Source organism: Dryobates pubescens, chromosome 15 (assembly GCF_014839835.1).
Source record: "Dryobates pubescens isolate bDryPub1 chromosome 15, bDryPub1.pri, whole genome shotgun sequence".
Lineage (NCBI taxonomy): Eukaryota > Metazoa > Chordata > Aves > Piciformes > Picidae > Dryobates > Dryobates pubescens.
The window spans coordinates 5557679-5818160 of record NC_071626.1 but is presented as its reverse complement, the minus strand read 5'-3'; the positions used below and the strand labels follow the sequence as shown (position 1 = coordinate 5818160).

The 260482-nt window shown below is 47.0% G+C and overlaps 4 protein-coding genes across 7 annotated transcripts; 2 read left to right on the top strand and 2 right to left on the bottom strand.

The window, feature by feature from the left end:
- The first annotated feature begins 88505 nt into the window (after window positions 1-88505).
- Window positions 88506-190025, top strand: GSG1 (germ cell associated 1). 4 transcript variants are annotated; one of them, XM_054167683.1, is made up of 6 exons: window positions 88506-88589; window positions 182786-183104; window positions 185523-185570; window positions 188109-188264; window positions 188384-188495; window positions 189171-190025. In XM_054167683.1, the coding sequence occupies exons 2-6, from the start codon at window positions 182786-182788 to the stop codon at window positions 189484-189486; spliced, it is 951 nt and encodes a 316-aa protein (XP_054023658.1). In that variant the 5' UTR covers window positions 88506-88589; the 3' UTR covers window positions 189487-190025. The 4 variants fall into 4 exon arrangements, with proteins under 4 accessions (XP_054023658.1, XP_054023657.1, XP_054023656.1 ...); XM_054167682.1 differs by lacking the exon at window positions 88506-88589 and adding an exon at window positions 180107-180234; XM_054167681.1 differs by lacking the exon at window positions 88506-88589 and adding an exon at window positions 182554-182661 and having other exon boundaries at window positions 188112-188264.
- EMP1 (epithelial membrane protein 1) lies at window positions 130087-133673 on the bottom strand. Its single transcript, XM_009902432.2, has 4 exons — window positions 133561-133673; window positions 132047-132149; window positions 131797-131937; window positions 130087-131166 (listed from the first exon to the last, which is right to left on the bottom strand). The coding sequence occupies exons 1-4, from the start codon at window positions 133636-133638 to the stop codon at window positions 131003-131005; spliced, it is 486 nt and encodes a 161-aa protein (XP_009900734.1). The 5' UTR covers window positions 133639-133673; the 3' UTR covers window positions 130087-131002.
- A 2674-nt stretch (window positions 190026-192699) lies between the features above and the next one.
- FAM234B (family with sequence similarity 234 member B) lies at window positions 192700-216151 on the bottom strand. Its single transcript, XM_009902539.2, has 12 exons — window positions 216093-216151; window positions 208779-209171; window positions 207750-207848; window positions 204808-204996; window positions 203099-203229; window positions 201894-202041; window positions 201429-201570; window positions 200286-200429; window positions 196808-196889; window positions 196428-196583; window positions 195345-195462; window positions 192700-192965 (listed from the first exon to the last, which is right to left on the bottom strand). The coding sequence occupies exons 1-12, from the start codon at window positions 216127-216129 to the stop codon at window positions 192715-192717; spliced, it is 1890 nt and encodes a 629-aa protein (XP_009900841.2). The 5' UTR covers window positions 216130-216151; the 3' UTR covers window positions 192700-192714.
- Window positions 216152-234620: 18469 nt separating this feature from the next.
- HEBP1 (heme binding protein 1) lies at window positions 234621-240459 on the top strand. Its single transcript, XM_009902430.2, has 4 exons — window positions 234621-234746; window positions 234893-235031; window positions 236485-236665; window positions 238415-240459. Exons 1-4 carry the CDS (start codon window positions 234669-234671, stop codon window positions 238584-238586), a joined length of 570 nt encoding a protein of 189 aa, XP_009900732.2. The 5' UTR covers window positions 234621-234668; the 3' UTR covers window positions 238587-240459.
- The last annotated feature ends 20023 nt before the right edge of the window (window positions 240460-260482 follow it).

Below are 260482 nucleotides of genomic sequence, written 5' to 3'. Positions count from 1 at the left end.
ACCATCTTTGCCTAAATTTTGCCTCCTCGTCATCCCCTTTACGCACGCACACGCGCCCCGCCTCCAGCCACTCCACTGGTGAAAATCAGAGCCACAGAGACATGAGTGCCAAATGACTTCTTATTGCTCAAGTCAATGATAAAAACAGTTTTGTTCTTGTTTTCTTTCTCTTTTTTTTTTCTCCTTCTTTTTTTTTTCCACCTCCCCTTCCCCCCCCCAACATATGCAAATGTAAAAGCGAACCGACAGCGAATTGGTGGTGGCGAGAGGAAATGGGATGTTTTGTAACCCTAGCTGCAGTAAAACAACAACAACAACAACAACAACAAAAAGAAATAAAAAAATAAGTTAAAAATATTAAATAATAAAAAAAAAACCTAAAAAGGAAAAAAAAAAAAAAACCAACCACTTGAACTATTTTGGAAATATTGTGAATAATTTTTTGATATAAAAACTAATTTTTATGTAGCATGACAACCACCAAAATAAAATGATCAAGAACAAAAGTTGTGCAGAGGGTGTTTTTGTTTAGTTGTTGAGGGGAAAGAAGGGAGACCTCATCGATGTTTGTAAATATGTAAAGGGTGAGCCCCGAGAGGCTGGAGCCAGGCTCTGCTCGGTGCTGCCCAGTGACAGGACAAGAGGCAATGGTGGAACAGTCTCAAGCTGCACCAGGGGAGGTTTAGGTTGGATGCTAGGAAGAAGTTCTTCACAGAAAGAGTGATTGGCCATTGGAATGGGCTGCCCATGGAGATGGTGGAGTCAGCATCACTGGAGGTGTTTAGGAAGAGACTGGATGGGGTGCTTGGTGCTATGGTTTAGTTGATTAGATGGTGTTGGATAATAGCTTGGACTCAATGATCTCAAAGGTCTTTTCCAACTTGGTCTATCCTATCCTATCCTATCCTATCCTATCCTATCCTATCCTATCCTATCCTATCCTATCCTCTCCTATCCTCTCCTCTCCTCTCCTCTCCTCTCCTCTCCTCTCCTCTCCTCTCCTCTCCTCTCCTCTCCTCTCCTCTCCTCTCCTCTCCTCTCCTCTCCTCTCCTCTCCTCTCCTCTCCTCTCCTCTCCTCTCCTCTCCTCTCCTCTCCTCTCCTCTCCTCTCCTATCCTCTCCTATCCTATCCCATCCTATCCCACTCTGCTGTGTCCTCTGCCTTTGAATTGTCAGGGGACAGAAGATGCTGGTTTCCAGACTGCCTCAGGGAAGAGGATCCTTGGAAACATTACATCTTGGTGGAGGAAAGAGAGGGAGAGTACTTTAAGCATAAGAGAAACCAAAACCTGAAGCAACTAGGTCTGAGCTATCCTGCCTCTGCCAGTCCCATGCACTGCCTGCTTTTGCTTTTTGACTCCTATATGGAAGATGAGAGGGACTTTCTTCTGCTTTGTGAAGCTTATGTCATTATTAATCATAAATCTAGACTGATTCTCCATGAATGTTTGGCAATTTATCCTTCTTCCAACTTGTTCTGTCTCCTGGTCTCATCTTTTTGCCATCAAATCTTGCCAGTGAGGAGCAGTATGCCTCCTCTCCTTGCAGCTTAAGAGAAGAGGTCCTTGCTTCTTATCTTTACCCTGGACAATCACTCTGTGACTGCTGCTCTACTAGCAGCCACCTCTTTATGTGTGTCCCCTTAGAGCAGAGTCAAGGATCAAGGCAGCACTAGCAGGGAAGGGAAGAAAAAGGAGAGTGTGTGTGACCATGCCATGTGTGTGGTGTGTGCTCACCAGCTAGAGAGTGTGGCATGGAGTGAGGGCAGTGCTGTGACTTTATGTCCCTCAGATCTTCCCATCTCTTCCATCTGAGAGGTGGTCTCTTTCTTTTTCCTGAATAGAGATGCCCCCATGGAGGGACATGGCACAAGGGACAGGTCAAGGGGCAGATCACATGCAGGGACCCCAGTGCTGGAAGTGCATGGTGCACATCAGATCCCAGGCTGCTGACCATGCTGGCCATGTGTTATGCTATTTGGGAGTTCAGCAAGAGGCCATCCTTCTACTCCAGCCTCTGCACTTATTCATTCACCTTCCCCTCCCAAGAGGCTCATCTCTTCCTTTAGACCCAAAAGGCTGAATGACAAAGTGGAACAACTTGCATTTTGCCTACCTCTTCTCTACACTTCACTTTTCAATTCCACATCCCTCAAGGTAGTTATTCAAGCAGACCAGACCAGAGGGAGGGTAGAAATCCTTCTAGCACACATGTACAGTCATGAGTCTGGGATTTTCAAGCACATAACCCCTAGAAGCTCTCCTTGAAAGTCTTCTGTCTCCTTTAACATGAGTGCTGCTGGGTTTGTTTGCCTTCACAGATGATTTGCATTGTCCATGAGGAAGCCAAGATACTGTCAGTGAAGAACTATTCAATGTGGCTTTCTGACATTTGAACAAAGGACTAAGACTGTAGTTACAGAAAAGGCATCTGCAAAGATGTATGTCTCATACCTGGGGGACATTAGCTGATGTTCTTCACTTCTAGCAACAAACAATTTCAGGGCTCCTCTTTCACCTTCTACACATAAGGACTTTTTTCAAGTGATAAATGCACTTCCACTGGCTCTGCTGGCCCTTTTTCTGCTCACAGATGCTCCTTTTCAGCTCTGCAAGGTGAACCTTGCTATGCTAAGATAAAGTTGAAAGCATCCCATTTGCAACCAAAAAGAGCTACCTGTAATGAACTGACACTTCTCCTAGCTCTGCAGATTCCTACTGCTTCGGAACTAACCCTTCATATGTTCTCCTTCCTCTGCAAGCCACTTCAAGGCACTCTTTGCTGCAGTGGTAGCCTGGTTTGCTGTCCCTTCTGACCTTCCCCTTCTTTATATGCAGAGAGTAAGGGCTTTATGGCCGCTTTCTTATCTGAAGCATTAGATTAAAATTGGAGAAGCATGACATTTTGGACCTGTCTCTGTGGCTCTTTGATTAGTTTATCCTCGCTGAGGAGGCAAGAGACCGAGGCCAGCCCAGCTCAAGGTTAAGCTCTGGGTAAGCGATCACCCTTGGGCTGCGGGTTGGTGCTGCACTGTTAGCGGAGGGGACACACACTGGAATGCTAAGTGGCTTACACCACAAGCTTGCCACCCTTTCAAGACTGGTGTGGAGGCTCACATTTAAGCACAAAAGAAGAGGCTGGGTTCCGTCTTTGTCTGTTTCCCCTCTTCACAAAGGAAAATATTCCTCAATAGTGGGAACCAGATGGTTCATCTCTCACTTGAAAATCAGACTATTGTCTCTCCATGTAGAGTATTGTTTTACAGTGCTGGAACAAGACACATCTCTGACTGGTGCCCACACACAAGCTCTGGATATGGTTCCATATCCTTTGTCTGAGGGAGTAGCACAGCTTCTGCTACAAAGGGCAGGGCCACCTTCTCTGTCGCCTCGGTCTCATGGGATGACCCGTGGGTCTGGAATCTCAGGCACTTGGTGCTTGCATGGCTCTGTTCAGGTCACCCTACTACACATCCTGGGTAGCTGGGGGTGCCTGGGGCCTACCACCACTGGGTGTTGGGAAGAAATAATTAGTTCATCTAGTAACATGTGTGCATCAAGCAGGGAAGGATTCTTAGAAGCACCTGAGAGGTTTACTAAAACAAACCCCATCTCATGGAGAGCCAACAGTGCTCAGCTGCTCAGGTGCTTGGAGGAATTCCCACTACAAAAGCCAAAAAATTTTATTCTTTAAAAAAAAAATCTCTTTATAAAGGCTCTGGACTGCTTACTAGTGAAGTAAACTAGCTTAGTTCTCCTGAGCCTAACGTGGTGTGATAGTAATCTGGGGTACATTACGAAGAGTGTGTCCAGCAGATCAGGGGAGGTTCTCCTCCCCCTCTATTCTGCCCTGGTGAGACCTCACCTGGAATATTGTGTCCAGTTTTGGGCTCTTCAGTTCAAGAGGGACAGGGATCTACTCAAGAGGGTCTAACAGAGGGCTGTAAGGATGATGAAGGGACTGGAGCCTGCTGTATGGGGAGAGGCTGAGAGACCTGGGGCTGTTTAGTCTGGAGAAGAGAAGACTGAGAGGGGATTTAATAACTGCTTATAAATATCTGAGGGCTGCGTGTCAAGAGGAAGAGGACAGGCTCTGCTCACTTGCACCCTGTGATAGGACAAGGGGCAATGGGGGGGGGCAATGGATATAAACTACAGCACAGGAGGTTCCACCTCAACATGAGGAGGAACTTCCTCACTGTGAGGGTGACAGAGCACTGGAACAGGCTCCCCAGACAGTTTGTGGACTCTCCTTCTCTGGAGACATTCAATACCCATCTGGATGCGTTCCTGTGCAACCTGTGCTAGATTCTGTGGTCCTGCTCTGGCAGGGGGGGTTGGACTCAGTGATCTCCAGAAGTCCCTTCCAAGCCCTAACATCCTGTAATCCTGTAAAATAGCTACTATTCCTGGAGGATGACCTGTGTTGGGTTGAAGAGATGAAGCTACCTTCAGAGCGTTCATGGCTCTCCGTCCTTGATAGCACCTGCCACAGAGGGGGAAATAGGTAGCACACTGGCCTGGATTTCTTCAGGCAGGTACACTTGGCACACTGAATGCAATCAGTGACTGATGGCTTCAGGGGGAGTTTTGTGCTGGTCAAAATTACTTCATCTCTCCCACCAACAGCACTATTGCTGTGGAGCTGGACACTGTCTGTATCAGTCTTTAATCTAGGAAGCAGCAAGAAAAGTGACATGCTTTGCCAGCAGGGTGAAACCCTGACAGGGAATGGATCAAACCCATTTAAGTCCTGTTTTCAAACAAGATTTGTCCATTCAGTGCTTTACACTGTCACAGCCCTTACTTCAAAGAGTTTGCAATTTTGATGCTAAACTGAAATACATTAATATTAGCATTTACATTAACAAGTAAATTGACAGATGCCATAGTTTACATATATTATGCAAATATCCTGAAATCTTGCATTCATCTGCATCTAATTTTCTGGAGAATAAATGAGATGCACACTTTTAGGGGAAATAATTGAGGCATCCAGGCATATGATAAGCTAGGTGACTTGATGTGGCTTGTTTATGAGCTGTGGTAAAGCCAAGGGGCAGAGGAAAAGGACATTTGGCATTTTCATGTGAAAAAAATACTGTGTTCTTAGTTGGTGTTTGGGGAAAGAAGTGCAGGCATCTTTCTAGGATGTGGTCAAAAGTAGTGCAAGAAGCTTGTGCTGGGTGGGAGGCATGATTTGGGATGGTGGCACCTCAACCTGAAGGTCCAGTCAGGGTCTCAGCCTTATATTTTTCTTTGAGGCTTGAGAAAGAAACACTCTTTTCTTTGCAGTGCTCTGCAAACTTCACTCACTTCAGCTCCTTCCACCCAGTAAGGGCACAAGGATTTCCTCCATAAGCAGGGAAACAGTGAGGAGGTAAGTCTGTGATCCATATCAGAGCAGGACACCAGACTTGCTTTGTCACCCCTTCAGTAGCTGGCAGGTATTCTTCTTCTTAACCCCTTGAAGGTCATGAAGGGATGAGACCTAGTTGCAAAGCTCTGCCCAGGGCAATCATCTGCTTCAGGTGAGTTTGTTGAGAAATCTTCATATTTTGACAGTGCTCTGGTTTTCTATCTTCATTTCACTTCTTCCATTGGGCAGAGCCTTGGGGATGCTGTACCTCATCCTAGCCTTGGATAAAGAGAATCCAAATCACAAATGGTGATAGTTTCATCTGTGCATATTGAATTAGCTCTGCTTTTACAGGTAGTGTGAAGAAGTGTTTGAATGGACCTGATCCAGAGAGGTGCTGATGCTGTACAGGCTCTCTCAAATGTGTGCAATGCATGGGGCTCAGCCTCTGCTGCCCCATTGACCTGGCTTCTCTGAACTGATCATGGAGGCTCTACTGGGATTCAAAATACAACTCATTTCCCTTCCTTGCAAGCTTGCACAAGGTAGTCTTTGAGCATCCCTCTGCTGCTTTTGTCAGGCTGCTACAAACCTCCAGCTTTTACAGAGAGGCTGTCAAAACATTGTATAGAAAATACTTTCCTTTTTGGGTTTCACCAGTGTGCAGTAACACCTCAGGCTGTCACATCGGAGAGGCTTCATCAAGAACCTCTCTGTACCATGCAAAGTGTTCATCCAACTTGGTGTCTCTTGAGGAAGCTTGTCCAAGACACCCTGGTCTGTTTGAATAGAGACTGAACACCCTGGCCAGATCCTTCTTGGGCTTTACTTCCAAACCTTGCAGGGTGCTTTGAAGTGCAAACAAGGATGCAACTGAACAGAGGCTGAACTAACTTCCTTATGTCTTCAGAAAGCTAGGATGATGAAGCCAGTTTTCCTAGGGTTGCAGTGCAGCTTAGTTCAAGTTCCAGCTTCATAATTGCTCCAAATTTTAGGTCTGTCTTGCCAGTACCCCTTTAAATTATGCATACTCCTGCTTACAGAGTCATTGCCACTCTTCAAATATTCAAGGGTTCCTTACATTTAATTTTGGATGGTTTACTCTCCCCAGGGAGGAGGCAGTGTTTTAAAAAGAAATTGCTGATGGAAGAAGTAGAGCTTACATGACTTGCTGCAAACTGCAAGTTGAGTTCTTGAGAACATGCATGACTTGGGCATGGGGCTTTTACTCATTTGCATTTGAAGGGCACATGTGACATACAGCGCTGTTCCTCATCCAGTAACATTGTCTAAACTTAATGCTTAATGTCACGCTTTTATTAACATTTAGAAGTGCATTGGAGATTAATTTGTTTACTTGCATTATGCAAAACTGATTTAAGATCATGGTTTGCATTTACACCCATTTACATAGTGTTTCCTGATTAATACATTAGAATAGACACAAATCATGTGTAAATTGCAGGCTCACCCCTGCAACGTAAACTTCATTTTGTGCAGTGTAATATTTGACTTGCCTGGCAGAACTTTTCCAGCAGGTTGCAATTGGTAAGGCAGGGAGAGAAGGAAGAATGGAGATCAGAGGTGGATTTTCTGTGGAGAAGTCTTTCCTTACTGCTGGCTGATTCCCCACAGTCGCGAAAGAGAAGAGGATGCCGAGGATAGATGGCAATAGGATGAGTTGCGTGTGATGCTGTGGCCCTGGGACAGGCTCCTGGGAACACACAGATTAGTTGTGTGCTCAGTGACTTCAGGATTGGAATGAAATGGGTGAGCAGCAAAAGGAGCCATTAGAGAAAGAAAGGGCCGGCAACCGCTGCTGCCAGTCATGGCTTGTTTACCTTGGCACCGATTGTTGTGAGGGGGCTGGTTGGATGGCATGTGGAGGATCGGTGGAAGGTGTGGGGAGAAGGTCAGCAATGACCACTGAGCACCTGGCACAGGGCTGTAAATGGGGACCCAGAAAGGCAGCAACCTTGCACTGACCATTGGGGCAAGGGGACACTGTGGTTACTCCCCCAGTGCAGCGTCTTCCTAAGGGAAAGCGCAGTCAAACTCAGGCTTGCCTCATCTCTCCGAGGCCCTAATCCCTACTATCTTTCCTCCAACAGTCACAGTCTCATCCTCCTCTTCCTTACACCCTCCCCTCCCTCCGGTTCTTCTTTCTGTAAATAACTCTTTCTGATTTTGGACAAGCAGGGATCAACAGATTCTGGAGGGGGTGGGGGGTGGGGGAGACACTTGGTTTGGTTTGGTTTTTTCTTTTCTCTCTTGAATTTTGGTGTTTGAACTTGATAACAAACAAACAAACAAATCATTTAAGAAGTATATAAATGCATATATTTAAGCAAATGGATTTCCTAGAGAACTGTGGAAAAACAAAAAAAACAAGTTGAATCTTTTTTCCCCCCTTTGATTTCTCCTGTTTCTCATTGGGGTTTGTGGGGTTTTTTTTTGGTGGGGGGGGGGGAAGAGAGTTTTTTGTGAACTGTGGAGATTTCCAGTTCAGCATTGTTTAAAGGATGTGGAGAAAAAAAACAAACACACAAAAAAAAAAAAAAAGCAAAAGAAACTAAAAAGAAGAAAAAGAAAATCAAAAGAAGAAAAATGAAATCAAAAGAAGAAAAAGAAAAAAAAAAGAAAGAAAGAAAAGGAAAAAAAAAGAAAGAAAATGAAAAAAAAAGAAGAAGGGAAAAAAACAAAGAAGAAAAATCAACAAAAACATGAAAACCTTTGTGATGTACAAAAGCTCTGTAAATAGTCAAATACTTTCTCTTTTCTAGCAACAAATTATTTCTGTCACTTTATATTCAAAAATAAAGAAATCTACCACAAAATATCAGGGTTAAAAAAAAAAAAGAAAAAGAGAAAAAAAAAAACAGAACCCATAATCATAACCTTCTCTTGATTGTCTTCCTTTGTTCTCTTCTTAACTTGCAGGATGCCCGAGAACTTTGCTGCTTGTGTGATGGTTTAAAAGCCTGGACTGGAGACAAATGGAAATGAGGCAGATAATATTGCTTGGGAGGGGCCCTTGCCCTGGTGTCCAAAATTAGCTGTAGGTTGAGGCTAACATCTTGGGGTTACATGGTGAGAGTGAATGAGCTTCCAGCACTTTTCACACTCAAGAAGCATAAACATCTACTGAGGCAGAGGCATGAATGCAAGATGGTGTCCATGGGTTGAATCTTCCCTTGTACCGCGTGGAGATTGGCTGGAGGCTATGTTGAAGGCCACATGAAGCTGGGAATAAGAATAGGAATAGGAATAGGAATAGGAATAAGAGTAGAGTAGAGTAGAGTAGAGTAGAATAGAATAGAATAGAATAGAATAGAATAGAATAGAATAGAATTAACCAGGTTGGAAAAGACCTCTGAGATAAACATTGAGTCCAACCTATCATCCAACACCATCTAATCAACTAAACCATGGCACCAAGCACCCCATCCAGTCTCCTCTTAAACACCTCCAGTGATGGTGACTCCACCACCTCCCTGGGCAGCCCATTCCAATGGCAAATCTCTCTGTGAAGAATTTCTTCCTAACATCCAGCCTAAACCTCCCCTGGTGCAGCTTGAGACTGTGTCCTCTTGTTCTGGTGCTGGTTGCCTGAGAGAAGAGATCAACTCCCATGTGGCCACAACCTCCCTTCAGGTAGTTGTAGAGAGCAATTAAGTCTCCTCTGAGCCTCCTATTCTCCCAACTCCAGCTCCCTCAGCCTCTCCTCATAGGGCTTGTGCTCCAAACCCCTCCCCAGCTTTGTTGCCCTTCTCTGGACACATTCCAGCAAGTCAACATCCTTCCTAAACTGAGGGGCCCAGAACTGGACACACTAATAATGCTGCTACACAATCTGTAGGATTTTGGACCTCCCTTGAACCTCTCCTGTTAGCTTAGCAAGTGACAAAGCATCAGCACACTGTCTTCATAAAAGCTATAGAGGAGGACAGGGTGTCAAAAATACTAGGGAAATCTCTGATGATGTCAGTTCATCTTGGCACCCAAGCATTAATGATGACCTGCAAGACTACAGGGGAGTTTGCAGAGGTTACCCTGGTCCAGCCAATGGAAAAGCCAAAGAGTTTATTTATAAAGAAATGCTAAGAAGTGGCAGGTTTTGGAAACACAGAGCAGCAGGTCACCTTTAATGGTGAGCTGGCAGTCAACTATTTTTAGGGGAGCTAAAAATAAAGCAAATGGACTAGCTGAACTAGTCAGAGGATGCTAGACTACCTATGGGATACAATTAAAAAGGTGGAACACCCACATGCAGCAAGCCAGATTCAGGACAGGAAAAGCAATGTTCAGCCAGGGAAACTCATAACAGCTGATTGAAATTGAACATTAGCAAATGCAGATAATTGCTAAGGGCAGCAAACTTACATGGCAGGGAAAGAAAATACCTTATTGGTGGATAAAAAAAGAGAATTATGTGTGCTTAAACATATATGAGCTTACTGAGAATCCTAAAAATAGATGTTAAGTACTAATTGTGAGAGGTAAGTCAACAATAGCCCAGGAGAGAATGAAAGGCTCACTACTCAGTTTTGATATGAAATGGGAGAGACAGTGGGTAATGTCTGCACTGCCACTCATCCATCACCCAAGACCCAACTGAGGACCATTCTGAGGGGTGCAGCAGTTGGGACCTCATTTCCAGGCCTCCACCATCACAGCTCTGTGCCCCTTCTAGTACTTGCACCATTCTCTTATCGCCTTGTGCTGGGTTAAGCCCAGTCCAGGAGGGGGTGGGCTGAAAAGAACCTAGCCCCAGGTGGACAAAAAACCCTGACCCAGGTGGGTAGAGAGATTTGATTTCCCCCTCCCAGGGGGAGGGGCCTCCAGGTCAAAGTTTTTTCCACTCCCACTCTCTGTCCACAACCCTATTTAAGAGGGGCAATTTACTGCCCCTTTCTCTTTCTCCTGCCCTTGCTCTGATAGTCTTCTGCTGTGGCTGTGAGCTGCTAACCACATGGTCCTGCCTACTCCACCTGGGCCCAGATGTCTATGGAGACTGCATCCAAGGAGAATCCATTTTCCATCCAGAGAATCCTTCACCAGCTCCACCTGGTTTTGTATATATATTTATTTATGTCTTTTCCTTATGCCTCTGTAACCTTCTTTTTACTTAAATGCCTTATATCTTGTGTTAAACTTTCCTTTTTCCTTTCAAATCGATGCAAGACTTTTCTTTAGTTGTTTTACTTCTCTCTTTTCCCCTGCCTAATGTTTTTCCTCTACCTAAATCTGTTCCACTGGGCTTTGGGGCTCTGGGAAAAGCTTAAATCACAACACACCTCTAAATTACTGGGCTTGCTGCAGTGAAATGTCTCAGTTGCTCCTGTGGGTGGTCTTGTGACAGTGGATCTCCACAACCTCAAAGTCCACCAGTGAAATAGTGACCTTAGTGATACCAGGAGGCAAAAAAACAGAGGTAAGTTTTTGGGGTTCGATTTTTGGTCTCAAGCCAGGTACTTTAGCTACTAAGACAGATCCCATGTGGAGCTACAGGCTGGGGTCAGAGTGGCTGGAGAGCTGCCAAACAGAAAGGGACCTGGGGGTGCTGATTGACAGCTGGCTGACCATGCGCCAGCAGTGTGCCCAGGTGGCTAAGAAGGCCAATGGCATCCTGGCATGCATCAAGAATAGTGTGGCCAGCAGGAGCAGGGAAGTCATTGTGCCCCTGTACTCTGCACTGGTTATGCCACACCTTGAGTCCTGTGTCCAGTTCTGGGCCCCTCAGTTTAAGAAGGACATCGAGACACTTGAACGTGTCCAGAGAAGGGCAACAAAGCTGGGGAGAGGCCAGCAAGAGTACAAGCCCTATGAGGAGAGGCTGAAAGAGTTGGGGTTGCTTAGCCTGGGGAAGAGGAGGCTCAGGGGAGACCTTATTGCTCTCTACAACTACCTGAAAGGAGGTTGTAGCCAGGAGGGGGTTGGTCTCTTCTCCCAGGCAAGCAGCACCAGAACAAGAGGACACAGTCTCAAGCTGCTCCAGGGGAGGTTTAGGCTGGAGGTGAGGAGAAAGTTCTTCACTGAGAGAGTTGTTAGCCATTGGAATGTGCTGCCCAGAGAGGTGGTGGAGTCACCATCCCTGGAGGTGTTCAAGAGGGGATTGGATGTGGCACTTGGTGCCATGGTTTAGTTATGAGGTCTGTGGTGACAGGTTGGACTTGATGATCTTTGAGATCTCTTCCAACCTTGGTGATTCTGTGATTCTTGTACTACTGCACTCAAAACAGGACCTTTGTGATGGATATTTTATCATTTTTGGTGTTTGTTTTTTTTCACATTGGCTTTGTGCAAAAATGGAATGTGATTGTTTTGGGCCCATTCCAACAGCACCTGATATTTTTTTGTTAAGAACACAAAAATCTGTTTTGCAAGCCTAGGACAGAGTTGCATTAATTCCTACTCAGATGCAGGACACTGTCCTCAAAACTGGCAAACTCCCAGCACCTAGCTGAAATATTGCATAGGTTATTCAAACTTCAGCTCTAGCCCCAGCTCTGTCTCACAAAGGAAATAGGGGATTTTACTTGCTAACCAGAACTAAGTCTTGGCTGGAGGTGCAGGGGAGACATGAACAGTTTAGAAGTTTCAGAGAGTCTTATTGTTTTAACCTCTTGAAAACAGAAGTATTTCTACCTGATCGACTCATAGAATTGTCAGAGTTGGAAGTGACCTCAAGGATCATCCAGTTCCAACCCCCGCTGCCATGGGCAGGGACACCTCACACTACAGCAGGTTGCTCATAGCCACATCCAGCCTGGCCTTAAAAACCTCCAGGGACGAGGCTTCTACCACCTCCCTGGCTAACCTGTTCCAGTGTTTCACCACCCTCATGGGGAAGAACTTCTTCCTGACATCTGATCTGGTTCTACCCACTTCTAGTTTTGCTCCATTTCCCCCGGTCCTACCACTACCTGACATCCTAACAAGTCCCAGCTTTCCTGTAGGCCCCCTTAAATACTGGAAGGACACAATAAGGTCTCCTTGGAGCTTTCTCTTCTCCAGACTGAACAGCCCCAACTCTCTCAGTCTATCTCCATAGCAGAGGTGCTCCAGACTCTGACCATCCTCATGGCCCTTCTTTGGACACATTCCAGCACGTCCATTATCTTTCTTGTACCAGAGGCTCCAGAACTGGCCACAGTACTCCAGGTGGAGTCTTACCAGAATGGAGTAGAGGGGAAGATACTTCAATACAGTTCACAGCATTTCCACCACTCCCCCCCCCCCCCCCCCCCCCCCCCCCGCCTTTTAAAACAATTTTAATCAACAAGTTCTAATTTGAAAAAAAAAAAAAAAGAAGAAATGTCTGCCAATGTATTTTGAGGTCTGAAAATATTCCCTTTTTGGCCAAGAAGCACACTTACAAAACTCCTCTGAGTGCTAAAAATACCCCCAACCAAATCCAAACAGGAAACTAAATGGAGTGTGTGAGTGAAAAACAAAGTTAATCATCTAAAGAGATTGAGGAAGCATTAAATAGTAGATATTTCTCAGAAGATTTATTTTTTTTGTTTCTGTAACTTTCACTGCAATAAAATCTAACTAGGGCATTTCAAGTGACTCAGCTGGCAGCATTTTACCTGAAGTGAATGATTTTAAGAAGTCTGAGGATGCTATCAGTGAATGAGAAAGCCACCAAAGAAAAAAAATCAAGTTCTCACTGCTCCTCCCAGATGCACAACAATGGGCTGGAACTGAGGAGAGATTGATCAGTTTCCCTCTGTATGTACAACAACTCTGTGAAGAACTTTCTCCTCACCTCCAGCCTAAACCTCCCCTGGAGCAGCTTGAGACTGTGTCCTCTTGTTCTGGTGCTGGTTGCCTGGGAGAAGAGACCAACCCCCTCCTGGCTACAACCTCCTTTCAGGTAGTTGTAGAGAGCAATAAGGGCAGCAAGAATCTGGTGGCTAAGGACCATCTAGGAAAATAAATGGATAAAAATGTGAGAGGAAATAATCACATTATCACTAGCCTTATGATCCTTAAGCCTGACAAATATAGGCTTATGCTGATGTTATCAGCACTCACTGACCCTTTTGCCTCTTTAAAGAGTCAGGGTTTATAGAACAGCTTTTAAACAAAGCCCAGGAAGGCAATGATGGAAAAGAACTATTGAATTCTCCCTGGAGAATTCCTTTGCCACATAGGTGGGAATGGAGAATTCCTTTGCCACATAAGTGGGAATGCACCTTCCTAACATTAGGTATCTAACGTGGAACATCTCCTGGTCTCTTTCTTTGGTCATGGCACAGAAGAAAGCATTCCTTATGCTTCCTTCAGCAGGATTAGTGAGGTGATTCCTGCCCTCTCCTCTGCTCTTGTGAGTACTCTACCTGGAGTACTGTGTGTAGTTCTGGGGTCCCCAGCACAAGAAGAACATCAAACTGTTGGAGTGGGTCCAGAGGATGGCCATGAAAATGATCAGAGGGCTGGAGCACCTTTCCTGTTGGGACAAGCTGGAAGAGTTAGGGCTGTTCAGCCTGGAGAAGAGTAGGCTCCGGGGAGATCTTACAGCAGCCTTGAGTACCTGAAAGGAAGCCCACAAGAAAGCTGGGGAGGGACTTTTCCAAGGGCTAGTAGTGATAGGATAAGAGGCAACGAATTTAAGCTGAAACAGGGGGGATTTAGACTGGATAGAATAGAATTAACCAGCTTGGAAAAGACCTTTGAGATCATAGAGTCCAACCTATCATCCAACATTATCTAATCAACTAAACCATGGCACCAAGTGCCCCATCTAGTCTCTTCTTAAACACCTCCAGTGATGGTGACTCCACCACCTCCCTGGGCAGCCCATTCCAATGGCCAATCACTCTTTCTATGAAGAACTTCTTCCTAACATCCATCCTAAACCTCCCCTGGCACAGCTTGAGATAATAGGAAGGATATTAGGAAGATAGATACTAGGAAGAAATTCTTTATAGTGACAGTGGTGAGACACTGGAACAGGTTGCCCAGAGATTGTGGATGCTTCCTCTCTGGAGATGTTCAAGGCCAGGTTGGATGAAGCCTTGAGCAATCTGGGCCAGCAGAAGGTGTCCCTGCCTGTGGTGGAGCGGTGGGGAACTCTTTAAGTTCCCTTCCAACCCAAACCATTCTATGATTCTGTGATAAACTACGTTGGCCCAAATCCAGAGCCTGAGGCACAGCTGTCCTTGGATGAACATTGGTTCTGATAATTTTCCAGACAATTGGCACTTGTGTGCATATGTGTGTGTGTATAGGGGCTCACCTAAGGTTTATTCAGGAGTTGAAATCTCAGCTGCATGCTTAAGTTTTCCCTGATACTTAAACTTAGTGCAGTCAATGGAGTCTAGAGAAGGAACCACTTTTAGTTCATACAAATCTCCCACCAGACTCCTTGCCTGGGAAGGTCTCTGCTGGGAGTTGGGACATGCAGATATCTTCACTAAAAGGTAGCGAAGGATAGGACAAGCCCACTGTTTGTGGTTAAGTTAGGATGGTAGAGGTGATTGAAGGATAAGTGCCTCCCTTACAGGTGAGCCACAGTGAGTGCCAGGCCCTGAAGGCAGAGGTGGGTGGGATTGCAGTTCCCCTCTGTGCCAAGTTCTTTGTTGCAGAGTAGCTGAAAATTTCAGGCATAGAGGAAGGGAGGTCTGGGTGATGGAGAATGAAGTGTAAGTAATGATCTCTACTGTCTGAGGAATCTCTTGGCAGCCTGTACTCAACTGAAGATCAATAAGCAACAAAAAGAGTCAGAAAGTAATGTGTATGTTTTGGGGGGGAAATGTAGCTGGAATCAGATGCAGTTCTGAGTGCAGCAGCTGATGGTGTCTTCAGCACAGCCAGCTGATCCCTGCATGCCTGTCCAAAACAAGACCACTCTACCATTCTTCAGCTCCTAATTCCTGACTCTTCCCACAGAACTATCACTGCAGTTGTAGCTGAGAAGGAGCTTTGTTCCTGCACCTGCCTTGGGGACCAGCTGTCCTCTGCTGGGTGCTCCACCACTTTGGGGCATCCCTCGGGAAATGCAGCAAACAGACTCAGTTCACCAGGAGTGGAGGTTTCCTAACTCCTTCCCTCAGTGTGATGCCCTGCCTGCCATCTCCAGAAGGGCTTTCTACTCAGATCTTTTCCACAGTAAACCCAAGGTATGCACAAATCCAGTTGCTCCAGTAAAGGACCAGTGCCAGATGCAACATTTTCCTGTGCAAGGTGTGGGGAATGAAATCAAACCATCAGCTACTGTCAGTGAAATTCAGGGAGCAAGAGGGTCACTTGCTGTCCCAGGAGGAGAAATGAAAATTTAGCAAACAGTTGAAACACATTAGTGTCCTCCCCAACCTCTACTATCCTGAGCTGCCCTCTTCCTTGACTGGCCTGTGGGATGGGAACCCTTCAGCCTTCATTATTCTCAAATTAGGAAGGCTTATTGAGGACCCTGAAGCAAAAGTCATCGCTGTGGTGCCCTGCACAGGATAAAGCCTTAATGGGAGAGGGAAGCTATGATTCTAGAGGAAGAGCAGTTGGTGTAAGCTGTACTTACTGCTTTTAGTTAGGACTGACAAAGCTGAACAAGGCTTGGCAGACAGCTTCAGTGTTGTTTCCCCTCCTTTTCCACCTTTTTTGATACATGAGAAGTAAATGAAGCACTGCCCAAGTGAGGGCTCACAGGTTGCTCAGCAGTGCTTTCTGTAGCTAAATCCTGGTGAGCCATCCTCTCAACCAGCGTAACATCAGCACCAATGTCTGCAGGAGCACGAGGGACAGTGGTGCCTTGTGCTTCAGTATGGCTGTGCTCAGTCAGAAACTGGATCTTAGGTGATTTAGTGATCAGCCCCTAGAAAAACTGTGTTCAAAAGCAGGATGCCCCATGACAATAGAACCAGAGTGACCCAGAGGGGGCCTGTGCTGGCTTGCTCCTGCTCTCAGAGGAAAGTTCTGGTTAGCACTGTGTCCTCTGACTCAATTAGCTACAAGCATGTTCAGACATGATAACGTGGTGTAGTATAGAAAAAGACAGTGTCCTGGCCCAGCTCCAGCTTGTATAATTAATTTCTCCTTATCTAAGGATTTTACCTGTAATTTTGAATGAGTAAGGCTGATTTCCTTTTTTTTTTCATCTTTTCTCTACTATGGCCTCAAAGTAAAGGCTTCCTTTATTATTTTTCTTTTTGTTGTTGTTCTCCTGTGACTTCTTAAATATCTTGCATGAATATTTATATATTCTTCTTTTTATCTTCTGGGTTGTTCCAGGAACAAAATCTCTAATTCACTTTGCCTAAATTATTCTGTGGTTGTGTGATGTGTGCTACACAGGGCTACAGCAATAATATCCTGCTAAGAAAATGTGATAGGAAGATTTTGCATCCAGGTACTGAAAACACCCTTGAACCTTGAGTCCTGTGTCCAGTTCTGGGCCCCTCAATTAAAGAAGGACATTGAGACTCTTGGACGTGTCCAGAGAAGGGCAATGAGGCTGGGGAGAGGCCTCAAGCACAAGCCCTACAAGGAGAGGCTGAGGGAGCTGGAGTTGCTTAGCCTGGAGAGGAGGAGGCTCAGGGGAGACCTTATTGCTCTCTACAACTACCTGAAGGGAGACTGTAGCCAGGAGGGGTTTGGTCTCTTCTCCCAGGCAACCAGCACCAGAACAAGAGGACACAGTCTCAAGCTGCACCAGGAGAATTTTAGGCTCGAGGTGAGGAGAAAGTTCTTCACTGAGAGAGTTGTTAGCCATTGGAATGTGCTGCCCAGGGAGGTGGTGGAGTCACCATCCCTGGAGGTGTTCAAGAGGGGAGTGGGCGTGGCGCTTGGTGCCATGGTTTAGCAGTCATGAGGTCTTGGACAGGTTGGACTTGATATTTGAGGTCTCTTCCAACCTTATTGATTCTATGATTCTATCCACATCTCCCCAAACCTGGGTGCTTCTTGCTGGTGCAAGGAGCACTTTGCAGCTATCTGAATGCTGCTCTTTATCCACTCATCAGCTATGGACTCAGTATTTGGGTATGTCTGAACTCAGGAGATGCAATCAGCAAAATGTGATTCTGTGAGCCAATACCTATCCTTTGCAGATATATTCCTTGAGTAACAATGTGGAGGGAGAAAGTCTGTCCCAAAATTCTCAAAGGTTACTGCAGAGTCTTTGGTTTAGTGCCTGACTGAAGGGCTGCTGGACAGATTTTCTTACTTCAAGCCTGCCCAAGGAAGCTGTCTGCTGTAGACCATTCACAAGGGTGAATGAACTCAGCGGCATGGACATGGCAAAGGTGCTCTGCCAAGCTCAGCACAGTGATGTGCTCTGGAGTCAATGTAGCCAAGGCTGGAACTGTTTGCATTAGCACATTTGCTCTGTGAGTGATAGTGCTCAACACTTTCTAGAGAAGGGAAGCTTTGTTTCACTGCAAGATGACACGTGCCCAGAAAGCAATGTTTGAGCTGTGAGGCTGCTCTCCCAGAGCAATTACACCTGGCCTTCTGTCCATCCTTTTCCCACCTCTGATACTAGGTTGTGATAACCTGAGTACCTGGGTACCACTGACTGTGAGAGGTTAGTGCATTCCAGTGGTGAGTAAAGTGGTCTCTGCATGTATGCCCTGTCACACAGGATTTGAGTTTGAGCTGGCAGAATTGCTGGTGACCCTTTTGCAAGCACAGTAGGTGCTGCTGACGGAAAGGATTTCCAATGGCACAGCAGCTCCTGCTGCCAGGCGGTTGCAGGTGGGAGGGTTGTTCTGTATGGCTGTGGAGAGCAGAAACAGCCTTCATGCCTGGCCTCTCTAGCATGTGGGCATTATTGAGCCTGTCATTGTGGAGACTTTCAAGACCCATCTGGATGCATTCCTGTGTGACCTGTGCTAGATTTTATGGTCCTGCTCTGGCAAGGGGTTTGGACTCAATGATATTCAGAGGTCCCTTCCAATCCCCGACATCCTGTGATTGAGACCACAGCCTCACGGTGATGTCGTTGCTGATGTTGGGAACAAACAGCTTTATGCATCTTTCAGGCCTTGCTTTCTCCATTGTCTCCATCCCTTCAGGAAGGAAGCTCTATCTTTTCTCTTCCCCCTCCCCAGTGTTTCTGTTGTTCTGCCCACACTGAGGAGAGGCAGTGATAGTCGTGGCCAGGCAGGTCTTCCTGCTCCTTCAGCTCAGTAGTATGGCAACCTGACTGTGTAGTGTTGTAGGTGACTGGATGTCTGAGGCAATTCCTCAGTCAGCAGCACCTGTGTAACTAACATGGCACTTTGACGGCTATCCAGCCCGCACCAGCTAAGCTGTTTCAACACCCTGTCATTGTGTGTTGCCAGGTGGTTGTAAAACAAGCAGAGGTGTGCCCATACAAACAGAAGGACAAACATGAGGAGGGGAAAACAAAATAGAATTTAAAGAAAGAAGAGAAAGGTTTAATTAATGAGGAGCACAGAAATCACAGAGGTCCAATGAAGGGCAATTCAAATCACAGAATTGTTAGGGCTGGAAGGGACCTCAAGGATCGTCTAGCTCCAACCCCCCCCTGCCATGGCCAGGGACACCTCACACTACAGCAGGTTGCTCAGAGCCACATCCAACCTGCCTTTAAAAACCTCCAGGGATGAGGCTTCTACCACCTCCTTGGGCAACCTGTGCCAGGCTCTCACCACCCTCATGGGGAAGAACTTCTTCCTTACATCCAATCTGAATCTACCCATTTCTAGTTTTGTTCCATTCCCCTCAGTCCTATCACTCCCTGACACCCTAAAAAGTCCCTCCCCAGCTTTCTTGTAGGCCCCCTTCAGATACTGGTATGACACAATTAGGTCTCCTCAGAGCCTTCTCTTCACACTGAGCAGCCCCAACTCTGTTTGTCCTCACAGGAGAGGAGCTCTGCTCATCCTTGTGGCCCTTCTCTGGACACCTTCCAGCACATCCAGATCCTTCCTGTAATAGGAAGGATCTGAAGTAAGAGGGACTGAGGAGCTGTCAGGGGGTGAGCAAGGACCTGATGCATGGAGGAATGAAGGGATGCTGGAGACTGAAGTGAAGGTAATAAACAGGTACATGATAAATGATCAAGGACAGACTAATGGATGCTCCAAGTCAGCCTAGTACAAGAAAGGGAGCCTTAAAGACTACATGCTTTTCCTTTTAATAGATTAAAGGTATTTACATGTCTCACCCTGCAATTAATCAGTCCCTGGGATTTGGTCTGGTGGCATACATCAAATGTAGAGAAAGCAACAGATTTGGTGGCAAGGCAGGTATTTATTCACAGCAAGGCTCCTGGGCAATCCCCTCAGAGAGACTTACAGCTCTGCTCCCCATCACTCCAGCTAGCTGGAGTTCTCACTGCTCAAAGCATCCCTCAGAGAGGAACACATTCATCAATTCCCACCTGTCCAGACCCAAAACCACTGTCACAGAGCAGCAACAAGGGCTAGTAAATTTATGGATTAGACATTTATACAGGAGTGCTGTGACCCAACAAGCAGTTGGAACTTGGTTGAAAATTACCAAGAGCATGATGAAAAGCATAAATAAATCTCTGGCAGGGATAGGATAGGACATTAAAGGATTATTCAATTATGGATAGCATAAGGCTCAGCTAGGGGAAAGAAACTATTACACTGCCTATTGGTGCATTTTAGGCCATAGCAAAGGCAAGTTGCAGGAGGAGGAGGATGTCTGCTCTGAGGGATCACTCAAGTGTGTTGAGATGAGCTGAACAAGCCTAAAGCAGCCACCTAAAGTAGGCTGTTAGTAGATGCATGCAACATGAACAACAGCATCTCTGTTATTGCTTTTTCAGCCCAAAGTCCCTGAGTGGAAACAGCCCATGTCTGATGAGATTTCCCCCTGGTTACATTAGCAAGAGGATGGTGTGGGTACCTTTGAATGCTGGACTGCCCAGTAAAAACTCTCCATGAAGAGGAAAGAAAGGTAGCTGGAGCAGCGTTTTCTTTCTCCCACCTCACTCAAAGTCTCTTTAGGTTCAGACTTCTCTTTACTGTGGTATCTAAGCAAGTCCTTGATAGTGGCTAGGCAGTGGGTATCCCATGACCACATTATCCTGCTGCTGAGTAGTTACAAAGGAAGAACAGCTGCCAGGGTGCAGATGCAAGCCTTGGGAAGGGGATCTCTAAGTTGGTTCTTCTGTCTCCATCTGATGGGTTGTGCCTTCTCTGGAAGTTTTGCTGTGCCTGCAACTTTTCACCTTGTCTGTTGTCTAGTATGCAGGCTTCATAGGGTAGGGACTAACTCTCATCTGGTTTTGTGCAGGATCTAGCAGGTGGGGACTTTGTTCCGTAATGAGGTTGGCTCCAAAGGTGGGCTGTAGCACAAACCCAGTGTGAGCCTCTCATAATCCTACCTACAAGACATTTGTAAGTACTTGAGGGGGGACTTAGTCCCTTAGAGAGGCTTCTGTCTTCCAGTGGAAGAAAAGCAGAACTCAGAAGGGTAAGCTAAATGCTTTTAGGAACAAAGAGCCATGCAAAAGCACATGGGTGCCCTGGGAAATTAATCCCAAATCAAAAGCAAGCTCACCAAGCGGGTTAGCAAGTAGAGGCAGCTCTGCATGGTACTTTCCTGCTCTTGGGTATAAGATGGGATCCACCCTGCTGGCAGGATATAAATGTGATCAGCTAATGAGTGCCACAGATGGATTTCCTCTTTGGATGGACTTAGATATTTTGCTGGGACTTCTGTACTGTTCTTCTATTGAGAGTTTAGCTGCCTTTGCTTTGTTAAATGCTGAGGTGTACTGAGTGGAAACACTTGAGAGTGAAGAATATTCCGCAGGGAGCTGTCACCTGGTGTCACATCCTGTGGCACTGCTTTGTTTGTGACAAGCACAGAGGGAAGAGGAGCCATTTCCTCAGTCTCTTATACACTTGTTGCTGCAAGGATGGGCAAGCAGGTTTGCATGTCTGCTCAAGGAGAGATGCAGCAGGCTCAGTGCAAACAGACTCAGCCTGACAACCACTTTTGTCTGCCATGTATGACAGTGATACAGATAGTGCATTGGTTATGAAAGTGTGGGGGGTGGTCTATGGATTTGCAGGAGGCAAAACTGATTTGGGGAGAAGGCTTAATCCTGTAGAAGGGCTGCAGGGGAGACATAAATGCCCTTTCACATCGCTGCACTCAGACAAAAAGAAGAGCCTGTGTGCCTGAAAAATCTCTGTTTTCACCAGAGAAGGTGGCTCTGTAATGTGGGAGTGCAAGTGACTCCTCAGTGACACATATTCTGGTCCCTCTGTGTTAATGTGCTATTCTGTTAATACATTAAAAGGAACATACTAACCCTGTCAATGAAAATATTGCTGAACTCAGGCCAGCAAACAGAAGTCATCCGGTGGGGAAAAGGAGGTGATTCTGATCACCAAACTATTCCTGGCTCACCCAACTCATCCTTTCTGGTCACTTTGACCACTGAGCTGTTCCCAGTGGGTGGAGAATCTTGTTTCATGCCATGAGGGACTGAGTTACTTCTGCAGGTACAGAGCAGGATCAGCAGCTTTATCTGTATCCCGGGAAAGAAGGTGCAACTTTGGTTTTCTTAGGAGGGTACCTCTGAGGGACACTGCAGACATGTAACCTGGACATGAGTGGCAGAGCTGTTTTAGCAGTCAACCCTTCTGGTTTCTTTCTGAATCTATTTGCACTGCCCTTGGACCTTTGATCATGCTGTGGTTTCACCACTGACAGGCTGTGTTTTAAGGCAGACTCATGCTCAAGCCCTTTATTTCGAGCTCTGTTGGTGCAATTTGTCTTTATACAAACATGTCATGGTCACTTTTGCCACATAGTCTCATTTAGTGGTTATGACACATCTAATTCTTCCTCATTTCTCTAGCAAGTAACAGTTTGACCTTCTTTTTAGAAAGGTCTGCTGTGTCTCCTGGCACCTAGGGGTTTTCTTTGTAGCAACTTCAGCATCAATTAACCTTGAGCCCAGAAACTTTTTAGATGATGGCAGAGTTCCTGATCGAGGATCTCTGAAGGAGTGACTGCCATGAAGTGCTGCCAGGTATTTTGGTCCATTCTAAGAGAGATCACTTGAATCAGGTTGGGTTTCACCTCTCTCTAGTAGGCTGTCATCTGTATGGATTTCTTGTTTACCCTGTTTGACTCTGCACCGATGGCTGTACTTGAAACAACACATCAAAGAGAAGCACACAGATGAATCACTTCTCACCAGGAATGCACCCAAAACCTTCCTGGTTCAGAAGCCTCTGAACTTTCATTACCTGCACACTTTGTTGTGCAACAGCTCACCTCATCAAAAGGAAAGTAAGTTTTTTCCTGCTTCTTTCCATCCAAGCAGTGCCTGGGCCGTGGGCAGCCTAGGAACTCCGTGGATCCTTTGGCAGTTTGTCTTGAGACTTTCTGTAAAGGCCATGGTTTGATAGCCTTTCCAACAGCCCCTTCTCTGTCATCTCACCTGAGATAACACTCTGAGCTGGTGTTCTTGAATGAGTGGTCTATTCCAACTTGGTTTACTTCCCTATGGCTTTTCCTCTTTCCAGTGAAGATCACAGAATGGTCGAGGTAAGGAAAAGACCTCCAGAGGTGGTCTTGTCCAGCCTCACTGCTCAAGCAGGGCCATCTAGAGCGCATTGCCCAGGATGATATCCAGATGGCTTTGGAGTATCTTCAAGGATGGAGACTCTGCAACACCTCTGTGTAAGCTGTGCCAGTGCTCAGTCACCTTCACAGTAAAAAAAGTTTTCTCCTGATGTTTAGAGGGAAACATCTGTGTTCTGGGTTGTGCCCATTTCCTCTGGTCCTGTCCCTGAGCATCACAAGAGCCTGGCTCTGTCTTCTTTGCATCCTTTCTTCAGGGATTTGTAGGCATTGGTAAGGTTTCCCTGAGCCTTCTCTTCTCCAGGCTGAGCAGCCCTAACACTCTCAGCCTTTCTTCATATGAGGAACTCAGCTGCAGCAACACAGCTGCAACAAAGCAGAAAGACTTTAAGTATTACTCTGTGCATCAAGTCCTGCATTTTTCAAGATTGGGTGTGGGTTTTTTTTTTTTCCCATTAGTTAAAAACTTTCCTGGAATTTTATCAGCTGCCTTTTTCACAGAGGTTCTGTTTAACCAGTCTCATTCAGTTGTTTGTTTATGCCCCATTAAATAATCTTTTCTTGGCATGCAGCAGAAGAAAATTCATGAAGTTGATTGGGGGGGAAAAAAACCCCCAAACCTCCAAAGAAAGAAAGAAATAAAACCAACCAACACACCACAAGAAAAGGGGAGGGTGGGGGGGAGGGGGTGGAAGGTGGAGTTTTGATAAATCAAAGCAATAATCATTTTAGTAGGTGCCAAAGGGAGCTTTGCTCCTCTGTGTATTATCCCAGGTCAAGCAGTAATGTCTTTGCTGGCATGTGAGGTGAGGTTTCCCACTACAAACTCTACTTCTGTACTTGGTCTTGGTAATCTAAAGGCATCAGGCTTGGTTTTGCCACCTGGATCCACTTCAAGGCTGTCTGGGTTTTGCTGGGACAGAATCATGGTCTGCAGGTTGTTTTCAGTTTCAAGCCAGCCAGGCTAGCTGACCTGAGCTGGTGCACAGTGACAGATATCCTGTACAATAAATGCCAGGCTCCTAACAAAGGAGGAAGCTTGCTGAGGAGAGGAGGCTTCCTGCTTGGGCTCCAGCTTCTCTTCAATCACCTGTTCCTTCTCCTGGAGGCTGCCTTTTCTTATTAGAATAGAATAGTATAAACCAGGTTGGAAGAGACCTTTGAGATCATGTCCAACCTATCATCCAACATTTTCTAATCAATTAAACCATGGCATCAAGTGCTTCATCCAGTCTCTTCCTAAACACCTCCCTGGGCAGCACATTCCAATGGGCAATCTCTCTGTGAAGAATTTCATCCTAACATCCAGCCTAAACCTCCCCTGGTGCAGCTTGAGACTCTGTCCTCTTGTTCTGGTGCTGGTTGCCTGGGAGAAGAGACCAACCCCCACCTGGCTACAACCTCCCTTCAGGTAGTTGTGGAGAACAATAAGGTCTCCCCTGAGTCTCCTCTTCTCCAGGCTAAACAGCCCCAGCTCCCTCAGCCTCTCCTCACAGGGCTATGCTCCAGACCTCTCCCCAGCCTTGTTGCCCTTCTCTGGACACGTTCAAGTGTCTCAATATCCTTCTTAAACTGAGGCATGGGGGATCCTAGGTGTGCTTCAGAAAGGAGGAGAAGGATCTCCTCATCCGACCCTCCAACTAACAGCAGCAGTGAGCAGGGCTTTTGAAAGAAACAGCAGTTCCTTCCCTGCACTGCATCTAGGTGTCTTCAGGAGCAGAGAGTCACAGTCCTTGCATGACACTGGCAACAGAACAAAGAGGTTGGCCATAGAGAAGCAGCCCAGATGCTGTTATGCCACCTCAGAGCTCCCTCTTCCCTCATTTATCTTCATGAGTTACAACTAGGCACTCTGAAAATGATAGCACACAGCTGTACCAGAAGACAGGAAACTTAATTCCTTATGGAGAAAGAGGAGGATCCAAGTCATGGCTTTAAACCCATGAGACAATTTGCATCCCTGACAACTTGCTTGTGTTTTGTAGGCTCTTGCAGGACCTTGGGGCTTGCTGGAGGTTGGGTTTTTTGACAGAGTGCTTCTGTTAGAAAACATCAATTCATGAGGCTCTTGTCCAGCAGCAGTGTACTCAACTGGATAAATGTTAGGAAGAAATTCTTCATAGAGACAGTGATTGTCCATTGGAATGGACTGCCTGGGGAGGTGGTGGAGTTGCCATCATTGGAGGTGGTTAGAAGGAGACTTGATGGGGTGCTTGGTTGCATGGTTTAGTTAATGAGATGATGTTGGATCATGGGTTGGATGCAATGATCTTGAAGGTCTCTTCTAACCTGGTTTATTCTATTCTATTCTAAAGATGGGACTTGGGCATATTAAATTTGTTTTTGGTAAGACAGGAAAACAGCAGTTGCTGCATTGCCCCTCACCTTGGCTCCAGCCTCCTGTTTTGGGCCCAGGAGCTATGCCCAGGCCAAGAAACTTCTGGGATTTTGTGGGTTGTTGGGTTTTTTTGTTATCCAGAGGGTAACTATCCCTTAGGCATTTTCAAAATGAAACATTTTTAATGCTTTATCTGGCGGAACCAGAGGGATTTCAGAGCCTCTGGTGGATGCTGGTGTCTCTTAGATGAAGACTTATTAACTAGCTCTGTGCTAGCTCCTCATCTGATGTGATGCAGGGTGGGAAGGGGTCACTCTTGGTTACACAAGGGAAGGTAGTTAACTCTGATAACATCTTGCAGGGGAGAGAAAGACCAAAGGAGAAAAGATTCCTTAGCCTGACTGAAAGCATGGAAATGATGATAATGAAAGAATACAGCAGCACCTGAGCTCTGACCTTGCTGAGCTGCCTCTGCTTGGGTGTGGAAACAAAGCACCTCTTGGCTTATCCAGCACTCCACACATGAGAGAGGTCCTGTGAAGTCATGGGAGATGTAGGAAACAAGCAGAAAGGCTGTAGCTGGAAACATTTGATCATTGTTTGGCTATGAAATCTGAGTCAGACCTGTGAGTCACACTGGCCACATCAGAGCCCAAGGGTTGACAGGTAAGAGGTGGGGAGGAAACCAGCATTGGACAGGATGCAGAATAGGTGCAAACAACTTCATCAAAAGCCTTTCTTCTCTGGAGTTCAGAGCCTTTAGATGGCTATAGGTGAATTTGCCTCTCTGGGTTATATAAAGGAAAGCTCACATCATGGCAGCTCTGACATGCCAGAGCAGCTCTATGGTGACTCTCAAAACATCTCAGCTGTTCACAACAGTTCTGGGGCAGTATCTATAATTGAAGAGCTCTGGGAGGTTTTTCAGGCTTGTGGTTCTCCACCAATTAGGACTAAAAGGCTCCATTTATTAACAACTGGCTTGTTTAAATAACAGCTCCCATCAAGAGCTTTGGCTGGGCACTTGCCTGAGCACTGGGAAAATTGAGTGCTGTCTGGGGTGTTGTGAGGTGCTTTGAGGGTGCCCCTTTCTGAAGCCCCTGTGCCAACCTCACTACCTCCTGCTTCCCTTTTGTCCTGCTGGGGATCATTGATCCCTTCCTGTTGCCTCCTGCCCCCATCCCTACAGGACCACCTTCTTGTCTGTACAGAGAGAGACCCACAGCCCTCCCCTCTCCTGGTAATGTGCTCATGCTTCTGTGCATCAATTAGGCTGCTTTTTTTTGAAGGAAGAGTGGCTTTTGTGTTCAGTCTAACACTGGAGGGATTGCACATTGGGTCTTTGTGGAAGAGCTGATGTGTGAGATTTTTGCTTTCTTCTCCCCTAGTGCTTCTGGGACATACTCATGTGGTGCTTGTACTGTTCCTGCTGAACACATTTTCCCACTCTTGGACTTTCTTCTTTCTTAGTGTTTTGCTATAACTTTCAGAATACAACTTTTACCAAAAGCTACTGTGGTCTGAGCAATATCCACACAGATGGAGTTCTCAGGCCAGAACGACAGCACATCACCACTGAGCTGGGTGTAGGGGAGACTCTGCCACCCCCTCCACCTTCCTTAGCCTGGGCTTTGTGGCACAATCATTGCCAAGGCTTTTGTCAAGCTTGTGCAGAGCACTTCAGCCAGCTGAGGGACATCATCTCTTCCAGCACCTGTAGTCACCATTGCATCTCAGATTTGTGAAGGCAATAGCTGGAACCTGAAAGAAGAGGCACAGAGTGAATGTAGATAGAATGCTGCACCAGGGCAGTGGTCCTTTTGACACAGCATAGTCTTGGAGCCTTGCTTCTGCTTTTGGCTCCCATGATAGGTCCCAGACCATGAAACCATGACAGTCCTCAATGCTGGAAGCCTTTGTGTGAGAGAAGCTGCTTGACTGTGAGGAGTTCTCACTCCCAGGCCCATTGTACAGCCATTTATCCAACCTTTCCATGCACACAGGCTCTTCAGTGAGCACAGCAGTCCTGTTGCTCTCTTCTGGGTATTCCACATCCTGTTCCAGCAAAATCCCTTTATTATTGTGAGCTCCAGTAACCTCAGCCTTCTACCAGCTCTGTTCTTCCACATAACCCTCTGCTGTATCCTGAGCCTCTCCTGTGTGCAAGGGGTATTTTCTTATGTCCTACACTCTCAGGCCCTGGGGAACAGAATGGTAACCAAATTTTATTGAAGGAACTAGTGAAGGGTTTCTTTTTCTCTCCTTGGGCTGCAGGAAGGGAGAGAGTGAGAGAGAGAGATGAACAGAAAAGTCAAATTATCCACTCTGGCTCTAGTGATAACATTTCATTCATCTATGGACAAGATGAATGAGCTTAACTTCCTTCAGGCTGTCTTGTGCTAAGTCTTCTTCCAATCTAAACTCCCTAATTCCTCTGCTCTGAATGCCAGTCCCTGAGTCCTTGTGAAGTCATGCACCTGGAGTTTAATGTCAATCATGACTTATGTCTCTGCTGCCATTTTCTCCAGTCCCTTTGGGGTTTGAGGTGGTTTCTGTGGCTAGTTTGAAGTGCTTGTGTTGTGTTTGTGCTTTTAATCGAGGTGCAGTAGGTGAGGTGCCTTCAAAGACAGCTTGTGCTTACAGAAGCCAAAAGCTGAAAGATGATAGGACAGAGAAAAGTGTGAGAAGCGTGGATGCTGAAGAGCCTCGTTTGGTCTGTGTTTGTTTTGCAGGACACTTGCTTTCTTAATTTATTTGTGGTGGAACTTAGAGACTGTAAGTAGGACCTTACAGCTAGTAGCAACCCCAGAGACTGAAGAAAGTCATTGAAGTAAGTTCCTCAGCTTTTGCATAGGATTTTAATGAAGTGCCAGGCTTGGACTCTGATGACCTCATGAACTGTCAGGATACTTTTAGAAAGTAATCATCTAGATCTGGTGGTTGCAAAACAAAAAGGGAAACTTCCATAAGCTTATCCTGAACGAACAGCCTCAACCTGCCTTGGCTCAGTGGATGGTTGTTGTGACTATGGCAGAGACAACACAGGACTACCACTTTTTTTCTGAATGCTCCAGGAGCAGAAACAGAGCACCTATAATCTATCCCTCTCACATGTATACCATTGCACTAGTGACAATCTATGAGGTGGAAGGAGAGCTGAGGTGCAATAAAACAGACTGCTATGGGACTAGGGTTTGGCCATGTGTGGAAACCCCCCTTGGGTGCTCTTGTGCAAAGAAACCTGGTTTATCTGATTCCTCCTGAAAGGCAGTGCCTCCCCCCTCACCTTTGCCTAGCAGCAAAATATCACTTCAACCCCCATGGACCTCTGGAAAAGGGAAGACTGGGATAAGATTTTATTCATGTTTATAAACAGCTGAAGGGTGGGTGTCAAGCAGGGGCCAGGCTCCTGTCACTGGTGTCCCTTGATGGCACAAGGGGCAATAGATACAAACTTGAACACAGAAAGTTCCACCTCAACACGAGGAGAAACTTTACTGCGAGGGTGTTGGAGCACTGGAACAGGCTGCCCAGAGAGGTGGTGGAATCATCTTCTCTGGACTCTGTCTGGCTGAGTTTGTGTGACCTGGGATCCTGCTTTGGCAGGGGAATTGGACTCTCTGATCTCCAGAGATCCCTTCCAGTCCCTACCGTTCTCTGATTCATTGGAGCTCTCCAGGTTCTGACTGGATTCCCTTGTTTCTGGCTGCTGCCCAGGCTACTATGGAGAAGATGTTTATGCAGAAGATGGAGACGTAGTTTATGCAAGAGGGAGATGATTGTTTTCCAGCTCTGCAAGTTCATTTTCACATGGTCAGCACACGTGCCCATGCACATGCAAAACTAACAGCCTTCTGCAAGTGGAACTAATTGTGTTCTTGCAGGTGATCTCTGAGGAGATAGCAGAGGTAGAGCAGGCCAGCTCCTTCCCTCAGACAGTCATGCTGAAGAACTGGGGAGGAGGGGGCGGGGGAGAAGCTTCTCTGCACCTCTCTGCAAAACAGAATGTCCTTCTCCACTCTCAAGACACATATTCTCCCCTGGAAACTAGCAGGAATTACTCATATGTAGAGGAGGAAAGGGGTTCCTGCCTTGTCACTGTTCACTTACATGTGGTACCTATTAAACAGACCTCTCTTTGCATCCCCCAAAATAGGAATTTCTCTTTTTTTTCAGAGCAATTTCTTAGTTTCTCCGTGAAATCCTTTGTGGGCACTGTTTGTGGTGCAGGCTCTCCCCCCCCAAACTTACCTGCCAATTAAACAGAGAAAAGGCAAATGATCACTCTAATTGCCCTTTCTCCAGGCTGTGCTGTTGGGCTATACTCCCCAGCAACAGAATCTGCCACAGCCTTCCTGGACCAAGGCTAGTAGACCCAAAGGAACAGAGAAATGAGAAAAGGGGGGTTGGGCAAAGTGGAGTGGTAGCTCCTGTTTGGTACTGAGGCTGTCTCAAGTGGTAGGATAGATGAGCTCATTTGTCTTGTGCATGAAATGACAACTGCTTCTTTCTTCCCTCTTCCACTAAAGGTGTTGGTGTCTGAGTCTCTGGTGCTCTGTTTGCAAGGATGAGCCTCTGCTTTTCACAGCTGCCCATTCACTGGGGCCATGCTGGTCTTGGAAGAATGATTAGGCTCTTGATAGCCAGGGTAGCTTCACAGGCTCCCTCTGGCATGAGAATTGTCCTGCACCTGCAGCAAGTACAGCATGCAGAGAGAATCATAAAGGTTGGAAAAAACCTTCAAGACCATCAAGTCCAACCATAACCCAACTAGTATGACCACTAAGCTCTGTCCTGAAGCACCACATTTACAGCTTCTGGAACACCTCCAGGGCTGAGGACTCCACCACCTCCCTGGGCAGCCTGCTCAAACCTCTCACCACTCTTGCAGAAAAAAATTGTTCCTAATCTCCAACTTAACACTGCCCTGGCACAGCTTCAGCACAATTCCTCTCATCCTATGTCTGGTTACTTGGGAGAAGAGACCAGCCCCACCCTCACTGCAACCTCCTTCCAGGTATCTGTGGAGCGCAATGAGGTCTCCACTCAGCCTTCTCTTCTCCACACTACACGAGCTCTCTCAGCTGCTCCTCATACAATGCCCTCTAAACCCCTCAGCAGCCTTGCTACTCTTCTATGGACACCCCTCAGCCCTTCAATATCTTTCTTATCCTGTGCCACCCAGACCTGACCCCAGGACTCAAGCTGTGGCCTGTGATGTAAGGGGACAAAAGGGTCACAGCATCTTCACAGATGGGGCCTGTGCCACTGGGGTCCTCTCTGGAGAAGGCTTTTTATTATGGCCAGGTTAGTTGTGCCTTGGCCTAAATAACTGGAGTCTTTCAAAGCTCTCTATATGCTGGTGGAAGGTGTCTCTCTCTAAAGATAGATGTCTACCACAGTGCCAGAGTCCTCTCATATCCATGGGATAGGAGGAGCATGTTTTATCTCATCCTTATCTCAAATAGATCAAAGAATCCCAATGTACCTGTCTCTCCTTTGCATGCAGCTCTAGCTCCATTTCCTACGTTGTGCTATGTTAATCTCTGCTTAGATACCAAAAATTACAGGGCATTAATCACACTTGGGTATCTAGCCCTTTCCTCACAGCAGGAGCACATCTCAGGCCACCTCTATTGCTCTTATCTCCAAACAGAAGCAAGATCTTTGCATCCTAAGGAAAGCTTTGTGGGCAAAATATCCCAGGCTGAGCTCTTCTGTATGCACCGTGAATAACTGGCCAGCTGCTGTGAGCAGTGCAGAGCATGGAGCTGCTGACAACACAGAGATGGCCTGGGGTGGGGGGGAGCAAAGTAAAAATCAACCTTCCCTGCTCCAGCTGGGAGCTTTTTCTGAAGACTGAGCCAGCCTAGGGGTTGTGGGTTGGAGGGGATTTTGTCTGTCTCTTCTGGGACCTCCTGACAGTCTGAGCTGTAATTACCTTCAGGGTTCCATTATAGCACCTGAGATCCTGTGTCTTAAGGTCTCTGTGGTGTGAGGTGTTACCTCTGCACACCTCAGTGGCTTTTTGTGTCAAATGCATCTTAACTGTGTCCTTGCTTGTGGGATTGACCTCTCTTGAGCTCCCCTTTTCTTTTGGCTTCCTGCAACCTTGTTTTGAGTATGAAACTAAAGGGCCTGAATTCATAGGGATATTCAGAACATCTTCTGTTGTTTCTTCCTTTGTCCATGGAGCTTTGTTTTTTTTTCCACTGTCTTGACCCTTTTACCTGCCTGGCAGTCACCATGAGCTGGATCAACCTACCTGATTCTTCCTTCTCTGAACAGCCTACCTTCCAAGTCTTCCTGTGTCTTTTCTACTCTTGCAGGCTTCTTTGTTCTTTGTCAAAATCAAACTGGATCCAAACTGGAAGGAGTAACCCAATATTCCCTGTCTTAGACCTGCAGTAAAGCTGCCTCTCATGAATTCTCTGGAAGTGTCCTGAACAGCTCTGCACCACTCTTCTGATGGACTTGGCAGGCAGTCACTTCCACTTCTTGAGAATACTGACTAAATCTCTCATATATTACATTATGCCTCCCAATAAACTGAGCATCAAAGGCTTTCTTCACCTTCTTGTAATATATCTTTTTTCCTCCCTTCCTGGGAATGTCAGCAGCATTTCAGTCACTGCCTTGGGCCAAGGGCTTACTTGAAGCCATGTGCCTCCCAGGTGAGACCTACTGTTTCCTGAAGTGCCCATGCCTTTCCAGATAGCTAACCCAGCTTCCTGGAACTCTGCCATTAAATGTCCTGAGGGCTGAATTCACAGAATCACAGAAACATTCAGGTTGGTAAAGACCCTCAGGATCACCATGTCCAACTGATTAACCCTGCTCAACAAGGTTCACCCCTAAACCATATCCCCAAGCACCACATCCAAAACACCTTTAAACACATCCAGGGTTGGTGACTCAACCACCTCCCTGGGCAGCACATTCCAATGCCTGACCACTCTTGATGGGAAAATGTTTTCTTAATGTCCACTCTAAACCTACCTTGTTCTATCACTAATTATTTGTGAGAAGAGGCCAGCACCAGCCTCTCTACAGTGTCCTTTCAGGTAGGTGTGGAGAGCAATGAGGTCTCCCCTCAGCCTCCTCTCTTCCAAACTAACCATCCCCAGCTCCTTCATTTGCTCCTCATAAGATTTATTCTCCAGGCCCTTCCCCAGCTTTGTTGCCCTCCTCTGCACTGGCTCCAGCATGAGTTTGCAACACAAATCACAGGTATTGTTCACAGGTGTTAAAAGAACAGGTTATTCTGCACAAACAGAAGCTTTTATAGGACTTATCTGGAGCTCTGTGCTCCTGTTATTGACAGCTGGCCAGTGGGCAGGGATGAGCAGAGGTGGCCAGTGTGCCTAACTTCATCTCATGTTAAAAAGTCTACTGCTGATAGATAAAGACAATGAGGCTGATGAGAGGTCTCGAGCACAGCCCTATGAGGAGAGGCTGAAGGAGCTGGGATTGTTTAGCCTGGAGAAGAGGAGGCTCAGGGGAGACCTTACTGCTCTCTACAACTACCTGAAGGGAGGTTGTAGCCAAGTGGGGGTTGGTCTCTTCTCCCAGGCAACCAACACCAGAACAAGAGGACACAGACTCAAGCTGCTCCAGGGGAGGTTTAGGCTGCATGTTAGGAAGAAATTCTTCATAGACAAAGTGATTTGCCATTGGAATGTGCTGCCTAGGGAGGAGCTGGAGTCACCATCACTGGAGGTGTTTAGGAAGAGGCACTTGATGCTATGGTTTAGTTGATTAGATGGTGTTGGGTGACAGGTTGGACTTGATGATCTTTGAGGTCTCTTCCAACCTTATTGATTCTATGATAGCCAAAAAGCCCACAGTACCTACTGGAGTGTCGTGATGGTGACAGGGCCACCCTGAGCAACACATACAGCTTTTCACTCTGGTCTTTGCCAGTGCTGCTAGCTGGGTTGATACATGAAACTCAGATGCAGGGGAATGGCTCACAGGTGGCTGCAAGATGGAACCAGAGGACTCTCCTCATTTGGGGTAAACACCTGTCCTTTAACTGGAGCTATGTGTGTCAATGTGGTGAAAGGGTGAGCACTCTCTTCCACAACAACTTATCTCGCTCCACACCAGAATCTGCTCCTGTTTTCCCTCTCTTCTCTTGTGCTGGAGCACCTCCCTTACAGGGACAGGGTACAAGAATTAGGTCTGCTCAGCCTGGGAAAAAAAAAGGCTCCAGGGAGACCTTATAGCAGCCTTCCAGTACGTGGAAGGGGCCTACAAGAAAGCTAGGGAGGGACTTTTACAAGAGCTTGTAGTGATAGGATGAGAGAGAATGGATTGAAGCTTGAGAAGGGCAGATTTAGACTGAATATTAGGAAGAAATTCTTTACAGTGAGGGTGGTGAAACACTGGAACAGGTTGCCCAGGGAGGCTGTGGATGCCTCCTCCCTGGGGGTGTTCAGGGTCAGGTTGGATGAGGGCTTGAGCATCGTGGTCTAGTGGAAGGTGTCCCTGCTGATGGTGGGGGGTTTGGAACTAGATGATCTTTAAAGTCCCTTACAACCCAAAACATTCTATGACTCTTTAGCCACAGTTAATTAATTGTGGTGGCAGATGCCTGGTACATCTTTTCTCAGCTCTTTTTCTCCTCACTGCTTTAATATAGTTTCTGGGCTAAGATCTACAGCAGGCTTCCATCTACCCCTTTGCTTCATGTGCTATGGCCTCTGTGTTTTCTTATCCTCATGGGGTATATTTTCTTTTTGTTTTTCACTCAACATATGAAGCAAAGTCACACTTTTTTCTCTATCCCTGCATGTTTCCTGCTCCCTTCACTGTCTCAGGCCTTTGTAGTCAGGTTGCTGCTGCCTGGTAGGCACAGAAGAGCACAGACTCCAAAGGCAAAACATCTGTTGCCAGAATGATCTGCCAGGAAGAGGCAGAGCTGTGTCCTACTGCCTCTCTTGGACCTGCCTTCCCACCAAGTGCAGGGTGCATCACAAACATCAGATCCTGTCCACATGCCCTCTGGGAAGGAGATGCACATGTTGAGGTTTAAGCTTTTCCAGAATCAAAAAGCTCAAATGGAACAGATTTAGATTGCCTTCCCCCCCTTCTCCCTCCCCCTTTTTTTTTTTTTCCTGGTAGGTAAAGGCAAATTAGGCAGGAGGAGAAAAGAGAGGTGAAATGACAAAAGAAAGTCTTGAATCAGTTTGGAAGGAAAAAGGTAAGCTTAACAAAATATAAGAGGCATTTGAGTAAAAGGAAGGTTACAAAGGAAAAAAGGTACATTAGGATAGGATAGGATAGGATAGGATAGACCAGGTTGGAAGAGACCTTCAAGATCATTGAGTCCAACTTGTCATCCAACAGCATCTAATCACTAAACCATGGCACCAAGCACCCCATCAAGTCTCTTCCTAAACACCTCCAGTGATGGTGACTCCACCAGCTCCCCAGGCAGCCCATTCCAATGGCCAATCACTCTCTCTATGAAGAATTTCTTCCTAACATTCAGCCTAAACCTCCCTTGTACTAAACCAGTTGCAGCTGGCAAAGGATTCTCTGGCTGCAAGATGGAGTCTCTTTAGGTGCAGTCCTTTGGTGTCTGGAGCAGCATGGAACACTCCTCATTAGAGGACACAGTCTCGAACTGTACCAGGGGAAGTTTAGGCTCAAAGTGAGAAGAAGGTTCTTCACAGAATTGCTAGCCATTGGGATGTGCTGCCCAGGGAGGTGGTGGAGTCGCCATCCCTGGAGGTGTTCAAGAGGGAATTGAACATGGCACTTGAAGCCATGGCTTAGTAGACATGAGGTCTTGGGTGGCAGGTTGGACTTGATGATCTTTGAGGTCATTTCCAACCTTATTGATTCTATGGTAACAGCAGGAGCAGCAAGAGACCTGTCAGGCAGGTGAGGGCAGGAGGAGAAAGAAAGACAGGCAAGGGCTCCCCTTAAAAAGGCTGTGGACAGGAAAGGGAAGGGGAATAGACTTTGACTTGGGGAGCCTTCCCTCTAGGAAGGGGGAATCAAATCTCTCTGTCCACTTGGGTCAGGTTTTTTGTCCAGCTGGGGCTAGGTTCTTCTCAGCCTATCCCCTCCTGGGCTGGGTGTAACCTAGCACAGCACATAAGGCAACTGAAGGTGGTTCTTTCTGATCAAGAGTAAGTGTGTTTTCTCTGGCCTTTATCCCTGCTGCTGCAGGAGCTACTCTTAGTAGCAGCTCTTCCTAAGCAAAAAAAGCCCTGTGAATAGAGAAGCTGTCTGTATCCTCCAAAGAGCCTCCCTGAGTGATGCTTGCTGGGTGGATGGTGCTGGATGTGGAGGGAGAGCATTAGTGTTTCTCTCCCATGTACAAACACTGCTCTCCCCACTGCCAGACAGAATGGGACAGGAACTCTGCCTAATTAATCTTCATTTGAAAACTTCTGTCTCCAGACACCATGTTCTCTATTTACCTGATGACAAAGTCCCCTGTACAGTTTCTTAATTACAGGCTTGTTCCAAGGGGATCAATTTGTTGGAAATGGGAAAGGGGTGAAATCCTTGAAGAGCAGGTAAGTTATTCAGGCCAAATCTTTTCATATTGGGGAAGTTTGAATTAGTGCAGATCTGGAAAGCTGGACAGAGTGCTTCTGCTTGCTCTCTTACATGAAACACTGGAGAAAACCAGGACTTGAGGTTTGTGGCAGTATCTATATGTTGTTATATATAAATCTTCCCCTACATCTATATACCTTCACAAAGACCTCAATGCTACATCTGCAACAACCCTGGCCTTTTTTGTGCCCTGAGTAAAGCATGCTCCCCTGCTTTTTGGGTGAGGCAGGGAGCCATGAAGTGTGGTGCTTGCCTGTGCTCCCCCTAAAGCCAGGAAGCAGATGGAGAGCAAGGAAAGATGAGGGCCACGCTGTTGCTCATGGTTGCCCCAGCAGCCTCTGCATCCACCATGCCAGCACGTTGTGGCTGCCTCCTGAAATGGCAGGAGAGGCCTAGCAGAGACTAAAGATGCTGGTTTCTTCCCCTTCATGATAGTGCTCCACCTGTGACTTTAAGCCAAGAGGCCTCATGAAGGCTAAAGCTCGTTCTGCACCCCACCTTCCTCCAGAGAGCCCAGATCAGCCATCTGTGTCTGTATCTTCTCAGTTTTTCCTGTCTGATGGCTTTATCCTTTAGAAAATCCCAGCTTTCCTGATGCACTTTAAAATTTTTCATCAAGTTTCAGAGAGGTTTTATCAAGGATTTGTGCTATCTTCAAACACACTTTTCATTTGCTCTTCAATTTTCAGCTTCTAGATGCAGTGGGCGAAAAGCCTCCTCTCTCTTTTCTGCCTTATCTCCTTATTGGCCAAAGAGCAGTAGGACAAGAGTTGGTTATTTCCTTCTGCTGATCTATTCTCTTCCTCCTACTTGTCTTATGGTGGGTTTAAACAACCAGCACATGGAGAGAAATCTGCACAGGCTTGGTCAAGCTGAGGGAAAGTTGCTGTGAGCACACTTAACCCTGTTGTTAGCTGTCCCAGGGACTTCAAGGATGTTGGATGGTGCTGCCACTGGGTCAGCCTCAGCAGCTCTGCAGTCTGTACAAGGTACAGTTCAGAGGTGAAGCAAGGAGAGAAGCTGCCTAAGGTAGTCCCAGAGCACTGCAGAAAAATGGGTTTGGATCTGGGGTTACCTCTTCTTCCTTGTAGTCCACATATTGACTCTGGTATTGGACTGATGGATGGAGATCCAAAGTTCCCTCTCCTCCATCGTGTGCATTCCTGGGAGCGGTCCTGCTAATCAAGCAAGGGGCCACTCTGGTCCCAATGGTTGGCTTTGCAATGGGTTGCTTTGTTCCCAAGGTCCTTATGTTGCTGTAACAGAAGGACATTTTTCATACCCAGTTGTTCAAACAGTGCCAAGGCTGGTAACTAGTTGGAGCAGCTAGGTGAAAGAATAAAGGCAGTGGAGAGAGAGAGAGATGGTACTGTGGCCTTATCTAATTAATCCCATTGCAATTAGATGAGAAAGCCAGATAGATGTTCCCTGTGATGTGCACTTCGCACCCTCCAGATCACAAAGGGCTCTTCTCCCTCAGATCATGAGGAAAAAAACACTGAAGAAGTCCAGGAAGGTTATGTGTTTGCTGTCCACACAGGATGAGGATCTCTGTCCCTTTTCCCTGCATCACCACAACACCATGCTTCACCCCAGGAGGTTTGCCTCCCCTTGCTGACCAGACCTGCTGCTACTGTGAGATCTGACAAGATCAGAGTCGAGGTGGTTTGGCTGCAGGCAGAATAATTCTTCCTTTTATGGAAATTCTTCTGCTTCTCCCCCGACAACGGCCTTCAGATCCCTGCTTAGTAACAGAGGAGTTTTTCTCCTTCTCTAGAGCCCTCACAACAATCTCACCCACGTAGAAACCATCTTCCCTTCTGCAAAGAGCCACTGTTCCCAGGTGACTTGCTGCAAGGAGATTCCAGCTGTTGCAGAGGTGAAAGGGAGGGAGATCTTTTTCCAGTCTCTTTCACCTGTGGCTGCTGAAGTCACTTGTGTGAGGATAGTGTGGATCTGGGATCTGTCAAGTGAGATAAGGAAAGGATTCTCCAAGCTCCCAGATCAGCTGGGTAGGATATTTCGGTGCTTCTTATAGACCAAGAGAAAAATGACAGAATTTGGTGGCAGCTACAGCTAAAATTAAAGTTTGTTTGCAGAATGTGCCTATGGTGTGTACACCACCAATGATATCTATGCTCATTGAGCCAGGGAGGATTCAGTTTCCCATCTGGCAGCATCTTCACCCTATTTGTTCTTTCACAACGTGGTGATGCTCTCCATCAATCTGCCTCCTTCTTCCTCTAGGCTGAGTGCAGTTTTCATGCTACAGATTCAGACTTTTGCATTTAAGCACCATCTCCTCCACCTCCACCTCAAAATAATACTCATTAAAAAAATAAATCTAACTGTGAAGGGATCTGCTCTGCCTACGTAGACTGGAAAAGCTGTCGTGATTTAGGTTGAATGAAATCATACAGGAGCTGGGGGAAATGAGGACAAAGAAGCAGATGTGATGCTGCAGAACTTCAGTCCTGATGGGTCTCCCTGTGAGGCATCTGCCCTTGGAGCAGCAGCTACAGCCGGGCTGTGTGGCACAGAGACAAGAGGGATTTCTGGCATGGGAAGGGCACGAGAGTGGAAACTACAGACAGTAGCTCTGGAGACTGCTGTGCCCTGCAAGGCTCAGATCAGGAGACTACTCAGTTCTGATTTACTGCACCAGTGAAAATACAGGTTGGCTGCAAGACCCTGCCAAGGGTACAGGATGCCAGTCTGCTTGCTAGGACCACTGGTCCAGGAGTCAATTCTGAGCTTCAGGGGATATGAATGAGGTGAGGTTGCAAGTGCCAGGGTTTGGGGAGGGAACAGAGCTCCTTAATTTGATGCAGACAGATTCAGCTTTAGCACTGACTCAGAAGGCAGCATGTACTAATTCATCAGCAACTGTGGATATTCTCTCATGTTGCTTGTATTCTGAGCTCTGGCAAGATCAGAGCTTGAAGGAGAAGGGTGCACTGTGCTTAGGTAGTGCTGTTCCCTGGGGCTCAGATGAGGAGTATCTAGTATGATCCATTCTGCTGGTTGACTTGTCCTCCAGGCCAAGCTCAAAACTCTGGAGAGCTGAGTTTCTGTTTATTTGGCAGCAATGTTTGCTTTGCAAGTTCCCAGCCCACACATTCCTGCCAGCATGGATGTCCTCTACTGGCTGTGGAAAGACCTACTTGCTGGGCAACATGGTATCTCTGCTGGATGCTCTGGATTAAATGATCCCTCCAGGGCAGAAATCAGTACCTCTGAACGCTCTTAGGGGACCCTGTGTGATGCAACATTTTACTAACAGTCTGCTCAGATATCTCTGTACACCACTGCCTGAGAATTACCCATGGGTTCATCTGGGGTGGTGTTTCTGTGCCCTTCTAAGTGGAATTAGAAAGCCCCTTTGCACACAGGTCACCAAAAAGGCATTCATCATGAACAGGGTTGCCATACAGAGGTATGGCAGCTGTCCTAGGCTAGTTTGCAACAGCAGCTGCTGAGGGTAGGCTCTCAATGCCAAACACTGCAATGCTGTTGCTCCCATTTGCTGGAGCTTTCATGGATCTCACAGATTTCATTGCATGGCATTGAACAGGGCACCATCTCACCTCTATATGCCCCCCCTCATAAACAGAGGTTTAGAGTTTGCCCTGCAAACACAGATCCAAATTCAGAAGGTGTCCCTGCCCATGGCAGGGGGGGTTTGAAACTAGAAGATCTTTTAGGTCCCTTCCACCCTAAACTACTCTGTGAATCTATGAAGCTTCCTTTTGCTCCAGCCTGAGGATGATTAGATTAAATTGCTCCTTCCTCTTGAGCAACAGGTGGCTTGAAACAATGCCAAGCAGTACCCCACCAGTTACTCAGCCACTCATTACTCAACTCTTCATGATTCAGTAGACTGTCAAACAAATCTCTCTCATCATTTTCCAGTTCTCCATATTTTCATCCCTTGTTGTCCTCACTGAAATGCAGGGAAGCCCTGCCTGCAGGATGTGGTTGACCCTGGGCACTCCAAATCTGTGTACCTGAAAAAAAATTGGGTCTGAATATTGTATGCCTACACACACACACTCATTGCATTCAAGGCTGCCTAGGGACTAACATCCAAAATGGGTCCATATCTGGATTGTGCCATCCCTCAGGGAATGTCACAGATGTTTTGCAGTAGGTTGCCACTCAAGGGTATGTTTTCAGCGCCAGCAGGGTGGCTAAATGGTGCTTTTCATGATGGGGCTGTAAAATGAATGGGTTTCACATGTCAGGTTTTCCATTTTGATCATACAGGGTTGATGGGGAAAACCTCAGAGATGACCAAGCCTTTTTAGTACCATAGACAAGCTTGGTCAAGCCCCCTTCTTATTCTTTTCCCAGTATATGAAAATAAAAGGAAGGGAATATTAAAAATATTATGAAATCTGGATGAGAAAAAGGGAAGTGCTCTGCTCTGGAAAGAAAGGAACAATGAGGTGACAAAGCCCAAAGATCCAAAGACAGAGGCCAGGAAGATTGAGACTCTTGAACGTGTCCAGAGCAGGGCAACGAGGCTGGGGAGAGGCCTTGAGCACAGCCCTGTGAGGAGAGGCTGAGGGAGCTGGGATTGTTTAGCCTGGAGAAGAGGAGGCTCAGAGGAGACCTTATTGTTGTGTCCACCTGAAGGGAGGCTGTAGCCAGGTAGGGGTTTGTCTCTTCTCCCAGGCAACCAGCACCAGAACAAGAGGACACAGTCTCAAGCTGCACCAGGGGAAGTTTAGGCTGGAGGTGAGGAGAAAGTTCTTCATAGAAAGAATAATTGGCCTTTGGAATGTGCTGCTCAGGGAGGTGATGGAGTCGCCATCCCTGGAGGTGTTGAAGAGGGGATTGAATGTGGCACTTGGTGCCTTGGTTTAGTAGTCATGAGGTGTTGGGTAACAGGTTGGACTTGATGATCTTTGAGGTCTCTTCCAACCTTATTGATTCTATGATTCTAAGATTCAGAAAAGGAGGAAGCCATTTGGTGTGATCCCTCCTGAAGCCCCAGGATTCATGGAAATGTTTATCAGTAGTTGCACTAGAAATAAGACTTGTTTTTATTCTGCCATGTCCCATGTTTACTCCTAAATGGTTTTATCCTGTACACAGCAAGCTTGATGGAAACAATTGGTGGGATTTCTCACAAAGCTTAGGACTATCTCATCTAATATTTGAGACTTCAATTTTATTAGACTCAATTAAACACTGCAGATTTTTCATATAATTAATGGGCAGGCCAAGTAGGTGAATTGTCTTCTCTCTCTTTTGTCTGCAAAGGGAGGCAGTGTGATTTGCTTTCTAACTCTGGGAGGTGAATTTGGGTTCCAATGCCCTTCCTGTGCATGGCAAAAGGAGGGAGAGATTTTCCTGGAGGGGGTGGAAACAAGAAAAGAGACTGAAAAGAGAGGGGGAGGATAGTAAGGTATTTTTCTGAAGCACTCAGAAGTTGCTTGCTGCAGGGCCAGGAAAGGTTGCCAGGTGGCCCCTGCACTTGTGTCTGCAGCAGACAGGAGAGTGCCAGATACCACAGGCCATCAGCTCCTGTGCAATATTTTTCACGGTGCTGTGCTCTGGCACTCGGAGGAGGCCCTAGAAAACGCTCTGATTCATTCAGAAATGCTCCAACACATTTCCTCCATGGCAGGAAGGAAGGAGGGGATCAGGCTTCTGGAGATGACCCCAAATACCTCTTCTCTTCAGTGTCATTCCTCTTGCACACCAAGTGCCCTTTGCTGTAAACACATGAGGTGCAGGGATAGGAAGGTGGTTCAGAAGCTCACAGCTTCCTCACTTCTCTATGTTTCTCTTCCTCTCTTTCCCCTTCTCTCTCTTTTTCTTTTTTTCCCTTTCTTTCTCTTCTGTTGGCAGCAAAATAATGTCTTGTCTCTGAGCAACGTTCACAGTGTATAATTTATAGCCTATAAATAGATCACTGTTATTAACACACAAAAAAATTTTTATATATATATATATATATGGCTTTCACACATTTTATTCCCTTTCTGAGCATTAACCAAAACACTGCAGAGAGAGCAGCCACTTGCAGTGTGAGATGTGTGGCACCCAGCTGAATGGCCAGGTCCATTCCTCTTGCAATTTCTCATTCAACTCATTCCACCCCAGCTCTTCATCCCCTGCTTCCCTCCAGCTTTTCCTTTTCCCTGCCTTTGCCTCCCACCATGAAGTACCCTCCCCTCCATCTGGAGCAACCACCTGTCTCCACCACTGTGCTCTCTGCTCCTTCCCCCTGCACTCCCAGCTGGTGCTCCAGCCCCATCCAACCCACAATGAAGCTCCTATTAGACCAGAAAAGCACAAAAGTGAGGAAGAGAGAAAGACTTGGACACAAAACTGAGCAGGCAGAAGGGCTTGCAGCCAGGAGCCATGCTGCAAAGTACCAAAGGCTGGAGGCTGAGCTCCAAATCCAGAGCTGCTGAAATCTCACACATCAGACACATACCTTACTTTCCCTACAGCAATGCTCCTACACATGACCTCTGTGCCATGGACCTGCCTTGGCTGTGTAAGGTGGTTGGGCTACCATAGCAGGGAATTACTTCAGCTTCAAGGCATCCTCTACCTTCTTGGCATCCCTGTCCTGTCCTGCCTTTTTTTCTTATTGCTCTTCCAGGAGCTTTTTTTCCTATGTGTCTCATTCTTTCATCCTGTGCATCCTGAAGTCACCAACCTCTGTGATTGCTTCAAAACTGTCCAGAGAAAGCCCTGCTGAGACTGGGCTATGGTACCAGGGATGAGCAGGCACAGGTAGGCATGCCAGGGAAGAGGAGAGTGGCTCAGTTTTGTGGCCAGCAGTAGCCTCTGGGGATGGTAGGGATGTGCTGGCATGAGGAGAGAGCAGCCAGCAGAGGAATGGGCAGCCTGGGTAAAGAGGGAGGGTGTGAAACCCATTTAAAGGTCAATGTCTGCATATCGGCTGCCAGTGTAGTGGGGTCAGCAGCAAACAAAGGGGAGGTGGATGGTCCCCTGTGCAGAACCTAAAGGAAGGGTGGAATGACCTGGGCATGGAGGAATAGAGCCAATGGTGCCTTGCACTTTCACAGTGCCTTGCATGCTCAGGGCTCCCATAAGATGTATGTATGCTGCACCCCACAACCCCCCTGTCCAGCGATAAGAGTGCATCGCTATCTTGAACCATGTGCAACGCTGGCCCCAGAGGCTTCAGCTTGCCCTCAGGTTGTGCATGACTAGCATGAGATTTGCACACTCTGCAGGGGCTGAGTGGCTCAGCTGGGAGATGTCTGAAACCCAAACCAAAACAAGCAAATAAAAGCAAAAATTGAAAGAGTTGTGTACCTTCTGCTGAGTAGCTCAGAGGTTCTTTTTGTCCTCAGCTCCTCTTTCTTCTCCTCTCTCAAAGGGTGCAGCCAAGACACTGTGGTGCGGCTTAGTGCCCAGAGGCAGGGATATGGGTGCCCATCCTTTCTGTGCCAGGACACCTACTCTGCAGCTGGCTGTACTAGGGTGGCACCATTGTGGGTGGTAGTTGCAGGGAGACAGCTTGAAATGCCGGTCCAAGGCAGGTGCACCAGCACAGCACAAGACTGCCCAGGCCATGGACATTTGGGTTACTGGATCTTTTCAAAGGAATTTCCTGGATGTCTGCAAGGTTTTCACAGTGAGAACACTGAGGAGGGGTGGTCTTTTATATATATTTGTGCAGTTTTATATTGCTCTGAGTTACAGAATTTAGCATCCTGGAGTCTAGCTCTGAGCTGTCTTCCTGGGCTCCTGAATTTTAATGTGGAGAGAGAGAAAAAAATATCTTGTGTAATAGCTGCCAGAAATAACACATTGAGTCACTGTTAGCGTAGATGGTGGAGCTCCCTCTCCTTTCCACCCCCAAACACATCAGCACATGTTCCAGAAGAAGGGAAGAAGCCCCAGCCCTGAGGCCAGGCTCTTCATCTTTGCAAGCGACCATGGAGGCTGAATGAACCTGCTGCTGGATACCAGCCGTGGCAGGAGACCTGGAGGAGAGCTCATACCTCCTCCTGAAGCCTGAGGTGCTGGAGTTCTGACATGTCTCTTTTTCACTCTGTGAGCCAAGACTGCACTTCAAAATGCATCAAGAGGTCTGGAGAGTTTCAATGGAACCTAGTCACTGTGGAAAAAAAAGGAGGACAAAAAAATAGACTGAAAGCAAATTCAAAAAATAAAACAAACGTTCTGAAGTGTCAAGCAGCTACAGCAGCAGTTCAGCAGTGGTTGGTCTGGCTTCCCATCTGGAGAGTGGCCTAGAGATACCCTTTTCCAGCTATCCTAAGATCGTTCTGACCTTTTGACTTGATATAGATTTATTGTCTTTTGCATTTAGAAAACTGCCTCAGCTCTCGAGTGTCAGCTCTGACTCCTATATTTTTCTCAGTGAGAAGGAGTTTCAGTAAATCCCCTGAGAGGGTAAGGTATTCAGAAAGCAATAATGCCCAGGTTCAGAGAAGTGCTCTGTTTGTGAGAAGTTAAGACATGTCTTTAACAATTTAGTGCTGTGTGTTCCTGCGCTGGGCTCTGTGTGTGTGCTCTGCTTGCGTTTCTGCCTGTCAGATGCCAGGGCAAACTCATCCATCAGTGTCATATATCATACATTGCTGTCACACAGAGAGGAGGCTTTGACTAAGGGCAGGGATGAATGTGTAACAGAGATACCACAGCATATTCCATAGATACCATGGCAGCCAGGAAGGGCGAGGCCAAGAGGCATTGCAGGCACAGGGTTCTGCCATAAGCAGCCAGAGGTTGAGCAGAGCATTTCATGGACACCAATAGACAGCTCTTGAGCAGATTTCCAGGTTCAGCTGCAGCTCTGGGGCAAAAATGGCTGTAAACACCATATTGAGATGGATGGATGGATGGATGGATGGATGGACGGGTGAATGGATGGAGGGAGGGACAGACAAAACGTTTGTATAGCTTCAGCTAGCCAATAGGACAGGAGGAAACAGCCTCTAGCTGTGCCAGAGAAGGTTTAGGTTGGATATGAGGAATGATTTCTTCACCAAAAGTGTTGCCAATCCCTGGATCAGTGGTGTACTCCCTATTCCTGGAGGGGTTTCAAATCCATGGAGATGTGGTACTGAGGGACATGGTTTACCGGTGACCTGGCAGTGATGGATTGGATTCAATGGTCTTAAAAGTCTGTTCTGATTGAAACCATTCTGTGATTCTGTTACTACTGATTGCTCCAGTTCCACCAGATGTAGCTGCATTTCTGCTAGGGTTCATAGTCCAGGTAGCTTGCAAAAGAGCTTTTGTTCAAACAAAAGCAAGGGACTGCAAGGGATCTCTCCTCTGCAGAGAGATCTGCTGCAGTCAGCTGAACCCATCACAGTGCATGCCTTAACTGGATTGAAAACTGTGTCATTTGTTGAGAACAAATGGCTCCCTCCACAGCCTGGCTAAAAGACTCCTAGATGCTATTTAGCAGTCCTCCAATCTTCACATCTGTGTGTGAGTCCACCCAGCTGCACCTTCACCACCCCACTGGCACCTAACAGAGAGGTAAATAAAATCCCTTTGGAAAATACAAACTGAGAGTACTCTATTGCCTGAAAGCACTAAAGTAAACCAATGGAAGTCCTAATGTTCCAGATGAGCTATTTTACCTCTGAAGGCTGTGGGGCATGCAGGGGGAACATTAACATCCCTGGGTAACAAATCAATAAATGAGGAATTAACAAATCCCAGCCTCAAGCCTTGATTTTGCATCCCAACAGGTAACATTCATGTGGGAGCAAGGAGCAGCTCTTTAACTTCTGGGATACAGCCCTCATGTAGAAAGTCAGGGCTTCCAGTTGCTCCCAGTTGGAGGGTGGATCAGTGTCTGAGCATCTGTATGCTGCACAGAGGTGATCCACATGGACTCAATTCTGCAGCTGGATGGAACCAAGGACCACTCAGTATCAGAGGCTGTGAATGAGAGCTCTTGGTGCTCCTGTCCAAAAAGCATCACCTCCCTGCTGTGATGGAACTCTGCAGTAAATACCAAACTGCCTCCCCTCTCTGCTCCAGGGCCAAGCATTCCTGCATGAATCAGGGTCAGGGGTGCTCCCAGGTCCTGTGGGCTGCTTGGAAGAGGTGATGTGACACAGAGCAGTCTGGTGGCAAAGCAGTGATGCCAAAGTCCACTTTGTGGAATTTGTTATGCTAAGTGGCCACTGAAACAGTGCTGCTGCTTGTTTAAAAGCAGAATTGAGGGGAGCTAGATGCTTTAGTGGGCCTGTGAACAGAGCAAAATCCTTGTGGGGATGCCTAAGAGAAAACATGGGGAAGAGGAAGGGGCATGGAGGAAATGTAAGAGGGACAGAAAAGAGACCATGACAGAGAAAGAGGGAAAGAGCAAGGAGAGGAACAGGGGTGAGAGAAGGAAACAACTGAGACAAGCTTGTTTGGGGCTTGGATTGCTTTTTTCTTTTCCTCTTTGCTGTTAAAATTTCCTGCTGATAAAATCTCTTTTTGAAGCTGCCTCTCTCCCAGCAGTGATGTCCCAGAGAGTTGAGATTTCAGGAAAGAGAGAAATGTCACTGTGGGATCTGGACACCCTCCACCGGTCCTCCTCTCTTTTTCCTCCTGTCCCAAGATAAATTCATGGCCAGAGCTGGGGTGGCTGTGTGCACCTCTTTAACCTCAGCATCACAGTTTGAGCAGTTGCCCCTTGTAAAAGCCACGAGTCCTGCAGTATTCTTCTCCCCATTGGCTTTATGATCACCCTTGTGGGGCATTTCTGAGAGCAGTGGGATCTGAAACACACAGCAGAGGGAGGCCAGTGCAGGCATCTTGTGAGAGATGCAGAGGCTCCTCTTCTCCCTGGACTGTGATGAGCTGGCATCCCATTTTGGTTTGTTTCATCAGCAGAAAATCTGGATGCCTCTCCAGTGCTCATCTGAACCCATTCAGTTCTCTTGCCTGAATTTTATTTTTCCCCCTGAAATTAGCCTGATGAAAGTGCTTGACTGACACCCTGGGAGACTTCCCTTTCATCACTCCTCCAGCTGAAGGCTCCGGCTGCAGCAGAGCAAACATAACATGTGCACCTCTCCTGCTGGCTGACCATTTCCAGAGCAGGAAGGAAGTTAATTTTCTATCCTAATGGCTCATTTGCCTTCTAGGTTGGGGAATGAGATCCAGTTTTCAGATGCCTACAGTAAGCCATAGGGGCCAACAGAAGACGAGAAGCGACCAGTCCATTTCTCACTGGGTGCTGCAGTATGCTAACAGTGTGAACTTCAGGTGAAAGGCTCCCAAACCCTGTCACCCAAGGCTGTTTAACACTTTGACCCAGGGAATAAATAGCTGAACTTCAGCTAAACAGCAATCCATCTCTAGGCTGTGCCCATTTCTTCCTGCAAACAGCCACGCTGGTAGGTTTCCAGCCAAGATACAGAGCTCATAAATTACCGAGACATCAATAAATGACTCAATGGTTTTAGAGTGACTAAAATGAAACATATCTTATTTGTGTTAATGAAAATGACTGACATCCCCACTGCCTGTCATCTTGAAGAATCACTAACTGCTTTGCAGGCTACGTACACAGCAATCATTCAGCCGCAGCTGAAATGCAGCTACCTCTGGGGTGGAGTGTGACAGATGCTTAATAATGTCTGGAAACCCAGCAAAGACATGCACAGAAGGAAGCCAAAAAACCCCCACTTTGCATGGAAATCAGTAGGGAGAATTTGAGGTAGCCAGGGTATAAGAAAAAAAATGGAATCTGAGGAGATATAAAGTTCCTTTTTTGAGAAGTGCCTGGCACTGAAATGTCAGGATTTTGCTGTGAGGAAGTTGGGGGAGTGAACTCCATCGCCACTGGGGTGGTATGTCTGCTTGTGAGGAGTTACACATTTCCAACCTTACTGATTCTATGATTCTGTGAGAGTTGTTAGCTGTTGGAATGGGCTGCCCAGGGAGGTGGTGGAGTCACCATCCCTGGAGGTGTTCAAGAGGGGATTGGATGTGGCACTTGGTGCCATGGTTTAGTAGTCATGAGGTCTTGGGTGACAGATTGGACTTGATGATCTTTGAGGTCTTTTCCAACCTTATTGATTCTATGATTTACCTTATGCATGAAATCATGGCAGCTTTGCATTCAAATGAAGCTGAATAACTTAGCGGTTTTCCCATGCAAGATGCTTGGTGCATACAGGCAGCTCTGCAGTTGTAAATGCTGGTGCAGAACTGGGCACAGAGAAGTGCATGAGACTCTGGGCTCTGTTTCTGCAAACTTGAATGAGCTGTCATGAGCAGGCACTTGGCTTTCCATGCCATTCAAAGCCACTATGTTGCGTATCTTCCCTGTCTGCTCTTACTCAAGAGCTGTGAAGTGATACAAAACTAAAAGCTTTGCCCAGTAATTTGAGACATGTTTGTCGGTTTGCTTTCAAGCCACCTCTGTGTAAAGCTGTAGATTATGGCAAGGTGAAACAGAGGATGATACTTAGTGCATGTGCATGAATCGCATCGTAAGCGCCGGGCTGGAAAGATGCCTCAGTTTTGTGGCCCTGCCATTTAAGGCCACGCAGAGCTCTTCATATGAGGTCAGTTACACCTCTAATTATGCAGGAGAGAGAGTTCCAGGAGGTGTAAATGACTGCAGCACTCTCCAAGTAAAAGCAGACTGGCCGTTTTACACCAGCAGTGTGACTGAGGGGTGAGGGGGTTGAAGGAAGAGAACCAGGACATAAACCCATGATCTTCAGAAATAAACAGGAGTCCATACAAGGAGGTAAAAGGATCTCCTCTGTCCCTGCTGCTGAGGACTCCTACACACAGGTCACTGTGGAACAGAGGCAGACCACTGGCAGCACTCATTCTCCCCTATCCAGACCGATCTTCTACATAGAATCACCTGGTTTAAGATCATCAGACTCAACCATAATCTAGCATCTTCCTGGATACAAGTGTTAGACCATGTCCCTAAGCACCTCATCCAAACATTTTTTAAAGACCTCCAGGGATGGTGATTCTATGCCTCACAGAGTCAGGATAAGGAAATACTCCCTCTAGAGCAAAACAAGAAAATAATCTATCCTGTCATCTAGGGAAATGGGTAAGGGAAATAGCTGTATGTGGTTTATGGTTTGGGGGTGGGGGTGGGGGTGGGTGTGTGTTTGGTTGGTTGGGTTTGGTGGGTTTTGGTTTTGTTTTTATTCTCTGAGCAGAAAAGATGTGGTTTGTAGTAGGGCTGTTCCCTTAGCACCACACCAAGTCAAGAGACAGCCTACCAGTTCTAATCTAGAGGCCTTTCCAAGGAGAGAGGTGCAACCATTTCTGCTGAAAGGACTCTGACTGCAGAAGGCTCTCTGGATGGGTGCATACAATTGCTTTAAAGCCAGCTCCCTCCTTCCTGTATGCTAATGCCTTTTGCTCAGCAGATGCTCTCTGAAGCATGCAGCACACTGAAGGGTGCAGATGACAATTGAAGTAATAGGGGTGTAAGTGTGTGTGTTAGATAGCTAGCATTTCCTAGCTCCACACCGCATACGTGGCCGGTCCCTGGCCCACCCCCCCTCCCTGACACACACCCGAGCGCTGTGCAGTGACAGCCTCCCAGGCACGGCTGCGCTCTGCTCACGCCCTGCCTGCAGAGCAAGTTCAGAGGGGTCTGTGATGCAGAACTGGCAGAGCTGCAAGTCAGGAGAGGGAAAAGGAGAGAAAGGAAGGGGAGGAGAGCTGCGGGAGGAGAGCTGCTGGAGAAGCTGCACCACGCCAACTGCAGCCCTCAGCTGCTTCTTGGGTTGCAGCCCAGGCAATGCACAGGCTTCACCTGCCACATTTTATCACCTTTATTTATTACTCCACCCAACATGATTGCAGGGAAGACAACTAGGGACTGTTAATAATTAAGACAGTCAAATGAAGATAGAGCCAAGAAAGAATAACAGGCAGGGGAGCAGTGGGAAAGAAAAGTCAATCCAAAGAGCAGGGTGCCAGGATCCCTTAGGCACACTGGCCCTGTCACCCCATCTCCCTGCAAACACCCATGAAGAGTCGAGATGCTGCTGGGTTTCTGTCTCATAGCTAAACAGCTTTAGCTCTGCAGGTATTGTGGTGGGCAAACGAGTGCTGGACAAAATTTTGGCTATGTAAGTGCTCTGAACCCCCTCCCTCCCCACCCTTTGTGAGGCTATTGTTATATTGACAGCTGGGGGCAGCATCCTGGCTTCATTGATTTGCCACAATTACAAGTTAGATAGCACTGAAATTTTCATGCACAGGAGCCTTAATGACTGAAAAGCACCCTGAAACTCAGGCTGCACTGAGTCAAACACAGCCACCTGGCACATCACCTCCCAGCTTAAAGAGAAATGCAGTAAGTGAGGTGGCCAAGCACTGCAGACTGTAAAGATTAAATTGCCTAATGAGGGGTGTGAATGAGAGATGAGGGAAGATGACAATTATGGGTCTATAAACTTCAATAAATAAGGGCTTAAATGGATCTACTGCCAACAGTTCAGGAATTAGATGCTTGTTTTGAGGGAACTGAGCTCAAGCTGGTGGGTGCCCTTCACCCCATGTCATTTTTGTAAGAGATGTCTTCCTTTGAAATCATATTGCAAAGGAAGGGAGTTAACCTGTTGCTGCAGGTCTTGGGCACAGAAAAAGCTTTGGGTGTGTAAAACCTTAGCAGCCTGATCTAGCTGGGGATGTCCCTGCTTACTGCAGAGTGGCTACAATTCTATGATCCCTTCTCAGATGCTCTCATTTCCCCCTACACAAAGTGGAAGGCTGTCCCACAAACTGTTGCCTGAGGGCTGTAGTTTCTAGACAAGGCCTGGCTTGGAGACACTCAATAAAGTACAGAAGAAAACCCTTCTCCTATTAGCCAAAGGAGCAAGGGTTGCTTTGAGTAATTGTACTTTCATGCTCATTTACTCTTGATTTGCACTACAGTTTGGAATGCAGAGCTGGGATGTGAGCACTTGTTTCCAGTGCTGCCCATGTTTGCAAGGGAGGGACCAAGCATGGTCTGCTTGTTCTGCCCTCAGAAACCCTCTTCTTTCCCCCAGGTCAGCAGGATGTTGTTGTCTGGGTTTCAAAGGGACCACAGGATCAATCCACCTCAGACTGAGTGTTTAGCTAATGCATTTAGCTGTAGTGCCTCCTTCAAATTAGAGCCAATGTTCCTATTGCAGGGTAACTGACAGGGTCCAAGGTTCCTATTGCAGGGTAGCTGACAGGGTCCAAGTGTGTATTGCTAGAGGCTCTCTCTTTGGTTGTGAGATCTGTGTTTTCTGCAACAGATGAAGGTGTCCAGCCAACAGGAGGCCTTTGCTTTGCATCTCTTGCTCACACTTGGGATTTAGGTCTGCAAGCTTTTCCTGCTGTTCACACATTAGCTCCCTGAAAAGCCTGGAGAAGGCAGCAAGGCAGGTGGTGAGGGGAAGGGATTTGTGCTGGAGTCAGAGGATAATATGTATTTTAAGACAGCAGGGAAGCTGTAGGGCGTATGACCTTTAGTAATCTCCCTGCTTTCAGGCTCCCTTCCTCCCCATTGAGAGCCTCTCTCAACAGTTCCCCAGGGGATTTCAAGCGTTGCTATTATATATAATTGCACACACAAAAAAGGAGAACACTGTGGCCCATGAAAGGAATAAGAGGGATAAACTAATTAATTCCAGGCCACAGAAGTGGAAAAGAAAGCAAATACTTGGCAATTAATCAGGGGCAACAGAGCCCTTCTCTCCTATCAGATATGGCGGGAAGTGCTAATTGCAGAAGATAAGCCACACAGTGGGATGCGTGAAGCTGCCTTCTGAACCGGGGAAAGAAAGCAAGCATCCAGCTGGCAGAACACAGGGCAAGGAGAAGCAATGGGTACCCTCCCTCACCGCCAGCAGGAAGTGCAGGAGCAGCACATCGGACAGGATCTGGGTTGCTCAAAGGGATTTGGGGAGGGCTGAGGAGCCAAGGCAGCATACATCTGGGTGGGCTGTGAAATTGTCCACCTCTCCATGCTTCCCTCCTCTCATCTGTGAAATGGGATTTACAGTTCTTTCCCTGGGCTGGCTGTGGCCAGGGAGTGTGTGATACTGAACAGTGCTCACGGGAACCTTCATAAATCCTGGCTGGCTGGCTCCAGGAAGTGGCCAGCAGAGATGCTGTGGCTTTTGGGACAGGTAGGTTTGGTAGGGTTGCTTGCGGCATACAGCTTCACCTAAGCAGTTAGGTTAGCCGCAGTTGCTCGCATTTGGCGTCCCTGGGTTTGGCTTCTGGCTGGGGGACTTGGAGGATGGGGGGAGGAGGGGTAGAGTGGCAGGGTCAGGGTTGGTCTTTACATGGTCCTTAATCACTTTAAAATGGAAACAGTGCAGAGGACAGTTAGGTTTTGAGGTGCCACTGCAGCACGTATTTCAAGAGGTTGCTAATGTTAGAGCTTCAGAAAATCTTGCTACGCTCCTCTCTGAATCTGGAGCAGACTTCATAGCTGGGCATGCTTTAGGGGCTTGGAAGACTGGGAAAAGCCTTTTAGCACCTGCACCCTTCTCATTTGTGACATTCCTCACTGTCATCTTGCCTCAGATGCAGAAGTTGAGGGAGCACATATAAAGGAGCCAGTGGCTCTTTTGGGCAAAGGCTGTGGTCTGGGACCTTTCTGTGTAGGGACTCTAGAGGCCTTCTAGCTCCATCTTTACCTACCTGAATGTCAAATGATCAGGAGCAGCCACAGCACTTCACTTAGAGGTCTGCACACAGTCCTCACCTCTTTGAAGTTCCTCACTGAGGGCTTGGAGCCCAGTTAGGTGCAGAGATGAATAGGCACCATCACTTTGCTCCTCAGAGACTGCAAAGAAAAGTGCAGCTCCCTAAATGTTGTAGGTTGTTGTCGGTTTTCTTCTTCCAGCTGCTCAGATCCCCTGGGTGCAAGTTTTCTACATTAGGCCCAGAGGGTGTTGATTACCAAATGGTTATGCATACTTCATTCCTGCCAGAGCCCAGGAAAGTTGGGCTTGTGCAGTGGTGCCTGAGATGGCAGAAGGCACTGTGGAAAACTACATGTGTAAACCCCCCTGATGGGAGTGTAAACCTGGAATAACGTCCTTTTGGCTTCAGCAGCCACAGGTTTACATCTGTGCAAAGAGTAGCTTGTCCTTCCCCTATAATTCAAGGCATATCTTCTGTGCAAATAAGCTTCCCACTCGTGCAGCATGTTTCCACCTCTTGTTTGGGGAACTGGGAGGGCTGGAGATGCTCAGGGCAGCTTTCCTGCCCTGCTACTGTCTGCGCCCGTGCGCAGAATCAAACGCGATCTGGCAGCTGCTGCAGCAGCCCTTGTATTTCACTGTCCCATCCCTCCCAGGATTTCAGCACATTTGCATTCCTCCTGCTCTAAAGATGAACTGCAGGCTTCTTCTCCGACAAACCTTCATTTAGGGGAGCAGAATTCATCAATATTTCATGCTGAAGGGGGATAGGAATATGTATATGTGCATACATACTCGGAGAAGCAAAAAGTTAGTGAGGTGAGCAGCAGCAGAGAAAGCTGAGGAAGGAAGGGGGGAGGGCTAGAGGATCTGTTCTTTCATTTATTTGACCTCTCCTTGGTTATGCATAATCCTAGGGAAGGAAAAATCCACGTGGCATTGAAGAATCCCTGTTTAATCATGCTTTTATTTGTAGACATCAGCACTGGCAGTAATTTCACGATAGCCGGGCAGAGACTGCAGATCGAGAAAGGGAGAAGGAGAGAGAGGAAAAAAAACGTCATGGAGAGAACAAGAGGCAGCAGGAGCAAGTAAAACGTGCACACATGAACTGGGAGGGTTTTTCAGCAGCAAGATTCCTTCTGCTAAACCCCCTGCAGCCCTTACTCAGCATAATGTGGCCAGTCGAGTGAATACGACGCTGTTAAAACTCTCTGGCAGCTCTTTCATTAAAAGCTTGACCGCAAGGCTGGGTTATAAATAATTTGATATTAAACTTACACGTCAAACAAGAGGGTGGGGAGGGAGGGAGATTGTTTTCAAGCCACAGAATAATTATTCAAGTGTGTAATTTTAGCTCCAAGCTTCTTGGGGATGAAGAAGCAGCACAGGGAGAGGGACTGGTGAAGAGTAATGGGTTTCAATATCAGGCAAGGCTGCGATGGTGCTGGCTGCGGCACGAGGTGGGGCTGCCAGCTGGCTGAGGTGCTCCTGTGTGCTTCATGGGCACAGGCTCTGCTGCCCACGTTTTACGGGGTGGGCTCAGAAATAAGTGTCCTGGCTTTCACTCACTGCCATGTAATGTCTGTGTGTGCTGTGTACCAGTACCTACCCTGAGTGCAAACACACACACAAGATTCACACCTAGGTCTAGCTTGTGCGCACACACACACACACCCTAAATGCTGCAGGTGCTGAAGGAGACTGGAGCAGGTTACAAAGCCCCTCCAGCTGGGAAGGTTGTGGTGTGACTGACCTCCCCTGCACATGTGGCGAAAGTGAGTCCACCTTGTTCTTGGTCATAGATGGGGATCAGTCTCCCTTTGGGCTGTTGGTGCTCCTGGCCTTGTCTGTAATGAACATAAATCATGGGCACAGAATGTGCTGCCCTCCAGTAGACTCAACACAAATCTGCACCTTGGTTCATGTCATGCACAAGCTGCAGCTAAGAGCAGTGGATCCCCATTTCTAGGTGCCTCAGCAATTTTCATTTCTACCCTGGAGGATTTGAAGCTCCTCCTGTGACTAATTCTCATTAGTTGTACAAGTGACTAGCCACATCACCCAGTAGGAGAGAAAAGTCCTTAGTCTGACCTGGAGATCTCTCAGCTATGTCACCATGAGGTTCTGTCACACTTCAGGCCTGGGATGGAACTTCCTTGTCTGTGCAGAATCCTCCTTGTCTTTTGCCACCATGGTAGACGAGCCCTGGAGAAAAATAGGTTGCAAGGGTTAAAAATACCTCTTGGGAGCCAGATCTGCAGTGCAGGACTGTGGGGAAGGAGACAGGTGGGGTGATGAGCTGCCTTTCCAGCCTGCAGGGAGGAGGGAGGAAACACTGTGGGATTATCAGTGAGATTTCTGTGCTGGTGTGCTCCACGAAGGTTTTGTGGCACCTGCGTGTGGGGAGCATATTGCCTGGCATCACCCCTGCAGGAGGTGTAGCCACCTCACTGCCCCACCCTCTGGTCCCTGCAGGATGGGGCTGCAGGAGCACAGCCCACACAGAGATTGTCCTTTAGCTGCCTTGGTGCACCCTCTTGCCTCTGTGGTGCTGCGTGGGGCTTCCTGCAGGGGACAATGCTCACTTGCATGCTGCTCCCAGCTGTTCCCAGCAGCTGGTTGCCTCCTGCACCCCCTGAAGCTCTGGTGCACGGTTACCTTAGAAACTGCTCTTTCTCTTCTTCCTACTGCTGTGCACAAGTTAAGCAATGGGTAGCAGGAGGCATGCAGGCTTCTACCTCTGACTGAAAAGGCCCAAGGCTCTGCAAAGTGGTCTTATCCCTCGCTGTGAAGGTGCTCCTGGCTCTGCTGGTGGGGTGAAAAGCCCTGGTTTTTGGCCAGAGTTTGCCTGAGGTAACAACGTGGAGAGGGAGGATGGGGTAATAGTCTTTGGAGTGGTGAATACCATTGTGGATGCTCCTGTTTCTAAAGCAAGTATTTCCAGCCTGGGGCAGTCATTTTTAACTACATTTCATGAGCTGAATAAAGCAACACATTGTGTTTATCATTAAATAAACCTGACTGTCATACTTTCTGCACCATGGAAACACCTTCAGCCCTTACCTGAAGGCTTCTGGGCTGGAGGAATGAGACTGGGAAGGACTCAGATTTGCTCTCTAGATGGCATTGGAAATCTAGGGGTGGGTAAAGTATTAAATCCTTATTACTTTGCACCAGGCAGTTTCTTAAACCCCAGGATAGTGACAGCAGTGGCAGCAGGTCTCTCCCTCTGAATTAGGCTAGTGGATATCAGGCTGGTTTCCAGGTGAGAAGAATGGGACCACATCAAACTACCACTTAATACCTAAATGCAGTTTCAGCAGGAGATCAAGGAATGAGAAGCAGTGAGCACCTGATCAATATTCCTCACTGGTTTTAAACAAAAGTCATCTCAGTCTCGGTAGAAAAATGGATGAATAAGCAAAAAGCTCTCAAGTCCTTCTTGTGCTGTACTGGTGTTGCTCTTCCTTAACCATTAAATGCAAGATTTAACTCCAATATTTAGTAATGATCAAATTTTCGACATTTTTTTTGTTTGTGTGTTTGGTTGGTTGTTGGTTTTTTTTTTGCATTGGTTCATTCATTTCTGAGCCTGGGAATAGGCGTCCGCGGAAGAATGGGGTAGTGGCATTTTGCAGAGCACCTCTTGATTGCACAAGGATAGCCTGTGGTAGGCAGACTGGAGGGAGGGGAGCCCGGTGTTGGGGAATGGCTTTTTCTCAGATGCTCTCTGGATACCGCAGAGCTGTTTGTTTGTTGCAGGTTGAGATTTTATGTTTGCTTTGTGGATGTTGTTCCTCCCAACCCCCTTGAGCAGATTTCAGCTTCTCCATCTTAGCTGTATGTGACTTCAATTACACTGAGCGTTTGTGTGGCTCAGTGTGCAGGGAAAGGCTCCGGATCATTACTGTGAAATGTGTTTGATCTCCTCTTGCCTTCTCATTTGAAATGGAAATAGCTGCTCTTGTCAGCTCCTCAGGTCCCCAAGTAATCGTCCCACCAGTTCCTCTGGCAGCCTCCCTCCCCCTCCACCACTCGGGAGAGCTAATGACCAGCCTACTCTACCTCAGCAAGAGGCTTTTTTTGCTCTCTCTCAGTGTAATTTTAATCAAATTTTGATAATTTATTGTTCTTCCCATTGCCAGCAAGTTCTTCTTTTCAATGATTCCCACTTTTGCCCTCCTTCTGCCTCTCAGGGCTTGCATAGGTTTGGCACCCCTCAGAGCAGAAGCACAATTTCTTTCCTTTAGATTGTGAGTCCTCCTCAGGGACGAGTGATGAAATAAAACATCACCTGGAAGTCCACCACTCCATCCTTTCACTCAGGTACTCCCTTTTCTGGCATGACTGGCTGAAGGTAGTTCCCTTTGGTGGTGGTTGGTTGGCCATCCTCTTCACTGCCCTTTTGTTTCTCAACCCAAAATTGGCACCCAGCAGTCCAATTACTGTATTCCTCTAGCTCAGGAGGATGGAGAAGATGTGTTTCTGTGTTAATCCCTTCCCCTCAGGCAACCTTTCAAAAGAGGCTGCCTGTCACAACTGCAAGCCAGGGAAAGAGCAGGGCACAGGTTTGGGGGGGTCAGGGAAGGAGAGCTCAATTTCTCCCATTAACATAGTAAAAAAAAAAAAGAAAAGTAATTGTCATAGCATTTCTAAATATCTAATGCAAAAAGGGCCATTAGTTTCTCAGTTTCTGTAGGGCTCCCCACTCCTTTATTCCTCCTAGTCTCATCATCTCCCCACTCCATGATCATGCTTTTTGTCTCTCACTAGTGACTACTTCCTTTCCTTTTTCCTTAGAGCCATCACCCATCAGACTGCTGGACCTGCTTTCTGCAGTAGCCATGGTTCCCAACCAACAGCTGGAGCATAGGTACCCTGCAGCCTATCCCCACTTCCACACCCTGTGCAGGGTTTTCTTGGGCTGCACATCGGCAGTGGTGAGCAGAAAAGGTATTGCCTCAAGCGCAGGAGCAGAGGGACCCTGGCTGCCGCAGCCCAGCAGCTCTGTACTCACCTCACAGAATGTAATTAATGCTGCTCATGAGCACTTTCTTATCTGAAACACGGGAGAAAAATGAGCACAGGGAAGGGAGATAGGTTGGGGGGGAGGAGGGGGAGGCGAAAGCAGCAAGGGGTGGGGGGAAAGCAGCAAGGAAAAAAATCCCTCTCTCTGTTTTTTTGTTTGTTTGTTTCTTTGGCAGTGTAGAGAGGTAGCAGATGGGCAGCCAGTATCCCATGGTCCTGGCAGGTGCAGCTTGGCCACCTTGCTCTGCATCCCCAGCGTTTGCTCACAGCCAAGCAGGGTCAAGCCCCTTGCTCCCCCTTAGAGGCTTGAAGAGCATGCTGCTGCTCAGCGAAGCAGGCTGTGGCTGATGCCTCCTTCCTGCTGGGAGGCCCTGGCTGCATACAGCATCCGTCTCCTTGTGTGGGAGACCATAGTTGTCTCCCCCTCCATTCAGGACAGACCCCTTTCTGCTAGGAGAGGAGCTCTCTCTTTCTTCAGAAATGGGTGTGTTCACCTGCTGGAGCACACGTGAGGCTCTGCACACTGGAGCCACTCTTCTTTCACATGCAAGATGCTTTCCTCTTCATGATGCACTCCAGCTTCCCTGGTTCTCTGGTGTTACTGGATTGTTGAACACAAGGCTCCAGCAGCCATTTTGAGCAAACAAGTAGTTCACCTATTTTTTTAAAGAACATGGTTGTTTTACTTCCTTTCCCATGGCTTTCCATACTTCTTCTTCTTGGTTTCCTCTAAAGCAGGCAATTCCTCCTCCAGTGACATGGGGAGTTGCTGGTCCTTTCCTCCCCAGCACAGTCACTGAAGGATGGTGATGAGCACCCAGATGACAGAGCCCCAGCATTTTGGTATGTCTGCCTACCACTGTATCTTAGAAATGTCTTTATGCTTTACTTCCTTGTGAACCTTTTCCACGAAGGACTACTTCCCAGCGGTGTGGAGGCAGATTGCACTCAACAGTGCAGCATCCAGAACAATTAGGGACTTCCCTTGCTTTGTGCATCAGCAATAGTGTGGCCAGCTGGGGCAGAGCAGTGATCATCCCCTTGTACTCAGCATTGGTGAGGCTGCACTTCAAGTACTGGGTTCAGTTTGGGGCCTCTCTCTCACTGCAAGAAGGACATTGAGGAGCTGGAGTGTGTATGAAGAAGGGCAACAAAGCTGGAGAAGGTTCTGGAGAACAGATCTTGTGAGGAGAGGCTGGGGGAACTTGGGTTGTTTCATCCAGAGAAAAGGAGGCTGAAGAGAGACCCTCCAACTACCTGAAAGGAGTTTGTAGTGAGGCGGGGGGTCGGTCTCTTCTCCCAGGGAACAAGCCAAAGGACAAGAGGAAATGGCCTCACGTTGCACCAGGGGACGTTTAGGTTGGACAGAAAGAAAAAAAATTCTTTCCACAAAGGGTCCTCAAGGGCTGGAACAGGCTGCCAAGAGGCCGCATGAGTCTCCTAAATGTTGTACACTGGGGAGTGCTCAGCTCCCTGCATGCTCATTGTGTCGCTTCTCAGCTGAATCCGCAGGAGTCTGCTGTGGGCTGCTCCTCCAGTCCAAACCAAACCTGATAATTGATGCAGTAATCCTCCGGATTCCCTCATTAACAACCACTAATGGCCGGCGTGTTAGCAGCCAGCCTGCGAGCAGGACCAATTCAATTAAGCCTCTAATAAGCCCATTGTAAACGGCATCAACGGCCCCGAGTTCAAAGGCAGGATTAGGGAAACTGGTCGCAATGGTTTGTGACAGGGAGGGGGTGTACGACTTGCTCTGATTAAGTGACTGCAATGGACTGAATGACTTTCTTGGAAATCCTTTGCACTGCCTGGCTGGTGGGAAGCCACAGAAGGCTGCTTGAGGAAGGAGGCTTTGGTTCCTGAACAAGCTCCTTGCACTCCCATCCTACCTCCAGGCAAGGCAGCACCACAGGCTTTAACGTACCCAGTGCCTCAGACTTTTAACCATAGAATCATAGAATTGTTAGGGTTGCAAGGGACCTCAAGGATCATCTAGTTCCAACTCCTCTGCCATGGGCAGGGACACCTCACACTAGATCAGGTTGCTCACAGCCACATCCAGCCTGGCCTTAAAAACCTCCAGAGATGAGGTTTCCACCACCTCCCTGGGCAACCTGTGCCAGTGTCTCACCACCCTCATGGTGAAGAACTTCTTCCTAACATCCAATCTGAATCTACCCATTTCTAGTTTTGTTCTATTCCCCTCAGTCCTATCACTCCCTGACACCCTAAAAAGTCCCTCTCCAGCTTTCTTGTAGACCCACTTAAGACACTGGAAGGCCACAAGAAGATCTCCTCAGAGCCTTCTCTTCTCCATTGAACAGCCCCAACTCCCTCAGTCTGTCCTCATAGGAGAGGTGCTCCAGCACTCTAATCATCCTTGTGGCAACCGTGGGCCCAAAGGCATTAGCCCATGCCCAGTACCTTAATCTTCCTACCTCAACATCTGCACAGAATGTCCGTGCTGACATCCCTCAGTCCCTTCTTCCCAAGGCTGCACCCCCTCAGCCAGCACAGCAAGGCTCAGCGCTGGCTGGCAGCTCCCTTGTTACAGCTGGGCAGTCACAGATAGCAGATAGCAGAGGTGACACTGTGAATTATTCAAGAGCACATCGTGGTTTCTTTGCACACTTAATTTGAAATGATTTGGCAGGTGATTTCTGCAGATAATTTGTGACCTGTCACTCATCCAGAAAGACTTTGTAGTGAGCAAGGCTAGGCAGAAGCCTTTCGCTGAAAAACTCTTATCTCAGTGGTTGTGAGGTTTGTTTCTTTGTTCTCTTGCTCTTCCTTCGATAAAAAAAGAAACAAACCTGAATGAATGCTGTGAAATTCCTTTTTGAGAGGATGTGAGAAAAGAAAACTTCCATATGAAAAAGATTCCATTTCAGGAAATGCTGGAACTGCATTTGAAAACATCAGGGTTTTTTTATTAGACAGTCTTCTCCATCTCTTTTTTTCCTCCCCCCCCTCCTCACAGTATATGACATCATCAGAGCATACTTGCAAGCTATAAAGGGTAACATAAACTGGGAAATTAGTTCAAAATGAAATATAAGACCTGAAAAACATAATTCTGGAATGTTTCAATCATGGACACGCTTACCAAGCTCTATTTCTTGAGAAACACTGGCAACTAATTGTTGCAATTAATTCCATTCAGTGTTTGATCTGATTAGACTGGGCAGGTAGGTCATATAATAGGTCTTTGTTCTCTTGTTGGATGAGTGTAATTCCTGGAATCAAGTTTCTTTTGCAAATCCTGACTGTAGAGAGCCTGAAATCTCTCTTTTCACATCTCCTGTAGGACTCATTTAAACCTTGCTGCTTCTGCTAACACACTCTCGAGTGAACTCATTTCCTAGAAACCTGGTGACAATGACCAGAGATGGGGTGCTAACATGCAAAATGATTTTATAATGGAAATGAATGTTTCCAGATGATTATTTTTTGCCCTTTTTCCCCCTTCTTCTTCTTTTTTTTTTTTTTCTTTCCATGTTTCCTTTTGTTCTACAACCTTCTGATTCTACAGCCTCCAGACTCTGAAGCGCCTTGCAGATACACCTTGCACGGACCAAGAGCCAGGGCTCAGCCAAACACAGAGGGAACCCAGGGCCACAGCTTGTGGTTGGACAATCCACTGGTCCATAGCTATGGTGGCTGAAGCAGAAGGTTAGATATGAAGATGTAAGGGTTTAACAATAGGGTTTGCCCAGCCATACTCGAGGGTGACTCAAGCAGGAGCTGTTTGCAATAAAGAAGAGCAGGTAGGCTTGATCTGCAGTCAGTCTCAAGTGCTTCTGAATCAGCTGGACATTCTCTGAGCAATCTGACCTAATGGAGATGTTTCTGCTCACTGCATAGTGGTTGGACTAGATGACCTTTGCAGGTCCCTTTCTGCCTAACCCATTCTATGATTCTATGATTCTGCTGTGCCAGCTCAGGGAGTGCAATACTTATGATGGGCATGGGATGGGAATGCATCATCACTCTTTCCAGACATGACTACAGAGCTGGCTTCTGCAATCAACTCCCAGTATACAGAGAGGTAGGAAGAGATATTAACTCCTGATGATCCTGCTCTGGGTGAGATTTGAAGATAGTTGCTCTCTGATGTCTCCTTTTTGTCCCCAGGAGAAGCAGCTGTCTACCACTCCCTATGACTCAGTTCACAACTAATGTCAGCCTTTTATTCTCTGCCATTGCTGCCCCCAGCCAGAGCTTTTAACCTTTTTGTTAATGCATATCAATCTGAAAAGTCTGCATAAGAAGTGATGTAAGTTTTCCACAGAAATACAGGGCATGCACATAATAAAAGAGAGGAGGAGACGAGAGGAAGACTGAAGAAAAGAAAGCAAGCAAGCTGGTCCAAATCCAAGCTACAGAAACCTTGTCTCCACTTGCCACAAAACTTAAAGACAGGTATAATCCTCCTCACTTCACTCAGGAGAAAGTGAAAATCTTTCTCTCTCACATGCTCTCATACTCCTTTCTCTTTTCCTAACGCTCCTATCTTTATTGAGTCATTCTGGATGCAAGTGTCTTTAAATTGCAGTTGGGTAGTCTTCCAGACTCTGGGGAACCTCTTTGTCAGAGGAGTTCCTGGGGATATAGCTTACTGTTTGATGAAATTGAGAGTTCAGCATTTTGCTGATACTGAGTAAATTAACAAAAGACTGACTAAAGATGATTCTCTTTTCGTAGCAGACATCTTGTTTTACTTGTAACCATATTTAAGGAGCACTGCAACCAAATAGGTACTCTTGCACATTCACATTCTTATATCTGCTGTCAAATAAGATCCTGGATTCGTGAATATTGTGAGCTGAGTGTCCCTCACTGGGAGTTTGGACCTCAGCTTCGATGCACGCTACCCTTGACCTTGGAGATTCCAGCTGTGTAAGAACTATTTGAACTAATTTCTGCAGATGCATTTCATTTTTTACCCTCTGAGTATACATGTCACTGTTCATCACATGCAAGGGAGGGCTGCAGCTCTAAGAGAAGTTCTTCTCAAGATGGATGCTGCACAAGTGTATCAGGAATCAGGGCAGAACAGATCAGGGGGCCAGGCTGGATGGGGACAAAGCATGGGGAGGCAACACTGTCTTAAATTATACCCTTGGAGTGCATATCAGCAAGGAGAACACTGAATAACTCTGAGTGGTAACCTTGCCTCTGGGTGCCTTTAACCACCTCCAGTTTCTGTCTTATCTTTTTTCCCCCCTTTCTCTTCCCCTCACTTCCTGCACACTTTTGTTCTCTTAATTCTTGCTTATGAAGAAAACTGCAGCATTCATATGTAAATGGCACCCAGAGCTGCAAGGGGGAGTGTGTCTGGAGAAGAAATACATGACATTCTCCTCCTGTTGCATTTTCCAGTCCTTGGGCTCCTTTCCCTGTCTGGGAAAGGAGGCAGGAAGAGCACGTGAGTGGGGTGGGGAGATCCCACGCATGGCCTCCTCCTGCAGTTCCTTTCCATCTGTGTCTCTGTGGTCCTCATTTCAGCAGTTAGCCATGGAGGCTTTCATCTGCCACAGTGCCCACAGCACCCTGGTTGGTCTGTACTGCAGGTACCACCCTGCACCACGGTCACTCCAGGTACTAATCTGTCACAGCCCTGAGCTGCAAAGCTGTCCCTTTCCATGACACTAATGTGATGACTGTCACAGTGCTGTTGTTTGTATAGGTCTAAGTCAAGTGGAGCAGTCACACACAGACATACACACATGGAGTGATTATTTCTTTTTTACAATTTATTCCCCCCCACCTTTCCCCCTAAGAAAGGGATTTTCAGGAGAAGTCTCCCCCAGAGGACTGGAAACAATTTCTTCGTGTGTAGGCAGTGTGCTGGCAGGTTTTTGTCACTTTCATTCACTCCCTGGATAGGTTACTGGGGGCTGAAAGCTACTGCTCCTCTCTTTTCTGTCATCTCTTAGCTGGATAATCACCTCCAAAAAAATCAAAGTTTTCTGTCCTGTAAGTCAATGGAGCAAAGCCATGTAGTCCAGCCTGAAAAAGGAGAACATATCACCCTGGACAGATTTCCTATTCCACTGGGTACTGATGCATTTATTCTCACCACATTCCACAGGCCAAATTTAGCTTATTCAGCCATGGTAACCCAGATGTCTGGAACCTGAGCTGTATTTTCTCCCAGGCTGTGTATGATGTCTCCCCTCTGCTCTGCCCCCATTGCCCCTTATTGAGCAGTAGACTAAATTCGGCACAGGTTCAGGAAGGTTTCATATCAGCTACTCACCCTTTCAGTCAGTGCTGCAAAGGTTTTTGGACTGAAATATCAGCACAGCTGGTTGGAAACATCTTGCTGAATGCGAGGTATGGCTGTGCAATATGAATGGACTATTGCTCTGTGAAGATGCCATGGCTCCCTCAGCAAGCATTAGTCCATGCTGGAGCACTGCAGGGGTGAGAGGTACAGCAGCACCTGAACAGACCCAGAGTGCCATGGTGGGAAATGCTGGATGCTCCCTGAGCTCACCTTTTGGCAGGGCCAGAGGAGGATGGTGAAGACACACAGGACTGGAGTGGAATGAGGATGTCCCTTGCCAGACTGCAGTTTGATGACAAACTTTTACATACTCTAATACTTATTCAAATCCCACATCCCCCAAAGGTCAGTGCTGTTTGTACCTGTGGCCTTGCTTGCTTTTCAAAACCGTGCTGTTCTGAGGCACCCCAGCAACAGGGGCTGTAACAGGAAAAGACCTGGAAATTTCATGCCAAGGATGTCTAACACACACATCCATCTATTTGCCTGCTGTTGTAACGTTGTCATTTTCATGTCAGTTCATCACACCATCCCATTTGATAGTACCCAGGGATGCTGGAGGAAATGCTTTGGGGGTGGAAAAAGGTTAAAGGGTGCTATCTTTTCTGTGCACCAGAAATGCTTTGGAAAGCACCTTGGGTTGGTGGCACAAACATGTTCCTTGGGAAGTGGAAAGATCATCAATAAAAGATTCCAGATGCTGCCTGTTGGAGAGTGTATCCTTCATCTGGGAGCAGAAGGGAGCTATTCATGTGAATAGATGGGCAGCAAAAAGCCCTATAGCTTTTCTTGTTACTGTCCTGGTTTCACTAGGACAGAATCACAGGCCAGCTGTGGTCTCCAGGCCACCAGCAGTTTTGAGTCAGCCAGGGCAACTGACCTGAACTGGCTCACCAGTGTACCCCAGACCACAAACATCACCCCGCAGGAGTGGATGGGTCGATGCAATGCAGAAAAGCCCTTTTGTCTGTGGCGTGTCTGAGCGGGGTGAACAGGAAGGAGCAGCTTTGGAAAGAACAGTTCTCTGCAGCAGGGCTAAGCACAGCCTGCATGGCTGGATGCAGGGATAGAGCAGCACTGCTGAGAGCAAGGGATGGGATCAGGTTTGCAGGGAGATGTGATTCTCAGCACTGTCAGATGTAGGAAATGCCCATCCATTAGGAAAGAAGTAGCAGCTCTATGCTTTTGATGTCAGCTACTGATTTACAGTGATTTTTATCAACAGCTACAACCTGTGTTTACATAATACTCTTCCCAGGACTGTCAGGGCTCTGTACAGGAGAGGCAAAAAAAATCATCTTAGGGTAAAACTGTAAGCCCTGAAATCTTGGAGAGCCAGGTTATTTCCATGGCTCTCCCAAAACCCTCCCAGTAGCCATTTAGAAAGGCTGCTTTAAGCTTAGCCCTTCATGCCTGAGTTTCCCAAGCTCTGAAATGGGGACAATGATGCTTTTCATCTTCACACAGAGGGGTGGGTGATGGAAACTTAATGAGATGTGCTCAAAATAAAAAGAAAGAAAAAAAAAGAGAAGTGCTTCAAGATCTTGCAACAGAAAATGAACAGCTCCTAGCACTAACATCCCTGGGGTGAAAGAGCACACTAAAATCTTTAGTAATCCTGGCTTGATCTGGGCCTGTCTCCAGTGAAGAGACATGCTGTCTCAGACCGGCTTAGATGGAAGTGCCCAGGCCAGGATGCACTCTTTCAGTCTCTGTTTTTAGCACATCTTGATATTTAAAGAAGTGAAAAAAAAAAGACATGATGGGGTCACAACCCCCACAACAAAGATAGGGCTGTCAGAGACCCTGTGTAGCTTCGATTTCTCCCCAGAAATTGATTTGCATCCCTAATAGCCTCCTTCCACCTGCAGAGTATCGATTCACCTATTTCTGTCAAGAGTCCAGCACCTAAGAGGCAACTGCTGCTCCATGCAGCACCCCTCACTTAGAAATCCAGAGCCTTTGCAAGGGGCCAGAAATGGGAAGGAAGAAATGAATGTTGCTGCTTCTTAGCCAAGTGATACGTGGGAGAGGAGGGCTCGGTCCATAGCTCATATGTGTGATTTCCTGCTGAGTTTGTTTTCCATCTAACAACAGATTTACAGAATCATAGATTTCATGGTGGGGGTTGAAGGTGAGCTCTGGCATCATCTAGTCCAACCCCCCTGCTAATGCTGATTTTTGATCAGAAACTTCTTCATTTTTTTTTTTTTATGTACTTGGACTTGCATTGCATTTTCTCTCTTGTTGCTTTGGAAGTCCTGGACCAGTCCAGGCTTTGTTTTACCTTTGATTCTTTTGGTTTGTTTGTTTGTTTGGGTTTCTTTAAGCTTCACTGAATAAACTAACCAGGTTGGAACTTTAAACATGATTTGTGATGCAGAACCAGGAGAAGATGTTATTTCTTGCTCAAGGTAGTCACAGCTGGACTTCCCCTGTGTGAGCATGGAAAATGAGTGATTCTCCTCTACTGGGCCAGGTCCAGAGAGGAATCTCTCTTCTAATTTCGGGATGACAGAGAAAACCATGGTCAATAAGAAGAGATTTGTCCAGCTCAGCATATCTCCCTTTTATCTTTATGTTCAGCTTCTGCCAGAAGAAATTACTTGTCTGATCCAGGCCTCTTAATTATTCCCTTTGTGCAATTCTGGGAGAAGCATCCCAACCTCGAGATACTTGATGGCACTCTAGCCTGCTCCAGCTCTTACACTGGGTGGATAGTTAGTGTCTCCAGCCAACAGAGGAGAGGCTGCTAGCTGCAGTGAGCAAGCAGATCCACGTGTTTTGGCCCACAATGGGCTGTGGTGAAAATACCAGAACATTATGTGAGGATGCATGGTATTCTGGATAGCAGTTCTCTCCCAGGCAGAAGGCTATGCAGCTCAGAGCACCATGCTGGCTCTGCATCACCAAAGGTGCTGAAAAGATAAAAGGCCTTTGGTCCATATGTCTTGAAGTTGGCCACAAGTAGGAAAGTATTGATTGGTGGTGACAAAGGTAATTTTTAAACTAATTGAAGAAAGATACTGTTCTGCCTCAAGCTGTTCCATTTGCATAAGAATGAGGAGATCACCTCAAACAAGGCCAGAGAACCCCTTATACATAGGGAACTGTGAAAAAAACCCACCCCAAACAAATTAGCTGGGGGTGGAAGAGCTGAACAGCCACTTACAAGATAAAATTAGCTAGTCTGGATCATAGCTGAGCAACTGAGAGAAATGAAAACAGAGCTTTAAGGAAAAGATGTATTTCTCAGGAAAATACTCTTATGAAGTACAGCTTGCTGCATTGCACTTGATTGATGAATGAATTGAATAGAATAAAACAGAATAGAATAGAATAGAATTAACCAGGTTCAAAAAGACCTCAGAGATCATTGAGTCCAACCTATCACCCAACACCATCTAATCAACTAAACCATGGCACCAAGTGCCTCATCCAGGGTCTCCTTAAAAACCTCCAGTGATGGTGACTCCACCACCTCCCTGGGCAGCACATTCCAATGGCCAATCTCTCTGCCTGTGAAGAATTTCTTCCTAACATCCAGCCTAAATCTTCCCTGGCACAGCTTGAAACTGTGTCCTCTTGTTCTGGTGCTGGTTGCCTGGGAGAAGAGACCAACCCCCTCCTGGCTACAACCTCCCTTCAGGTAGTTGTAGAGAGCAATAAGGTCTGCCCTGAGCCTCCTCTTCTCCAGGCTAAGCAACCCCAGCTCCCTCAGCCTCTCCTCACAGGGCTGTGCTCCAAATCCCTCCCCAGCTTTGTTGCCCTTCTCTGGACATGCTCCAGCAAGTCAACATCTTTCCTAAACTGAAGGGCCCAGAACTGGACACAGGACTCAAGGTATGGCCTAACCAGTGCTGAGTACAGGGCAGAATGACCTCCCTGCTCCTGCTGGTCACACTATTCCTGATGCAGGCCAGGATACCATTGGCCTTCTTGGTCACCTGGGCACCTCTTCAGCCTACTATTGACCAGTACCCCCAGGTCCCTCTCTGCATGGCCTAATAGCCCATGCAGCAGTGCCTGCTAACCCTGTCCAGACCCTTGGTGCAACCATAACATACACACAGAAATTTGCAGAACACCTTAACATCATCCCATCTCCAGTTTCTTCCATAGGTGTATTTATGCCCTTTGAAATACTTATGTCCATGAAAGATGCACATTTGAAGGTATCATTTACATTTAAGTACATTAAGATTTGGCAAATCTTACCATGGGGGTTCTACATGCACCCTTTTAGGCTACAGCGTTGCTTTAGACATTTTTACTGACAGCAGCAGACCAAGTAAATGAAGTTTGGACTTCCACAGACCACCAGCACCACCTGCAAACAACCCTGGGTACATTTGCCCAGCCTGCATCCAGGGCTGAGTGGGCAAATCTGCCCTGCCCTGTGGTAAATCCCCAGCTGATGGAATTCAGGAGCAAGCTTTTCTAACCGAGCCCATATGCTGCAGCCCCCCTCAGCAATGCTTCCTGTGGACAATCACTTGAACTCATGCTCAGCATGATTAGTGGATGCATTTGTCTCATGTACAGACTCACAGGAGGTCTGTGGCAGGCCAAGGAGTCAGACCCAAGTGTCTGTGCACAGATCTGAATTCAGGGCTCTAGCTGAGTGGTGCATTGTCTAAGCAGACCAAGGCAACAGCTAGTAGCAGAGTTTAGGAGCTGCTGCTTTCCAGCTCTGCAAGCAGCTCTTTCTCCAGCTTCCTTTCTCCATGCACACACACACAGAGCCTCTCACTTCATGTCTAAGCTCTGCTGAAGCTATTCCTGGCTGCCAAACAGGCAAATTTCATAGAGATGAGGGGAAGAAAAAGAAAAAACCAAACCACCACAAACCAACCTTTTATTTTTTATGGCAAATGTTTGCTCAGCTCTTCTTCTGTCTATGACTAAGAATATTTCCTACTCAAATAATCCATCACACCTAATGCTGTTAAGTTTTCAATGCCAACTGCACAGCCCACAGAGTGTACAAAAGCTCCTTCTGGGATTCTTTATCATCACAGCAACAACGGCAGAAGATATTTGTCCTCCTGGCAAAGCGCACTTAAACCATGTGATCATCTAAAGTCCTTCCAGCCCTTTTGGGGCCATGAAAGATAATACTGATTCACAAGTGAGAGGAAACCTTATTGTTTCTCCCTTGATGTGGTTCTTCTTGGGAGTTTCTTTGTAGAAATAGCATAGGTGGCATTCTTAACAACCTCAGAGAGGTGGCAGGTGTAAAAGCAATAGGCGACCCTTCAGCTAATGTCCTTCTGAAACCATCTTTCTCTGGAGTTTGTTGATTACTGCACTCTCCTTCAGCTCCATGCCCTGAGCTGGGGCTAACTGCTCCCTATGGAGCAGTGCCTGGTACCAGGAGGCTGCTCTGGGCGTTGGGCTGTGCTAACAGCTGCTCAGGGCTTGGGAAGTGGGGAAGAGAGGAAGACTGCCACAGGCATGCAGTGTCTGCAGAAACTGCTCCTGGGGGCTGCTGCTTGTTCTTTCCAAGCCCTCTGATCCGCTCCTGTAAGACTGTGTGTATGCTCACTGCCTAACCTGGTTCTGGGATGGGGAAACTAATCTTGGGTTACAGAAATTGTTAGCTATGTTGCTTTATTTTAGAGGATCTGTGCTAGGGAGTGCCAGTGATGCTGCTCTGTTGGTAGGCGTGGAGTGTGGTGGTTCCTTAGACTCCCTGAGCTGTACTCAGAGAGATGTATTCAAGTGCAGCCTTTGGATGCCTATATGGGTACTTGTGGTTTCACTCCACTCCTGGGCACACAGATTTGTCTAGATGAGGTTGGTAATGCTAGATGTGAGTGCTCAGGGCTTGTTGTGAGCGATAAAACCTGCACATAAGAAACCAGAGGAGTGCGTGGGTAGCTAGCAGGGAGACACAGCATGCCATGGCTGTGCTGGTAAAAAAACCCTGAGCTCACTCTGTTTAAAGAGGGAAAGTGTTAAGCTGAAAGGAGCTTCAGGATTTTCTTAACTGCAAGTACTCCTGGGATGTGCAGCTGATGTACAGCTCATCTCTGCCAACTGCAGCAATCCAGTATGCAGAAAATCCAGAGATTCCTTGAACACCAAAAGCTTGCTGTGCCTTTACTGCCAATCCGAGTGCAAATCCTGAAGCCGCAGCCTTGCCTCAAAAAAGGGCATTTTGCTAGCACAAGCCCTTCCACTTTCAGATCAGCCTTAAATAGATTTAAATAAATATTTGGGATTAAAACAGACCTGGGGAAAACTCACTGCTTGACAGTGCAAACAGGAGCCTAAATCTCATCTTGCCCAATCTCTACTGCCATGGGCCACCAGTCCCACTTCTAAATGAAGCCAGACAAAGCAGCACTGTTTCCCTCACAGCTGAGGCAGGAACAAGCTGATGAACAGGGGACCAAAATACTCAGGAAACCAGTTCCTCATCCAGGCACTGCCTTGCTGCAATATGGTCACTCTGAAATCTACAGGAAGTCCTCAGCTGCTTTAAACACATAGCAGAGAGGATTTTGATCAGACATGTAAGGCTGGCTCAGGGAGGAGTCTCACCAAATTTCCTCTTGTGTCCATTGAGAACATAATGCTCCCTGATTTAAGTGTGTTCTGCAGCTCTCTCTCATATATAAATCTGTCTGTGATGCCCATGGGTAAAATTTATCTATAGGCTCCAATCTGATTGCTCTGAGAAGTCTCTTTGGTAGAATAGAGTGGAGTAGAGTAGAGTAGAGTAGAGTAGAGTAGAGTAGAGTAGAGTAGAGTAGAGTAGAATAGAATAGAATAGAATAGAATAGAATAGAATAGAATAGAATAGAATTAACCAGGTTGGAAAAGACCTCAGAGATCACCGAGTCCAACCTATCAACCAACACCATCTAATCAACTAAACCATGGCACCAAGCACCCCACCCAGTCTCCTCTTAAACACCTCCAGTGATGGTGACTCCACCACCTCCCTGGGCAGCACATTCCAATAACCAATCTCTCTGCCTGTGAAGAATTTCTTCCTAACATCCAGCCTAAACCTCCCCTGGTGCAGCTTGAGACTGTGTCCTCTTGTTCTGGTGCTGGTTGCCTGGGAGAGGAGACCAACCCCCACCTGGCTACAACCTCCCTTCAGGTAGTTGTAGAGAGCAATAAGGTCTCCCCTGAGCCTCCTCTTCTCCAGGCTAAGCAACCCCAGCTCCCTCAGCCTCTCCTCACAGGGCTGTGCTCCAAACCCCTCCCCAGCTTTGTTGCCCTTCTCTGGACAAGTTCCAGCATCTGTGTCAGTGGATGCTCAGCTCAGGTGAGGTGGTCACTCTGGCCATTGAAACTTTGTGGGCTGCAGTCAGACTCGGAAAGGAAGGTACTTTTGGCTTGGTCCAGGGTGGAGATGAAGCACAAGGGAGGGGATGTAGGTAGCAGCTTCTTTAATCATGGTCTGAATATGTAGGTGCTCCTTTAATCTTCTGGAAATCATACCTGCTTGCCATAACCAAACCTGCAAGACTTTCCCCTTCAGGTGCCAAATGCCTAGAATTCACCTGGGCTTTCAAACTGCATGTTGTGTTTACTGAAAGAACTGGGAGCAGCAGGACTTAAACTAACCAAAGTATTAAGTGCAAACTATTAGGTAAAGGTCATGAAGAATGCTGTAGACCACCCAAGTGAGTATGGTTTTAGGACACTGACAATTAAACTCTTTCAAGTTTAAATGTTCTCTCAGCCTTCAAATAAAAAGAGAGATGTACTTCAGTAGCCCTTTCTGTAGAAGGTGTGTTAAGGTCTGGCTCTTTTACATCAGTAAAGGTAAAGGCCTAAGTGAAGACATTTTCAGAATCCTGTTGTGCTCAACATTTTTCTCATCCTGCATAAAAGATGACCCTTTTCACTCCCCTGTTTCCTCAGAGCAAGTATAAAAGCTGCCAGCTCAGGTGCCTGCTGCAGAGAAGGGGGAAAGAGTCACGGAACAGGAAGCAGAACAGCTGATACAAATTACCATTCAAATTGGAGCAAATGCTCCCAGAAATGTCACCTATTAAAAGATCAACTAATAAGTTCCTGATGCAGCCCAAATAGCTCAACTGGAGGCAGGGGGGGTGGAAATTGATAAATAAAGAATGCTGTTAGTCTTCAGGCCCAAGTTCTTGAGAGCTTTGCAACCTGATGTTTGTCAGTTTTGTATTTTGCCCAATGGATGAGACTTTGGGTAATATTTATTACAAAAACCCCTGCTGGATCCCTTTGAAGACCTGGATCTTTTAGAGCTCAGAATAGACATGTGACTCCTTGTCCTTGCCAAATCAAAGATGAGAACCACAGCAGATAGCCAGAGACCACTGGATGCCAGGGATGGGGAGGGAGCACTTTGCTGATTCCTCACCTGCTGATTCGGTATTGTCCCAGGTTGAGGCAGAGCCTTCCTTCCCTCCCACCGGGGCAGAAAAATGAGACTCAAACAAATGGATTGCAGAAGTGATGGAAAATTTAAATGGAAAAGCAGTGAGTGTTTTACAGAGAACTACAAGTGCAGTGACAAAGGAGATCCCAAAGCATACAGAGTCCCTTATAGCATACCTGGAAGCCTCCCTGCATTTCTCTTCTCCCTACCTGAGGGTATAGCCAGAACCCCCAGGGCTCTTCTTTCTTCCCCTTCCACTGTTAGGCTAATCTTAGCTGGCCAGATCTGAGATTGCCCTTCCCCCTTCTCCTCCTGGCACTAGGTCTAGCCAGGCCTCAGAGACCTTGAAATAACTCCGCTTCCATTACCAGATAGGGAGTATCTCCCACGGGAGTGGCAAGGGAAGAAAGAGGAAGTGTGTGACCTTGCCAATGGATTTATAGGGAGCAGGACATTATGGGTATGAAATAGGCTATTTCCTGTGTCCACCCACTGGGCTGGACACCCAGGGCACCAGAGGTGCACCCCATGTGGCAGCAGCAGGAGGCACCCAGCCCAAACTGCCACAGGTATACATTAAGTTGGAAAATGCAGTAAGGCTCCCAATGCACTGAAGCCTGAAAGAGCAGTACGGGTTTGATGAGGTCATGCTTGACACTGTATATGTTCCTCCTACAGCTTGCAGGAAGACAACCCTTTGGCTGCAAAAGCTCTAAAATAAATATGGTTTGACTGCATCCTTCATGGGTAGATTTCACTTTCTTTGAGTGACTCCTGATCACTTTTCAAAGTCGTGTGTGTAATCACTGTGAAACCTACAATTTTCATCATTATAAATATTGGCTATTTTAAGGTTTATGGAATCTTCCTGTCACACATTTCTCATTTTCCCAGTTGAGTCCTGATGGTACCAGCTGTGAACTTGAGAGGCCTGTACCTTCTGGCATGGGTAAGGATTCTATTGGTGAAAAGATGTTTTAGCTATGGAAAAAGGGTATCAATGAAGAACTGGTAAAGCAAACTCTGTAATTAGTAGGTTGTTAGAGATAATGATAATGAGGCATGAACATGAGCCAGCAGTGTGCCCAGGTGGCCAAGAAGGCCAGTGGCATCCTGGCATGCATCAGGAATAGTGTGGCCAGCAGGAGCAGGGAAGTCATTCTGCCCCTGTACTCAACACTGGTTAGGCCACACCTTGAGTCCTGTGTCCAGCTCTGGGCCCCTCAGTTTAAGAAGGACATTGAGACACTTGAACGTGTCCAGAGAAGGGCAACGAGGCTGGGGAGAGGCCTTGAGCACAAGCCCTACAAGGAGAGGCTGCTTGAGTCTGGCTGGTTGAAAGGACTGCATCAATTTGCACAACTCCTGATTGTACTTATAATTGAGTCTCTTAAACTTCTGGTCACAGAATCACAGGGGGACCTCCAAGATCATTGAGTCCTACCCCCCTGCAAAGCAGGGCCACTTGGGGCAGATCACACAGGAATGCATCCAGACAGATTTTGAAGATCTCTAGGGAAGGAGACTCCACAACCTCCCTGGACAGTCTGTTCCAGTGCTCCAGTACCCTCACAGTAAAGAAGATTTTTCTCATGTCAAGATGGAATTTCCTGTGATTGAGTTTATATCCATTGCTTCTCATCCTGTCACTGGGTATTAGTCAAAGGAGACTGGCTTCATCCTCCTGATCCAGCCACCCTTCAGGTATTTGCAGACATTGACAAGGTCCCCCCTTTGCCTTCTCTTCTCTGGACTAAATAGCCCCAGGTCTCTCAGACTTTCCTCCTAAGATTGATGCTCCAGTCCCTTAACCATCCTCTGTTGAAGTCTCTCCAGAAGTTCCCCATCCCTCTTGAATTGGGGAGCCCAGAACTGGACACAATAGTCCAGATGTGGTTTAACTATGGCTGAGTAGAGGGGGAGGAGAACCTCCCTTGAGCTGCCTGACACGCTCTCCTTGATGCACCCAAGTATGCTATTGGCTTTCTTTGTGACTCAGTGCAGCTGCTGCTGTGGCTAATACTGAAGCAGATATGGCTACACCAGATCTATCTACAATAGCCTGGCAAACCAGGTTTTCTGGGTCAAGCCCTCAAAGAGTCCTCAATTATTATAATTAGCAGTAGGGCCTACCAGCAAGATGCTAAACAAAGAGTGATGTGGTACTTGCAGTCACATCATAATGGAAAGCAGCAAGTCCAGGTAGGCATGCAAAGAAATGCAGCATCTCTGCACAGAGGGTTTGTAGCTTGGTTGGGGAGAGCATTCATCTGGCAAGTACAACCATTTTCTGTCTGCCTATATCGTATTGGCACAGATCCCAGCTGTGCTGGGCTAGTGCCCTTTGGCTACTGATGGAGCAGAGCTTGCTGTTGGGGTTAGACTGTCAGCCCCCATAGCCTAGTTTAAAATTAGTATGGATTTGTCTCTGTGGGTGGCAGCTGCATCTGTATGTTGCAATGCAGGTGTATCTGTAAGCAGGAAAGGGTTGGAGGGAGACCTGTTTTGTTCTCCTGTGGAGTAGGAGGGTAAGATGAATGGTCGTTTGAAACAGCTACAGCTTTCTGTGTGGGTGAGTTGCTGATAATGTTTATTGCAAGACATTCCACTTTGGGGGAGGAGTAGGACAGAAACCTCCAAGCACCATGCAAGGGGAACACTGCCAGCAGATGAATGTACCTCTGGCTTGCTACCCTCTCTGACATGTATTCTGCATAGGAGCAGCATTGATGCAGACTCATATAGAGCTATCCAGGAGGTCTTCTGCCACCCCACCCCATTTCCCATGTGAACTGAGACTGTATTTCAGGTGAACTACAAACAGGGTTAATAAAAGTTGTTCTGGTCTTGTCTGACACCGGACACACCTCAACAAGTTGAGTAATTACTAAATCTGCCCATGCAATGAGCACAGAACTTGCATCTTGATGCTCCTCTGTTTGTACTTCAATGGCTGGATAAAATTGTGCTTCCTTCACAGGATGGTGACCACTGGCACTCCATTATTTTCTAAAGCTTTTGTTCTAGCTTTTTGATAAGTCTGTTGCACAGCTAATTGACTTTGTTGTGAGGCTTCCTGGGGACATCACCAAATTACTTCATCTACAATGTTCAGTATGGGTTCTTTTCAAGCTGCCATTCAAGGAGGACTTGGTTGCTCAGTGTCTGATCTGTCAGTCCTGTAAAGGTGTCTTGGTACATCCTTCAGGGAAGCATTGCAGCAGCAAGAGGCATCCTGTGCCATCCTGAGGACAAGAGTAGGGTTTGTACTCCTGGATGGAGAAGAGAATTTTGATTTATAATTTGAGGAGGAGCAATTGTTTGCCACCATTTCCCCCTCCAGACCTCCAATACAGGAACAAATAGTTTGTTTTCCTTCTGTGTAGTGATGTTTCTGCCAAGGGCAGCATAAAAGGGAAATAACAGGGTATATGGAGCCAAGAGGCAACTGAGTGTCTGTGCTATGCCAGACAAACCAACCCAGTGCAATATACTAAGGGAGGGCTGGAGCCAAGAGCTCTAATTCACAGTGGCTGTGATGCACCATGTCTCCAAAGACTCGTACAAAGGCTCCCCTTCCATTCTGTGAACAAAGCAAAACTCATAAGGCTGTCAGTATTCCCTGTGCACATTTCTTGGGGGAGCAGGGTACTTGCTGTGAACATTAAGCCTCAGAGTTGGCTGAATGCAGGGTAGAGTACAAGGCCACGGTCGTTCTGCTCCCCCTCCTCTGACATTCTCGCCTGGCTGAAGCTGTGGAGCTAGATGCTAACAAATCAGCAATCAGCCATGCCCTTCTGAACAATCTTCTGTTCCCCTAAATTAGCTCTTCCATCTACCACTGGTGATTTCATATCATTAACACCAGACAAGGGAAGGCTTGGGACTCATGGCCTGTAGGAACAGAGGCTCTTCTTGTGCACGTTTCCCCTGAGCCTGAAAGAGCCCTGCCTTAAGTAATCGTTGTCCTGATTTTAGGATGACTGCTGGAATGAGTTAAAACAGACAAACCAAGCTGCCTGATGCGTGGCAGAGGGGGCTGGAGTCATGAGGTCTTTGCTTTCGCCTCGCTGCTCTGATGACATCTTATGCAGGCAAACTGTGCACTAATCCCAGAGTGGCTGGAAGCCTCTCTGGGAAGAACACTGCCTGCCACTCCTGTGCAGTGGAGATGGAGCGTTCAGACACATGCAGGCTTACATAATTTTCCTGACTAAGTGACTTCCCCTTTGATAATGTATAAATCAGATGTACCTAAACCTGCCATCCTGTTTTCCTGAGAGCCTGGGCAAAGCTGTGCAAGCTGAGAATAATGATCCCTTGATAAACGAGGGAACTCAAGTTCCCAGGCAGGGGGAAAATGGTGCAGGTGATGTTCTCATGAAAGGCACAGGGAAAGCTTTTGCAAAGGTTTAACTGATGTCATAGATTCAAGGAATGGTTTGGGTTGGAAGGGACCTTAAAATCATCAAGATTCACAGAATCACAGAATGTCAGGGGCTAGAAGGGAGCTTGAAAGATCATCCAGTCCACCCCGACTGCCAGAGCAGGATCACCTATACCAGATTACACAGGAATGCATCCAGGGGCGTTTTGAGTATCTCCAGAGAGGGAGACTCCACAACCTGTTGCAGTGCTCTGTCATCCTCACAGTGAAAAAAATTTCCCTCATATTTATGTGAAATTTCCTGTGCCTCAGCTTCCACCTATTGCCTCTTGTCCTGTCATTGGGTACACCAAGAGCCTGGCTCCATCCTCTTGGCACTCACCCTTTACATATTCAACCCCCCTGCCACAGGCAGAGACACTTTCCATTAGATCAGGTTGCTCAAGGCCTCGTCCTTGAACACCTCCAGGGAGGGGGCATCTGCAGCCTTCCTGGGCAGCCAGTGTCTCACCAGCATCATTGGAAAGAATTTCTTTCTAATATCCAGTCTCAATCTGCCTTCCTCAAGCTTCAATCCATTCCCTCTCATCCTATCACTACAAGTCCTTGTAAAAAGTCTCTTCCTGAATTTCTTGTAAGACCACTATAAGGTCTCTCTGAAGCCTCTTCTCCACGCTCAGCAGCCCCAACTCTCTCAGCCTGTCCCCACAGAGGAGGTGCTCCAGCCCTCTGATCATCTTTCTGGCCCTCCTCTGGACCCACTCCCTGACACAGCTTTTGTTTATGGTGTGGTGTTCAGGTGGAGAAGGAGGCTGTTTTGGTGGGGATGATTTATGCCCTGCTGACTTGCAAAGGAGGAGGGTATGTGTTTAGGTAGCGGAAAGCAGCCATACTTGCTGAGCCATAGTCTGGGGACAATCTCTCTGGCCCTTTCAGGGGGGTATCTGCTGGTTTCTGTCAAAATGCTCATTACTCTGAAAGGATGGATTGGAAACCTGTTGGTGTGTAGGTTTAAGGAAACATTAACTGGTGTGATGAACATCTGGCCAGATGACACGCAGGCAGAGATGCTACAGTTTCCTACACAGGATCTTTGCAGAAGTGGTCGGGCTTTGCCCGAAGGGAGTTGTGTTCAAGAGCCAGTAATGATTCCATGAGTTTCATTTGTAAGATGTGTTACCAGAGGTTACAAAAAGGCTGTAAATTGAAGTCATGCTGCTGCATTTGCTGAGCTCCTTTTGGAAAAGGGCAGCTCTCACCAGGTTCCAGAACTCATCTCCAGCACGGAAACAATGACAGCTGGCAGAGGTGGTGGCTTGTCTCTGTTCTGTCTCCCCTGTTTTGCCTCTGCCTATGGTGTCATCTCCCAGTGAGAAAGGTGAAGGGATGCTTCTGACCCGGGTTTTCTCTGCCTTGTTTTGGAAGGCTCATTGTATCTGTTGTAGATCTCATTCAGATGTAAACTGTTTGTTTATCTCTTTACAGATGTAAAACATGAGGCTTTATGGATAGACAATCAGTTCTTTACAGCTCCTTGGGTAGAAGGTTTAATCCTCTCATAAGGGTGAGGGAAGGCACTCAGATAGAGCTTCAATGACTGACTAGAGGCCTAATTATGGGTAGGGAATAAGCCTGAGATTAAAAATAAGGTTCGAATTCGGCCCCTTAATGAACACTCCTAGATCTCACTGCCTCATTTCATGCAGCTGTACAAGCAGCATATGTTTTACACAACAGACTCATCATGACTCATAGGAAGGAACAGAAAAGGGAGTGTTTCTGTATTACCCACTCTCTGCCTTTTGCGATGCACTTTCCCTGTCCCTGTCCCTTGAACACCCTCCTCACTGTGCTCTCAAAGTGTGCCTGCATTCCTGAAGCACAGGCCTCCTTGCCAGATGGAATTATATGCAATTACACTTCAAAGGAAGGGGCAAAGGTGGAGGGAGAAGGAGGGGATTTTGGCAGGATGGAGCTGGTTGTGGAATCTGCCCCTTTGCCCTAAGAATGGTGCAGATGGGAAGCACTGTCTGCCAGTGCCTGGACTGCATGTTCTGGGGGGAGAAAAAACCCTAGAAATTAGTCTCTCTTTTTCTTTTTCTTTCTAGATTAACATTTATTTGTTTGTTCTTTGCTTTTTTCTCTGTTAGCCTGGAGAAGAGGAGGCTCAGAGCAGACCTTACTGCTCTCTACAACTACCTGAACGGAGGTTGCAGCCAGGTGGGGGTTGGTCTCTTCTCCCAGGCAACCAGCACCAGAACAAGAGGACACAGTCCTAAGCTGCACCAGGGGAGGTTTAGGCTGGATGTTAGGAAGAAATTCTTCACAGACAGAGAGATTGGCCATTGGAATGTGCTGCCCAGGGAGGTAGTGGAGTCAGCATCACTGGAGGTGTTTAGGAAGAGACTGGATGGGGTGCTTGGTGCCATGGTTTAGTTGATTAGATAATGTTGGATGATAGGTTGGACTCGATGATCTCAAAGGTCTTTTCCAACCTGGCTAATTCTCTGATTCTCTGATTCTCTTCCCCCTCATCCTTCCCTGCCATCAGCTGCAAAACTAATGGCATCATGTCAAAATCTGTTAATGCAGCTGCTGTGCAGGTTTGGATTATCTAAAGTATTAGCTAAGTCAATCTGCAAACACCTGGGGAACATCTGTCTGCCATCACACAAAGACTCTGGGTGGCAGGGAAAGTTAATAAATCTAATTGGTTATGAAGCAGTAGTAGGTGTTGAATCATACCACCTTGGAACTCTTCCAGTGTCCCCAAAGCTGTTGCACAGACTCTCTCTGTGCATGGATGCTGATTGTAAGGGAGCCTAGGAAAGACTTGCTTTGGGTCTGTTAAGGCTCAGACTTGGTGGCATTAGCATGAAGTTCCTCAAAGCATGCTTTTTTTGCCTTTTTATTTTTCCTCCCAGTGAGACTATATATTGCCTTTAAGACTTTTGCTATCAATGGCAGAACCCTTGCTGTTTCTCTGGGTAGCAGTTGCTAACTGTGTCTCCAGTGGAAACCCTTTCCTTCCTCCTCCACTAAGAAATAAACTATAATTATCCAGGCTGAGGGCAGGAGAAGGATTCATGAGGTAGAAACCAAAGATGGAGGTGTCTGTAGCAAACTGGTAATTTTCTGAAGAGTTGAGCAGCACAGGGAGAGCTGTTGAAGGACTGGCAAAGAGAATCAACAGCGTGAATCCATCCAGCGTGAGACATAGGCAGTTGCATTGACTCAGCCTCCTGGCTGCTGCTAGAAACTGAGCAGGAGGACTTAAAAAGCTGTCCCAAAGCTGTCTTCCATGTAGAGAGTCAGATATAGTCACATGAAAATCTGCTCTCCACTAGACTGCACTGTAGACCAGGTTTTTGTTTTTCTGACCTCAGTGAGCCATGGTTGCCCCAGGGAAAAGGGGAATGTAGGCAGCATGAAGAGGAAGAACGCTCAGGGAGATTGTGAAACAGCAGTCAGAAAGAAGCAGCTGTCCTGTGCTGCTGAACAGGAGATCCTACTGCTGTAACTCATCTGCTGCTCTGGATCACCTAGATGAGCTCACTTTGCCAATCTGCAGCAAGATGGGACTTCCTTGCTAGGTCCTCCTACCTCTTCTGGGTGGTTGCATCACAGGTTAATGGCTGGTTCCTGTTTGTGATCCCAAGCATCTTGTCTCAGTCTAATGATCTAGGGGAGATACTGAAGAATCTTTGCTTTATCCATAGACTAGAGAGAGATGGCAACACTTCCATTCCCCAGCTTTGGCTCTCTACCAAGCTTGGTAGCAGAGAGGCTGACCCCAGGAGGTTCAGTCCCATACCTGGTTGGCCTGGCAATGATGAACAAGTAGGCAATGCTGGCTGGTGTCAAGTGTGGTGCTGCCAAGGAACCCCAGGAGTTACTGTGCATGGGTTACTGGATAAGGTGCCTGAGAATCTAGCTGACCTCAGTAGACATCCAGTTCCAGGAAAGATGTGAGTTTCTCTCCCCCTCTCATAGGATGTAAATCCTGCTGACAGAAGTTTCCACAGGCCTTCCCATGACCGTTTCAAAAGACCGAAATGGGGCAAGTGAGAAGGTCACAGGCTTTGGATCCAGGTAGGAAGAGGTGGAAGATCCTCAGCGTGCCTGTCAAGATGGCTACAGTGAGTAGGAAGCTGATCGTGGCTGGGAAGACTCCACTGAGGAGGTTCCTGCTATAACACTTCCAGCTTTTGTGGGTAAGCTATAAACACTCCTCCTGGATCCAGACTACTTTTGTGGCTTGCTGTAGCATCAACATCCCTGTGTGTTAGGCCATTCCTCACTGGAGGAGCATTTAGTCCTCAGGAAACCGCACTTCATGGTCTTCTTCACAGTCAGGTCTTAGAATCAACAAGGTTGGAAAAGACCTCAGAGATCATCAAGTCCGACCTATCACCCAGCACCTCATCACTGACTAAACCATGGCTTCAAGTGCCACATCCAATCCTCTTTTGAAGACTTCCAGGGACAGAGACTCCACCACCTCCCTGGGCAGCCCAATGGCCAAGAGCTCTTTCTGTGAAGAACTTTCTCCTCACCTCGAGCCTAAACTTCCCCTGGCACAGCTTGAGTCTTGCTTGCTTCTACTGCTGCTAGAGTTTATCAGTGCCCTGCAACCACAACTGCTCTTCCCCTCAGTGCTGGCTTACTCGCTGGGGACATCTCTGTGTCACCTGGCAGCCCTTCCTGTGGTCCCAGTGCTCCCAGTATTTTTGTCAGGCTGGGCACGTCAGGCTCTGCTCCCCCGGGTAGTTCTGTTCCTTGCCCACCTGAGTGCTGATGCTATGGTAAAAATAACTCTGCACGGAAATGAGAGCACTGATTGGGATTTAAATAAAATTTACATAAAACTCTGCCTTGAGTACTAATTAATTACATGTTAAAAGCCCCCAAAAAGCGGAAGGGGGGGTGGGGATGGGGAGGGTGAGGGCTCGTCTGCCTTGCCAAAGAGGGGGAAGCTATTAGGAATCATAGAATCACAGAATCATTTACATTGGAGAGGGCCTTGAAGATCAAGTCCAATCATTAACTAGCACAGCTGAGTCCACCACTAAACCATGTCCCTAAGCACAACATCTGCACATCTATTAAATACCTCCAGGGATGATGACTCAACCACTTTCCTGGTCAGCCCGTTCCAGTGCTTGACAACCTTTTTGGTGAGCTCCCCGATATTCAACCTAAACCTCCCCCAGTGCAACTTAAGGTCATTTCTTCTTGCCCTATTGCTTGTTGTATGGGAGAAGAGAGACTTCACTACACCCTCCTTTCAAGTAATTGTAGAGATAGATATGGTCTTCCCTGAATCTCTTTTTCTCCAGGCTAAACAGCCCCAGTTCCCTCAGCTGCTTCCCATAAGACTTCCTCTCTAGACCTATCATCAGCTTCACTCCTCTTCTCTGGTCATGCTCCAACAACAAAATATCTTTCCTGTAGTGAAGGGCCCATAACTAAACCCAGTATTTGAGATGCCAGCTCAGCAGTGCCAAGTACAGAAGCACAATCACTTCCCTAGTCCTGCTGGCCGCACTGTTTCTGATTCAAGGAGAGAGAATCCCTAGCCTGTCAGTGGCCTAACTGAAGTACCATGCTTCAGCCAACTGGAGTGATGGGATGCTTGCTGCTGGCAGGCAGAGAAAGGCTTTGTTTTGCTGCAAGAGGGTAGTGATTTCAACCTCACTTGGTGTTGTCTCTGGGCTTCCTTCTTGCCTGAGCAGTTTCCATCACTGTTTAGGACAGGATGTGTTTAGCTTTTCATCTTATCCACTACTCAGGGCAGTAGGAAGCAAGTGCAACATCAGAGGGGAAGGGGCTATGCTAGTATTTGTCTATGCTCCAAAGCAGCCTCTCAAGGCAACTTTTCCCCATCTATTACAAGCGTTACAAGGAACAGCTCTGCTGCTTATGGTGACTTACTGGTTAATTAAGCATTGAGATGTACAAGTCTGGTTGACACTACCACTTAACTTGTTCCCCATACTGTCTGTGCAATTTAATGTGTCTAGGATTTTACAGAGTGCTCATGACCATGGAGAGGCTCAGGGTAGGGAGGCCTTTACATTTTACTGCAGTTGATACTGCTAGCTGAATCCCTGGGCCACCTTTAGAAAATGGGTCATGCAAATGGGCAGCAGGGCTGTTCAGTTGCTTGAGACATTTGAAACAGGACTGAACCAGCTTGCTGTGTCAGAGAGAACATTTGGCTTTCCCTGGACAAGGACCGGACTCCTCACACCTCAGCAGGTCCTCAGTCAATTGCAATAGGCTGAGTTATGAGGCTTTTCCACTCAGTAGCTCCTTGCTGTACAACATAAAAAGTCCTGCTGTGTACTTAAAGATAGGGCCTGGCAGGATACTGATAACAGTTGGTGAGAGCTTCCCATTTGTGGATAACTAGAATTCAAGCAGAATGTTCTTTCTGCTTTAGGGATCTTCCAGGTTGGAGGATCATGGAAGCAGTTTTGATCTCAATGTGCATCCTGATGGAGGCTACCTGCCAGGTCAGGCTCACAGTCCGTCTGGTTCATGGCCACTCTGGGAAATATCCCTGTCTCCTCCTCAGCCCACTTGAGCAGCAAATCACCTTTCACTTGCACAGAGACAGGCTTCTTTAGTCTATTGGCAGTCCATCAGCTGGCCTGCTCCAAACTAGGAAGACATATCCTCCTGTGAAAAATGAGGATTTGCTCCAAATTGTGATGCACCTCACTCCAACATCACTACAAATGCTGAGATTCTCTCCAGAATGGAGTTTATTCTCCTTGCCCAGCCATACTCCCAAAGAATGCAACAGGCTACAGTGCAAATTTGAAGGTAATATTTCATGTGCCTCTCTCCCTGCTGTTTTTATGTCAAATTTCTTGTAGCCATTTTCCCCCCATTTATTCAGGGAGGTCTGCAGCTCACAAAATCCACAGACAGTGGAGAATCCTCTTGTTGTTCCACTGATTTTTTCCCCACAGCTGGTCATTAAGCACACAGGAGCTGCAATAAACCTTGATCTACCCCAGCCTTAGCATGGACTACACAAACCTTGAGATGACAACAAATGCCCCAAATGGGAATCCTTTTCTCATCCTTCCCACTCCACTCACCAAAAATAACCATGTAGACTCCACAAATATTGTCCTCAAACTCTCTTTCTCAGCACTTCTCCTCGTACACATCTATGTCCCCAAGTATTTTGAAACTTCCAGTGTCTCTGGCACTGAGCTGCACCTTTGTGACCTGTTTTTGTGTATGCAGCTAGGACAGATCTGCCCTGATTGATGCATGGTTATGAAGCTTTCAAGGCAAATAATGTGGGTAGCCACCCTATGGTGGGCATGTAGTGGATCACCTCTCCTTGAGCAAGTGTAGCTCTGGAAAAGATGCCAACAGAGACCCTTGTGCTTTTTCCAGTACCACAGAGGTTAATTCTAGTTCCTCTTCTGCCAAATTCCAGGTGAGGTTGGCATATGCTGCTTATCTAATCTTTTCTTTGCAATAGCATTTGGCTGGTGCTATGTTGCTTGGAGTTTTTACCAGGCTGGTAATGGTTGAAGGCTTGGGGAGCAAAGTCTAACAATCCAGAGTCCAGCAGTGCTGGGTGCTGTCCAAAGATGGGAGAAAGCAGCTGGAGTCAGAGTTCTCTTCCCCTGCCCCAGTTCTTACCCCATTTTAAGATGTTTAAATTGCAGCTTGAGGCTAGGTAAATGCACAGTTAGCATAGCAGGCTACACAGAGACTGCTGAAACAGAAATTTTCCTGGAATCTTAATTCAGCTTTCATTTTCAGGTTATGTATTACAGAATCACCAAATTACAGGGTGCTAGGGGTTGGAAGGGACCTCTAGAGATCATCCAGTCTAACTCCCCTGCCAGAGCAGGATCACCTAGGGCAGGCCACACAGGAACACATCCAGGCAGGTTTTGACAGCTTCTAGAAAAGAAGATTCCACAACCTCTCTGGGCAGCCTGTTCCAGTGCCCCATCACCCTCACCATAAAGAAGTTTCTCCTCATGTTGAGGGGGACCCTCCTGTGTTCTAGCTTGTACATGTTGTTCCTTGTCCTATCACTGGTCACTTCTGAAAAGAGCCTGGCACCCTCATCTTGACACCCAGATATTTACAGATGTTAATAAGATCCTCTGTCAGCCTTCTCTTCTCAGGAATAAATAGCCCAAGTTCTCTCAGGCTTTCCTCACAGGAGAAATGTTCAAGTCCCCCAGCCATCCTCATAGCTCTCTATTGGACTCTCTCCAGCAGACCCCTGTCACTCTTAAACTAGGGAGCTCAAAACTGGACACAGTATTCCAGGTGTGGTGTCACCAGGGCAGAGTAGAGGAGGAGGAGAACCTCCCTAGACCTGCTGGACACATTTTTCTTGATGTACCCCAGGGTGCCACAATGCCACAATGGCATGTTGTGTCCCATGGAGAACTTGCTGTCCACTAGGACTCCAAGGTCTTTCTCCATGGGGCTGCTTTCCAGCGGGACAACCCCTAGTCTCTGTTGGTGCTTGGTGTTATTCCTCCCCAGATGCAGGACTCTTCACTTGTCCTTACAGAGTTTCATGAGGTTTGCCTTCGCCCATCCTTCCAGCCTGTCTAGATCTTGTTGGATGGCAGCACAGCCTGATGGAGTTTGAGCCACCCCTGCTGGTTTTGCATCATCAGGAAACTTGCTGAGGGTCCACTCAATCCCTTCATCCAGGCCATTGATGAAGTTATTGAACACAACCAGACACAGTTTCCTCCAACCCCTTTCAAGTGTCCAAGGTCTCTTTGTCCTACAACACCCTGCTAGCCTGCGTAGTGCTGCTGCCATACTACCAAGTGACTGCTTCGGGGCTGGAGACACAAGTTGCCACCCGCTTTTGGGATGAATCTGTGCGGACTCTGGAGCTGTGGATATCACAAAAGTGGCATCTCTCCCTAACTGGGCAACATGTGCTCTGTAAACAAGGTGGAGATGACTGCAAGCAGCTGCAGCTGCATGCCATATGCTGATTTTGAAGAGTTTAAAACACGCCTGGCTTTCTGGGTCTTTGGCAGGGTATCCGGAACGGCTTCAGTGCTCTCTTGTTTCTAAAACTACCTTCACCACAGAACGTTTGAACCCTACTCAGCAGCGGATTATGTTAGAAGCATCATTAAGAGGATATGTAGCTAAGTAGGTGGCTTTCTGCAGAGAGGAAATAACCAAAATACAGGTACTTAGCTATCCATTATGGTGGCCAATTAAATGGCTTTGGAAAGAAATTCAATCACTGTTTGTTTCCATTATATTTATCTTGTTTCAGGGTTGCTGTTTCATGTTTCTGCAGTTGTCAGAACTTAGAGAGTCTTTAGTCCCTCCTGTCTTCTCATATCTTTTTTTCCTTTTCCACTTTTCTCTGCCTCACTGGAGTCAGCCACACCTCAGAATAGGATGCAGATCTGAGATAATTTTGGTGTGTCCTGCTCACATAATCAAGACACTTCCTAAGTTTATTCATTTTCTTACTAGATGCCTGAACTCCTTATAGCCCTCCTCAGAGGGAGCAGGGATGATGCCTCCTAAGATCAGATGGGAATTTTGTTTAACAAATTCCCTTTTAATGCAGAGAGCCACAAAAAATGACAGCACTTAGGTTCTGCCTAACCATTGCACTTATAATGTTGGCATGCTATGGGTCATAAGTTCCTAACAGATTGTTGGAAGCATTCTGTAGTCCATAAACTGAGCATCTCTTGTGTGGATGCCTGTGATGACCAGACAGGAATCTCAATGCCATGACTGATCTGATTTAATCCTCTTCAGAGCAGGACACCTGCCTAAAGCTCCTCATACACTGAGAGAAGTTAGGATGGTCATGATAAGATCAGTTCTGTATTGCCATATTCCCCAGGAGAGCTTAGTCTTAAATGTAATTAACTGAGGCTTTTCATGCATGTCCTCTGTTTGCTAATGATACCTCTTCTCCTTACCTACAGGAAATCCAGAGATTGTCTCTCAGTGATGGTGAACAGGAGAGTGCCTGGTGGAGTGGTAAAGGCTCACTGCCTCCAAAGTAGCAGCATTTTATTTGAGCCATTTCAGACACCTCCTGTTATTCTAGTGATCACAAGGGAGTTAAATCATTCTCAACTCTATTAAAATCTTCAAAACCACTTTATGTTCCTGGGTGCTGTTGTTTTTCATTTACTTTCACTTGTAAATGTAAGCTCTGTCATTCTTATGTGTTCCACCACATGGCTTCCAGGTTAATAGGTAGTTATGTAAGATCTTTGAGAGTTTTTTTAGGGATTACTGCTGCAAAGGAAGAAATCCCTTTCCCATACATGTAATAAATTCAGAGCACAAGTCTTCCAGAACTGAAACCAATCACTGTATATTTTGAGGGTAAACCCATGGATTCGGGTTGGAAGAATCTCAGAAGGTCATTTAGACCTTGCTTAAGCACGGTCAGCCATCAATTTGTCTTACCTCACCAAGCTGTCTCAGACACACTGTAACCTTAACTGTAATGCTGGCTGTCAAGTACTGATGGAAAAAACCACCACAAACCCCACAACATTATCTGTCATTTTGAAGCACAGCCTCAAACACTAGCTTTTTTTTTTTCCCCTCTCTCCTACAGTGCAAGCAATCTCTTCTGCTAATGGTAAACCACAACATCCCCATCTGATAGCACAGTTCCTCAGCAATCTGTTGCACACAACTGCAGCTCATTTCTGTCCAGAGCAGATTCTGTATTTTGAGTTGTTAGGAAGTGCTGGGGACTCTGTGTTTGGGAAGAGAGGCTGTGTGCAGCACATGGCAGCCCTGGTGACGAGATGCAGACACTGATGTGATACTGTACTTAAGGCTTCAGGACCCAAATCCAACACAAGTAAATTTGGCCCAGATGTCCTAACATTTTAGACACCTACCCTAAGAGGTGGATGAATAAAACCATCTTTCCTGAAGTGAGTGGTCTCATTTGTGTGTTGCCATGGCTGTGCCAAGGGAGACCCCAGAGCTCCAGCTCCACTTGTTGGATGGACTGCAGAAGCTGTGGTCATCTCAGTTCTGCTCTTGGCTGCCTCTCTGTGTAAGGTAGGTCCTTAAGAGATTTACACCAGTATGTAGGTGCCTGTCAGGGGTCACACTGAGATCTTCTAAAACTGCATGCACTCGAGTAGAACAATAACTCTGAACCTCATCCCATCCCTTACAGCAGGAGCTTGGATTTATCTGTAAGGAATGGAATGGAATGGAATGGAATGGAATGGAATGGAATGGAATGGAATGGAATAGAATAGAATAGAATAGAATAGAATAGAATAGAATAGAATAGAATAGAATAGAATAGAATAGAATAGAATAGAATAGAATAGAATTAACCAGGTTGGAAAAGACCTTTGAGATTATCAAGTCCAACCTATCACCCAACACCATCTAATCAACTAAACCATGGCACCAAGCACCCCATCCAGTCTCTTCCTAAACACTTCCCATGATGGTGACTCCGTCTACTGGATGCCTGATGGGCCACCATTCTTGCTCCAAAGTGGATTTTCTCCCCACATTTTCTAATTACCCCAGCCTATAGTCCACATCTGAAATGGGCAGACACTGGACAAGTTTTCTGCACACCCACATGTCTCTTGGTGTCTGAAGTCCTGTTGCCAAACTCTCTGTATCAGACTACTGTGCAGTCAGAACAAGTTTCTAACAGACACAAGACTCAGCAATGAGTGAAATAGCTTTTCTTCAGCTAAATATGCCATGCATTTGAAATGTCTGTCCTCTATGATAGGATCTTCCAAGCATAGTGATAGAAGGTGTGTGGGCTGGGCCTATGTCTTTGCCAGAGATATCATAGAGATCTAACAGAAACATTGAGAGTGGAATGGATGGGCATGAGCAGCACCAGCGGATGTGGCAGAAGGACAGGAATGACAGCTGTTGATGACACCTGAGATAGGAAATTATCAAGATCACAGCACATCAAAACACCCAGACTGGAAGTTAAGCAAAAGACAGACTGAAGCCATTTAGAGGTAAGATAAAGGACAAGCCTGGAGCTGTTAAAGATACACAGGTAAGGAAACTAAAGAGAATGAGTAAAATCAACAATGTTTCCTAATACTTCTGAGAGGTGGACCAGGGCAGGGAGACAAAAGATCACAATCACTGTGAGCCCTGAAAGTGAACAAAAGGCAGATCCAATGACAGCCCGTGGTCACCTGCCTAAGAGGGACTCTAGAGGTGTGATGAGTCATTAGCTTGTGTGCCTTGTACCCATGTCTTTGCAAGGAGCCCTAGCTGGAGCACATTGGCACACATCTGTTGGTGCCTGAGAGTGTGTAGGTATGAAAGAATGAATGTGGATGAAATCAGTAGTTTAGAATAAAATCATCTCCCCTAATAAGGTCTCTCATTGAACTCTGTTGCATTAGCTGAGATTTGTGCAGCAGCAGAGCTCTCTGGTTCCTAGCAAAGGAGTCAAAGTGTGATAAGCTCTAAAAGATGATATTCTGTTTGAGAGATATGGAATATTCACACACAGCCCTGTGAAGGTAGGTGTGTGCTCCAAAGCCTGTGCTCAAATTAATTCTTAAAGCTCCTCAATTTAACATTACTTTCCTCTCCATACAGAATGTAACTGAAGGAGGGACAATTTTCTCTCCTCCTCTGCTTCTTTCTTTCTCTACCACCTGTTCCCACATATGATGTTTTCTGTCACCAAAAGCTATACATTCTATGCTGAATGAACAAGCCCTGATGTATGGTTGTAGTCCTGAGGCAAAGGTGTGTTGGGAATACTAAGAAGGTAGGCTGTGAAAGATGGGAGAGAAACTACAGATCATATATGTTCCTCCTTATCTTCATTTCTCTGTAAACTCTGGCTCTAACTCATGTGTGAGCTGCAAGACAGCTGTCAGACTGAGTCCTGCTTATGAAATACATCTAGTGAGGAAATAAGGGCTGGGATAGTGCAATAAGGAGAAGCAAAGCCTTCATTCCACTTGGTGGATGACTCCTTGCTACTGGCTGAATCCAATGCTCATCTTCCCAGGGAAACTGGAATTGATTGCAATTTTCTCCTCCCTCTTGTCTCTAAGCACTTCAGGGTGCTAACACCAGTGTCTGAAGTCCCTGAAGTCCTTCATTATCCCTTCTGCTCAGCTACAGCCCTGCTTTGCAAGGCTACAGCCATATTTTAACACCCAGCAGTTCTTGGCTGTATAAAGGAGACAGTGCTCAGAGGACGTCTGTATTCTGCCTGTCCTGCTGTCTGTCTGCTACATACACCAAGGTGTAACTGGGTTGGAGGCAGAGGGTGTCTGGTTCTGTCATGGCAGAACTTCAGAGCATCACTTTTCACTCAAACAATGGCTTCTGACACAGTCAGCACAGAATTTTGCTATTTCATTCAACACCTTTCAGGTGGGAAAATGGGAGAAAGGGAGCAGTTTGTGCCCTCTTAATGCATGACTGTGGCTTTGGGAAAACTCCTTTGGGTTCTGGTGTCATTTTGCATGTTGTTGGGTGCTCTGGGAGAGATGATAGCAGGTGAGAGCATCACAAGCCAGGGCTAAGATTTTCTGCTGGTTGAGCATAGCACAGGCACTTCTGCCTGGCACAGCAGGACTGAGGTATCCTGTCCTCAGCTCCCGAGGTATGGCTAGGGCAAACAGATGCTACTTGGGAGGTAAGAATCCCCCTTGGATGGTGAAATAGCCTAGACAACATATTTGCCCATATTCATTCTGGTCCTTATGCTGAACTCAACTCACCAGCAGAGAGAAGTAACTTAGGCCTCCTGAACCAAGTGTCATTAGCTGAAACAAAGGGGTTAATATCAAGCTTACCTACTTCCTAGTGAGTTGCAGCTAATTAGACTTAACATTAGTTAATGTCTGCCCAGCTCTGGAGTGTGAGAGTGGCAATATCATGCTAAGTATTACTCCTGGTGCCTAGACACCATGATTATTCATAACCAGAGCAGTCAATTAAATCAGCTGAAAGTAGAGAGATGCAGGAATGAGGAAGGTGGAGGAGATACACAAACTTAGTACTGTATGCATGATGGCCTTCAGCTGCAAAGGGCAGGGAAATCTGTACTGCTACTTAGGGAGACAGAGAGAGAGAGGTCTCTGTGTAGGAGGGCAGATGTTCCCCAACAGTTTTGGGTTGCTGCTGCAGCAGTCAACTCGCTGAGGAAGGCAAGGGTCAGTTCCTGACATTTATGGGATAGAGGGCTCTGTGCAAGTCTCACGTGGTCCTCACAAGATTTCTGTTGGGGATGCTGATTCTCTCTGAGATCTACAGGACAAAGCTGAGAAGCACTTTCCAGAGAGTGAAGGCCAATTCTCCCTCATGTGTGTCAGCCAGCACCATCCTCAGTGAGGAGTAAAGAAGACTCTTCACCAGGAGCTGTAAAGGGCAGCGTTTTGTTACTCATGGTGCCAGACAGCTTTGAGTGTAACACAGTCTAGTAGCTACATCATCTCCAGCAGGAGAACCATTTCACCCACACCAGCTGTGGGTAAGGAGCAGACACTGAGGGAGAATGTGAGAGAAGCCAGGCAGAGATGGCTCTGCTCCTAGCAAGACACTGTTCTGAAGGGAAAAGGAAAGTAGTGGGATTTGGTTGAAACCCAAAAGGAGGATTTAGAACTGTGTGATACCATTTCCCCAAACTGGGTTTTGTTTAAGACACTTGGATCAATACCCTGGTTTTAGGGGAACAACGGGTCTGGAACAGCTACCCATGCCAGGACCTTGGCTTGCAGCCTCTTTCAAGAGCCACCCCCAGTCTGACCACCTGTAGAGGTGTGACCCACCAGGGAGGCAGAGGGAGGACTGCCACGCTCTGAATCACCAGTGCCATTTCTTACAGCTCCCCAGTGCTAACCTACACACATTAGCCGAGAACTTGGCTGCAGCTCCTGGCCAGCTTCCATACTCTGCAGTCACATTCTGCTGCCTTGAAATCCCCCTCCTCACACACATGCACATGCCTACCCCCATGGTTTCAGAGGGACACAGAGGCTGTCACTGCTTTCTGTTCAAAACTCCTGCACAGTGGTGGAGCTGACTCTTCCTTCTTAGGGAGAGGCTCCATTTCATTACCACAAGACATGAATCAAGTGTCTGGAAAGGTTATTAAAACACCTTGGGACTCTTTGGAAGGAAGATGTGATCTTGAGATGAAAGGCAGTATTAAAATGTTACCCAGCTTGACTGCTGGGATGATCAGGGCCCATGGCTATGACTAGGGAGAGGGATCCTCGTGGTGCTGTAAGGCAAAGATTGCTGACACCAAGTATATTCCATTTATGAAGTCATAAAGGTGTCTGTAATAGGTAACTGATTTAGGATTTTGTTCCTCCTTTCTCCTCCTTTCCTTGTCCTGTGGTTTTGCTTCAGCCTCCTCCTCCCCAAACTATCCTCGTGCCAGAGAGGCTGAGTATCTCCTGCCATCAGAATGATTATTCTCTCCTGTATTAGGATGAATGATTAGCCTTTATCTAGTTGCATCCATAATTAAGTGCTGAATGAAGGAATATTCTTGTAAGTAACCAAGGTGGTTGCTCCCTGTCCCTGGGGCTGTCAGGATGTGGTGCAGCTCTCCATCAGCTTCCAGGCAGGGAGGTGGGTGTCCTGCACAGAGGTGCATTCACATCTGGCCCCTGGCATACCACACGGACAAGCTGCTGTGTTTGTAGCTGAGATGTGTACCTCCCCAAGATGGATGTCTGCACATGATGATCCACACCTTGAATACTGTGTTCACTTCTGGGCCCCTGACTATAAGAAGGACACAGAAGTGCTGGAGCATGTGCAGAGAAAGGAAATGAGGCTTGTGAAGGGCCTAGAGCACATGTCTTGCAAGAAGCATCTGAGGGAGCTGGGGTTGTTCAGTCTGGAGAGGACGAGGTTGAGTGGAGACCTTATTGCTCTCTCCATCTGCCAGAAAGGAGGCTGGAGCGAGGAGGAGGCCAGCCTGTTCTCCCTGGTGGCAAGTGACAGGACCAGAGGAAACAGTTACAAGCTGAGCCAGGGGAGATTTGAGTTGGATGTTCAGAAATATTTCTTCACTGAAAGGGTTATCAAACCTGGGAATGGTCTGCCCAGGGCAGTGGTGGAGTTGCCATCCCCGAAAGTGTTTAAATGGTGTCTGGACCTGGCACTTAGGGTGGTTTAGTGCTGACTCTGCTGTGCTGGGTTGAAGGTTGGACTGGATGACCTTGAAAGTCTCTTCCAACCCAATACACTCTGTGAGTCTGAGGTCCCTACATTCATTTGTTGGCTGCTACAGCTATCCCAGCTGATACCTGTGCACAGCCACTCTCCTCCAGGTACCCAACCCTATGAAGGCCTGCACGCTCCTGACAATGGACTGAGCACATCTCCAACTTACCTTCCTCACTTCTCCGACTCCAAGCTATCAGTCTAGTCCTTTCCTGTCTTGATATACCTCCCTGGATAACCCCTCGGGGGAGGACTGGGGTGAGGGGAGAGGTAGTGAGAGGAGGGGATATTAGAGAGCAATAAAGTGTAAAGAACACTCCACCCTTCCTATAAATATCCCAACAGCTCCCCTGCTTCCTAGCAGCACTAATGAGGCTCAACAGGAGTGATGGAGGTCGACAAAGGAATCGCTGATGAACAATCAGAGATAGTGCTCCGCTGCTAATGGGACTAATGAGCTGCTTTGCATAAGATGAGAGGGAGGGAGGGAGGAAGAGGAGCAGATGGGCTCTTGGAGGGAAGGCCAGTGGCAGCAGGAGCACCACGAGTGCCCTGAAGTGTGGCAGAGCTTGCTGCTGTCTCTCTGCACCTTCCCTAGCAGGAGGCACTGACCACAGAGGGCCAGCATTGGGCAGCTCTGCCTGAGTGGCTCAGGCACAGCCTGCATCAAGATATGAACCACGACTTATCACAACATGCCTCAGCCCACACGGCAGGTAGTGTATTGTCCTTGTGCATCAGAGAGGTTAATCTAACCATTTACTGAGGAAGGGGGGACACATCTTCTGTAATTCCAGTGGCCAAGACATGGACATGTGGAGCCCCAAAGGACAATCAACCCTGCTCTTGGAAATACCCAAGCTAAGGAAGTGTCAGACTCTAAATGTGTTTACCAGGACATGAGGTGTGACTAGGCAGATATCCCGGGGACAATTAGCTTACCTTGAAGTAGGTATCACCTTTTGCCAGTAGAAACTGCTGTCCAGATCTAGGTGAGAAACTCAGAGTTCACAGTGAGTAGGAAGCTGTGATACAGCTGAGGGAGGAGGGTACAAGAGAAAGAGCAAGAGACAGAGGTTGTTGCTGCGAAAGAAAGATGCTAGTCCACGCCTCAGCCAGCCAAGTAGAGGCAAGAGGAGAGTCTATCCCCAGCTCACTCCACAAAGATTTGACAAAGATTGTGTGACTTAAAACCCAGGGTGGCCTGGTGCACTCTGGCGATGCACGGCAGATACCCAAAGAGATTTCTCAGCTTGCCTCTCTTTTCCTTGGCACATTAGTACCACTTCGACAATGATTGCTAATTTGATGCCTGAGAAACAATGGTGTTCTCTTTTGCCTCTCACACCTGACTGCTGATCCTTCCAGTACCGCTGGATGAAAGCAGAAATACCATCTCTGTCACCCTAGTTCAATCCTTTACCCCTCCTCTGAGACTGCAGGCAACCAAACAAGCTACGATCTCTGTTGCAATCTAGACAAGCATCTGCTAATAGCCAGTCCGAAGTTCATCAATGTGTTTCCTTTTCACTGAAGCTCCCAGAGCAGCCAGAACATGATGACTGTGAAGCAAGAGCAGCACGTTAGAAAGGCTGCAGCATTGCTCTTGTTTGAATTCAGAAGCAGATGCTATAAATTGTCTTGCAAATGGAGCTGTAGGAATGATTTTCTGCCTTGCCTCCATAATTTGTTGGCACCTTATCTAGGTGAACAGCTGCAGGTGGGGTGCCCTTGCAGGCAGGAAAAGGCACTGAGCTCTCTGCCCACTTGTACTGGGAGAGATGATTATGGGCTGGGTGCAGCTCCCTTAGCAGAGAGGAGATGATTGAAACCTTTCTTCCTCTAGAGCAGTTTGTGTGCAGGGCTGTATGCTGACTCCCACTCCTGGTATGGTCTCCAGTGTAGGGGATGTCTCTAGCATGAGATGGACCTAGAGAATCAGTTCTGTATTCAGAGCAGCCTGTGGGCTATGTAAAGTATTCAGATGGCCACTATGCTTCTCTCACTTTTGCAGGGAAAGGGAATAATGGAAAGGGATTATTTAACATTAGATGTAAATTACAGCTCTGTATTGACTTGAAGGCAGCCAGTTGGGATGCTGCTAGGCCAGCAGGGATTCCATACCCTGGAGGTGTTCCCAGGGAAGCTGTGCTCCCACTCCCCTCAGGCCTTTTCCAGCTACTGCTTCTCCCGCTCCAGAGTCATGTACATTGAACTTCAACATGTGAACTCCCTGACTTGAGCCCTGGAGGATATACCTGTACTTAAATGTGAGGCAGATCATTTACAGGATCTTTGCACTGCTTGTGGAGTATTCATTCCTTCTGTTAAGTCTGAGTTCTGCACTCTGTGCTTTGCTGTGAGTGTCCCTGTATCACTGCCCTGCCTCCAATGGCTACTGAAAATTCTTCTCAGGGATCACTTTCTGGCAGCTTTGCACAGTTGCAGAGGAGCCCTGCAGAAAACCCCTGCAGTTTTTCTCTGATTGCACATGGAGAATATTGCAAGGAAAAGAAATAAATAAAAGACATGGTTGGCTCAAACCCCACAGCTCATCTTTTCAAATGGCCACCATGCCTGATCAGAGAAAGAAATCTGCCTCTTTGGTAATGTAATGGGTAATGTGATGCTATCCTTAATGACTGTAGTGACATGGGGCTAATGGAGGCCAGAGCCTTATCTGCACCCAGATACAGATGTGTAGATTTTGTGAGTCCCAAGAGTTTGCAAGAGAAAACTGTGACAGGCAGTTGGGGCAGAATGTGAAAATGGAATGGACAAGATGCACAGGAGTTTGCTGTAATGGTTTGTCACTGCCATGCTGTTGGTGGAGTTAGTGTTGAGTGAGTGGCACTTGACTAGGTGGAATGAAAGAAGGGCTGGAGGCCAGCCTGTGACACTACAGAAAGCAAGCTTTGCAATGCAAAACTGCAGAGATTGATGGGAAGATGTTATCTATGGCCATTGGTTTCTGTCTGATCTGCTTTCTGTAACTCCTTTGTCAGCTTCAGGCATTTACTGCCAGTTCCTTCCCCAGAGAAAGGGAAAGGCACTGCTGTGTGGGCCCTAACACCTAGGTACAATTTTGCCTCCAGCATCCAGAGGTGCTAAGATTGCTCATGTGGAACAGAGTTTTATAGTCTGTTCCCCTGCTGCTGATCCTGATCCTGACCCTGATACCTGAGAGCACAGGGACTTGTTCTCTCCAGTTATTGGCACGATTCAGTCTCCACTTGCCTCCCCCCCATGTTTCCTTTCCCAAGAGTTAGTCAGGCAGAGACAAGAAGAAGATGAAAGACACCAGAGTGATCTACCCAGCAGAAGCTTTTCCTAGTGTGTCCTTTCAGGGTCTGGCCCTTAAAATACCAGAGTGTGCTTGTTGCTCCCTGAGTGACTATACTGCAGCTGATCAAAGAATCATAGAACTGTTAGGGTTGGAAGGGACCTCAAGGATCATCTAGTTCCAAACCCCCTGCCATGGGCAGGGACACCTCACACTAGAGCAGGTTGCTCAGAGCCACATCCAGCCTGCCCTTAAAAACCTCCAGGGATGGGGTTTCTGCCACCTCCCTGGGCAACCTGTGCCAGTGTCTCACCACCCTCATGGTGAAGAACTTCTTCCTAACATCCAATCTGAATCTACCCATTTCTATTTTTGTTCCATTCCCACTACTCCTGTCATTACCTGACACCCTAAAAAGTCCCTCACCAGCTTTCTTGTAGGCCCCCTTAAAATACTGGAAGGCCACAATAAGGTCTCCTTGGAGCCTTCTCTTCTCCAGACTGAGTATCTTCCTTTCAGCTGCTCTCCTGCTTCCTCTAGGTAATACCCTATTGTGGCTGAAGGATGCCAGAGTGGCTTTTTGTTTTTGTTTAGTTAGTGTTGTTGCTAGTCTGGGAAGAAAATGTCTTTGCTGAAACCATGGTGGGCAGAGGAGTGTCTGTCACATTCCCATAGCCATGGGAGCTATTGTGCTGGCAGTATTTATTCCATCTGTATGATTTAGCTGGGTCTCAGCAGCTGAGCTGTCTGCTGAATTCTCTGAGATACTACTCCGGAGATAACTTGTGTCATTGGACATTTGAGTGGAGATCAGGTTCAAGCCTCCAGTGCAACTTTAGACAAGGTATTTTAACCTCCCACTGCTGCAGCCTTGCTTCCCATATGCAAAATGCAGATAGCTAAACCACCTTTTTACCCAATTGAATTTTAAATTCTTTGGAGCAAAGGGTTGTGCTTTTGGGTTTGGGTTTTTTTTTTTTTTACAACATGAATAACAGTTTCTTTTTGAGCTTCTGAGCATCACCATATCACAGACAGATAGTTTCAGTTAGTATTAAAGCTGATAATTTTTAGTAAGTGATGATCTAATGATGCTCTTTGCAAGAAGGATTCAAGCTATGCCTGGAGTCTTGTTCCGCTTCTTCTGCATCTCTTAGGTTCCTTTTTCTGCTTTATAGTCTCTTTTTCTCTTGAGTTCTTTCATGCCATGCCACTGTGGTGAAGCAGCTGCCACAGAGCAGCTCAGCCTTGATATATATGTATGTGGGCAATGGGAGGTGGCAGATGGGAACAAAGTCCTCTTATCTTTATAACCCAAAATCTACAGTTAAAAAGGATTTTAACTCTGAAGTTTCTGTGGACACCTCAGCTGTATCCATACACTCAAGAAGCATGGTGGAAGGGCTAAAAAGCACAAGGCATTCAAACCTTCACAGGCATTTGGCCTGCAACAGTCACCTCCATATGCCCAGGAGCTCACTTTCTATCATCTGTGAGGGCACCATATCTGGGGGCTAACTTAGCACTTACATGCATCAAGCAGAACATCAGCGAATACACTAAGTTGAGGGAAGGGGTCTTTGTAAATATCTTCCCCTTCACCACCATTCCTAACAGGGAAAATCCTCTTTTTCTGGTAGATTGCTCCAGCAGAAGCACCATAGGACCAGTTGCCATGGAAACAAAACCTTTTGCTTCTCATATTTCAGTAATATATTGAAGGTTTTCAGGGCCCTTTCCCCTTTTTTTCCTCTGCTTGGCCTTTCAGCATTTTCAGTGCATCATGGGCTGGAAGTGCAATGCTCTTATTCTTCAAAAGCCCAACAAAAAACAACCCACAAAATTGTTCCTCCATCTCATCTCTGTCTCTGCCACCATTCCTTCTTATTCCTTGTCTCTGTAACTTGATGACTTAGGTTTTCTGTGGCAATCTAACTCAGAAACAGTAATTTGCTTTGTGTGATACAGTTCCTTTTCCTGTGTATGACAGCTCTCACCAAGGGTGAGGGAGAAGCATGCTGCTGTGGACTGGTCTTGCAGATTAAGTTTCTCTCTGTTACACAATGCAATTGAATGTCTTTTGCAGCATTCACAGATTGCAGCATGGGGTTGGAAGGGACCCTCAAAGGTTACCTTGTCCAACCCCACCCTGCAGTGAGCAGCCACACCTCCAACTAGATCAGGCTCCCCAGGGGCAGATCAAGTCAGATCTTGAATGTCTCCAGGGCTGGGGCCTCAATCAGTTCTAGTATTCTACCACTCTCACTGTAAAGAACTTCCTCTTTATGTCCAACCTAAATCTACCCTGCTCCAGTTTGAAAACACTGATCTTCGTCCTGTCACTACGAGCCCTTCTAAACAGTCCTTCCCCAGCCTTCCTGTAGGTCCCATTCACATATTGAAATGCAGCTACAAGTTCTCCCTGGAGCCTTCCCTTCTCTAGGTTAAACAATTCCAACAGGAGAGGTGCTCGAGCCCTCTGATCATCTTTGTGACCTCATCTAGATCCATACTGGGGGTGAGGAGAGGGAAGGTGTACTGATTTGCCCTCATGAGAATAAAAGTACTTTCACAGCCATGATTCCCATCTCTGCAGTTTCAATGCCTTAGAGCTTCTGCTGTGAAACCTCCACCTCCACTCTGCTTGCATAGAGCTGGGTGCACCTGCTTATCAGAGTCTCAGTTGTTGAATGACATAACACATGAAAGAAGAGATCTAGAAGCAGTTAAGTACTGAGCTTTAGAGATGGTCTTTACTACGCTGTGCAGCTGCCTGTTTCCTTGCATGGTTCATTCCTCTAACAAGCCCTGCAGTTCCCTCTAAGCAATACATGTCCTACTGCAGCTCCTCCCTTATGGTCCACAGGTGACTCCTGACTCATGGAGAAAACCTTTGTGAAAAGCCTAAAGAAAAATCTTATGTCAGTGATCACCATGGTACATCCCCTCAGCATTCACAGACTGTACTGGAGATGAACATTATTATGAGCACATCCCCTAGCCACTGCTTCCCTCCACTCTTCATGTGCCCTTCCACAAGCATAGCTTTGGTACTTTTCCTCTTATCTGCTAAGCTGACTACAAAGGATGTAGTGTGTTTGAGGTTCATTGCTTCTCAGTGTGTGGGAATAAGTCAGCCCTAGAGGGCAAACAGTGTTTTCTAGAAGACTGAATAAAGAAAAAGGGAATTTGTTTGAATGCATAAGGGGTTTGGCCATCATCTCGCCCACCAAAATAATAAGCTAGGACATCAAGTAGTACTAGAGGATGTACAGGGTTACTGCATTTAGCTGCAAGGAATAAGACCAGGAGCTGGATCTCATAGCTGAGATGCCAACATGGGCTGATAAGAGAGCAGATAAGCAACAACCACTCTTAATGGGTGTTGGGCCCACTGCAGAAAGAAAGTAAAATAAAAGGAGGAGTGTCCTATGATACAGGTTGCTCCTTTTTGGCAGTATGTGACCACATGCCCTAAACCAGTCACCAGCCATCATCACTAACTCCCCATCATCTACAGCAAGTGGCCAGCTCCAGGAGAAGGGTCAGAGGAGAGCACATTGCTGGGTGGCTTAAGACTGCATCAGCACAGCGCACACATGTGATTGCCTCTCAGGGAGATTAGTCTTTGCTGTGTTCTCATCCCTGCTCTCAAACAGAGCCAGGCTGAGCTAAGTCATTATTTGGTTAGGAGACTTGAAACCTGGGATAGGGGAAAGGTTTTGATGGATTCAGCCTTGCTGGAATTCCCACAGAGGCCATGGAAAATGTTTGCAAGTCGAAGGTGTGCAGCCTTCTTTCTGGGGAGCAGAACCACAGCACTGAGCACTTGAAATCACGGAAGGCTTGGTTCCCCAGGCCCAAACGACACAGGGAGGCAAAGTGCTAAACCACACTCTGGAGTTCATAGCCTGACAACAGAATTACCTACCAGCCAGGAAAGTGCTTGAGATGAAAGCATTATGCAATTACATTGTAAGCTCATAATTACTTATTGTGTTTGCTTCTAAAGATGCAGGGCTGAACATAAGATCTCCTATTTTGTAGCAATTACTGGTAACAAATGGTTTCATTAAAACTTAGTAAAGGCACTTTTGGTCAAAGACTCTATTTTTCCAGTGTGGACTAGAAGTTAGTATTTTTGGTCACAGCCCCACAAATTGACATTTCAAAGTAGGAATAAAACTAACATACAACTTGCAATCAAATGAGGACAAGATCTACATTTCCTGTAATTCCTTCTGTTTTCTGCTGGTTTTTCCACATGATCTGGACCATCTCAGCCTGGTTAACAGCCAGATGAATAGGCAAGAGTCATGTTTCTACTATGGTTTTGTCTAGTGCCTTGCACAAGAGCTGTTGGGGACCACTGCTGCAGTCTGAGGTGTAGGGTCCCAGCAGCAGAGACGAGGCTGCTGCCATGATGAGATGAGCAGAGATGGACTACAAAGAGCTGAGAGGGTGGACTCACGGGAAATGTAATTATCACGCTGGTGCCAGCCACAGTTAATGGCACTGAGGCTTAAATCCTCATCATCAGGGTTATCAGAGAGTGATCAGTGCTGGCAGGAAAAGGGAAGCAGTTTAAGCAGATGGAATATCTCTAATCTTCCTAGTAGTTGTGTTTGTGTGTTGGTGCCATGAGGGCAAATAATCTGGACATCTAAATCCCTTGTCTACACTTGGAGTGTATCCAAATGGATGTCAAGGTAAACAAACACAAATCCTGGCTTGGATTGTCTACCCTTGAGGCTTCCAGCTATGTCACCAGGCTGGATGGCTGTGGACTGTAGTCCCTGACAAATGTACACAAGGCTTACTCTAAATGTGTCCTTTGGAGTAGAGCAGCCTTCCCAGCATTGCTTTCAGGAGCCAGTCCCTGTGCTGGCAACAGAGCCAGTCTGCAGCCTCTTCTTGAAGTAGAAAGGGGCTCTGGGACTGGCAAAAAGCAGGAATTTGGGACAGCTGGGAGCACGTGGGTGACAACCTCTCCCAGAATTTTTTGTGCACACCATTTGCTCCAGGCAAGAATCTGTGCTCCTCAGACAGCAGCAATGTGAGGATGTGGGGGTTTGCCTGGACTCCCTGTGGCTGTACTGAGGTGTGCCATGGGGTGGGAGTTCAGTCTGTTTTCAGGGCAAGAGGGAAGCTGCCTTTGAGTGCAATTTGATTGTGGTAGAAGCAGACAGTGGATATGCCTCTCCCCACAGAACCAGAGTCTGCTTACAGATGTATCTTCCACACCTCCTACCTCAACTCAACACTGCTGACCCCTTTCATTTGAGAGCCTGTAGTTTTCTCACTGCTCTTTCAAAGTTTAAATGCTTCCTGCTCCTCTGCTGTCCAGAGTCTCCTTCCTATCCCTTCTACAGACCAGCCCCAGCCCGCCTTGCTTCTGTTCTCCCAGGCATCCCCTAACCCCTTCACAGCTGCCCTCCTGATATGTGAGGTTCACAAAACACAGAATTATTGAGGCTGGAAAAGACCTCTGAGATCATCCAGTCCAGCCTATGACCTAACACCACCACATCAGCTAAACCAGTGCCACATCCAAGCTTTCCTTAAAGACCTGCAGGGATGGAGACTTGACCCCCTCCCTGGGTAGTCCATCCCAGTGTCTAATAAACCATTTCAGTTTGTTGGGTGGTTTTGGGTCTGGTGTGGACAGGAACCTAAATGGGATGGGTACAGGCTCTCCTGTACCTAATGCCTATCACATGGTTGCGTGGAGTCAGGGACCCTTGCCAGACCTTTTGACAAACACAATGGCTCCCACTCCTCTCTATTACCTGCACCCCTTCTCCCCACGGGGACCATTGCTACCCCTTTGTCACCTTCTGCAGCATCTGACCTGCTGTGCTGCAGCCCCAGCAGCATGGCTGTACTCATGAGTTCATCACAACACCCTCAATGTCATCTTTTCAAATGTGCCCCTCTTTTCTTCATTCTTGTCTGGCAATTTCTGCTGCTTAATGTGGCTGCTTCAACCCCCTCCTCACCTGCTTCCCCAAGGGAACGATAGCTCCACACATCCTGCAGATGTGCAAACAGCTGAACGCAGAAAGCGCTTGCCCGAATTCCTCCTCTGGATGAATCAAAGACCACAAAAATAAAGATGTGTCTAGGGAAGACTGGGGTTTTGCCAGTCCTATAGTTGCTCACTTCTGCTGAGGGTGGAGGAACTTTGTCTCTCTCTCTTTCTCTTCTTTCTTTCTTTCTCTTTCTTTCTTTCTTTCTTTCTTTCTTTCTTTCTTTCTTTCTTTCTTTCTTTCTTTCTTTCTTTCTTTCTTTCTTTCTTTCTTTCTTTCTTTCTTTCTTTCTCTCTTTCTTTCCTTCTTTCCTTCTTTCTTCCTTTCTTTCCTTTTCTTTCCTTCCTTCTTTCTTTCCTTCTTTCTTCCTTTCTTTCTCTTTTTCTCTCTTTCTTTCTTTCTTTCTCTTTCTCTCTTTCTTTCTTTCTTTCTTTCTTTCTTTCTTTCTTTCTTTCTTTCTTTCTTTCTTTCTTTCTTTCTTTCTTTTCTTTCTTTCTCTTTTTCTCTCTTTCCTTCTTTCTTTCTTTCTTCCTTTCTTTCCTTTTTTCTTTCCTTCCTTCTTTCCTTCTTTCTTTCCTTCCTTCCTTCTTTCTTTCCTTCTTTCTTTCCTTCTTTCCTTCTTTCTTTCTCTCTATCATGATCTATCATGAATTTGTTTAGAAAAAATTAATAGGTTTGGGTTGAGGAGACCAAACTACCTGGGCATTTGGGCCAAGTCTGTGTGATCTTGGAATTCTAAAACAGTTGCCTTTGGACCCAGCTAAAAATCTGATTTTGGTGATTTTTGTGATAGGACTGCAAAATACTGAAAAACACACCCACTGTTTTTAAAGAAAGTGACCTTGCTGATAGTGAAGAAAAAATGGGAACACCTTTTCAGAGTGATTAAATAACTCCAAACTGTAAGAGAGGTCAGTTTGAAAAGAATCACAGGGGTCAGGCTGGATCCAGTACAAGCTACCTTTCTTAACACCTCCTTTAACATATTGTTTCAAGTTGAATATTATTGGAGGCTATATAAAAAAAAGAATAACCATGTCCCCAGCTCCACTTTGCATGCCAGTGAGGAATTCTAGAGGTGGATTTGCACATTTTGAATGGACAACCCTACCTTTGAACAGTGCAGGAGGAGACAGTCGCAACACAGCAGAATGTACAACCTTTAAAGAACAGAGGGAAAAGAACAGAGGGGGGAAAGAAATCCAAGGAGAAAGGATATATTGTGTCAGCAAAAAGGAAGCCTTGGTAATACGTATTTGTTTTATGGTGATATGTTTTATGAATTACTTTTTAAACACTGTTTGGGCTTGTTTAAACACGTTTTATACAGATTTAACTAAATCAGTTTACAAAACAATTGAATTAAGCCAGGCAATCTCTTAGAGCACAAGACACCTGTATCATAAGTGTTTATATTGGCTTAGCTTCTGTCAGTAAATCTTCCTTCCTTCGCTGCCCGGCTTCTTCCCACAGCAGCTGTTGGATTGCACTGCAGGTGGCTTTGCCTCCCTCTCTCCCCCTGGAATTTGACCCCATCCTTTTGCAGCAGCAGAGTGATGAGCTGAGCTGGGTGGGAGAAGGACCGGCTGAAGGCCGGCGCGTCTCCCCGGTGGGCTTTTCGAAAGGTGGATCCTGAGGAGGAAAAAAACAGAGAGGAAGGCAAGCGGCTTTGCAGATGCAATGGCTGCATCAGCTGAGAGATGCAGTTTGCAGCCAACTACAGTGGAGCGCTGGCTCTCCCAACAGCCATTTAAGTGACAGGAGCTCAGACCCAAACAAGCCTTGAGACTCGGTGGGACCCTGGGGTGCGTGCAGGGCAGAAGGACCTTCCCAGGTCTCCGATCCGGGAGGGCAGTCAGACAAGAAGCAGCCGAGGGGCGCAAGCAGCACCCTCCCAGCAACAGCCACCAGCCACCTTCTCTGCCCACGGGTCGGGCACAAGACACCTGGACTAGTGAGGAATGGGGGCGAGGACGCACAGCCCGGGACAACAGTTATGTGAGCTCTTGACGACTGGCGCTGAGGGTCCTGCAGCGGGTGGTGCGCGGCGGCCGTACCGCACCCGGGGAACTGTCGGGCCGGGCCGGGCCGAGCCGGGCGGCGCTGCCAGCGGGGTGCGGCGGGCGCCACCTTGCGGGCGGCGGCGAGGGTCAGCCGGCCCTGGAGGAAGCGGTTGCGGGGCCGGGCTTCGGTCGCGGGAGCTGCAAACACCTCCCCTTTGGGGCTGCGTCTGTGGGGCCGCGATCCTGCCTGGTCCCTTTGCCTGGCGGCACAGCTCCTGCCCTTTATTAATTTCTGCTCCACACTTCCTCTCGCCTCGCCTCACTGCTGCAGCCGCCCAAGATGCTCGCTCTTGCTAGGGCATCTTTCCCAATCTGGTACCTATCAAGCTAAATGAGGCGTAATTAGGAATAATTATGACATGACATGGTCTGGAATGAGAAGCAGATGGGGCTTCCTCCAGGATGTTCCAGGTTGAATTTCAGAGAGGAGGCGACAGGGAGAGAGAAGGGACACAAAAATCTTTCATGATTTCCTACCTGTTGTCACTTCTGCTGGCAGGGGCTGGAGACAGCATCCTGGCCAGCAATGCACTGCTGTGAGACCAGTGTATGAAGCCTGCATTGTGAGGCACCTGTCTTGATCACTGTGGCTACTCCGCAGTGACTTTGCAAGTCACTCATTCCCTGTTAGAAGAGTGAAGCAGCACTTGTGTTTGGCCACGGTGCCATCCCCCTGGCTCTTCTTTCTGTGCCACACCAGTCCTAATTTTACTGTAATGTATGGAGTTTTTCTCTAGGAAGGAGGTGGAAGAGGGAGAAGCAAGGAGTGATGGCTCTTTGGTACAGGCAGAAGACTCTGGTGCTGAGCTGCAGGAACACCTTTTCACTCATGCTTTCCATCCTCTCTGAAGGATGCTTGTCTGCCCTGTGTTGGTGGGCTATGCATGGGCAGCAATGCTAGACAGGTGCTGGGCATTGCTAAGAGGAGGAATATTTAAGGGAACCTCAGTCTTTGGTTCTTCTGGGAAGATGTTCCTAGGCAAGGGGGTAATGGAGAGGCCCTTGCTTGTGCTCTTTCCGGCACATTTACTTGCCTTGATGTCCGTACAGCAAGGGACAGAAGAGAATGTAGATTTTGAATAGAGATGTGGGGAGCAGTAGATCCATGTGGCTGTGCTGCAGAAGTGTAAGAGTGTGAATTATCATGTGAGGATCAGTTTCTCATTAAATCTGATGTCATCCACAAGAAAATCAGGTACTAAGTGAACCTACACCACTCTCTTTTCCCATTATAAGGATGTAAGATGGAAGACTTTATTGATGGCATTGTGCCTCTCTTGCATATCTGTGCACATCCCTCTGGGGAAAGAGCCAGACCTTATCACACAGGAGGTGGTGATAGCATGGGGCAGATTTCAATGTCAGCTAAAGTGCAGCATTTATGTGCTTCTTTACCTACCTTGCTCTCTGGAGGCATAGAGAGGAGGCAAGAGGCCAGACTAGTCCAAATCTCAGACCAGGCTGGTGGGAGTCAGGGTGGGTAGCAAAACAGAAGCATTGCACTGCTCTCATCTTCACCTGCCCTCTGACTCCCCAGCCACACCACTGAGGCAATACCTGACATGAAGAACAACTTGTTTTCTTTCACCCCTTGCTCTATACCCTGGGCTGCAGGGAGAGCATCTAGAGGGAGTAGTGGCTTCCCTTTCCTCCAGGATAAATCTTGCTTGTTACTGAGAGGCATTTTGTGCTTAGCTTTTCAGACAAGCTGCTTCTGCCTCTAGCTAACAAAATTGTAGATTCACAGCAAAAAAACCCAAAGCTGCCTTTTTTTTTTTTTTTGGTATAAAATAAAGGCAAAGTGAGATTTTTCTTAAGAATGGAGAGGATGGATCACAGGATGTCAGGGGTTGGAAGGGACCCAAAGAGATCATCGAGTCCAACCCCCACTGCCAGAGCGGGGCCATACAATCTAGCTCAGGTCACAGAGGAATGCATCCAGACAGGCCTTGAAAGTCTCCAGGGAAGGAGACTCCACAATCTCTCTGGGGAGCCAGTTCCAGTGCTCTATGACCCTTACAGTAAAGTTCCCCCTTGTGTTGAGATGGAACCTCCTGTGCTGCAGCTTACATCCATTGCTCCTTGTCCTATCACAGGATGCAACTGAGCAGAGCCTGTCCCCTCCCTCCTGACCCCCAGCCCTCAGATATTTATAAACATTTATTAAACCCCCTCTCAGTCTTCTCTTTTCCAGGCAAAAAAGCCCCAGGTTCCTCAGCCTCCCCTCACAGGGCAGTGCTCCAGTCCACTAATAATCCTTGTAGCCCTCTGCTGGACAGATCCCTGTCCCTCTTAAACTGGAGAACCCAAAACTGGATGCAGTACTCCAGGTGAGGTCTCACCAGGGCAGAGTACAGGGGGAGGAGAACCTCTCTCGATCTGCTGGACACACTCTTCTTAATACACCCCAGGATCCCACTGGCCTTCTTGGCCACCAGGGATAACTTGCTATCTGCCAGGACTCCCAGCTCCCTCTCATGGAACTCTGTCCTGGGAGGACTCCCTCCCTCACCCATCCATCTCCACGAAGGATGGGTGCAACCACAAGGTCTCAGGGGATATGGAGGAGTTCTTCTTGGTCATTCCATGTCTGCTTCTGTTCAGTTAGTGTTGCTTGTTGTATCTCCAGTACCCCACATTGTTTGAATTCAGCCTGGTGATTGCTGTTCTCACCATCTTGGGGCAGATCAGCAAGCACCAGGTCTTCCTGCTTGTTGCAAGGTTTCTGCCACATCTCAAGATCACAAGAGTGGCCAGGCAGAGAGGGACCTGGGGGTACTGGTTTATGGTAGGCTGCACATGAGCCTGCAGTGTGCCCAGGTGGCCAAGAGGGCCAATGGCATCCTGGCCTGGATCAGGAACAGTGTGGCCAGCAGGAGCAGGGAGGTCATTCTGCCCCTGTGCTCAGCACTGGTTAGGCCACATCTTGAATCCTGTGTCCAGTTCTGGGCCCCTCAGTTTAGGAAAGATGTTGAGTTGCTGGAACGTGTCCAGAGAAGGGCAACAAAGCTGGGGAGGGGTTTGGAGCACAGCCCTATGAGGAAAGGCTGAGGGAGCTGGGGTTGCTTAGCCTGGAGAAGAGGAGCCTCAGGGGAGACCTTATTGCTCTCTACAACTACCTGAAGGGAGGTTGTAGCCAGGTGGGGGTTGGTCTCTTCTCCCAGGCAACCAGCACCAGAACAAGAGGACACAGTCTCAAGCTGCAGCAGAGGAGGTTCAGACTGGATATTAGGAAGAAATTCTACACAGAGAGAGTGATTGGCCACTGGAATGTGCTGCCTGGGGAGGTGGTGGAGTCACCATCACTGGAGGTGTTCAGGAGGAGACTTGATAGGGTGCTTGGTTGCATGGTTTCGTTGATTAGGTGGTGTTGGATGATAGGTTGGACACGATCATCTTGAAGGTCTTTTCCAACCTGGTCAGGTCTGGTCTATTATTCTATTCTATTCTATTCTATTCTATTCTATTCTATTCTATTCTATTCTATTCTATTCTATTCTATTCTATTCTATTCTATTCTATTCATCTTTAAATGAACTGCCTGCCTCAACAGAACAATTCCTCCGAAGGAGCTGCCTCTGTGCCTCTGGCTGTAGGTTTTCAGTATGGTGGGGCTTGGAAGCTCTGGCTTTACCAAAATGGATGTCTTCTTGACATTTTTCCTGGTGAGTGGGAATGAAAGGCAGTATTTCTGATTCTTCCTCTGTGGGGAATTTTCAAAATGAAACTGAAGAATCACTTCTGAAAAATCAGTCTTGTCATCTCAGAGCTCTTTAAAAGTGCTATGCTGTTAACATCTTTTCATGCCAGAACAGTTGAAATATCTATTATTCTTCTTCCATTTTCAAAACCACTAAAGGCAGGATTTATCTTGGTTTCTCCTGAAACCCCTTGTCAAAAATAGCTACCTCTGTTTCTTCTATAGCCAAGTATTTTAACACACTGATAGAAGAGGAAGGTGGGTTTATCTCATTCAACTTTACTCTCAGAAGAGCTGAGCATTTAAGAGCAGCTCATTATTTGGGGTCCTTTCACAGCTATGAATCAACAGCATGCTCTAGTGAAGTCAAGCTGTAACTTGGGCAAGAAGAGCCACACCTGCACCTCAAAGAGCACTGAGCAAGTACTGATGCCCACTTCTTGTCTGTGTGTTGTGATCAAGCCCACTGAATCACCCTCTGGATGCTTCTGTTTCTCCCTGTTTTGTTAGAGAGGGAACTCAAATTACTAGTTTTCCCCAAATGTCTAATTGTTAGACAGCTAAAATGGATATAATGAAAGTCATCCCACAAGTCTAGTGCAAATCTGAAACTGGGAATTAGGTATTTTTGTCCTTTAGGCACTTTCAAAGCTGTCCTCTCTGGTAAATGTACCATCAGTACCCTCCATGAGTGTGCATAGCTGAAGCTTGGCTACTTCAGGAGACACTGCTGGGCTTCTTGGAGAGATATTGCTCATGAGCATAATGCTGTTGTTTGCTTATACAGTGTGACACATACTGTGTTCACACACACTGATTGTGCCCCCCTTGGGCATCCTAAATAGCACTCTTTTTTTGGGTGATGGCATCTTTCATCATGTCCAGTTTTAAGAGCTATCTTCATCAGCAAGACAAACTGGGGAGCATTTCATGCTAGAATATTCTAAGAATAGAAATCTGCTGAATATCTATGCAAGATGTCTCCTGGGTTTGTTGACTTGTGGGCTCTTGGAGCCTTTCTTGGAAGCATAGGTAGAAACAGATGAAACTGGAAGACTCCTCTGTGCTGGCTGTTTCACATAGCCCCACAGGTTGTAGACTTGTAGAAGTTTATGTACCTTTAAACTTGCCTAGTGTGGGGGTTCTGGCAAGCTCTTCAGCTGAGTTTACCACAGACTGTAGTAACTGAGATACAGTGGGGATGATCAACCTGAATATTGGTTATGGAATAGGAATAATCTCACCTTCCCTGGCCTGCTGGACACCTAAGGGTCAGCATTTGTAATTTAGATATCAAATCAGATTTAGAGGAGATATGTGTGCCTAGGTTTGGCTTCTCATGTGATCTGTAGATGTCTGCAGGTAAGTTATTTAGAGAAGGATGATGAGGAGACGTCTGTTAGAAACTATTTGTTAGAAACTATTTGTTAAAAGAAAAGAGAGAAAAAAGTCTTGATCCACATTTTAAGGTTTCTGGATATTTTTGTACATATGGTCTGTGCTCATCTCTGTCATTCCAGATCCAGCTTGAAAGACACAACTTGGCATAAGCTAACATCAGTTCTAGTTTCTCTTGGCTCCTGATGGAAGTTGTTTTTAACATGGATAGGTGATGGGGCAGCTCTGTCCAGCTGATTGAAATTGTCCTTGCTGTTGTGTCAGTTTATGCCCTACAGGCTGACACCAAGGTACTATAGAAAATGCAGACTGCTTCCCTTTTCCCTCTGTCTTCCCTACATTTGGGCACTTACCAGTTGATACAAGGGCATGGCTGTGCCTAGAGAAGTTGGGAGGAAGCACAGCATTAACTGTTCCCTATTCAGATATCACAGAGGCTCTTGGTTACTGACCATTCTCACAGTGATTTGTCCTGTCTTCATCATCCTCAACCATATCAGTTGTAGGATATGCACCAGTAAGGACATTTGCTGCTCAGCTTATGGCTAAGTTTCACCTTGAGACCTCAGTTCTGTCAGCAGTTTAAAGATTAAATGCCACCTCTCTAAGTGAGTGTCAGAGTCACCACAGAAAGCACTGAGAAGTAAGAGACATAATCCCTTAGGAGCATCTCATTGATCCTCTCCTGGTTCCCAAGCAGCATGTAGTCCTAAATGCATGACTGTCCATTTCTTCAGATTAGTTGATTTAGTTACACATCTCTTGGGCTTGTCAGGGGGGAAATTTGTATCCTTGGGAAGAAGCAAAAGTCAAATAAAAGCTATTCCAAACCATACCAAACAGCATTGCTCGGTGCAGTGAAGTGCAGGTGTCTCCTGAGGCTGGGGAGCAGCTATTTCATCGTGCTGAAACCAGCCTGATTCCACCATCTCCAGTGGAGCAGTGCATGCTATGCAGCTTGTTTATTGGCTCTGGCATCCACTGTGGGCTCTAAAAGCTGCTGTGCTGGAAAAAGCTCACTCTTTCTGTCTTCACCCAGATTCAAAGGGTTTAGGATCCTGTTCTCCCCATAGTCACCTGGTCAATGGATGTGTCTTACCTGCAGTGCTCTTGAGAGCTGTTGATGGATGCCCTGCATGCTGCATGAATGCTGCTCTCCTAAGGAAGCATCCTATTTTCCCATTCTTTATTATTATTTTTTTTTCTTTCTCCCTCTTCCTCCTTCTCTTCATGTTTTATGAAGTGTCTGTAGTTTTCTGATATTCAGTCTGTGAAGATGACAGGTGACCTGTTCTGTGTGTGAAGGCATGGACACAGCAGACGTATCACTGGGGCAGCATTCGTGGCCATCTCCATAGCTGCAACTCCAACAAAACTCTTGAGAAGAAATTTTCTTCTTGGAAAATGCATTTTATTTTACTTTACTTTATTTTATTTTACTTTATTTTATTCTTTTTCCTTTCCCCTCTCTCCCCTTCCTTTTCCTTTCCCCTCTCTCCCCTTCCTTTTCCTTTCCCCTCTCTCCCCTTCCTTTTCCTTTCCCCTCGCTCCCCTTCTTTTTCCTTTCCCCTCTCTCCCCTTCCTTTTCCTTTCCCCTCTCTCCCCATCCTTTTCCTTTCCCCCTCTCCCCTTCCTCTTCCTTTCCCCCCTCTCCCCTCTCCCCTCTCCCCTTCCTTTCCCCCCCTCCCCTTCCTTTCCCCCCCTCCCCTCTCCCCTTCCTTTCCCCCCTCTCCCCTCTCCCCTTCCTTTCCCCCCTCTCCCCTCTCCCCTTCCTTTCCCCCCTCTCCCCTCTCCACTTCCTTTCCCCCCTCTCCCCTCTCCCCTTCCTTTCCCCCCTCTCCCCTCTCCTCTTCCTTTCCCCCCTCTCCCCTCTCCTCTTCCTTTCCCCCCCCTCCCCTCTCCTCTTCCTTTCCCCCCCTCCCCTCTCCTCTTCCTTTCCCCCCTCTCCCCTCTCCTCTTCCTTTCCCCCCTCTCCCCTCTCCTCTTCCTTTCCCCCCTCTCCCCTTCCTTTCCCCCCTCTCCCCTTCATTTCCCCCCCTCTCCCCTCTCCTTCCCTTTCCCCCCTTTCCCTTCCTTTCATTTTATCTTTTGGGTTGCTTTATTCTGTTTCATCAAATGAACTGCAATGGATGGGGGGGGACTTGCCTGGCCTTTAGAATGCACAGGCATTTGGGGATGAACTGAGGAGTCGCCCTGCTCATTTCTCACAGATACCCAGAGCCCTCTGGTGGTTAGTGAAGACTTTAAATTTCCATCTTTGTTTTTTGAGTTTTATCCAAGCGTGCCTGGCTGTTTGTGTGACTTGTTTTGTATGCGTGCCTGTGTGTGTGTTTTAAGGGAGGAAGGTTGCAAATGATGGTGTAACCTTTTCACCCCCCCCCCCCCCCCATTGTTTTCCCACACATTTTCACCACTTCTCTCTATTAAAAATGGTTTTGTTCTCTTGCCTGGTATTGTTTACTTGGGAAATTGGCTTGGCCTGAGAAGTGCCATATTTACTCTGCAGGCAATGGAAGCTGTTGCTGTGCAGTTAAAGAAAATTCAGTAAGTGTTTTGGAGTTGGAATTAATTTCAAATTAGCATGTACTGAAACTTTGACTTTGCCTTAATATTTCCTTTTAAATCTCCAGCTCAGCAGCAGATTACTTGCTCTCCAGGGGCAGCTGACTCTGTAGAGAAAAACAGGGAAAGTGGGGGAGGAAGGGGAGAGGAAGGACCTACAAAGAGTCAACAGAGTGCTGCCATGCTTTTTGGCCTGCATCAAGAATAGTTTGGCCAGCAGGAGCTGGGAAGTCATTGTGCCCATGTACTCAGCACTGGTTAGGCCACATCTTGAATCCTGTGTCCAGTTCTGGGCGCCTCAATTTAAGGACATTGAGACACTTGAACATATCCAGAGAAGGGCAATGAGGCTGGGGAGAGGCCTCAAACACAAGCCCTATGAGGAGAGGCTGAGGGAGCTGGAGTTGTTTAGCCTGGAGAAGAGGAGGCTCAGGGGAGACCTTATTGCTCTCTACAACTACCTGAAGGGAGGTTGTAGCCAGGAGGGGGTTAGTCTCTTCTCCCAGGCAAGCAGCACCAGAATGAGAGGACACAATCTCAAGCTGCACCAGGGGAAGTTTAGGCTCAAGGTGAGGAGAAAGTTCTTCCCAGACAGAGTTGTTAGCTGTTGGGATGTGCTGCCCAGGGAGGTGGTGGAGTCACTGTTCCTGGAGGTGTTCAAGAGGGGACTGGACGTGGTACTTGGTGCCATGGTCTAGTAGTCATGAGGTGTAGGGTGACAGGTTGGACTTGATGATCTTTGAGGTCTTTTCCAACCTTATTGATTCTATGATTCTACAATTCTAGATGTCACCTTTCTGTCAGCTTTCTGTTCTTAAGCACTTTAGCTGAAGCAGCACCACTGGCAGCCTGGTTACCCTAGACTCTTGAAAACCTAAGACTGGCCACAGTTGGCTAGACCAGAGGGACATCTCTTCTGGAGTCATACCTCCAAGAGACATCATGATGAGATAGGAGTTCAGATAGGGGTTCTCCTAGGTTACACTCAACATCTTGACCAGGTGCTTGGTTGCATGGTTTAGTTGATTAGATGGTGTTGGATGATGGGTTGGATGCGATGATCTTGAAGGTCTTTTCAAAACTGGTTTATTCTATTCTATCTTGCACTCCAGGTGTGCTAATCCCTGTAATGTCAAGCTATAGAGCTTGGATCTGAAAAACAAACCTTCCTCTTCATGCTGTTGTCAGACTTTGACCCTCTCACAGCCTACAGGACACGATGGAGGTCACCTCTACAAATCTGTCTGGAGAACAGGAGCTGCTCTCCTATAAGAAACCATAGGATGCAGGCAATTGCAATGTAAATACTCCAAGATCTGTCTGTCATGCAGTTCCCCTCATCCATGTGTTTTTGGGACATCCTAGTACAGACCAAGAGAAGACCTTGAAGAAACTGCTTTCTGTATAAGTGGGGCTGTGGTTTGTGTGCTGAGTTGGCCAATGAAAGGCTGCTGGGAATAAAAATCCAGCAGAGAACAATGAATTCTTTCAATTTTTTGGCCAGATGGAAGGGGGCAGCAGCTCCTTGGGCTGAAGAGGCAAGGGGCAGATTGGAAGGAAGGAAAGAGACTGACATAGCAGGAAAAGAGTAAATACTGCTTAGTATGCAGCATGCAGTGTGTGTTTGTGTGCATGCAGACCCAGGGAAACTTAAAAACCCATTCCCTGAAGGCTCATAAAAACCTATGCCTTTTAACCTTTGGGGGGCAAGACAGCCATGTAGCCCCTTTGGGGTGTTGTCAGGGAGCTCATTGCTTGGTGCTTGCAGGCCTGATTATAAATGATGTGATGTGTCCAAGGTCAGCCAAGGAGCAGCCAAGGGGAAACCTGCTACTACTGTCATCATGCTGAGATATTCAGCAGATTTGGTGCTTTCTTGGTGGGCACCACCCCAAGCTGATTACTAAAATGCTGCCTATTTGCATGTAAGTGGGTAAAAGAACTACAGTGATCACTTAAGAAGCATCTGGGGGGTGGGGTGGGCAGAGACTGGGTATAAATTTTCTCATGACATGAGTTGAGTCTTCATTTAGTTGCTGAGCTGGGTGGAATCCATCGGGGTCAAGAGCAGGTTTGGGAGTCAGGCTGTTCTCGGATCGCTGTCTTGATTGTACTCTAAGTAATCTCTCAGCTACAATTCTCTCTTGCATTGAATAGCAATAACAGCCATTTCCTGCCCTTCCAGGCTGCTGAGAAAATTGAATAGTTAATCGATTTGGAGATGATATGATACTGCATGCCTGATTTACCTTTGGCAGAGAGATCTAGGTGATACAGTAGGTGACATTAGGAGCCTGTCTGTGACATAGTGCAGAGGTGATTGGCTTGATGGCCCTTCAGTGGTCCAATAATTTGTGTCCAATAAGATTCTTAGCTCCCTTCTTACCACAGGCTTGTTGAATTTTCACAATGATATGGCTTGGTTTGAACCAATGACCTTGCCTTTCTTTGGTCTCCTAAAGCAGCCCCTGATACACACTAAAAAAAGATTCTTTCTTTCCCAACCTCAGAACAAAAATCAAATCCATACAGAACAAAGAACCTTGAAGAGCTACAGAGCAGTAGGAATCCAAGCCAAGCCACTGAACAGCATGAGAGCTTTGAAGGCCTGGATTAAACTGCTCAATTGCTGAACAACCCTCCTGAAAAGAAGAGATGTCACCTTCTACTCACAAGTGGAAATTTGTCCTCCTCAGTGCGTGCATGTATGTGTGCAGAAGGAACAGGGCTGGTGTAGCATTGCAGACTCCTATTAGAAGCAGAGTGCACTGGTTTAAGCAATTTGCAGCAGCTGAGGTGGTCTGTGGTGGCTTAAGAGGTGCAAATGTCTGTCCAAGTCCTCTAGCAGGTGACTAGCTTACCCAGCTGTCCATTTCCTGTTATATTCTCTGTGATAGCAGCAGGCTCCTCTTCCCTCTCCTGGTCATCTTAGATTTCTGGGTTGGTAAGTGATACAGGAGGAGGGGGGAAAGGCTAGTGTGCCACCAGGTATTATTCATTGGAGTCTGCAGAAGTATTTTGACACACAGCCTATAGGAAAATAGCCTTATATTGAAGTCTTGTCCCCAGAAAGCATGTTCCTCTTCCACCATCCAAAACTCCAGGATCCAACTCGAGAAACAAGCTCCATTCCCTTCCTCTCTTCCCTCATAGGCGGGCTAACACACCTGCTGATAAGAAGAGCTGGGTACCTACCTCCAAAGTGCTCTCTGTCCCTTTTGCTCTACTCTCTCCTAGCTGCTGTGTAGGGCAGCTGAGAGCTGCTGGAATCACTGTAATGCTGTCAGCCCAACTCCCACCAGGCAAGCAGAGCCTTTCTGCTTTCAATAAACTATGCAATAGCCTTAAGCCATTACGCTGTGGCTGCTGCTCTTGTTTTGTGACATTGAGGTCAGGACTTACTGTTTTCACGTATGTGGCGCTGGAGTTAATCAGCCCAGGAGGAACTTTTCTGTTAAGGTTATTGGGAACTGGGGGAAAAGTGATATTTCCACCTGGGAGACCCAGTAATCTGCTTCCCTCCTGCTGCAGCATAGATTTGGGGTAGGGACAGGAGGGAGAGCCCTTTTCCATCCCAGTAATGACTGCATGAGAATTTGGCCTATGTATACAGGTTGCTTTCCTGATATTTTCCTGACAAAGCTCTTAATTCCTTTTATTGATGCAATAATTGATCTCCTGATAGTGCAGCCTGAGATGCTGCTAAGTGTTTCCAATGGGCTTGGATTAAATAGCACACAATTCCTCCACTCTGCTGTGAAAATATCTCCCTGGAATTACCCTGCAGATGAGATCAGGATGAGGCAGGCTACCTTTGGCTTGCCTGCAGCACTTCAGAGGAAAGGGGAGCACCCAACAGGACACTGTTTAGGGATAACCTTCCTGGAGGGAATTTCTTCTTAATCCCTACCATTCAGGAGGTTTTTGTTTGTCTGCTTGCTTGTTTTAAACATCCTGTGACAAACAGAGTTCCTAAAAAATCTCCATCCACTGCAAGATGCATGAATCCTGCCCTGTCTTTTGCTAAATTCTTAACCTGAATGACATCTTCCAACAGTAAGTTACACAAGTTGTTTAGATGCCAGGTGGAAAACATTTTACTGTACCTGCCAATGTTGTGACTGAGTGCCCTTCCATTTCCTGCAGAAGGCAATCATTTTGCTTTCTCCTCCCTTTGATATGTTTTATCTTTTGCAGCCCTCACTTATTTATTGCCTCTTGAAACCAAGCACAGCAAATCATTCTCATCTTCCTTTATGCCACAGTCTCTTTTTTCCCCCCCTCTCCTCTGGGGTTTTGCCCCTCTGTTTCTGGTTCTGTTTCTGTGATGTCTTTCTTGATATCCTTTCCTGATAGCTAACTGAAGTTAGAGGCAAAACGAGTGGATGGCTTTGTTGGTGCCTGGATTTCACATCAAAAGCTCAGAGGGAGAGTGCCTGCTTCAAGTAAAGGTGCATCACAGTTCTGTCTTCTGTACTTTCCATCCTATTATATACATTTAAAATGGGTTCACCTGCCTGAGCAAGTCACCGATGCTGCCAAAGTATTCAGGCTGTTCCATCTTCTCAGAGGAAGAAATGCTTAAGTGCTGTGATAACTTTAATTGCTTGTCAAAGCATTTGCAAAAATTTAATAGTGGCTCCTGTTTGCCATCCAGAAAGTGCACTCAGGTTCTCCTGGCTGAACTCTGCTGGAAGAAGTGAATGTGCCATCCTTAGCAAAATTATCCCCTTGCAGTACTTTCCATACTAATGATTTCAACTCAGCTAAATGATTTCTGTGTTTTAGCCCTGAGAAGTCCCTCAGGCTCTCCAAAGAGTTAAATCCTCCAGACTCTTGGCATTGGCCTTAGAGATTTCACAAGGATGAAATCAGGAATTTAGTTTTGTTAGCTTTTTCTTAAAGGATAGTACTGCTGGCTCTGGGTACCTAGGTCTGTATTTAATTGAGGGAGAAAATGCTTGAAAATGTTCAGCTGGCTTCAGCTTTGTGATGTCTGAGACAGAGAAGAATGGATCACCAGGGTGGAAGAATTGCTTTCTTTATTTTATCCCTCGATAGTCCCAGCATGAGGTCAGGCTGGAACCTGCAAATTTATAGCTTCAAACCAGCTCTGGATATGTGGATGCCATGTGGAGTCCTTGTTGCAGGTCAGCCCACAGGCCTGGCATGCTGTGTGTGGGCTGCTGTAGATACAGGGCCACAGCCATTCATTAATTCTGAACTGGATTTCTGTCTTCTCCCTTAGTTCATCTACAAAACTTCAGGCCTTTATCCTGGCCTGGAATTCCATCATCATGAGACCTCAGACGCTTGGTCCATAACAGATTTGGAGTAAATAAATAGTAAAAATGCTGGTGAGGACAAAGATAGTAATAAAATTCTTCTGCAGATACTGAAGCCAGAGTCTGAAGGACAGAAAAATAACATGCTTATGAATTGATATGGCTGGGTAGGAGGCTGCTGAGCTCATGATCCATCAAACTGACCAGAATTACTTCATTGTCTCTTTTAACTTCCCTCCTGGTTGGCATCCATCTGTTGTCTCTTGTCTTAGCATATTAATTTAGGCTTGTACTTGCATCCCATTCTCAAAGGGGGAAAGAAAAAAAAAAGGTTTTTAAAATAAATGAACTCTGGAATTTAACTCCATCCAGAGAACACTCCAATTCCCTTGCTATTGCTCTGTTCTGGTCCCCAGCCCCACTCTTGGCTTTGCTGTTCTGCCAAACAGATGCAATGCTCCACATTTTCACTGCACTTGTCCATGGTCCTACTGCCCTCCTCCTATTCTTCTGGCCCATGTCTCGTGTGACTGGCTATGGACTGCCTTGAGACTGCCTGAGCAAAGCTGAGACCTCAGGGGGCTGTGATGGGAGTTTTGTTCATGGAGTTCTCTTCAGGCTATGTTGCTTGTTCAAGCTCTTGAAAAGAAGATGGCAGACAAGGGTTTTCTCTTGTGCAGTCAGTGGCTGGATGTCTACTGTTTTTCTGCCCTTCTCTTGATCATCTTTTCTCCATTCAGCCTCATAACCTCCCACAGTGTTCTCCTTCCTGGGAGCTTCCCAAGTGCCTTGTCCCTGAAACAAGTGCCATTCTTGAAGACAATCTCTTTGGCCACTTGATGGTTTCCTAGAAGGAAGGATATGGAGATGTTTATCCAGCTAGACTTAGTGGAGTTAACCTGTCCTGTCAACAGCTTCCTTATCGATGCAGCGCTCTGGGATGACATTCACAGTGCTGAGGAAGAGGAGTGCACAGAGATGAGTGGCCAGTTTTCCCTCTGTCAAGCAGTTTTGAGGACTTTGGTGACTGCTTTCCCTCAACACACCACATATCAGAGAGGAAAGGAATAGGTGGCTTGCTTGTGCTGGAAGGGCTTGAAGTCACATTGTGCAGAGAGGCTCTCAGATGCTGAATGGAGGCATGAGAGGCTGGAGATGCTGGCTCTGGGGGATTTGTTGGAGGCTCCAGGCAGCACCCTGATGCTTGGGTCATTTGGACCACACTGTGCCTAGAAGGATCTGAGATTCTTATGATCCCTTATTTCTCATTGCTTCCATCTCAGAGTGGGTTCTTTGGTCTAGTCAAAGCTTGTAGTGTGGGAGTCTGGCCTCAGAAGTGCTGGTGGGGGCTGTGTTGTGGCAGGGGATACCTGTTCTCAAGTACTGATTTCCTGAAAGACTTCTGCTCACACTTAGTTCTGTCATTGCACTGCAGGATCTCTAGAACATAAATCATGTAGCCATTAAGAGCCTTTAAAGCTGTGTTTGAGCAGTCTGAATTAGACTTTTTCCTGTGAAGGGAAAATAATAATTCAGGGTATATTTGAGCCTGGGAGAAAATGGAGTTGGCACAGAGCTGGGCAGGAAAATTAACACAAGGCACAGAGAGTATTTCTGAAGCACTCAGGCACTGGGAGTGCTTCTGTAAAGAAAATCTGGAGTAATGGTTTGGTTGTGGATTACTTTGTAGCTTTCATTGCTAATAGCCACAGGGGATTATCTCTGCACTGGAAGCAAGCACCAAAATAACTGTTCAGTGTAGAAGCTTGGAGACTATCTCAACTTGCAAAAGGTTCAAAAGTGTTCAGTGTGCAGCAGGTAAGGGGTAAGTAGCAATTAAGGCGATAGTTTCAAGGCACAGATGCTGAAGTGCTCATGCTGATTTTGCATTCAGCATGGTCCCCAGGATGGAGGAGGATTGGCATTGGCAGGAGTAAATGACTTATGCACAGGGCTAATGCAAACTCTGTTGTAGATAGGGTTGGTATTAGAAGTGGGCTAGGCAATGGTTACACTGCTACCAGGAGTTGGGCAGAGCAAGTGTGAATGTCTTATACATAGTCCCAGATATGTTGAGATCTCTGGGCCCAGACCTGCTTCTTAGCAGCTGAGCTAGCCCTACATCAGCCTGATCTTGTGGCATATTTTGTCCTAATCCCCTCCTTCCCAAATAGCTTTCAGTCTTGTGACGCTGATGTCAGGCTGTTGTCTTGCTCTTTTGTATCCAGGATTGTCTATGCCAGGTTTGTCAGATCTTGAGTCTTGTGTATGTGTTGGTTGGGAACCAAATGAGAGAAGAGCCTAAATGGGTACTTAAAGCAAGCATCTAGGTACTGGTGGCAATGGAGATGAAAGTGTGCCAGCTTAAAGTAAGTATTCCTTAGAACAATGTAAAGTTAGTGCATGTTTGGGGAAAGAAATGTAGAGCTGGAAAAGCAGGATAACCCTAAAAGAGCAGGTAAGGACCTTATCAGAATCTGTGGTTCTGTATGGTCCTGATCAACCTCAGCAGTACATTAAGCTCAATTCAATTGAGCTTAAGATTGCACAAATTGGTTTTAAATTGCCAAGTCTGAATTTTCTTGCTGTGTACAAAGTATTCCATTTCATTTGCCTCTTCCTCCTTAAACCTACCTGTCTGACAACTACCAAGTTGGCAACTGCATTGTTTTTAGAAGAAAAACCTAAAGGAGAAGCAAGTGCTGTGGACAAGACACACAGCCCTGTTGTTTGCTGACAAATCCTGGGGAGGTGAGTGATCTGACGTTCAGACAGCTGGGCCAGCTGCAGGCATGGGCAGAGCAGGATGTTTCACAGAAGCACAGATTGCATCAGGTTGGAAGGGACCCTGTAAGATCATCTTGTCCAACCCCCCTGCAGAGCAGTGAGCAGGAACATCTAACTTTATCAGGTTGCTCAGGGCCCCACCAAGTTTGACCTTGAACATCTCCAGGGATGGGGCCTCCACCACATCTCTGTGCAACCTGTTCCAGTATTTCACCACTCTCATTTTAAAGAGCTTCCTCCTAATGTCCAACCTAAATCTACCCTGCTCTACTTTAAAACCATTGCCCCTCCTCCTATCACTGTATCTGAGATAAGATATTCCCAGGGCCTTCTTTCCTTCAGGCTGAAAATCCACAACTCTCTCAGCCTGTGCTTGTAGGAGAGGTGCTCCAGCCCTCTGATCATCGAAGTTTCCTAGGGAGGCAAGGCTGCACAGAGTGGCAAAACAGCTGGTTCTGCCAGTGCCAGAGAAGATTTGAACCAGTCACTTGAGTTAAAGTTAGTACTTGGTGGTCTCTGCCTCTTCTCTCTGCAGGCAGAGTTCCCTGGCTGGTGTGTCTGGCAGGAGCAGGTTTGATGCATTTGGTCCTTTTTTTCCTTCCTGAGTGGGGCTGGTGCCAGCACCAACCGTTGCTACCCAGGCCCAGCACAGGGGTAGATCCCACAGAGTCAGCAGCTTGGGTTTGATTCCTTCATTGATGTCATGTAGATCTGATTTCCTGCAAAGGAAGAGAGTTTTTCCTGTTGAAAATACAGTATTTCCAAGGTCTTGTCACAGCTAATATACATGACCTTTGCCCTGGGTGTCAACACTAGTTTTTGCCTGTGCTACTGGGCATTTTTGAGCTAGCCCTGAACCTGCCTTCACTGGCACATGCATGTGTGCCTGGACTTATGCAACACTCATTTAAAAAAAAAAAGGAAAGAACACTTGGTATGAACACATGCACACACAGAGCCATATGGACACATGCTCATTAATTGAAACCAGGCTCGTGTACTGAATCTCTTTGTTAGCATCCAAATCCTGGCCAATCTGCCAGTACTCAGGAGATGCAAGACTGGATCACTTCCATTGTCTGTCACTTAAAAACTGAAAATTATTTCCCTGGCCCTTGCTCCCCTGTTCCTTGAAAAATAGCCTTGGCATTTTGTTTGGATGCACATGTGGATACATTTTGTGCAGTATATTACACACAAGCTACAGCTAAAGCTTACTCCTATGCAGATGGTTAACTCAAGGCATACAAATGGAGAAGAGGATGCTCAGGGGAGACCTTATTGCTCTCTACAACTACCTGAAGGGAGGTTGTAGCCAGGAGGGGGTTGGTCTCTTCTCCCAGGCAACCAGAACAAGAGGACACGGTCTCAAGCTGCACCAGGGGAAGTTTAGGCTGGAGGTGAGGAGAAAGTTCTTCACAGAGAGAGTTGGTAGCCATTGGAATGGGCTGCCCAGGGAGGTGGTGGAGTCACCATCCCTGGAGATGTCCAAGAGGGGATTGGACATGGCACTTGGTGCCATGGTTTAGTAGTCGTGAAGTGTAGGGTGACAGGTTGGACTTGATGATCTTTGAGGTCTTTTCCAGCCTTGTTGATTCTATGATTCTATGAAATAAGTTCTCAGATGCAGCTTAAGTGGACAGAAACACAGTGAAGTCCACAGGAGAGAATTTCTTCTTATAAGTATAATTCACTCATTGAAAAACAGTCTTCTGATGATAAAAAGACTCACTGGAGGAACAAAACTGAGTACCCACAAAATGTCACAGTGAAGTTTGGCAAGAACCTGAAATAATTGCTTTGGCAGCCCTAGCCATTCACTCATCTTTAAATACAAGAGCACATGATCATAGCATCATAGAATTGTTTGGGTTGGAAAAGCCCTCTAAGATCTTCAAGTCCAACCATCAACCTCACACCACCATGGCCATTAAACCATGTCCTGAGGTTCCATGTCCACGTTTCCTGAACACCTCCAGGGACAGTGACTCTACCACCTCCCTGGGCAGCCTGTTCCAATGCCTGACTGCTCTTTCCATGACAAAATTTTCCCTAATATCTAACCAAAACCTCCCCTGGCACAATTTCAGGGCATTTTCTCTCATTCTGTCACCTGATACTAGGGAGAAGAGACCAACACCCACCTCACTCCAACCTTCTTTCAAGAAGTTGAGAGAGCAATGAGGTCTCCTCTCAGCCTCCTCTTCTCCAGACTGCACCTCATCAGACCTGTTCTCTAGATGCTTCACTACCTTTGTTGCTCTTCTCTGGACATGCTCCAGCACCTTAATGTCCTTCTTGGAGTGAAGGGCCCAGAACTGAACACAGTATTCAAGGTGTGGTTATTCTCACCAGTGCTGAGTACAGGGGTAAGATCAGTTCCCAACTCCTGCTGGCCACACTATGATGTTTCAGCACAGTCTAAGCAGCTTTTGGGAGAGGTTGGAGCTCAGTAGCAGTAAGGACTCCAGAGTGCAAAGTCTTTTCCTTAGATATTGGAAAGCCTGAAGAAAATGAGATGGGGGTCCTCAGGCTGGACACAGAGGTGTCTTCATGTTAAGGCTATTAAGTGCTTTCAGGACAATGCAGATGCAGTGCCTGCCTCTGCCAGAGCTCTGTGTGCAATGTTGTGGAAGGCAATCAGATCACCACGGCCATTTACTGAGACTAGATTTGTGTGTGCCACCTTACCCTCTCATCAAATGATAGAAGTATCTCATGAGGCCACACAGAAAGAAACTTTAAGATCTCTTTCAAATGTGTGATGCCTGATTTTTTGAGTAGATCCCCATGTTCTGTGCAGCTCACTGTGGGCAGAAGGTGCAACTGGAACTCAGGTCACATTACATACATCTTCTGGTCACAACTCAAGGGTATAAAATTCTGCCCTGGAAGCCAGGGCTCCAGTAGCCTCTGATGTGAGCAGCAGCCAACCTTCAAACACCAAACTTCTTGAGGCTTTTCCAGAAGTTCTAGTCTGCCTGTCTCTGCTGAAAGAGCCTTTCTTTGGAGGGAGCAAGCCAAGCCTGGGAAAATCTTTGCCTGCCCAAGGAGAGAGTCCCCAGGCATGGGAACTCGGGAAGGGTGGGCTGGCAGGGAAAGCTTAGTTGCAAACATTTGAAGTCACCCAATTGAATCCATGCTCTGTATCAATGTTGCAGACTATATTTTTCCCAAGGACTTGATATTTTAAAACACACTGGCCCAGCCAGAACCCATGGGTGACACTGGAGGAATCATCAACACTCTTCCTACCTAACCGGGGGGCCACCAGGCCCCCCGGCCTTTGTTGTCACCACCACCATCACCCAGTGTGCACCAGGGGCACTCACCAGTGATGAGAGGAGGATCCCTCAGCCCAGATGGGCTCAGCTTGGGGCTCCTGCCTCTTCTGGAGGGGATTAAAAAGGGGAGTGGGTGGGGAGGGCCAAGTGGCCACACCTGGGGTGGGAGGAGACTCCAACAGAGCCCAGGTGCTCTGGGATTTGAGGGGGGAAAAAAGGGTGGGTGAGAGACATTCAGGGTGTCAGATAGTGATAGGACTAGGGGGAATAGGAAAAAAAGTAGAAATGGGTAAATTCAGATTGGATATTAGGAAGAAATTCTTCCCCATGAGGGTGGTGAGACACTGGAATGGGGTTTGCCCAGGGAGATGGTAGAAGCCTCATCCCTTGAAGTTTTTAAGGCCAGGCTGGATGTGGCTCTGGGCAACCTGATCAAGTGTGAGGTGTCCCTGCCCTTGGCAGGGGGGTTGGAAGTGGATGATCCTTGAGGTCCCCTCCAACCCAAACAATTCTGTGACTCTAAAACAATTTAGCTGAATGTTAGGAAGAAATTCTTCACAGAAGGAATGATTGGCCATTGGAATGGGCTGCCCAGGCAGGTGGTGGAGTCTCTGTCCCTGGAAGTGTTCAAAAGAAGACTGGAGGAGGCACTTAGTGCCATGGTTTAGTTGATTAGATGGTGTTGGGTGATAGGTTGGACTTGATGATCCTGAAAGTCTTTTCCAACTTGGTTAATTCTGTGATTCTGTAATTCCCTCTAAAAGACCATCAGGATGATTTGTCAGTGATTTACTCTGCCAGTACCAAGGGGGAGGGGAAGCAGATCATTAAGCCTCAGATACAGCCTGCCATCTGGATGGGCTCAATGCTCAAGAACGCGTAAAGTTGGGATGCAAATGTGCAACACTTGGGTCTCAGCCAAGACAGAGCTTGTGCTCAATTGTTTAAAAGAAGATCTACACAGACATGACTTATTGCAGAGGAGGAAAGGGGCTGATGGGAGCCCTTAGGATCTGCTTTGCAGAATCACTACAGCCATGGGAACTGTGCTTTGAGTGTATGGAGATTTCTATACCTGGGCTATTGGTGTCGTGGGAGTGGCACTTAAGATTAATTGACCCTTTTGATACCTGTCTATGTGTTCTTGTGCTTCCTGTCCAGAGGGTTCACAGTGGTGGGAAGTTTCCTGGTATCTCCCAGATAAGGAATCCTGAGGGCCAGAGGTGACTGGTGACTTAAGGAGATGCATGCAACCTCCCTTCCACCTCTATGTGTGGTCAAGAAGATGAATACAGATAGCCATATTGAGGACATTACAGTGGGCTGTAGAACCCCACTCTTCTTTCTCTGCCTTTACCATGGAATCTGAATGTGATGCTGAGCAAATCACACACCCTCAGCTTTTCAGCAGTGGCCTCCAGCTGTTTCCTTTTGTATGCAGAGGCAGCCAGCCACTGTGGTGGCCAAAATTAATGGTCAGCATTGCAGCTTTTTAGCTGTGATCTGCCTATGAATTAACTCTCCTGTCTCTAAAATACCTGTGATAATAGTTGGGTTTTGTAGGGGTGACTGGAAGACAAAAGTTCTTTTGAGTCTGAGAACTGCTCAGCGGTGATAATAACGAGGCAAATCGAAAAGCCCAGGAGGGAAGCAGAGTTCTGTGTGCTGTGCTGCACGCTGCTGGTGTGCAGATAAATAAGGCCACAGAGTGAATAAGGAAGATAGCCTCATCTGCAGAGCACTTCTGAGTGCTGAGTGAAGCAGTGGGTCCAGCAGAAAGGGGAAGAACACAGGATCAGTTCATTAAAATGTACCTCTATTATTATTTCTAGAGTTTGGTCTTTCTCCACAACCCCTTTGGTATCAAATGAAGGGCAAGTGGGAACAAAATGCTTATTTTTAGAGACTCTTGTGGGGTTGAAAGTTACATTTGGTATCAAAACCCATTTCCTCTCCATATTTGAAGTTGGTATCATGCTATTCTGCAGCAGTTGCTAGTGGAAACTGTTGATGTGTTGGTACACTTCCATTATCCATCACTCTGCTCTGCAGTTTGGGAACTGGAAAGCGTGCAGGTGGTTTCATTTTAATATCTATTTAAAGTGTAAATGGCTGCCTGCAGAGGCCTTTGAAAAGGAAAGGGCTGTTGGAAACTTTTGACACTGGTGGGAGCAAAGATTGCACATGTGATGATAGGGAAGAGCAGCAAACGTGATGCAAGATAATTGCTGATGGCTTTGAGAATTGAAGCCAAGACATTTGCCCCTTTGAGTACCTGTGGGAACTCTGGAAGCTGGCAGCACAGGGAAGCGAAAGGAAAGCAGTCCCCAAGGAAGAAGAGTGGTGAGGAGTGACGGGGCATGTGTCAGCTAGCACGCCCCTGGAAGGGGTGGGGAACAGATCAGGCTTTTGCTATAATAATGACAAGTGGTGCTTAACACTGCCTGTTAATCTGAGTGTCTTGAAGATGGGAATGCAGATGGTAGCCTTCTTCTTGCACAGCAGGATCAGTCAAGAGTAAGGTTTTGGTATACCCAGCAAGCAGGCAGAGTGTAATTTCTCTCTCTCATACAGAAATCTGTCTTCCCATGCCTGCTGGGGGTAACTTTGCAGCCATGTTCTCAACCTTTTTTAAAACAGGTTATGTGAAACTGTGAAAAGTTGAGATGAATCCATGTGTATGAAGGATGCTGTTATAACCAGAGTAAATCTAGACAAGGGAAAGAGGTGAGGAATAAAAGCTCAGAATCTGTGACGTCCCATCCATTGTGCCTTCTCCCAGTGAGAGCACTGTGAGGAATGAAGAGCTCCGTTTGGCTTGGATCCCATTAAGATCAATGATTCTGGGGAAAAGAGTAAGGTTACAACATAGGAACATGGATTTGTTCTCTTAGCTTCACCTGCTGTGACACATGTGTGTCTGAGCAGTGTTTCCCACCATTGAATAGGACAAATTTAGCCCTGTGAAAGTCCAGAGTAGAAGTTTCACTTCTTTTCCTAACGATACTAAACTCTATCATTTCATGGTTGCTGCAGTCAAGGCTGCCTCCTACCTTAGCATCCTTGACCAGATCTTCTTGTTTGTTAATACAAGGTCCAGCATCACACTTCTCCTCCTTCTGATGAGGGCATCAGAAAGTTGTCATCGCTGCACTGAAGGAATTTTCTGGACTGAGTCTGTTTGGCTGTGTGATTTTTCCAACTAATATCAGGGTGATTGAAGTCACCCATGAGCACCAGGGTATGTGATCTTCAAGCTACATCCAGCTGCCTATAAAAGGCTTCATCGACAGCTTGGTCTTGGTTTGGTGGCCTGTAGCACTGTTCCTAGCTGGGGGTGCCCATGCTCAAATCGCAGGATCATGCGATGGAGTCATCAGAGGCATTTGCTGGGCTTGCACTGACCTCTAGTGACAATGTAGGGGACCTGGGTCTTGAGCCATCAAGAGTCTGAGGGCACTCCGGTGTCCTCGGTGCTGGATGGCTTACAAGGGTTCGTTCCAGTTTTTGACAGGAGCCAATTTTCGTGCACATAAGCCTCTGGTACTCCCTTGAGGAAGCAAGCCTGCTGCTTGACCAGGGTCTGTCTGCTCGGCAGATGGCTGCAGTGGGCCTCAGGTGTCCCCAAATCCACACAACTCCCCAGTAAATCTCTCCCAGTCCACCAGCATTGTGATGATCTTCATGTCTTCTGCAGGGTTTGTTCTTCCGTTCTCCCTCCCGTCCATAAATCTGATCCCTCCTTTCTTCTGCCCCATTCCTGTGTGGCATCTGATCACTGCCAGTCTACCTTTCTGGCTGAGTGGTGCCCTCACCCCTTGCTTCTGGGATGGTCCTGAGCACTTCACCCCAACCTCTCACCTCAACATCCCAGCTCCTCACACCCTGGTTCACTTCCAGAGCCAGCAAGCCCTTTCTAGAGCTAGTATGCCCAATGCAGACGTTCTGGCTGCTTTGCCACAAAGCTGCTTGCTGTGCTGCGTGGTTGATCATCCTCTTTGTGATGCAAATAAAGCATCTCCTGATTCAGAATGACGTTTAGAAACAGAAGCTCCTAAAAAAGAAAATGCTTTCAGATTGTGCTGAGATTATCTTTTACCCCTCTGAGTCTGTAAAAACACTGGTGAGAGCTTTGGACTCAGTCCAGGGAGCTGCTAAATGTGGCCCCACAATGCTCAGCAGCCTCAACTTTGAGGGACATCAGTGGGATTCGTGGGCTGTCAGCAGTTCCCAGGGAGCTCTGCATTGCCCAGGAACATGAAGGAGACCTGCCATTGGCTGCAGTGTAAGAAGCATGTGGAAGTTTCTTCCACCCCCACCCCCCAATCTCTGCATGCTAACCCTCTCTCTCACGGAATATTCTTTCAGCACCTTCTTTTCCTTGCTTGCCCAAGGTGCCCTGCTGTGTGCATATATGATTTTTGTGCTTTGATAACGAGACAATGCCTGAGTCAGTTGATATTCCTCTGTCTCTCAGAGCTACACATCCCCCCACCCTCACAAAGCCCTAGGAAGTGCTTTTACTCATTGAATTGCAGCTCAGCCCCCTCAGCTCTACGCTATCATCTGATCAAGGCCCTGAAAGCTCTACAGTGAGAATGTGGAGGAAATGAGACTTTGATTCTGAGAGTTACTTCCAGAGTAAGAAATAATCTATGATGCCCCACAAAACTGAAGAAAAAAGTCACTCCCATCTGTGAATGCCAAAAGCACCTGCAGCTTTATCTGGAAGGTGGAAAGAGAAGCACTCCCAATATCTCTTCTTTCAGCACCTTGGATTGTGTTTGATGTCATCTGTGTGACCATACTCACAGGGCAGAGCACTGCCTTTTCTCCCAGACATTACTGAACATAGATCCAGTTCTGTTGCCCAAATACTCACACGTGGGTTAGCCTAAGAGCTCAGATGAGGTGTCTTGTATTCTCCTAAATCTTTGTTGAGGAGCATGTCTCCTGTAGTCACCTCTAGGCATATGCTGGCTGGAAGCCCCTTGCTCTATGGACTGAATCCTCTGATCCTTGGCTAGCCTGGTCCACATGGGAAGCCAAAGAGTGGGTGGAACAGAGGAAGGTTGCCAGTTAGAGCCTTCCACACTAGGCTGAGCAGGAAGGCAGTCAAGCTTCCTAAGTGCTGTAACAGATTACAAGGTGTATATTTATACCAGATACCCACATACTTTGGGTGAATTGTGCAACAGGAGATTTGTCATCGTGTTTCAGATCACTCTGTACCTACTCCAATACCACGGGAGAGCTGAGCTGCCTGCAGTGATGCACCTCACAGAAACAGAGAGTCTGAGATTCAAACTCCTCCCCAATTCCTGGAGCAAACAACTGATACCTTGACTGCTCTTATTCCCATCTCAGCCACCGACCCATGCCTCACCAACCAGTGTTCCCTTGTAGCCAAAGACTTCTCCACAGAGCCTGACTGGTCTTTGGTTACCCTGCTCTTACAGAAGTACCAGGAGGATGAAGCACAGCTGGAGTCCTGGAACTATCTGGGATCAAGACAAGTGTCCACCCATTGCACACTGTGAGCCTTCCTACACTCTGTTATGTATGAATTCATTAACTTGTGAAACTTCATCTCCTAAAGATTCATGCCACTGCTCTGCCTTCAATTAGCAGGTGTCTTAGCTCTCCCTGATGTGGATTAATTGACAAAGAAAAATTTCCTACCCAGCTGATTCCTGTGAGGCATTACCTCACTTCACACTCTTTGCTCCTATCTGCCCACATCCTGAGCTTTGGACTCTGCTCAAGCCCTAGAGCAGCTGAGGTGTTTGGCCAGATAATGCTGAGGAGGCAACATCTATACCAACTCCTTTGCTCCCACAAATACCTCCCTGATTTTGCATTGGGACTCACTTCTGCTGAGGATTGATCCGAGACATCATAAATCCTACAGCATCTTAGGCACCAACTTCCACAGAGATGAGAATCTGCCAGAGTGAGAAAGTACATTTCCAGCTGCCCTGGGTGTGAAGCAAAGCTTGGCTCTGAGTCTGTTAACATTGCTCACAGTACCTACTTGAGCTTGTAGTGAGCCTGAGAAAGGAGTTGTGAGAGCAGAACAGGAAATCTCTTGTAATGAAAAGCAAGACAACAGGGTAGCTCTGCATCATCTTAGAGGGGGGAGATTTGATTCAATAAGAACAGTGAATGCCTCTGTTACTAAATATCAGGGGAAAAAACCCCAACTAATTACAGAAATAAAGTGAATTAAATACAAAGAGCAAACCTCTTTATTATAAAGGGAATTAGGTTTTATTTTTCTACCCTCAAGGTTAAAAATACACATTTCAAAATATTTACAAGGACTACATATGAAATAACCTTTGTTAATGAAACAGCAAAATACAGTACTAGAATAGATCCACCCAATTTATAAAGTCTACAAAAGATGAAAATGTAACAGAAAAGAGAGAAAGAAAGAGAGAGAGAGAGGTGTGTGTGTGTGTGTAAATATCATCCATGCACAATCTGCACCTGAATGGATTTTTTTAATGCTCTCTGCCTTTTAGTTGTGGATGGAATCACAGGAAGTTTTGACCTTTTGTCCCTTACAAATGCCACTAGTGACTGAGATTCATTGAGCTGACAGAAACTTGTGGGTTGCAGCAGCATCAGTGCCCTACTTTCCCCTGCCTGCCAGCCTTTCACATGGGGACCTTGCGTTACAGAGCGGACTCCAAATTTCTCAGCAACCCTGGGAGGTAGGTATAGTTTTATGGAAGGATTGGGCAGATGGAAAAAAGCACCAGGTTAAATGACTGGCCTAAGGTTGGGCAGCCCTGAAGAGCAGAACTCACAAGCTCTGCCTCCTTTCTCCTAACCTCTCATTACATTTCCTCTGTACATCTCCTCTGTGCTCTAGTATCACCTGCTTTGGAGATGAGGTTCAATTAATACTAGGTACTGGATGACAATGTGGGAAAAACACCCTGCCTACAGGTAAGGACCTGTCTCAGTAAAGATCTGCCATTTTGCAGGGCTGTTACCATGTTCTGGAGCTGAACAGAAGATTTCAGTGTAGACACACACTCAGGTGATTCCTTCCCTGCTTGTGCACCGTTGAGCAACTTCATGCTCTGTAATTAGGAGTTCCTGTGTATCTTTATCGCCACACTTTCTCTCTCTTTCTCTGCCTCTGTCCATCATCCACACCCGTGGATTTGCCCTTCTTACATGCATCTGATTCAGCTATGGAAATATCAAATAGTAAACAGAACAGCCAAAAAAAAATATTGCTGCCTTATTTCTGTAGACATTTTACTATGAATGTAGTCTGATTTCTATCGCTTCTCAATTTGATGTCTTTAACTTTCACATATGTGCATATATATATGTACATAAAATGTAACAAAAAGGCCCATCCCATATGTTTCAAAAGACAAAAAAGGGGTCATAAGCCTCACACTGCCCAACCCACAAGGCACACCAAAAAAGTAAATGAGAAGGCCTCTAGGAAGGGAAAGAGATGTAGCCCTTGTTTTTGTGGTGCTCTTCAATCATCACTGCTGAGCTTGAAGCTTTGTGACGATCTGACATGACTTTGCAGAAAAGGAGAAGAGCTGTCTGGGTCGCTTGCAGCTTTCTGGTGCAGCAGCCCCAGGAGTGCTAGATCAATTGGAGCTGTTTCTCCCTCTTTTTGCTGAAGGGCATTCTGAAGGTTCTAGCTTTGTTAGTGATTTTTCTGTGGTGGTGGCAGTGGTGATGATAGTGGCCATTTCTGTGTATCGGCCCAATAGTTCTCTCAGCAGAGCAATTCTTCCCCTTTCCCAGTAGCCAACCCTCTCCCCTGGATTCCCATCAGCCTTATTTTTTCCTAAGAACAAGGTAGAGAATGCCAATGATGAAACTGAAACAAAAGCAGATCCAGGCTAATATGAAGCAGTAGCCATGGTGAGGACGGTCGAACTCTCTCATCGCTCCTGTGAACCGGGCTGTGTAAATGGAGACTCCAATCAGAATGCACATCCCTGTGGGGAAAAAAAGGAGGAAAAGAGAGTTGAAAAATACACAGAAACCAGCATTGCTGCAGGACTTCTAAAGTACTGCTGTTCCTCCGAGGTTGTAATGTACCTCTTGTGCCACATGAGAGAGGCTTCTGCCCATTAGGCTTATTTATGGGAGAATTTCTCTTGCAAAGATGATGACACAAGACACTTGGGGCTTGTTTAGTGGATGCCATGGGGAATAAACCTTTGTTAGGAGGAAATCAGCAATAAGATCCGCAGACAGTTTGGTGCAACGTGTAGAATCTGAGGAGCAGTAACTGTCTAACTTTATTCCCTTGCCCCTTCCAGATACCAGAATCCTTTTTGTTGTCTTTCAAAAGGTATTTTGCAAAATCCCCTGGGCTCTTCTAATGACAATTTGGAAACATTTTCATTGTACAAAGTTTTAAAACAAAACAAAACACCAACAACCCAGCACTTTCCAATTCCTCAGTGCTTTGTTTTGTCACACGCAGAAAAGAATTTGGTCACTGGAAACATTTAGCTGGCTGACAGCCTTCCCTGATGGCCATGTGTGGCAGATGTGTGGCTACTTGGGCTTGCAGAGGCAGTGGTACACAAACAAATCCATCACAAGGTGTGCATACTTACAGCAAACCAGCATGATGGCTCCAGTGATGTAGAAACGTTTGCCTTTCTCCAGGGTGAAGAGCTGGACAATGAACATGGCGAGAGCAACGACGGAGAAAATGATTGAGAGGATCATAAAGGCTTGTGTGGCTTTGAGGGCAGCTGTGAACACACAGGGAATAGATTTGAGAAGGTTCAGGACTCAGTCCTGGTATTGTGCACCCCAGATACTGAAACTGATCACTGCAAGGAAAATGCAGATGTAACTCACCCTCATCATCACTGCTGACTGGCAGCGTATCGCAGGTCCTGTTGCACAGTAGCCAGAGTCCTGAGGAGACTGTTTCTGTGGTGGAAGAACCCACCATCCAAACCTGAAACATGATGAAATAGTTGTGTCTAGAGGGAGGGCAGCTTCCTTGCTCTTTTGGCCAGTTGTCAAACTAAACTGCAAGGGCAGCAAGACTAGCCCAAGTTCCACCAGCCAGAGAGCTGACAAAGCATGTGTGGGCAGAAGAAGAATAGCTGAAGCAGGTGGGAAATGATGCAGGCTCCCAAAGCCAGGAGGCATTTATTCCAGGGAAAACACTGGGGAAGTCAAGCAGGACCAGGGAAGGGAGCATCCCTCTGTACTCTGCATTGGTGAAGCTATGCTTTGAGTACTGTGATCAGTTTGGGGCACCTCAATACAATACACATTGAGGTGCTGGAGTGGGTCCAGAGAAGAGCAACTAAGCTGGTGAATGGTCCTAGAGAACAAGTGTTATGAGGAGCAGCTGAGGGAACTGGGGTTATTTAGTCTGAAGAAAAGGAGGCTGAGGGGAGACCTCATTGCTCTCTACAACAACCCAAAGGGAGGTTGTAGTGAGGTGGGTTTTGGTCTCTTCTCCCAAGTAATTACTGATAGAAAAAGAGGGAATGGCCTGAAACTGCACCAGGGGAGCTTTAGGCTGGACATTAGTGGGGGGGGAATAAATAAATAATAATTTTTAAAAATCACTGAAAGGGTTGTCAGGCATTGGGACAGGCTGCCCAGGGAGATGATGGAGTCACCAGCCCTGGATGTGTTTAAAAGCCATGTAGATGTGGTGCTTGGGGATATGGTTTAGCGGTGGCCTTGGTAGAATAGGGCTAATAGTTGGACTCTGATTGTGAAGGTCTTTTCCAACTGAAAGGATTCTATGATAAGTCGGTTCCCGTCTTAGGGGGCAAATTGCTTAGGTCGTCCTCTCCCCGTCCTAGGCAGCAGGAGGGCACGGAGAGGCGAGAAAGCGAGAGCCCTACCCCGAAATCCGCTCCAGCAAAGGGTGCCGGGGGAAAACAGGGAGACCCCGGCCGCGCCGCCCCCGCAGAACCGCCAGGGGTCAGCCTCGCCCCGGGTTTCCCCTCCGCTGGGGCTGCCCAGCGGCCGTAGCGCTGGCGGCCCCAGCCCTAGCCCCAGGCTTCGGCGTGCTGCCCGCCACACAGACGGGTACGGCGGAGCGCCCGGTTGTGCCTCCAGATGGGAGGATAAATAGCTCTTCGGAACCGTCATCTGCTGATCTCCCCTGCCCCTCGCTGCATTCTCTTAGATGAGTGTTGAGGTGCTGCTGGCTCTGCGGTTTGGGAGCAGGGGCTATACCATGCCAGCTGCTTTTCTGTGTCCTGAGTACACCCAGCACCACTTGTTTCCCCATGACTGTGAGTGTATGTCCCTTGCCTTTAGACCTGAGCACCTGCCCACCCTTTCCCATGTCAGGCTGGCTGCAGCTGTGGAAGGCATCATCCAGGGCAGTCTATACTTACATTGGCAATGGTGGAGACAAAGAGCATGATGACAGTGGCAATGTGCACCACAAAGATGCCAGCCAGTAGCACCAACATCTTGGGTCTCTTCTAGGTAGTGTCACCGATAGGAGGAGCTCTGGAAGACAAAAAACAGAGGTGGCTTAATCAAGGAGTAGCTCTACTACAAGCTTTATTTACATGCAAGAAAACAAAGCTGATCTTACATCCACTCTGGAAGCATGTAGTCACAAAAAAACCCCTCATCACTAAAACCTTTCAAAAATCTTTGTCAAAAGGGAGTTGCTCAAGAGGCTAAATAAAGCCTGTAAGAACCAGTCTGCAAGGACATGTAGAGCAGGGGTAATTAGCTTGGGGGCATTTTAAAATTAGCCTGAGTACGTACAGAGGTTGCTTCATTTGATGTGTGGTTACATGAAGTAAAAATGACATAATCTAGGTCTACACTCCAGGAAGTGGAGTTTTTGCCCACAGGATTCACAGAGGTCTGGAGAAGTTTTCCTTTCCTGGTCTCCTTTTCTGTCTCATGGCACAGCCTCCTTCAGCTGGTCTGATTACATGGATTGGTAGTGCAGGGTGGAGGACCATGTGTTCCTGGGTGCATTAGGCATTAAGCAGTGATGGAGAATGGACTAGGAGGTTACCACTACTTGCTCCACTACGTGAAGAAGAGAATAAGCAGAACTGTAAAGCCACTGAGGTGTTCTGGGGAAGAGGAAGATGCTTAGGCTTGCAATGAAAACTGCCCATTTCCTTTTTAGAGCGTGGGGCACCAAGATCGCTTTATTACTGCAATAAGGTTCTCTTGTAATGCAAATTACTCTTTGGTTGGGGTTTTTGTTTTTGCCTCTGTACCCTGCAAGCTTTTAGTCTTCTTGTGAGATTCGCTGTCAGTGTTGAACATATCATTGCAAAGGAGAGGCAATGTGCTTCAGATAGCTTTCATAGTACTTTCCATTAAGGCTGCTGCCTTCTCCCCTGAAAACATGAAATGCAAGGAACAAATCTAAACGTGCAGACAACTCACACTAAGGGAGTGAGTATATTTCTCATGCTTCCAGGCACCTACTTGTAATCATGCAGTACAGCCACAAAAACCAGGCAGCAGAGTTTACTGATTCTATTCTGTGGCTAGTGAAAAACTGCTTCCTAGAAAGTTCTACAGGGCTGTGTGGCTCTTTCCCTGGGTTGTGCTTGTACTGAAAAGTAGTATCATGCATGTGATTAATGTTAGCTGTCAAGTTATTTTGGTCCAGGTGACTCAGGTAAGGTTTGATGCTGTCACCATTTGTACAGGGTGTGGTAAACATTGTCATGGAACAACACAATTATATTTTATGAAGTCTTTCATGCAACAAAAGGCTTTGTAAAGTGCCATAAATGCAGTGGTTTGTTTGTTTCACTCAGTGACTCCTCCTTCTCCACTTCTGTCTTTCAGTGTGGCCATGTGTGGGAGTGTATTCCTGTAAAACGCTGCAGCTATTTCTTGCACTGCTTTGGATGCACTTTCCCAAACCACAGCAGGCAGACAGGCTTCTCCATCAGTGGCTTTTTGTCCAGTTCAGCATTAGCTGATACCAGGAGGAACTCCTTGAGTGTGGAATCTCAGGGAACCAGCTCTGTTAGGTCACTCCTCCTGCTGAAATGAGGCCACCCCTTAGAAGGACAGATTAGGTTTGGTGATTGGTCCTATCTCCTCAGCAAGAACTTGTCCACTGAGAGGTTTCCTTCACCTAGGAATACTCTCTCGAGGTGTTTAGCTCTGGTTTCTTGGGCATAAGCTGGGCTTGCTTGTCTGCTTTGAGGTGTCTTAAACTCCTCATGCTCTAGGGCTTGATTTGCCTGGATGACCTTGTCACCAAGCCCTCTTATCACAGTATCTCCCTTAGGGATGATCATGGATAAAATACAGCCCTCTTAGGAGTTCCTGTCTTACTGTAGTGACAGTTATTTTTGACTTCAGGTTCTCAATACAACATATGGGCTAACATGGAAACACAACAGACATGAGTGTTAAACCCTTTCTCCCTACTGACCACAAAAAGAGTGAGGGTTGCAAAATACAGGGCAGCAATTGATATGAACATCACCACAGTACCAGGAGCTGAGAAACTATTGCTGTCACATGCCAAAGTTATGTATCTGCAGCCTTGAATAGAGCTTCTGAGCCAAATCTTCCCATCCTTTATAACTATTATTCAATCTATTTTGTGATGTCTTTGGCTTTAGACAGACTGTACTGAGTGCTCTTGTCATTACAGTGCATTGACATGCATACACCTGCTCTGAAATTTACCTTTATTGAACAGGGGCAAAACTTTCTTCTGTGTTAGATGAATGTATTTTTCTATGGTCTCCTTAAAAACTAATTCAGCAGGGGCTTTTTTTTTTTCCCCCTGATTATTTTTGAGGATTTAAAAAAAAAAATACAAAACTAAAACACCCCTGTACTTGAAAGGCTAAAATCCTACTTTCATGATATCCCAAAGGACTAGAACAGTCCTTTAAAATTGTTTTAGTCAGAAATGAAAATGAGGGATAAGTGCTACTTTTCAATCTGAACACCCCCAAACCACACCCAGAAATTTGACCAATACACTAAGAAAACCCCCAAATCCTTTATTCCCTTTGCTTTTTCTGCCCTATTCTCACACAGTTTGAGAGCAGTGTTACTTCAGGGGCTTTCTGTGCACCTACTTCCTGAGAACGTCAGCACCTCTCCCTGAACACACACAGTATCAAATGCAAACTCTCCTGGGGGGCCATATGTGCTCAGAGTTTTGATTCTTTGTGAGCTAAAGCACAAGCCTCCCTCTCTACTCATTCCCTTTCCCCTTCCTTCATCTCTCCCTGCCCTTTTAAAATAAAACACTAAAGAACAATCCCAGAGGGGCAAGCGGGTGAACAAACGGCACTGGAATGTCATTTTTGCCTCTGATGGTACTGCAATGCTACAGGCATGGACTTTTCCTCCCACTAGACTGAGAAGCTGGCAGAGCACTGGGAACTGACAGGATACTCTTTTCATTTGTTAAGCATGAGACATCTTTCTCTGCTACAGGGTGGGGTCACATTGCTGGAGCAGTAGGACACAGTTGCATGCAAATGCCTTTTCTCCCATTCCCCTACCTAAACTGCAGCTGGATTTGGCACTCTTTGGGCTTTTCTTGGGCTATGAGTCAGTCTTAGCCTTTCTAGAGCAGCCAGTTTTTTCCACTGACTCACCCCAAAGCTCCCAAAACCACAGCTATTCAGCCCTGCAAATGTTCAGGACGCTGTCGGTGTGTTTAGCTCTGGGGTGCCCAGCACAAGAAAGATATGGACCTGCTTGTGTGGGGCCAGATGAGGACCACAAAGATGATCAGAGGTCTGGAGCACCTCCTCTGTGAGGAAAAGCTCAGAGAGTTGGGATTTTTGAGCCTGGAGAAGGGAAGGCTCTGAGGACACCTCAGAACAGCCTTCCAGTACTATAAAGGGACCTACAGAAAAGATGAGGAGATACCATCAGAGAGTGTAGAGATAGGACAAGGAGTAAACTGAGAGATAGCAGATTTAGATTAGACATTAGGAAGAAATTCTTTACTGTCAGGGTGATGAGGCACTGGAAAATGGATGTCCAGAGAGATTGAGGATGCCTCATCCCTAGGAGTGTTCAAGGCCAGGCTGGATGGGCGTTTGAGCACACCAATCTACTGGAAAGTGTCACTGCCCAAGGCAGGTGGGTTGCAACTAGATGATTCTTAAGGTCTCATCCAACCTAAACCATTCTACTATTTTTAAGATCCAGTCAAGGAAGCAAGTTGTGAATCCTACATTAAGCCTCTCTTTCCAGAGAAGAAACCCTCACTAAGCCAAGGAAAACATTGCTGAGACATGAGAGCAGAATGACTACTGATGCTGGGCAGTCTGGCGGGGAAAAAGCAAAGGTCACACACCTGTTGAACAGCCTGCATGAGTCAAGAGAAGATCTTGCACTGCTGACAGCAAACCAAGTTTCCTTTTCCTGGATGATGGATGTGGAGAAATAACAAGCCACACCAACAATAACCATGAATAACAATCACCATAGCAGTTTTCAGCACCATGAAAAAAAGAAAAGACAAGCAAGCCTACTGATAAGCATGACAGACTCTTATCTCTGTAGAGACTATTTCTCTGACCATGCAAGAGTACACACACTGGGCAATGCCACACAGGTCTGCTGCACCCTGCTTCAAGTTCAAGCAGGCAAGCACTATCCATTAAAAAAACTAAGGCCAAGTCTTCTCATGCAGGCAAAGTGTGGCCACCCATATCACCCCTGTCTACTTAAGTGCTTTGATCCCACTATCTTGAGAGCAAATCTCAAGAAGTGTGTCCTTGGGCTTGATTTGCTGCTTAGCAAAGTATCAGGATGGAATGCAAGGTGCCACTTGGAGATATGACAAAGGCCAGAGGTATAGCTTCTCAAATATGGGGAGCTGGCTGTTGAAGAGGTTAAGTCAGATTAGGCAGTGGCCCTTTGCTTCTAGCAGAAAGTGCACTGAGGGTTAAGTGTACAGGATGTTTCTGTAGGAATGATTGGATTGTTTGGGATGAAAAAAAAAAATCAGAGCACTCTCCACTGAATCACAAATATTCCAGATCTGAAGTATTCCTAAGCAATGAAGCTCATCTGACTTCCATTCCCATTCTCTTCTGTGAGCTGAGGTTCCTGCTTGGGACTACCTCTCCCTGGGTGACTTGGTGAGGCATACTGTGAGAGATGCTAGGCTGAGAGGAGAACTGAGCCAATATAATATCTATTAGCCAACAGTACCCAGGGGGCAGAGGACATTAAATCACACCACCTGTGAGCACCCTGGTGACCACTGACTCCTCTAAAACTCAGGATACATTCAATTTCTCAACAGAGGAAGGATTCATTTCAGGGAAAAGTAAATGCTTCAGGCCAGAATGTCAACAAAATCCTCCATGGATTGAAATCGACTGAGATGAAAGAAATTCCCCAGCTGCCACCACAGAATGAGGAATGCAGCAGTAAATTAGACCAGTGGTCTGTCTCACCTGGTACTCTGTCTCTGATGATGGCAGTTCAATATTTAGAGAAGGAATGTGAACCTGGCCACTGTCTGAAGTGGCACAGTCACATCAGGAACACTAGTGGTTCAAACCAGTGACAAGGCCATTTGGAAAGAGAGAGGGAAATTGAAGAGGATGGGACAGAAAATGAAAACTATTTGATGCTGTTTGAGACAGCCACAGCCTGCTACCTCTGTCATGGGTGCGTTCCACAGCGTAAAGCCAACAGACATGCAACAATGATGCCACGATGCTGCCAGTAAGGGAAACATTAAGGTGGGACAAGACCTTCTGCAGGATTTGTAGATCTGCTTTTTGACTGGGCTGAGGTCCTCAATGCATCTTTGCCCTGCTACAACTGCAGGCCTTGTCATCATGTGCTATACAAGCATGAACCCCTATCTGGGAAGATGTCAAGGTGTGAAGATCTCTGCGATATGCTGGTGGTACGGTGCCTTTGGAGCCGTCACTTTGTTACTATGACAACTTTAAGTAACCAGAGGGGAGGATCTTTTAGCTTTCATACCTTGCTCTGTTTCTTGCTTCAGATCCATCTGAATCCAGAGTCCTTGCTGACTCCAGACTTTCACAAACCACTGTATGCCAGCACTGCTGTTGATAACCTCACTTTGCCAGAGCAGCCTGACGCAATTTACCTTTTATAGACATGTGGACGAGTAAAGTGCTGCCTCTAGAGAGATATTTCACATGTGCAGGAAAGGGGTTGGGCAAGAGGTGTGCATGGGTACACAGAGACCTTTGGATCCTCTGGTTTATGGCAGAGGGAAGATCTTGTGCATGCATGGGTGGTGTCTGGGGTGACTACATGGGGCACAGCAAGGCTGTAAAATTGCCAGATGATGTCAAGCAAAAAGAAAGTGTAGAGAAGCCTGAGGGGCTACAACTGAAAATAAGCTCAATTAAAGGAAAGATTCTGTCTGGTCCTTGGAAAGCATTTCCTGGTGGTTTGGTCTCTAAGGATCAGGGGAATTGCCCTCCCAGGGGAGCAGTAAAGCCCTGGCACGTGAATCATTTCTGGGGGACCAGAAAAAGCCTTGAAGGATCCACCCTTGGTAACAAACCTCCACTCGCTGAGAGATACAAAGGGGAGTCACAAAAGATGACACACGAGGGTTTTCCAGCTCTCATGCTTATGATTCATCCAAGAGTGGGGAAATATCAGAGCTCCTAGGGCAGACAGTGAGAAACTGGCATTTTCTCCAAAAGAAACCGCCCTCGAGCGCTCGGCCACGTGACATCAACTGAACCTCCAAAGCTCGCTTGGTAGTAAGAAGGGGAAGCCACGGCTGCCTGGGCCTGGCAGGCAGCCAGCAGCTGCTGCTGGAGGGAAATACTGTCACTCCTCACACTAGACACCCCAAAGAAGAGCTGGGACTGCTGAGTGGCGAGTGAGAGGGAGGGGTGAGGAAAGGGACCTCAGAGCTATGCTCTGAGCAAGACAGCAATGCTCCTCACCTTTGGAGGTACAGTGGGAAGGATCCTCAACCCTTAGAGTGTTGGAAGGTCCCAGGGCTGGTTAATGAGACACCAGAGTTGCTGAGACTTGCAGGGGTTCAGAACAAGAAGCTAAGAAATGTGAGAAACCCTTGTGGGAGGACTGACAGCAACGTTGTGGTTTAAGGGATGTGCATCTGCAGCCCTGCACAGCTCCCTCTGTGAATGGGCATGTGCATCTGTGGCTTCTCTGAGCAGAGCTGGACCATGTATGAGTATGTGGCTCTTTGCATGTGTGCTCATGCATGACTAGGGGGAATGAAACAAAACTAGAAGTGGGTAGATTCAGATTGGATGTTAGGAAGAAGTTCTTCACCATGAGGATGGTGAGACACTGAAACAGGTTGCCCAGGGAGGTGGTGGAAGCCTCATCCCTGGAGGTTTTTAAGTCCAGGCTGGATGTGGCTGTGAGGTATCCCTGCCCATGGCAGGGTATTTGGAACTAGATGATCCTTGAGGTCCCTTCCAACCCTGACAATTCTATGATTCTATGGCTTCCTTATGGATGTATACAGATCTATGAGACTTTGACACTGGTAGTACTCACGTGGAAGAAACTATCTCACAGGTACAACAGCACAGTTCAGGTTACAGTGTGGTGTGAGCAAAAGCACACAGATCATGTCTGGTGGTACTTTCTGCTTTTCCTCCTTGCTACAGCTTTTAGATAGAAGTGGAAGGTCTGTGGAGCCCACATCAGCTGTGCTTTTAGCTGCATCCTTAAATTAAACCTACAATTCTCTGATCTGCATAGAAAGTTCTGTAATGATTTTCTTTCCCCCCCTTTTTCAAGGCAATGTCGATAAAGAATTGGTTCCTGATCAGATTGCATCCCTCTCTCTCAAGACTGTAAAACCTCTCAACATTCCAGTACAGACTATGAGATTTGGAGGTCAATGTGATTCACGCAACTAAAGAGTACCAGAATTTGGGTCAGCCTGCCTCACACTTTGTTCCTGCAAGCCAGTTTAGAAAAGGTTGTGCAGGATTAAATTGCAAAATTCTCTGATAGCTCCTTCTTTCAGCCCACAGTGCACAAGTGAAAGACTGGAAGGAGGAGTAGCACAAGTACAAAGCAGAAGCAAGAGGATGCTGTGCAGCCTGGAGTTGTTTGGTGCTCTGGGCAGGGTGGTTGTGAAGTAAAACGACCATTTGCCTTCAAAAGGGCTTCTTACAGGTGCGATTAGTATGGGCTGGCAGAAGCCTGTAAGGGTCATTCTAGCTCATCTTACACGTGGAAATGGCTTTCCACGAGGCATCAAGTACTCCCATTGTCAGGGCACACCACACCGTCCTAGCTGCAGCTGCTAGAGGCTGGCTGGCTCAGCTGCCTGAGCTGGCACAATCAGCGGCTGCACCGGTCTTAGAGCCCAGCCTGCTTTCAGTAGTGGTCCCTTCAGCAATCACCTGACCAGCCTGCTTCCAGTTCTGAGCATTTTGCAGCTCTTCCTTATTGCTCCCATGGATCTCACTGTTCTTTTCCAAGAGGCTTGCTGGGGCCTACAGGGGAGTTATCTTTCCAGAATGAGAAGAATGTGGACACTGGACCTAGTTATGGCAGCTGCTTTCACAACTCTCCTGGCTTGAGGACACTGCCTTGTGAGGGCAAAAGGACAGTGAAGGTCCTCACTCTGGATATCCTCTAATCCAAAGATATTGCCAGACAGCCCCACACCACAAGAGAGAAGCTTTGGACATGAGTCACTGCTCACCTGCCATTGGCCACTCCAGCGCTCATAGTTCATTGTGTTTCTTTGCATGGCTGGCAATGACCAAGCCCAAGATCTGTCCCTGGACTCTTATCACCAATGTCTCCCCATGCCTACAATACAGACTAGTTTTCACAAGGGAAAGGGGATAGATCTGAGTTACAAGCTTGTCAAACTGGTCAGTCCATTGGGAAAGTGGTTTCTGGAGCTGAGTTGTCCCAACCAACCTGCATGACAAGGTATTGGCTCCCTTTGGTCTTATTCAGGGAGCAGCTTCCATGTTCTCTCTGCCCTGCTGCACACAGTTTAGGAGGAGGAGAGTGTGCAGAACTGCAGATCTAACCAGTTTCCTTTGTTCACTGTCCAGTTGTTCTAGCTAAGAAGGTGCTTTCCAAAACCATCCCAGAAGGATTTGAAGAAAGCATGCTCCAGATGGCTGTCCCCAGATGTTCTGCTTTGCTGCTATCCTTGCAGTGCAACAGCTGAAGAAAAGAGGCATTCTAGATTTCCCTCTGGGCACTTCATATGGGGAACTGCTGCTGGCCCCTGTGTCATGCTGTGGCATGACTGGGTGTGGACTGGATCTAACAGAGGATCTGTACAGTCACATTGCAGCTAGTTCTTCAGCACATGTAAGCAAGGCCAGTATTACAGGACTCTAGCTATTAGTTATCAGCCCTGGCAGGGATTGTCAAAAGAGCAGGGCCATGGAGAAGAGCCTCCTTTTCTGTGCATGCTGCTTTGCCTCAGCTGAAAAGACCCACAGAACCATGAACATGAACACATCTTCAGGCAGGAAATCTCCTTCCTTGCCCTTGCTTTGGAGGGGTAAAAGAGTAGCTCTGAGTCCCTTACTTCTCCCTGTCTTGAAGGAAGGGTAAAGAAACCTCATCTTTTAGCCCTTTTTCATTCCTTCTTTTTGCGGGGGGCGGGATTAGGGGTGCCACACCCTGCAGCCTGCCCTGTGCTGTGTTGGGTAACAATGCTGTCACCTCCCTGTTGAAGGGTACATGCAAGGGGGTCCACGGAGATCAAAGGGGTCCAGCAGTGCTGTATCTTGCATTTTGGGGCACTTGAGCATCCGAGGGCAAATCCCAGCATGGGATCAGGTACCTTGCCCTTCACCACCCTGTGAAGCCAAAGGGAACTAGAGGGGTAAGCAAGTGGAAATGTGCCATGGAAGGGGTGGCACAGCTGCCACATGGGGTTGATGGGGTCTGTGAAGTCCCATGGGAGTGGGCTGTACCCCACCACTCCTGCTTTAGCTCTGAGGAAACTCAAGCAGGCACAGACTGGGTGTCATGTGCCAGCCTTGCAGCTGGCAGGGTGATGAATAGAGAGGAGGATTCATGCTTGCAGCAAATCTTCCCCATCTCATTATAAACAAGGCCCCGAGGTGGGTCTTTTATCGAAAAACCACTGGCTGTTATCAGCAGATCTTCCAGAACTGTTTCAAAACACAACCTCTGCTCCACCCCAGGCCACCAAGCAGCAATTCCAATGCACTTGCACTGCTTGCACACTGCAAAATTCAAAGACCAGCAGGGCCAGTTTTCCAAGCCCAGGGCTGTGTGTCCTCAGTAGGGCACTGGGGAGCACCAGCAATCCTGCAGCTCTGAGGCACTTGCCCAAAACTGAGCATTTCACCCCAAATTCCTAAGTCCCTCCTCTATCAATGTGTCCATCTCTCTCAACTGTCTAGCATGGGATGGAATGTGCCTGGTGGAGATGCCCAGCTCTCACAGGATAGCCTGGATGAATGGCTCAGACTGTGCCACGTGTTTGAATGGTTACTCATAGCTGAGGGGAGCTTCCAAGGGAACCTACTGGGAGGAACTCCTTAGGTGGATGTGCAGTGAAGGAGGTGCATGTCAGCATGTGCTTCCAGGCACTGCAGTGCCAGTAAGATACCTCAGTTTCAATCCTTTTCCTATGTTGATCCCCAAAAGAGCAAACAGAAACAAGCTGCCTTTAAGCCTGCACTCTCACAGTGCACACAGCCCCAAGGCTTGGCAGCTGTGTGAGGTGGGCTGGGCAGAGGCACTCAGCTGCTTTAGCCTCTGTTATCATAGGAACAATAACTAATAGGCTCCAAGTTTTCACACTCCTCCGTGCCTAGCTCCCTCTTGTATGTTTGCTCACAAAAGAATCCCACTCTGTCCAGAAATGTCAAGTGGGCAGTTTTTGGGCAAAGCTGCTCTCTGAGGTGACTTGAGGAATTCATAGCTTTTGAGTGAAAGCTCCTCTGTGGACATGGCTTTTTAATTTGTCGTGGGGGGCAAACCAATTTTTGTTGCTAGTCATAGTAAATTGAAACTTCCAAGATAACTGCCTGCCCAGACTGATTGCTGACTGCTCACCGTCTCAGCTTCCCCACCACCCAAACACATCCATTTCTCAGGCAAGAGCCACCCTTGCATGACCGAGCCACAAGCAATAGGGCCAGACAGGACCTCAAAATTCCCCAAATCCATACTTCTGCCACAAGGTTAAGTTCAGTTCAGCTTCTTGGTCATTCATTTAGTAACTGTCCACAGCACCAGCCCGAGCCCCCACCATTCCGGGACAGACTGGGCTAAATACCGTTTCAGTCTCACTCAGACACACGAAACTGTGCAGGGGCGGGATGGGCTCCTGCAAAAGGAACCAAAGCTTGGTGCCAGCAAACTGGCTTTGCCGCAGTCCCTTTCTCAGACCTCAAAATAGTTCAGATTTGACCACAAGATACAGCAGACAGATGAAATGAGGGAACTAGTGAAGAAGAGGGAGGAAGGGAGGGGGTGATGGCATGGAAAAAGACAGGTGAATTACCAGAATTGACATTCTCTACAGACTTACACTTTCCATCAGTGCCTCCCCCCACCGAATCCCACCACGCTGTGCTCCAAGCAATTTCACTGCTGCCCCGCTGCAACTCTCAGCGCTCCTCACGCAGGGGCTGTGCTGCCGAGGAAGGCGTGGCACGCATTTCTACCCATCCTGTGGCTTGGCTTAAGAACTGGGGCTTGGCTTCAGCCTCAGGAGCCAGAACCCCAACACAAAAAAAGAGAGGTCGTCACCATTGCACCCTGAAGTCTCCACCTTTGAGGCCTCTCAAGCTTCACTTGGAATCATTTGGTCTTGCTTTAAAACTAAAGCCTAGCAAACTACCGATGGCGGGAAGAGAGATATGCAGAAAAACGCAAGTGAGAGCCAAAAAGACTGAGCCAGCAGCCCTAACTCCAAGCAGGCGTTGTCCCACGGTTGTAAACAATGCTACTCCAAAAGCGTGCGGCAGCTCCTACGCCGGGGCTGGCCCAGGTTGGGCACGCTGTGCCTGCACCCTGGCTGCACATGCCCTGGAGGCAACACTTACACTGCAGCTGCTAGCAGCTTATGGTTGCAACCAAGGTACCTCGCAGTGTCGATTTGCCCCGAAACACAGCTGGATTTCAAAGCTAAAGCTGAAAGGTTAAGGTGCGTCCTGTAGCCAGCTCATGTGCCAAGCTGAAGAGCAGTGGAGGAGCAGAGGAGAAAAGCAAGCTGGAGGTGCTGGGTGAAGGGAGCAGCTGAGAGTGAGGGAAGCAACGTTGGGGAGACCAGGTCTTACCGTGTGGACTGAGGCTGGTCCTGGCACCTGTGGAGCAAGAGAGTGCTGGGCTGCAGTGCTGGTGTCCTGGAGCGCAGAGCTGTAATGAAGGGGAGTGACCTGCTGGTGGTTTAAGTTTCCTCCGGTGGTGCGGGAGGGTGGTGTCTTTCCACTCTATTTTAAAGGAGTTACTATGAATCAGTCTGCCTTTAAAGAGAGCGAAAAGGGGGGTGGGGGGGGGAAAGAGAGAAAAAAAATTAATGAGCTACGCCCTGCTTTGCTGGCAGGGAGTCAAGAGTCGCTGGGAGGAAACCAACAATTCAAAGAAATCTGTGCAGGGCTGCCTCTGACTCAGTGTGCAGCACAGAGACCACAGCCTGGAAAAAGGACTGACGCTGAGCCAGCTGAGTAACAGAGGCCCACAACAGCATCTCTTTGTAAAACTGAACTTCTGGTTGTCACATAAATAGTAATATTTAAAAGAGAGAGAGAGAGAGAGAGGAAAAAAAAAAATGTATAGTTACAACTGTGGCAACGGGACTTCAACAATACAGTCAAGCAAACAAACAATCGGTTGGCAAGGGACATCCCGAGGCTGGGTGAGTCACCCTCATCCTCTCCTCCCGCCGCGTAGAGGTGGGGGCATGCAAATTGGGGTTACCATGGACAAGATTTTGGGGACTATAACAAGAAGCAGAGATGCTCAAAATGCAGTTCTAGGTTGATGGGGGATCTGCAAGCAAGGTAAACAAGTGGGGGTGGTTAGCTTCCATAGAGGGAGATCAGGCAAAGAAGATGAATTAAGGAGTTGGCCATTCACGGTTTCTTGAGGTCAGCATTTCTTGTCACTTTAAAGAAGTATGAAAATAGAGCCTTTAGATTTGTAGAGAGCTGATTGGTGTAGTTGTCTCATGGGTGCTACAGGCAAGACAATGGGGATGTGCTTGAGATGTAGGTAAAGGGGGGAAGACACTTGTCAGAAAGCATCCAGGTTAAAATGTGATCCCCATTGTGATAGAATTGGTGATCTGCTACTGCAGGGAACCAAGCTTGCCTTTGCAGAGGCCCAGAAAGAGACAAAGATACACTGCTAAAATATCTGGCAAAGGCTTTTCCCCTTTTAATGAGGAGGATGCTGGATTGCTTTTAATGAGGAGGATGCTGTGATACTGCGATACTGTGATACTGCTTTAGTTTGAAAGACAAAGCTGATGTTCTTTGAAGTATATACAGGTGAAAAGGTCTTGCTGTTTTTCAGATTATTCCTTCTATCTGGTGTTATTGATATGTGTCTGGCCTAATTTTAGACTCTAGCAACCTACTTACAAACAGATCTATGGATAAAACAGTAGCAAAGGCGACACCAATCATGGGCAAAGACATTGTGGCCAGACAAACCCATGGGAAATTTGCCACTGAATGGGAAAAAAGGAGAGATTTTTGTTCCCTGAGGATAAAATAAGCCTATGTTTAACACCTGAGGGTTAGAATGTGCTTCTATACTTTAATACAATATCCAGGGAAAGAAAAATATATGTGCTCACCCTGCAGAAGAAGCTGGCACTTCCTCTGGCCTGCACTGTCTATTTGCCCTTCCCTGTTCCCCCAAGCAGAGTTTACTGGAGTGAGGAATGCTCAGCTCCACACAAAACCGTGGGGTGCACAGCCCCAAAGCAGACTCTCTAGACCAGAGTTCAGCTGTGTTGAAGCATCCTCTGCCTCAGACCTGCTCACAAGTGACTGCCCACCTGCCAGAGGGCAGATGCCTGACCACTAGCAGAATCACTTACCTGAGACCCATCAGCCAGAACATGTGCATCTAAATGACATTCACGTGAGGCAACAACAATGGAGCTCCCCAAACAAGATGGGTATGAAGTGACCTGTGACTGACAAAGCATAATTTGTCTAGAAAGAACAAACTCATTTAGTACTCATTATTCTCTAGCCTGGGAGGCCACATCAGACAATGACCAGCATCGGATGCTTCGTGGGGAGACAGTGGGGCTCTGCAGCGTCAGCAGCAGCTTGCCCACAGGAGTGTTGCCTCTTAGCTCTCCATCTGGAAATGTGGGTGCCTAGCCAGCAGAGTAAAGAAAAGTATATAGACAAGACACACAGACTGTGACTGTGGCCCTGGAGGAGCACTGGTACCCTGCCAGCAACTGGCTTCATCCCTGTTGCTCTACCTGTCAAGCCAGGTATGAAAAAGGGTAACAGCAAGTGTCAAGCAAACAAAGGTGTGAACAGCTGCTCCTGCTTGGAAGCAAGGAGGACAAGATGATGTTTAAGCAAGTGAGGGTGTCCCCCTAACATCAGGTTATGATGAGGTCAGGGGAGAGCTCAGCTTCCACAGAGTGGATTGGTATCTCTTTAAGATGTTTCCACCTTGCATCTGGATAGGGAGGCAGGGTGGGAGTGAGACGAAGGTAGGAGAATATTTCACATTGGTAAGATCTGTCACATTTTCTCTTGCTGTTTTTCTGTGGATGAGGCATTAGCTCAACAAGCCTTTATATATATGTGATGGAGAACCAGCTCTACCCACCTAGGGAAGAGACAGGTCTTTCTGTGTGCTTCTGGCAACTTCTCTCTTTAGGCTGTGTGGTTTTTCATGGGGCAGGTTGCAGTAGAAAATCCATGACGTGAAAGGTCTCATCAGGATCCAAAAGTCCTACACATGCTGCCAGTTTGACATGCAAAGCTGAGTTGCCTCAGAGCCCCACAACATAGTATTTGGTGCCTCTTGACCTAAGCATCTCTCATTTCACAAGCTTTTGTGATTGCCTACAGCAAACTAACAGGAGGTAGTCAGGTCAAAGCCACGAGAATTTAAGCTCTGGGAATCTGGACTAGCATTTCAATGGTCGATGAGAGGGTGAAGTTTTCCAACGTGTGCCATGCCTTTGCTGAAGCTCTTCCCAAGCAAAGGGCTTGCAGTTGCTGTAAGTCTGCTTTTCTTTGCCATGCCCCACAGATTTGCAGACATCACTACTGTGTGAACAGTAGCTTTTGGTGGTACAAGGTGAGCATCTGCAGCGACATTAGATAAAACAAACATTAAGCTTTCACAAGCCCAGATCAAAGGAGGAATGGGTGATAAGGAGTGGAAGATGTGGCGTGGAGTTAGGGGTTGGGGAAACACGGTGAGGCTTGGCTGGAAGCATCCAGAACAGATTGCTTCTAGAGAGAGGGGTGCCAGGGGAAATAGGCCATGGGCTCTCTGCACTTTCTTCAGATGCCAGAAACTGTGCTTGGGAGAGGTCTGTAGCTCAGTTCCCATGCTCCCTGAGATGCTTTCAAGTACAAATTCAACAAGAATTCAACCTATTATTTGAACACACTGTTCGGGATCACTGTCTGCGAACTCAAAATGCATATTAAGCCCTCCCAGCCTAAACAACATGACTTTCCACCTAAAGATGCTACAACTCTTTCCTCTCTCTTATATGTGCTATTTACTCCATGCAACCTCCTGCTGGCTGGTCGCAGGACAGGTGGAAGTTGATACGCTCCACGGTGTTTGCTGCTTGTCTGCTTGTCATGACACGGAGAAGGTGGGGTTGAGCCTGAGCTAACAGTGTGGGTTTATAAAAATAGAAACCAACAAGTTTCATGCTGCTCTGCAGTGGTGTAACTGGAGTGTTTGTGTGTGTATCCTGGGGTTATCCATGTGCTGCAGTAATTCGCAGAAACCTATGACACGTCTTGGAGCCATACGATAAACTGCATTTGTCACGTGTGCCCCTGCAGGGTTTCCAGTGGGAGCATTCACTCACCAGAGAGGAAAGGGCAATGGTGCCTTTATTTACAGCTTCACTCAGCTCTGAAGAAGCAGATATTGGAAGTCACACCTTTATGATTTTACTCATGTCTCTAATGTGTCTTGTCATGTCCCTGTCCCCCCGAGGACTGCTAGACTTCCACTACTTAGGGAAGCTGACTTGACAAACTCAGTGCTACAAAAGAAATGGAGTGGATTCTGGTCAGAACTGAACAGATGTAACTCTGCCCTATGCACGGCCTGAGTTTTGCCTGGGTTGTTTTTTGGTTGTTTGTTGTTTGGTGGGGTTTTTTTGGTGGCAGGGATGATGTACCTTGGTGAACTTTCTGAAGAACAAAACCTACAGAAAGATCTACATCTGAGTTTTCCAGAATCCCTAAGGACTGGCAGACTGACCTTTTGAAAGTGGGTGGCAGGTACAAAGCTGAAAATGCCCTGAGTTTATAGCATTTGTGTAGGAGGGGTTTGTCACAAAGAAAGGAAGAAATTCTTCACTGCAAGGGTGGCAAGACTCTGGAATGGATTGTCCAGAGAAGTTGGGGATGCCCTCTTTCCTGGAGATGTTCAAGGCCAGGTTGGATGGGGTCTTGAGTAACCTGATCTAATTGAAAGGTATCCCTGCCCAGGGCAGGGAGGTTGGATTAGATGATCTCTAGGGTCTCTTCCAGCCTCAGTCTCATCTTCTTTTTTTTCCACCCATTGGAAACAGCCCAGCTGAAGATAATATGTAGTGTGTAAATGGTACTGTTGCCCTAGCAGACCCATCTGAGCTCTGCTTTCCCTAAGAACAACTCCCATGCCACATTAAAAGAGCTGGTGGCTAGTGGTATTCTCCACATGAAGGCCTCTCTGGCAACCAGGGAGGTTTTCATCACTGCTTTCTCTTGCTCCTGGCTCATTTCAACCTTTGCCTTCTGTGGCTGCTGTGCTGTGCAGAACATGCTGCTCATTGCTTCACCAACAGGTTTTGCCATGTTAGTGGAGAAAAAAAATAAATACTTCTGCCAGCACCAAGAAATGGCATGAGTTGACAGTGCCTTATTGTTTTCCTCTCATTCAGTGCTGACAAAGAGAATTAGCTGCAACACCCTCCTGCCTCCTGGGCTGCAACTGCAGACCTCGGCTAAGAGGCCAAGGCAAGGGCAAGTGCCATTTGTATTGAGGTTTGATAGTGGACCATCTTTTTGCTTACCTGCTGCTCCTATGGGCTGTTTGCATATGTGTTTTTGACTCAAGGTTTGCTGGACTTTCTTCTTAGAGGCAATGTTTATGTCCTGAGAAAGTGTTAGGACCTTCCTCTGCAGCCAGAGACAGGGTTTGGAGGATGCATGAAGGCTAACTGTGGCATGAAAATAAATGGCAGAGACTGCAAGGGACCTGACATATGAACAAGGCATGCAGGAAGATCACTGATTCAACTAAACTGAAAGAAAAGCTCAGGGAAGGATTGCTAGGGAAGGTGCATAGTGAGAAGGGAGGGGAAAAGGAAAACAGGGAAATGTAGCTGTGGTGGAAATGTAGCTGTGATGGAAATGTAGGCTGGGCACTGACAAGGTCAGGGAAGGGCAGAGAGGGCTGAATACCATGGGTGATACAGCCAATAAGGAATGTGCCTCTGAGCTCCAAGGTGCAGAGGGTTGGCAGGAGGCTTGGATGTCCTCTCTTGTTGCTGTTTCATGGCAGAAGGGAGGGGATGATCTCTAGGTTTGCTTTTTCATTCCCTGACAAAGAGGGAAACAATTTGGGTGACTGTAGAGGCATAGTTCCCTTCTGAAAGAGGAAACATCTGTACATGTCACACTATGGGCCAGCTTCTGAGTTTATTTGCAGCAACTCAGAGCTGGAACAGCTCTCACTGACCACATGGCAGTCTTGCTGATTATAAATAAGGGATTTAAGCAGTGCCAGCATGTCAAGAGAAAATTTGTGAGGTGGAAAACCTCTCACTTCAGCACAGAGACTGAGCATGGAACTAAACTCCCTCTCCTTCCTTGCTACCTGCTCCTCTGCTTCTTTCCATCTGTCCTTTGGAGAGGGAACATAAATTATGCTTTGCTTCCCTTCATACACACACTCTCTTTTTTTTCTGTGCCTTACACATTCACAAACACAAATTTTTGTGACTCCATTCCTTCTCCTTTTTCTAGTGTACAGTCACCACTTTTGTGGCTCCCTTGTGTTTGAGGCAGGATATGGGCAGGAAATAATAACACAAGATTCAAACTGGAAGAATGCAAACCTATTATCTGGGGGAAAATAAACCCAAAGTTAGCTATTCAGAGGGTGGGAGCCTTTGGAACTTGCAAGAGAAATAAAGCTGGAAGCAAATTAACAGGGACAGCAGACAGAGAGCAGGAGCTTGCAATGTGATATAGCACTTAGTGGGGGAGAAGGCAGCTGATGTCATTTAGACCTCTTCAGATGCTGATGTCCTTCTTGCATCCACAAATCTCAGTGCTGTATTTCACCCTTGGAATGGTAATGACAATGAAAGCTGAAAGTTCTCATTGCTGAGAGGATTTGCCTCAAATCCTATGACAAGTGATCGTTCTAGCATAGTCCCAGCAGTGCTGTGGGGCTGATGAATTGCCTGACTGGTCTGAGGTACCTTCATTCTAGTCAAAGTCAGAAGCATCATGTCCTTGTTCATCTCCATGATGAATGCAAACTAGAGAAAGGGAAGGAGAAAGGGAGCATTCACCACATTGCTGGGATCTCAGGATCATTGGATAGCACAAAGGATTAAAAGCCAGTGCTTAGAAAGGGTGAAACTTTGTGAGTGTGGAGCAAAGAAAATCAGCAAGATGTTTCAATAGCACAAAATGATTGCTTGAATTTGATAGGTGTGTCTGGGCACTGCCATCCCTGTGAGTTACATGATCAACCAGACAGAAAATGAGAATGAATGAACTGAAGCAAAGGATGTGGCAGACTGGTAAAGAGTGCTCCCAGCTGAAGAATAAGGACTCTTGGAGGTGAACTGAAGAAAAGTTTTGGAGGATGTAGTTATCTGAGGGGATCCTTGAACCTTGAGCTGAAGCTTAAAGGTCACCCCAAAGCTGTAGGTACTGCCTTGCTGAGAACAAATGTTACATCTCCTATGACAGGTTTACTTTTTAATACTGGTCCAGATTGGACTAGAGGATGAAACTGAGCAAACTGAGGCATGAGCTGAATAACCAGGGATAATACCTCTGTGGAGAGCTGGTTCACTACAGCTCTTGTAGCTGGTTGTACTCCTTAAGCTGGAGATGTCTTCCTCAGGTTATGCAGGAAGAGGCCCTTTGACCTCATGAACCACTTGGAGAGCAACTATTCCCACCAGGTATCACCAGCAGCTCCATCTGGGTGGCTGGAGGATCCTTTTCTCTAAGAAAAGTGGTCAGGGTAGAGGAGAAGGGAGGTACTGATCTTTTAACCCTCCAGATTTCATGGCAAGGATGGGCTCTGTGTGACTCAGAAGCAGTGGTGCAGCTGGGCAGGGACAGACCAGTTCTGATCAGGCATTGAAAGCCTGTGGGCTGCGCTGCTGATTGCAGAAGTTCCTTGTGCTGCCTCTCATCTGCTTGTTCCTGTCCAGTGTCCTTACCTTCATGGCTCAATGTAGAGGTGATATCCATGCCATGGGCTACAGAGTGGGCATGGTGGAGTCTTGAAAGGTAACACAGACCTCTGCATGTCACAGCTGCCAAAAAAACTGCTTGCAGGCTGAAAGCAGGGTGGAAAGGGCAATGAAAAATGGAAGCTGCAAAGTTTTTGGTAACAGACATGCCTCTCCATCTCTCAGAGGGGTTTTATCGCTGTCTCTGCTGTCCCCTTTTGAGGGAGCTGAGCGTGTGGGTCTATTGGAGACCTTAATCCCTTGCCTTTGTCTTTGCTGGAAACCAGTCCTACCCAATACTCACACAAGCAGCAATTGCTTCTTGCCCCACTCTCTGTGCTGGCTGGCAGCAGAGTCTGTTCCAGCAGCAGCTGATGCTGCTCAGCAGCATGGGTCACTGGGCATACACTCTGTCCCACCCAAAATGCCTGGAGAGAGTCACCAAGCTGAGCAGCACTGAGTCACAGGAGATCTGTGGGGGTTTCTCCTCCCAGGGGGGGCAGTCTGTGCAGGCAAACTGTTGCTGCTCAGCCATGCGCTGTTTGTAAAGCTGGGTTCTTCATACAAGAAAGGCCAGCTTGTCACTGTAATTTCAAAATCCTTTTGCCATCTAGGGAAATGTCAGCAGGCAGAAACAAGTAACAGGAGGGTTTGACCCAGACACAAAGAAGCAGTTGTTTTCTGCCGGTCCCTGCTGTCAGTGGTGTTGGGTTGCTCAACGCTGCTCATGAAAACAGCTCTGGAATTTCTCTGCCTTCCATGAGGGCTGAAGACAAGTGAAGGGAAATGTCTCTGCCTGAATAAACACCTGACACCCTGTCACGGGAAGAGCTGGGATGCTGAAATGCAGCAGGGTGAGGGCTGGCATCAGACCCAAAGTGGAGGTTGAGGAGAATCCTCTGGCAAAGCTGACGTCTTGGTTTTGATCACTTGGTTTCCACCTGCAGGTGTAATTGATACCCAGGTATTGGAGTGACTAAACTTGCCCACTGCTGCTGGGTTTCAGCTGCACCAAGCAGTGGAGGCAATGGGTGTGAGAGAAATAAATTCCTGTCTCAAGAACTACAGAAGCATTTTCATGCCTGGGATACTTTCTTATTTGCTTTCCCCCAAGGTGGCCCCTCTCACCTTAGAGACATTATGGCACCTGAAACCATGGGCCATGAGATTAGTTACAGCTGTGAAGTCAGGAGCAAAAGACATTTTGCAGGTCAAAATGCCAGTTGGGGGAGCCTGAGGGTCTGGATGCGGAGGAGCTGGGGTGTATCAGAAGAGGATATCAGGTTGATATCCTGGCTCAGAGAGCCTGTGGTTTGGCAGAGTGGAGGGTGTGTTGTGCCCCTACTTAGCATACTGACTTGTTTTCTGATCCATCCCACTCTTGATGGATGGCTCAAGGAGGATCCTTCTGTGTTCAGGCTTGTTCACAGCTGGTGGAAACTTGCCCAAGGCATCCTTGCCTACTATCACCAGCCCTGTAGCAAAAGGGAAGGGACATATCAGTATTGATCCAAGTCAAGGAAGAGGAAGAGTTGCAATGGGATGGTGCAGATCTGCACCTTATCCTCCACTGATGTGAAGAGCATCAACCTTTTCTGTGTGGCTCTTACATTACCTTGAACTGAGAAACCAGCAAACACCTCTGCTCAGTTTCTTCCATCCCTGGATTTGCTAGATTTAAGGTCCAGGGCATTAAAGCAATTAAGTCTAGTTATCACAGAGAGTGGCCCCACATAGCTGTTTGTCTGAGCACACTGCATCTCTGAAAGGCTGGTGCCAGGCAGTCCTGTGTGCTGGACCACTCTCAAAGGCAAGTGCTGGCTGTGGAGAGGTCTGCCAAATGGGATCACAAGCGTCAGTCTGAGCACTTCAAACGGTCAGTCTCGACAAAGAGCTCATCAGGACCTCACAGTGGTCTGTGCTAACATTGCTGCTATTCAGTGCACTTCTCATAATCTGGAAAGGAGCGTGAACATCAAGTTAGAAGTTTACCTGTGCCCCCCAGTTATTCCAGAGGGGCAATATAAAGCTGACTGCAAAGGGCTGCAGAAAATCTCCTGGCACAGAGTGACTGGGCAGTCCCTGCCGGATGAAATTCAGTGGCAGCAAATGCAAGGGAGTTCCACAGCCTGGCTGCACAGATGCACTGAGCAGCTCTAAGTCAGCTGCTGCCAGCAGAGAAAGAGTTCTTGAATTCACTGCAGCCAGTTTGCTGAAAACAACTCTCTCAAGGCTATGTGGAGGTCAAAAAGCCAAACCAAAGAAATGCTGGGAGTAAGAGCAGAAGAAACAAAGAACATGCCTCTGAGTACTTCATGGTCTGCTGAAAGTTTGAAAGTTGTGAGTGCTTCTGGTTACTCCTTTGAAGAGCATAGAGAAACACTAGTAAGAACAGAGAGGATGTCAACAATGATCAGAAGTGAGAGAGAGTTTCTGACCAAGCAGAGATTGCTAATCTTGGAAAAGAGATGCCTGAAAGGGACTCACAAATGGTATGAAGAATGTCAACAGAGGGCTAACATTCATGCAGGCCCATATCACAAAAGCTAATGGCAGCTGATAAAATGGTTAGGCAAGAGGTTTAAAATAAACAAGCTATGGACTTTTCCACGTAGGCATGGAGGAATAATGGAACTCACGGCCACAGCCTCATTGGTGGAAGACGTCTATGTTGCATGAGTTAGCTGGGCACATCTATGCAGCATGTTTTCTTTGCTGACTGTTGGATGCAGTAGCACAGATGCTGCCTTTGCATCAGAAATCACAGTAACTAAGGTTGGAAGAGACCCCAAGGATCATCAAGTCCAAAATATCCTAAACAGCAGGCTGCTGGAAGGTGAGCAGGCTCACTGGGATGTAGTTTGTATTTCCTCTGCTGCTTCTACTTCTTTTTTGTTAACAGCTGGTGGCTGTCAGAGTAGAGACACTGATTCTTCAGTCTAGGCTGCTATAGGTTGTCTGACAGGTTTGGTAAAACTGCTTCATTTTTTTCCCCATGCAGTCATATTCCAAATTATTATCTGACAGCTAGTGAGATATTACAGGAGAAATGAAAAATGAACCAATGAGCTGGAGAAAGCTACAAACTTCCAGGTGGAGATCTGACATCTCTTGTGGACACCTTCTTCGCACTGGTGTGCTAGGCCATGCCATAAAGCAGAAACAGGGACTTCTGAGTGAAATTAAGCAAAGATTGTGGTCATGGTTTTTAAATGAGAAAAGTATTGTTTTGCCTACTAGCTTTGCCAAGGCAGTAGATGTCCTTAGCCTTTTAGGAGATAGAAGAGAGATGTGGTCTTTCCTTGATGGATGAGCAGTAAACAAGTTCTGATCCTCTCACTCAAACAGTTACACCTGTCCAAGCAGGAAATGTCAAATTCCATATCAGCAATGACATTTGGATTCTGGTTATTTGTAGCTGGGGGTAGAACATTTGCAGAAATAACTGAGAGTAAAACTTGTTCCCAGTCATGCTGGTCTTTGGCACAGAATCATTGCTTGAAGCTGAATTTCAGCTCAGGAGAATAATTTTTCATGGTATAAGCTGGTAGAGTAGAGTAGAGTAGAGTAGAGTAGAGTAGAATAGAATAGAATAGAATAGAATAGAATAGGATAGAATTAACCAGGTTGGAAAAGACTTTTGAGATCATCAAGTCCAACCTATCACCCAACACTATCTAGTCTACTAAACCATGGCACCAAGCACCCCAACCAGTCTATTCCTAAGCACCTCCAATGATGGTGACTCCACCACCTCCCTGGGCAGCACATTCCAGTGGCCAATTACTCTTTCTATGAAGAACTTCTTCCTAACCTCCAGCCTAAACCTCCCCTGGTGCAGCTTGAGACGGTGTCCTCTTGTTCTGGTGCTGGCCACCTGGGAGAAGGGACCAACCCCCACCTGGCTACAGCCTCCCTTCAGGTAGCTGTAGACAGCAGTAAGGTCTCCTCTCAGCCTCCTGTTCTCCAGGCTAACAGACAACCTTTGCAGAGGAAAAGAGCTGCAAGTCCAGGGCTGTGATGTGCTGGTAAGAGAAACACCTTGGCTGTGGCTTGGCACAGTTTCAACCACCCAGTGGTCTTGGCCACAACTTCTCTGTGGGTGTTTCACAAGGTAAGATCCTGCCACAGCTCTGGGAGGAGGAGAATATACTTTCTACAAACAGAACTTCCTGGCCTTATCCATTTCAAACACCTTGACTGCTGATGCCTACCCGTGTAGTTTAATGGCCAACCTCTGCTCAGAGACTACAGCTTTTGGGATGATATGTGTCCTGAACCATTCCAGCTGTGGTTCTGCTTTTTTCCCCCTGTTCTGTTCTTCCCAGTTTCTGACTCCACCTTCTCTGCCTGCCCACCCTCCTCGCTAGACAATGTTTTTCCGTTTAGTTTCATGAGACAAGCTGGAGGCATTTTCATCCCTTCCCCCAAGCCTGGAGAAGAAAAGCCCACATCTGTAGGCCATTCACAGCTGGAAGATCTCTTCTGACATTCCTTGCTTTGAAATCCAACCCAATAACCTTCTAAACAGTCTGTGCAGGCATGGCAGAAAGGGGCTTTGCGAGGGGAATCCGTGAAGAAGCCTGTGACTCCCTAGAGCCTTTGGCAAGTGCCAGGCTGCACGATCCCCGACTTTCTGCCACCGTTATTTAGGTTGAGCGCTTCCTAGTTTCGAGGTCTCCAAGTAGTCACTTTGAAAGCAATTCCAAAAGGGGACTTCGTCCCTCTAAAGTGTTAAACGTACCCAGCAACAGTTAAATGAAGCTGTTTGAAGCGCTGTGCAGCTTCCAACATCCACAACTGGCTGGTGGGCTGAATTTCGCTGTAGAGCTTAGGCTTCGGGTGACTTTTCCACCACCAAAGAATGAAACTTCAGGTTTCTTGCATCCTCTTTGCCCACGCGGAGTAAATTGCTGTAATCTGACCCCTGCTTGCTAGGAAGGTGGATAATTTGTAATTCCATTTTGAATACCTTAGCACAGAGCCTTATTTGTTGTCGCTGTGTTTGCTTAGCCTGTATAGGCTTTCATCTATGACTGCATTGCTGAGTGCTTTACAATGCTAGCAACGACACTCATCATTGTCGTAAATGCCCTTGCCGTGACTAACAGGACAAAGATCATTGAGCTGCTGCTCTGGTATTTAAAACCTGGCACAGGAGAAGCAGGTGTGTCCTTTGCTTTAAAAAAAAAAAAAAGGAAAAAAGGGGAAAAAAAGGATGGGGCTGTCTTGTTTGTTTGCCAATAGGATTCTGCCTCCTTTTCTATTCTGATAAAGTGCCCAGTGACAAATCGCTTTCCTGGGGTGGCTCACTGGTTTGGCTGTGCAATAACCTTCAACGTTTCACACTGTATTGAGTCTCTGGGATCTTAATGGGTCCAACTACCTTAAGTTCTGATGTTTCAACCCACCACACACAAACACCAAGATAGTGTTTGTATGCCTGCTTGCCTGGAAGCAGCTGCCTCAGCCTTCCTACTTACACTGCAAATCTGAGCAGATTATATTCTTCTGCATTAGTATTATTTTGGAACCATTCCTGGCTGATTGTTGAATTTTTACTCTTAAAGTAAGTGGGTAAGCCAACCTCATGAAGTGCAACAAGGCCAAGTGCAAGGTCCTACACCCAAGCACAAATAAACGTTGGGTGAGGAGTGGCTCGAGAGCAGTCTCAAGGAGAAGGACTTGGGGGTGTCAGTTGATGGAAAACTCAACATGAGCCAGCAGTGTCTGCTTGCAGCCCAGAAGGCAGCCGTGTGCTGGGCTGCATCAAAAGAAATGGGAGCAGCAGGATGAGGGAAGTGACTCTGTTCTGCTCACACGAGCCTCCACCTGGAGTACTGTGTCCAGCTCTGGTGCCCGCAGCACAAGAGGGATGTGTTGCTGCTGGAGCAGGAGGGCCATGATGATGGCTGAAGCACTCCCCTATGGGGACAGACTGTGAGGGTTGGGGTTGTTTAGCCTGTAGAAAAGAAGGCTCTGGGGAGCCCTTATAATTGCCTTTCAGTACCTGGAGGGGAGCTACAAGAAAGCTGGGAAGGGGCTTTTTACAAGGGTTTGAAGTGATTGGATGAGAGGGAATGGATTTAAGCTTGAGGAGGGCAGGTTTAGACTGGATATTAGAAAGAAATTCTTTACAGTGAGGATGGTGAAACACTGGAACAGGCTGCCCAGGGAGGTCATGAATACCCCCTCCTTGGAGGTGTTCAAGGCCAGGTTGGATGAGGCCTTGAGCAACATGGGCTAGTGGAAGATGTCCCTGCCTATGGCAGGGGGATTGGAACTAGATGGTCTTTAAGGTCCCTTCCAACCCAAATAATTTCATGATCTATGAGTGTATGCACATACACTCAAGAGATGGAGGAATATATTATAAAAGAGCTGGAGCAGTTTTCTAGTTGCTAAGCCCAGAGAGATTAAAGGGCTCCATTCACCCTTTTAGAAGTTAACTTTTGCAGGATATGATTTCTGCTGTCCTCTTTCATGTCATACGACTACAGACACTGTTCAGCTGATGTGTCTTAGCTGAGAAGATGGGGATAAACCACTGAGCAAAGGTGACTTAAGCCATGACACATTTTATGGGGACTTGTTTGACTCATTTCAGCTTTCTAGGTTGGCCCATACAAGGCAATGTAATATAATGATTTGCACCTATCTGGGCCATAAACAGTCTACATGGTATCTCAGTTTGACTCACGTGTTGGGACCATTTCCTGAGAAGATTATTGAGGGGGAAAGGGGTTAGGTCGTCTGGAAGATAAATGACTTTCCCCCCCCCCTCCCTTTTTTTAATCAAGACAGGATTGTTCTTTGTGTGATGCAGCCACCAGAACATCTGGAATAGACAACATTTTGGGGAACGTGGCAGCATGTGCCTGGAGCTAAAGTGTCCTTAAGGCTTCATATACCCAAAGGAATACCTTTGTAGGGCTGAGATTAAATTTGCATTGGTATTGAAGACAAACACAATGCTCAGTACTCTTAGTGACACTTTATTCTGATAGTCTAAGGCAACAATCCAAACCATATTATTAGTAATGGTTATTACTGTTATCTGCTCTACAGGTATGCTGAGCAGCTAGAGCCCAAACATGCTAGGTGCTGGTCAGAAATGTAACGAGCCACCACTGTTCTTAGAGGTAAATGTGATGCTAAAATGCAACAGTGGCCATCTAAGAGATCTGCACCCCTGATTCAGAGTGCAAGGGTTGGCCTGAAAGAATGCCATCTTCTTCTCATGTGCTTTTAAGTTTTGATGCCTCGGAGAATATTTCTAGGCATGTGATGCTGACATTTCCACCTTGGTTGTTCTGTTGCTGACATCCACATGGCTGCCAATAGGAGCTGTGAGACCTACCTTTGGAGGCAACCAGTCCTGTCACACTGGGACTGTAAGCTCTCCACCTGCTGTGAGCAGCTGGAGATGGTCACAGCTACTGCTCCCAGGGTCTGTTCTGGATTTGTGGTTTCTCATCAGCTCTGAAAATCTGGCTCTTGCTCCCAGCGCTGAAAGCAGCGTGCTTCCTTTTGACCAGTGGGTGAACCAGGGCAGGGCAGGACTGGGACAGGCAGTTCTTCTGAAAAGCCAGGCTTGCACACACAGTGATGAAACTGTCCTCTGGAAGGATGGAGCAAAGTGGAATATGCTGCTTAAGGGAGAAGATCCAGAAGAAAATAACTGGAGTAATGGAAAGAGTTTGAGTGAAAGGAAATTTTCAGTTGAATGTCAGGAAATCTTTGCTAGCAACTGATTTTTGTCGGTGTGTGAAATATCTTCCCAAGGGAAATCCAGCAATGGAATCCTAGCCCATTAGTTTTGGTCTCCAAAACTGGACTGGACATAGAGGAACACAGCGTAGGCCAGGAAATGAACTTGCTGTGGCTGGAATGTAGACTATGGGTGTGACCCTGCACCATAAAACCCCTGTGTGAATGTTGCCAGTGACCTCAGGGAACACAGGCTCCTTCAAAACAGTTATCCAGTGCTGAATTTCCATCTCTCTTCCACACTTAAAGTGGTTTCTTGTCAGTGCAATAGTGGTGGCAGAGTCACCAGGATATCCAAACCCATACCTTGTCTTTCAATTCTTCTGCTCCTTGCCTCCAGCCAGATGTTAAGGAATGGTGCAAGTGTCTTTTAGGTGTACTAAGGTGCTCTTAGGGAAGAGACTTACCTAAGGCATGGGAGAGATCACATCCATACAGTGCATGAGGCCTGCAAAGCTCTGTTTATCTGATCATTTGAAACTCGCCCCAGCCTCTGATCTGGCAGGGAAAGGAGAAGAAATAGATGCCCTTCTTCCAGGCTTGCTCTTACCTCACCTGTTCTCTCTGCTCCCCTGGGACTCCTCTGCCCAATAGCCTTTAGAGCAAAGCCAGATGACACCTTCTGATTCTCTTGAGCTGATGACTGGTCCCAGTGTACATCTCTGTCTCTTACAAATGTATCCCCAAGGAGCCACCCTTCTAGTACTCTTTACAGTCCTTTCTGGTGTTCCCCAGTTATGCTAAGGTGTGTGAGTGCTGGGGTGTACAGGGCAGCGTGAAAAGGGCGGGGGCAAATAACTGTGGCTTTAAAGGTAAATAATTTAAGCAACAATAATTTCTCCACCCAGGTAATCACAGTGAACAAACATTCTGCATGTCAAAGGTGTTTCTGGAGATAAGAGTTAGCACAGTAAGTCCGCTGCTTTCTTAGCTTTGTCTAGGGCTCAGCACTTGGTGTCACCTAGCTCTGCTGAAGGCGAAGTCGTGTCCCTCTAAGCACCAATCCCAGTCATTTTTCAAGGGGAGCTCTTTGTGCTAGCAGTAAGCTCCCAGTGTGGCAAGTATGCTGTTTTCCAAGGTGGGTGGATTTAACCCCTAAAACTTTTGCCTTTGACTCAGAGAATGGGGACAAATAGTCTGGAGGAGTAGAGAAAAGAGACAGATGTGGAGCAAAACTCCTTCTGACGGCTAGGAGAATCAGCTTCATAGCTGCAAACTGCACTTCTGCTTGCAAAGCAGGCTGAGACTTGTATTTTCCCTTTTCTCTTTTTTTCCTTACCCATGTAAATGCCACTTGCTGGAGAACATCTCTGTCTCTTCAGCTACCCAGCCAAGGGGAGCTCTATGAAAGCGCTCCTGGAGGCTGCTGCTGAAGAGTTGGCCTTGTGACCTTCCTGCCACACACTGACAGGCCTTCACCACGTTGTGATGGCTGCCCATCAAGGCAGTGACAATTGTGCTGAGGCACAGTGACAGCTGTGCCACACCAGCAGGCTGTTGAGGCTGAAACTCTGTAATACTTGTTTTGCAACAGCGGAGTGCTTGCATCAGTGTGTCCCCAAGTCATGAGAGCGGGCGCAGTGACAGGGTGACACTGTCTACGTGCTCACCTCACTTCTGGCACCGAGTACTCTGCAGTGGCTCCCTGGTTTGGTGTTACCAGCTGTGGACCTGTACAGTTGAGCTTGGAAGTGTGTTCAAGAACAATTGATGTCTTTCATACAAATCCATCCTTCCCTTTGTAGTCATGGCAGAGAATCACAGAATGTTAGGGATTGGAAGGGACCTCGAAAGCTCATCCAGTCCAACCCTGCTGCCAGAGCAGGATCACCTGTACCAGGTCACAGAGGAATGCATCCAGGTGGGTTTTGAATATCTCCAGAGAGGGAGACTTCACAACCCCCCTGGGCAGCCTGTTCCAGTGCTTTGTCACCAAATGCTTGCAAATCTTTTAGAGGTGAGCAGTCCCTGCTCATTTCTGCATGGAGGATTTTTTAACTCTTAGTACTCATTTTTAGACTTTCCTGAGCTGTTCCCTTGGACAAACATACTAAACCAAAAGAGTCTGAGAACAGCAATAATCCATCAGAGAGAATGTCCATCTGGCCCAATACTCCATCTCCACTCCACAGTGGACAACCATAGATGTTTTCAGGAGAGCATATAAACGAAGGTGGTCTACTTTTGCCAGGGTCCTGATGTGCTCATAGGTCTCAGTGGCTGGGAATGTCCTCCCCTGGGACCCCCGCTCCCACCATCTCTTGATAAGGACCCAGGGGATGTGTCTCAAATCAGCCTGGAGCCTTCAGTCCCTGCCTGAGTGATATTGTAGGTGAGCCTGTCCCTGCCTCTGTCTCCTGGATGGGGCTGGGACCTGCACTGCAGAGAGCTGCTCTCCTGGATGGAGCCCTTGGACATGTGTCCAAGTTCCTCTCTCCATTCCATTCCCTGCACTCAGCATGAATCAGGGAACAGCAAGACTGCTATTTGCCTGAAATGTCAGGAGGCATTCAGCTCCAAAAACTCTTTCAAGGACACACAACATAAAGGAGCTGATGCTCACTAGCACAAAGCCCATTGTGTAGCCGGGAGCAGGATGATATGCTCTCGGTTTAGTTGGGAAAAGCAGCAGGCTTTTGTCTTCCAAAACTTAAGAGCCCAAGAGAGCTTGGCCTCAAGTGGTGACTTGGAGATGCAAGAGCCCTGACAAGAGGATGTGCTCAATGCTACAGAGGAAAGGAAGTGGCTCCAGGGGAACCCAAGAAGCTTCCCCATCCTAGGAGCACAGAAAGCTTCCTCCGCCCGGATGCGGGGCACGAGAGGTCATCTCTGTGGTGCATGGAGCAGCAGCAAGAACCTATCCAAGAAGGACCAGAGGAGGCTTGACAAAGGGATGTGTTCAATGCTACAGAGGAAAAGAAGCAGCTCCTGGGGAACCCAAGAAGCTTCCCTGTCCTGGGAGTAAAGATCTCTTCCTCCCCCTGGATGCGGGGCACGAGAGGCCACCTTTGTGGAAGCACAAGCAGCAGGCCCCTGGCCAGAATGGCCCAAAAGAGGTCCAGCAAGGGACCATGCTCTGTGCTGCAGAGGAAGGCAAAAAAACCCCAGGGACCAGTGTCAATCTGCCCACTTGAGTTAAAAAAAGCCTTCCTCCCCCCAGCTGCAAGAGGCATGAGAGGCCATCTTCATGGTGCATGAGCAGCAAGCAGTAACCCAGCCAAAAGGGACCAGAGGAGCCTTAACACTTAAGTAGTCATGCTCAGTGCTGCAGAGGAAGGCAAACCCCACCCCAGAGACCAGTGCCAGTCTGCCCCGGGGGAAAAAATTCCTTCCTGACCCCAGCACTGGTGATCAGCTACTCCCTGAGCATGTGAGCAAGACCTGCTTCCTCCTCCCACAGGCTGGTCCTGCCTCCCAAGAGATGCCCAAGCCCTATTCCCCCTCACCCTGCAGCCATCTCAAGGCATTCTGAGAGTGGTCAAATGCCCCTAGTCTGATCGACCTTGGGGGCAGGAACTGTTTTCCCGTGCCTGGCAGGACACCAATAGGTGCTCCAAAGCACTGGATACCCTGGCAGCATCTCTACATCCCATTTCTTACAGCTCCTGGGTCCAGGAGGGATGCTCTGCGGTGCTCCTCAAGGCTGAAAATCCTGATTCCCTCAGGCACCTCCAGAGGTTCTTCTCATCTTCAGCAGCTTAGTCTAGCCTCTGATCTTCCTCCCTCAGCCCTCACCAGCTATTTCCACTGGCTCCTCAAGGGCCTCCTTGGGGATGTCTCTGGGCTGCTCCTAGGGCAGGGTCTGGCAGCAGACACAGGAAGATGTTCCCTTTTATACTGTCCCAGGGCACTGGCGCTGCTGTGTTACCGTTGCCAGGTGATGGCATGTGCTCCCCACGCACAGCCCTGCCCATTGGCACCCTGCCCACCTCCCCTCTGCCCAGCAGCCTTCAGAGGAAGCCTTTGAAGTCCTGTCCCTGAGGCAGCCCTTATGCCTAGGAGGCTTGTCCCTGCCCTTGATAGCCATGCACTGCTGTGCATCCCTGATGTGTCACACAGGATACTAGGGGTTGGAAGGGACCTCCTGTCAGGGACCAGATTAGTGCATTGTCCACTTGGCACACACCTGTAGGATTCCTGACCCTGGAAATGAGATACATAGGTGAGGACAGGAGGACTTGAGCCTTGTGCTATATACATAAGATAAAGGGAAGCTAGGAAGGACCTGGAGTACAGGCACATTGAAGCACTGTCTACTGTTTTCCTGTTTCTATTTCTCAAAGGATGCTAAAACCTGGGAAGGGCTCAAAATGTAGTTTATATAAGGGAGAATTAAGAACTGGCTTAATCACAGTCTACAAATATTTCACTTGAGAGAGATTTCTGATAGCAAACAGTGCTGGCAAAGAAGGTCTTGTTGAAATCTATGTTGCACCTACACTAGTAAATAAAGCCATCTAGGGCCAGTTCTCTGAGCCTCAGGGCAAGAGGCACAGCATGCCCCTGAATAAAATGCCTTCCTCCCCAAAGAAGGTAGCCTTGCCCAAAGAACCTGTTAGGAACAGTGCCCCTGACTTGCTATCAGACTCAGCCCTGCTGTTGTTAGGAGAGCACTAGCTGCCACAAAGCCAAAACTTGCTGCAAAGCCCATTACCAGTTTAACAGTCCAGAAAATTACAAGTCAGGGCTTAAGTTCATGGCCTGAACTTAAGTTCATGCTTAGCTTACTGATACAGAAGCCATAGAACACATTGGGTTGGAAGGAATCCTTGAAGGTCACCTTGTCCAGACCCACTGCAGTATGTGGGGACATCTCCAACTAGATCAGGCTGCTCAGAACCAAATTAAGTTTGACATTGAAGGTCTCCAGGGATGTAGTCTCCACCACCACTCTGGGCAACCTGTTTCAGTATTTCACTACCCTCATTGTAAAGAGCTTCCTCTTTGGGTTCTACTTAAATCTACTCGGCTCCAGTTTCAAACCATTGCTCCTCATCCTGTTGCTATAAGTCCTTCTAAACAGCCCCTCCCCAGCCTTCCTGTAGGTCCCCTTCAGATATTGAAATGCCTCTACAAGACCTCCCCAGAGCCTTCTCTTCTCCAGGCTGAACAACCCCAACTGTCCCAGCCTGTTTTTGCAGGAGAGGTGCTTCAGCCTTCTGACCATCTTTGTGACCCTCCTCTGGACCTGCTCCAGCAGGTCCATGCCCTCCCTCTGTTAAGGTCCCAGAGCTGGACAGAGCACTCCAGGTGCAGTGTCATCAGAGCAGAGTACAGTGGCAGAATCACACCTCTCAGTCTGCTGGCCACAATTCTTCTGATGCAGCCCAGGATACAATTGGCCTTCTGGGATGCAAGTGCACATTGTTGGCTCACATCCAGATTCTCATCCACAGTACCCCCCCCAAATCCTTTTCTGCAGGGCTGCTCTCCATCTCATCATCAAACCTTGCAGTTGAAGGCCTTCTAGAGACAGGGTGTGCACTCCAAACTGTGAGGCTGGAGAGCCTGTGGGACAGTAAGTTCCTTGTAATTTGAAGTCTTTCAGCCCAGCTTGGATATCTTCCTTGAAAAGACAGAGATGTAAGAGAAACCTTAGCCTTAGTGTAGGCAGGAGAGAGCCCAAAGGAGAATGCTGTGCATGGAGTCAAAGCAGGTATCTGCAGTGTCCATCAGATGCACCTTCATCCTGAAGGGTGTGATCACTACAGGGAACACCTCTGTGAGAATCTCCTGGTGATTGAAAAGCAACTAAATGCCTATCATCACTGCTAGCAGCCCTAAGCTCTGTGGAAAGCCCTTGATTAAATCTCTCTGCCTCTGGGATAGGAGATTGAAGTGTCACTCCCTTCACTCCCTGGTGCTCTTCTCTGTGGGAAGTTTCATCACCTAAACAGAATCTAGTAGCTGAGAAGGGCTGTGGGGGCTCAGAAAGAGAAGCTTCTTGGGGTGGACATAGGCACTTCAAGCCGTGGCTGGTTTCCAAACAGTGATGGAATAAGCTGGCTGAGGTCCTGCAGGCATCAAGTGACTTTCCCTGGCTATGCATTTTGGCCATGTTCTAGTGAGTTGGGTCCCAGTGTAAGCCTGGGAGTGAGGAGGTAGAGAAGGAACAGCACAGGAATTTTCCCATTAAGAAATACAGTGGCCAGATTGGATGTGTGGGCTCCTCTGGACATCCTTGCCTCTGCTTGCCAGGATACATCCCCAAGACACCTTGTACTTCACCAGATTTAATCTGCAACTCACAAGGTGGTTTTTTTTTTCCTTTAGCAACAACAAAAAGACTTCAGTAGCTTTTCTGTCCTAAAGGATCTTAAAGCCTCTTGAGGATCACATTACAGCTTTTAAAAGCACAGTCTCCAGATCTCCATTGCAGCAGTTAAGCCAGCTGTAAAAATGGCTGTGAAGGGTTGTAGGGAAGTTCAATCACTCCTGGTTTTAATTTTAATGTAATAATTAAGTGCAATTTAATCTATGAACAATAGCTCTGCTCCAGCAAAGCTGTGAAGCATACATTTAGGGCCTGTAGCAGACTGTGGGTGGAAAGAAACACCAGTAAATTCCAGAATGGTTTTGATGGGATTCTTAGGACTATGGCATTGCAAACATCACTGTCATCCCAGAGCATGGCAACTGCAGAGAGGGCTTATCCTGGACTGCTGTGTTAGCCCAGAGCAGGAGGTGTTCCAAGGCTGCAATAGTAAAACCTGTTACAATAGGACAGAGACTTTCTTAGGGTTCATTGAGGACAGCTCAATATAGGTTGGAGTTCAGATGCTCATTAGCAGAGCCCTTGGGCATCCTGAGGATTGCAACACAGGCAGACTTACCAGGAGTGGTGAAGGGCTGCAGCACAGGACAGTGACCTGCTTTGAGTCTCATGAAAGAGGAGCAGCTGACCTGTGACTGCATCCAGTCATGAGCTGAAATGTGAGGGATTTTGCAAGTCAGGATTGCGGTGCATTGGTAAAGCTGCATGTGAGACTTCAAGGCTGAAGGGAGTAATTAAGGATGTTTGTTGTGTCCAGCACTGGATTAATGGAGTGAAAGACCAGCTCTGCAATCTCTGCTTTAGCCCAACCCTGTGAAAGCTAACTTCAAACCAGAGCAAAGCAGACAATTCTTGATTTAAAATGAACAAGGGTGGGAGAAAAACCCCTAACTGAATTTCTTCTGACTCAATCCATTGGTGAAAGCTAGCAGGTGAAAATTGTGCAGGGAGCTAGAGCTGAGCCTTCTCACTTCCTGCCCAGTGCTGAAGGCTGAACATGAGCGACTGCAGTATACTTAAGCAGGGCTACAGCTCTCTCAAAGCCACCCTCCTTACCATTTACCCAACCTCTAGTCCTCACCCACAACATAGCTCACCTGCACATGCACCAGCCCAGTGGGAGCAGCCCCTCTGAGGTGGGTTCCCTCCTGTTCCATCCATCCAGTCTTTCTAGTTTAACAGCTTCTGTGAGGCTGCAGGCTTCTTTTTGTGTGTGTGTGTGTGTCATCCAGGGAAACACACCCACCTCTCTCTCTCCAGCCCCATTTTCTGCCTTGCTCAGAGATTCTGTAACTCGTGTGAATAAATTTCAGGCAATGCAAACTACAGCCAATTAGGGAAACAAGAAATTAGAGATGGGAAAAATCTTGCTAGTTCACAGGATGTTAGGGGTTGCAAGGGACCTCCAAAGATCGAGTCCAACCCCCCCTGCCAGAGCAGAACCATAGAATCTAGCACAGGTATACATCCAGATGGGTCTTGAGTGTCTCAAGAGAAGACAACTCCACAACCTCTCTGGGGAGCCTGTTCCAGTGATCTGTGACCCTCACAGTGAAGCAGTTCCTCCTCGTGTTGAGGTGGAGCCTCCTGTGCTGTAGTTCATATCCATTGCCCCTTGTCCTATCCCAGGGTGCAAGTGAGCAGAGCCTGTCCCCTCCCTCCTGACCCCCAGCCCTCAGATATTTATGAACATTTATTAAATCCCCTCTCAGTCTTCTCTTCTCCAGACTAAAAAGCCCCAGGGCTCTCAGCCTCTCCTTACAGGGCAGTGCTCCAGTCCCTCAATCATCCTTGTAGCCCTCCATTGGACTCTCTCAAGTGGATCTCTGTCCCTCTTGAACTAGGAAGCCCAAAACTGGATGCAACACTCCAAGTGAGGTCTCACCCCCTCTTCCTGAAAGCTTCCTGTTCAGAGTTCATTGATAAGTGAATGCATTCTCCAGATATGCTTTATTGCCTTTTTTCCTCCTTTCCTTCCTTATTTCTGAAAGGAAGCAGTGGGGGGGGAAGAAATGAGGCACAAAAGCAGAGATTCATTGAATGATGAGAGCAGACTCAGGGGGCCTCCAGGTAAAACCAGGGTAATTAGCATAATATCACATGGCTAAACAGCTCCTGCTCCACCACCACCATTTGTGCACCCATCCCAGAGCTGGGGGCAAGACCCTCACCAGCCAAGATACCACACAGAGAAGCTCAAGCCCAGTAAAGAGGCCCAGCAAGAACCCATGGGTGATACTGGAGGAATCATCAACACTCTTCCTACCTAACCGGGGGGCCACCAGGCCCCCCGGCCTTTGTTGTCACCACCACCATCACCCAGTGTGCACCAGGGGCACTCACCAGTGATGAGAGGAGGATCCCTCAGCCCAGATGGGCTCAGCTTGGGGCTTCTGCCTCTTCTGGAGGGGATTAAAAAGGGGAGTGGGTGAGAGGGGCCAAGTGGCCACACCTGGGGTGGGAGGAGACTCCAACAGAGCCCAGGTGCTCTGGGATTTGAGGGGGAAAAAAGGGTGGGTGAGAGACATTCAGGGTGTCAGGTAGTGATAGGACTAGGGAGAATGGGAAAAAAATAGAAATGGGTAGATTCAGATTGGATGTTAGGAAGAAATTCTTCCTCAGCAGGTGGTGATACATGGAACAGTTTGAGGTGGTAGAAGCCTTATCTCTTGGAGTTTTTAAGGCCAGGCTGGATGTGGCTCTGGCCAACCTGATCCAGTGTGAGGTGTCCCTGCCCATGGTAGGGTGGTTGGAAGTGGATGATCCTTGAGGTCCTCTCCAACCCCAACAGTTCTATGATTCTAAAACAATTTTGCAGTTTATGCTGGATGTTAGGAAGAAATTCCTCACAGAAAGAGAGATTGGCCATTGGAATGGGCTGCCCAGGGAGGTGGTGGAGTCACCATCCCTGGAAGTGTTTAAAATAAGACTGGATGAGGCACTTAGTGCCATGGTTTAGTTGATTAGATGGGGCTGGGTGATAGGTTGGACTTGATGATCTTGAAGGTCTTTTACAACCTGGTGAATTCTGTGATTCTGTGATTCACCAGGGCAGAGTAGAGGGGCAGGAGAACCTCCCTCAACCTGCTGGACACACTCCTCTTAATGCACTCCAGGATCCCATTGGCCTTCTTGGCCACAAGGGCACATTGCTGTCCCATGGATAACTTAGAATACATAGAATACATCCAGTTCATCCAGTCCCTCTCCTCACATTCTAGCCCAGCCCTGTTCCTCCAAGATTGTTGCCCACAGTATGCTTTCCAGTGCATGTGTATGTGTATGTGCATGTGTATGATTTAAGCAAGGGGCATCTTTTATTCTCATGAGAAACTGTTCCACCCCTTTTCACTACTTGGAAGAGGTTTCTGAGGCTTTTTTATTGTTCTGCCTAACCTAATGTCTCTGAGCTCTGCCCATAGTAACACACCAGCTAAATGTTCCCTCACCTTCATGCTTAGCCTGTTCGGGTGATGGCAAAGAATTCTTGTTCGGTCAAGCTGCTTGGCCACGATGCTTAACACTTAGTTGTGGAGCTCAGCAATTATAATCCTTGGCTGCATGGGAGAGACTCAGGCTGAGATGAGCACGTTAATGGGTGTGCAAGAACACAGAAGATGTTGCTAGTAGCGTTGCCTCTCTATCGTAATAGTCACTTGACACTTCTCATCACAAGGTCTGGCTTTGTTTGCTTTTGCCTTTGCCAAACTGGGAGCCAACATCTTCTAGCTTCAGGGTATTTTGCTGTTATTTATGATGTTGTTCTGCTTGGGTTTTTGTTTTAATTTCAGTCAAAACCACGGAGATGTTTCTGAGAACAGGGCTGGCAAGGGAATATTCTGATGTATCCATATTTTTAGACAAAACCAACCCCTTGATTACTTTTTCTTTTACAGAAACACCCACTGAGCAGTGTCTTGCTTTCACATAAATCATCTTTTTTTTTCTGTCAGGAGCACACTCTTTGCCATCTCTGACAAAATTCCCCCCAAATTTGGCTAAACAATGAACCTTTGAGTAATTGCAGCTTGAGCCTGCTCAGGAAAGGCTAATGAGAGCCAGGAGGGACAGTTGCTCATTACTGTATTTTTTTGTTTTAAACTACAGGCCTGATGGAAATAACAGCACAAGATTTAAGGTTCAGGATACAATGCACTAGGAGAAAGGGCCCTGGCTGTGGCTGCAGAGTGACCTTGCTCTGGTCTCCTCTAGCCCGGGATGGTATCACTGCACCTGGACCCTTGCTACCCCTGGCCAGGGCCACCTTGCTCCATGAATGGTGCCAGGTTTGGCAAGGTAAGCAGAAACCTGGCTGTGAGGAACTGGGGAGGCATGAAGAAAAGAGGAGGAGAGAGAAGAAGAAAAAAAATCAAAACCAAACCCAACCACTACCACCAAACTCTAAGAACAACAACAAAACCCAAACAGAAAACACAACAGAAGAGAGGAATATGCCTAAATTCCCTGTAGGCTGTCTCCAGAATACTTCTTGTTTCCATTTCCACTGCCTGGGGACCTCCCTTCCCCTAGGACAGGTAGGGAAGCCTGGGCACCTGGAAGCTCCCTGGTCATGGCACACCCACGTTTCATCCACCCCACACCCACAGCAGCAACACTGCCTGCTCCCAGCACCCCTGCTCCCTCTAAGCCTGTAAGACAAAGGGCTGGGGCTCTAAATTTGTGTCCCCACTGCCTTGTTCCAACCTGTCCTTTCCCTGATGCAGTGGTAGCCCTGCTGTGCAGGGCACAGGAAGCATGGACATTAGGGATGGAGCTTGACAGGACTGTCTTTGAAGGGAAGGGATCTGAAATCCTCATTAAATCTAGGGGGGAAAAAAAGAAGATGCCCTCAGTCCTGGATAATTACTGGGACATACAGAAAGATAAAAGGTGCAATTATAACGTTGTCAAAGCACCCACTGTAACATAACTCCTCTGCTCAGGGCTGGAAGGAAAGCTGGCTTTATTATTCCCTTTAAATCAACATATTAGACCATTTCTTCTTCTGACCTGTGCTCACTACCCTCTCTGCTCCACCAGGGAAGGCAGCCTGAGAAATTTGCTTGTGCCTCCTGGCCACCCTGGTTGCTGCACTTCCTGCCATACTGCCTCTTTATTCATTAATCCTTTTCCTCCCAGTTTTCTCTCCCTCTCTCTCCCCCATTTTTTTTTTCCTTGTCAAAGCACAAGGAGTTTTTAATAGCTGAAGAATGAAAACACCTCCTACGCCTCACCTCAAGAAAAGCTAACTCTGTGTCTTATTCACTCTTTTTGATTTCCAAATCTCTGCTGCTAGCTTAGAGTCTGCCTTTGAAGCACTGGCTCCTCAAACACTAGCACGTGAGTATCACTCCAGTAAACTCTGCAATTCCAATGGCTTCAAGGGAGCAATCCTTGTGAGTAAATAATTCAGCTGTGGGATGGAGACCAGGACATTTGGCAGAGATGCAGGAGTTTTCTGCTGGGTGTTGTGACTTGGTTCGAATCACGATATTACAGGGGAAAATATTGACTGCAATCCAGGATGGAGGAGGATCTGCCTTGCAGAACATTTTATCAGTGAGCTTGAAGGTCTTCAGGATGCCTGTGTTGTACTGAGTCGGGTGAATCGACCAGGTAGTCTTTGATGGCTTCCTCTAGCTCTGCTTGTTCTGATTTGTCATAGTGAAAAGGAGAAAAAGATAAACTGAAGCAAAGAACAGTTTCTTTGACTCCCTCAAGGGTAATGTGGTTCAACTGTACTCTTTCAGCTTCTTATTTTTGCCTTGAAACTGGCATTAAATGTTCCTTAGACTCAAAGATCACCTTCATCTGTGATGTATTCTTTGCACAGATTAATTTTAGATCCTCAAGTTTTGTTGTTTGCAAAACAGAGAGTCTCTTTCCCACCAGCTTTGTGCTGATTCCAGTATCAACAGGGATCAGCTGTGTTGTAGATTTACATCTGAGGGAATGACTGTGAAGATACAAGTTTATAGTGTAGGGAAACAAGAACTGTTTTGCAACTATCAGTCCAGCCACAGCAACGTGGTGCTCAGCACAGCTTTTTGCTCTACTCTGTTTCTGGACTGAGGTTTGTACCCTGCATTGTGCTCCATACTGCCAGAAAGAAATGGCTAGCAACACCCAATTGAAGCAAGCACTGAATGTTTACTCCCCATCACTGCCACTGCTTTGACTGCAGCATAAAGACACCCCCACAAATTGCTTGGCCAATGGGAGGGGAAAATGACATGTCAGAGCCAAGTACAAAAGCAGGAATTTGGGCCATCAGCCAGCTTGTTAGCTCACACTGTGTGCCTCTCATGAAATGCATTGATCTGTGACTCTTACAATAACGTTTTTAGGAAATCATTTCACTGGCTATTTATTTGTGTGCTGGAGCAGCCTGATGAGGTTGGAGAAACTAAAGCAGATGCTGTGCTTACAAATCAAGAGCAAAATTCTAGGAATGAGGTTAATTAACTATTGGAATAACTGTTCCAAGGATGTGATGGATTTTCCATCACATCCTGTTGCACAGTCAATACTAGTCACTTGTGTACAAGATGTACTGTAGCTGCAGCAGGAGCACTGTGTATTTGGTGCCTCACCTGGAGCAGAGCTTCCTGGAGAAGAGGAGGCTCAGGGAAGACTTTATTGCTCTCTATAACTACCTGAAGAGAGGCTGTAGCCAGGTGGGGGTTGGTCTCTTCTCCCAGGCAACCAACAACAGAACAAGAGGACACAGTCCCAAGCTGCAGTCCCAAGGGCAGGATTAGGCTGGGTGTTAGGAAGAAGTTCTTCAAGGAAAGAGTGATTGGCCATTGGAATGTGCTGCCCAGGGAGGTGGTGGAGTCACCATCACTGGAGGTGTTTAGGAAGAGACTGGATGGGGTGCTTGGTGCCATGGTTTAGTAGATTAGATAGTGTTGGATGATAGGTTGGGCTTGATGATCCCAAAGGTCTTTTCCAACCTGGTTCATTCTATTCTATTCTATTCTATTCTATTCTATTCTATTCTATTCTATTCTATTCTATTCTATTCTATTCTATTCATTATTGTCTGAAGTTTTCTCAAAAGCAAAGACTGAGGGCAGGGTTGTCTCATAAATGCTTATCAATACTTAAAGAAGCAGGTGTCAGGAGGATGGGACCAACCTTCCTCTGTGGTGCCTAGTGACACCGCAAGGAGAACAGGCACAAACTTGAACATAAGAAGTTCCATCTAAACATGAGGAAGAACCTCCTTAATTTCAGGGTGATGGAGCATTGGAACAGGCTGCCCAGAGAGGTGATGAAGTCTCCATCTCTGGAGACATTAAAACCCCTCCTGGATGTGTTCCTGTGTGACCTTCTCTAGTGAACCTTCCTTGTTAGGGTGTTTGGACTTGATGATCTTCATGAGGCCCTTCCAACCCCCTACCATTCTGTGATTCTGATTCTTTGGTTTCTGTTACCCTCGAGATGAGACTACATTGTTGCAATGGTTCCTCTTAATGATAAAATAACCCCATGAGCCTGTGACAGTCATCGAGCCTGAGCTGTTTGTGATTCTGTGGTGGAGTAACAGACTGAGATCCCATGAGTGATAAATTTAAAACTGGCAACAGTCTTCATGAAGAGACCACTAAATTACAGAGCTGCAGTCTGCAGAAGTGGACACCCAGCCAATCCTGTGGCTGATATAATGTACCACGATGAATTAGCAAGCTCAGAAAGAATTAAGCCACCAATAAAATGACAGACTTGGTATATTTCAAAGCATCTGGTCAGATCTCATGGAATATCTTAGCTGCTATATGTTCAGTCAGAGAGAAAGAAATAGTGGGGAGGCTCCACGATCATCCTGTAGTAGTTCACTGGGTGCCTCAGAAGAGCAGATGAGGACAGTGAGCAGTGGATAAGGTAAGCATTTATCTGCTTGAGGGTTTGTGTGGACCCTTCCCTGGGCTGGTTCCTCTTTAATATTCTTAGAGATCTGTATAAACAGTTGTCATTTGCTTGTCTGCCTACAGTTTATGGTTAGCTAAATTTCAGAAATGTTTCTTTTGTAACTTTGTGCTCAGGTGAACACATCCTGGAGTCACCAGAGTTTAAGTGCTCTGTGAAAAGCAACCCCCTTTAAATAGTCTTCTGTTGCCTATCTGGAAATCAAGGCATCTAGAATCTCTAGTGAGTCCTCAAAGGCTGTGTGACTGCACTTGATTATTTCTCTCTTTTCGTGCCTGCTTTCTATGTAGTTTTTGAATGGCTGATAACCATAGAGATTAGGAGGGGGGGAAAAAATAATCCAGCCATGGAAGACTTTTTTTTATTATTACTAAGAAAAGAAGAAAAAAGAAAAGGAAAAAAAAAAAGAAAAGAAAAGAAAAAGAAAAGAAAAAAAAGAAGAAAGAAAAGGGGGGGAAAGGAAGAAAAAAGTAAAGGGAGAAAAAGAAAAGAAAAGAAAAAAGAAAAAAAAAAAGAAAAAAGAAAAAAAAATAAAAAAGTAAAAAAAAGGAAAAAAAAGGAAAAAAAAGAAGAAAAAAATTAAGGAAAAGAAAAAGGGGAAAAAAGAAAAAAAGAAAAAAATAATTAAAAAGAAAATTAAAAAAGGAAGAAAAAAGAAAAGGAAAAAAAGAAAAGAAGAAAAAAAAAAGGCAAAAAAATAGGAGGAAAAAATAGGTCCAAAGCAAAGGCAAATTTAGTCCTGCATTTACTTATTCCAATTCAAGCTTTATTTCTGTTCTGCCACAAACTTGATGCCTAGCAATGTAAGCAGTTCATATTTCAAAGCAGACTTCACCTTTAAATGTGCTTGGAGCAGAAATTAAAAGATGCCTGGCGAGGTCATTTGCAGAGCAAGAGTTAATGCATCATGCAAACAGCTAAATAAAGGTTACAATCTGAGTGGAATTATTCAGAGCTCAGGGAGAAATCTGGCATTTGCAGTCTGTCACTGGCTTTGAGAAGTCTGGCTCTTGGTGTCACTGACACCGGGAGACATCCTGCCTTCTGTGTGACAGCAAGGGAGGGGACATCACTGCTGGATGGTCTTCCTGTAAAACCAGCAAAAACAGGAGCAGGGGCAAGTGTCCTGTGTGAGGAATGCGCGGAATGAGGGGCGAGTATGAGCCCTTCTTTATCCAGGTTTCACGGGGTGATTATGGGTGTCGATAGCTGCTCTTCCTCCTCTCTTGTGCTCTTCAGGACATCTGAAGAGCCGATGTCAGGGCAGTGTAAGACCCCTGATATCCCTGAGGAGGACTGCTGTGTGGAGTGTTGTGAGAAGTCCTGTGACTGTTGAGACATGCTAGTGAAGTATTGACGGCTTTGGGCCTCAGCTGGTAAGGGGTCCTTGCCCTCCTTTTGCACCAGCCTCCCTGGGAATGTCACTTTGGGGCAGGAGAGACCCAAAATACTTATGTGATACAGCCAGGATAAAAATGCATCACCTGTAGATCTCCAGGCTTCTTTAGAGTTAGAATCAGAAAGTTTGGGGTTGGTAGGGACCTTTAAAGGTCATCTGGTCCAATTTCCCCTCTGCAGTGGGCAGGGACATCTTCAACTAGACCAGTTTCCTGAGAGCTCCATCCAACCTGACCTGAAATGGGGCTTCTACCACCTCTCCGAGCAGCCTATGTCAGTGTTTCATTACCTTCACAATTTCATCCTTCTCTCTAGTTTAAATCTCCCCTCTTTAAGTTTAAAACCACTACTGTTTGTCCTGTCACATGCTAAAAGACTGTTCCTATCTTTCTTGCAGGCCCCTTTAAATACTGAAAGACATTAATAAGGTATCTCTGGAGCTGTCTCCATAGAGGTGTGCTAAGATTGTGTTTTGCATCTTGTTTCCTTGTTTTGTTTCTATAAGAGAAGCACTTGGCTGATTGCACAGGAAATCAACTGCTGTGGGCATGCACTTCAATGGGCAAACTTTGAACGAGTCACCAGGGACCAGCTGCTGCTGACTTCAAAGTGAAAGAGACATCCAAAAACCTCTAGCCAAGCCAAGTTATGGTGGGAAATATCAGATTCAGAGAGGAGAAAAGTGGAAGGCACAGTGGGGTGAAAGACAGATACAGCTTGGGTTTCCTGTCCATAATTGGTCAGATTAAGAGGAGGGTGGAATGGAGATTTAAAAAACCAAACCAAACCAAACCAAAACCCAACAAACAAGAAACCACAACATTTTTCTAAGGGAAGATTGCTGAACATCAGGAGACATGCTCTGGTGTTGACATTCTGAGCTGTGTGCAACAATATGGGAAGGGAAACCCACTGAGAAAGTTAACATGGTGCTTGACAAAACACTGGAAAATACATTAGGCAGAACAGTTCCATGGAACAAACACCCTCCTAAGCTCCTCCATTCATTCATCATTTTGGGGTACCCAGTTGAAGAGGGACAGAGATCTACTTGAGAGAGTCCAATGGAGGGCTACCAGGATGATGAAGGGACTGGAGCACTGCCCTGTAAGGAGGGGCTGAGAGCCCTGGGGTTTTTCAGTCTGGAGAAGACTGAGAGGGAGTTTAATAAGTGTTTATAAATATCTGAGAGCTGGGGGTCTGGAGGAAGGGGACAGACTCTGCTCACTTGCTCCCTGCAATAGGACAAGGGGCAATGGATATAAACTACAGCACAGGTTCCACCTCAACGTGAGGAGGAACTTCTTCACTGTGAGGGTCACAGAGCCCTGGAACAGCCTCCCCAGAGAGGTTGTGGAGTTGTTTTCTCTGGAGACTTTCAAGACCCATCTGGATGCATTCCTGTGCAACCTGTGCTAGATTCTATGGTCCTGCTCTGGCAGTGGGGTGGACTTGATGATCTTCAAAGGTCCTTTCCAACCCTTAACATCCTGTGATCTTTTCTTTCTTTTCCCAACCATTCTTTGAGTGATCTTCTGAGATCACTCAAAGAGAAGGACCCAGCCCCCCGTATAGCAAGCAAGGTAAGGTGGTTGTGCTCATAAAAATAAAGGGGGATGGGGGAAGGAAAGGGGAAAAAAAAAAGAGGAAGAGAGAGGGGGGGAAGGAAGGAATGGAAGTTTAAACTTGGGTGGTGCTTCCCCCCAGCACACACGAGCAGCAGATTCCCCAGAAGCAGACTAGTGAAAGACTGACATCTTCTGGAGGGATAAATACCTGCCTTTGTTCAGAATACTAAATCTGATGCACACATATTTCTGATAGAGAATATTTTCACTTTCCATTCTTATTCATACAGATCTAATTCAGTCTCGTTTCTGTCAACCTCTATGGCGTGACTCTAGCTTTAGAAACTGACATGACATCCTGGCTTTCAGTTATACTCTCATCAAGCTTCAAATTAGGAACATGCTAACATTAAGGATTACCAGTAGAGAGATGGACTTCATCTATTCTTGAGCCTGAAAACCAGGCTGGCTTTTTGTTGGTTTTTTTTTTTCCTTACTGAGCATTTAGAAGTGAAACTTAAGATGCCCAGATGTGGGGAGACTGAACAAGGAAAACAACATTAATGAAATGATTACTCTCTCCTTTTAAAGATCATCGGCTGTTGCTCTACCTAATGCAGCAAATTAAGTACATCTGTGTCAAACTGAGCCTCTTCCTTAATTAAAAAACCTGCAGGCAAGCCATGGAGCACAGAAACATTTAGCATTGCTTTCAGTTAGTCCATCTTAGAAATGATGATCTCTATGGGAGGAGCTGATGCAGTGACTGGGATTAAAATAACTGCAGAGCTACTGACCGCTCTGCTCGGGGCAGGAAGGGGTCAGGAGCCCACACACGGTGCTGTGCAGGGGCTGTCACCGGTGGGGCTTCACCCAGAGCTATTCCTACACCTGCCTCCCAGTCTCTGGGCTCTGGTGTTGGAGGTGGGAGAGCATAGAATCATTGAGTGGCTTGAGTTGGAAGGGACTTTAAAGATCATCTAGTTCCAATCCCCCTGCCTTTGGCAGGAACACCTCCTACCAGACCAGGTTGCTCAAAGTCTCATCCAGCCTGATCTTAAACACTTCCAGGGATCTGCATCCACAACTTCTCTGGACAATGCATTCCAGTGTCTCACCACACTCATAGTAATGAAGTTCTTCCCAATGTCTAATCTCGATCTACCCTGGTCTAGTTTAAAACCATGCCCCCCTGTCCTATCACCACATGCCCTTATAATGGAGATGATGGCAGGTGAACCACTGGTTTCCTCTGTCCTGGCAGAACCAGAAGGCAGGCATTCAGGGAGTCTTGTGGTGGAATTCTGACCCACTTTGCACTGGGTAAAGCCTCTGTGGGGAACACACACCTTTAGGATGCTCTTAGAGTTTGATTCAATAAGGCACAACACTGTGCCCTCTAATGAGTTTGTTCTCGTGAGAGGTGATGCCACTCTTGCTTTTCATTGTTCTGATACCAAACTGAGCGTATCAACAAGCAGGGATCACCACCCTCAGGTATTGTGGGAGCCTTTAAACTTTTAGGGCAAGAGCTCAGAGGGAATTTTGAATGAGTGTGAATCTTGAATTTCTCCATGCTAGCTTCTCAAATTCATCTGATGTTGGAGGTGCTGGGAGTTGGGATTTCTGGTGAACTTCACCCCTTAGTAAAAGCTGTCACTGTGAGGGACACTGACAGTTTTCCCTAGGCTCCCATCCTTTGAGTGTTGGACCTTTCATCAGTGTTTCACATACCTCTGTCATGGTGGTTATGCTATGCAGTGCTTCTGCTTAAGGGGCTCCTTTTGTCATTAAATTCTTCAGCGCCCATGGGGAAAGCTGGACTGAAATGTCTTCAGGGTCTGAAATCTTCAGTCCTCAGAGCAGATGCAGTTGCATAAACTTTTCTCTCCCCATAATTTCCTTCTCCCCCTTCTGCAACTGCCAACTCTGGCCAGAAATATATCCCAGGGTTGGGGTCGTTGTGGCCTTTACCTTCCTACTGAGACAGTGTGCAGGGCAAGGAGTGACCTGACACCAAAGCTGCTGATAGTTTCTGAGCTAAGATCCCCTGAAGCACTGGCCAGAGAACCACCAGCTCACTCCATGCAAGTTCCCAAACAGCCAGGTCATGGAGCAGGCTGGGATCTTTCTGTGCTTTACAGAAACTTTCTGCTCAGTCAGTACAGGTCACCCTTCTGCGCTTAATCCCAGCCCGCAGCACCAATCGCTTCCCTTATAATCTCCCAGAACAGCTGTTCTGTGATTGCATTGTGGATTACAAAGTGACCACTTCCCCCAAAACAGCTGCTGGCTGGAGGGATAGCATTTAATAATCACTGGGATGGAGAGGGGGGGAAGCAGGGAGAAGGGGAGGAGACAAAGGAAAAAGGGGTTTTGAAGCAATTTGGTTTCTTGGAGGATCTAGAGATGAGCAGAACGGCGAGACCAAGCAAGAGTCCAGTTTCTGTATTGCTCCCTCAAATTAGCAGGACTTTGAGGACTTGCTGCCAAGGTAATTTCAATTCTCTTTCCTTTTGGGGCTGTATAGATAGCATGGTCAGTTATTGTCAGTAATTGGCTCCCTCTTAGGAGGGAAACTTCTGACAGTGCTCTCATGAAGGAGTAGTTCCTATTTGCTTCTTATTCCCCATGCCCTCTGCATCTTGATCCAATCCCTTCTTCTGACTCATTTGCTTCTTAATTATTTTTTGGGGGGGAAGAGGTCTTTTTCCTTATAATTTGTTCTGAAATTATGTGGACTTTAAGCTGCTTTAACAGATCCACTGGAGTGCATATTTCTCCCACTCTTGAAAATTTAAATCAGAAAAAAAGGAGGAATTTTGTCAATATTAGGAGTGGAATTTATTTTTCTTTTTTTTGGGGGGGTAAGAAAACCATGAGCAACCCAAAACCTGATTACAGAAAATCTTATAATCAAGTGCTGATGAAAGACAAAAAATGTATGTGCTGAAGTCTTCTGCTTGCAGATGAAAAAAATCATGGCTTTGAGGAGAGCAATTTTATCTATAACTTCCCTTCCAGTCACAAGCCAAGCTGTCTACTGAAAAAGCTTTCAGTGAGGAATTTGCCCCCAACCTCAGCCAGAAACCTTCATATAATTAACTGCTCCTACTAGGTATCTGCTCTGCAAGAGTGGTGATACCCAACATGCCTTTAGATCATGGAAGTCATTCGTTATGGTATCGCCAAGATGTTATTCTCTCCAGGGTAGAGCATTGCTGAAGGAGAGAAATGCTCTTGTGAAGAGGCAAAAGAATCATAGAATCAATAAGGTTGGAAAAGACCTCAAAGATTATCAAATCCAACTTGTCACCCAACACCTCCTGACTACTAAACCATGGCTTCAAGTGCCACATCCAATCCCTTTTTGAACACCTCCAAGGATGGTGACTCCACCACCTCCCCGGGCAGCTCATTCCAATGGCTAGCAACTCTCTCTGTGAAGAACTTTCTCCTCACCTCCAGCCTAAACTTCCCCTGGTGAAGTTTGAGCCTGTGTCCTCTTGTTCTGGTGCTGGTTGCCTGGGAGAAGAGACCAGCCCCCTCCTGGCTACAACCTCCCTTCAGGCAATTGTAGAGAGCAATAAGGTCTCCCCTGAGCCTCCTCTTCTCCAGGCTAAACAAATCCAGCAAAGAAGCCAGAGGACAAAGCAATACAGAAACTTTTCAGGATCTGAGCATTTTCTTGGCTTCAGTGAGGGTCTTCTGGATCAGCTACTGTCAGCTACTCAATGTAATGAGATGCTAATGAAGTCCTGCTTTTCCAAGAGGAGCTGCAGCAGCATCTTTATTGACTCCATTTCCAAGCTTGCTGGTTAGCAGAACAAACGCTTCCAACTGCAGCACTTTTAGCTGTGGTGCTGTCACAAACAATGCAAAGCTCCAGCCAAGCATCATTTATTTCTAGTACTGTCCACAGTACGCTGGGCCTTTCGCACACGTTCAGCACCGGGTGAGTCAACTGAAGCTACGTGAAGAGGGCCAGCAGCAGGCAATGTCTGTGCAAAGTGAATCTATTCATGGGCAAATAGATTTTAAGAGTCATAAATAGGAAAGGGTGGGAGTATCTGGATGAAGTTGTGCCAAACATAGGGAGTGCCATGTGGGAAGAGGCATTCGCTGATTACATGAAAGTCGATGTGTGGGTAGATGACATCTAATCAATCCATGGAGTGATAAGTTGGGGCTCTCAGAAGTCAGTGCAGGGCTTTGCAGAAACCATGGAACCTTGAACTTCCCTCTGAGTGAGAAAGGCCACAGGACCCTGGTTCACAAACTGCTTTCTGATGAGAAGAAACTGGGAAGAGTGTTTGTGGCAATATTTGCTCTTAAAAAACCCAAAACACCGCTGGCACTTTGTGTGAGAGCAGAGACATTGTCACCCCAGCACCCCACCACATTTCTGATGTGCTGAGCAGTGCTTACACAGGTGGGAGGTGCTGCTGTGGAGCTTGAACTCAAGCTGCCGGGTCTGGATAGCTGGGTGTGCCTCCTGAGCAGGTCACTACTTTGATGTGTGACCTTTAGTGAGCCTGGAACATTTTCCTGCATTTCCCCACTGTGAAATCAATGCACTGCCTACCTCCTTAGGTACAGTAATGAATTGCTTGAAACAGTCTTTTGGCACATTTGGCAGCAGGAATTCTCATTTAGTTGGAGAGAGCATTCATCATGCCCCAGCTAAAGGCAACAAATGGTATTTGGGGAAGTTGGTTAACAGTTTTTTTCCTACCATCTCTGAGATGAATGTGATACCCATTTTGCTTTGCTCATCTGCTCACACCCCCTGATGCACTCAGATCTCTTCTGTTCACTGGGTCACCCTCTGTTCCCCAGTACAGATATTCAGTGTGCTTTGAAAAGGTTGAAGCTGACCTCCACTGGCCCTGGCTATCAGGAAATGGTTCTTCCATGCTGGGTGAGCTGTTGGGGTGTTGTGAGGAGGGTAGAATGATCATATTCTCTCCATAGAGGTGTGTGCTGGGATTCCTAAGGTGGGGTGAGTGACTTGTGTGACAATCCCACCCGTTTGTGTGTTCTAGATGGAGCTGCTGAAGGGATTGCCATGGCGCCGTGCTTTCCTGGCTGTTGTCTTGAACCTGCTGGCTCTCAGCCTCTCCACCACTGCCTTACTCAGCAGCTACTGGTGCACTGGGACTCAGAAAGTGCCCAAGCCTTTGTGTGAGAAGAGCAAAACCCCCAAGTGCATCGGTGTCCCCATGTCACCTGACGCGGGTGCTGGCAATGTCTCCTCCGAGGATGTGGTGCACTACAGCTGGGAGACCGGGGATGACCGCTTTGCCTTCAGATACTTCCACACAGGGATGTGGCTTTCCTGTGAAGAGAGCATGGAAGGGCCAGGTAGTGTCTTGCCCAGGCAGCCACAACTTCTTCCCTTGTATTTACTTCACAAGAGTTTAGAAATGAAAGGCAGGAGGCCTCCCAGCACTTGGGAGAAAAGCCTTTCATGTTTTCCTACATGTCACCAGCCCTATACACTGCTGTGGTCGTTGTATCTCTGTCCTTCATGGGGATGTGTACAGAGAGGAGCAGGGGAGAATGGTTGTCTCTGGTGTGCCCTTCAGTCTGGAACAGGAGCTGTGAAATGCAAATGGTCATGGTAGTGGCAGTGACTTTGCAATGGCATCATTCTTCCTGAAGTGAGCTGGAGTGGCCCTCCTTTCCCTTTCCTTATATCTCCATTCCCACACAGAGCTTACCTCATGCTCTCCAGGGCAGGTTATTGCATGTCCCCTTAGAAGTCTAAGCAGTGTTGCCAATTTAGTTAGGACTGCAATATTGGTTCTTAAATCACCAAGCCTTAGAAATACAGAGAAAACCTGGAGGATCTAAACACAGAGGAACTAAAGCTAGGAGGCAAATTAACCTGAGTAATTAGAGCTGCAATATTGCAATCTTTTTAGCTGCTTTTGTGGTATTTTGACAGGTTTCATTTGTGTTTTTTTGTAGGACTGGCATTGTAAATTCTGGGGTGCCAGGGTTTGGTCATGCAACCTGTGCTAGACCCCCTTAGTGTCTCCCTTTACTCTTGACTTGTTCCTGTCCAGACCTGCTGAAGTCCTTCTGCTGAAACCTGTGGTACCCCAGCACAGGTGTATGGTTTACAGATGCTGTTTTATGGCCTGACACACACATCAAGGAACAGAGCTAGGACAGAAAGTGACCAAGAGGGAGATTTGTATCTAAAGACACAGTGATGAAAGTTGCTTTCATCAGGCCCATTCCCCTGAGTCCCCTGCCTTGCCTTCAGCTCTTCCCAAGTGCAAACATCTCACCTCCTTTAACCAATCCACTGCTCTACCAGCATTTATTGTTTTGTTACCCATTGCTGTCAGAGTTTGAAAATAAAGGACTGGTGAATGAAAGCAGACAGAAGGGAGGTGGGAGCAGGAGGGAATGTACTTGAAGCTCTCATGTCCTAATAAGAGGCTGCTTCATTGTGAGCATTTCCAGACATGCTGTGGAAAGAGATGTGTTTATTGGGACTGGGTTGGGTTGGGATGTGTTTCCATGGTGTTTGTGGGAATGGGACTACATCCCTTGACAGCTTTCTCTGAAAGACTTGTTTGGCCACCAGACAGTCCTGGAATAACCCCAGTGTCTGGAGGAATACAGACAGCATGCTGCATCTGGATCACAGCAGGGCATAGGGTAGAGCACATAGTCTCAGTCCTCTGCTTACTGTAAACTGAGTACAATCCACCCACTGCTGTGGGTCTTTGAAGCAAATGCATAGACAACAACAACAAAGGGGCTGCTATAAGCAAAAAGAGCTTGAGCTGAGCTGGAGGAAGGATTTCATTATTCAGGCTAATCTCAGGATCAGTTTAGATGAGCCATTACCAAAGAACTTCATTAAAGTTCTAGGTAAAGTAGCAAATGGCAAGATAATGAGGACTGCAGATGGCACTGAACTGGGTAGTGTCCTGAGAGCTGTGGGTGACAGAAGTAATACAGGAGATTGGGAGAGATTAAAATTGAGGATAGACATTAAGAAAATTAGATTCTTGCATGAAAAGCAGCAGGCTGATAATTCTGGGAGAAAACACTGTACCAAGTAAAAGAGGGGACCCTCAGAAGCAGTAATGCAGTGTGCAGTAAGGAAGAGCTACAGAGAATGGTGATAGGCACTCAGCTGAGACAACAGCTTGCATCTGGCCAACACAAAAAGCCAAAGCAAATAGGAACTGTTTGTCCAAACAGCATGCCTAAAATATGAGGACAGGAGACAATGTTTCTGTTTCTTCTCTGCCACAGAATAAGGACTCACAGCTCTGTCATGCTGTATTTCACTTGGGAGGGTTTGGGGTTTGGTTTTTCTGCTTTCTTCTTCGGGAAGTGGTGCTAGAGCTGCTCTGTTGAGAGTGGGGCGAGTGGGAATTCACATGCTCAGCAGAAGTGGTGCATTTGCAATCTGTTGTAAGCTTAACAGGCCGGACCAACAGCTAGGTTGTGAATGAGCAGCAACAGACTTTTCTATCCACCAGAGGCTTGTGAGGTTTACGGATTGCTGAACTTATTGATTGATTGATTGATTTTTATTGGATTGAAAGACCACTTCTGGTTTTCCAGGCAGATATTAACTTGCACCAGTGAAGGTCTGGAAAGATCATGAGAACGAGAGCAGAGGTGAGAAGGTTGGATGGGCAGACTCAGGGATAACTGGAGCCATGCAGTGAAAAGAAAGGAAGAGATTTTCTTTTCCCTTATGTGTGCTGCTCTGTGTTGCAAATGACAATCTTTGGGTTTGTGTTTCAGAAGAGAAATGCCGCAGCTTTATTGAGCTTTCACCGGCAGCAGACAGAGGTAAGAACACATCCCCATACCTCACTGCAGCTGCCCAGTGCACCTCCTTGGCATGGACAACCTGCCAAATTTTGCCTGTATGAGAACAGCAGAGCCAGGCAAAGCCCCAAAGAGCCAGGCATGAAATCCTGGCCTTGAGCTTGCTAGAAGAGCAGATTTCCTCCAAGGTGTTTGCCTAAATCACTGCCATCTGTGAAAGTGCTGGACACCTCAGACTCCCTCCTATACGGAGTGGGATTGGTCTCACCTAATAAGTTGCCCAATTTGAACTTGTCATCTTGCTGTAGTCAGTGGGAAGGGGGTGGAGATGCCACCTCGGGGCAGTCCTTGCCAGACATGCTACAAGTTGACTCAGTGCTGCAGTTTTGGGGTCTAATGTGATGACTCTGGAAGCTGAATCACCTCTTACTTTGTGGTAAGTGGCTATCAAAGTTACACTTCATGCCTCACCAAATACACAACTTCATTTGCTTTGGGATGCTGACTCCTCCTGTCCCTCCCATGTTTCAAATTATGCTGGTGACAACTTCAGTATATGCAATGGAGATTGTACTCACTGAAAGCTTTTCAGTAAGTGTGGGCTTGCTAATTGTTCCCTGAGATGGAGGCCAGAAGTAAGTCATTTCAGAAGCTGTTCCTATGTGAAAGGGAAAGGCCTGGGGTGCAGAGTCTGTGTCAGCATTCAATCTACAAGATCAAGGGCTGGAACAAATGCTGGGGAATCATGACAGCCAGCAGGAACATGGGCACTGTGGGGGAGCTCATCTTCTTTTTTTCTGCCTTGTGTCCCCTGTTTCAAAAACACCAGCAAAGGCTCTACTTACATGCTCTCATAAAGTGATGCACATTCCCAGGTGAGGGGTCCTCTGTGGCTGGCGTGCGGTGGCATCACCGTGCAGCTTAACCTGGGTCACTCTTGGCACAACAGCATGGGAGAAAAACCTCCCCTGCTTAGGCCTCTGGGATGCAGCATTCACACCATTCAAGCACTGCTGGTGTTACAAGATCATTCTGAAGAGCTCCACTTTGTCATAAAATCAATGACTTAACTGCCTTTACTGGAAGGCTCTTGCATTTAACACAAAACTCCCACTTCACAGGGAGTAGCAACACGTTTTTCTTCTTTCTCACCTTCTTGTGCTTCATTCCCTCCCCATGCCTTTGGCTCTGTTGCTTCCAATGTCTTCTAGCCTGTTTTCCTAAGAAGGGAGGTTTATGCAACCAGATTACATGCCTTTATAAAGCTTTCTGCCTGTCCCTCCCCACCCCCCCCAACACTCCTCCTCCTGCTCTTTGTCTAATTGCAGCCCAACACTGATAGAAAAGCCATGTTCTAGAAGAACAAATTAATGGGAAGATCACTGTGAGCTTAGGTATGACATCCATAGTACACTGTGGTCTTCACAGCTCTGTCCCTCACTTTTGCCCCTTCCTGCACACAGCATCACCCTAAGATGGCCTTGGCTTCCAGCACAGCTGCCATTATGTAGTTGGGCCTGTACTGGAGAAGGTGGTGTCTGCTGATTGCAGGCTGGCCAGACTGAGCTGGGTATGTGCAGAGCAGCTCCACATTACACAGCTACCATTACAAACCCAGATTACACAGCACAGGCATGGTGAGCCTGGACTCACAGAGAAAGAGATGCATGTGTGGTGCCTGCAGCCTCCAGGACACTTCCAGCAGTCAGACCTCTAATGAAATAGCCTCCCTGATGGTGCTGCCACAAGCAAGCCAGCTCCTTTAACCAGGGAAAGCAGCTCATCAATTCCAGCTAAAGAGCTGGGTGACTCTATGGCACTCATAACATTAAGGAGTCAAGTCATTAATGAGGGTTTTCTTCACACTCCCTTTCCCCAGCTGAATGTCTCCTCTGTGGCCATTAATAGTTGCTAGCCATAGCGTTCACAGTGCTGCTTCATTTGTCAGGTTAATGTTTCTTCCTCAGTGAATCCTGAGCCTTTCCACAGCCCAGCACTCAGAGTGCCTTTTCTCATGATCCTCCAACTCCTACTGCACAGTGACCTCAGCTGTGCACTCTGGTATCACTTCAGCCCCACTCATAATCCCAGCAGGAAAGTGCCTGCACTCTGTTCAGGCAGCAGAGGAGTGGAGAATGTTATTGCCCCAGCTGGAGACCCACCCCAAGGAATGCAGTTTCATTTCATTCACTGAACTTTTGGAGTGGGTCCAGAGATGCACATGAAGACGATCAGAGGGATGGAGAACTTCCCCTGTGGGGACAGGCTGCCAGAGTTGGGGCTGCTCAGCCTGGAGAATGCTCTGGGAAAACCTTACAGCAGCCTTTCAGTACCTGAAGGGGGCCTAGAAGAAAGCTGGGAAGGGACTTCTTACAAGGACTTACAGTGACAAGAGAGAACGGATCAAAGCTGGAGGAGGGTAGATTTGGACTGGGTATTAAGTTCTTTACAGTGAGAGTGGTGGGACACTGGAACAGGTGGGCCAGGGAGGTTGTGGAGCTTGGTGCTCTCCCTTGAACAAGCCACCCTCTGTTGATGTCAGAAGTATCTGGCTCCTAGCAGGAATCCTGTGGCTGTCACTGGGATCAGAGATGCTGTACATCAGCTTGCTGCTCATCAGCTTCATCCTCCTGATGGTGGAAATGCTGCACACTGGCAATCCTGTCTGTGGGTTGAAGCTCAACGCCTTTGCTGCTGTGTCCTCAGTGCTGTCAGGTAAGTGCGTGAACTGCAGGCTTGGAATCACAAGAGCAGGAGAGCCTCTTCTCCCAGCAAAGGCTGAAGTATGCTGTTCTGGCTCCTACTGTAACAACTTTGCTTTCTTATGTGTCCAGGTCTCCTTGGGATGGTGGCACACATGATGTACTCTCAGGTCTTCCAGGCAACAGTTAATCTGGGACCAGAGGACTGGAGACCACACGAATGGGACTACGGTTGGGCATTCTAGTACGTGAGCTCTGAAGTCATCTTCACCTCTGATATGCCATAGCTGAGTTGATAAATGGTTGGTTGAGCCTTGCAAGTGCCTGTGGGAAGTGCAGGCTCACTTTGTGATGTTGTACTGACAGTGGCCACGCTGGTTCTTAAACGCTACAGTGCCATGTGCTAGGAGTGGACATCAAATGCCATCATGGCTCTCTGCTTATGCTCAGGCTGATGTGCTTCATGTCACAGAATGGTGGGGATTGGAGGGGACCTCTGAAGACTGAGTCCAACCACCCTGCCAGAGCAGGATCTCCCAAAGCAGATCACATAGGAATACATCCAGGCAGGCCTTGAAAGTCCCTGGAGATAGAGACTCCACCACCTCTCTGGGCAAATTGTCCAGGGAGACAATGATCAGCCCTGAAATACAGAACATGCTTCCAAGCTCTGCTGTCTTCCTGTGCCCCTCCCTTCCCTGTGAGAAGGGTGACCAGTATTTAACCAACTGATCTCAGAAAGATCTTGTGGTAGGAGTACCCCTATGAACTGCAACGCTATGAGCCTTAGTCTTTCTAGTTCATGCCCATGCCCAGCAACTTCTACTTGGCAATCAGGGTGCACCATGGTGCATGCAGTTCAACTCCCCACCTTGCCTGGCTTCTCACAGTATGTGCTATTCTTGTGTCTCTTCTGTAGCATGGCCTGGGTCTCCTTTACCTGCTGCATGGCCTCTGCTGTCACCACACTCAACACCTACACCAAGACAGTGCTGGAGTTCAAAAGAAACCACTTCAAGGGCTACGATGGAAGCTTCAGGGCTCAGCCTCAGCATCACCAGTGCTTCATACAGCAGCAAATAAGCAGCTACTACGTGCCCCAGGAGAAGCCCCTCCACTCAGTCTCTGAGGGAGTTGACTTCTACTCTGAGCTGCAGCAGAAAGTGTTACAGAGGGAACCAGAGCTGGAGCTGGATGAGGTCTTGGGACAGATGATCGGGGAGGAGCGCTGCTAGGGATGAGTGCACAGGGGCAAAGCAGTGGGCTCTGGGAGGCACAAGAGCTCTGAACCAAACAGTAGCACCACAGTTAGCTAGTCCTTGGAGATCACTTCCTTCTGCAGTTCAGGGAGTGAGAAGGGAAGGTGGGCACTGGGCCAGGGCAACAGCAGTGCTAACAGTAGCAGGATGGATCCACCCTAATCATCCTTTGATGGGTGTCCTCAACTGAAAAGGTTGAAACTAGAGGGACATCTTGTTGGTGCCAGCTGCCACTTTCAGACAGAGCTGAGGCAGATGTCCTAATCCTAGCAGTACTGCACCTGGGAATAGGCAGCCAGTGCCATCTGGCTGGCAAATCGCAGAGCTGGACCTCTATGAGTGGTGTCACACTGACCTTCCAGCAACACCCCTGGTTCAGCACTACAGTGAAGGGCATAGGTGCTGATACTGCTTGGCTGTCATCCTCTGAACACCCTCTTTGTTCTTCATTCCCGGGCCCAACCTCTTCTTCTCCCTGCCACCACATCAAAAGTGCTGCTGCAGTAGGAATGGCGGGGGGGGGTGGTGTTGCTTTCAGACATCTCTCTCCTCTCCCATCTGTAATGACTCCCACATGCTCCCTCCTTGCTTCTTCCCAAAACCCCTCCCATTCTGAGGTACTTTCCTGTCTGTCTCTTTCTCCCAGCCTTTAAGAATCCTTGGCTTGGCTTTTGCTGTTTTCTCTGTTTCTCCTCACCTGTCCTGTTTCCCCCCTTGTAAAAACACCACAAACAATCCCCAGCTCAAGCAAACTCATCGTCTCTCAGAAGTGACACACTGGTTTATGTGACACATGATGCTGTACACAGTATTTATTTGCTCCACTGCAGTTCACAGTTCCAATACATTTTTCCCAACAAATATACAGACAGACTCTTTATTCACAGTGGGGATGTGTGTGTGTGTGGAGAGGGGGGCAGGGGAAATTCACATTATGGAGGAGCTAACATCACTGCACTTCAGCATCAGTTCCCACAGGAAGAACCTCTGGAAAATAACTACTTCAGGTAACAGCCACTTCACCTTTCCCAGCAAGGTGGTGGCTAGAGGGGAGGGAAGGGACACTCCTGTCTAATCCTATGTTGCTGGTCCTCACACTTTCAGTCCCTGTTATGCAGCTGCATTAACTGACTATAAATTATAAATACTAACCCCTGTCTGGAAGAAAATGCCAGGCCTAGAGTCATTGCTACAGTTGTGCTAATATATACACAGCTATTTACACAAAAATACCAAGAACCATATACAAACTCTTCATAGGCCCTAACATTAAGAGAGCAGGGCCCAAGGACCAGCCTTGGGGCTTGCAGCTAATCCTGAAGGGCTACCCTGGAAGCTTTTATATGGAGGTGCAGGAGAAAAGAGTAGCTGATAGGCAAGGAGAAAATGTCAAGAGTCCAGAATAGTAAACCCACACAGATGTGCCCACCTGGAGGGAGGGTCTAAGTCCTGCCATCACCTCACTACTCCCAGGGAAATGCAGGGAGGCTGGCAGGGCATGTGTCAGCAGGAGGACAGCAGAATCCTTTGCAATCCTCATCTCAGCCTGGCTCTACAGTTCCTATGCTGCTGCCCTGCACTGTGGGGAGCTGCTGGGGCACCAAAGTGGTTGCTTTTCATATGGTCGTTCCTACTGCTCTGCAACTACAACACAGGAAACTGAGGCACACTCAGAGGCATAGTTCAAAGCACTGAATACACTGTGAGCAAATGTGCCCTGGGCTTAGTCTGTTCCTCTTGGAACTGCACACAGGGCTGAGCTGGCAAGGAAATGGTAAGGTTGAGCCCAGAATAGGAGTAAAATGCACAGAAATGCTTTCCAGTTCTGCCTGTGTCAGAGCCTCTAAACTGTGAAGCAGTGGTGTGAGAATCAGCTTTGCTGTGACTGGATCTAGTGTGTCAGTGGGGATCTGCTGGGAATTGACTCCAAAAGGACTGTGATGTACTTGTAAAGGGGGGAGGGCAGCATATTGGACTGCAGTGAGATGTTACAGTGACACTCTGGGTTCATAAAAACCTTAGGGATGCCTAGAAGTAAGATGGGAACTTTTTGATTCTACATCACCCACATGAACCTGTCCTGAACTTGGGATTGGGGAAAGAAACACACAAGTGCAAGGGCTGGAAAGTACTGCAGGGATCATCTTTCTCTAGATCAGGGAACTCAGTCAGAAAGCTCATTTGTTTGTGATTTAGGGACCAGAATGGAGAAGGGGGCTGAGAGCACAGGAAAGGCTGCAGACAAGACTAGCCCTGCAGGAGCCAGACAAAGGCTTCTCTCCAAAAATATGAGGATTAAAGCAGGTGGTGTCCTTTAGCCACACCATTTGCCTTGAGTCACCATGGCCCACTCTAGGCCTAGAGCTTATTTGACTGCCTGGGAACACTGTTTGGAGATAAAAAGGAGTGTCTTCAATCCCATTCATAAATTAAACATACAAAAAATATACATATACAGTATAAATTGATACATATATATATAAAACCTAGTTTTATACATATATGTGTGTGTGTGTGTGTGTGCATATAAATTCTAAACACATTTCTGTGTCACCTGGAAGGAAGCATGCATGAACAGCATATGGAGGGGAAGATGTTGAACAAGGTTCCTGTGGCACTGGACAGGTCTGCCAAGCACAAACCTGCCTCCAGCAGCATTCCCCAGAGAGCTGAAGAAAGGGCAAGTGCTTTGAGCCCCCATTCTCTCTACATAGCAGTTTTGCTGAAGATTCACAGAGCAGCTTCCTACATGATGCAGACAGGCCACAGGCCCAATCAGAATGTGAAGAACCAGCAGGCTAGAGCTGGAAAAGGAAAGGCAAACAAAAACTGAAGCCAAAACCTACTATCATCCAGTAGAGGAGAGTGGTATATTCATAGGTCAGGAATTGAATCTGGGCACCACTATGTGGAGAACCCATGTCTGCCCATGTCAAAACAAGTGATCTCTGTCCCATCTCTCTGCTCTGCCTCTGATTCTCTCAGTCCCTTATGATTATCTTCCCTGGTTCTTTCTAGAATCCCCCTCCCCGTTCAACTGCCATTGTTCAGCGGGGCCTCACAACCTATCCAGCTTATGCCCAAAGGGGGTAGCCAGCCATCTTGCAAAGCTTCTCTGCATCCCACTAGCCTCTTTACATCCCAAAGACCACCTAACCACGTGTGTAGGGAGGAGATCAGGTGTTTTCAAAGGTCAGGATTTCACTAGGGATTCCTGCACAACCTCACCTTCTGAGGGAAGTCGACAAATTTCAGCCGGGCAAGGAATCTCCTCACTTCTCCACGGCTTATTCTGGGAGTGGTGGTGTCCTTCAGCCACACCATCCGACCTTGAGTCATCATGGCCCACTTCAGGCCCAGCTTGCTGACTGAGAGGAACCCTGGCTGCTTTTCAGAGGTTGCAGTCGTGGTCACCGTGATGTGAAACGCATCCTTCTGGAGATCGTTAATTCCAACTGCTCCACCGGGAAAGGCCAAGAAAAGATTGGTGAGGAGTAAGTGATTAGAGTTCTCCCAAAGGAAATCTTACAGTCAAGACATCCACTGGGCTGAGGGCATGTTCAGTTCTGACCTTCCAACTGCCATTACTTGAGTTAATCAGAGAAAATGGTTTGGAGTTAAAAATTCTTCCATGGAAATAAATTTAAACTTGGATCAGAAACGGAAAGGGTTTGGTTCCAGGTGATGGCTTTGTGTGGAGTGTGGCCAGTAGGTCAAGAGAGGTGATTCTTCCCCTTTATTCTGCTCTTGTGAGACCCCCACCTCGAATACTGTGTCCAGTTCTGGTGTCCCCATCATGAGAAGGACACCAAGCTGTTGGAGCGAGTCCAGAGGAGGGCCACAAAGATGACCCAAAGGGTGAAACCTCTCTGCTGTGAGGATAGGTTGAGGGAGCTGGGGTTGTTCAGCATGGAGAAGACTCCAGGGGAGCCTTAGAGCTACTTTCCAATACCTGAAGGGATCTCACAGGAAGGATGGAGAGGGACTTTTCACAGAATCACAGAATCACCACGGTTGGAAGAGACCTCAAAGATCATCAAGTCCAACCTTGTCATAACGGTGTCTAGTGATTGGACCAGAGGGAATGGTTTTAAGCTGAGGGAGAGTAGGTTTAGACTGGATCTTAGGAAGAAGTACTGCAGTATGAGGGTGGTGAGACACTGGAACAGGCTGCCCAAGGAAGCTGTGGATGTGACCTCTCTCACTGGGGGCATTCAAGGCCAGGCTGGGTGAGGCCTTGAGCAGCCAAGCCTCATGTCCCTGCCCATAGTGGGGAGGTTGGAGTAGATGCCTATAAGGTCCTTTTCAACCTAAGCCATTCTATATTCTGTGACACAGGAGATGCACAGATTTCAATACTGCAGTTCACTTTCAGGGAGCTTTCCTTCCACATCTGTTAGCAGCTATGGTTTTACTTCTACAGAAGGGGAAATTGGCAAAGCAGGAGCAAGCCAGCTCATCCCAGTCACTGCAGAATGACCTCTACAGACCTCAGGATCCCCAGCCTCTAATCTCAAAAATCTATTCTATTTGTTCTTGACAGAGATAGGTTTTGATACAAATCCAATTAGATGTATCTCTGTGTAGCAGCTTTCCTATGCTTCCTGGCCTACTGGACTCAGTGCTGGATGCACAGATCTTTTATCCCACATCCTGCCATGCTCAAACAGCCTGGCTGTTGGTGGAGCTGCCTCAGGAAGAGCAAAGAAATGCAACAGGGACTGTACAATCATGTGCAGATGTTAAATACAGGCCTATTTTTTTCCTGAAAGCATCTTTAAATTCCTCTCTTCAAAAAGAAATAGGAAGAAGTAGCACAATTGCCATCTCAGAGAGCAGGAGAAGATGGCCAGCAAAGGCAGGAGTGTATCTGAAGTGACAAGGAAAATTTTCATGGTGGCTCTTCATGCTCCACCTTCAATCATAAATAGCTCCACGAAAAGCCCATGGTATAAAACATCCATGACATCAAACTTAGTTAAACATATGCAAGAGATGTGGTGGGTCTTATATTTGCAAAGTAGGGGTTGGACAAGACCTTCCTTCAGGAGGAAGATGAATCTCACTCCCTACTGCTGGTGTATGAGTGGAGGACCTCAGGTGGTGCTAGCTTAAAAGTAGCAGCTGAAGGAACTGGGACTGTTTTAGTCTGGAGAAGAGGAGGCTCTGAGGGGAGGCCTCATTGCTCTCTACAACTACCTGAAGGGAGGTTGTATCCAGGTAGGGGTTGTTCTCTTCTCCCTAGCATCAGGTAGAATGAGACAGAACAAGAGGAAATTGGTAGATTCAGATTGGATGTTAGGAAGAAGTTCTTCCCCATGCGGGTGGTGAGACACTGGCACAGGTTGCCCAGGGAGGTGGTGGAAACCTCATCCCTGGAGGTTTTTAAGGCCACTCTGGATGTGGCTCTGAGCAACCTGATCTAGAGTGAGGGGTTCCTGCCTATGGCAGGGGGGTTGGAACTAGATGATCCTTGAGGTCCCTTCCAACCCTAACAATTCTATGCTTCTAAATGGCCTGAAATTGTGCCAGAGGAGGTTTAGGTTGGAAAAATGAAAAATCTCTTTCCTGGAAGAGTGGTCAGGCACTGGAACAGGCTGCCTAGGGAGGTGGTGGAGTCACCATCCCTGGAGGTATTCAAGAAACCTGTGGACATGGCACTTTGGGACATGATTTAATGGCCATGGCAGTGTTAGGTCAATGGTCAGACTTGATGATCTTAGAGGTCTTTCCCAACCAAAACAATTCTGATTCTACATCCCACTGCTTCTCAGAGCTACCTCTCCCTCCATATTGCTTTTAGCCTAGGTAGTTTCTCCTCCATTTGTACTCACCTGCTGAAGCAATGACTTTGTCTGTTGCATTGGTGAGGTCCAAAAGGACTGTAGGAAAAACAGGATGGAGCAGATAGAGGTGGTGCAGCCGTGGGTGGTCAGGTCTGGGAGCATGCTGCTGCTGGAATGAAGGACAGAGAAAAACGTTACAGCTGGCTAGCAAAGAGGAGCCTAGCTTTGGCAGAGAACTAAAGAAGTTCTCTGACACTGCACTGTCTTGACGTGGACCAGAGGGTCAAAAACTCAGTGGTTTTACAGAGATGAAATCCTGCAAAGTTTTTCTTCTAAAGCAGAATTTGCTCCACAACTTCCATTTGCTAAGGTTGAGATCAGGGTTTGTCAAAGACAACTTGATGGACAAAGCTAGGGTCTGGAGGTGTGTCTGTGCAGAGAAGATGCACTCTAGAGCTGGGAGCAAATCTGCAGATAAAAATACCTCAGTGTTGCAGGGCTGAAAAAAACAAACAAATGTACACACAGTTTTGGTTTTGTGGACATGGACTTTCAGTCAATAAAGCTTTCTTTGCAAATTCTTATGGTGAAGAATTTCACACAATACCTCTTGTGCTCAGGCTCAGAAGAGTCAGAATGCCAAAGCAAGAGGGAAAAAAAAATCCCTGACTGCCTTCCTAGATGGCAAGTTGAGAGTTCAGTTGCATTAGGAATAAAAGAATAGAATAGAATTAACCAGGTTGGAAAAGACTTTTGAGATCATCAAGCCCAACCTATCACCCAACACCATCTAATCAACTGAACCATGGCACCGAGCACCCCATCCAGTCTCTTCCTAAACACCTCCAGTGATGGTGACTCCAACACCTCCCTGGGCAGCACATTCCAATGGTCAATCACTTTTTCTATTAAGAACTTCTTCCTAACACCCAGCCTAAACCTCCCCTGCTGCAGCTTGAGACTGTGTCCTCTTGTTCTGGTGCTGGTTGCCTGGGAGAAGACAGCAACCCCCACCTGGCTAAAACCTCCCTTCAGGTAGCTGTAGACAGCAACAAGGTCTCCTCTGAGCCTCCTCCTCTCCAAGCAGAGACTGCACGTGCTCCACAGAGCGAAGGAAGGATGCTTGCTTACCAAAGGTTGTAGCACAGGCTGTGCTTCATCTGCCCAGAAGAGAAAAACAGATTTCTTGTCCAAAGTCATGACTGACAGCGCATCGAGTTGCTGCTTCCGCCACGGGAACTCCTGGGTCCAAACAGGGAGGCCAGATCTGCCATCTACCACCACCACCTCAAGGCAGAGGAGAGATCTAGCATTAGTGGGTGTCCAGGTGTGGGTGAACAGAGAGATTCCTTGCAGTGGCTGTGCTATTCCCTTTCATGCCTGTGGCCACACAGTGATGAAGGTCAGCCACAGAAATGGGTACAGCAAGGAGCAGGGAATGATTGTCCCTTCCTACCCAGCTTCCCTCACTCCTGTGCTGTCATTGCCTACCTTGCTTTCACTTCTTTTACCTTTTTGTTTCCATCTCCAGTCTGTGCCTGAAGCATGAAGTCCAGAGTTTGGTCAGCACCAAAGTAACCTGGTACAGGCTGGCTGCAAATTTGGAAAGAGAAACACTCAGCCCCATAGCAGAAACCCAAGAACTTCAGATGGAGGCCCCACAGTTGCTTTCATCCTCTATTCTACCCCTTAAAAAGGCAGGAGTTGCCTGTCAGGAACCATTTGGTGGGGGATCAGAAAAGTGAAAAATGATCAGGCAGCTCATGGTGCTTGTTAGACATTCTTTAGAGCTGCCTCTGTGGGGGGCACCCCTTGCTGGGCTCTGCAGACATTTGTTTATAACCCCGTGACATGGTTTTGTATTACTCTTCCCTGAGCATGAGAACCAGAACAGTTTTGCTAAGGTCATAAAAAATTGCCCAGCCCTTTCAAAAGGCATTGCCAGATTTGACCTCCTGCTTGAAAATGTATTTCCCAGCCTGCCTTAGCTGTGAGGGATGGCTCTTAATACACTCACCACTAATGTCAGTCCATGATTCTTTGGTTTCTCACTGCTGGCAGTTTCACAAGCCTTTCTATAACCTTCAGCCCTTTCAATGAAGTCCTCTCTCATCCTCTCCCTTCTGGATGACATAACAGCCTTACTTGAACACCCCTCGTTGGAACTGTTTTCTAACCATCTTGCTTGCCTTTGGCTTTCTGAGTTTCATTGCTGTCTTCCACAAACTCACCACAGCTAGACACAAGGGTCTAAACAATGCCTCAAAGTTCAGGGAATCCAAGACCTTATGGCAAGGCCAGGACCATCAGAAGGTATCTTCCCTCCTCTGTTTATGACAGATGGGTTCATTTCACCCAATTAACCAACTATCGGGAGGCTGCCTTTGACTCGATCTACCAGCCTTGAGGCTTGCTGTGGAAGCACAAAGATGGGATGGATCCATCCCTTCTCATGACAGTCACTTTCAATGGTGAATCTCACTCAAAGTAACATGCTTGCATTTTCCTTTTCTTGAATATGAATGGCTTTTGCTCCAAGGCACTTGTTCTTGCTATGGCAAGATTAAAATGCCTGATAGTTCCTATTACTTACTTCTGCTTATGAACTCACCTCTCAGGCTTCTCTTCAATCATATAAACCCACTGACTGAAACCTTTCATGCTAAAGCATTTTCTCCCCAGCCCCTTTCTCCACTTTTTCACAGCTTCCCTTTTAAACTGTGCAGAGCAGAATGGCTCCTGAACAGCACTGCCACAGTACAGCAGTGGCTTGACCATTTATATTTACCACATCAAACAATGTCATTTGCTTTACAGACACCTTTGGCAACCAAACCCAATGCTTTCAAGGCAGTATTGTGGGACTGCAGCTTGAAAGCTCCCCTGCAGCAAAAGAAAGTGGTAGGTAGTTCTGTCCTGTGGGCACAAACTGAAAACCTCTCCTTAGGTGCCTCTTCTCATGGCCCTTATGGGTTTGTCAGCAGCAAAGCACACAAACTGAATGCAGACCACACATAAGTATTTTAGATGCTACCAATCAAGTGAAAAATCCCCTGGGTGCTTTCTTAAATGAACCAGAAGGTTAGTAATTATTCCTGCCCAACAGTAATCCCCAAAGCAACCTGCTATTAATCCTCTCTCATCTGAAACATCCCATTTGCAACACAATTTTCAAATGCTTACCCAATTTCATGGTCTCTGAACTTCACCCTTGTTTTATGACTACTGATTCTCCTTTATGGTTTTCCAGGGATCTTGTCAAAAGCTATATGAAAATGCAGCACATCTGCAGTGGCCAGGTTGTTTGTCTTGGAGACTGCTCCCAAAGGGCTGGACTCTGGCTGGCTGGAGTGGTGTGACTGGGGCAGGTTTCTCAGGAAAAGGGGAGCTCTCAGTTGGCTTTGCAAGCTTTATCTGATGAGGAACTAGGTTGATTCTGTGGTGACACCCCTGAGCTGAATTTGTTGCCTAGTCTGTGTTGCTTCAGCAGAACTTCTTTAAGGCCTAAAAAAATCCAAACCCTCTTAAATAAATATTTCTGTACAATATATTCAGTCTACCTGATTTTATCTCTCTTAACCCCAGGAAAACAGGCAGTAAAGGACTTGAATACAGTGGCCTTGAAAAACAATTGCTCTCATTATTTTCCCATGTCTATCTGGCACCCCCTGCACATGTGCTGTACTCTGTCCCTTGGGAGGTCACAAAACCAGAAAAAACAGGGCTGGAGTGCAGCAATATGGAATATTAGCTGCCCAGGGAGGTTGGAGGATGGAGTTTCCCTGCTTGGAGATATTTCCAAGCTGCCAGCACACAGCCAGCTTGCTGAGCAACTTGCTCTAGCTGAGCCTGCTTGGGTAGATAAGATTGGACTAGGCAATGTAGGTGCTTCCAACCTCAACTGCATTGTGTTTCTGTGAATGGAACAAGTAAAGCAGTTTTCAACCCTTCTTGATCTGAACCCATAGGCATTTTCCAATTCATTAGTGGGTCCATTTAGAAATCTCTTGTGTATCTGATTTTCCAGCATCCATGAACTGGCTTTGCTGAGGCAGTACATGCTTACCCTTTAAACTAGACCCCAGACACATGCAGAAATCTCCAGACTGGGGGGCCCCAAAACACCTTTAGTCCATCTCCTTTCCCCATAGCATGATCAAGCAGCCATAAGCCACTCCTAAACCACTGGTTATGTTGTTCACCTGTCCTCAAGAAGAAGAACACTACCTGAACATCATTTTTTTTCCTCTTAATTAAGTTCCAATGCCTTCTTCTTATAAATGCTCTTGACAGTCAGGTTAACACCAAGCTGGGAGGTGCTTTCTTTTCTCTAGACAGCCAAGCAAGTAATTTGTTTCCCACATAATTTCCCTCAACTGTGCCCAACTGTGCTTTGCAAATATTTAATACTGGGTAAGCTGAAATTGCTGGTTATTATCAACCCAGGAGATCTGGCAAATTACTTAATTGCCATGTGTGAAATTAGAGGCCAAGCAGGATTATTTTAAGGTTTACATTTAGGCTGGATGGTGTGCTGACTGTCATCAGGGTGCTCATTTTCAGTTTTCAAGGAACATTAAGATCTGTGGGCCACACTCAAGACACCTTCTCTAAATACTTAACATCACCAATGCAATTTCTCCTCTCCACTGAGCTGGCAAGTGGCAGCCCTGAGCAGCAGATGGGCTGAACCACAGACTAGCAATCCTCTGAATTCCAATGCCACAACACTCCCTTGCCATCAATGATGGGTACCTGAGACAGGCCCTTTACCTGTGATCACTCACAAGCATACAGCTCAGGTTTCCAGCCTTCTGTTCTTTGCTCCCCCTGCCCTCCTCACTCGCTCAGCCGTGCATCTGCCCACATCCAGTTCTTCTATTTCTCTCCAGACTTGGGGAATTCTCAACTGCTTTCTAATGAGCACATGTGCTAGGCAGGAAATGGTACAGGAAAAAACAGGACAGAAAAATGTTCCAAATAGGTAACCTGCTGATGTTCTGCAGTTCCAGGGTCCAGCGGGGCTCCAGATCCTCTCCCCGCAGGAGGATCAAGCTCTGTTTGGTTGTGATGAGCAGGTTGCTGCAGTTTGTGTCAGGTGTCTTCATCATCTGCAGGAAGTCAACACCCCCACTGGAACAAATGGAAAGCAGAGAAGAGATTCCAAGGCTTTCATTTGCACATCTCAGCACCTGCTGCCTGTCCACATGGCAACTCATCCCACCTAAGATTTGAACTGTTGCTGGAGAACCCTATTTTTAACCCAGAAAGAGATCCTCTGGGCATTCTTCAGTGAAGTGGGCTAAAGTCAGGTGTGGGGTCTTCTGAACATCTAGATTTACTATAAAAAAAACATGAAGTTTGTGAGTTCACATTTATTCCTTCCCTTTTTTCCTACCCTGGCTGACCTTGACAACAATTTAGCAGTAAAGAAGGAGCCAAGAAATCTAGGCCTGCCATGTTTTAAACAGACTGAGCTTCCCAAAGAGACTCCATTAGCTAGGAATAACTGTTTCCCCCCCACTTCTGGTATGAATAGGGGGTGGAAGTGAAGAACAAGGAGCAGGAGAAGCAAAAACTCCCTTTTATCATACTCTCCACTCCATTTGCTACAACAACCACAGGACAGGGAGGAAACAGTGGGTTCCCCAGAGTACTGTTATCAACTGGACAATGAAAAGGAGGAGTGCATTGAAGTAGGAGGGACCATCTCTAGATGTCCTATGGGCTGTCTAAATGAAAAGGAGGAGTGTATTGAAGTAGGGAGGAACCATCTCTAGATGTCCTGTGGGTTGTCTAAATGAAAAGAAGGAGTGTATTGAAATAGGAGGGACCATCTCTAGATGTCCTATGGGCTGTCTAAATGAAAAGGAGGAGTGTATTGAAGTAGGGAGAACCATCTCTAGATGTCCTGTGGGTTGTCTAAATGAAAAGGAGGAGTATATTGAAGTAGGAGGAACCATCTCCTTGGCAATACTGTGATACTGTGTGATCTCTAGATGTCCTACGGGTTGTCTAAATGAAAAGGAGGAGTGTATTGAAGTAGGGAGGGACCATCTCTAGATGTCCTGAGGGTTGTCTACCCTTCCCTTCCTCTCCCAGCAGAAGCAAGGTGAGAAGTCCATCTCCTACCTGTAAATGTCAATGAGCTCTGACAGGTTGACAGATCTGCGCTTTTCCCACTCCGGCTCTTCCTGCTCCAGCACCGCAGGAAAGCGGTCTCGGTTTCTGGCTTGGGTAAAGATATCCCTCAGGGCAATTGCTTGAACATTACCTGCCAGGAAGATTAAAGATGAAGAGACCTGCCTGCAAAAGTTAATTCCTTTTTAGCACTGAGGGTCCCTGAGACCGCTGCAGTTGTGGTCAAAGGCACAGAAACGCCCAGAGCTGATGTGCCTTTGGGATACTCTAAGCTATTCAAGGCTGGCAGGCTATTATTCCACACCATGGCACTGAGACTTGCTCCCATGCCCTCTAGTCCCAGCTTTTACAGCAGAAGGCATAGCAGAACCATCCCAAGAACACTCTAGGCTGTTTTAGGGGAACTGAATGTTTTCTTGGTCAGGTCAAGTGCTGAAGAGGCAAGGTGCATCTCACCAAACCCAAACAGGATGTAGATGGCTCCTCGGCTGGTGATGTGGACTTGTGGGCCAATCACTTTCCCTTCCCCGTTGATTTTGTACTTCACAGGCCCACCCAAAGCAGTCCCAGTCTTTCCTGACACCAAGATGAAAAATGCATCAGGCTGCAAAGAGAGAGGTGCAGAGATTTTTAGCAGTCCTTTCATGCACTTGTGAAAGCACTTCACAGAATCTTCTCTGGTCCCCACAGCATGAGGCTCCATTGCTCTTTACCCCCACAGCAAGGTCTAACTAGTGGTCTCTTTCTCTTTGCTCAGTCTGGCTTCCCAGGTGTCTTTCACGCTTTCCTCTTGACTGCAAATGCATTCAACATGAAAAGGACTTCAAAAACCTGAACTCCCCTAACAACATCAATGCTAAAATTGTGGGGAGGGACAAGCATAGAGGAAATATCTCTAGACACAGAGGAAATGTTTTTTTGCTCTGGAGATGAGAAGACTGAGAGGGGATTTAATAAATGTTTATAAATATCTGAGGGCTGTGGGTCAAGAGGGGACAGGCTCTGCTCAGCTGCACTCTGGGATAGGATGAGGGGTAATGGATATAAACTACAGCACAGGAGGTTCCACCTCAACATGAAGAGGAACTTCTTCACTGTGAGGGTCACAGAGCACTGGAACAGGCTCCCCAGATGGCTCCACCTTTGGAAACTTTCAAGCCCCATATGGATGTGTTCCTGTGCCAACTGTGCTGGATTCTATGGTCCTGCTCTGGCAGGGAATTTGGGCTGGATAATCTTCAGAGGTCCCTTCCAACCCCTAACACCCTGTGGTCCTGTGAAATCTGTGTCAGAATTACCCATAAGTACTTCTTTCCTTTGCATAAGCTGAATGCTCCTCTCTCCAGAGATCTATCTCCACCTGGCTTAGCATCCACTTCAAAACAAGGCTTCCTTGAACAGAAACACAAAATCCTCAAGCCTCATCCAGGGGTAAATAGTGACCCTTCTGTTCATTGCTAGATGACAAGAAATGCAGGTAGTGTCATTATTGCCTGATCTCACTGCTCTGACCAGCTGAAAGAAAAAGATTTCAGGGAAATCTAAGGGAATGAAAAGTAGGGCCTCTTGCAGCTCCTGTTAAAGCCTTTCCACATGAGACTCCCAGCTCTTCCTCTAGGTGTTAATGGTCCTTCCAAATCCTGAGCAGTAATATGCTGTACCTGCGTCTCCATGAGAGCCAGAACAACAATATCCCTAGTCCCATCTCCATCCACATCTGGAAGAGTTGCAGCTGGTGCAGCCAACATCCCATTTGTAAGGTGGATGTAGTTCAGCGTCCAGATGATCTTGCCTGTGAGAAGAGCAATAAGAAAGAGACCTGTAGAACTTGGGGAACTGGCAGGCATCCTCAGAAGAGTTCCACAAAACCTTCTTGAAGGAGGGAGCAAAAGAGGTTGTTTACCCCATTCTCTGAGAAAAGATGAGCCTATAAACTGGGATGAGTTGCAGTAGGAAGTAAAGTTCTTGCCCTGGCATTGCCTTTTGATTCACACCTCAAGTCCTCCCATGCTTCCAGCTTAGCATCACTCTAGAAAGACCTGAACCCAAAACAATTCCTGAAAGAGCAGAGAATATTTGAGGTTTGCTCTTGGAAGGAGAACCAAAAAGAGAGTGCTGCTTTGCAGGACAGCAGTCGTTTTCATCAGCCAGGAGTAAAGCCTGTAGACAGATGCCAGAAAAGGGAACAGATGGGCAGTTCTGATATTCAAAGTGCAAATCTGTGTCTCAGTTAAATTCCCATCAGTAAACAGTCACTCCAGCACTGCATGCTCAATCCACCTCAAGGGGAAAGCATGCTAGCAGACGTGATGTCAAATGGTTCAGCAGTCCAGCGTGGCCCCAGCTGGAAACTCAGCAAAACCCAATTTGCAAATTGGCAAATAAACAGCCCAAAACCAAAAAGGCAAAATGAAATGCAATGCTTTTACTTTGTCTTGATTCTTTTGCCAACACTTCTGCTTTTTCATTCAGAGTTGAAAAAAAGAAGCTTTTCTGGTGCTGGTGCTGGGTAGGGTAGGGTAGGGTAGGGTAGGGTAGGGTAGGGTAGGGTAGGGTAGGGTAGGGTAGGGTAGGGTAGGGTAGGGTAGGGTAGGGTAGGGTTTTCCTCTGCAAGACAAAGGACACCAAAGGCCAGACCTGCAAACACTTGCACACATTAATAACACTGCTGGTGAAGGAGACAGCCTCTGGTTCTGACTGTGCAAGCACTGTGTAAATAATCTGGTCCCTAGAAGCATGTGAGAGGTAAATGACACTGCTCATTGACTGGATCTTTCACTTAAAGCCAAGGTTTCTTGCATGTCTCCATTCCCTTGCTCTGATTCCAAATTCACTCCTATGCCTACCTATAAATATTGCTGCCAGGGAACTGATGGGGTAGAACAAGCAGCAATCAGAGACTGGAGAGGCACATGACCAAGTGATTACAAATACAATATTCCTTCATCTCTGGAAAATTCTTCCATGGACATAATTTCTCTGGAAGGTTTTCTGGATGTAGCACATGTCCTTATACAACTTCTCCAAGAACACTGATGAGCTTTTCAGTGCTGTTAAGTAGGTGCTGAGTTGTACTAACAGCTCAGCATTGCTAAGAAAATATCTTGCATATCCTTTATGCCATGGGGAGGAAGATGAACACTCTGAAATGTTCTGAAGTGGCAGGATGAAGATGCTGCCACGGAGCAGCTATGGTTTGGATTGCCTCATCCTATGTAACAAGAAATTCATTGTGCTTTGACTCCTTCCTGTGTCTCACTGGATTACAGCAACCATGAAGTGCCAGCACTGAATCATTCATGCTTATTAGTCCATTAGAGAAAACAAATAAGCAGAGGCATATTTCTGATCTGCTGCTGCTTGACTCTACCTGTGGAGGCACTGAGAAGGCTGAGGAATTTTGATGTCCCTGTAACAAGGCAGACAGGCTCTGCAGCTGCCCCCAGCGACAGCCCTTTGCACTGCACACTCCGAGTCTTCTCTGGAAGCTGGATCGACCACAAGGTGCTGCCATTCATACCAGACAGGGCCACCACAGTTACAGAGGGCCTGGAGACACCTGGGAAAGGCAGGAAAGAGAGAGTGAAATCCTTTATTATCAAAAGCTATGTCCATGCTGCCTTTGGCCTTACAGCTAGAGTTACAGCTTTAGCTTCTAGAGCTGAGTAGCTTAAGCCAGTCACATCCACACTGCCTGAAAGCAGAGGTGAAAAATCCACCCCATAACTGAGTCTCTTTGTCTGAAGAGCCTAGCAGTGATCTCTAGGCATGTTGGGCTGTCAGCCAACACCACGGATAATCATGGAAGTTGGACCTGTGCTCACAGCAAGAAATGTCTCAGCTAGGCACAGAGGAACCATGGCCCTGGAGACAATCTGCTCATTTGTGCTGGCTTCCTGGTGTGAAATGCGATGCTGTCAAACCCCTCTCCCACAAAGCAACAGCTAGCACCAAGGGGGAGCCTTAAGTGACTCCCAAGGCAGATGCCACCCCATGTGAATGTCCTGGTGATGTAAATCTGGAGCATCAGCAGGTGATTGGCAACCTGTGAGCTTTCTTCCTCACTTTTCCAACAGTTTTATTACCGTGAAAACCAGACTGAATGCAACCAACCAGTGTAACTCAGGGATCTTTTCCTAATTCACCCATCAGCACAAAATAATTGGGGGGGGAGGAAGTGCTCCATGCCACTTCCATTGACTGTTGGCTCTGATTCCAAATGTGAGCAACTTTTAGCTCAGCCTGTCCTCAAACATAGCTGTGGCTCCTGTGATGTCCACTTGGCATGTTCATATCACCATTTAAGATGAACTCACATGCATTTCAAAATAACAGCAGTCCCAGCTGAATCCTGTCTTACCAGGCAAACAAACAACACATGACCTGACTACACAAAGGGAATAACTAGGCCACTGGCTGGAAGCAAGTCTGAGCCTACTCTCCACATCAAACTCCCTCTCTTCTCAAGCTGAAAATCATCTGACTTATGCTAAGGCGTTGCCTCAACCCCTTCATTTAGGTTGGCAGGGACCAGTAACAAGCAGCTCCTGAATGCAGCTCACAGCTGATGAATGTGTAAGACGGAGAAACAGCTAAAACTGTCAAAGCTGACTCCACCAGGTAGCTATACCAAGCTTATCTCTGCTTGACACTGTGAATGCTCTGAGCACAAGCTACAGGAGGGCTGATGTCCAGGTATTTGGATTTAGGATTATGATGTGTTTAAACCTGATTTAGTTATCTGCCTTTTGTCTTGCAGCATTGCTATAGCCCAGGTTGCAGCTAGGTGTGCTTACTCAGAGCACACTGAGAACTGGACATATGTCTGTGATGGAAAATAAACACAATGCAAAGGCAAAACACACAATGCAAGGACAACCTCTACAAACTGAATGCAGCCTTTACACCACCAGAATCTCCTGCTCTCACTTTCTTTTGTTACTTACTCTACATGTAGTTTTCTCTTTGCTCCTAAGTTTCTACAGGACTTGCTGTGAAATACTGAGGGCCTTGCTAGGGCCATAGAGAAGCAGCATTTTCCCAATCCTCCAACTGTACTTTCATTACTCCACTCTTTCAAGAGCCAGGGCATTTTGGTCCCACAGGAGTTCTCTCTTCAGTCTGCAAGGTGTGCTTGCTCCCTGAATATATCTCTGAGATTTGAACAGATACACATAATCTCAAGTAGTGCCAGGCTGGGCAGATGCAGTACAGCAGGCAGCCAGGAACCCTGCAGGACTTCAGAAGCCCAGTGCAAGAGGATATCACAGGACTTGGCAGCCCCTGTGTAACAGCAGCCAGTATCAGCAGGCTGCTGCTATGCTACCTGATGGTGTGAGGGTTGATAAAGCAAGAAGAGCCAGGAACAGAAAGCAGGAAGCTATCTGCTAAACAGCCAGGCACAGTAGCTTCCCCATCATCACCCAGCCTTTGATCTGTGAATTAACAATGATTTGGAGCCCATCAAGTATATGGAGTGACCTGGAGAAAAATGCAGCAAGGTGAGGGTGTTTTCTACAGCACCAACCTATAGCTGCTCCAATAAAATCCATAATGCTCCTTGCTGGCAAGCAACTGGCTAGCTCAGGAAAACTAGAGCACTCCAACAGTCAGCTCTGCCATCACTGTCCCTGTTGCAAACTATCCTTGGTAATGACCAGAACGCCAGATCACAGATCAGGAAAGAGTCAAGACTCTACCAGTGAATCTCATTTGTGGCCTTTACCAAGCTGCTTCCCTTCTCTGTGCTTCCACTTGTGTGTCTGTAAAATGCAGGCAGTTAGACTGAGCTCTCTTTTTGTGAAGATAACAAGGGTGGATAAAATCCCACTTTATTTTCAACTGCTATTTGTAGAGCAGTGCTTTCTGACCACTTTATCTCTGCTCCCAAGTGTGCACAAATACATCACAAAGAGATGGATTTCCCCCAAGATAAGATAGGGGAAAACAGGCATGGAAGCAGAGACTTTCAATGGAAATTACAAGCAAGCATGATAAAGCACAAGCAAAGCACAGCAGCTGTTTTAAGGAACTCTGAAAAGAGCAAGGAGGTGGGTTTGCAGTGGCAGGGGCCCTTCCCATGCTTAAGACAAACATGGGGTGCTTGGTGCCATGGTTTAGTTGATTAGGTGAGTTGGATTGGTTGATAGGTTGGATGTGATGATCTTGAAGGTCTCTTCCAACCTGGTCTGGTCTGGTCTGGTCTGGTCTATTCTATTCTATTCTATTCTATTCTATTCTATTCTATTCTATACACAGGTCCATACACAGACATGTAGAGAAAGAAGAATGGAAAGGAGCTGTGGTGCTTACCCTTGACGCTGGCATTCATCAAGGCAGTGAAGACAATGAGGATGTCAGGGATCCCATCACCATTCACATCAGACAGCTCCAGTGGGGACAGCACACCACCTGCAACAGTCACAGAGGATCACTGCAATGCTGTCAAAAAGGCCACCCAGCCCATTTCCCACCTTGGGAGAAAAGGGCTGGCCTAGAAACATGGATGGCTAAGCCTCACAGAGTTTGCTAGGGAACCACCAATACCAGGCAGCTCACACCACAGCAAGATATTTCATTGCATGGAAAGGCAGGAATGCAGCATCTGGGTCACAGAAAGGGAAGGGGAAAATGGAAAGCCTAACAGATAAAGATTTCTGCTTCCCATTTCACTTTCTAAGGTGATATGGGAGCCACATCTTATGAAAGGCTTAGATTTGGAAGCCAGAGGCAGAAAGCAAGGAGGGAGAGACATATCTAGACCTGGCAGAAATTATTTCCCAAATCACTGTTATTTTACTGCAAAAGTCAGAATGGGAGACACTTCAGCAATGTTACCAGTGGCCTGTGCAGGATGACAAAAGATCACAAATTTTGCTTTATGAATTCAAGTGGGACAAGAAGACAGAAGAAATAAGGTTAGTAGTGCCAGTAAGGAGATACAAAGACTTCTATCCCCCTCCTCCCAAACACACTCACACACTTCAGCATGGAGGTTCTGGTAAAACTCAGGATGCTGAGAGGGAGGGCTGGGCCATCTCCAAGGGGAACAGAGCATATCATCCAGACAAGCAGGCAGGATGGGAGTAGAGTCAAAATTGGTTTTGGTATTGACAGAAACAAGATTTTGTGGCATTGTTGTCTACTTATGCCAGATTTCACAGGCCTCAGCTTGAAGAGTGAGCAGGGGACAGCCACCTGTCTATTACCTCGGAGCATCTGCAGTGGTGAGGAAGGGCCTCTGCTCTGACCTGGCTCTCCCAGATAGGTCTCTCCCGCCGATGCCCAGCCTGGGAGCTGCCACCTCCCCCACGCCAGATGCTGTTCCTGGGGCTTTCTCACCTGGTCCCTGCCCTAGGTTGCGGTTCCAGGTGTTATGCAAGTCTCTAGGGGGACAGGGAATCAGAAAGGCGCACACCAGCACAAGAATCATGGAGATCACCACCGTCAGCAAAAAAATGGCAGTGCGCAGGAACGGCATGAGGGAGGGAGCAGCCTTCTGCTCCAAGCTCCCGGTCGCCTCCGCAGGGTAACCCTCAGGAGCGCTCTCAGACGTGTGCTGCTTTGTCATCCCGACCTCCACATCAGAGTCAGGGTCCTGCACCTCCTCGGGGGGACTCTTCCCGTTCTTGACACCCCCATTCTTCTGGATGTTGAGTACCAGGTCATCTTCACTTTCATCGCTATCAGCCTGAGTGAGGGGGTCGTATTCCCCAAGGTCTGGGCTCTTCTTTCCTGAGGGAAGAGATGGAGAGAGACAGTGAAGCACGAGTTTCTCACTTTTGCAGGATCTCAATGGAGAAAAGGCTGCAGTGGAGGCCTCCCCACAGAAGGGATGACAGCACAGTCTGCATTTTGCACAGATCCATGTGTAAGTGAAGAAGAGTCAGTCTCTGTCAGAGTAGCAGCTGCAGGAGAAAAGATGCCAACACTTTTATTTCCTCAGGATATAGGGGTAGATATGTAATATCTACATACACACATAGGTATGACTGTATATACATATGGAATTCATGGAATTAGAATTAGTAATTCTAATTGGAATTATTAACTAGAGTGGGTATTATTAGTGCTAATATGTACCTGCTTGGTAGTGAGACACACTGACATCAAATCATGCTTAATGCTCTGAGTACCTAAACCAAACCACTCTCTTGACATCAGACTCTGAACTCCTTTAGTATCTGCCACCCTTTCACACCAACACAGCCCCCCTTCACTTTACTCTGTGTTCTCTGAGGGGACCTCCCTCTGAAACTCATTTTTAACCCTCCTTCTCCTGCCAGGTCCAAGCAGCACTGCTGCCTTCCAGCACGGCACATCAGCTGTCCTGCTTCATGAGGGACAGGAGGGACAGAGCACTACACAGCTTCTCTGCAGTGCTGGTGAAAATGATTACCAGCTGAAGGCAGCAGCCAAGTGATTTTGCCCTTTTGGGCCAGTAACATGCTGGTGTCTGAAGGGATCAGGGCTGCTCCTCTAACACACCACCTCTCTGCATGGTTCAGCAATGAGAGAGGGAGTGCTCCAGCCCCTGCAGTAGGAAACCACAGTGCCCCTGCTCTGCTCCTCCTTGCACCAGAGCCAACAGCTTGTGCTTGGCCTTACCAAGATAGCTAACTTAGTACTGGTGCCTCCAGGTGGTGGTGCAATAAAGTAGCTTAGCTTTAGGTGTCTTCCTCACAGATGCCTGGCACAGAGACAGCTTCTCCCCCAAGCCCAAGACAGCCGCAGGGAGTGTGACAAGGGCAAGTGCAGAGCCTGGTTGCACACACTGGCATAAGGCCAGGGCCATCTGTTTATGGGTGAAGGCAAGATCACACAGACTGACTGCCCTGAGCTACGAGTGGAAGATCACGTCTCAGGGAGCTGCCCTGTGCCACCAGGCTGGGCATGGAGCCATGGCCACTGCTCTGATGATTGCTGAGGCTCAGTCTGTTTCTCTCTCTCTCTCTCTCTTTCTCTCTCTCTCCTATTCCAAGGTAGGACTTTGCTATTCCAGATATGCTTCATTTCCCTTTGCCTAAAGCTGACCCAAGACAGGAGCTAACTTGTGCCCAGAGATGCCTGAAGTGATACATGCAAGGCATGAATAATAAGCAAAAATAAGCCAGCTGTAACCAATTTCAGACACTAAGATAATGGGAAGGCTTTACAGAGCAGAAATTTAAGGGCTTCCATGATTATTTTTCCTGCATAATATGTCTTACTTGTGAAGGCAAGACTCAGTTACAGATGTACTGTAGTACCTAGCTAGTGCAACACACCCATTTTGCATCATCTAGAATCTATTTAGCACCACATGCATCTCATTTCTTTCTCATTTCTCACCCCACAAAAGAATTTTCACTTCCCCTTTCTGTACCACATATAAATGGTATTCAGTAAACCCCACAAATCCCACATTAAGTGAAGCAGCCAGGACAACCCACCCACTCTGAACAGAGGGGGAAGATGTACAACAATGCATCAGATCCTTCCCTTTTGAATTAGGGGCTTCTACAAAAGACTCCAGTGAAAAAAAAAAGGTGCATATAAACACTGCCAAAAGCTGTTCCTTGTGGAGGCAGAGGACCCAGCTAAAAGATACTACATTCCCATGGGATAGTCCAGTATATCCCTGTGAGACACTGCAGATCACATAGATCATAAAGTCATTGAATGGTTTGCATTGGAAGGGACATTAAAGATGATCTCAGTCCAACCCCCTTGCAATGGGCAGGGACACCTTCCATTAGACCAAGTCAATCAAAGCCCAGTCCAACCTGGCCCTTGAACACCTCTAGGAAGGGGCCATCCACAACCTCCCTGGGCAACCTGCTCCAGCATCTCACCACCCTCACTGTCAAGAATTTCTTTCTAATACCCAGTCTAAATCTACCCTTTTTCAGCTTCAATCCATTCCTCCTCATCCTATCACTACAAGCCCTTGTAATAAAGTCACTCCCTAACACTCTGGTAGCCCCACTTCAGGTAGTGGAAGGCTGCTATAAGATTGTTGAAGATAGAATAGAATAGAAATAGAAATAGAAATAGAAATAGAAATAGAAATAGAAATAGAAATAGAAATAGAAATAAATAGAATAGAATAGAATAGAATAGAATAGAATAGAATAGAATAGAATAGAATAGAATAGAATAGACCAGGTTGGAAGAGACCTTTGAGATCATCGAGTACAACCTATCATCCAACACCATCTAATCAACTAAACCCCAAGCACCCCATCAAGTCTCTTCCTAAACACCTCCAGTGGTGGTGACTCCACCAGCTCCCTGGGCAGCACATTCCAATGGCCAATCTCTCTTTCTGTGAAGACCTTCTTCCAAAGATCTCCCCAGAGCCTTCTTTTCTCCAGTCTGAAGAGCCCCAACAGGCAGCCTGTCCCCATACAGGAGGTGCTCCAGCCTTCTGATCATCTTTGTGACCTTCTCTTGACCTGCTCCAACAGTCCAGTATCCTTCTTGAGCTGGAGGCATCAGAACTGGATGCAGTACTCTAGGTAGGGTCTCATGGGAACAGAGCAAAGGGGAAGAGTCACCTCACTTGGCCTGCTGGTCACAGTCCTTTTGATGCAGCCCAGGGCATTGTTGGCCTTCTGGGATGCAAGAGCACACTGCCATCTCATGTTGAGTTTTCCATCAAGCTGTCCTAAACATGTGTGCAAAGTGTGGGCTTTTCAGGAAGTCCTCATAACAATGTTGACTCCGTCCTGTGAGCAGCACAGAAGGGCCACTGACCTCGGTGGCACACAGCAATCTGCTCAGAGACTGCAGTGACAGCACAGAGTGAATTTCCCAGATGCCTATGCAGCAGGTTGTGCTGACAAGTTGCTGAAAGAGTACTCAGCATAAACAAGGAATTCCAGAGAGGATCTGCTGGCAGGGAATTTGCAGCTTCTTGCTACAGATCCAGATGTGCCAGTTCAAGTCAGGTCAGAGTGGTATGAAAAGCAAATGCTGCTGGCCCAAGAGTAAATGGGATTTAACTTGGGAAGTCAAAGTCAGGCAGTTAGGGTAAGCAGACTGCTCCTGGGTTTAGAAACTAGTGTGCTTTGAGCAAAACAACTCGACAACACTCTCATACTTCAGCTGTACTGTGATCTGTTTAACTGTTTTAATTAGAGACAGGCAAGCCAGAGGACTGAAACCTGCTGCTCATCCTTGCATTGATAGGAATGAGCTTTATCTGCAACAGTTTTGTTCTGGATCTCTAGGAGTCACATCCAAACTAGGGTTCACCCACCCCTTGAACTGACAAGAATGGAGATGCTGGCAAAGCTGACAGTGGTGTTAACCACAGAAGTGTAACAGGAACACCTTTCCTGCTGAGAAACACTGAGCAGAGGCTAGGAAACTGCTACCGCACAGTAATGACTTGGAGTTTTGGTGATCTACATAGGAAAGGATTTACTGTGTTGCAGGAGAGATGTAAAGCAGAGAGCTGCTCATTCTTATTTCACATCTAACTCTGACCTGGAACCAGAAACTGGCATTCCTTCTCCCTGCCTTTCCTTAAAAAGTTAGCTAGCACTCTCACCAGGCACAGCCACTCAGTATGGTCAGGCATAAAATTTAACCTTAGAGGACTCAAGTGCTCATCTCCCACTGTTTGTACAGAGTCCTAACAATAGCTCTGTGAATGTTTTGGGAAAGCATCTGAAGGGCTAGTGAGGACATGTTCAGCCCAGCCTTCTGAGGCTGTTCTGTGGTGCAGAAAATACATAACTCATGATTCACCTGGCTAGAGACAGAGCAGAAGGAACATGGCTCTTAACTGAGAGTTAGGCTGCTTGCTGTGGGAAGGAGAGATCCCACACCTGCTTTCCACTAATCACTCCCAAATGATTTTTTCAACAGAAAAGCATACATAAGAGAGACATAAATAGCAGTAAAGATTTTGTGAAAACAAGGGCAGCTTCACACCATTTCGAGAACTTATTGAGAAGTGCTGCTTTGATTTCTGGTCAACAAGGCTTAAACTGGGGGAAGATAGTTTATCCACCAAGAAAGAGCTAAAACTGCCTCTGTTGCAAGTGATCAGTGGTCAGAAATGGCAATACTCCTAACACAGTGTTCAGCTTTCCATCATGGCTATACCCAAGTTGGCCTTGTGGTCAAAGTCTCACCTTATCTCCCCTGAAACAATAATCACTGTGTAACCTTCCTGATAAATTAGTCCCTGTGCTAAAGCAAACAGTCTCCAGCCCTACCTTGAGCAGCTTTGTGGTTCTGCATATGTAACTTATGTAACTCATACTTTGTTGTCTATCTTTTGTATATGGTCTCTGAGTGTATATAAACTTTGCACCCACTTTACAGGGATTGAGTTCATATCAGCAGAGTCAATTTCCCTGCTGCTCTGTGTTCTTTCCTACAGGTAAACAAAACACTTCTGTTTTCACCTGCTCTAGTTCAATTCCATGTTTTTTATCCATGGCACCAGTGAGAAAAGAGAGGGTTCCAGTCAGTGGCCTGTGGTTACCACCACCTGTGGAACTGCTGCTCATGGTCTGTGGCTAAGTCACCAGTTAGCTCCCCAGAGATCTATTCTTTTTAACAGCCACTGGAAGAAAAAGCAAATACTGAAGAGGGAGGAAGATGTCCCACAAAGGGCAGCTGGACTCTAAAGTGCACTGTATGACTTTGAAAACCCTTGGTGCATTTGCCTAATAGTACTTTCTGCACAGGCAGCTCTTGCAACTATTGCAGTAGAAGAATGTGACCCCTCAGAGAAGAAAGGATGCATCATGTGATCATGATTTGGAACAGAGGCATCTGTGAGGTGATCTGTGTTGGAAGCAGGTCCCACTCATAATGAAATATTAATTTCTGGTGCTGATGGCTTGAAAGATATGCCTTGTAAGATTTTGTTTTCTTCTCTGTTTTTGACTTACTGGAAAGGCTTTTCTTTGCACTTGCTTTGGAGTGAAAAGTGCAGATTTTGGACTTCAGATGAGTACAATTTTCTGTGCATTATTCCAGTGATGACATCCTGGTTCCAGCATCCTTTGTACTCACTTCATGTCCTGGGATTTTTCTCTTTTTTTTTTTTTCCCTCCCCCTCCCAAGCTGGCAGTTGGCAGGCACCAGTCACTGGGTACTGTAGACATATCCCTAAGCCTGTGGGGAGATAAGTTGCCATGTATTGATGTAATTAATTGTATGAGATGCAGCAGGAAAAAAAAAATAGCTGTAATAACAGGCTTTCTGCCTTCTCATTGCTGTTGAAAGCTGCATTTTTCAAGAGTTAATTGCACAAACAAGGTATGACACAAGCAATTTACCTTAGGACTGATGTAACAACTGTTTTCTTAACTGTAGTTGCGAGGCCTGTGTGCTTTTCCAAATCAATACCTCCCAACAGCAGATATCAATAGACCATGCTAGGTCCAGAGGTCCCAGAAGGGGACAGTTACTGTACAATTCCTCAGGGGGAATACACACATACTTATACTCACCAGTTGCACCTTTCCTAAATGAGCTTCATGTAAAATGCATTCCTTCCCATTCAGGCAAACAGATGTGTATATATATATATATACACATATACACACACCAGGAAGAAACTGATTTGCAAACAAAAGTTCTTTGAATGAGATCTAACAGGCACTACACAAATCTGAAAAATAATGACTCCTGATACAGGTTCCTAAAAGCTGGTGGGAAGGGCCCTGGAGACATTACTATGATTTTATGGATCAGTGGAGGAGGGAAGGACATGATGTGCCCACTCAGTGCAGCTTCACAGACTGGGGCACTGCAGGACCACAGCTCAGCAGCACACAGCTGGGCCCTGTCTCTGTCCCATGGCTGTCCTGAATGCAAAATATGGTAAGAAGGGGCAACGAGGCACTTTCCCATTGGATTAATGCAGCCAGGTGCACTGGCACAGCTTCCAGTCTGCTCTCAAGGTCTGATTTCACAACGTATTTTCAATCCTTTCTAATCTCCCGGCTGAAGAGAATGGTTTGGTTGTTGGACCGCTGCTCACTGCCTTATCTTTGAAAGATCCTGTTCCCCAACACAATAGTCCCTTATGCTTGAATACCCTTTTATCTCGCTGAAGATCTCTGGCTCGACGAGCGGCGGTAGACAGATTTGAAACATTTACCTAGGTAGCGGCAATGGCACTCACCCAACTCCTGGCCTGGCTTTCGGGGGTAAAAGCCGGCTGAAATGGATCAGAGAGGGGTTAACGCTTTCTGGCGGTGGCGGCGGCTGTCCTGAGCCCTGCGCCCACTTCTGTGCGGCCTGCGGTACTCGGCGCATCCTCCTGCTCCAATCCTGACGCGGCCCCGTTCAGGGCTACGGCCAGGCCCAGGCAACTCACCCCCAAACAACAACGCTCCCGGAGCCCCCCATTCCCTGCAGCCCTCCCACCACCAAAAGGACTCGGGCAGAGGCCGCCGGCACCCCCGTACCGTCTCGGTCCCCAGGGCGGTCAGGCCTGTCCCCTCACCCCAACGCTGGGCCTCGCCCCACATCCTCACATCCCCACATCGCCATGGCAACGCACCCCACTGCCCCGGCCAGCGCCAACCGCACCTGCCCGCCCCGTACAGCAGACCCGAGCATGGCTGCCCCGCCTCGGCCTGGCCAGGCTCGGCGCCAGACGGCCCGGAATCCCCCTTACTCGCGCGGGTGCGGACCCCTTACCCGGCAGCTTCAGCGCCCGGGACAGCACCGTAGCCATGCTGGAGCGGCGCAGTGCGCATGCGCCCCGCCGCGCTCCCTCCGCGCCTCCCACGGCCTGCTGGGAATTGTAGTCCTGCGGGGCGGGAGCGGCGCCCGGCGCAGCAGGGGCCCCTAGCTGGGGCTGAGGAGAGGCGTGGCGAGGGGCAGCCCCTGAGGTCCCTGCCGTGGGGACCTGCGAGTGAGGGCCGCAGGGGCCTGAGGTTGCCTCCCATGGGGCCGTGCCAGGGAGGGTGGCACTGAGATTTAATCAAAGTATCATAGAATCACCTGGTTGTAAATGACCTTATGAGCATCAAGTCCAACCATAACCTAACGTCTCCCTGTACTGTTAGACTGTGTCCCTAAGTAACTAATCCACCTCTAGGGATGGTGACTGCAGCACCTTCCTGGGCAGCCTGTTCCAGGGCCCAATGACCCTTTCAGTGACAAAATTTTTCCTAACGTCCAATCCAAACCTCCCCTGGTGCAACTTGGGGCCATTTCCTCTTGTCCTGTGACCTGTGTCTGTGAGAAGAGGCTGAGCCCCACCTCACTGCAAACTCCTTTCAGGGAGGTGTAGGGCGCCATGAGGTCTCCCCTCAGCCTCCTCTTCTCCAACCCCAGCTCCCTCAGCCAGGGCTTGTGTTCGAGACCCCTCACCAGCCTCTTTGCCCTTTTCTGGACTTGCTCCATCACAAAAATGTCCTTCTTGTAGTGAGGGGACCAAAACCAAACACAGGACTTGAGGTGCAGCCTGACCAGTGCCAAGTGAAGGGGCAAGATCTCTTCCCTGCTTCTATTGGCCACACTATTCCTGATACAGTCCAGGATGCTGATGGCTGCCTTGGCCTCCTGAGCACACTGCTGGATCATATTCAGCTGGCTGTCGACCAGTACCCTCAGAACCCTCTGATTAGCAACTTTTCAGCCACTCTTCCTCATGCCTATAGCATTGTATGGGATTGTTGTGATCAAAGTATGGGAGCTGGCATTTGGCCTTCCAGAACATCATACAACTGCCCATTGATCCAGCCTGTCTCTGCAGAGCTTTCCTTGCCTCCAGCAGATTGACACTCCTGCCCACCTTGGTGTAGCCTGCAAATTTACTGAGAGTAACTTCACTTAGGAGGTGCCACTGTTTTGCAAAGGCAGCAGCAACTTGGTATTGCAACTGAAGTTCTTTGCTGGTTCAGTCCCTTTCTGTTGTGTTACAGGGGCAGAGACCTGAAGAGTGGTAGGGGCTGGTAGCAGCAAGCCATGACTAAGAACAGCACAGTTTTGTACAGCTTTGCTGGGCACTGACACAGGCAAAAATATGCTTGTTGTCCTAAATGGTTTACACAGAAAGTGCCAGTCACTCAGTGTAAATATATGCCTTGGTTCTTGGTATAAATATATACATTCTTTTTTGGGAAGTTTTTGGTTGGAAGAAATCTTATTTGTTGATTGTGGTTTATTTTGCAAGAGGCTTTTTTTGTTTTGCTCAAAGACTGCCAGGGTGTTTCCCAAAAACTGTCCTTGATCTTCACCACAGCCTTCTGAGGTAAGTGAACAGCAAACTTTTCCTTTCCCACAATAAGGAAGTTGAGCAAGGAGGGGTTTGTGGCTTCCCCAAAGCCACAAAGCTCCAGGTTCCTGATTCCCAGGCCCGTGAATGGGCCATCTAACAGCACCACTTCTTCGAGTCATGGTTTGGCTGGGAACACTTCAGAAGAGAAAGGCATACTGGCTAGATGAGAGTCTGATTGGCTAAAGAACACATCATGGACACAGTCTCAAGCTGCGCCAGGGGAAGTTTAGGCTCGAGGTGAAGAGAAAGTTCTTCTCTGAGAGAGTTGTTAGCCATTGGAATGGGCTGCCCAGGGAGGTGGTGGAGTCGCCATCCCTGGAGGTGTTCAAGAAGGGGTTGGATGTGGCACTTGGTGCCATGGTTTAGTCATGAGGTCTGTGGTGACAGGTTGGACTTGATGATCTTTGAGGTCTCTTCCAACCTTGGTGATTCTGTGATTCTGTGATATGTTTCCTCAGCATCTACTGCTACTTCTGCTTTTCCCTGTTTCAGGTGCTGTTCCTGTGAATAGTGTCCAGGTCTGTCCTGAAACTTTAAACGATAACCATGAAGAAGGAGCAGAAGAGAGACACCAAGTGGTCTGGCTGGTGATGAGAATTGGGTTTTTTTAATATATGAACAGGAAAGAGAGTAGCTCTTATCCAAAACCTCTTAGTACCAGAGGGGTTTTTTTCCATTGATGTCATCAGGCTTTAGATCAGGACCTTCCTGAGAACACAACACTTGCCACCACATCCCTGGTGGCAAACCCTGGAGAAGCCATCATAGTCATTCTTTTTCTTTTCCTTCCAGGTCTTTCTGAATACAGAGACTTTCTGTTCCATATGCCATTTCCCCTTCTCCACTTTCTGATTTAAGAGCAGTGATCACCCTGTATCTATGTAAATATTTACATGAGAGATCCCGGATCCTTTCCATGTCTCAGTTCGCAAAGCCTGTGATACACAGGGACAAAAGCTGTCCAGCAGAGTGACTCTTTCTAAGAAAATTCTTCTGGCACCCATCAGAGCTGGGAGTAAAGGTACAACAGAAAACAGCCAGAAGCAGGAAATGGAAAATCTGGCATCCTCATTTGTGATCTAACATCTGGCACACACATACACTGCATGAGCCCATAGCTAACAATGATTGCACATCTGCAGTACAGCAGAGCCCACTCTTAATTTCATGCGTCCCCACAAAAATGGCTCATTCCCCAAGCCCTGAGATCTCTGTGAGGCTAATGGAGAGTGATCTGTGATGAAAACTGATGCTTTTGAGGAACATATGACTGCACATAAAGTAGTCATATGTAGGGTGTAGTGATTTGCAAAGCATGAGAAATGAAGTTTTCCTTCTTTGCATTGTGAATGCAAGCTGATTTGCATATAAATTGGACCTGTCAGTTGTACCAATATCAATCAAAAGGCTATGAAAACAAAACTCAAGTTGCAAATACATCATTCATTTGTCTGAATGTTGCTGCTTGTTTTATTTATTTATTTTTTCAAAGCAGTTTGAGAAAGCCAGATGCTGAAAAATGAGATGCTTTAGGTTAAGCTTGGAAGCCTGAGAGCTTTGGGTGGGCAATGTGGTCCTTCAGAAAAGCATCAGGAGCCAAAAAAAACATGAGAATGTCCAGCCACCAGCCCTTCATAGTATCATCGTATCAGTCAGGGTTGGAAGGGACCACAAGGATCATCCAGTTCCAATCCCCCTGCCACGGCCAGGGACACCCCACACTGGATCAGGCTGTCCAGAGCCTCATCCAGCCTGGTCTTAAACACCTCTAGGGACAAAGTGTTCATCAGTGTTGAGCCTGTGCCAGCCCTCTCTGCCCACACTGGTACCTGCTGTCCTGTGTAGGGTGAAGGCACCGCCTGAGGTAAATTTGCTGTGCCCTGCTAGATGCCTGAGTTCTGTCTTACTCCATGCCCTTTGAAATGCTGGTGTGTTGAAGATGCTGTACAGGTGCACATTATTCACCTGACCTACACAAACTGTAGTGATATCCAGGGTCCACCTAATAAGGCCAGTGGAGAAGACTTTGTGGTTGGCTCCAAAACAGGGGGACCAGCTCTAGCACCAGCTCCTAGAAATTGCACAAGAGCTTCTGTGGCACTTCAGAGCTTTACTGAAATCCCTCATAGCTCATGTGTGGACTTTTAAAAGGTTTCCATCCTTACAGCTGTTAAGAGCCACGCTGGTTCCCAGGAGGTGTCAGGAATTCCTCTGCAATCTGACTCAGAGTGCCAAGTTTTTGCACCCTGGGGGGATTTTGGCTCAATGTGTGGTGGTAGCCAGGGCTGGACACAAGCAGCAGCATTGTGGAGACCCCCACAGCTGCTGCTCTCTTGCATGGCCCAGGGCACAAACACCCTGAAAAGCACAGGAGTTTCAGAGAGGGTTTGAGTTCCTTTTGCCCTTAGCTTGCTGAATCTACATCTGCCTGAAGGCTGCAGGCTTAACCAGGGTCTGGGGAAATGAAGACAAATGTTTCTGCAGACATTGATCTTGCCAGGTGGATTTTGCTGTCTCAGAGCTCTTGCATGTCCTGAGAGACCCACAGATAGACATGTGCAGTAGCCTGTTTGCATATCACAAGCAAGTTTCATGCTGAGGCTATCCAAGTTTAGAAAACTTGTCTGCAAGCAGCAGTCCTCACACAGTAGAGCAGATCACATACCCTGCAATTGCTTACAACAGTCACAGAAATGTGGCAACAACAAAAAAAAACCAAGGGAGCTTCTTGTTAGTTGGTTGTATTAAAGTTCTCAGCCTCTGCTTAGTGGGCAAATCACATGTGTACTAGAAATCCCTATCTGAATGCAGCCATGGTGGTGATGGTGGGCTGGGCAGTACTCCTTTCACATCACTGGAAATATGGAAGCTAGCAGACAGGAGACAGGGAAGGGAAGTGCTCCCTCCTGTCTTGTCTCCCCTACTAGCCCTGGTGGAGGCACAGGGAATGGGGAGTGTCTGTGATACATAATCCTGCCTGCTGAGCACTGCACTGAGGTTGCCAGCACATGACCAGGACACAGAACAAATACTGCAACCCTTCACCAGCACAGATTGGATTTGGACCAGGTTTTCAGGAGAACATTGCTTTGCCTGTGTGGGTTTTCCCATCAGGTTCGCTCAGACAGTGCCTCTGTGCCATGCCATGGAGGGGTTCTTGATCAGAGCATTCCTCCATCCAGTGTCCCCATCTGACGCTGACCATCAGCAGTTCATTTCCTCTTCACGGGGAGTTACATCAGCAGGATTGTGTTTGCCACGAGCTGAATGGGGAACAGCTGGAAACAGATGATTGTTTGGGTTATTTGCCTGTTGCCTGGACATTTTGTTTGCTTGCTTGAGCCCTGAAAAAAAAACAACCCATAGTTTTCCAGTTCCTCCAGAGGCTGTCCTGTGTTAAGTGTGGATATTGGGGACTGCATTTGAAAACTGGTGTTTTATAACTTTGCAAATGAATGTCCCGCTGTGTCAGTGGCAATGCTCCACAAACAAGGCAGGCTTCTCAGAAATTTCCCTGCCACAGAGCCAGCAGGACTGAGGGAGCTGGAGCAGCCAACATCACACGGTTCTGGTATCAGAGAAGCAGAAACCCCTCAGTCTGGTTCTGGTTAGACCTCTCTTGAGTGGATTTATGTGGCTGACTAAATGGCAGTGCTGGATGATGTTTATTAACTGTGCTTAGAAAGATGCCACTCAGCCTTCCTGCCATGGGCTCCTCACCTGGGGTAAACCAGCCTCACCCTGTTGCAATTGTAACACTGTGTTACTTGAGCTTATCCTCTGGCACCTTCCTCCAGGGTGTTTGCTTTTATTCCGAGCAGCTGGACCTTCACCCTGTGAGAAAAGCATCATTTTTCTCACTGTTGAGTCCAGACGTTTTGGATGTGGAAAATGGAGTTAAATAAGAATAGGCTGGTCAGGAGACAGATAGGGTGCTGTTGCCAGCTGATACTGGAGAAGTAATATCAGGAAGAATGCAGATTTGGCCAAGACACTCGCAAGCAGTGTCTAGTCATGAGCCTGAGTGTGCAGCAACTGGGCAGCTTCGGGGCTGTGGTAGCTGCACATCCTCTCAAATCACAGCAAAATGTCAGCCTGACATGGATGTGGGACCAGAATCAGGGGTCCACTTCACACTTTGCAAACCCCATCATTTTAACACCTTATGTTTCTTTGGAAATCTCTTTATCAAGTACTGATGAGATCTGAACTTGTTTAATTTGGCAGGCAAGGACCTGGGGGAAGGAGACACGGGGAGACAAAAAACAACAACAAACAACACTGCAGCCGATTCATCCTTCCTTGTTTATTCCACCAGAAATAGATTTGGCAGAGTGCATCAGGAATGAACTAATCAGCAGGGAATTAATTGGCACGACTGTTAAAAGGCAGAAACAACGTGGGGAACAAATTCATGGCTGGATGGCCGGAGGGTTCAAGCAGCCAGAGAAAGCACTGCATAGTGGAAACTGTGACTGGGAAGAGAAGTCATACAGCTGTGCTGGAGAGTCAGTGGTTGAGAGCTGCCCAAAAGAACTGGGGGCAAAAAGACTTGGGTGTCCTTGCAGATGGAGCTGCTTTTGAGAAGGGCTCCATTGCCCAGGCTTTCCTTCCCATAAGGCTCCCATGTGTGGGGAGAGATGATGGCTTGCTTGCAGGAGTGGGAGGGAGGGGTAGGAGAGGTACAGCTGGAGGAGGCTCCACGGAAAGACTGTGGAAACATGGAAAGCGGGGAAATGAAGAGGGACACGTCACTCATTGCAAGTTGAAATGCAGAGGGGTGGTGAGGAGGAGAGGGAGGCAGAGATTTGGAAGCCTCATCACAGAAGGACTGGCCTCAAGAGCACAGGTAACACTTGTATACAATTCTCTGCCTTCTTTCTCAAGAATGTTGTGGGGTTTTTTTTCTTCCTCTGGATGAGACACATCCATGCACCCTGGAAAGAGCTTGTTGCATTGAAAGACTCTAAAGATGCCTGTGGGAAGAGTCAGGAGAGGAGGGATCATATGCAGGCTCGCATGGACTTATAGTTGGAGGATTGCTACCTAGATTTCCAGAGAAAAGGAGTGTCCAGAGAGAAAGACAGAGGGAGATCAGAAGAGCGAGACACATGGACAGACATGGAGAGTACAAGGTCTGCAGGTACCTATCCAGGGAAAGAGAGGAAACTTCTTATAAGGAGCACCAAACTCTAAATGAGAGATCACAATAAGATATATCCTGAAAAAGATGTGCAGCCAGGTACACCTGGAGAAGAGGTAAAAGATAGATATTACCTCCTCAAATCCAACAGGACTTCACTAATCTTATGATGTGCAGTAGATATTTGCTTTGCACCTGGATGACTCTTCACTTTTATTTCTTTAGCCAGCAGCATCCTAGCTGTCCATCACCAGGCTGTCAATCAGATCCCTTTGCTTAGCAGGCTGGTCAGGAAGTTGGAGGGATTGAAATGCTCTTTACTTTTCACACAACACGAAAATGAGCAGTGTAACTCTTAATTAGTAATAATGATCTAGTGGAGGGTGCCCCTTGCCAATGCCAGCGTGGGAGTGGAACTAGATGATCTCCAAGGTGGCTTCCAAGCCAAACCCTTCTAGGAATCCATGAATCTATGCAAAACCTCCATTGGACTGAAACATGTTGCCAAGCTTGAAAAAAAAATACTCAAAATGTTGTTATTCCTACATAGCCCAAAGCTGGGTGTGCACACACACTGACAGAACAGCATCACGAGTGTGCACTACAAAAGCCACTGCAATGGATTTCTAACAAGGACTTCTGAAACAGGTGAGATTCTAACTGGACCACTGCGACTGGGTTAATATTGTAGGATCCAACTTTTATTCCTTCTTTTTTTTTTAATTTTTATTGCTTTTGGCATTTTTTGTGTGTGATCTTTCCACCATTACATAATACTACAAACATATGCTAATATTTATACTCCCCTGCTTTTTTCTTCTTCTTCTTCTTCTTCTTCTTCTTGCTTGGAGAGCTAACAAATGCCATCCGCTTTGCAAGCCGAGCTTGCAAATACTTTGATTGTTCTGCACTTGCAGTCTGGGCAGCTGTCTCCTCTAAAATCTCTGAGTCTTGTCAGGATCCCTGCTTGGGAGCTCTGGTAGCGCTGGCATTAAGTGAGAAATCGTGTGCAGCTACTCTGTGGGGGGGGGTTTGAATGTGAAACTGTTTGGTTTACAGCACCTAAACCTTCTCTGACTTCATATATAAAGCAGAACATTTTTGTTTGGTGTGTGTGCAAGCAATATAACCTTAAAATAGTCTCCAAATACAGAGAAATTCTACTGGTCTGCAAAATATATCTTTATTATCTATTGAGATCCTTTACAAATGGAGGATCTTAAACTTGCTTTGATGTTCTAATGTCCATTGGAATGAGAGATACATTTGATGTATTTATGAGATCAAACCTGAGATCAGACTCTCTGAATCATTTAAAAGTATATTTTATTTCTCTGCACATAACTCAAGCTCAGCATCACTCTTCAGCTGTAGTCTGAAAGTAGCTCAAAAGGAACTTGGGAAAATCATGAGGAGAACAGGTGTCAAATGAAAACCTCAAAGCTAATTTACTTTCAGTCCAATACTGCAGAAAAAAAAATTACTTCGTTTTAGGTGACTGCTAACTCTAATCAACAAACTCCTTCTTTCAAAGCAAGCTTGGGCTTGAGCTAAAACACCAGGATTCTCATGCATGCATCAGGAGAGTGTATGTGTTTAGAGCAGTAAGAAGTGCAGGGAAAGGTTTTGAGCCCTCTTGATTGACAAGGGGCAGGCAAGCTCTGAATCACAATGAACAACTCACATGCCTGCAATAGGAACAGAGTGTGCTCCTCAGGCTTCAGGGAAGAGAAGGTACTCTGAAATGAAGCAGTGTTTGGCACCAGGAAAGGATAACCTCGGCAGTTCCCCCACACCCTAGCAGGCAGCACAACCCATGAGCAGTCAGTTACCACATTTGACCTCAGTGTGCCAAAGTGCAGGGCATGTACTGAAATCTCAGTGCTCTGTTGTCATTCCGTGCTGCATGTAAGGAGGGATGAGCATTGGAAGCAGATACAGTGAAGGGGCAAGAAACAGAAAGGGGGAACAAGAGAGGGACAGAGTTCCAATCCTGGCAGCACTTCTTTGCTTTGGGGCAGGTTTTTGGGCTTGGATAGCACAACCACCAATCTCAGCAAGGCTGTGCTTGGGATATTGAGCTAGCAGAGCACTTTTATCATGTCAGAGTGAGATATTGAGAGGTTAAAAGAAGGAAAAAACCCCAAACATTGTGCAATAATGAGGTGAATGGCTCCTTCTTCATTGCTTGCAGATGAAGGGACTATCCAGTGAATCACTGAGCCTACCCTGATCCAAGGGCAGAATATGATGTAATTTTCTGACAGAGAGCATGACTTATTATTGTAATTAACAGTAACAACAACAAAGCTACTATGTTGTTGTTGTTATCCTCTGGATTTAGGACAGAGCTTTCATCCAAGGGTGTGAGACAGTTTTCATTGCTTGTCAATCTGTGTTCTACCCTGACAGTATTTTCCAGTGCAACTCTGCAGCAGATCTGAAAACACATTTGCAGTGGGCTTGGGATGTGGTTCCTACATCCTACAGATGACCCTGCAGACTTTTTCTGCTAGTTAGTGACTACCCATTTGCCTTCTACAATTCAACCTAAGAGAAGGAGGATTGCTCAGTTTCTGTGTAAGTGTTTGAGATATGGGAATCTATTTCAAAGATGGTTCTAACTTGATGCTTACTATGATAATAAATTACAGTAGGCTCTCAGGAATGCAGAGAGCAAAGCTACAAAGAAACTGATCTGTGAGGGGCCCTACAAATAGAGCCTGTGGGTCTTATGATTCATTAAAAAAGCTTGAGGTCAAGCAGGGTGGATTTTCAGTATCAGATGTAGGTGGAATTTATCACCACCCTTCTTTTAACAAATACAGAAAGATTAAAGTGTCCCAGCCCTGGGCTATTGAAACAGATGGGAGGTGAAAAGGGCAAGGAATGGACAGTCTTTTCAGGAAGTTTTAAACTGAGCTGGGAAGCCACACTCCTTGATGTTGGAAGCATTTTCAAATCATTTGCAATTAGAGATGTTGGTGTCTTCCCATCAGGGAAGATTAAAAAGGCATGTGCAGTGCATAGTCATTAAAAGAAAGAGAAAAAGAGGAAGAAGAAGAAAAAAAAGCTCTGAAGACTGGGTTGTTTATCTGGAAGAGCAGAGAGGCAGAGGAGCTGTGGTGTCAATGCAAATAGTTCCAAGAAGGTCCATGAAGACCTTGTCATTATGTGCCTTGGTGATATCATCAAACCTTCTTAGAGATTTTCATTTTGGCAGCACTGAGTTGGGAGGAAGAAGAGGTGTATGTATGCATGAGATAGGAAGAAAGCAATTTATTTCCCCTCACCCCCCCTTTAAACGAATACTGCAATTAGAAGAATATTGAGTGCAAAATACATCCTGACAGGTGGAAAGTAGTATTTTTAAAGTAGCATGACGTTTCCCATCAGTATGGCTATATTCATGCTGCTATTTTAAATAGATGGGAAAATAAATGCAGTTGCAATTAAAATACACTAGAGATTGAATGTAAGAAAGGCACAAAGTAAAAGGATTCATTTATGTACTGCTTTATCTGCTGCAGCTCCCAGTAAGTTTTGAGGTGGCTGAATCCTTCACAGATGGTTAGGAGAGGAGAGCTATGTGAGACTCAGAAAGCAATTTAATGTCCCATATTTTGCAATGAGGTGTTCTAACTTTTGACACATGCAGCTGAGGAGGGGAATGATTTGGATTTCCTGAATACCTGCTTTCCATGAGTCCCTCCATCACTGTGACTGCAGATGACCAAAATCATTACTAAAACCCATGAACTTGGCAATGCACTTTTTTTCCTGCTTGCCATTTCCAATGTGTGCATAATTGATATTTCAGTCACTTTCTACCAGAACAGCTGTTCATGACATTAAAAAAACCCAAAGTATATCAGACTGAACAGAGAGAGGCCATTTAATTAAGACAGAGTAACAAATAAGCATGAGTAAACTGTGGTGAGATTGATCTATTCCCTCACATTTAGAGACAGGACTTGTCCAGGAGGGCCTATAGGTTAGCATTGACTTCCATTGGCTTGGGAATGATGGCAAACTTGAAAAGAAGACAAGGAGATAATGTGAAAGTGCTCACAGCACTTCATCTACCTGTCTTGCAAACTCTGTAGGTGTACATAGGAGGAATTGACACCTAGGACAAAGTGGATATGGAAGATGGGGAGTGGGGTTGCCTTTGAGGCTCCATCACTGGGCAACCTCTCAATTATTTCTACTGGTTAGTGGATCAGATCAAAAAGAGCATTTTTTTCCCCATTCTGACCTCTATTAAATCCTTGACAAATTACTTCACTGGCTTGTGCTTTGCTTTCTCCACTTGCAAAGTGGGGGTGAAGCTGTTTCTGCACCTTGTAGTACCTTCTCCAGACAATGACAGAACATTTCTAACTATAAGGTGCTATCCCAATATGGCTACATATGAAGCAAAGCTACTTTCCTGGCTGCTGCCAGTAGTTGATGCATCTGGGTACCTCTCAAAGGTACCACTCAACGGCTTGGAAAAGCAAACAAACAAACAAACTAAACCAACCAACAAACCAACCCCATAAAACCAAACCCAACCAACCAAAAAACCCCCACCAAAGTAAGGAGGTCTATACTTGTGAAAAAGAACCCTCTGTGCTTCTAGAAAAGCTAGGCTGAGCAACCTGAACAACAGTTTAAAGAAATACATCTTCAGAGAGAAATTTGTTGTGGAGGTGACAGGTGGGAGGTGGAGAAACAGAGGAAAGAGAGAAATAAAGCACTTAGCAAGATTATTTTTTGTCTTCACAGAGTTGGGGGAGGTCAAGAACCTGCAAAAAGCCACCATGATGACTCTTCCACTTTTCCTCTTCTTCATATTCTTGCCTTGTGCTGAATCCCAGGAGGACTTTCTGGACCAGCATCAGAAATGGGACTACAGAGAAGGCGGTAAGAGATGGTAGTGGTGAGTCAGCCTGGGAGATCTTCAGTAACTCAGAGCTGAAGATTCACCTATTTTTTTTTTTCCTTGGAATGAGGCAAACAGTGCTCATTCATGAGTGCTTCTTCTTGATTCCTGGGTAGCTGCTGAGGTTTTTGGAGAGAAAAGTGGTTTTAGAAATAATTGTATGGGATATCCAGTGTCAGCAGAACATATGGGCACCTAGAGGGTGAGAATTACACTGGATGGAGGGTTATCTGCTTTTTAACATAGATCCTCTGTTTAATATTTGGCATTGCACTGTGACACAGCTCCAGTGATGGGGAATGGAATCAGATCACTAGCTCATGGGTTTTTGTTCTGTCACCTTTATTTTCCTCTCTTCCATGGATGTCCTAGCCGACAAGGTCAACATAGAAGGCATTAACAGCATTACTCAAACCCTTGAGAAATGGGGAAATGGTATCTTCTGGCAAATGAAGCACACACTGCTGAACAACCCAAATGCTTTACTGCCTGAGTTCTCCAGGTAATTCCCTTCATCTGGTGGTGGGATTCAGTCCTTTCCTGGGAGCCCTTCCCTGAGCAGGATTCATCCGTTTTAAGATGAACTTTCAGATTGCTCAGTAGTGGGGAGATGAATCCTACTGCCTTGGTACCTGTTGTGATAGCAGCACTGAATACTAGTAACCTGAATAGTCTGCTGAATATTTATTGTGCAACATTCTCAGTTGCAGTGACTGTGTTAAGAATGATTATCCTAAAGAAAATGTAGGCTGCTCTTGGCACCTCGATCCTGTGAGAACAGACTGGAAAGATGAATTGTGTTACAAATCCAGACACGGACTTGGCCACAGGGCAGGGAGAAGCAGCTGATTTGCCCTGTGATGTTTTTCATTTCAGACTCTAACACACAGACATGAGAAAGCTGCTCACTAGTCCATGTCATCATATTTCCTCCCTTGCACTGCAGAAAATATTAGTGATTGACCACATTCACCAAAGGTACTTCACTTTTGTATTTCCAGAAACAGAGTTGGAAAGGCAATGAACAAGAGAGGGGAGAAGGGAATACTGGGAATTACTAGAAACTAAATATCACTTAAATCAGAACTGGTTATAAAATAAGTGGTCTTCTGCCATAACTCAGCTTTCTTTTCAGGAAAAAGAAAAAAACCCCAATCTGTCCACAGCCTCTAGGCATTGAACCAGTTGAAAAGGAAAGACTAGAAAAATAAAATGGAACTAGTCAGAAGGTCACATAATGTCTGTACAAATTAAGGTTTGGGGAGGATATAGTTGATAGATCATATATGTTGGCCTTTGGCATCAAGTGGATTTCTCCCTGGCTGCCTCGTGGCTGTTATTAGCACACTGCCAGTGCTGAAGTTCATTGGTGCCTAAGATTATCAGGGCCAATATTGAGTCATGCATTTGGAAAACTCTAACTTTAGTCCAGGGAGATGTAAAGAGACTATTCAGCCATATTTCCTGCAGAAGGCTTTGAATTAAGAGTTTGCTGGAGAACACATGCTGGGCTGTTAGAAATGTTGAGGACTGACAGTAACCCATGGGAATCACTGGCCCAGCCTTCATGCCTGCTCCTAGCTAACACTGAGGCTAATTAATACTAATTAACATCCAGTGAGATTAGAATGAGCATAAGAAATTTTGTAATACCCAAAGGGAGACTGAAAGAAAACTCTCCAAATAAAGGAACATGGTTACCTCCAAGCACACTGATGCATCAGTGCAGCCCTCACCTTACCAAATCCTGATGTAAAAATCCTGGCTCCTCTCCTCCAGCACTCCAGGATGTGCTTAAGCAGAGGCACATCCTGGAGTGACCTGGGGAACATGCAGGAGCCTCCCCTTCACTGGGATCCCACACATTACTGCTATCTTCTCTACCCCTGCTGGTTCCAGCTGAACAGGATTGTTGTCAGCTCCACCATTAAAGCAGAAGTGCTTTGAAGTCCTTACGGGAGCTCATAAACCTATCATTATTCAGCACCAAGCCAGATGTGCTTTGGCAGCAATGAAAAGACCACATTGCCCATGCTGATCCTGAAGCTCATGGTTTCTTCGGTTCAGATGGGGGCATCTCAGATAAACTCCCACCACCCAAGAGGGTGGCTTTGGAAGCACCTTTCAATGGTTGCTTGCAGCTCTTTCATTGTGAAGGGACCTTATCCACCAGGAAAGACAAGGCCATGGTAGGTTATTTTGCTTGCTCGGGAGCACTCCCCACACTGAGTTATTCTCCTGTATTACTCTTTCTGTAGCCTCCGCCCTTTCTCTGCAGCTGTGGACAATCTTGTGAGGGAAGTCCAGTCAATAAGGAAGAGGCTAGAAGAACTGAATGAACGTCTCACTGTCATCAACAAAACTGTCCTTCCCATCCGACTGAGTGCTCTACAGAGCCAGAGGCGTGGAAACACTCAGCTGCGGAGGCTTCCAGTGCAAAGGAGAAGGTTGTATGCTCGCAGGAGGCCTCAGAGGAGTTAATTCTCTACCAAAATAAAGGGGGAATCTTTGGGGTGTTTTCATCTGCTCAAGCCTTTCTCAGTGGGACACTGCTAGAGAGAATAAAGTAGAGCTCATACGAGTTAGCTTTACTAAGAAGACCGCAACTTCTGCATTACGTTTTGCCTTTCAAACCTAGGTCTGTAGGTGAAATCTGACCCTGTTCTTCAATGATGGCTGTTTTGTGTCCCAAGCAACATGAGTTGACAAGCTCAGTCTATTTGAGTGTGAGTAACTTTAGGCTATATAGTCATTCTTTCTGCTTACCAGAGGAAGCTCTTCCTACAAAGATCAGGTGAATTTCTCTCTTTGTCCTATTTTTGCAGCACTCCATCTGAAACTTCTAGGGATTCCGATCTTCAAAAGTGCTGAATGCCTGATGAATGCAGAAAGATAGATTAGTACTTGGCAATTCCAGCTGGGCAGGGACAGTGAGAGGAAGCTGTGGTTTAAAATATAGCTTTAACCTATTTTCCATCACTGCAAAGAATGCCCTGTTAGCATGTCCAGAGGGTGGGTGGAGTTGGATAACTTTGGTCTGTGCCTCATCTTGCAAGGCTGAAGATTTGTCAGATTCTGGGGGACTAAATCTGAATATTCACCTTCTACAAAAAAAAAAAGTGGGTTTTTAGCTACCTGGAACTGGGCACTCAGAGCTGTGTTATTCAGCAGATACCCTCAGAATTTCCAGATTCTCTGAAAGATACTTCATTGCCTTCTGCCAAGGCCCTTGGAAACCAGGGCATGCTTTATTTCAAAACTATTTAGATACTTAATGGCATAGATAAGTGTCTAGAAGGATTTTCCAATGTAGCTTAAGAAAGAGTTCAGTTCCCCAAACCACAGACAGTAATTCAATTGCTGTCTAATTTGTAGAGTATCTTCTCTACATGCAAGCACTGACCTCCAGACATTTCCTTACATCCTTTTAGCAGAATTAATATCTGTACAAAATGAATAACCATGCAGCCCAAGGGCTTTGGTGCCTCAGGGAGTACTGAGAATACCCTGCCTTCAGCTTGTCTTTGCCTCTGGCTTCCTGACAATAAAACTGGTGATAGCAAAAACCCATGCAGAAATCAAACCATGCACTGAACAGAGGATAGAGTGGGCTTGCTCTTCAGGTCGCTAAAGGTAAGGCCAATGAAGAGATTTCCATCCAGCACTGCAGTCAACTGAATACCTGAAATCTGTTGAAACTTAGGCAGGAGAATCAGAGAGGAAAATAATTTTCTTAAAGGTCTGGATGAAGCAATTTATGAGAACAAAAATAGAGAGTGGATTATGTTTAAATGGCTGTGGGGGCGGCTGGCATGGCAGTTGTTTTGCGAATGCTCTCCAGTCATAAACAGTGAGGATTCAGATTCGTTATTTAAGGATTTCCAAGGCCTGGGTTTATGGCAAGAAGTTCAGTGATGCTACAATACCCTCCAGAGGGAAAGGGGAAAAGCTAATTTCATAAGAGGACACAGTCTCAAGCTGTGCCAGGGGAGGTTTAGGCTGGATGTTAGGAAGAAGTTCTCCATAGAAAGAGAGATTGGCCATTGGAATGTGCTGCCCAGGGAGGTGGTGGAGTCACCATCACTGGAGGTGTTTAGGAGGAGACTGGATGGGGTGCTTGGTGCCATGGTTTAGTTGATTAGATACTGTTGGATGATGGGTTGGACATGATGATCTCGAAGGTCTCTTCCAACCTGGTCTATTCTATTCTATTCTATTCTATTCTATTCTATTCTAAAATGAACCAGATGATTTAACACAGCATTTTGTCTGCAACCTGGGAGTTGAGTGGCAGAGGCCTGAGGGGTGTATGAGACAAGCTGGTAAATATTTCTCAGATGTAAATTCTCTAAGATCAAGTGTTCAGAAAATAACAAAACCCTAAGTTGGAAAGTCTCTCCTTGGCTTTTGCTTGAGAATTGGAAACACTGCTTAGCTTGAAAAGGAGAAAATCAAGATTGTGAAGAAGCTGGGAAAAGATACAGTTGTGCCTTTGGTGAAGATGCCATTATAATTTCTCAGAAAATATAGAATATTTTGATCCCAGAAGATATTTACCATAATTACAAGGAATAACAGAAGAAAAAGCTCACCCCCACCCCTTGTTATTCTACATTCGAAGGTACTAGGCTGTGCTGTAGCATCAGCTGCATGCTTGCAAGGTCTGCTGGTCAATCCAAAGTGATGCTTTACACACTTCGCTTGGGGACTGCTGGTCACTTTGGCCCATTTGGAAGAAGAATATAACATAAATGCCAGTTTTCTTGTTCATATTTTAGACATAAACATTTTATCAGGCAACCTGAAGTGTTACAAAATCAGCTGAGGACTACTGGAAACAGGAAGATGAGAGCTCCCTCAGTCACGGGGAGGGAGGTGGCTGGAGGCGGGAGGCCAGACCAGATCACTGTGTGCTTTTACTTTTTACCTAGACACCCACCATCACCTTCTGCCAGAGGACTGGGAAAGATGGACCTCTGGTCTGCCCCTGTCCATGTATTCCTACACTGATGTATGCAAGATGCTATTTTTGGCAAAGCTCTTCAGCTCAATAGAGACACTCACTGCTTGCTCTAAAAGAGAACAAGCTGCAGCATACCATGTATATTACAATTCTGCAATTCATTGCATGATGGTAAATAAACCAAATAACTTTCATGGTTTATAAATGACTAGATCTGTGGTCTTGTCACCATTGATAGCAACCCCTGTCTTTCACTCTGTCAAAGTCCATGTCAGGGTCCAGCCCTCTTCCATGGCCGGTTTGATCAGATGATCACAGCCAGCAGCTTTAACTTCTTTGCCTTTGCATAACCATCTCTCTCTAGATGGAATTGTTCTAATGTCACATTTCTTCTATAATTTTATTTTTCTGCTCTTTAAGAGTACAGGAAAGTTCTGCATCAGCCTGATTTTGTACCACTCACCTTCTGTCTGGAATACAAACAGCATCCTGCCTTGTATCATAAATAGTGTGGCCAGCAGGACCAGGGAAGAGGTCTTGCCCCTGTAATGGGCACTGGTGAGGATGCACCTTGAATACTGTGTTCAGTTTTGGGCCCCTCAATAAAAGAAGGACATTTTTATGCTGGAGGATGTCCAGAAAAGGGCAAAGAGGCTGGTGAGGGGTCTTGAACACAAGTCATACGAGGAGCAGCTGAGGGAACTGGGGTTGTTTAGTCTGGAGGATGTTGAGGGGACACTTCATTGTTCCCTTACAGCTACCTGAAAGTAGGTTGTAATGAGGTAGGGTCTGGCCTATTCAATCAGGTATTAAGTGATAGGACAAGAAGAAATGGCCTCAGGTTACACCAGGGGATGTTTAGATTGGGTATTAGGAAAAATTTCTTCACTGAAAGGATTCTTTGGCCCTGGAACAGACTGCCCAAGGAGGTGGTGGAGTCAGCATCCCTGGGAGTGTTTAAAAAACATTTGGATGAGGTGCTTAGGGACATGGTTGAACAACAAGGGAGATGTTAGGTTATGATTGGACTAAATGATCTTAAAGTCTTTCCCAGCCAGGCAATTCTCTGATTCTGTATAAAAGGAGGAAGGACTCCCGCTGAGCAAGCACTTCGAGGTGCTTCTGCTTCCTCTGTCTGATCCAGTGCTGTCCTTTGGTATTCAATTACTTTCTCTAGCTGGCACTTGTCCTTTGACATGGCTTATACAACTGAAACCCTTGTGAACATGAAGGATCTTAAATCCTCTGTGCAGAAAAATAGATCCAGCTGTTCCATTGTGTTCATTTACATATATTTTTGGAACAGGCCCGGCTGGAGTTTTAAACGGGGCTGTGAACAGAGGCAGAGGTCAGCAAAGAGACAGCAAGTATCATTGGTGGCTTCCAAGATCTAGTCCTTACTGATAGCTTACAACATTCAAAGAGAATCGGAGCCCTGCTTGAAATTCACTGTCTCAAAAGGCAACAATTGTGATCTCCTTTAGTTCCGTTTATTAAAAAACCCCCAACAAAACCGTTAGGATTTTTGCCGTTCCAGGAGAGCCGTGGCCCCCTCCGCCACACAGGACACTCTTTTGTCAGCACTTTCCTCCCTTGGATTTTATTTCTCCAGCCTTCCTCCCCTCCAGACGAACAGGACCTGCTCCCGCACTTCATTACTCTCCACACTTCTCGCCCTCCTCCGTTACTTCACCTCCGGGGCCGCCTTTCCGCTCCCACAGCCCGCCAAACCCAGATCTCTTCGGGGCAACGTCCCGCCGACCCCGATCGCCCCAACCCCGGCCCCGGCCCCGGCGCCGCGGCGCAGGCGGCCCTTGGGCGCTCCCGGGGGGCGGTGCGCGGGCGGTGCCCGGCGGGCCGAGCCGAGCCGAGCCGAGCCGAGCCGTACTGAACGGGGCAGAGTGGAGCGGGGCTGAGCCGAGCGGAGCCGAGCGGGGCCCGAGCCGAGCGGCACCATGCTGGGCATGATCAAGAACTCCCTGCTGAGCTCGGTGGAGGCATGGCCCTACCGGGTGCTGAGCAAGGGGGAGAAGGTAAGTGGCGAGGCGGCCGTGCGGCCTCTGCCCCCGGGGCCGGGTGAGGCGCTGCGAGAGGGAGCGGGAGACCTCGGGGTCACCCTCACCCTCCATCCTCCCAGCCTGTCTGGGCTTCCAGCAGCATCTCCGTTCTCCTTCCCCAGGAGCAGCTCAGCTACGAGGAGAGGGAGTGCGAGGGCGGCAGGTTTGCGGCGGTGGAGGTGGTGGGGAAGCCGTTCGATGAAGCCTCAAAGGAAGGGGCGGTCAAGCTCCTCAAGTACGTCGGAGGAAGCAATGACAAGGGTGAGAGATGCTCCCTGCCCCGCGAGCTTGGCATCACTTTGTGGTTGGCCACTGCTAGTGGACACTTGGGGAAAGCCAAGGCAATGAATGATGAAGGCAATGGCACCACGGGCCTCACGGGGCTTGCAGCTTCTGGCATCGGGGGTCTGTGATGGGCATGGTCCCCAACTGGGAAAAATAAACTTGTCATAAAGTGTGCCCAGCCAACTCATGCCATGAGTCTGGTCTTAACCCATCTCTGTTTCAGAGTAAGATCTCAAAACCTGGTTTGTTTCAGCAGCAGTGAGTTAACCTTGCAGCGGGGATGACGTGAGGACAGGCATGCACATTATCTGTCACAGCTCCCTGGGTGAGCAGTAGCTGGTGAAATCCAGGGTATCTGGGGTACTTTGGTTCTATGACATGCCCTTGGAGGCAGTGCAATAAGTTTTATGACTTTGATACTTTATCATACACTCTGGCAATTGTTATTCATCAAAGGGCAGTGAACAATGAGCTTGCTTTTTAGTGGTCCTTTGTAGTGTTTTATAATGGTGCTTCCAGGTGATTGCTTCTAATTCACAATTTGCCAAAGTACATGCATCAGCAGTCTTCCATAACAGGAGGAGAAGACCACAGAATAATTCTGAGGCATATGCATTTGCTCACACACCTTTCTCAGGCAGCTGGGAGAGAAACCTTTATGGTCTGTATGGGAATAGGAGTAGGATGCAGGGACAAATATCATTCACAGCAGCGTGTTTTGGAAGGATGGTGATCACTGTTGCTTCAGGAGAAAGGGTGCCACAAAGGCAGGTATGGTGTCAAAGCAAAACAAATGATAAAAATGGCTTAATATCAGCTGATTCTGTGGCTGCCTGATCCTGAAGTTTCATGACTCCCTACTGCTGAATGAAGAACAGTGGGAAAAAATGTTCTGCAGAAGCTACCATTGGAGTGGTGAACAGTATGGACAGTCTTGCTGAAAGCCATCAACAGCTCTGAGGTTTGGGTTACTGTAACTTGTAGGATGTGTGGAAGCATTTGGAAGGGTTTAGGAGAAAGCTGCTGTCACCCATTATTGGCTATGGGCTCACCACTAATTACAATTTAAATACTGATGGCCAGAATTACAGGCCCTATTATGTCAGAAGAGCAGAGCATCTTGGTGGCATGATGACATGGTTGAGATCCACAAAACCATGATCATTGATAAAAAGCCATCATCATTGATAAAAAGCCATCCAGAGGTGTCACCAGGGGCCTTTATCTCCCAGTGTCCTTGTGCAGTCAGTGGAGAGAGAAGTTTGGCCCAAGTAGAAGCCTGTTCTGGATGTTGTGGAGAACCACACTCTTGACTGGCTATACAAGGAGTTCAGTGTGAGGAGTTTTCCTGAACTAAAATTAGCTCTTGTGAATGCTCTGCTAATTCTGTGAGATCCTGAGAACCTAGACTTCTTTGTGTCTCTTTCAGGGGCTGGAATGGGCATGACTGCTCCTGTCTCCATCACTGCTTTTCCTGCTGAAGATGGCTCCTTACAGCAGAAAGTGAAGGTCTCTCTGCGGATCCCGAGCCAATTCCAGGACAACCCTCCTTGTCCTAGTGATGAAAGCATTAAGATTGAAGAGAGAAAAGGGATGACCATTTATTCCACGTAAGGAATGCATCCTGGGATTTCCAGTCCCAAGAACTGAGATCTCAGCACTGCTCTTCAGTATTGGTTTTACCAGATGACATGCCAGACCAGGGGTACATGTGGTAGAAGGAGGTGGAGTGGTCTTTCAAGGAAAGGCAGGTGGCTTATGTTATTTCTGATCATTGATCATGCTGCAGCTCTTTGAAATATGGATTATTTTATTTGTCACTGGGAAAACAAGTGTGGAGGTTAGCCCTGAAAGGCTTTTTGTTTCACCTGAGGAGATGAAGAGCAGAGAAAGGGTGAATATGAAGTTACTGAGGCATTTCTAATGGCTGAAAACTATTCTTTTGCTCACTTTCTGGGAGCAAGATGGTTCTTAGTCATCAGGAATGTCCTTTGGTGTGGTTCACATCAAACTGCAGGTGTCAGCTGAAGCCTCATTTGGGTAGACTTATATCAGAATCCATCATGGAAACAAGCAGTCATTCATTGCATTGCTTCAAATCATCTTTGAACATACTTGTTGACTGACAACCTGGACTCAGACTAGCATCACAATAGTGATAAGCTCTTCACCTCTTATTTAAGCCCTTGGATCTTCTCCTCCCTTCTTCCTTGAAGTATTTTGTCTGATTCTCAACTCTTTGGCTCCTCCCTTGCCTGAGACTGCTGCCTGACCTTTGCTACGGGTGTGGGCCACTTCTGCAAGACCAGGCTGTTTTGTCTCAAACCTTGGCCCTGAGACAGGATGGTGAGGTGCAGGCTGATGAGGAGACAGTTCCTGTTGGTGGGAGGTCAACATAAAACAGATGAGTTCCAGTCCAGCCCCTTTAAATAGCATTGTGAACTGTAATTGCTGGTATCTCTGGTCCTCTCTCCTGTTTGCCTTGGGATAGTTTGAGTTTGGCTTCTCTTCCTGATCTGGCTTTCAGCAGATGGCTGTTCACACTACAGTGAACTTGGTTGTTGGCAGCATTGGTGTGAGGGCTGTGGGTTGAGCAGACTTGGAGATAGCCTTGTGTCCTAGCAAGCTGTTCCTCTGATATGAGGTTGATGCAAAGGGCAGAGCCATTCTGCTTACTGACATGCATAGGGCTGTTTGGGGAGGCTCTGTTTGTCATCTGTTTTGTCTGACTGCACCCTGGCTATGTAATCTATCCCAAAGTGACAGACCAGTGCCTGCACAAGTGCACATTGTCAGGACCTGGACCAAATTGCATGGCTAAATGTATTGTGAGTATAAGTTCACAGGATCACAGGATGTCAGGGGTTGGAAGGGACCCAAAGAGATCATCGAGTCCAACCCCCCTGCCAGAGCAGGACCACACAATCTAGCTCAGGTCACAGAGGAATGCATCCAGACAGGCCTTGAAAGTCTTCAGAGAAGGAAACTCCAAAACCTCTCTGGGGAGCCTGTTCCAGTGCTCTGTGACCCTTACAGTAAAGCAGTTCCCCTTTGTGCTGAGATGGAACCTCCTGTGCTGCAGCTTACATCCATTGCTCCTTGTCCTATTGCAGGGAGCAAGTGAGCAGAGCCTGTCCCCTCCCTCCTGACCCCCAGCCCTCAGATATTTATGAACATTTATTAAATCCCCTCTCAGTCTTCTCTTTTCCAGGCTAAAAAGCCCCAGGTCCCTCAGCCTCTCCTCATAAGGCAGCGCTCCAGTCCCCTCATCATCCTCGTAGCCCTGTGGGTCTCCTTCTCTTCTCTTCAGTGCGTTGCCAGGACTGCTCAGCAGCGATCCATGTCCGGTTTCTTTGCAGGCAGTTTGGTGGCTATGCCAAAGAGGTCGATTACGTGAGCTGTGCTGCCAAGCTGAGGTCCGCCCTGGGGAGCGAAGCTGCGTACCACAAGGATTTCTACCTGTGCAACGGCTACGATCCCCCCATGAAGCCTTACGGGCGACGCAACGAGGTCTGGTTTGTGAAGGAGTGAGCGAGCATCTGGCTTCCTGCGCTGCTGGCCTGCACTGATAACTCCCCCACCCTATGTTCTTGTCCTCTTCAAAATAAATAATCATTTGGCAGAGGACGAATCATTCCGTTCCTCCACAACTGTGCTTCGGTCTTCTGTGGAGCAGCGTTTTCAGGAGAGCACTGCAGGCCCTCCTAACAGTCCAGCTTCCTTTGTTTCAGACTAGTTCCTCAATCACATAGACTCTGGTGATGTCTCTGTGCCTTGCTTTTATCTCCCTCACGCTCCCAGGGTTCAATGCTGAGACAGCCAAAGTGCTTAATTAACAAGACTGGTGCCTGACAGGAGTCGCATCCAAGTGCTGGCAGACCATGAGTCTCACCTGAGGCAGGCAAGGGACCATGACAAAAGTGCATACAGGGGCTTTTTGAACTTCTTGAGCTTGCTGCAGCTGTGAAGTGTTGCTTTGATCTGTGCCTTTCCAAATGCAATATAAAGGGACCATGAGCATTGCTACCAACACAGCACAGTGAAAATAAGCATCCTTTACATTGACTCACAGTGTGCAGGAGAGCAATGCTTCTGCCATCTGGCTGAGAAATGTCATCTAGAGGAAAATCCAGGTCTGTGTTTGCAGCTGTGCTTCTGTGTGAGGTGAGGCATTTTGGAGTGTGTTATGTCCTGATCTCAGCTAAGCAGTTGGACCTCAAGATAACTTCCTTCCTGTTACTTGTGTGTAGCTTTTCTTTAAAGCTAGCTTGCACAAGAGCCAGAGCTGAAATGTGTGTGATGATCTAATTGAATTAGAAAAATACAGGCTGTGAAAACAGCAGGTGTCAATTCCTTTTGAACAGAAGGTGTATTTGAAGAATGGTGAGCATCTAATGAGGCTACTGTGGGTGCAGGTGTTCCAAAAACACACTGCCATAAATGGTGTTATTTTCTGGAAGGCTACTCAGAGCAGCTACCTTCTTGGAAGGAGGAGGAAACAAGGATTTCTGTCAAATAATGAGTAGCCTTTCAGAAACTTCCAATACAAGAGTAAGTAAGGGTGGATCTTGTCAGTAAGACTGGCAATGTTTATCTGGTAGGCATCAAACCAGTGTTTTAGCTGTCAGCTCTGCCAGGGAGGCAGCAGGATGCCCACAGTAGGAGCATACACACAAACCATTCCAGGGTGCCTGTACAATTTGTTACCTCCACTAAAAGAGGTGTGCTGTTTTGATGCTTAAGTGCCCTGAAGTTCAGGCCCTGTCTAAAGCCATTTTCTCCCTGGAGCTGTCAGATGGCATCCCAGGTTCTGGCCAGTTTGACATGTGCTTGCTTTCTGGGAACAAATCAGCAGTTAAAGAAAAAAGAAAACCACCTGAGGCTCTGATGTGCTTTCCTTTTTAGTCTTGCTGAGCCATACCAGAGCTTTGTTGTGGACCTCATGAAAGAGTTTGGGTCACCTCTGTGCAGGTGCAGCTAGTCAGGATGGGTAAAAACCCCCAGGTACTTAATTAGAATAGAACAAACAACCAAAACCAGGGAAAAGCTATTAGCTACAGTTAGTGATTGCACCACAGGGGAGGAGGAATCAAAACAGAAAATCAAGGCAGACAAAGGTTTTTGAAGGAATTTTTGAAGGATAAAAAACCCACCCTTCTAAGGCTGTCCCTGAATCCAAAGGGGACCTGTTCATGCCAGAGATGATTTTAGCTGTGTGGGTGAGGAATGGAGGGGCACAGTGCTGCCTGGTTTATACATTCCCAGGGTCATTTTTGAACCTGGGTGTAGATTACAGATGTAGTCCTTTCTAGCTGTTGGTGGTGGGCATCCTGCAATGGTCAAAATCCTGAAATGTCTCTGAATTAGAATAGAATAAACCAGGTTGGAAGAGACCTTCAAGATCATCGTGTCCGACCTATCATCCAACACCATCTAATCAACTAAACCATGGCACCAAGCACCCCATCCGTTCTCTTCCTAAACACCTCCAGTGATGGTGACTCCAGCACCTCCCTGGGCAGCCCATTCCAATGGCCAATCACTCTCTCTGTGCAGAACTTCCTCCTAACCTCCAGCCTAAACCTCCCCTGGTGCAGCTTGAGACTGTGTCCTCTTGTTCTGGTGCTGGTTGCCTGGGAGAAGAGACCAACCTCTGCCTGTCTGCAACCTCCCTTAAGGTAGTTGTAGAGAGCAATAAGGTCTGCCCTGAGTCTCCTCTTCTTCAGGCTAAGCAACCCCAGCTCCCTCAGTCTCTCCTCACAGGGCTTGTGTTCCAAACCCCTCACCAACTTTGTTGCCCTTCCCTGGACATGCTTCAGCAAGTCAACCTCCTTCCTAAACTGAGGGGCCCAGAACTGGACACAGTACTCAAGGTGTGGCCTAACCAGTGCAGTGTACAGGGGCAGAATGACCTCCCTGCTCCTGCTGGCCACACTCTTCCTGATGCAGGCCAGGATGCCATTGGCCCACTCATCCTATGAAATCTGGTGAGAACAGAGGGTAGAGTTTTATAGAGTTAGCTGATATCAAAAGCTTATGCAAACCCAATTGCCTTTTCTGTACATGCAAAGATGCCAGTGCTCTGTCTGCATTTTCTACAGTTTTTAAATAATAATAAATAACAATGTGATTTACAATCTCTGTGCTGATCATTGGCATTGTGAGCTCAGTGGGAGTTGTTGCTTTGAAAGACTTTAGGTTGCCAATTTATCTGTGTTTGGGGTACTAATCACGTTGCAGCATTTATAAATAGTCATAATGCTTTTCCCAATAAATTGCTATTTTAGGTATCCTGATGTGGCCCTGCATTATCTGACTGTGTGAGATGGGAGTTGATGGAGCAATCATCATTGGTTCCACTTACTGGGAGGCCTTGACTGATGTATTTGTGTTAGCTTAGAAACTGGGGGGCCTGCTCAACTGAGGGCAACTGTTTGTTCATTTGTGTCTTCCTCTGGCTGGCATTTATGGACACTGTTCAGGCAAATATTCATGACTGATTTCAACATGACCTTCTATCCAGAAATGTTACACATACTGCCACATTGAAGTCCATCTGGCTGTGTCCTGCTGCCATTGATAGACAGTAGTGGACACCTGAGGCAGATTGCAGGATCAGTGCAACTGTGGGCTGATACCTCCTTTAAATATTTATCTGTCTCTAGTACAATGTGACTCAGGAATGTTTGTTATTGTGCTTCATGGGCCCTTTTAGAATTAGAAGAGAGAAGAGAAGAGAAGAGAAGAGAAGAGAAGAGAAGAGAAGAGAAGAGAAGAGAAGAGAAGAGAAGAGAAGAGAAGAGAAGAGAAGAGAAGAGAAGAGAAGAGAAGAGAAGAGAAGAGAAAAGAGAAGAGAAGAGAAGAGAAGAGAAGAGAAGAGAAGAGAAGAGAAGAGAAGAGAATTAACCAGGTTGGAAAAGAGATTTGAGATCATCAAATCCAACTTATCACCCAACACCATCTAATCAACTAAACCATGGCACCAAGCACCCCATCTGGTCTCTTCCTAAACACCTCCAGTGCTGGTGACTCCAGCACCTCCCTGGGCAGCACATTCCAATGGCCAATCACTCTTTCTATGAAGAACTTCTTCCTGACATCCAGCCTAAACCTCCCCTGGTGCAGCTTGAGACTGTGTCCTTTTGTTCTGGTGCTGGCTGCCAGGGAGAAGAGACCAACCCCCACCTGGCTATGGCCTCCCTTCAGGTAGTTGTAGAGAGCAACAAGGCCTCCTCTGAGCTTTCTCCAGGCTAGACCTAAGGTGAACTTACTATCTGTGGCATCCTTTTGTCCTATGGCATGGATTTCCTTGCATGTGGAAGGGTAGAAATACTCTTTTGATTGAGGATTTCCAGCAGGTTGTCTGTCTGCTCTGTAGGCAGCTGGGTCAGAGAGCTTTTTGATATGCCTCTGTCACTGCAAGTGGGTGTTTGTTTGGACAGCCAGGCTTGCTGTTGACATTAGAGGCTTTCCAGCAACCTTTTTGTGCTGGCCCCGGGAGTCAGAGGGCCATTTTGACCTAAGGCCAGCATAGTCACAGATGCTCCTTTACATGGAATTGACTCTTGAACTGATGTGAAAAAAATGCCACACTTTTTTTTTCTGCCCCTTCCAGCATTTTTCTTCCAAGGGATGAGTCTGCACCAGACTGCCTAGAGACCTCCTTGCTTCCCTTATGTGCCTATGCAGTGCCCTTTTCTTTCTCCAGTAAGTGCCAAAATGAGGACATTGTGGTGCTTTTCTGATATACAACAGGGTGTGTGGATTGAAGAGGATAGTTTAGTGAAAACTGGAAGGTGGATGCTTCTTGCTTAAGCACTTCAACACTGTTGGCAGCTGCCTTGATAGGTTGTTGGGATGCAGTGGGCATGTGTAGCGAAGGCTGTGTCACTGCCTGTGTCCCCTTTCCCATCTCCTTGCTCTGTGGTAGGGCATCTCCACAGCTATCTGTGCTGCCAACTGGGCTCAGCAGGGTAATGGCCTTGGGAATTATCTCTGCCTTCCAGAGACAGGAGTGGCCTTGCTTCTAATAAGCATCTGGGCAGGTCCCTCCCAGAGCTATGCAAAGCAGCAGTGCAGTGACAATAGTCTGGCCACGGGAAAGGCCACATTTAAACAGAGGCAAATTCAAAAGCATCACCTTGATGGGAACTACACTGAGGCCATGTAGATTTAGTTCTACTGGATATAGAGGCTTCCTAAGCTACTCCACTTGTTAGTAACATAAGCTGTGAGAGTTCTCCTGCTGGCCTCAACAGCAAATCATGCATATTTATATAGCTGTACATGTGAATGTGCATAAAAACACATAAATAGATATGTAAATGTAAAATGTATATGTATGCATGCATCTATTAGAACATGGATGGATGTAGTCTGCAGGCTGCAAGAGTTGGGTTTATTCAGCCCGGAGAAGAGAAGGCTCCAGGGAGCCCTTATAGCAGCCTTGCAGTACCTGACAGGAGCCTACAAGAAAGCTGGGGAAGGACTTTTTACAAAAGCTTGTTGTGATAGGATGAGAGGGAATGGATTTTAAGCTTGAGGAGGGTAGATTTAGACTGGGTATTAGAAAGAAATTCTTTCCAGTGAGGGTGGTGAGACACTTGAACAGGTTGCCCAGGGAGGTTGTGGATGCCCTCTCCCTGGAGGTGTTCAAGGCCATATTGGACAGTGCCTTGATCAGCCCAGTCTAGTGGAAGGTGTCTGTGCCCATGGCAGGGGAGCTGGAACTAGATGATCTTTAAGGTCCTTTCCATCCCAAACCATTCTATGATTCTCTGTGTGGGTGTCCCCTGCTTTCATCTATTGGTTGGCTTCTGCCATCACTGAATAACTTGCTAATACAGATACAACCACAGGGCAAGCATTTGCAGACTGAAGCTTTTAAATCTTCCAAAATGAAAGCTTCAGAAATAAGAAGTACTTTCTTATGTAGACACATGCCTAAATACATCTAACATTTCATTAAGAAGATAGCAGCCTTTATAAAAGACCTAATTGGTTAAGCTGTCCATGTAAATCTGGCCAGACTTGCAACACTCTAGTCACTTTGAGAGGATGGGTGATTGATGGGTGATTGATGGTGAATGGGGAAGTAACATCATTATTTCCACATTTTCATCAGTCACCATGGCAAAGGGTGTGTGAGCAGTCATTGTGCTTGTGGTAGCAAATTTTCAGCTTTGCAAGGCTGCCCAAAGGCGATGGGACAAGGAAGGAAGATGGTGACTCCTAGCACACATCGTCCCTCCTGCTGCAATTACAATAATAGCTCTTTGACAATAGCACTCTGAGCAGCAGCTCTCTTTCTTCTGTGACAGCATTTCAGGCACACTGAGCTAAAAAAGAAATGCATCTCTTTTAAGGGGACCATAAGTAGCTTTGGATGTATAGCACCTCTATAAAACTGCTTGGCAATATGATTTATGGGAGCAGGATCAGTGGTAAAAGTGACTTCGCTGACAGTAATGGATGAAACACTTCCAGTGTAGCTACTCTGTCTCTGCTTGGTGCCTATGCCAACAGCAGGCTGGTTTTGTCAGCTCATTCATAATGTCTGCTTTGCTCTCAGCTGAATGTGTTGCACAAGACAGATTTCAGCCATGGCAGATGCTTTGCTTGTTTTTTTCTAGCCCTCTGTGGGAGCTGCTGCGGAAGATGTGTTGGTGCAAAAGCTGCTGGATTCTTAAGGTGCTGTCTAATTCCACATTCAGACCCTGTGCCCAAGTGAGAGTGCTGCTCCCCTACCCCTCGCCCCTGCCCACCCCCCAGTTTCTGTGAGGAGAAATTTGAGTGGATGAAATGGAAGGAGTTGCACTGTCCTTAGTTGGAGGGTGAGATATCAGGAGCCCAAAGGCCACGGGGCAGCCCCTGATTTACCTTCTGTACAATGCCACTGAGAAGGCTGGGTTTGGAGAGCCTGCCATTTGGGTGCATAGTTTTCAAAAGTACAAATGGAAGTGAAAGATCCCAGAAACTCCATCCTGAAAGATGCCATTGAGGTTTAGGTGTCTGAATATCTTGGAGGATATGGATTCTCATGCATGTGGATGTGCTCACTACCATGTACCAAGCACAGGTTCAGACAGGGTCTCCTGTTTTACATCCCCTTGTAGCTTGGCCTTCAGTGTGGACTTGCAAGTGCCATGGCCCTTCTTCCCCTCTGAAATCCCCCAAAGCTAATGCAGCTGCTCAGCATAAGCTGTGAGCCTCTTGTCCCCCCAGCTTGTTCTGTGGGACCAAGAAGCAGCAGAAGTGTTCTGGAGCTGAGGCCATCAAGGGGCAGCTGGTGTGAGGAAGCAGTTCCAGAGTCATGTGCTACAGTGCAGCATGACTTGGGTGACAGTGTGTGACCTAGGTGACATTGCACTGGGTATGCTGTGTCACACTGGCAGGGAGACCTGACACTGGGGCTTCTTGTGGTGGGACAGCAGGCAGTGTGACCTGACACTGGGGCTTCTTGTGGTGGGACAGCAGGCAGTGTGACCTGACACTGGGGCTTCTTGTGGTGGGACAGCAGGCAGTGTGACCTGACACTGGGGCTTCTTGTGGTGGGACAGCAGGCAGTGTGACATGACACTGGGGCTTCTTGTGGTGGGACAGCAGGCAGTGTGACCTGACACTGGGGCTTCTTGTGGTGGGACAGCAGGCAGTGTGACCTGACACTGGGGCTTCTTGTGGTGTGATGCTGGCAGTGTGACCTGACACTGGGGCTTCTTGTGGTGGGACAGCAGGCAGTGTGACCTGACAGTGGGGCTTCTTGTGGTGGGACAGCAGGCAGTGTGACCTGACACTGGGGCTTCTTGTGGTGTGATGCTGGCAGTGTGACCTGACACTGGGGCTTCTTGTGGTGCCCTGTGCTATGGGAGTTGCTGCACCACCCACCCTGCCCATGCCTGGAATTGGAAGCTCAGTGGGTTTGGGTAAAAGCAAGGTTTGTGTTGGGGAAGTGTCCTCTTCAGCACATACTTCTGTTCTTCCCAGGAGAAACAGAGAAGCATTGCCATGGCAACTGTTCTCCCTTGAGCATTTTTCTAGGGTTTTTCAATCTCTTTCAATTTTTTATTTTATTTTTATTTTTATACTCCCAGTGTTTAATTTCAGGCCTTTCCTAATTGGACTCCAAAGAAGCATTTGAAATGCCTTCTACCATTAGATAAAACGTTCAGTCACCTTCCCACACAGCTGATGAAGTACAAGATCAATAGAACTGAACGTTGCTGTGAGTAAGAGAGGAGCTGGAATTTGAAATGCATTGTGCTCAGACAAATGAAACAAATGGAGCCTTTTACCCAAAGCAAAGCACTCAAAGAAAAGGTAGTGTACAGCATGATCACTTTGGGCATGCTTTTCTACTGGCAGATCTTCCTAACTGTTTAATCACTGAGAGGAGAGTTTCTCAATCCTCTTTATGACTCAGCTTTGCAAAAGGAATATCTTTCCAAATCAACATGTGCTGGCTCATTGAGATCTCTTTCCTGAGCTGTGTTATTCAGGCAGGGTGCTTTGAAAGGAGGGTAACTGCAGTGGTGTTTATTTGGGGCAGTGAGTTCATGTAAACCATGTCTCTCATTCTCCAGTGCCTTGCTTCCATCTGCACACCAATCCCCATGCGTGGGATACCTCAGCTGAAAGGAAAAATCTTGTGGAGGTGTAGGATGGAGAGAGTTGATGTTCTATCTCAGAGGAGGGTGGTGTGAGGGTGGTTCTGTTGGACCTAGAGCCCTGAGTGTCCCCATAACTCAAGCACTAGTCCTTTGCCTTGGCAGATTACAAAACCTCTTCCAATAAGGCTTAAGCTGAGATGGCTGCAGCACAGTTAAACACAGAAGAGGTACTGGAGACACCTCCCAGCTTCTCTAGCCCCACTTTGAGCCAGACCATGTCTCCTCCTTACAGCAGGGCCCAGAGAACAAAGGTCTCCCTGTAAATCTCCAGCACAACTTTCCTCCTGCTGTGTTGCCATCTGCTTTGCACAAGACTTCGGTATACGCCTTTGCAAAGAGCAATGCTCATCCTTTGAGGACATCCTTGGCACTGCTTCCCAGGAGGAGTGAAATCCTGAGCCACAAGAGCAGCTGAGACTGCTCTGAGCACCCCTCCCTGCCCCAGAGGGTGAAAAAACCAGAAACACTAACTTTATGAGATACTGTGTCTTGGGAATCCAGCCTGAAACAGCTTCTACTTGGGAACCTGCCAAGCCCATTTCCAAACAATGAAAGCAGCCCTGCAGGTTTTGAAGTGCTTGCTTGATCTGAATGGAGAAATGGTTTGAAGCAAATAAAGCTGGGGGGGGGGGGGGGGGGGGGGGAAAGAACCAAAAACCAAACCAAACAACAACTGCTACAATTTGAGGCACACAGATTGCCCAGGGGTAGTTTTGTTCCTCCCAGAGGTATTTGTTAGTCTGACCACGTGTTGACGCCTGTGTAGCTTCATGCCTCACTTCTGCCACCTCCCTGGGCATGGGGGTGGCCCTGGGGCAGGCAGTGCCCTGCTCCCTACTTTGCTCTTCAGATGCAAAAGCCTGGTTGGTATCAGCTCTTTACTGCTTGCATAGGAGATCTCTCTGGATCTAGGAGAGGAGGCCAGATCTTCAACTAGGGGATTTGTTTGGCTGGAGACAGCTCTCTACAGAGCTGGTTTGCTAACAACCAGCAGGAGTTCATTTATTTTACATAGCAATGGTGCTATTTTTGAACAGGAGAGGAAAATGAAAGCTTTTGCTGTAGCATGCAATTTAGTTTCTGGCATTTAAAAAAAAAAAAAAAGATAAATAAAAGTGTTTATATTGAATGGAAGCCCAGAATGCACAGGATGTAGCAAAAATGGCACAGACACAGATTGTTGTCTCACCTTTCAAGTTACTCCCATTTCTGATGCTAAGGCAGTAGCATTTGGAAAGGCCTTGGATGTTTTCCCTTTCCCTGGGAAGAAATCTGTGACTGTAACAGTCCTGAAGAAGCACTGGAGTCAGTTGCTTCCAGATAACTCTACTGAAAGCAGCAAGATACGACCAAGCACCCCTGGGAGATAAGGAACTGCCACCCAGGCAGAGCATTTCCCAGTGGCTGCAGCTCTCTGTCCTGGGAGACACAGCAAGGGGATGAACTGAGAGCTCCCCAGACAGTCCTCACATGAAGGTAAGCACAATTGTTTTCCAGAAGGTTTGATCCCATAATCCGGGAATCCATTTATCATAAATAGCCATTCAACAGCCTACTGTTGTGACAAACTCTTCTGGAATGACTCCAGCTCCAGAACTATGGCAAGCTAAAAATGATGTCTATTCCCATGGCTATAGACAGAGAGCTGCTACTCAGCAACAAATGCACCACCAAATGACATAAAAATAGCCTCTCTGGAATTATTCAGTGTTTGGGACTTGTCACTTCATAGAGGTAAAAATGGATCCAGTTTGGCACAAAATATGCACAATATGTATTCACAGCTTTATAAATAGCATTGATAAAATTATGTGTATAATTTTATCTTAAATGGATGCTGAGCAAACAGACAAAACAATCAACAAGAGCTTAGCACCCAAGTTTTGCTCCGAGGAGGAATTTTAGTTGCTGGTAACACCTTAGATCACTCTAAGACTCCTGACTTAGAAAAGCAGTTGTCAAAAGAGGCCTTTCTCCTTTTTTTCCCCCCTCTTCCTTTGTTTCTTTAAGAGAGCTTTAGGGGGGGAAAAAGTGTTGCAACTACTGACATCATAGTAAATGTGATGTCTGTAAGCCAAAGAAGCAGCCTGGGCCCAAGTTGTCTCCCCACACAAATTGATGCCACAGCTTTAGCTGTTCTGTTGGAGAGAGGTTTCCAAAAGCAGAGCTTTATATCACTTAAGGTCCCAGATTTCACAAGTGGAGTTAACAAATGTAATGGAAATTCAGTTGCTGAAATGGTGCTTTGAGCCAGAACTGGGGTCAGTAGCTGGAACATAACTTGAATTGGAGCTTAAAGAAGCATTTGGGAGCCATGCTCTTTGGCTTCCTTTCTTGTTATTCCTCTTCCTTTCATCTCACTTGCTCTTGCAGCACTAATGAGGAGACAAAGCATTTGTACTGGTGGCTGAGGAAGAAGTGGTCTCATTGGGAGCTCCTGGACATCTTTCTTTTCCCATTTAGTGGCTTTGCTGAAAAGAAGCAAATACAAATCTGAAGGCCTTGCTGCTGCTCTGCCCCAGGGTTTTGTGTCTGCCCTCTGTCCTCTGGAGCCTGGCTGCAGGCTGAGGGTCCTTCTTGCCTCTAAAGGTGCTCAGTCACATCACATGATGGCCAAAGCCACATAGGGAAGGGTAAGAGCTATGAGTGAGGAAGATGCTACCCAGAAGAAAAATACAGCATTGGAGCAGTAATGCAGCAGAACTCAGCGCGAGGCCTTAATATGAGAGGACGATGATTTTGTATGAGAGTAGAACTGGGCTAGTGCACTTTCACACCTGTACTCATAAACCACTGGCATCCAAATGGTGGTTTATTCTGGGTCAGATTGCCACAGCCATCACTGACAGTCCCTGGTTGGTGACTACCCTCCAGAGGACTGACCCAAGACCTGCCAGGAAGTGCAAAGCGGAGAGCTGGATGTGTGTGGTGGAGGATGCCACTCCAACACAACATCAGGCCTCAGAGCTGTGTTTGTAGAGTCTCAAGATCTAGTGAATGAGCAGAGATGGTTGTCCTGTCCTAACCAGGGGGATGAGGCAGTTTAAAAGCAGGATTTGACAGCTGAGAGGGTAGAATAAAATGGGCTTCCCAGAATGGTGCAGCAGCACAAGGCAGCAACCTCCCTGAGATCATTCAAACTGTAATGCCTTCCCTTAGAGATCAACAGTTAACAAATCCTTTTCATGGACTATGACATTTTAATTGGGGAGGGGGAAAGGAAAAGTACATTTGAAAAGAAAGGTTTTACACTTTTTTGGTATGATTTCACAAAAGCCAATAAATATTTTCTGGGGGGGAAAAATATTACCACTTCACTGAAATTATCAAATGGTTCCCAGGACAACTTTCCCATAGCACTAGGGTTTGTTCAGTTTCTCCATCTTAAATATCCTGTAGCACAATCCCAAGCTTCATGTCCAGTAAGGTAATTTATTTGAGTGACACAGTGGCAGGAACAGCTTGAGCTGGGTGCCCTGACAGAGGAAGTGCAGAGAAAGAAATCCCTGGGCAGCTACACCTTTACAATCTGAATTCTCCACCCCTCTCATGACAGTTCTGACTAGTAGTGATATTAGGGTCTGGGGTCTTCCCATTCCTCATTGGGTCTCTTCATTGTCTCTAGGTGGGCTGAATCTCCTGCTGATATGTGTAGTGACCTTTCTTGCTTCCTTATCTTCCAGCTCAAAATGGCTCCTGGGCTCTTTTTCCTTAACTAAGTAAAAGTTCAGCATTTCTAGGTGAAGATTCACAGCTTGCAGCCTAAGACTTCAGTATATTTAGCTACTAATGCTAGACAAGTTAGGCTAAACAAATTAATACTCCTTATTTCTTTACAGGTTCATCTTTCTCCTTCTTGAGGGGTCAGAGTGGTCTTGGTCAGAGAAATCAAAGGATAGACAAAAATGCCAGAGCTGTGCTTTGATGTTTTCCCACCTCTTGCTAAAGCAAGAAATACTGCCTGTTAATGTGATAAAAAGAGTGAGGCTAGCAGGAGATTTATGCCCTCCTGGAGACATGTGCTAGCTCTCCTCTGAGTTCTCTCATGCTATTTCCATGGCAACTCCATATAATGATAACTCCCACTGATTTTCTTCTTTTATCTGTTATTTTGGTCCCAGATAGTGAGGAAGCTGAGGCATACATTTCTTTCTCACCATTTGATGCCCATTGACAACCAAAGTAAATAATGTCCTCATTCTTCAGACCTTTAGGAAGTACACTTAGTTCACAGTGCTTTCAAGAATTCACCTGCAGAGCTGGACAGAGCTGAGACAAGAAAATTAGTGCTACAGATGCTCAGAGGAAGCTGCAAAGGATGTATGCTCACTGTCAGCACAAGGTGATAGGATTACATCTCACTTCTGCCTTTCTCCTCCCTTTGACTAGGGTACTAGCTGGAGGCTAAGTAGGAGGTTACAGTGTAATGGTAGGATGCATGGTTTGGGTGCAGGGAGCTGCATCTCAACTGTCCTGCCCACAGAGACAGGAGGTCTTTTTGCCTTACTAGGGATTACTCCCATGCCCCTTCCTTCTGCTTGTGATTGCAGATCTGGTTCAGATCATGAGACAAGGAGCAGGAACTTCTCCAAGTCAGAGCTGCAGACACAGAAATCCTTGACCAAGTGTTTCTAACTCATGACTTACTCTCTTACGAAACCTCTGCAGCAAGCTGCTGCTGGCTGACTTCACACAGCAGAAGTGGCAGGCATGAAGCTTCTTCTGGGAAACTTGTGCTTTCTTGATCCAGCTAATACAATCCAGGACAAGGCAAATTGTCAGGACCAGGATGGAGAATCTACAGAAAGCTTGGAGTTCAGCTGCCAGTGTAGGCTGCACACAGCTTCTGTGCCTGGGCTGCAATTCAGTCAGTGCCAGGCAGGACAGGACAGTCTGAATGTGAAGCCTATCCCCACTGTCCCCTTTCTTCATCCCCTGGGATCATGCCTTTTTTTTGTTCTCCTTGTTTCTTACTACAGAGAGGAGGGCACAGTAGTTTGAGTCCTTGCCTCTAACCAGTCTGGGTTTCAATCTCTGAGTGACAAAGCAACTCACCTGGGTGTGTGGGTGAGCAGTCAGCACAGCATGGTGGAAATCTGCTGTTGACCTTGTCACCTAAATGTAGGAAACAGCATTTCCCCAGCTTGATTGTATGACAGAAGGATAAATGTGGGAGTTCCCCTGTAGGACTATTAGAAATTCAATAGACGGATCAAACCCAAAATAGGACAATTACTAAATACCAGATCAGAGGCTGCCAATACAGATTCAGATCCAGAACTTTGTCCACATGTATTATGATGATCCCCATCAATCACAAACAATTCCCCATTCCCCAGCTCAGAAATGGGGTTAAACACAACAGCAAATCTCTGCTAAGAGGGAAGCCAAAGACACATTTCTAAATTCCTTGTATAAAAAGTTTTCAAAGTTCATGGGTTTTGATTCCTTAGGCTGTTGCTAAGACCACTATACCCATTAAAATTCTTTCAGCCTTAGACATGTGGGTGCCTCTGAATAGAATAGAATAGAATAGAATAGAATAGAATAGAATAGAATAGAATAGAATAAACCAGGTTGGAAGAGACCTTCAAGATCACTGAGTCCAACCTATCATCCAACACCATCTAATCAACTAAACCATGGCACCAAGCACCCCATCCAGTCTCTTCTTAAACACCTCCAGCAATGGTGACTGCACCACCTCCCTGGGCAGCACATTCCAATGGCCAATCTCTCTTTCTGTGAAGAACTTCTTGCTAACATCCAGCCTAAACCTCCCCTGGTGCAGCTTGAGACTGTGTCCTCTTGTTCTGGTGCTGGTTGCCTGGGAGAAGAGACCAACCCCCATCTGGTTACAACCTCCCTTCAGGTAGTTGTAGACAGCAATGAGGTCTCCCCTGAGCCTCCTCTTCTCCAGAGTAAGCAACCCCAGCTCCCTCAACCTCTCCTCACAGGGCTGTGCTCCAAACCCCTCCCCAGCTTTGTTGCCCTTCTCTGGACACCTTCCAGCAGCTCAACATCTTTCCTAAACTGAGGGGCCCAGAACTGGACACAGGACTCAAGATGTGGGCTAACCAGTGCTGAGTACAGGGGCAGAATGACCTCCCTGCTCCTGCTGGCCACACTGTTCCTGATCCAGGCCAGGATGCCATTGGCCCTCTTGGCTGCCTGGGCACACTGCTGGCTCATGTTCAGCCTACTATCAACCAGTACCCCTCGGTCCCTTTCTGCCTAAAAGCAGAAAGTGGCAACTGAAACCAAAGAAACTTTTGTCCTTGATTTTACCAGCAAAAAAAGTCACATTCCTCCCCCCCCCCTTTTTTTGTCCCAGATTTTAACTTCAGATATCTCATCATGCTTCTATTAATTTCAATGTGAGTATTGTATGCACAGTTGGAGGCAGAGCATGCTCCAAAAGCTGATTACATTTGAAGAGTGCACTATGAAAGAGAAATCAGGCGAGACACTGTCAAGGGTTTCATCTCTTTGGGATCCTGTAAAGGAGCATAGAGCTTCTTTCAGCATTTGCTCATTCATTCAGTATAGACAAAGTTGATTCCACTCTGAGAGATTACCACCAGACAATAAAGACAGATGATATTAGGGGCAAAAAAAGAAAAAAGGCAAGATGCATAATGAATCTCTCAGAGAGAGGACCTTCCCCCCACCTCCTCCCACTGCACCTGGAAAGAATCACTTGTAGCTGCAGCCAGGGCTGCACACCTTGGCAAATCTGGATTTAGGACTCCTCCTATCGGATGAAAAGTGTGGCAGCCGCCAAAACGCGAAGCACTGAGCTGGTGTGATCTCATCCGAACGCCTGCAATCGCTTAAAACCGGTTCACGATACATCTTCCTGCGTTCTGGGTAACTCGGGAGAAAACGAATCGTCTGTCCGCGGTGGCTGCGGATCTCCCCAGCGCCCCCACCTGGTTCCTGACAGATTACCATGCTGCAGGAAAACGGGAGCTTAGAAAGCAGTTTTCGGGTCTTCACAGGGGACAGCTTTCAGTTCATCTTTCAGAGAACACACCAAAGCCCAGCGGCTAGCACAGCCGGTCTCTTCCTAGGGCCGCAGCAGGGCAGAGGGGAGGGTGGCACTAACAGTGCGATGCTGTGAGAGCTGCAGAGGCAGCTCCCAGGTTATTTGAAGCAGCATCATAACTGCCTCACAGTCCTTCCAGCAGCCTAGCAGCTGCCCATTCTGTGGAGAATTTGGGCTGTTTAGTCTGGAGAAGAGAAGACTGAGAGGGGATCTGATCAAAGTCTATCAATATCTGAGGGGTGGGTGTCAAGTGGAGGGGGCCGAACTCTTTTTGATAGTGCACAGTAATAAGAGAAGGAACAAGGGGTACAAGCTTCAACATAGAAGGTTTCACCTCACCATGAGGTGAAACGTTTTTACTCTGAGGGTGCTGGAACCCTGGAGCAGGCTGCCCAGAGAAGTTGTGGAGTCTCCTTCTCTGGACACATTTAAAACCTGTCTGGATGAGTTCTTGTGCAAACTACCTTGGGTCATCCTGCTTTGGCAGGGGGTTTGGACCTGGAGGGCCCTTCCAATTGCTAATGTACTGTGATACTGTGATACTGTGAACACATCCTGGCCCACTAGACTCCTGTCTCTCCTGGAAAAATCCTTATGCTTTCATCTTGCCTGCAGACTACTCAGCAGAGCCAAGTAGATAAATTCATACATTTCACTGTCCTTTCCCCTTCAAATCAGCACACACTTCCTTGCATCAGTGACTACATCTGCTTGTAAAGTGACTTGCATTGAAGAGCTAGGCAATTAATTAGTCCTGCCCCTGACAAGGTCTCATCTTACACAAATCATTTGCCATTTTAAATCCAAAAGTCTGGGTGTAACAAGGGGAACCATAACACAGCCTTGATATATAGTGAGACTGGTGGTGATGGGTATGGAGAAGGGATACAGGTCATGTTATCTACCTGCAGCTCCTTGCACTGCTCTCTGTGTAATAAAATTGCCCTGCCCACATAACTGATAGGCATCACTGGCTCTGACACTGGGGATCTCCTGTCCTGCTGACTGGCACAGTCCCACCTAGGTATGTCCAGGAGCTTGGTGGCCACCATCTGGGAGGCTGGACAGAATGGTGAGTGGAGCTGGTGAGCTGTTAGCTGTCTGGACAGCCAGGCTGCCAGAAACATGCCCACTTGCCCCCAGTGACTCTCTGTCTCCTATGACTGCATGGAGCCCCAGGAGTCTGGATCCCAGGGTCTAGGGCACTGAGTGATCCTCCTTGCCCATAAACACCTCACCAAGGCTGAGCAAGAGCCTCTCTAGGCAGTGATTTCTCTCCAGCAGGCTGTCAGGAAGAGGTTAGCTGAAATCCAACCAAACTGTGCTTAAAATAAAACAATTTCAGAGATGAGCTTTTTTGTATTGCTGCATAAAACAAGCTGAACGTCACAGTGGAAAAAAAAAAAGCTCCCATTTTTAGGCTGGAAAGTTTTGGTTGCTTTAGGGTTTCAGGGTGGTTTGTTGCTTTTTTGTTTTGTTTTTATATTGGAACATGCTGAGTCAGATCATTTCATGGGAGCAAAACCGCAAATGCTACCAAGGTTCAAGGAAGGGCCGTGAAATAACTTTTGTTTCCAATGGTTTTAATATTTAGCACGTTCGTGGTATGCAGACGGGTTGCTTTAGTTGTGCTTTTAATTACAATAAAGAACACAGCGTGTTTTGCTTCGACCCCAGCGAGGTGCAGCCCCTCAGCCTGCGACAGGAGGAACCCCTTCCCCGCCCGCCGCCTCCCCCTCTGCTTGGAGCGGCCGCGCTAGGCTCGGCGTGGCAATGGTGCCCTCTAGCGGTCACTGCCGGAACGCCAGGAGGCGCCTGCCCGTCGGGTCCAAATCTTGCCGGCAGCTCTGCCCGCGGCCCCTCCTCGCAACCGACAGTTTCCACCTTGCTTCTGCTTCCTCTGAAGACCCAGAAATCCGAAACCGGGGCCCTCAACACAGGAAGGACGTGACCCTGCTGGAGCGAGTCCAGAGGAGGGCCACAAAGATGATCAGAGGGCTGGAGCACCTCTCCGGTTAAGACAAGCTGAGAGGGTTGGAGTTGTTCAGCCTGGGGAAGAGATGGCTCCAGGGAGACCTTAGAGCAGCCTTCCAGTACTTGAAGTGGACCTAAAAGAAAGCTAGGGAGGGACTGTTTAGAAGGGCATGTAGTGATAGGATGAGGATAACCTTGAGCTGGGTTGGACATTAGAAAGAAGTTATTTATAGTGAGGGTAGTGAAACACTGCAACAGATTGTCCAGAGATGTGGTGGAGGCCACATCCCTGGAGACATTCAAGGTCAAACTTGATGGGACCATGAACAACCTCATCTAGTTGGAGGTGTCGCTGCACACTGCAGGAGTGCTGGATAAGATGACCCTCAAGTGTCCCTTCCAACCCAATGCATTCTATGGTTCTAAAACCAGCCTCCACCATGTTTTTGAGGTGGGTTACTTTCACTCTTGCCAGAATTAGCCCAGTGGGATGTGCCCCACTGATCGGGAGACCCGGATCCTGAAAGCACTTCAGTCCCTGTATGCTGCTTTGGTCCCTTGGCACCAGTCTCAGGTGTTTGGTTTAGGGGCTGAGCTTACAGCTGGCTCCTACTGCTTGAGTCTGCCTCTCTGTTCTGATTATGGAGGGATCCTGGTGTGACTGACACCAAGTAACACCAAGATGCCTAATTTCTGAGGGTCAAACATGCATTTGTTTAGTCAGGTCAAACCAGTAATGAGTTGATTTGTGGGAAAATGTGCTTTCTTCCAGCACTGAGCAGCACCAGAACCAAAGATGCTATCCATATCCCTTTCTTTCCATAACTGTAATCTCATCCAACATTTTCAGCACTTCTTCACACTCCTGCTCCAGCATTTGAACCTCACTGTGGACTATTCTTGGGGGAGAAACAGCAGACAGCACCATATGCTGGAGGCACAGCATTCTGTTTCAGCTTTTGACTAATTCATTAGAGAACAAGTTGCCCATTTTGTAAGCCCCAGCCTTTGCTTGCTCCTCAAATGCACCTGTTACTGGTTTGACAGGAGACACCACTCAGCCAGGCAGAGCCCTGACTAACTCAGGGAGATAAATCCAGATAAGATCAGCCTGGCTGAGAGGGCAGCTCCTGCTCCAGGACTGGCAATTCAGAAAGCCTTTTGCAGATAATGGCTGTCATATCTCTCATGGTGCTTTGCTCATCACCATAGCAAAGGCAAAGCAAACACCAATTTCCCTAGAAACTGCGGGCAGCAGGGCATGTTGACTTTAAGGGAGGGAAAGGATTCCACACAGGACAGTACTGGGTGCAAAAGGGTGAGCGTACTGCAGGCAGGTAGAGCGGACAGGACAAGTTCCAGACACACAGGAACAAAGGTGGCCAGAGTAGGGAAAGGATTCGCAGGAGAAACTCCCACAGCATTGCTTAGTGCAGCAGCAAAGTCTGGTGTGTCCCAGTAAGGGCACAGATTCATTGAGCACAGCTGGTCACCAATATTTAGAATCACAGAGTTGTTAGGGTTGGAAGGGACCTCAAGGATCATCTAGGTCCAACTGCCCTGCCATGGGCAGGGACACCTCACACTAAATCAGATTGCTCAGAGCCACATCCAGCCTGGCCTTAAAAACCTACAGGGATGAGGCTCCCACCACCTCCCTGGGCAACCTGTGCCAGTCTCTCACCACCCTCATGGGGAAGAACTTCTTCCTAACATCCAATCTGAATCTACCCATTTCTGTTTTTGTTGCATTCCCCCTAGTCCTATCACTCCCTGACACCCTCAAAAGTCCCTCACCAGCTTTCCTGTAGCCCCCTTCAGATACTGGAAGGCCACAATTAGGTCTCCTCAGAGCCTTCTCTTCTCCAGACTGAACAGCCCCAACTCTCTCAATCTGTCTTCATAGCTCTGGTCCCCTGCTCATCCTCATGGGCCTTCTCTGGACACATTCCAGCGTGTCCAGATCCTTCTTGTAGTAGGGGCTCCAGAACTGCAGTTCACCCATCCTAGCCTGAGCGGATTGATGCTGGTAGCCAAGGCTAGCTGCCACCAGGCACACCTCCACTTTGCATTCAGAACCCCCAAGAAGCAGGCATATGATAGCAAGGGCCCTGCTGCTGCAGCGCTCACCTTCTGAGTGGCACTGGTTGCCATTTCTGGCACCTGCCAGAAACCACTGGCCTTGGCCACGGAACCTCAAGACTGTTCAGTCCCTTCTATTTGTAACCATACAAGCTCCTCCAGGGCAAAGGGAGTAACTGGGGATGGGGAAAATTAACCTAAAGAGGGCATTACCCAGTGGTGCATGCTCGTGGCAATGTACACCAACAACATACTGTGCTGCATGAGTAAGGGTGAGGTCAACAAGGTGAGGGAGCTGGTTACTCCCCTTTCTTTAGCACTTGTGAGGCCATATCTAGAGTACTATTGCCATTTTGGTTCTCTGCAACAGAGCTTGATCAAGTGGAACAAGTCTAGAGTGGTGGGCCACCAAGATGGCTGGGGGGTACTTGGAGCATGTTGCTGGGAGGAGAGGCTGAGGGACCTGCTCAGCCATGAGAGGAAAGGCTAAGGGGATCCAGTTGCTCTTGTCTATTATGTAAATGGAAGCTATGGATTAAGTAAATTGTGCTTAGGCTTTTGTTAGAGGTGCACAGTGGAGGGACTTAAAAGTTGTCAACTGCCCCCTGACACCCCAGGAAACCATCACTTGCTTCTTTGGTCCGTGGTCAACCTGGCAGACCTGCCTCCAGAGCCTGAAGGAGAATGCAGCCCAACTGCAGTCCTGATGACTGGCAGTGTGCTCCTCACTGCCTACAACCAGTCCCTGGCATCTCCTGCCCCAGCTGAGGAAGGGAGAGTCATTTACCAAGGCAAATAAATGTAGATCTTTTTCTGGTTTTAAATTTTCTTCCCCCTCTTCACTGTGGTCTCTTGGTGATGAGGAAGAGGTTGGAAGTGAATTTGAAGTGCTTGTGGGGAGAGGGTGAATCCCTCCCAAAGGAGCACCTTGTTTAGGGAGGGTGGTGCTGGCACCCTCTGCCAAAAGGGGATATTTTTTGGCAAGCTGCAGATTGTTTGGGAGCTGAATCCAGCAACATCTTTCCTCATCTCAGGCCCAGCACCACGGGCCTGGGCCTGTGCTTCAAGGGTTTATTGTACCCTCTGTGACCATGCCTGGCTGGGCATGTGGACACCTACAGCCCTGGCAAGACTGTAGGTTGGTGACCCTGAAGGTCCTGGGTCTCAACCATGCCTCTGCTGTTCTCTGGTATTTTCCCATGACATTGCTGACCTGAAGTTCAGCTGAGTTTATCTCACCTCCCAATAATCCTGGCTGCTTTCATAATCCACTTGTGCTCTGTGTCAACCTTTCCCCAGTGTGTACATTTCTGGTGCTCTGGTCTCCTTGAAAAGGGAGAGGAAGGACTGGAAACCTGAGAGACCTGCCTTCAGCAGTGAACCTGCAAGCCCCCCCACCAAGAGAGCCCTTTGCAGGAGAGAGAGAGTAGGAATGAACCTCACTGGGTTTACTGGTCTTCCAGTAGGCAGGTTTAAAGAAAAAACAACACAAGGATCAGGCAACCTTCCTGCCTCCTCCAGTCACTTGTTCCTTTTGGGTGCAGCCTGCCTGGCCCCACTAGTTTAGGATTTTCCTGGGATGTGTGTGTGTGACTAACTGCTCAGCTGATTTGGTTTAAGTTCAGTTCTAAGTAAAGAGGAAACTTTCCAAGGTGTGAGAAACCTGCAGCGTGGTGCCACCCCTTTCCCACCAGTGCCAAGCTCCACAGAAGTTTGTATTTGATTTGGCATTTAATTCAGCCCTCACCCAAAGCTGCCTTAACATTGACCAAGTGCAAGATAACTCTAGGGAGATTAGTCTTGGTGTCACCACAGAGGTTTAAAAACTGAAATTACTTTAAAAGGCACAGTAAATCTGTGGAAGGAGATTTTCACTCTCTGCCAGGTGGTTTTCACAGCAGCAACCAAGTAATCAAGAAAATCTCCATGTCCTGGATCGATGGGAGTGCATGTGCTATCCCTCATCCACCCTAGTTCTGCTGCTTCTGGGGCCAAGGTGCATTTAAGAGGCACTTTCTAGACTGTGGCAGTCAGTGAAGGAGTTGATAAGTGTCTGGGATGTGAAAACACTTATGATAAGAGCACTCTTTGCTCTTTTTGTCTTGCGTTAGCGTGTCCCTGTGCTTTGCCAGACTGCACTGAAGCAGGGCAGCTGGCTCTGCTTTAACTCATTTTTGGCTTCTCCTGGGACACACTCTAGCTACAGTTAAGCCCTCAATGGCACCACAACAGCTTGAAAACCTAATTTCTTGAAAGTTCAGAATTGTTTCAAACATATCCCTTCTACCTTCAGTCTGCAAGTCAACAACTTCCACCATGGCTTCACATACACCAGTTCATTATGGTTGAGTTTTCTCTCCCATCTTCTGTGTTACATAGGTAGAACTGAGTAGGTGAAAGGGAAAGGAAGAGGTGAGGGTAGAAAAAGACAAGATGTCCTGTGATGCATTTCAAAATAATGCCTAGGAGGGCAATTTCTCATGCCAAGGGATCTGGAAGACCCAAATGTCCCTGTGTTGCCCTTCAGTGCTGCTGGATAAAGTAGGGAAGGCATATTCTAGACAGCACTGTGCCTGAGGAAGGAGGTTTGCCTGCCAAGAGCATATGGATATGTGGTAGCATAACATGCCATGTAAAAACTCTTGGGAGAAGAAGCC

Bases quoted from the DNA above. Each gene is read 5' to 3' on its own strand.
- HEBP1 (XM_009902430.2), top strand. From the start codon at position 234,669: ATGCTGGGCATGATCAAGAACTCCCTGCTGAGCTCGGTGGAGGCATGG. The intron at 234,747-234,892 runs GTAAGTGGCGAG...CTCCTTCCCCAG, and splicing joins TGCTGAGCAAGGGGGAGAAG to GAGCAGCTCAGCTACGAGGA. The intron at 235,032-236,484 runs GTGAGAGATGCT...TGTCTCTTTCAG, and splicing joins CGGAGGAAGCAATGACAAGG to GGGCTGGAATGGGCATGACT.
- FAM234B (XM_009902539.2), bottom strand. From the start codon at position 216,129: ATGGCTACGGTGCTGTCCCGGGCGCTGAAGCTGCCGG. The intron at 209,172-216,092 runs GTAAGGGGTCCG...CTCTTCCCTCAG, and splicing joins CCGGGCGCTGAAGCTGCCGG to GAAAGAAGAGCCCAGACCTT. The intron at 196,890-200,285 runs GTTACCTATTTG...CCAAATTTGCAG, and splicing joins GAACTGCAGAACATCAGCAG to CCAGCCTGTACCAGGTTACT.
- GSG1 (XM_054167680.1), top strand. The intron at 185,571-188,108 runs GTAAGAACACAT...TCTGGCTCCTAG, and splicing joins TTCACCGGCAGCAGACAGAG to CAGGAATCCTGTGGCTGTCA. The intron at 188,496-189,170 runs GTACGTGAGCTC...TCTCTTCTGTAG, and splicing joins GACTACGGTTGGGCATTCTA to CATGGCCTGGGTCTCCTTTA.
- EMP1 (XM_009902432.2), bottom strand. From the start codon at position 133,638: ATGTTGGTGCTACTGGCTGGCATCTTTGTGGTGCACATTGCCACTGTC. The intron at 131,938-132,046 runs GTGAGTTACATC...GTGTGTTCACAG, and splicing joins AGTCAGCAGTGATGATGAGG to CTGCCCTCAAAGCCACACAA. The intron at 131,167-131,796 runs GTAAGTATGCAC...TTTTCCCCACAG, and splicing joins AGCCATCATGCTGGTTTGCT to GGATGTGCATTCTGATTGGA.